Source organism: Nicotiana tabacum, chromosome 3, assembly GCF_000715075.1.
Source record: "Nicotiana tabacum cultivar K326 chromosome 3, ASM71507v2, whole genome shotgun sequence".
Classification (NCBI taxonomy): domain Eukaryota; kingdom Viridiplantae; phylum Streptophyta; class Magnoliopsida; order Solanales; family Solanaceae; genus Nicotiana; species Nicotiana tabacum.
The window spans coordinates 169029244-169317601 of record NC_134082.1 but is presented as its reverse complement, the minus strand read 5'-3'; the positions used below and the strand labels follow the sequence as shown (position 1 = coordinate 169317601).

Here is a 288358-nt window from a genome sequence, read left to right as displayed (position 1 = left end):
AATACAGGCAGTGTTTGGGCTGTTGTTAGAGATTAAGCAGCTAGTTTATGTCAGGAAACCTTGTATTGTTACAGCTTTCTGCTGGATAAATAGACTCATCGAGACTCTATCAGGTAATGCTGCATAGTCAAATCCTCAAAGTATAGTTTCCGTGCTTCAAATACTACTACTTTGAGGCATCAGGTCGATTAATGCAAACTTGAGTCTGAAATGGATTGAAAAAAAAAAACGTTTCACTTCTTATTTTACTTCGTGGCAGAAGAAAGCCCAACACTTTGACATCACTCTACTTATCGGAAGGGAAAAAACCCAATACTTTGACAAAGTCTATAACACTAACCAGTAACATAAAATAAGCCGAATTATTTTGCTGGTGTAGCATTTCTATGTGAAGGGTTCCATCAATCTTATCTTCTCTGAACGGCATTATCTTTTGCTTGCTTTTAATACTTACTTACATCTTAATCAAAAAGGTCACGTCGTTATACTGAAGGTCTGGTTCTTCCGTGTTTTTTCTTTGGTTTTAATCATATATGATTAGAAAATATATTGCTCTTGAACCGGGAAAATCTTTATCTTTCTTTATCTATTCTGCTTGAATTGCAAATCCTCTGAACCGGAAAAATCTTTTTCTTTATGTTTTCTACTGGAATTGCATATCCTCTGAATAGATTTCATGTGGTGTCATTTTCCCAAGAAAGCTTTCAATTCATTGATGGTATTTGTCCATTACTTTTTCTGAGAGTAGAAAACATTAATTATAGGTCTACAATCTGAGATTGATGGTCAGTTAAACATCATGGAATTGAGTCAATTGAAGTATCAACACTAAGTTTTCAGTTTAACTTTTGTTGCTTGAATACAACAGTGTTTAATGAAGTGGTTGATAATAAGAGGAAATGTTTTTGAAAAGGGATGGTTCCTATGGGAATATTTTTTACTCCTATAGGGTGCTTTTTCATTTTATATTTTTGTGGGGGTAAGTCAACTAAAGTTTATAGATATACCAAGATGGTGTTAGGTTACAGAAGCATTGATTAAATGTGATGTTATGGTCCCAAGAATCAAGCCAACTAGATATAAAACAAGGATCTTCCTCTTTACAGTAAAATAAACTGAATGGTGAATTTTTGAGTTTGAGAACGAGTTCATGATTCTGGTTGCTGGCATTTGGTATTTCTTATTCTCATTTCAGCTTTTTCTGCTACTTCTTCTCATCATTCCTCTTTGCTTTATGAGCGATTTCCATAACCTTGTGAAGATTCTAATGATATTCTCTCTATATTTACAGGACCGCTCTCTTGATTTTCATGCACTGTGCGCAATTTATGCTGTCACTGGTACTCATTCTTGTTATCTTCCTATAAATTATACTGGAAATAACTTTAACATGGTTAGAAGGTGGAAAACATAGTTGAATTCTTCTGATAGAGAGGGGCAGATATAGGGAAGGGGAAAAAGGAAAACAACAACACATTCCCAGGGGGTTGCCTGCTCAATATCTGAAGAAAAGAAAGCAAAACTTGCAGCCGTCTGTGCCATAGCTTTTATAAGATCGCAAATTACTTATCGGTCCTAGGATGATGTCCTGAACTGACATATGAATGTACTAATACTACTGTTTATTAGTTTTTAGATTTTTGGGTTTTGGCTACGTCCATGTATGATAGTATATGTTGAGGGCAAAAAAGAAACTAGATGGGTGACCAAGAAAACTTACTCTTTAGAAACTTGAAAGGACAAGTTGGTATCTTTCTTGTTTGCAGCACATAATAATTTATTTTTTAACATTTTATTTCTTTTTTAATTCATACCACCAATTTTATGATGGTTCTGATAACACTTGTTAGTTTCAAAGTGCCTAAAGTTTTCCTGAATACACTTTCTGCCCCTTTTGTCACTTGTTTTTCTGTTTCTTGCAATTTGTTTAGATGTTGCTCTAGTTACATCCCTAAGGGATGGAATGAATCTTGTCAGCTATGAGTTTGTGGCCTGCCAAGCATCCAAGAAAGGAGTCCTAATTCTAAGTGAGGTAGGCAGTTCTCTTTTTATCTATGGATATGATTTCACTAATAACATTTTTAGAATCCTTGATCGGTAAGCATATGACCTTTTCTCACCATTTGAGCTAGATTTTCGGGTTGATATAGGAGCTAGGTTATTTTCTCAACATGGCATCAGAACTAGGCTCATCCTCGATGTTGGGCTACCTAATGTTGGATCACACACGTTATGTTGCTCTACGCTCCAGACACCCAGCCTTGAGCATGGGGGGAAGGGGTGAGGGTTGTTAACATCCCATATAGGTTAAGTATGATTGTAGTCTCTCTGCATGATTGAGCTTGTTTTTGGGGTTGAGCTATTCACTATGTTCACCTTCTCAACAATGGTCTTAGTAGCAAAGAAGCTCCAGGAAATCTTAATGGTTTGCCTAAGAAGATAGAGAGATAGTGTTGCAAAGGCCTTGTCTGGCGTTGGTAATGAATACCTCAACATGCAAAAAGGGATATATGATAGTGTCTATTTTGTTGCTTTTATTTCTGCTTCAACTTCTTTATGCAAGTTTACATTAGCTTCTAGAATTCAGAAGGCTTTTGGAATTTGATTCAGGATGGAAAGTGGCATCATATCCTTAGATAAAATCTTCCTCCCTATAAATATTGTTTACTAATCATCAGATTGCTACTGCACATGTAGACGTGCTATACAAATGATATGAGTGGCATATTCTTGCATAACATTGGCATGAGATGACTTAAATGGAGTAACGTGGTCAGCGAGGATTCATATAGCTGACTCAACTTGTTTGGGACTGAGGCATATTGTTGTATTCTTGCCATAATATTTCCTCAATTACAGTTTGCAGGTGCAGCACAGTCTCTTGGTGCTGGGGCTATTTTGGTGAACCCGTGGAATGTTACAGAACTTGCGTCCTCTATTGTTTATGCTCTAACAATGTCCGCCCATGAAAGAGAAAAACGACATCACCATAACTTCATGCATGTCACTACTCACACTTCCCAGGAATGGGCTGAAACATTTGTAAGGTCTGTCATTAATGTGTCAGAGTAGCTCTTATGGTTTAAACTTGTCACATTTGTATTTTGATAATAAAGGATCTGCTTTTGTGCTCTACATTATGTACTTTTCACGTTAAATCTAAATCAATAACAATATCAAGAAGCGGTCACAAGACAAACAGTTTGCTCAGACACTCTTTTAATCGGTTTTGCCCAATGTCAATCCTAGTGCAATCTGATGCTACTACTTTTTTCTTCTTCTATGCAGCGAACTCAATGATACAGTTGTTGAAGCTCAACTGAGGACTAGACAAATTCCGCCTCAGCTACCTACCAAATTGGCTATCGAGCGCTACTTGCGATCAAATAATCGGTTGCTTATATTGGTAGTCCTTTTTCCTTTCACCAAAATGCAAAAATATTATATGTTTTTTTTTTTTGTAATACCCTAATTCCACCCTTTGATTATAATTTTTATGTATATTATTGTGGTCTTAGTACTTGGTGTCAACTCAAAAGGATCAAAATCCAGGAAGCCGGTGCAGTATGACACTGCTGGTGAATTCTACATTCTATTGAAAGATGAAGTTTGTACAGTTAGTTGTTCATAAAAGCAGAAAATGTTTTAAAAGCGTGCATTTAAACATATGTATTTCCAATTATTGGCAGCAGCTCAGGCCGAAGCAATTGTAGTAGCTCCTATACGGATTTCTACGGCTTGCTTTGCTCAGGATGTTATTTCATTTGCCTTCTCAAACCATTTATTTGACTTTTGGTTCATGAATTTGATAAAGGATATGGAAAGACTGAACTTATAGCTGTTTTGACCAGATACTGATGTCTCTATATCCTGTCATTTCTTCATTAGTGCTGCACATGTTTACTTAACCTCACCTTACTACTATAGGATCCCATTCAATACTGGGACTGGAGTCTGTTGTTGCTCATTACTGCCTGAGACATATTTGAACATAAAGGGCTGAACTGGCTTTTATCAAAATGTCTCATGATGAACTTATGCTGTTATTTGTCGAAAAAAATGTTTGTAATATCAAAGGGATGATGTCGTCTTAAGAAACTATCGTCGTAGGGTACATGTGATGCTGTTGCATAAGGTTATGCACATATAAAGAGTTTCTGCACTAGGATACTTATATTTTTTTCTCTGTTACGATGTCTCACCTACTTATATTATTAACCGAGGACAAGGTAGTTCTGATGTTGCCGTTTTCTCAAAGTCACATTTTTGCTTCCAAGAAAAGCTTCCTTGGCACTTGCCCAAATGAGGACAAAAAGTTCTATCTAGCTTTAGTCATGATATTTATTGGTAAAATAGTTATTTTTCCTTCACTGCTCCACTTATTCTCTACTATTCCATTTCCATTTTTTTTTCTTTTTTTTAAATCCCTCCCAAATTAGGAGGATCTATAGTTTTCCACGCTTCCCCGTGTGGAGCTGCTTTTACCAACTGCATTTATTAATTTATAGATAGTCTATTGGGCCTGTTGGAAGTGGAGTGGGACTGTATCGTAGAGAATTAGTCAAACTAAATGTCCAATTTACTGTGTATTTTTGCTTGCGCTAAGCTATTTGTCTCATTTACTATGTGTTTTGAATGCTCCTTCTCATTACAGTTCTAAAAATTTTGAACATATAAATGACGAAGACAGGGGATAAGCTACTTTCAATTCCCCAAATATGGAATACTTGGTTTTGATAGTCATTCTCTGTAATTCAGGGTTTCAATGCCACATTAACAGAGCCAGTGGACGCCCAGGGAAGAAGGATTGATCAACTAAAAGAAATGGAGCTTAAGTTGCATCCAGATTTAAAAGAACCTTTAAGAAAGCTCTGTAATGACCCAAAAACGACAGTAGTTGTCCTCAGTGGAAGTGACCGGAATGTTCTTGATGAGGTGTCCTACTTTCCTAAGTTAGCGTCTTTCTATCAGCATTTATATTTGTTGACTGACTTCTTCTACAGAATTTTGGAGAATATAGGATGTGGTTGGCTGCTGAACATGGAATGTTTTTGCGACAAACAGAGGGGAATTGGATGACTACGATGCCTGAAAATCTAAATATGGATTGGGTTGACAGCGTGAAGGTGAAACACTGTATTTTGAACTTGAATTGTCTCAAATTTGTGAAGTTTTTGAAATCATAGTCTATCTTCATTTGTTTCAGCATGTATTTGAGTATTTCACTGAGAGGACCCCTCGTTCTCATTTTGAGCTTCGTGAGACCTCACTTGTTTGGAACTATAAATATACAGGTCATTAATCTATGCCCAATTTAGGTCCATCTTTAATCAAATAAATACCCTTATGTTTATTTGTGGTTTTGGACTACTTATTCTGTTATTGGGTTCTGAGCATGCAGATATCGAGTTTGGAAGACTTCAATCAAAAGATCTCTTGCAACATTTGTGGACAGGCCCAATTTCAAATGCTTCTGTAGATGTAGTCCAGGGTAGTCGATCCGTTGAGGTTCGAGCAGTTGGTGTTACTAAGGTCTGTGCTGTCATTCCTAGAATGTTCATTTTGTGTTAAATTGATTATTTTCTTATGCAGCTTATTCTTGTACAGGGGGCAGCAATTGATCGTATTTTGGGAGAAATAGTGCATAACAATGATGTCAAGGCACCAATAGATTATGTTTTATGCATAGGGCACTTTCTGCCAAAGGTGTGCAATCTTTTTTATGTTATGGTTGACAAAATGCTGAATTAACTGTTAAATGCTCTATTTGGATGAAAGTTACGGCTAATAGCAGATATATTTGACCAGTCTGGACACTTAAGCTTTTAAATTGCAGTGTAGGAACTCCATTTTGACCTAAAAACTTTGCGCATCATATAACTTGGCATGGTTTTTGTGGTTGGATTTTGTGGCAGATTGCATCTTAAGAGGATGTTCTTACATAAATGTGCTTTCTTCCTGTGGTTTTGTCAATAGTTTGTCTTTTTGAGGGCACAAATAATTGAACATGCTTATTTGTTTTCTTTAGTTCTATACAGCTACCTGGACCTTGTGGTAGTTTTTGAATTTAATTATTACTTGATCTTATCTTGTTTTACTTGCTTTCTATTTTAGCTCATCGAACAAATATACCTTCTTAAATGGTGGTGTCCGCCGTCCACCACAGTAATGCTGTTTGCTGTTCTACCTTTTTTTGTAATTCTACTTCAGTCTTACTTTCTATTTGATGCAACATCTTGATACCTTCTCACATCATCCATTAAGTATTTGACATATATCTACTGAACTCCATTGTAGTAACTCATTTAAATATTTCTCTTAAATTCCTCAAAAGTCAGGACAGGTCGTACAAAATGGGATGCACTGAGTACTAGTTTGGTCTGCGTACAAACTACCCTCCCCAGACCCCACTAGTGGGATTTTACTGGGTCGTTGTTGTTGTTGTTATTGAGTACTAGTTTGGTTATTCAAGTTGTTTGGTAGAGGAAACCCACTCCTGCTTATCAAAGCCTGGTCAAAAGACTTACTTTTTCCCAAAAGTTTCATGAGGTCCCCCTGAGCTAGGGGTGGGTATAAAATCCGAAAAATCGAATTCTGAACCGAACCGAACCGAATTAACTTGGTATTTCGGTATCGATTTTTTCGGTATTCTTCAGTATAGATTTTTCGGTATTTCGGTACGGTACTCGGTACTGAATTTTTGATATTTCGGTATACCGAAATACCGAAATAATTAAGTCCAAGCCCACCTCTATTTCTATTTTCCAGCCCAATAAGCCTAAGCCCAATATCCCAAGCCCCCTTGCTTAGATTAAGTGTATTTCCTATGGTTTACTTCATATGTTATCATTATGGACAGAATTTTTTAAGTTGTGGATGATGAGAAAGGAACTTTATTTACATAAAAGAAAATGCAGCAGTCCCTTACAGTGGAGAAAGTGTGCTGACAATCCTGGGATTCACATTTTATTCTCTCTGATGCGTGCATTTCTCATCTGTGAAATGCTTGCGGAGATGCCGCTTAATATTCTTCTTCAATTTCTTGGTTCCACATATTTCACACACAATATGCTGGTGGCAACTCTCTATGTGTTCCTTGAGGCATTTCTCATCTGTGAAATGCTTCATACAGCCTGCTAGCTTAGCACAGCGTGTCCACTCTCCATTTATATCATCTATTCACGTTTGTAAACGAATTCCTTTTAAAAGACATGAATCCATAAATGTATCAAACCAAAACCGTACCGAACCAAAATAAGAAATACCGAACCGTACTGAACTACTTTGGTACGATATTTGGTATACACAATTGATAAACTGAATACCGAAATACCCAACTGAAGTACCGAATGCCCACCCCTACCTTGAGCATCCAAGTTTGCAGGAAATTCTGAAGCCACATCTCAAATACTTGTCCCAATAACTCGGAAATCTTTCCTTGCATATTTCACATTTTCAACTATCGCAGTTTCCGGATGTTTGTCAGTTTGTGGAAGTTTTAGATATGAAATCAGTCTTCTCTTAAGTAGTTGCCTTGATGGATTATCCAAAACAGTTAAGGATTAGAAATGAAGGTGTAGCTAAATCTTAAGCTTATAGCCAAAGCGGCGCTCCAAAATGGAAATACTGTTACTGATTGATGCAGCAGAAGAGGAAGAATCATGAGTTGTCAGGTTCAAATCCCAGCAGAGGAAAATGCACCTAGATAAGATTCATCTGCCTAAGCGTTGGTGGGCAGTATTACCCTGTACCCGTGCTAGTAGGAGGTAGCAGGTACCCGATGGAATAGTCGAGGTGTGTGCAAGCTGGCCAAGGCCAATATAGAATCCTCAAATCTGAGGTTTCAAAGATGGAGATCTCTCTAATAAAATCAGGCACAAAGTTCTTCCCTCTTCCCTTAGCTCCTCAATGACCTTCCCTAGCTCTGACTTTGTATTCATTAGCTCTCTCAAGGGAAATTCTGCATCAGGGCACCTGATACTTCCATTTGAAAAAACAATTTTCTTAATGTCAAGCATATGTGTTTTTAACTTTTAAGTCATCTATCTTCTCTATTTTCAGATTCCATAATCTCAATTGTGTCCACTCAATGGCCTAGTGTACTTTGACTTCGAAAAGGTCACTGAGAATCTTTATGACATCTGTCAACTTTCAGGATACTTTTCTTTCACTTTGTCACCTTGAGAGAAACAATAGATGGTGTAAAACTCCATACTAGGTATGAGTTGGATCCTAAGCACTTCTGCGTTGCGATCAACAGAACCACCCTGTAGAGCCTTCTAAAGTTTGTTGATCCCTACACAGCTTTTCCTGCAGCTTTCTCTAATACACTAATCAATTACCTATTATTCCACCTTCGAGCAAATTAACAAAGATTGTTGAGTCCTTGCTGATATTTAGTGCACACTATGCCTCTTTGACTTTCTCCATTGCCTTGCCTCAGGGTATATCTACTCAGTCTTCCATGAGAAGAAATGGTAGTTATATATATAGTTATGTAAAGTAAGAGAATGCTTTGCTATTACGCGAGATATCTTATGAATAAAAAATTAAGTGTTTATAAAGAATTGAATTTTATTAGTTTAGTTCAATAAGTTTAATTAATCGAGATATATACTTTATATTTTGTAAAATACATTTATTTGATGTATCCTAGCACCGTATTCGCACTTGGATCCATACCCTCGAATCCTAAATTTATGTGATGAAGAATCCGACCCATAGATCCTAACCTGTATCGAATACCCGCACCCGAGTCCGAGCAAGATAGTATATAGTACCCCACAGACTTCTCTCCGGACCCCTCTAATGTCTGCGGATTTTTTCCGAGCCTGTTGTGGCCTTTTGGGGGCCACGTTTGCCTTCAGTTACATTATCAGCCTGTTTGTCTGTAGCTGTAGTAGTTTGCTGTTTCTCAGTCCTTCAGAAGTGAAGTGCACAATTTATGACATTAAAATATACTAAACATATATTGATTAACGACTATAATTCAAATTGCAATTAATTCAATATCCAATGTGCAATAATGCCGATATGAGAGTTGCCTGGTATCAATGCTAGTGGGAGATAGCAGGCACCTGGTTCTGGTGGAATAGTCGAGGTGCGCTCAAGTTGGTGTCCTCACTACCGTGATAAAAGAAGTGCTGATATTAATCCAATTCCCTGCAATTGAGATTCAAACAACCGTCTGCTTTTCGTTGGAATCTATTTGTGCGTCATTGTTTGAAGCACAAACTTCTATGAAGCCTATGTCCTCACCCATGAAGCGATAACCTCTTGCTTCACATCGCTTCATCGATTTAAGAGACAATGAGATGGCTTTTAATAACATTGCTCTTATACTCCTGGATGTTCCTCTCCCAGGGACTCTAGGCGACTTTTGGTTTAAGTTTTTTCAACTGCTCATTGACGAGAAGCTTGAAAGACCCTCTATTCCCACCCGCTCTCCCCAGCAGCTTTGTCAAGAGCTTCACAGAACCTCACTGCTAGTAGCTTCATTTTGCATCCATCTTTGAATATTGCTCATGAAAAATTGTTATGTATCACTCATTCATTTAGGTACAACTCGTAATTCTTGTTTTCTTCCTTGTGTATTTCTTTTCAATGAACACTTAGTTTGCAGTAAACTGTTGTCTTTCAGGATGAAGATATTTATTCATTTTTTGAGCCAGAGCTTCCTCTTGGACAAGCAGCAACTACAAGAAACAAGATAGCTAACCATCTCAATAGAAATACTTCAAATCATTCAGCTGGTAAAAGCGGGCACCGGGCAGTTAGTTACAAAGTTTCCCAGCAAGCTTCAACCTTAGACAAGAAAGCTGGCAGTAATGAAAATGGAAATTGGTGGTCCATGATGCGTGATAGAATGACAGTTCATGAAGGGTCATCGGTTCTTGACCTCAAGGCTGATAACTACTTCTCTTGTGCAGTTGGTAGAAAGTGCTCTACTTCCAGATACCTTCTTGGTTCATCAGCTGATGTTGTGTCCCTATTGAAAGAGCTGGCCTACTGTTCATCTTACAGAGCTGCTTCTTCATACAAATAGAAGTCTATTATTTGAGGTACATTCATATTTTACTCATTTCAGGTAATGTGTACCTTGTGACTAAACATCTTGGGCTAATTTAGTATGTTGTTAAACTTATCCATTAGGAAAAGTTGCCAAGACTGCAGCCACTACAAGCCTTACCAAGTTGAGCTCGAGGGTTGGCCTTTCTTTCTCAGTTTTTATACTCCAGCAACAAATCTTATCTTCAAGAAATACAGTTTCTAACACAACCTTTGCATAAAGCTGGATAGGACAAATAATGAAACTGAAAACCATGCCCATTTTCTTTTTGGTTGTTATGTTACTTCACGTAACTGTGAGATTGTTGATCCTTCCATATTAGTTGACCTGCTTTTTTGTCTGTCATGATGTAGTTTATCACTTTCCCTAATTGGAGGACTTTTGGAGAACAATTTAATTTAACAATCTAAAGCTACTGATTATTATCTTGATGTAACATCCTTTTAGTAGCGGAATAGATATAGAGGATTCATATAGCCTCACCAAGCTAATTTGGGATTGAAGTACAGTCGATTGATTCATTCATATTTTGACATTTTTAAAAGTTTTAAACTATTTATTTATCGTATTGATATATGACAATACTGTCAAGATCTTATTCCAAACCTGCATCTAGCTACAGTAGGTTGACTAATTTGAGATAATGTTATCTGAATAAAGAAAATATTCTGTATCATGTAATAGGATACAGGTCAGTCATAAACTTGAGTATCGATCTTATTTCTTTTAGGTACAGACCACATCTGATCTTCTGATATGGCAAAATAATACTGCACCATAGTGTTTCTAGACCGTTCTTGCTGAGTTTAGCTTATGTTGTTAACATGTTAAAAGTAATGGAACATGATGGCACTATCTACTTATCCGCTCCTTTGATCTTAGCTTATTGGATATGCTAAAGCTCCTTTCAAGCTGTGGAAAGTGTGACTGCTGATGCTGCACTGTTTTTACATGCAGACAGACACGCGGGGAGGGATAGTACGATCGCCTTCATTCACAGCTGAGGAAACATGCTTGTACTTCCAAAGAGTTGAGCATATAAATAAAAGAAATTCCCCTGTAAGAAAATTTAGTAGAAATAATGTCCCCAGGACCCTTTGGATTGGCTTGTAAACGGTATCTTTTTGTTTGGATTTTATAGTACCATATCCCTTGCCTTTTCATTTCCTTTAGATAGTGTTTTCTTCATCCATAATTTTCATTGCCTTTTCAGTTCCTTTAGATAATATACACTTGTGTTTATATAACATATATACGTCGTAAATTTATATGCAGTAGTGTCAAATTAACATTTGGATATATACGACGAAGACTGGCTCCTTTGTTGTTTCGGGGTACGCCGTTGTCACGGAGCATAGAAAGGATGCGCGGCGATTACCCCGAAAACCTTTGCTTGCTTGGAGGCATTAAAAAGACAAGGGATGAAATTTGAGTATAAAAATTTAAACAAATACCTTATGATTAAGGCTATTAAATATTTCCTGAGAAGTGTACAAAATTTACAAATAAATGTTTTTTTTCCTTCAAATTGAGTTTCATTATTTGCCTTGGCATGGTTAACAAATTTGGAGAATGCACCCTTTTTTCTCTAGATTTAAATTTCTATTCCCTTCCACTTTTCAAGCTTCAAACTGAATCATCAAGATTTGTTAGAGCTTGGAGGCCACATTTTGTCCACAGCAGTATGTGATTCTTCATTTTGATTCCTTTCTGCCCTTCTTCCCATTTTCTCCCGAACATAAAATTTTATTCCAGCAAAATAAAATGTTTTATCTTATTTTCAAGAAAGCATACATAAACCATCGTTCTTGATTAGTTATTTACCTACGCAATGTATAGGAGTATACTCTGGATCAGAATCATGAAGAGTACTTCTTGATTATTTCTAGGGATATTATAACTTTTAGCCCACGCCTGAAACTATTTATATCTGGTAGTCAAAAGTGTATGAATTTTGTATATAATATACATAATGTATATATATACAAAAGATATATAAATTTTATACATTTTTTCGATTATTATTTTTACCGTGGCTTTACGGTGTTATTTTTCTATGTACGTAAAACCCCAATAATATCATCTTACTCTCAAGTACTAATCCTTTATGTATTTATATGTCTTCCTAACCATTCACTCATTTTTGCTTTCAAGCTCCCGTTCTGGAAATCCATTGCTTAGCTTTGAAACCAACATCGTGTAATGGTAATGAAGTACACATGTTTGAGGATAATAATTTAGTTGCACCACCTCAACCAACTTAGTAAAAAACATTAGAAAGAACAAATATAGTTCAAATTCTAACAAAGACAAAAATATACATGAATTTCTCCAACTACCTAAGAGTTGATGGGCAAAATTAGTTAGTACCTATACCGGGGAAAGTAACGGATGCTAGAGAATAACAGAACACAAATTGGCCTTGAGACTACCATTATAAAAAAATATTACTTGCACCACGTGCATGCATCAAATTAAATAAGATAAGATACAAAGCTTGAAATGCTAACACTTTTCTCTAATGGATCTGGTAAATATGGCATAATCTTTTTATAAATAAAAAAGATAATTGTTTCTACTTTTCCCACAAAGATATAAAACCAAAATTCACATTATATCAGACCTCTGACTTCTTTGAAATCGACATATCTATCCATGTAATGCAGACAGACACTCTATATCACTTTCAAAAAATCTTACCATCCTAGAAAATATTCTCTTTTAGGAGGGATAGATTTAGCTCTGAAGTCAAAGTCGCACAATTTGGCTCAATACAAAAAAGAAATGAAGAAGAAGTAAGAAAGGGGCCTTTCTGCTTTCTAAAAAATGCCAAAATAAAGAAGAGCAAAAGCAATGGATGTTATAGACATATTCTATAGAGCGTTGAAGTTGAATTGTCAAGAGGATGTATATGGGCAATTTGATCCAATTATGCAAGCTTTTGAAGCACAAGAAGACATAAAAGATGTGAGTTTGAAGTTCAGTTCTGCACGCCTTGGTTTAGTGGTCCTTTTTAAAGCTACTTCCACCTTGTAAATTACATATATGGAGTAGTGAAGAGTTGTGAGTTTCCATTCGAGTTTCTTCATATACCACTTACCCATGCCCAATTTCGTAGCTTTGCTAATTTTAGGGTGGGGAACCTACAAAAGTTTCCCTCTTCTTTCTCTTTTTTATTTTTTAAAACGACGCTCGTATCCGAGCAAAGTTGTGCGCATGCACCTATCAGATATCTACTACCATAAGGTGAAATTAATATTAAAAAAACTTCATCCACTCTTAGGTCACATTCTTGGAAAGGAATTACCTAACATTTCTTGGTTTCATTTTCTTAATTAGGTATTTTGAAAATTATCTTCGCCAAATTGGGCTTTGAACGTAACTTATCGGACACTGCGTATATAAATATTGCTTCTTTTTTTTTCACAAATAAATGAACGTGTGAAAGGAAATGTTACTCCAAGTTCATAAAGTACTCAGAAGAAACAAAACGAGTTAAGGTCAATGTTACAAGGGCAAGTTAGATGGGAAAGCATGCATATTGCTGGTGCAAACTGGTGTCAATGTGACCTCCCTAGCTAGCATGCCCAAGTTCAAGAATAGACTCCTCCTTTTGTTTCCTAGTTTTGTTAATGATGTATTTGCTAGTTGTCCAAGGGACCTTATTGTAATGCTACTTTTACGTAATTAGCAAATTATTAACCTACACCCCCTCCCCCCCCCCCTGCCCCCAACAAAAAAAAAGTTGAGATGCTAAGATCTTGAGCAGGAGAACCTAACCCTATAGTATTGTCTAACAAATGAGCAGGAGAACCTAACCCTATAGTATTGTCTAACAAATGAGGAATGATCTTGAGCAGGAGAACCCAACCCTATAGTATTGTCTAACAAATGAGGAATTTCCTTTTGAGTTTGATCCTATAGCTAGTGCCAAGGTTTAGAAAATGGATAAAATCTGGCCTCTATATTCAGTACAAGAAAAAAGGTGGACCAACAAAGATCTTTCAATCCGTAGTTTTTTTAATAATCATAACGTTCGGTCCAACTTACGCGCATCTCAATCTATAGTTAATCCACATAGCTTAATTAAAGCAAAAGTAATACTAGTATGTATTTGAAACTTACTGCCCTTCTTGAGTAGAGGATAAGACATAGCCTTTTCGCTCTTTCCCCTCTACGGTTCCATAGAAAAAAATTTGCACAAAGTACTTCTTAATCCATCGTCCTCCACCATTTTCCAGTTTAGCAAGACCTGATTAGCCTATGCTTTTGATAATTAAGCAAGTCCAAGGTCGTTTATTTCTTCATTTATGAAAGGGACTCTTAATCAAAAAGCTCATCAATCTTTTACTTATTAGCTATCACTCAATATAAGTTTATTGTCGTCCTTGTATAATATAAAGTTCTCTATATTTAATGCCATTTAAATATATTTTAACCTTTAATGACTTACTAAACACTATATAGAGACACGAAGTAAAGCTTTCTTCATTAATTGCTAAAACCATATACGTATATTGCCTAAAATATCTCTAACTTCTACTTTTTAATCATTAAAAAAAGTATTTTAATTTCTAAACTATCCCTTGATGGCATTATTCTAATACGAGTACAACAATTCTCGCATCACATTCACGATCTACATTCTCTCTCTAAAACAGAACATCAACGGCTATTTTCTAACCAACGTTCACTACACGCGCCCACCGATGGATCCGCCGGATTGCGTCTGGAAGGTCAATCGACTCCAAATTTAACGGTGAACCAACCTACTGATCTAATTGATACAAAACTATCCTATGCTACCAAGGTCATCTCCTCCTCAAACACTCTGACTCCTCCAAATCGCCATGGCAGGGACTCTGTCATTGCTACTCATACCATGCATAATGGAATGCCGACGGTTCTTTTCAAAGTAACAAACTATTATGGTGTTATGGCTGAAGAGTGAAAGCTCACAATTGTTGGGCGATTCCTTAAACCAAGGCCTCAAATTGACAAAATAAGGTCAAAATTCAAGGAGTTAATCTCGATTAAGGGCTCTGTTAAGATTGGGATTTAAGACAACTACAACGTTTTCCTTGATTTCACCAATGAAGAAGATTTTAATTCAGTTTGGTTTAGAAGGGTTATTGAAATCGAAGGGCAGCAGATATATGACTCCAAAAATGGTCCCCGAATTTCAAGCCTGAAGAAGACCTGCCTATTGCTCCGGTATGGGTTCTCCTTCCTGGTTTACCTTTTCATATGCACACATGGAACTATGTTAAATAAGTGGTGAGTGCAATTGGTACTCCCCTTGAAATGGATTTGGCTACTATAGGAAGAACAAGACCTAGTATGGCCAAAGTCAAAGTCGAAATTGTCCTGCTTAAAGACCAGCCTAATTCTGTTTATGTTGGACAAACATATGACAATGCTCCTCAAAAAGGTTTTGTGCAAAAAATTGAATTCGAAGGCGTCCCTAAATACTGCAAATTCTATCGTAAGCTGGGGCACAATATGATCAACTGTAGAGCACTAGAAAGGAAAAAAGCTGCTAAAAATAAGGAATTGGAAGCTCAAAAAACTGTTGCAGATCCGAATGATGAAAAAAAAAAAATGAAATGGATAACAAACATGAGGCTTCTGAGAATGGAAGTGCAATTAACAATAGGCAGGATAAAGACAACATGACACAGAACCAATTAAAACAAAAGAGTGGCAATGAACTCGAGAATCACCATCAAAAGCCTTCAAGCAACATCAAGGATAGATCCAGCAGAAAAGTTAAGAAGAGCAAACCGAGGAAATTGCCTAAGAAGAAAGCTAAAGTTATATTCAAACCTATGCTTAATTATCTGATGTCACCAACAGGAGAAATAAGCACAACAAAGAGATAACCTTGGCTATTCAAAATCTGAATCAGGAAAGTGATCATGAAGTGGCTGTGAATGATTAAAGGTAGTCGAATAATTGTGAAAAAGGGGATCAATTTAGGGCTGCCAATAATCAGGATACCTCTGTTACAAACCTAAATAGATAGGATCATAATGCATATGCCAATAACAGTGAAACCAAAGAGAATCATCAGGAGTCGATTCAAGAAAATGATGTTCAAAATGGAAATGAAGATCTTGAAAATAGACAAAAGGAAAAGAAAGCTCTTAACACAAGAGACTATGTCAATGAATCAACCAGTGTTCCTTCAGAAATTCGAAATCTTCCTGGGATTGATGTGGTAGTTGATCTCAACATGGAAATCAATCTAAAACAAGACAAATAAGTTGATTCCTGAATATCAACTCCAAACAGATTCGAAGGAGGGATCCTTTCAGATCATAGGTGGTAAAGAAAAGAGGAAGAAAAAAGGAAGAAAGAACAAAAGCAAAGATACTACACCTCCTAAAGGAGGACACTCATGCTGATTTGAATATTATTTCCATAATAAATGCAATATTTTGGAACATTAGGGGAGTAAATACACAAAAAGTCTTACCAAGTTTAAAAAAATTGATTACCATCTATAAGGTGAAACTTGTTGCTATTATAGAATCTTTTGCCAGTATCAATCAAATTGAAAGGTGCAGGAGATTCCTTGGCTATCAACACTGTGTCTTTAATACAAATGATCAGATTTGGATCATGTGATCAGGCAAAAACATGAATACTGTATTGAACAATCAAGAGCAACAACTTACTATCAAATTGCATTATAGGGCTACTAACAGTGATCTTTATATTAAACGTAGTGTATGCTAAATGCACTCCTGAAGAAAGGAGAGAGTTGTGGAGTAGTTTAGAGTTAACCAACCTTTAGGTGAATGGACCATGGTGCATCCAGGGTGATTTCAATGTCATTCTAGACCTAGATGAGAAAAAAGGTGGCAGACCTCATAGAATGAGTAAAAGTCTTGAATTCACTACTTACATAAATAACTGTGGAATGATGGACTTGGGTTTTGTTGGACGAAAATACACATGGTGTAACAATTGGGAACTAAGAAGAAGAATATGAAAGAGGTTGGATAGAGTGTTTATCAATGATGAATGGTCCCAAGTTTTTCAAAACGATACGGTCAACCACTTGGCAAGAATTGGTTCTGATCATAAACCTATTCTAATTCAATGCCATGATTCACGGGCCTAAATATTTCAAGTTTTTAAATTTCAAGACTAACCAACCAACTTTTTTGTAGGTAGTTTAAGACATTTGGATGAATCATATAAATTGAAATCCTTTGTGGAGACTTCAATAAAAACTTAAAATGCTTAGCAGAATGCTGACTCAATGGTCTAAAGAAGACATTGACAATGTTTTTGATCAAGTTCAGTATTGGGAAAACAAAATAAAAGACCTTGAGTAGAGTGATCTTATTGACAATAATGACATCACCAGGACTGAACTGAATAAAGTCCAAGCAGAATACATTAGATGGATGGGATGCAAGATGACATTCTCAGGCAAAAATCTAGGGTGAATTGGTTCGAAGAAGGTGATGCTAACACTAAATACTTTCATAGCACCATCAGAGAGGGAAGGAGAAGGCTTCAAATTCTCAAAATCAAAGACCACAGAGGCCACTGGATTGAGGGGGATTCTAATATTGGCAAGATAGCTGTCCACTACTTCCAACAGTTCTTTAACATCAATCACCACTTCAATGATCAAAATATCATTAATTGCATCCCTAAATGTGTAACTGATGGTGACAATATAAACCTCACTGCCATCCCTGATATTGAAGAGATTGGAGATGTTGTTTTCTACATAAGTCCTACTAGTGCAGTTGGGCCAGATGGATATAATGGGAAATTCTTCCAAACCTATTGGGATATCATTAAGGAGGTATTTTGTTCAAGATGTCTTCAATGGTAGGAGACTCACTAATTTTTTTTTTCTCATACTTGCCTAGTTCTTATTCCTAAAGTGGATTCTCCTAGTAGTTTCTCGGATTTGAGACCTATTAGTTTGAGTAACTTTACAGCCAAGATTATCTCCAAGATCCTTTCCAGAAGGCTGAATCCTATCCTAGGGAAGCTTATATCAGAGAATCAAAGTGGCTTTGTGAAAGGTAGATTGATCATTAAAAATATTCTGCTAGCCTAGGAGATTGCTCAAGGTGTGAACAAGAAGAACATATAAGGCAATGTTATTATAAAACTCAACATGGCAAAAGCTTATGACAGAATTTCTTGGACTTTTCTGATGGCAATTATGAGAAAATTTGGCTTCTCTGAAAATTAGATTGACATTGTCTGAGGCTTATACAAGATATCTGGTACTCTATCATTATCAATGAGGCTAGAACTGGGTTTTTCACATCTACTCAGGACCTCAAACAAGGAGATCCTTTATCCCCTTCATTATTTATTATCGGAGCTGAGGTTCTCTCTAGATCTCTCAATGAGCTGAGTGACTTTATTAGCTTCACTCCTTTTAGCATGGATCAAAGAGGTCCAATAATTAACCATTTAGCTTATGCCAATGATATTGTTATATTCTGTTGAGGAAACAACATGACTATCAAGATTATCAAAAAGTCTATTGACAGGTATGAAAAGGCTTCTGGGCAAAAAGTTAACAATGATAAGAGTTTTTTATTACAACTACTCATACCTGTGCTGCAAGAATCAATAGAATTAGAAATGCTACTGGTTATATGGATAAATCCTTCCCTTTCTCTTATCTGGGGTGCCCTATATACTATGGGAGGAAGACTAGCAATCTCTTTGATGGTATGCTCTCCAAAATTATCAAAAAACTCAATGGATGGCAAGCCAATATGATGTCTTCTGGGGGAGAATAATTTTGATCAATCATGTCCTGCAATCCCTTCCCACATACATTCTATCTTCTATGAATCCTCCTAAAGGAATTACCAAGCTCATGGAGAAATACTTTGCAAACTTCTTCTGGGGTACCAATGAAGGTAAGAATAAATATCATTGGTCTTCATGGAATAATCTTTGTCTCCCTAAAGATGAGGGAGGAGCTGGCATCAGAAAAATGGAGGGTATCATTGATACACTTAGCATTAAAAGGTGGCGGAGATTCTGAACTCAACCTTCCCTCTGGGCCAACTTTCTCGAGAGTAAATGTTGCAAAAGAGCTCATCCGATGAACAAAAGACTAAATCCAACTAACTCTCATATTTGGAGAAATATGCTCAAAATCAGGAATAAAGCGGAGAATAACATTAGATGGGAAGTTCCGAAAGGTAATTGTAGCTTTTGGTGGGACAACTGGACAGACAAAGGTTCTTTAGCCAATCTTTTACAAGGAGGTGGGAGATCTACTAAAGTACAAGTAAAACACTTCATGGATAATGGAGAATGAAGTATTGGCAAACTCAATGAATTTCTCCCTGCTCATATTACTAATAATATTGCTCACATGGAAATTGGGGATCCAAATGAAGTCGACCGTTTGGATTATTTCTAATGATGGAAACTTTTCTTCTAACTCAGCATGACACTCTATTAGATTTTAAAAGCAAAAGAATGAGTTTATAAAGAAAATTTGGTATAATTCTATCCCCTTCAAAATGTCTTTTAAAACTTGGAGAATTTTCAAAAATTGGTTACCATTTGATGATATTATTTGCAGATTTGGTACTAACATTATTTCCAGATGTTCTTGTTGTTCTTCTGCGCAGGTAGAAATAGTGCAACATGTCTTCAACAATAATGAAGCTGCCTACTTCATATGGAATACCATTGGGAATGCACTTGGAATCAAACACCAACACGAACATGTTATTACTACCTTCAAGAGATGGTGAGAGACAAGCGCCAACAATAAAGTGCACAATCAAATTCTTCAGATAGCTCCCAAGATTATATGTTAGGAACTATGGAAACAAAGGAATGCATGCAGTTATGGAAAACAGAAGAAGTTTCAGCTGAACACTATGAGACATCAAGTCATTTGGACTTTAAAAGCAGCTATCTCCAACACTATTCCTGGTGAAGACACTCAGATGGAATGACCCTTATTATGTGATACAATTAAGAGACTCATACCATCCCAGAAATGGATACAAGTTACATGGGAACTTCCTCTACCCAGCACTATCAAAGTTAATACGGATGGTAGTCTCTACAAGGAAAGTGGAAAAACAGGCATTGGAGGGGTGGTCAGGGACAATCAAGGGGATCTTATTATGGCATTTTCTATTCCTATCAGTTGTGATAGTAATACCATGGAAGAGGCTAAAGCAACATAGTTTGGAGGGAAATGGTGTAGCCAAAATGGATACACTAATTTTTCTCTCGAACTGGATGCAATGGTCGTAGTAGATATGCTTGCAGAAGGAGACACAAACAGCATGAAGATAAAGAGGGTGATTGATCCTACATAGTTAAACAAATTAGAGCTACTGTCAAACATTGCTTCAGAGAAGGTAATCAAGTAGCGAATTGTCTTGCTAAATTGGCTACCACCACAAATCGGAGAAGGTTGTTTCTTTCATTCCAACATTTGCCCAACAGTGCAAAAGGACCCTTTCTCCTAGATAAATGACAACTTCCTATTATAAGGATAAAGTATTTTTTTTTAACTGGGGAGAGTTGTGTTGGCCCAAGAACAGGTAAAGTTTTAAAAATAGACAAAAGAACTCAGACATGGACCAGGTCCACCTTATGAAAAACAGTCATGATCAACCTGTACATGTGAGAGGCACATGAAGGAGATAAATCTAACTGATCAAGAAGCAATATCTCCTGATCTGATCGAAAAGTTTGCATATTGGATAAGGAGAGAAAGACTCCTTACATGAAGAGAACACAATTTAGGATAAAGATAATGTTAGAGTTTGAGATCACCATGAACTCTTCTACGATAGAAGAGCAGCAATTGAATCCCAGTAAAACTCTGGTTACTAACCTATTAAATGTCAGTGTTGTTCTCTTTTACACGTAATGCATATAAGCAGAAGTTAAACTTAAATTGAGAGCAAAAGAGCAAGGCGATTTTGCAAGCAATTTATGTGTGATTTGAGTGTGCAATCCTGAAGCTACTTGAACGAGATAGAAGAACCAGTTCCATGTGTCTATTTTTATTCTAGTTCAATTGTAGTAGGTGATTTTACATTGTACCTTTCAGCTTTCATAGAAGCAATTGTATTAGGTACCTAGAGTGTTCAAGTTAGAGTTAACTTGAAGTTGTCTCAACAGTTGAGGCTATGTGCTACAACAGGATTAGAGTTAATCCTTAGGTTTGCAAAGAGTTTTGTAAATGCTTTTTTGGATCAGTTATTTTAGTAGAAGTTTGGGAAAATCCTACTGAGTAGTAGATCGTGGTTTTTTCACCTTTTGAGCCAGGTGTTTCCTACGTAAAAATCTCTGTGTTCTTTATTTTCTATATTTATTATTCTGCAAACAATAGTAGTTAGAACACCTAGAAGAACCAGGTTTTTCTATAGTTCAATTAAGCAAAAATTGGGTACCACACAAATCACTCCCCCTCTTGTGTGGTATTGATGCTTAAAACATCAATTGGTATCAGAGCAGGTTATCCTTGAAGAGGTTAACACCTTAGGAAAAGATCAAGATGAGTGCACCACTTGGAAATTGGGAAGGGCAATCCACTGCTAGGCCTCCACTCTTTACTGGTCAGTACTATTCTTGGTGGAAGAATAGGATGAGAGATCATATCATAGGATAAGACTATGAACTTTAGGACATAGTTACTGATGGTCCCCTGGCGACTACAAAGAAGAATGTTGAATGAGTGGACGTGCCAAAGACAAGAGCTAACTACACCGCTGAAAACCTGAAGAAATGGGAGAAGAATGCCAAGACCAAGAAATGGCTTATGTGTGGACTAGGTCCAGATGAGTACAACAGGATTCAAAGCTATAAAACTGCCAAGGAGATATGGGATACTTTAAAAGTGGCTCATGAAGGAACTCCTCAAGTAAAGAGATCAAGAGAAACACTACTATATTCTCAATATGAGAATTTCACTATGAAGGAAAGAGAAACTATCCAGGAGATGTACACAAGGTTCACAACACTAACAAATGAACTTAAATCTCTTGGGAGAGTTATCCTTGAAGAAGACAAGGGTCTTACCAGTGACTTGGGAAAGTAAAATCACTACTATTCAGGAATCAAAATACATTGCTACTCTCAAGCTAGATGAACTGATTGGAAACCTCACTGCCTATGAACTGAGAAGGCAAACCATGAAAATGGATGCACCTAGAAAGGAAAGAGTCTGGCTCTCAGAATAGCTGAAGGTGCAGATCTGGAGGATGATGAAATAGCCATGATCACAAGGGATTTCAAAAAGTACCTAATAAGAGGAAATAGTTCTTTAAGAGGTAAAACCAAGGGCTCCTGAGAAATAGACCAACGAGGGTTGCTACAAATGTGGTAAGACTGATCACATGATCAAGAATTGTCTTTAGTGGGAAATTGAATGGAAGAAGGAAATGGCTGAACGAAGGAACTGTCACACCTCCTTTTTCCGCGCCCGCGAGGGTGCGTGGGGTTTTTTTCCAATTAAAGGACAGTCGAAACGGGATTTATTTGTTTATTTCAGAGTCGCCACTTGGGAGATTTAGGGTGTCCCAAGTCACCTATTTTAATCCCGAATCGAGGAAAAGAATGACTCTGTATTACAGTCTGCGCACCAGAAATCCGGATAAGGAATTCTGTTAATCCGGGAGAAGGTGTTAGGCATTCCCGAGTTCCGTGGTTCTAGCACGGTCGCTCAACTGTTATATCTGGCTTGATTGTCTGATTTTATACAAATATGGACTCATGTGCAAGTTTTATCTTTTTACCGCTTACATTATTATATTTTTTAAAGAATGTGAACATCGTTTAAAAACATGTCTTTGGATTGGGTCACATAAAATGCATCCACGATCCGGAACGTATTTTTATTCAATGTTTTGGGATTTGGATTTGGGTCGCATAAATGCATACCCGTGTTTAAGAATGTATTATTATTATATCGCGCCTAAAGCAATTAGCGATTTATTACTTTGGGGTAGGGCCGTGAAATTTGCTAAAACGACTCCTCCTTAATTCTAAGCAATTAAATGTACATTTATTGAGGGCCCCGCAATCTATACATTTTATTAAGCGAGGCTCATCTCATTTACTTTCCTAAATGGATAAATCTTAAAGCGACTACATTTTGCTATTTAAAATTAGTCTCTAAAATGAATAAAGAAAATCCTAATTAATTACGTTTTTTTTATTATTATTTAAGAAAACATGACACGCTAATTGCTTGATTCATACAAATATTGATGAAAAAGGGATTTTATTCTTAATTTTGAAAATTATAAATTAAATAAAAATTCAACAACTAATATTCAAAATAAACAAATATAGCTAGATTAAAACTTAGCATTGTTATTTTTTTTAAAAAAAAAAAATATTATTGAGATTAATTGTTCACAATCATTTGAAACTAGATTTAACCATAATTACTAAAACTTATTAGAAAGTTTATTAGACTTAAACGTTCTTCTAATCTTGCTTAAGCTCAAGTCATGCCTTAATGCCTAATTTACGATGTTTAATTTAAATTCGTGTTTTAGCTAAATTTAGCTACTTGTTCATGATCAACCTATAATCTTGAAGCCTTCATAACTAGTGAATTAACCTGTTTTGCCGAACTGATTTATTACAGACTAACTTATGATATTATTTTCTTATTCCAGCTATTATTTAGTAATTCATGAAATAGCTTAAATACAATCAACAAAAGGAACAAAGAAAAAAAAACGAAATTAAAACTTCAAATTTTCATTCTTCATATGTATTCATGCTTCATATTTCGGATTACAATAACCAGCTTTTCAGTTGTGTACCTGATATTGGAAGCAAAAGAAAATGAATATGAGAATCAGCAGCAGCAGTAAAATCAGTACAACACAGCAACAATAGCCCAGCAACAGTAACAACCCAGTAATAGACCGGTGGAGTAGTAATCCCAAAAAAATACAAAAGCTTCCAGCTTTGATGAAACAACAATTAATTCTGATTTCAAACAACAAAAGAAAGCAAAATATTTTTTTAGTTTTTATTTTTATTTTGAAAGTTTAAATATTTTTCGAAATTTTCTCTCTCTTAAATGTTCAGCCCTTTTCTCTCTCTTATTTTTTCTTTCAGATTCGTTTCTCTTATCTGTGTATTTTTTCTCTGTTTCTGTGTGTGTTTTTCTGTCTATCTCTTTTTTTTTTCCTCAATCTGATTTCAAGACTTCATATATATAATCCCATTCCATAAATCTTTCAATTAATTAAAATTAATACTTTTTCTCTACCCAACCCATTATCTTCCCACTCATCCCCATTACATTAAATAAACATATCACACCACCCCATTTCATTTTGTCCCCCATGCCTAACATAAAATAATGCAAGATTTCCCCTTTAAATTAAATCTTGTCCCCTCTTTATATTAAATAACCATATCACAACCCACCCCATTTTATTTTGTCCTCCATGCTTCATATAAACAATTACAAAATGTACAATTCCTAAACTACCCCTCTGACCCTATTACAAATTACTATTTTACCCCCGAAAGTACTATAAATTACCAAACTACCCATCAGTTATAACACATCAATTAATCAAACTTAACCAAAATATAGACAATATGATCAATTTCTAACAATGTTCAAACAACAATATGAACACGGATGAACATCATAACAACAATATCACATGAACACGATTTTAACAACATTTCAACAACAAATCACATGAACACAAATTGAACAACAAAGAACAACTAAAATTTGATTGAACAATATTTTAGCAACAAACAATCCTATTTTCGGATTCAACAACTACAACAAACAAGTATATTTAGATTTCTAACTTCAATCATATTGAACTTAAAATCAATTCTAACAACATTACAACCAACAATTCCTATATTAAACTTTATGAGACAAATTCAAGAAATAATCACAAATGGTAAACAAGAAATCAAGCTATACAAATTTCGGATTCAAGAACAATCAAACAAAGTATGAACATGAATTAAATCTATTTTAAACAACAAACATGATGGATTTAAACGATTAAACCAACATATTTCTCTAACACAACTAAATTCTTTAAACAAATAACAAGATCGACGAAGAAACAATTATGAACTTAAACTTGAACTTAACAATATTAACAATTTCTAACAATGCATAAACACATGAAACAAATTGAAGAAATATTTAATTAAATTTCAATTTGTATCTAACAAACATCAAACTAACAAATATTCACTTAAACAATAATACAAACATGACATGAATATGAAAACAACTAATTAAACTTCTATTTTGAAATCTGAAAATTAATTTAACAAACAACATGAACACACTAGAAAATTATTTCAATGATGAACAACGAACAAAACAAGGATTAAATCATTTAACGATTTTGGATCCGGAAAATATCAAACAAAAATATGGACAAAAATAAAACTCAAAAACTACTAACCGGATCGAAACGACGAACAACGACCAAACAAACAACGAACTTGACGATGAATTCATGACGTACAGGATCTTGACTCGACGAAAAACCCTCGACCTTTGACAAACCGAAGAAGACGAAGGGAAGATGAAGCATTGTCCGGCAGCCCAATGGTGAAGAACAACGCAGCAGCTGTTTGGGATGACGAAGAAGAAAGAAGAAGTAGCTGAAACGCAGCGGGGAAGCAGCCATAGTCGAGCAAACTCGAGCTTCAATGGTGGATAAGGCTGGACGACGAAGGCAGCGACGAGGAGCTTGGTGTTGAAGATGATGAGCGTGATGCAGCAGCTCGGAGACAGAAATAGTCGCGGAAATCTCAACTGTGGGCTTTCATGGTGGAGCTCGACGGACTGGTTGTTGGTTGTCGAAGACGAAGCAACGACGGGGTTGGAGAAGGTAGTTGGTTCGGTCGCGTTCGGAGGTCGTTTGGTTGAGCCGGGGTCGTGAGGGTGACGTGAATGTGTGTGTGTGAGTGTGACGTTGGGAAGCCATGGTTGAGCTTTGAGGGGGAAGCCATGGATGACCTTGGAGAAACTTGAGGAAGAAGAAGAAGATAGGAGGGGGGCGGATGACTTCTTAGTCTTTTTAGGGTTTTTTCTTCTTTTTTTTTCTTTTGTTTTGTGTTGTAAAATGTAAGACAAAGGGGTTTGGGTCTTTTAGGTTATGGACTGGGTCGACCCAGTTCGAAATGGACTGGGTCGTAGGGAAGATTGGACCATTTTTTGGGCCTGTGGCTTGAAATTGAAGAAGAGGCCCAATTCCGACTTTCTTTATATTTTCGCTCTCTTTTCTTCTTTTATTTTTCTAAAACTAAATTATAAAAATACTTAAACTATTATTAAGAACTAAATTAAGTTATAAAAGCGCAAATTAACTCCCAATAACAATTAACGCACAATTAAGTATTAATTAAACATAAAATCGTATATTTGGACATTAAATGCTAGAAATGCAAACGATGCCTATTTTGTAATTTTTAATTTTTGTAAAACAAATTTAATTACTAACAATTGTAGAATTAAATCCTACATGCAAAATGCGACATTTTTTTGTATTTTTTATTAATTTAGCAAATAAACACGCACAGACAAATGCCAATAATTATTCAAAATATAACAAAATATCACAAAATTGCACACCAAAGAAAAATCATTTTATTTTTGAATTTTTTGGGAGTAATTATCATATAGGGCAAAAATCACGTGCTTACAGCTGCCCTCTTTGCCCGAAGACACGAAGGGTTTTCGTGCAAAGATAAAGCGATCGATTTTTGCCCATCCGAGTACTCCGTTGAAGCATTTTTTGAAAAAGATTTGACCGAACCTTTGCTTCAAAAGTTTCCTACATATCCTGGGCTAAACAGGAATCAGGTCAATGTAGTTCGGGAAATTTTGGTAGTTGGGACTACCGCGTGACTGCATTGTTACTGTTGTTGCATGCTATTACCACTGCTTACCGATCTCCTTGTTACACCATGCTTAAAAGAAAACAAGAAGCTAGGCTAGAGTACAATTTGTTTTTGTTGCCTTGCTTCCTTGTCTGCTTGCATTTCTTCCGGTGCTTTTCTTCCTTTGACACATGTACTTGAGTTTGTACTGTGACCTCTTGTTGCAACCTTCTGTTTCCCAGTGTGTCGGGGAATTTTATTGTCTCCTGCTGGGGATTCCTATTGTAACCCTCTGTTTTATTATCCTCTGACTTGATCTTGAAATGTATGCCTCTTGTTCTATGGGCGGGCTCCCAACTTCAATACTTGAAATTAAAGACTGAATGTATGCCTCTGTTATCTGGGCGGGCTCCCAACTTCAACTCTTGAAATGTAAAGACTGAAATGTATGCCTCTGTTCTATGGGCGGGCTCCCAACTTCAACACTTGAAATGAAAAGACTGAAATGTATGCCTTTGTTCTATGGGCGGGCTCCCAACTTCAACAACTGAAATGTAAAGACTAAAATATATGCCTCTGTTATCTGGGCGGGCTCCCAACTTAAACACTTGAAATGAAAAGACTGAAATGTATGCCTCTGTTCTATGGGCGGGCTCCCAACTTCAACAACTGAAATGTAAAGACTAAAATGTATGCCTCTGTTATTTGGGCGGGCTCCCAACTTCAATGCTTGAAATATAAAGACTGAAATGTATGCCTCTGTTATCTGGGCGGGCTCCCAACTTCAACGCTTGAAATATAAAGACTGAAATGTATGCCTCTGTTATTTGGACGGGCTCCCAACTTCAACGCTTGAAATATAAAGACTGAAATGTATGCCTCTGTTCTATGGGCGGGCTCCCAACTCCAACAACAACTTTAAAAATAAACGTCATTCCTCTCTTCAGGCGGGCTCCTGACTTCGACCAATAAATCGTCATTATGTTATTCAGGGGGGCTCCTAACTTCAACCAATACTTGAACTATGTGTCTCCATTCTTCAGGCGGACTCCTGATTTCTAAATTTAAAATTAAATATCTCTATTCTCCAGGCAGACTCCTGACTTTTGAAATTTAAACTGTATGTCTCTGTTCTTCAGGCGGACTCCTGACATCAAACTTGAAAAGTATGTCTCTGTTCTCCAGGCGGACTCCTGATTGCTAAATTTGAAATTGAATGTCTCTATTCTCCAGGCGGACTCCTGATTTTTGAAATTTAAACTGTATGTCTCCGTTCTTCAGGCGGACTCCTGACGTCAAACTTGAAAAGTATGTCTCTGTTCTCCAGGCGGACTCCTGATTGCTAAATTTGAAATGAATGTCTCTATTCTCCAGGCGGACTCTTGATAACTTGCATTTTATCCTGATTAGTGCTTGTTTTTCCCTCATGGAGAATTCCTCTTCAACAATTAACTTTTCTCCTCCTGCTCAATCAAAGAAAATTTTGTCAGTTTAAAACGGTGATTAGTTGATGGCATTCTTGCTGAAAAATCCTTCCACTGCCTTGCTTTGTGTTGACTAATTTCCACGCACTGACCCTGAACTGCTTGACTTTCTGACCAACTTTTAAATTTCCCAACCTCTGGCGACCTAAATGTTTTACACTCCTACTGTTATTTCACTTTCCTGACCTTTTTGTTTGAGCTTTCGCCTTTCCCACGACATTCCCCAATCATTTCACCGATGAAACTTCCGTTAATTCCCTGTGTTCCACTTGACATCAAGTTATTTTTTGACATGCTCTGACTACGTTGTGCTTTACAATTCTAGAAGCTGGTAGTTAACTTTGAAGTCCTTTCTGCTTGCATTGAACAAAACTGGCACTGAAACATCTCAGCTAGATAAAACCCTCAAAAGAAAATGAAATGCCATGATTCTTGAGTTAAGGATAAGAAGATCTGTTTGAAAGGAGAAGGAAAAGAAACTTATCTGAGCGAGACAAACTAGTACCAATGGTCATGACATGCATTTTGGATTAATCAGCCCAATCTGTCCAACCAAACAAACTCTCAATCGTCGTACCTCATTGCCCAGAACTTCCATCACTTGTTTGATTTATCCAGACCTTAACCTTGTTTCCCTGCGGTACCGCGAAATGGTTTCTATCAACAGACCTTTCTCAGTTTTCCATTTCTTATCTCACCTTCGCCTTGAGGTGCCCGTAAAGGTTTTCACCAACAAGACACTCTCATTTATTTTTCTCTCAGCTCCCGTCGCCTTACGGTGCCCGTGAGGGTTTTCACCCATAAGACTCTCTCATTTGTATCACTTTCCAGCTGGGGATTTGGAGTGTTGCCGGTATGACTCTCTCTGCCGGAGATTAGAGTCCTTTCTGCTGTGGGACAGAATGTTATGTTCGCCGGTAAGACTCTTATTTGTCTGACTTGGCATCTTTTGCAGACTGGTCAGAAGGTCTTTCTTTGGACCGTAATGTGGGTTTTTTGGATAGACTTAGAAAGAAAGGGTATTAAAGGCTCAAAAACAAATCAAATTTGGGGTTCAAAATTACAACCTTCGAAATCATATTTGTTTACAACAAGCGCAACCTTTGCCCCAGTTTCTTGCTTGGGGATTATTTATTATTATATATATTTTTTTAAATTTTTTGTTACACTATGCACACCATGCACACTATGCACCCTATGACCGAGCCGTGAGGCGCCTACGTATCCTCTTTGAGGAATCAGGTCAAACGTAGTTCCCAATTCCTCTTTTTTCATTTGACTTTCTTTTGTTTTTTTGTTATCATTTTTCTTTTCTTTTCCTTTTTTCGTTTTTTTTTTGATTTTTTTTCTTTACCTTCCAGGCTCGTATTTCCTAGTCGTTGTTATTGATTCCGAATGAGGGGTATGAAAGAAAAATAAATAAGGCTCAAAAGGGGTGACAAAGGATAAAGTGTTTAGGTAGCAGAACAAAATGCCTTCGTCATTCTAGTCCTCAAAACATGCCAAGTGCAAACAATACAATTGAACATAGATTTATAGTCTCTTCCGATGGTGCTGGACTTGACAATTATGTTAAACACTTGCTTTTTCATTTGTCATTTCTAAAGCACTGCTGGGCGTCACTCTCACTCTCATGAACGATCCTCATGCCAATTTGGCGAATCTTGCATTTAACGGTTTTCTTTATGTTTTACTTGCCCCAGTTCCACATGACTCGGGCTTCAAATAATCTCAAACCGTTCTTATTTCCTTTAAATGCTTTGATCACCTTCCCAGGGTTTTATGATTAACTTTTAAGGTTAAGCCCAAACTGTGTGCGCATGTCATGTCACTAGAATCGGCACTGAACAAAAATGATAAAAGGACCAAACAAAGAGATGACTGGAAATAAAGAAAGACCGGATTTTGTATTAGACTACCGGTGAAATGGTTTAAATAACAAAACAAACAAAACAATCCAGAACAAAATCCTAAAACAAACTGGACAAGACAATATCCGACTTATAACCCTAATAATCCAAACAACATAAATGTCAACAAAATAAGCCACCACAAGCTTCTCTCTTGTTAACCAAGGAACAGAGCGTCCTTCCACTTTATCAAGACTGGCATCTTAGCCACTGAGCTTTGCATCGATACTGTCAAGACCATTACCAGCTTCAATATCATCAACATCCGTTGGCAAGTTCTCGAGGGGGCTCGAGTGCACCATGTCACTGTTATTAATCACAACCCGCCCTTCTTGGATCATTTTCTCTACTTCCCTTCTCTAACTATGACAACTCTCAATGTTGTGCCCTATGACATTGGAGTGGTAGGCGCATCGCGCTGCCGGATCAAAGCTCCTTGCAAGTGGATTTGGAGTACATGCGGGGAGTGGCTCAATCGAGCCAGCATGCTTTAGCCTTTCAAACAGACTTGCATAAGATACTCCGATAGGGGTGAGAGCCTTTCCTCGTTTCAGCAACCTTTCGTTCCTAAATGCTTGATTGGGCCGGAAACCTGATCCAGGGGGCTTCCGGTAGGCTTGTGAGGGTGGATAGGCCTTCTGTGGAGCTGGGTATTTGGAAAGTGAAGCCCGTCTTTGGGAATCTCGTGGGGAGAAGTAGCATTGGGGAGGGGAGTAGCGTGGACGAGTGATGGAGCTACACGAGTAGCTAGGAAAGCTGTCATAAGTGGGTTGGGATGGAGAGTGTGGGGGATGGGTAATGCCAGAGTTTGAAAAGCTTGGCGGTGGTGGGGGTGGTGCTTTCCCAGTTATCCATGCCTGATACATGTCTGCCACATGTTGTCTCAGCATTTTCATTTCTTCTACCAACCCGTTGTTCTGTTCGACCAATTGTTGTCGGTCATCAGTACCGACCCACCCTGTTCTGAGGTTCTGTGTCATTTGCTTTGCAGGGAGGAGTTACCACAACCAACCACTTTTCTATATATGAACACAGCAAAGGGAAGCCATCACGTTAGTGTCAGGGCATTTGACAGATAATCATATATTAGAGATGCAATGCACCTAAGCAGTTAAACCGTTCTATCAGAGATGCGATGCACTTGCGCTTTCCTTTATTTTTCTTTCTTCCCTTTTTTTTCTTTTTCAGTGGTGGTCGAATCTTATGGAGATTGCCTACGTATCATGACCCCGCATGAATCAGACCTTGCGTAGTTCGGACCAAATGAAAGGTAACAACAATGAGACACATTTTTTTAATCAATTTTCATAATAAAATAAACTGGGTTTCAAAGGTTGAAAGATGACCAACAAACTCAAAAATCAAACAACCCATATATTCTAGCCATAAGATTTATAACCTCAAAACAAAAAGGCCAGCTTCCTTTCCCCGTTTGACAAATGCAACCAAACGGCTATTTTTGCAAATGTGCCCCCTTCCAAATCTCACATGAATTTTGAGGTCGGGGAGGATTATTTTGACACTTTACAAACTTGTCCGTTCTTTTACGAAAATAACCTTTTGACGATTGAAAGATACTCTAAGGCTATTTCGGCAAGAACGGTTTTAAGACGCGGCCGAAGCTGGCTCGGCTTTATTTTGACCAAAAATTCAAATGGTATTCACCTAACCGCTGACTCTTTGTTGTTTTTTTTCAAATTACAATAAAAACCGGGTGTTGTAAACACGGCCCTTCAGCACCTCGGGGACGAAGATTTTTAAGGCTGTGTGGGTCAACTAGACCAAAAATCCTAAACATGACCCAAAAGGTGGCTGTTTATGCAAAGTCAGCCTTCCGGCGTCCCTTTCGGGAACATTCGGCTATGTCTTGATAAAACAGCGTCACCCGACTTCTTTATGACAAAATTAAAATTTGACATGTTTTTATTTATTTATTTGTTTTTGGCTATTTTAGAAAAAAAAGGGGTTGAACCCGATGAGGGTTGCCTACGTATCTCACATCCGGTGAGAATCAAACCCGCGTAGTTCGGGTAAATTAACCGAACTATTTTAAAACATGACTCTTTTTCATTTTTATTTTTGGCATTTCATAAGCGAATAAAACTATTTTTAAAAACAAGACTCTTTTTTTTTCTTTTCAACAAATAGAATAGCCTATTTTTCCAAGCTAAAAATAATAGACTTTTTTTTTATTTTCACAGATAATAAAACAACCTATTTTCCAAACTAAAATAAAAGACTCATTTTTTTTCCTTTCCTTTTTCAACAAATAATGAAACAACTTATGTTTTTCAAACTAGAACAAAAACTTTTCTTATCCTTTTCTTTATCAACAACCAACTTTCCAAAAATAAAAGGCTCTTTTTCTATTTTCTTTGATTTTTTTTAGTAAAACAAAATAAAACATTTTCCTTTTTTTCAAAATTCCGGCAGAGTTTCGCTAGTAATTGGTCATAGATTTTTTTTTATTTCTAAGATAATCAATTAACTCCCTAACTGATATTTCTTTTTTTTTTTTCAATTTTTTAACATTCCCGAGATTCAAAAACCGGTCAACATGCAAGTTCGAAACAAATATATGTACAGAGGAAGTAGGATGCATCAGAATGGTCTTTTCATTTCAGGTTGCTAGTCCTAGACGGACCCAACCCATGTGTTGAGTCCCCTAAGTCAAATGCAACGTGATGCAAATAAGCGTTCCTACTAGGGATCCGGCATGAAGTCACGTTATTCTATATTCAAAACTTGGGTCAGTGTACTGGACTATGTACCCGAGCGGACAACTCGAGTCGAGGAGGGGGCAACTTACCGGGAACCAAAAGGCCATCCTGCTTCGTAACTTGTCCGACCTCTTTCTTATTTCAGGGTATGACACTAACAGAATAGGGAGTCTAAACCAGTAAGCACATCCCCGAAGGTGAAGAGAGAAGGGTGTCGACACAGTTTATATATACAGTCAAATAATATCAAAGCGGTAAAAGCAGCATTTAGCACATTAGGCTCAAACATGTAAAAATCAGATAAAGCCAAATATAACAATTTATCTAAGCTCGAATTTCTAACCCTGAACCAGTGGTTCTGGGTTTAACGAAATCTCTCCAGTGGAGTCGCCAGAACTGTCACACCTCCTTTTTCCGCGCCCGCGAGGGTGCATGAGGGTTTTTTCCAATTAAAGGACAGTCGAAACGAGATTTATTTCTTTATTTCAGAGTCGCCACTTGGGAGATTTAGGGTGTCCCAAGTCACCTATGTTAATCCCGAATCGAGGAAAAGAATGACTCTGTATTACAGTCTACGCACCAGAAATCCGGATAAGGAATTCTGTTAACCCGGGAGAAGGTGTTAGGCATTCCCGAGTTCCGTGGTTCTAGCACGGTCGCTCAACTGTTATATCTGGCTTGATTATCTGATTTTATACAAATATGGACTCATGTGCAAGTTTTATCTTTTTACCGCTTACATTATTATATTTTTTAAAGAATGTGAACATCGTTTAAAAACATGTCTTTGGATTGGGTCACATAAAATGCATCCACGATCCGGAACGTATTTTTATTCAATGTTTTGGGATTTGGATTTGGGTCGCATAAATGCATACCCGTGTTTAAGAATGTATTATTATTATATCGCGCCTAAAGCAATTAGCGATTTATTACTTTGGGGTAGGGCCGTGAAATTTGCTAAAACGACTCCTCCTTAATTCTAAGCAATTAAATGTACATTTATTGAGGGCCCCACAATCTATACATTTTATTAAGCGAGGCTCATCTCATTTATTTTCCTAAATGGATAAATCTTAAAGCGACTACATTTTGCTATTTAAAATTAGTCTCTAAAATGAATAAAGAAAATCCTAATTAATTACGTTTTTTTATTATTATTATTATTTAAGAAAACATGACACGCTAATTGCTTGGTTAATACAAATATTGATGAAAAAAAGAATTTTACTCTTAATTTCGAAATTATAAATAAAATAAAAATTCAACAACTAATATTCAAAATAAACAAATATAGCTAGATTAAAACTCAGCATTGTTATTTTTTTTTTTAAAAAAATATTATTGAGATTAATTATTCACAATCATTTGAAACTAGATTTAACCATAATTACTAAAACTTATTAGAAAGTTTATTAGACTTAAACGTTCTTCTAATCTTGCTTAAGCTCAAGTCATGCCTTAATGCCTAATTTATGATGTTTAATTTAAATTCGTGTTTTAGCTAAATTTAGCTACTTGTTCATGATCAACCTATAATCTTGAAGCCTTCATAACTAGTGAATTAACCTGTTTTGCCGAACTGATTTATTACAGACTAACTTATGATATTATTTTCTTATTCCAGCTATTATTTAGTAATTCATGAAATAGCTTAAATACAATCAACAAAAGGAACAAAGAAAAAAAACGAAATTAAAACTTCAAATTTTCATTCTTCATATGTATTCATGCTTCATATTTCGGATTACAATAACCAGCTTTTCAGTTGTGTACCTGATATTGGAAGCAAAAGAAAATGAATATGAGAATCAGCAGCAGCAGTAAAATCAGTACAACACAGCAACAATAGCCCAGCAACAGTAACAACCCAGTAATAGACCGGTGGAGTAGTAATCCCAAAAAAAAAAACAAAAGCTTCCAGCTTTGATGAAACAACAATTAATTCTGATTTCAAACAACAAAAGAAAGCAAAATATTTTTTTTAGTTTTTTTTTATTTTGAAAGTTTAAATATTTTTCGGAATTTTCTCTCTCTTAAATGTTCAGCCCTTTTCTCTCTCTTATTTTTTCTTTCACATTCGTTTCTCTTATCTGTGTATTTTTTCTCTGTTTCTGTGTGTGTTTTTCTATCTATCTCTTTTTTTTTTCCTCAATTTGATTTCAAGACTTCATATATATAATCCCATTCCATAAATCTTTCAATTAATTAAAATCAATACTTTTTCTCTACCCAACCCATTATCTTCCCACTCATCCCCATTACATTAAATAAACATATCACACCACCCCATTTCATTTTGTCCCCCATGCCTAACATAAAATAATGCAAGATTCCCCCTTTAAATTAAATCTTGTCCCCCCTTTATATTAAATAACCATATCACAACCCACCCCATTTATTTTGTCCTCCATGCTTCATATAAACAATTACAAAATGTACAATTCCTAAACTACCCCTCTGACCCTATTGCAAATTACTATTTTACCCCCGAAAGTACTATAAATTACCAAACTACCCATAAACTATAACACATCAATTAATCAAACTTAACCAAAATATAGACAATATGATCAATTTCTAACAATGTTCAAACAACAATATGAACACGGATGAACATCATAACAACAATATTACATGAACACGATTTTAACAACATTTCAACAACAAATCACATGAACACAAATTGAACAACAAAGAACAACTAAAATTTGATTGAACAATATTTTAGCAACAAACAATCCTATTTTCGGATTTAACAACTACAACAAACAAGTATATTTAGATTTCTAACTTCAATCATATTGAACTTAAAATCAATTCTAACAGCATTACAACCAACAATTCCTATATTAATCTTTATGAGACAAATTCAAGAAATAATCACAAATGGTAAACAAGAAATCAAGCTATACAAATTTCGGATTCAAGAACAATCAAACAAAGTATGAACATGAATTAAATCTATTTTAAACAACAAACATGATGGATTTAAACGATTAAACCAACATATTTCTCTAACACAACTAAATTCTTTAAACAAATAACAAGATCAACGAAGAAACAATTATGAACTTAAACTTGAACTTAACAATATTAACAATTTCTAACAATACATAAACACATGAAACAAATTGAAGAAATATTTAATTAAATTTCAATTTGTATCTAACAAACATCAAACTAACAAATATTCACTTAAACAATAATACAAACATGACATGAATATGAAAACAACTAATTAAACTTCTATTTTGAAATCTGAAAATTAATTTAACAAACAACATGAACACACTAGAAAATTATTTCAATGATGAACAACGAACAAAACAAGGATTAAATCATTTAACGATTTTGGATCCGGAAAATATCAAACAAAAATATGGACAAAAATAAAACTCAAAAACTACTAACCGGATCGAAACGACGAACAACGACCAAACAAACAACGAACTTGACGATGAACTCACGACGTATAGGATCTTGACTCGACGAAAAACCCTCGACCTTTGACAAACCGAAGAAGACGAAGGGAAGATGAAGCATTGTCCGGCAGCCTAATGGCGAAGAACAACGCATCAGCTGTTTGGGACGACGAAGAATAAAGCAGAAGCAGCTTAAACGCAGCGGGGAAGCAGCCATAGTCGAGGAAACTCGAGCTTCAATGGCGGATAGGGCTGGACGACGAAGGCAGCGACGGGGAGCTTGGTGTTGAAGATGATGAGCGTGATGCAGCAGCTCGGAGACAGAAATAGTCGCGGAAATCTCAACTGTGGGCTTTCATGGTGGAGCTCGACGGACTGGTTTTTGGTTGTCGAAGACGAAGCAACGATGGGGTTGGAGAAGGTAGTTGGTTCGGTCGCGTTCGGAGGTCGTTTGGTTGAGCCGGGGTCGTGAGGGTGACGTGCGTGTGTGTGTGTGAGTGTGACGTTGGGCAGCCATGGTTGAGCTTTGAGGGGGAAGCCATGGATGACCTTGGAGAAACTTGAGGAAGAAGAAGAAGATAGGAGGGGGGCGGATGACTTCTTAGTCTTTTTAGGGTTTTTTCTTCTTTTTTTTTCTTTTGTTTTGTGTTGTAAAATGTAAGACAAAGGGGTTTGGGTCTTTTGGGTTATGGACTGGGTCGACCCAGTTCGAAATGGACTGGGTCGTAGGGAAGATTGGACCATTTTTTGGGCCTGTGGCTTGAAATTAAAGAAGAGGCCCAATTCCGACTTTCTTTATATTTTCGCTCTCTTTTCTTCTTTTATTTTTCTAAAAATAAATTATAAAAATACTTAAACTATTATTAAGAACTAAATTAAGTTATAAAAGCGCAAATTAACTCCCAATAACAATTAACACACAATTAAGTATTAATTAAGCATAAAATCGTATATTTGGACATTAAATGCTAGAAATGCAAACGATGCCTATTTTGTAATTTTTTATTTTTGTAAAACAAATTTAATTACTAACAATTGTAGAATTAAATCCTACATGCAAAATGCGACATTTTTTTTTGTATTTTTTATTAATTTAGCAAATAAACACGCACAGACAAATGCCAATAATTAGTCAAAATATAACAAAATATCACAATATTGCACACCAAAGAAAAATCATTTTATTTTTGAATTTTTTGGGAGTAATTCTCATATAGGGCAAAAATCACGTGCTTACAGGAACAAGAAGAAGGAACATGTTCAACCCAAAAGAACAAAGGATCAATAAAGGCTATGGTTGCTGCTTGGGGAGAAACATCAGATGAGGATTCAGAAGATGAATCTGGAGATGAACAAGCACTTATGGCCATTGGAGAAACAAATGATGAACAATAGGTAAGTGTCATTCATCTCAAAGACAAGATAAAATTTCTGTCTAAAGAAAGGTTGTCTAAACTATTGCTGGACTTCATCGATGAGTCTGAGATAATTAACAATGAAAAGGAAGAACTGTCTAGGAAATGTGTGATCTTAAAATCCAAGTGCAAAAATCTAGAATCTAGGGCTAATGAGAGTGACAGTACAAATGCTGAGTTGAAGAACCAGGTTCTTGAACTTGACATAAGTGTCCTAGAACTTAGGTCTAAATATTTAAAACTAAAATTAGGAATAGGTAAAAAGAAAGCTAATCACACACATCTCACCTTAGAAGAAAACCTAGGAAAAATGAAGGATGAGTTGTACAGGAAAGATGAGCAGATAAGGGTCTTAAAAGAAGATCTAGGGAAGGTAAAACATGAACTTGACAAAACTTGCAAATGGAATAAGGCTTCTGATGCACTATCCTGGCTACAAGAACATCACAGTAGCAACAAGAGAGGACTTGACTATAAGGCACAAGCACCTAAGTGGGACCCCAAAAGCAAGTACCTCACTCTTCCTGAAAACAAAATCTGCACACACTGTGGTAAGACTGGTCATTACAAAAATGAATGTAATGCAAAAGAAAAGGCCAGTCAAAAGAACAAAGCCTTTGTTCAAGAGAAAATTAGGCTGCCTGGGTGGGCTAAAAGGAATTTGATTTACCCCTTTGCCTATAGAAAGGGACCCAAACTAGTTTGGGTTCCTAAGACTAACCCCTGATTTCTTTTTGTAGGTCCAAGTGAAGGGAAGTAGCCAAATATGGTATATGGATAGTGATTGCTCAAAACATATGGCTGGAAACAAGAATCAGTTCCTTTCTGAGGACTTAAAAGGAGGTAATGTCTCCTTTGGAAATGGGAAGAAAGGTGAGATTATTGGGGTTGGAAAGGTAGGTAAGACATACTTACACTCCATTGAGAATGTCTACTTGATTGATGGCTTAAAATATAGCCTAATCAGTGTATCACAATTGTGTGACAGAGGTAACCTTGTAGCATTTACCTCTACCAGATGCTTTGTGATTAACCTTACCACTGATAAGATTGTTTTGTAGGGAAAAAGAGTTAACAATATTTACATTGTAGATTTGTCTATTCTTTCAGAAAATGAACTCACTTGCTTGAGTGTGTTGGACAATGATCCCCTCCTGTGGCACAAATGGCTTGGTCATGCAAGTCTGAATCAAGGAGGAAGGTAAGATCATCCTTTAAAAGCAAGAAAACAGTTAGCACAACCAGGACGTTGAACTGGTTCATATGGATCTCTGTGGTCCAATGAGAATATTTAGCAGAGGTGGTAAGAAATATGTGATGGTACTTGTTGATGATTATTCTAGGTTTACCTGGGTACTATTCTTAATATCTAAAGATGAAGCATTTGACATGTTTACTGCCTTTGTTAGAAAGACTCAGAAACAACTAGGTAATCAACTTGCATTCATTAGGTCTGATCATGGAACTAAATTTGAAAATGCTAAGTTTGCTGAATTTTGTGATGAACATTGTATAGATCATAACTTCTCTGCCCCTAGGACTCCTCAACAAAATGGAGTAGTTGAAAGAAAGAACATGACTCTTGAATATATGGCTAGGACTATTCTTCTTTCTAGTAAACTGATCCACAACTTCTGGGCAGATGTTGTAAATACTGTATGTTATATTGTCAATAGATGCATGACTAGACCTCTTGTAGAGAAGACTCCCTATGAGTTACTTAAAGGGAGAAAACCAAATATATTCCATCTTAGGGCATTTGGATTCAAGTGGTTTGTGCACAATAATGGAAAAGACTCCCTAGGTAAGTTTGATCCTAGAAGTGATGAGGGAGTATTCTTGGGATATTCTTCACATAGCAAAGAATATAAAGTGTTCAATAAAAGAACTTTGTGTGTAGAAGAAAGTGTGCATGTAGTGTTTGATGAAACTAACATTCTTTCTGAGAGACAGGAAATTGAAGATGAAGCTATTGGGCTGGTAAAAGATTTGAGTGAAGTCTCAGCTCAAGCTAAAGTGGCACCAAAAGAAGGAATATGTGATGGAACAGGTTCTTCTATCCAGGGCAAACTGACAGGGGGAACTGATCAAAGAGGAGCTTTAACCAATCCTCTAAAGGAACTTGTTCATAACCCTGTTCCTCAGCAACAGAACATGGGAGAAACATCAAGAAGAAATCAATTGGTTGTGAAACCTCACAAGTATCAAAGTTCTCATCCTATTGAGAAGATAATTACTGATCTAACCTCTGGAGTCAAAACTAGATCACAATTAAAGAATCTGTGTGCTTTTGATGCTTTCCTATCTCTTATTAAACCTAAAAATGTTGTTGAGGCTTTGTAGGATGCAGATTGGGTAAATACAATGAAAGATGAACTCAATCAGTTCGAGAGAAGTCAAGTTTGACATCTAGTTCTAAGATCCAAGGACAGATAAGTAATTGGCACAAAATGGGTCTTCAGAAACAAATTTGATGAAGATGGAACAATTACAAGAAACAAGGCAAGACTGGTGGACCAAGGTTACAGCCAAGAGGATGTTATAGATTATGATGAGACTTTTGCTCCAATTGCAAGACTAGAGGCAATAAGACTCCTCATAGACTTTGTAGCACATATGGAATTCACTCTTTATCAGATAGATATCAAAAGTACCTTCCTGAATGGCTACCTAAAAGAAGAAGTATTTGTGAAATAACCTCCAGGGTTTGAGAGCAAAGAATGTCCTGAGCATGTGTACAAATTAGACAAGGCTCTCTATGGACTCAAGCAGGCTCCTAGAGCATGGTATGAACAACTATCGAAATTCCTGCTTGAACATGGCTATAAAACAGGTAAAATAGACAGTACTCTATTCTTGAGGGAAAAAGGTAAAGATCTTCTTGTGGTACAAATATATGTTGATGACATAATATTTGGGGCCACCACTGAAAAACTAAGTAAGGATTTTGCCAAATTAATGGGGAGTGAATTTGAAATGAATATGATGGGTGAGCTTAACTTTTTCTTAGGATTACAGATCAAACAAAGCCCAAATCAAAAGAAATATGCAAAGGAGCTAATCAAAAAGTTTAAAATGGATGAATCAAAGGAAATAGACACCCCCATTGCAATTGCCACTAAATTAGACAATAGATGATCAAAAGTTGTATAGGGGTATGATTGGTTCACTTTTGTATCTTACTGCCATCAGACCTGACATAGTTTTCAGTGTAGGGCTTTATGCTCACTTTTAGTCTAATCCAAAAGAATCTCACTTGACTGCTGTCAAGAGGATAGTGAGATATTTGAAAGCACTACTGATCTGTGTCTTTGGTGCCCTAAAGGTAGTAACTTCAATATAGTAGGGTATGTTGATGCTTATTATGCAGGTTTCCATATGGATAGGAAAAACACCTCAGGTATGGCTCATTTTCTTGGTTCATGTCTTGTATCATAGGCCACTAAAGAGCAAGATTCAGTGGCCTTATCCACTGCTGAGGCTGAATATGTTGCTGCTGCCTCTTGTTGTGCTCAATTGCTATGGATCAAATAGTAGCTGATAGATTTTGGCATTGAAGTTGGTTGCATTCCTATATTCTGTGATAACACTAGTGCTATAAGTATGACAAAGAAACATGTTCATCATAAGAGGACTAAACACATAGATGTTAGACACCACTTCTTAAGAGATAACTATAAGAAATGATTGATCTCTATAGAATTCTGTGCTATTGATAAACAAATTACTGACATCTTCACTAAAGCACTGAGTAAAAAAAACTTGTGAGAGAAACAAGTTGGAATTAGGAATGATTAAGATCACCTAATAGGTCCAACTCAGAATGCACAATGAAAAAAATTGAAAAGAAAAAAATTATTTTTTTGGCTAGAAAATCTAAACTTGTGTAAATATCTAGATTAATTTTTACTTAGCTTCATACTGTAATTAGTATACTTCTGTGACATGTGTTAATATGACTCACTGATCTCTTATAAAACTTTCTCTATTATGGTAAATTGAGGTATGTTCAAGAGAATTCTAAATGAAGAACCTGATTCATCAGTATGGGTTTATCTGAAAGCTAAGGTATGTTTTTTATACTCTGCACAATTAAAAATATCAATGTTTAAATCATGAGCAGAAGTCCTACAATTGTTCAATTCCTTAGAAAATTCTATCCGTTAGTTTTGAACTAGTTCCGTCAACCTAGAACTCTAAACCACAAAAATTGCCTAAAATCTAGGGAAGTTAAACTGATTATTCAAACCTGCAATTTCAGGTTGATTAGACCTATAATTGACTACTGCTAAAGCTGCCATTACACATTAAATGTGTATTTCTCTTTAAATACACATCATTCCTTCTACCATCTCCATAATTTCAAACCGTCAAAAATTCCTCTTCACTTTCACTTTCCCTCTTCTCCAAAATTCTAACTCACAAATTCTCTCAAGAAACCAACGATCATAACCAACCCACAAGACAATCCTGGAACTCCTCCACCACCCACTCCCTCTAATTCATCTACACCTCCTCCACCTAGTACATCTCCCAAAACCAGGCTGAGAAGGGTGAAAATGCTTGCTCAAAAAATAGTAGCGTCTGGGGCTCTCAGGAAGAAATTAAATGAGAAATTAAAGGCAAGCCAGGCCCAAGACTCTGACTCCAACTCTGATTCTGAGTCATACAAATCCGCTAGTGAAGGTGAAGGATCTGGGTCTTCTAACTCTGAAAAGACTCAATAATCCCCTTCTAAGGTAAGTTCTTTTGTGTCTGAAAATCTAGAAACTAGGTTTGTTCTGGCTGGGCCTGTTAAAGATGTAGAATTACCTGAGTTTCAAATGAGTGGAGGTAAAAAGAATTCTAAAAAATAAAAAGAGAGAGAGGGTACATGTGGTGAAGAGAGGGGAAAAGAGAAAAGGGTAGAAGAGAGTGGTAAGAAGTCAGGGGGAAGTGGTTTTGGTGAAGCTGCTGAGGGGCTGGTTAATTTAAGCATACAGGGAGATGAACCTGGTTCATCTACTGAAGAAACCCTAGAACACCTACTGAAAAAGGTTGGGGCAAGCTATGATCCAAAGAAACGAAGAACTCCCACACCAAAAGCCCCCAGTGTTCCTAAACCCTCCAAGAAAAGAAAGGCATCATCCTCAACAACTACTGAATTTTCATTGCCAAAGGGTAGGGCTATAAGAAGCAGGGTGAAACAGAGTGAGAGTGATCTCCAAAAAGCTCTAGCTGAGAGTAAGAAGAAAAAGCTGGCTAAAGGAAAAAGGGAAGGTCACAGAGTCCTCAGAGGCTATGGAGGTTGAGGAGATGGAATAGGTCCATTAGGAGGAAGTTCAACCAGTGGAGGTTCAGACCCCCAAGCCTAAAAAGCCCAAGACTTCTTCCAAGAAATCTTCCTCTCTGTCTGAGGCTGCTGAACCTTCACTAGCCAAGAGGACAAGGTCTGTAGTGAAAAGTAAACAAGTGAAAATTTCTGAAGAAGAGGAATGGAGTAGAGAAGAAGAAGATGATTCTGATGGTGAACAAGACAAGCTTGCCATGTTTGAAAAAATAAAGATTTTGAAGGGTAGACTGCTGAAAGACCTGGTGGAGCCAAGAATAATAAGACTGGTGGATGCCTTAGCTGCTCAAGGGTGGAAGGACATGGTCCTTCAGATGGATGGTAGGGCTATCCAAAAATGAGATAATTGAGTTTATGGAAAATGCAGACGTTAAGGATGGCAAGGTTAGCAGCATGGTGAAAGGAGTTCAAGTGTCCTTTGATGCAGAAAAACTGGGAGAGATCCTTGATATACCCTCTGAAGGGTTTGATGACTATACAAGGCAAATGTGGCCTTGTCTGGACTCCCTTCCTACTGCCCTTGAAATTACCAGGAGGTTTTGTGATGTTGAAGATGTGAATGAAGCCATGGCTGTTCATAAAAGTGAAATGAGGCCTCAACACAAGGTCTTGTTTAAATTTGTCAATAAGTGACTATTGCCCAAACATGAGAGAAGGCATATTGCCAATTATATGGACATAGTTTTTATGGAGTGCCTGGAAAGTGGGAGGTAGATTAATTGGCCTGCCTTCATCATCAAGCTACTAGACCGGGTCATAAATGGCTCCAAAGTTCATGCTACCCCCTATGGCTGACTACGATTCTGGATAGGTGCAGTGTGCCTCTAAAGAAATGGAAAATGGCCTATAGCAAGGATCATTTTGGCATTAACACTCTGATTTCTTGTGACTACTTAGTCAGTGCCATCCCAAATGAACCTGGTTCATCCAAGAAGACTTCTATCAATAGCAAAGTCAGGGCTCTAGTTCAGGAATGTGAAGCCAAGGATGCTGAGATAGCTAAGCTCAAGGCTCGTGTAGCAGAGGTGGAATCTGAGAGGGATGTTCTCAGAACTGAGCTTACCAAAGAAAAGGAGAAGAATGATGGAATTCTTCATAATATGCTGAATCTTCTCCAATCCTAAAACCAACCCTCTAGCTCCCCCAAGCCTTAGGAATCCTAGATTTTGTCTCCTAAACCTGTCTCGTACCTTCAGTGACCTAGATTAGGGATTTTTCTATCTTTTTGCTCATGTTTTAAATGTTTTTTGCTTTCTGGTTGTGGATTGTGGTAGCAACATATCTCTATCAATGATATCTACTGTTTCTGCTCTTATTCAATGTTAATCTTTCCTTGATACTTTCAATATGTTTGCTTGATTCCTGATGATTAAACCATGATTGCACTTGTAGTTGCCCCAGTATCCATGAGTAATTATTAAAATCTGGGACTCACACTTTGTATGCAACTTTTCGATGATGCCAAAAGGAAGAAGAGATATTGTGCTTTACACATTCTAAATAAGTGATATTTATAACCTAATTAACCTAGCCCTTGATGATAAGTGTAATTTCCAAACTTTATATTGATGGTTAAGCTGAGTTCTTACAGGAATTTGTTGGCCCAAGAACATGTGAAGTTTTAAAAATAGACAAAAGAACTCAGACATGGACCATGTCCATCTTGTGAAACACAGTCATGATCAACCTGTACATGTGAGAGGCACGTGAAGGAGATAAATCTAAATGATCAAGAAGTAATATCTCCTGATCTGATAGAAAAGGTTGCATATTGGATAAGGAGAGAAAGAATCCTTACATGAAGAGAACACAGTTTAGGATGAAGATAGTGTTAGAGTTTGAGATCACCATGAACTCTTCTACGATAGAAGAACATCAATTGAATCCCAGTAAAACTCTGATTACTAACCTATTAAACGTCAGTGTTGTTCTCTTTTACAGGTAATGCACATAAGTAGAAGTTAAACTTAAATTGAGAGCAAAAGAGCAAGGCGATTTTGCAAGCAGTTTATGTGTGATTTGAGTGTGCAATCTTGAAGCTACTTGAACGAGATAGAAGAACCAGTTCTATGTGTCTTGTCTTTTATTCTAGTTTAGTTGTAGTAGGTGATTTTACATTGTACCTTTCAGCTTTCATAGAAGCAATTGTATTATCTACCTAGAGTGTTCAAGTTAGAGTTAACTTGAAGTTGTCGCAACAGTTGAGACTGTGTGCTACAACGGGATTAGAGTTAATCCTTAGGTTTACAAAGAGTTTTGTAAATTCTGTTTTGGCTCAGTGATTTTAGTGGAAGTTTAGGAAAATCCTATTGAGTAGTAGGTCGTGGTTTTTTCACCTTTTGAGCCAGGTGTTTTCCACGTAAATATCTCTGCCTTCTTTATTTTCTGTATTTATTATTCCGCAAACAGCAGTAGTTGGAACATCTAGAAGAAACAGGTTCTTCTATAGTTCAGTTAAGCAAAAATTAGATACCACATATATCACCCCCCTCTTGTGTGGTATGAACGCTTAAAACATCAAGTTGCATTCATTTGAGAAGGAACAAGAGGGGGACTTGACCTTACCTTTTATGATACAACATATGGACAATGCCATAGTCCAGCAAAAGAAAGAGGATGGCCAAAAATTAAATTATTACAGCCTTCCTTACGCCCCTACAACATAAGTAGACTAGCTAACAAAAAAATTAGCCTTGTCGTATCTTAGCCTAATACTAGGCATCTAAAATTTGTCCAAAAGAAAAAGGCCCTTAGCTCCTCTGGGAAGGTCTTGGAATGAGTAGTAAAGTGATCCATGTTGACCATCATTGGCAAGTTTTGCGAGGTGATCCACCACATTGTTCGTTTCTCTAAGGTAGTGGTTAACACTAATATTACCTTGACTCAATATTTGAGATATCTCATGGATCAAATTAATCAGCTTGTAGCTGTTGGCTTGCTTATCATTAATCATCTGTATTATTGTCGTAGAGTCAAGCTCCAGACTGAAGTCTTTAAATCCATTTTGAATACACCATTGCACACAAAATTTTGTAGCTTGCGCCTCTGCTATTATATTACTGTTACATGTAGTTGGCTGGGAGAATGCCATGACAAGATTGCCCTTGTCATCTCTTAGGATCCCACCTAATCCTACTTTTCCAGAGTTAGCATTATAGCTTCCATCTGTATTGAGTTTGATAGTACCTAATTTAGGAGTTTCCTAACAAACAATAATACTTTTGGGAATAGACTGAAGCTTAACTAAGTTGTCGCAAAAGTTGATCCAAGGTAATGTCAGTCCATTATTAGGGAAAGCCTTATTGACAAAAACTTGAATCATCCAACTAATTTGATGTTTCAATCTGAACATATTGAACTTTTTCTGATCTCCATACTTGCATGCATACTATTATTTCCACAATTCCCAACACACTATGATCAGGTGTAACGACCCGATCGGTCATTTTGAGCTTTTGCATTTTTGCTCGCCAGTTCTCAGACACGACTATCACCATATGATGTATTATGACTTATGTAAACCGTCGGTTTTAGTGTTCACGGTAAGCAGAATGAATTTGGAAGAACAGTTTTTAGTTTGAAGCTTAAAATTTGAAAGGTTTGACCAAGTTTTGACTTGTTAGTATATGATATTAGATTGGAATTTTTATGATTTGGATAGTTCCGTTAGGTAATTTGGGACTTAGGAGCGTGATCGGAATGTATTTTGGAGGTCCGCGGAAGGTTTAGGCTTGAATTGGCGAAATTGAGATTTTGGCATTTTCCGGTTGATAGGTGAAATTTTGATATCAGGGTCGGAATAGAATTATAGAAGTTGGAGTAGGTCCATTGTATCATTTGTGGTGTGTGTTTAAAATTTCAGGTCATTCAGACGAGGTTTGATAGACCTTTTGATCGAATTCAGAATTTGGATGTTTTTGGGATTCTTACGCTTGAATCCGATGATGATTTGATGTTGTTTTGATCATTCCGAAGGTTGGAACAAGTTTCAATGACGATATAGGATATGTTGGCATATTTGGTTGAGGTACCAAGGGTCTTAGGTGAGTTTCGGGGGGTAAACGGATCAATTTTTGGACTTTGGACTTGGCAGTTTTGCTGGTTTTTGTTGCAGAGATTTTTGTTCATCGCGTTCGCGGTCAGGGATTCGCATTCGCGAAGAGTGTTCTCGAGGTGGTGAATTATGTTCTTCGCGTTCTCTCTTTGGGTGTCGCATTCACGATGTGTTGATGCTGTGTTCTTTGCGTTCGCGCCTTGGTGGTCGCGTTCGCGTAGTTATGTCTCCAGTAGGTATCGCGAGGCTTGTGTCGCGAACGCCTAGAGCATTTTGGGAGCCAATATTTTTTCTTCATCGCGGACACGATGGGCATCCCGCGTTCGCAAAAGAGGAAGCCTGGGCAGCCTTATAAAGTACTTTATTTCGAGGATTTCAGCCATTTTTGCATTTTTTGAGATGTGGAGCTCGGGAGAAGACGATTTTGGAGGGGATTTTGAGATGAGTGATTGGGGTAAGTGTTCTTCACTCAAATTTGGTTAAATACCATGATTTTGTCTTAATTTTTATCATTTAATTTGGAATGAAAATTGGAAGAAAAATTGGAGAGTTGAATTAGGGATTTGAGGGGCCATACGAGGTCCGATTTTGATGTTCTTGGTATGTATAAACTCGTGGGTGGATAAGTATTCTATTGATATGATTTTTATCACATTTTGAGATATGGGCCCGGGGGTCGGGTTTGGCCAATTTCAGGATCTTTGATGTAAATTGGTTATTTTCGAGTGGGATTTGTTCCCTTAGCATATTTTGATGGTATGAATCTGATTTTGGTTAGATTTGGAGCAATTGGAGGCCAATTCAAGGGTCAAAGGCATCACGGGCTATAGTTTGGACAGGATTGAAGTAAGTAATGATTGTAAATGCTGTCCTGAGGGTATGAAACCCCAGATTTCACATCGTTGTGCTACTTTGAGGTGACACACACGCTAGATGACGAGCATGGGGTCATGTACCATTGGGGATTGTGACTTGGTCCCTGTCGTACGACTGTTAAGTTGTATATTTGATTGAAAACTGTTTGGTATCATTATGTTTCAAAAAGTATTGCTATGTTTTGGGCCGATTGCCATATTTGGGCCTCGTACCAACTGTTTTGGACTCTTATGGGGCTTTTAACTACTGTTCCTCATTGTTTTGACTTAATAATTGTACTCAGTCATGCTGTGTTTTTATTGATTTCTTAACTCAACCTTATTTACTAATTTTTGATACTATAAATGATATTTTGAGCTGAACGCCCTGTTTTACTGATAGTCTGAGTGGCCTGTAAGGTTGATGGCTAAGAGAGGTCGAAGGCCTGATTGTGAGGTTTATGACTAAGATGGACTAAGGGTCTGATTGTAAGGTTCATGGCTGAGAGAGGCCACAGGCCTAGTTGTGAGGATTATATATTTATGGATCGGGCTGCATGCCGCAGAAATATATATATATATATATATATATATATATATATAGATCAGGCTGTACGCCGCAACGTATACGGATCGGACTGCACGCCGTAGTGATATAGCGCTTGGGCTGTAGGAGCCCCTCCGGAGTCTGCACACCCTCAGTGAGCGCAGTCGACTATATATATGGATTGGGCTGCACGCCGCAACGATATATAGACCGGGATGCACGCCACAACGGTTATGATAAGGTACCTATTAAGCATGAGTGCTGAGTGTGAGAGCTGATTGCTGAGAGTTGAGTCATGAGTGGCTGAGTGGCGTGCCCGAGGGGCTATATATATACACACACATACACATATACAAGTGATGTTTACCTGAGGGGCATGTTTATGAACTTACTGTTTTTCACTCCTCTTTAAAGTGAGTTTCTGTTGAATATGTTGATTTAATTACTGCTTTCACTCATCTTTAGACCAAGCCTCTATTGAAAATGTTGAACAAATGCTTTAAACAACTTTCATTTAAACTGAAGATTTTACGAGGTGTTCGGAATTTAGTCACTAATTTGGCTTTGCTACTTCCTCCGAGATTTTTAAGTTATGAAATGGTTATGAATTTCTATTTGCCGAGGGGCTGTATACGAACTATATTTTGTTTGAGGGGCCGATTAAGATTTTCATCACTTTTACTATATATATTTCATTAAACCTCTATTGAAAAGGTTAGAAAGATATTTTCTAATGGATTTTACTGAAGTTGGAAATTTAACGAAATGATTTGAATTGTATCCTGTTTTGGGAACATTTTGTAACCACTGTGGTGCTATGACGTGGGTTACGTGATTTCTTACTGCTCAGTCTTTATTTACTTTTATTACTTACAGAGTTGGCGTACTCACACTACTCCATGCACCTTGTGTGCAGATTCAGGTATTTCTGAGCTCGGTGGCAGGTTCATCGGAGTTAGCAATGTAGCTGCCTAGCGATCACAACCCTGCTTTTCTCCCTCTTTATTCTTCGTTAATGTATTCTTGTGATTCTCGGCCATGTTGGTTTTTATGTTGTAAGACAGTTTTAGTAGATGCTTATGACTAGTGACACCCTGATGTTAGACTTGTGTATTTATTCCGCACTATTCATTTAAACACACATCACGATATTATTGATTAATAAATGGTATAAAAATAACTTTTATTAAATAATGGTAGATTTGGGAGTTGTGTTGGCTGGCCTAGTTTTGCGATAGGTGCCATCACAATCGGGTTAGTTTTTTGGGTCGTGACAAGCTGGTATCAGAGCCTAGGTTATATAGGTCTCACGAGTCATGAGCAGGTTTAGTAGAGTCTCGCGGATCGGTACAGAGACATTTGTACTTATCCTCAGGAGGCTGTAGAACCTTTAGGAAAAACTTCACATTCTTGAATTCTTGTCGTGCTCCCTTGATTCAGCTTAAAATGTAACTCTTGAAATTCCTTCCACATGTTCGTATGCGCGCATGAGCGCTCAGTATCAGATTTGCATCAATGGCTTGTGATTCTCTGATCGAGGGGCGAGATGTGATCTCTGTGTGTTGATGCTGGGCCAGTCTAGAGGACTTGAGGCCGGGTTTTACCTATATCTTGAGCACTGAGGCATTGATTATGTGAGCACATGCTTTTAGATTTGTATGTCCGATAATGTCCCTATTAGTGAGAGTGATGGCTGGATAGCTATGTGATGAGTATGATGTAACTGCGAGATGTGTACATATGATTTGAATAAGACAAGAAGGGTCTGCTTGGGGGTAGTAAGAACTATCCGGTGCTTGATTTCCATCGTGATTTGATGTATAACCCGAGTTGTAGGCGGGTTGAAGGATCTTTTCATGTTGCCTAGTTGGGAAGTGAATTAAATTTTACGTTGTGATATGAGTTCAGACTCAGGAAGATTAAGTGACTACATAATGTTTATGCCGGTAAAAGGGTATAAAGAGATGTTAGTTTGAGGCGACGTAGGTGGGTTATCTCCTGCGGATTGTTCTGAAGTTTACGTGATCCTTATGCCGTTTATTGGAAGATCTCTATTACTAGTGAAAGATATGTGTTACAATTTGAATTTGGGTTGCTTAAGAGAGTGGGATTGTCTGTTACGAGGGTGAATGCGAGATTTACACAAGATTTAAATTACTAAATGGTCTGTGTTTTACGAGCTTATGAATGATTGAGTTTAATCTCACTATGGTATTATGGCAGTAAATGTATTATGAGTTATGGTGTGTTTTGATCTATGGCTTTGAGCCAAGTGGGGGAGTCTGCTATTGATCAGTTGGTTGCACGGTTATGTGCTATGATGGTTCCACTTTGGGACATACTGGTAAATCAGTGATGGCTTATAGAGGTTGAGACTGAGGATGGATCTAGTAAAGGAAATTTCAATAAATGTTATGCTATGCTTATGTGTGTATGAGAATCACAGAATAACTTAAGTTGTTATTGGTAAAGGATGTACGGTGCATGGGATAGGAAGTTGTTTGGTTGCTTTAAGGTGAGTTTACATTCTGCGATGTTGGAGTGTTATTGGAGCATAGGTCATCCGGTCTATTTGATAATTGCGGTTTGAGTGGTCTAATTACGGTTTGAGTAGAGTGGGTGACTCTTGAGAATGGTTCTAATGGGTTCAAGATGTTACATGTAATAATTGGAGATTTTCAAGTTGTATATTTAGCTAGATCTGAGGTTTGAATTGGAGTAGCTTGGATCGTCAAGGTAACAGATGTGATCGGTTCTTGGGTGCTTATGATGCACTGGGTTTCTACAGGTGTTTCGTGGCAATGCTCTTGGTTTTGATAGCCTACGTAGCTGGGTTGAGTTAGAGGAATTTAGTCCTGACGGTTTGGTCTTGTGCAAATGGAATTCAGAGAGTTCTTGATGGTTTCTACAACGGTTAGAGATGTATATTTTCTACTAGCATGATGAGCATGTGATGTATAATGATTTTCTCCTAGATGGGATCAAATGGAAAAGTTTTTGGCTGGTTGAGTATGTAGTTGCTTGTAGCTTGGTTGCGGCCTACTCCGCACTACTAATTATGTAGTGAGAGAGGGTCGGAGCAACTTATACCCGATTTTAGGTCGGGATCGATTTCCACAAAGAGCTAGAATTTGGAATCGAGTATCTATCTAATTTAGGATTGCGTATGTGTTCCAAATTACACTTCTAATCATTTTTGGGGTTTTATTTTTACTTATACTATTATCAAACTACAAATGGTAAATGCAACTAGATTAAGCTAAGAGTTAATGCTACGGGTTGTTCAAATGGTTTAAAAGGCACTAGGGTAGTGATTTTCGCCTAGGTGGTCAATTGACAGGTACTTGAATTTAAGGCACAATTGACATAGTTGGGGAGTATGATATAACCGTTGCATGATATTACCCACTCTACACCTCTCAGTGGTTCGAGTGATTTTGCCCGAATTGACCTTCTCAAGACCAATTGGGTATGCAAATGTGCACAAGCAACTAGGGTTCAAGTCGGATATTACTCTATCGAGGTTTAACCCTTTAAGTGGGGCTATCAATCTCTTGAGTACGCCCCAATTCCTTGTTGGACCAATTTCGGAGACTTAGGCTCTCTTTTTCAAGAAGAGCCCAAGTCAACTAAACACAAACTAGTGTTTGCAACCACTAATTCAACAATTAACCATGAAATTGGCACAAATATCAAATACCCATAGTCAATCTAGCTCTAAAATACAAGACCCATCAATTACCCACACTAGGGTTGAGCCATAACCCTAGCTTATGGGTCTAGCTACTCATAATTGAAGAACAAAAATAAGAAATAGATGAAGAACATCTCATATTAATTAATTGCTAAGCTAAATAACAAGATTCAATGATGAAAAGTAGATAAAATTGCCCAAAATAGCTAAGAATCGCAAACCCACGAGTGCAGCTGCTTAATTACAATATCTGATACCCTAAAAATAGGAAAAGAAGCTATTTATACTAAGCTGAAAATTATGGACAAAAATGCCACTGCGGGGTTAGTGCGGATCACACAAAATGGCGTGCGGCCGCACTAGGGCTCTGAATCTGAAGATCTGACTCTCTGAACTCAGGCACTATGGACCGCAGAGAATGGACTGTGGTCGCGGAGGCTTCTAGTGCGGTCTGCACAAAATGGAATGCGGATCGCATTGACTTGTATCCTTGAAACTAGCACTTCTCTGATCTTGGGTTCTGCGGACTGCACAAAATTGAGTGCAGCCGCATTGCCTTTAGTGCGGATCGCACAAATCCTAGTGCAGCCGCATTGCCTTTGTGCCTTGAAAGTCATGCTCTCTGAACCTCACAATGCGGACTGCACAGAATGTAGTGCGACCGCACTGGCCTTGCTTTGCATGAGCTTTGTCTTGTCTTGGTACTTGTGCAAGTTTCACTCCTTTTGAGCTGATCTTTGACACCTTGTCACTTTGTTGATTAAACCTACAACCAAGCACAACTTGTGAGCCTTTTGGGACTATTTTGTGTGAATTTCTAATCAAAGCATAATCAAGAAGGAGTATAAAATGCGTTAAAGTCCTTAGTTATCAACTCCCCCAAACTTAAGCTTTTGCTTGTCCTCAAGCAAACAAAATAAGACCCACCCCTTAAGGGAAAATCTAAAAGGTTTTCAGCTGACCTAAAGTAGCCCCATCCAGCATCAGTTGGGACTAACAATTGCCCTTAATACAAATGAATCATTAACAACTTTTACTCTTTGAAACACCATGGATTAAGTGAGACACAAGAGCATCAAGAGTTGGCTTAACACATCAAAGGACTCTTTCTATTACTTTGGTTATTGTGGAACCCAAACTCACACATCCTCAACTTTCCAAGCAAACCTCACCTTTAGAATAGTGGCACTCAAAATGAGGTTAATGGAAGTTCACTCATCTATCTCAAGAAAAAGCCACAAGTACGGCTCTAGGTACCATATGCTTGCCCCTTATGTGAGTATCCACTAATGTAAGCTTCATTCAACTCAAGATCATATAATGCTTTTGTGGAGACATTGTGAAGGCTTTTGGTTCAGGGTAGGAAATGTTTTGGTCTAAGTAAGTTCCATCTTCCCTTAAGCACTTCTTTTGATTCATTTGGCACACATTCACTTAACTCTTTGAGTCATTTCACTTCGTTCTAAGGGGTTAGAGAGACACACTGTCACTCTTTCTTATGCATTTCAAACCTTTTCTCCTTTTTCAACTTTCTACACCTTTCATTCTTTACTTTTCTTGAATTCTTTTTTATTCTTTTTCACATTGAACATTCTTTTTGTCTTTTTGCTTTTCTTTCTTTTTTCATTGCCTTTCCTTTTCTTCATTTTGTGCCTTTTTACCACTTTGTTGTAATCCTTGTCTCTCCCCCCAAATTTATACTTTTGCCAAGTACTAAAGGAAAGATCGGGTGCCTAGAGAGGGTATCTTTTAGAATGGGTATAGGCTTGTATCATGGTTCTTGAAGGAAGAAGGTCTAAGGCTCAAAAGGGTTGACTAGGAATCTTATCATTGGTAGGTTATGGAAGTGATCAAGCTATCATTTGGACCAAGGAGAGCCTATAATCATGTTTCAAGTCAAAATTCACTTAGGATTTTGCCTCAACAAACATTCAGGGCATGTTCTAGACCAATGGCTCGGGACATGGACTTGCAATACGATTATTCACCACACGAGCTATGAGGTTGCTAAAGACACAGAGCCGGAGGCCCACAACGACCTTAGATAAGATTTGAGCACACAATGGTCCTGAAAAACCACTTGATGATTATCGGTCAACACAAGAGTCTCAAGGTCACTATTTTCACTATCCTAAACACAACAATTTGTTTTGACCATAAGATCAAAGGGAAATGTGCTAGGCCCAAGTGAAGCTTTGCTTGAGGCACCCTTAACTACTAACTACTAAAAATGAAAAGAAAAACGGACTCAAACCCTTAAGAAGGTTGTCACGCCATCCATCATTGGGAAGAGCCACCCGGTTCACACAATACTCCACCTTTGGAAAGAACTGTGGCATTAAGAAAACCAAAGGCTTATTGCAAACTTGAGAAACAAGAAGCTACGAATCACAAATAAGAAGCTAAGAACGAAAAATTTGTGAAAAGTAAAATGAATATATACAAGAGGGGATTTGAATATACAATAGATGGGATGAATATGTACAATGTAACATAACTTTATATATAGTCCCAAAGTAAAATAAAAGTGCGATAAATGTACAAAATATTAAAATTAATACAACCCAAAGGTGAAAAATCAAGAAAGCATAAAAAAAGTATCATATATATATATCAAATATATATACAATCATCCGAATGAATAAAAAATAGGGCCTACCCTCTCAAATGAAAGCTGACATTGTCCCCAATGCCAACTAAACCAAATAATGCATCAAAAGAGAAAGGAAAAAGGATATAAGGACTCCCTATGTCCTGTCTGTCTGCATAGGCTCCTGAGTGGTCCCAGGGTCCTCACTGTGCTCGGGAACCTCAGGCTGGTTCCCGGTGGCCTGCTGCTCTGCTGCTGCTGGGACCTGGGCCTGGACCTAGACAGGCTACTGAAGTGCATCCTGAGGCTGACTAGAGAAAGCCTCTGGTGGGTCGGCCAACTGGATGACTGCATCATCTGCTCTAGGAATCATCCTTTTCCTCTTGGGAGGCCTCTATGACTGCTCTGGCTGAGAATGAGCTGCGGGACCTGGGTCCTGGAGCAGTAAGTCTAAAGGCAGCTGATCTGCCTTCAGTCTGTCAACATAAGCTCTCAACGCCTTCACGGACTCCTTGGATGCCCGTGTCTTTCTTAGCTTCTTGTACTCCGGAGCAAGCTCTTTAAGAACTTTGCTATGTGAATCAACTGCCTCAGTTAGTACCTTCTGAGTGTCGACGATTTTCTTCTAGTTGTCTAAAATCTCTTTCAAAGCATCCTCTATCGACTGGGAAACCTGTGGGGGCTGGAGGTGCCGACTGAGCCTGTACCGTGGTAGTCAGGATGGACAACTTGGATGAGGCAGTTTGTATCCAGTTGTTGATACTCAGAAGTGCCTGGCTCAGTCAGTGGGCACTAATAGGATGGGCCCAGGAAGATGGAATCTCCGGGTCCACTAAGGTGGATGGACCAGGAGGGGCAGTAGTGGAAGTAGAGGCAGGCTTAGCTGGAGTCACTACCACAACTAGCTCTTCAGACTGGCCAGTTGGAGCAGTAACTGTACTTTTGAAGTTCTTGCTCTTGGGATTGTCATCCCCCTGCATATTGTATTAGGAGAAAGGGGCCTTCGCCTTAACTTTGATGTCAAATGGGCCTCTTCTCCACTTTCATGTCCCGAAAGTACATAGTGAGGAAACTGGGGAATGGGTAGTTTCTATCATACTCGGCACCCACAATAGTAATAATCCACGACATCACATTCCCCACATTAATTGGGTACCCCGCTATGATCGAAGCCACTAACACAGCCCGATGGAGAGGGAGGGGTTGTCATGTGTCGTGGGGTCCAACCTGCTATATACAAAGGTCTCCCACCTCCGTGCCTCAAAGTTTGAACTCCGTCTCAAGATCTTGACTCCAGCAATCAACCATTTGGGGGTGGTACCTAGGATTTCCAGGTACCGTGCTAGCCAGGGACGAACCTCCTCGCCCATTTCCATCTTTACCATGTACAGTGTCTCATCTTCCTCATTAAACCCAAGATAGTCATTGATTGTCTTGTCGTCGAACAACACCTTCAGATTTGAACCTTGGTCACTTTGGAGCCCTTTTTGATGTGGGCTACGTTGATGTAAAATTCCTTGACCAAGTGTTCGTTGGCATCCACACACTCATCTAGAAAATGTTCCCAGCTCACTCTTGTCCTTAATTGCCTCCTCATGTTAGGGTTGTGAGGTAGCAAGTCTCTATCAATAAAACTATGCTCCAGGATTAACTTCCTCACCGGCCACCATTCCCGGAACTTGTGGCATGCTACCTCACTAACAAACTGGTCTTGCCACACCTCCGTCTTCCTAGTTCAGGCAATGCCCCCCCACTTGTGGTTTACCTCCTTCTCCTACTTTTTCATCTCCCCCTACTTGCTCCTCATCACCTACTGCACCCTCTCCAGATAATGAAGTTGTGGGAGGTGGAGTATTCCCCACTACCATCACTTGATCCCTCAGACGACCTAGAAGAGATGTTCACTGATACTTAGGCAGTGGGGGATGCTGGAGGTGTATCTATCAGTCTATGCCTCTCCGGCCAGTCAGGGATGTATTCTGGCACAGAGTTGGAAGAGATCTCCCGGGAAGGCTCGTACTCACTCCCCGACATGTCAATGGCTCTGTCAGCAGCTTTTATCGCTTTCCTCATGTTCTTGATGTTTTGCCTAGCTTGGGGAGTGAGTTTTATCATTTTCTGCTTCCCTCCCCTAGAATATTTACCTTTTCCAGGTTGTTTAGATTCTCTGCCTCATTGTTTTACCATTGTCTGCAACCACAATTCAAAAGAGAACCAAATCACCTACTTTGAACTCCTTTCCACGAGCATATTTATCATGAAGGTACTTCATCTTATCCTTATACAAGGACGAACTGGAGTAGGCATGGAATCTGAATTCATCAAGTTCATTGAGCTATTCCACATGAAGATTGGCTGCAACATCCCACTCAAGATTTAGCTTCCTCAAAGCCCATATGGCCTTGTGCTCTAACTCAACCGGTAGATGGCAAGCTTTCCCAAACACCAACCGATACATAGACATACCAATCAGAGTCTTATAAGCAGTCCTATAAGACCATAGAGCGTCATCCAATTTCTTTGACCAATCGGTCCTATTTGCATTGACCGTCTTTGACAATATGCTTTTAATGTCCCTGTTGGAGACTTCAACTTGACCACTTGCTTAAGGATGATAAGGAGTAGAAACTTTGTGATTAACACCATACTTTTGAAAGCAAAGTGTCAAAAGCTCTATTACAAAAATGAGACCCCCATCACTTATGATTGCATGAGGAGTACCAAACCTTGTAAAAATGCTCTTTTTGAGAAATGCAACAACACTCCGGGCCTCATTATTGGGCAAAGCCATGGCTTCAACCTACTTTGAAACATAGTCCACCGCTACAAGAATGTAAGTGTTCCCACAAGAGCTAACAAATAGGCTCATGAAATCAATGCCCCATACATCAAAAATATCAACCTCAAGGATGGTATTGAGAGACATCTCATCTTTCTTCGAAATTCCACCCGCTATTTGGCATTCGTCGCATATCTTCACCAAATCACCCACATCTTTGAACAAAGTTGGCCAATAAAACTCACAACTAAGAACTTTAGAAGCCGTCCTCGCCCCGCCATGATGGCCACCGACTTTGTTAGTATCAATAGCAGCAGGCAAGAAACAGAATTGCAGACAGAAGAAAATAGTTGCACACATGTTGCAGAAGGTACCCAGTGCGGGCCGCACTGGGGTCAATGCGGACCGCACAAAATGGTCATGCAGTACGCACAGGGGTGGGGTTCATATTACCCACCCTCTGTATCTAGGAAGTGCGGACCACACAAAAGGGTAGTGTGGCCGCATAGGGTCCAATATGGACAGCACAAAATGTAGTGCGGCCGCATTGCCCAAAGATCAGCTTCTGGGAATTTCATCAATGCGGTCCGCATAAAATGGTACTGCGGACCGTACCGGGGCACTACGGACCGCACAGAAATGACTGCGGTCCGCACTGAGTGTCCAGTTGTGGCACTAAGTTAGCGTTTAATAGATTTTTGATTTTAAGCATAATTAACACCTAAACAATGCCCCTAAGTGATTTCCCATTGTTTTTAACTATAGGAGCCTACTCTAATCAAGAAATTTACAACCCTAACCTAATCAATTGAAGAAAATCTAAGGGCAACATAGAGAGGGAAACAAGAAGAACTAAAATTAAAAGAAATTAACAAAATTGAGCAATTAAAAGGCAAGTAATGGCACTAGATGTGAGAGTTAATGAAGAGTAACAAGTCCAAGCAGTTAATTAAGAACAAAGACAGTGATGAACAATGTCTTAAAGCTTCTGAGATCCAAAGGTTTGGAAAGGGTAAAATGAGGGCCTCAGGCCCTATTTATAGAAAAGGACCTGGGGCCCAGTCTCACCAACCAGTGCGGACCGCACAAAATGGACCGCGGTCCGCACTACACAAATACTTTCAAGCTTGAGGAGGCAACACTCTGCGGTCCGCACAAAATGGACTGCGGCCGCAGTGGTCCAATGGGGACTGCACAAAATGTAGTGCGGCCGCAGTGGTAACATTCAGAGAGGTCATCATTTCACCTTTCACTAGTGCGGTCCGCACTAACAACTTCAGAGACCTGACACTTTTTTCCACTATGTCTTGCACTGCACTAACACAATCCTATAACATCTCACAACCAGTTAGCCCAAAAATAAATCCTACTCGACAATGAAAATCAAGAAAAACAAGAAGAAAAACACATGGGTTGCCTCCCAAGAAGCGCCTGATTTAACGTCGCGGCACGACGCAAGTTACCATCACATCATTTGAAAAGAAGAAGTGCCACCACGTCACTGTCATCAATTTTTCCAAGATAATGCTTGACCCGGTTCCCATTAACTCTGAAAAATTTTTTGTTCTTTAAATCAAGATCACCAAACGGGGTCACACATACCACTTTAAAAGGTCCACTCCATTTTTACTTGAGCTTTCCCGGAAACAGATGTAATCGAGAGTTGAACAATTAGGGAAAGGGATGACAAGCCTCCAAGATACTCAATTGCTCCTCCTTCGGGACACACCTTCGGATCACACTATCTGTGCAAATCCTGAACAAGTACGGCTCATCCCAATAGAAGTCCAAACTATCCCGTTTGAGCTTCTTTCTTTAGTTAGAAGAGAGCTCATACGGGATTATATTGGTCACAAAGAAATTAGCAATATCGGCAAAACCATGGCATATCATTCATCGACACCAAAAGGAGTTGTTCATCAGGAAATGAATCATTGATCTCTAAGCCATCACGAGGTCTCCCCTCCTCCTTCAAGAAGGACAAGTGGTTTGCCACTTGGTTCTCGTTACCCTTCCTGTCCACAATCTCCAAATCAAACTCTTGAAGTAACAAGACCCATCGCATCAGTCTAGTTTTGGAGTCCTTCTTCGTCATCAAGTACCGGAGTGCGGCATGGTTGGTATGAATAATAACCTTGGCACCCATAAGATACGGCCGAAATTTTTCCATAGCAAACACAATAGCCAAAAGTTCTTTCTCGATCACCGTGTAGTTCACTTGAGCATCATTCATTGTCTTGCTCGCATAGTACACCGGATGAAATATTTTGTTCACTCTTTGACCCAAAATTGCCCCAACCGCAACATCGCTCGCATCACACATGAGCTCAAAGGGCAAGTTCCAATTAGGCGCGGTAATGATAGGAGTGGTGGTCAACTTATGCTTGAGAAGTTCAAAGGCTTGCATACACTTTTCATCAAACATAAACTTAGCATCTTTTTCCAACAACTTGCACAAAGGATTCACTACCTTCGAAAAGTCTTTGATAAATCTCCGGTAGAACCCTGCATGCCCAAGAAAGCTTCGAACTCCCTTGACGGATGTAGGGGAGGGAGCCTTGAAATCACATCGACCTTTGCTTTATCTACCTCAATACCATGCTTCGAAATTTTATGCCCAAGAACTATTCCTTCTTCCACCATAAAGTGGCATTTCTCCCAATTGAGGACAAGATTGGTTTCTTTACAACGACCCAACACCCTATCAAGATTCTTCAGGCACTCATCAAATGAATCCCCCACAACACTAAAATCGTCCATGAACACCTCCAAAATGTCTTCCACCATATTGGTGAAAATGGCCATCATACACTGCTTAAATGTAGCCGATGCATTACATAACCCAAAAGGCATCCTAGATAAAGAAAATGTGTCATACGGACAAGTGAATGTGGTCTTCTCCTGATCTTCTGGAGCAATCAAGATTTGGTTGTACCCAGAATACCCATCCAAGAATAAATAGAAGGAATGCCTAGTAAGTCGATCTAACATCTGATCCAGAAATGGCAAAGGAAAGTGATCCTTGCGGGTCACTTTATTCAACTTGCGGTAGTCCATGCATACCCTCCAACCGGTAACTGTTCTTGTCGGAATCAACTCATTTTTAGAATTTTTCACCACGATCATGCCACCTTTCTTCGGTACACATTGCACCGGTGAAGTCCAAAAGCTATCAGAGATGGGGTACACAACCCCGACATCCAACCACTTGATCACCTCCTTTTTCACAACTTCTTGCATTGCCTTATTCAACCTCCTTTGATGCTCTAAGGAGGGTTTTGCATCATCTTCCAGAATAATCTTGTGCATACAGAATGCAGGGCTTAGTCCCCGAATATCAGCTAAAGTCCATCCAATTGCCTTTTTCCGCTTTTGAAGCATCGCCTATGTGGCATCAACCTGCATGTTAGTAAGGCAAGAAGAAAGAATAACTGGCAAAATAGAATTTGAGCCTAAGAACTCATACATAAGGTATGGAGGAAGTGGTTTCAAATTTAACACTGGAAGCTCCTCAATTGAAGGTTTAGTTGGTGGAGTCTTTCTATTCTCGAGATCCAAAGACAATTTCCTAGGTTCATAAGAATAAGAGCCCATTTCATGTAAAGCATTCACGCACTCCACTCGGCTTGCATCCTCATTGACATCAAGATTCAACAATACGGCCTCCAATGGGTCCTCCACATTGATCATTGTACTGGTGTCATCAATTATCACTGTTGTGACGAGGTTAACAAAAGAGCACACTTCGGTACTGTTGGGCTGCTTCATAGACTTGCACACATGAAAGACCACCTTATCATCACCCATCCGGAGGTAAGTTCCCCTACTTCCACATCGACCAATGCCTTCCCTGTAGCTAGGAAAGGTCTTCCTAATATGATAGGAACTTTGTAGTTCACCTCGCAGTCCAAAATCACAAAATTAGCTGGCAAGATAAATTTGTCCACACGGACAAACACATCATCAATAATACCCAAAGGTCTCTTCATCGATTTATCTGTCATTTGTAACCTCATGGAAGTCGGCCTAGGTTGCCCAATACCCAAAGTTTTGAAAACTGAGTAGGGCATCAAATTGATACTAGCTCTCAAATCACATAGAGCCTTGGCAAAATCTGCACTCCCAATGGTGCAAGGAATGGTGAAGGCACCGGTATCTTCAAGCTTCGGGACCATTGAATGCACTATAGAACTAACTTGGTGAGTTATCTTTATAGTTTCACAATTCATAAAACACTTCTTTGTGACCAAGTCTTTCATGAATTTTGCATATCCCGACATTTGTTCAAGAGCCTCCACCAAAGGGACGTTAATGGACAAGCTCTTTATCGTGTCAATGAATTTCTTAAACTGATTATCATTCTTTTGTTTCGCGAGCCTTTGAGGATAAGGTGTAGGTGTCCTTGGCAAAGGTGCATTGTCTTTAGGCAAAACCGGCTCCGGCATGTCTATTACGTGTTCCCTAGACGGGTGCACGTCATTTTTAGTTTCCACCTCGACATCTTGAATATCAATCCTCACTTTATTGTTCACATTTTCATCAACCACATCTTCAACTACCAAAGGGATTTCCTCTTCTTGCAACTCAACATCATCATTCAAAACTTGCTTTTGCTGAGAGGCATTCACATCACTGCCTCTCCCACTTCTTGTTGTAACTGCCATAACATGATTGTTCCCACCCTTTGGGTTCACCACCATATCACTTGGTAGAGCATCCTTTGGGCGTGTCTTTAAAGACTGAGAGATTTGGCCTAATTGCACCTCCAAATTTCTGATAGAGGTATTGTGGGAAGCCAATTGTGCATTAGAATCCACATTCTTCTTCATCATCTGTTCGAACATCATTTCAATTCTACCCAAATCATTACCAGAAGAATGAGGACCTTAAAAGGGAAAATGGGGTGGATTGTTCGGTTGTTGGTACATTGGGGGGCTTTGAAAGCCTTGCCCCTGGTTTCCTTGGTTTCCATTGTTCCATCCCCCTTGATTATTGTTGCCACCCCAATTATTGTTATTACCATTCCAATTTCCTTGGTTGCCTTGATTGTTGTTCTGATTGGCCCAGTTGTTATTTTGGTTGTTGTTCCCCCAATTACTATTGTTTTGTTGTTGATTGCCCCAATAGCTATTGCCTTGTTGTTGATTGCCCCAATTGCTTTGAGGTCTCCACTGTTGTTGGTTGGAAGAGCTGCCCCGTTGGCCTTGATAATTGTTTACATATTGAACCTCTTCACTTTGTTCATCATAACCATCATTTTGAAACCCATCACATTCATTATCAAATTGCTCAGAATTCCCTTGGTTTTGTTGCCTTCTTTTCCTTTTTTTGTTGACAAGCATATTAACACCCTCAATTGCATTCGCTTGGCGAGGATTTTGAACTTGTTGCAACTGTGACTTTGCCAATTGGTTCATAGTAGTTGCAAGCTCAGCTATAGCTTGCCCTTGATCATGTAGTTCCTTGTGCAAATGAATAACTATGGGGTCACCCTAAGGCACATTGGCTCTACTTTGCCATGTAGAAGAAGTGTCAGCTATCTCGTCAAGTACATCGCATGCCTCATCATATGACAGCTTCATAAAATTGCCCCCGGCAAGTTGGTTCACTATACATTGATTTGTTGTATTGAGACCCCGGTAGAAGGTTTGTTAGATCATAGCCTCGGTCATATCATTGTTGGGGAATTATTTCACCATTGTTCTATAACTCTCCCAAATCTCATGCAAAGGTTCCGTGAGATATTGCTTGAAAGCCAATATCTCATCACGCAATGCTGCCATATGCCCCAGCGAGAAAAATTTAGCAATGAATTTATTCACCAATTCATCCCAAGTTGGGATGGAATGGTTAGGAAGTCTCTCAAGCCAATCTAATGCCTTCCCCCGAAGTGAGAATGGGAAAAGTCTCAAGCAAAGAGCATCCTCGGACACATTCGTCTGCTTGCTCCCCCAACATGTATCCATGAACCTCTTGAGATATTTGTAGGCATTTTGATTTGCAGCGCCCGTAAAATACCCATGTTGCTCAAGTAAGGTCAACATCACATTGGTTATCTGAAAATTGCCAGCCCGGATTCTGGGTGGGACAATAGCACTCGCATAGCCCTGGTTTGGAAGTACTCTTGGAGCCACTATCGGAGGTGGAAGAGAATGGTCTGGAATATCACCATTTGGATTAACATTGGCATTGCGGCCTCTACATTGTCCTTGAGGTACAAGAGGCACCTCATCTTCCCTGACATCATCTACCTCCTCCTCCGTAATCACGTTTCCAAGAGGGCCATTAGCGTTGTTCGCTACTATTAGGTATTTGAGTTGTGACACAAACAAGTAAGTAACAAAGAAGGAAAGAAGAACAATACACAAAACTAACTAAATAGATAGCCAAAACCGTTAGCTCCCCGACAACGGTGCCAAAAAGGTGATCGTGGCCTACTCTGCACTACTAATTATGTAGCGAGAGAGGGTCGGAGCAGCTTTTACCCGATTTTGGGTCGGGATCAATTTCCACAGAGAGCTAGAATTTGGAATCGAGTATCTATCTAGTTTAGGATTGCGTATGTGTTCCAAATTGCACTTCTAATCATTTTTGGGGTTTTCTTTTTTACTTCTACTATTATCAAACTAAAAATGGTAAATGCAACTAGATTAAGCTAAAAGTTAATGCTATGGGTTGTTCAGATTGTTTAAAAGGCACTACGGTAGTGACTTTCGTCTAGGTGGTCAATTGACGGGTACTTGAATCTAAGGCACAATTGACATAGTTGGGGAGTATGATATAACCGTTGCACGATATTACCCACTCTACACCTCTCGGTGGTTCGAGTGATTTTGCCCGAATTGATTTTCTAAAGACCAATTAGGTATGCAAATGTGCACAAGCAACTAGGGTTCAAGTCGGGTATTACTCTCTCGAGGTTTAACCCTTTAATTGCGGCTATCAATCTCTTGAGTACGCCCCAATTCCTTGTTGGACCAATTTTGGAGACTTAGGCTCTCTTTCTCAAGAAGAGCCCAAGTCAACTAAACACAAACTAGTATTTGCAACCACTTGTAAGCACGTGATTTTTGCCCTATATGAGAATTACTCCCAAAAAATTCAAAAAAATAAAGTAATTTTTCTTGGTGTGCAATTTTGCAATTTTGTGATATTTTGAATAATTATTTGTATTTGTCTGTGCGTGTTTATTTGATAAATTAATAAAAAATACAAAAATATGTCGCATTTTGCATGTAGGATTTAATTCTACAGCTGTTAGTAATTAAATTTGTTTTACAAAAATTAAAAATTACAAAAATAGGCATCGTTTGCATTTTTAGCATTTAATGTCCAAATATACAATTTTATGCTTAATTAATACTTAATTGTGCATTAATTGTTATTGAGAGTTAATTTGCACTTTTATAACTTAATTTATTTCTTAATAATAGTTTAAGTATTTTTATAATTTAGTTTTAGAAAAAATAAAAGAAGAAAAGAGAGCGAAAATATAAAGAAAGTCGGAATTAGGCCTCTTCTTCAATTTCAAGCCACAGGCCCAAAAAATGGCCCAATCTTCCCTACGACCCAGTCCATTTCGAACTGGGTCGACCCAGTCCATAACTCAAAAGACCCAATACCCCTATCTTGCATTTCAAAGACACAAAACAAAACAAAACAAAAAAAAACCAAAAACCCTAAAAATGACCTAAGTCATCCGCCCCCCCCTATCATTCTTCTTCTTCTTTTCTTCTTTCTTCTCCAAACTCTAAAACACACATCTGCTCCCCCCCCCCCCCACACAGCCGGCCAAGCTTCCAAGTAAACCCCACTCCACGTTCGTCACCTCCGAACAACCCCTCACCGCCGGACATAACCCCAAACGACCACAGTCCTTTAACACCAAAGCTCAACCACGATTTGTAACGTCGTCCGCTGCTTCACCTTCTTCAGTCGCTGCCCAGCAGCTTTGCTACATCCAAACAGACCCCATGGCTACTGTCTCGTCTTCTCCGGCGTCGAGCTTGAAGCTCGACACCCATGATAGTTACTGCCTTAGCTTCGACCTCCATCGCACATGGCTGCTGCTGTCCGTTCCTTGGTGTTGCTTCAGTCCCTTCTCTGAAACCATAGCGTCTTCCTCCTGCTTCGCTACGTCCAAACCCGCCTTGTTTTGCTGCGTTGTTGCCACGACGAGCAGTTTATTTTGTTTCAGCTATGCTGCTGCCACCATATCGTTTGGTCGAGTTTCAGCCGAGGTCGTCAAGCTTCGTCTTGAGTTCGTCGTTGAGTTTGTCGTCGAATCCGGACAGATTCATTCCCATTCGAGGTTCGTCGAAACAATCCGTACATATTTCATTTCGATCCGGTTAGTAGTTTTTGAGTTTTATGTTGTCCGTATTTTGTTTTGATATTTTTAAATCTAAAATCAACAAATGTTTGTTTTGTTTATCGTTTGAATTAATTTTTAGTTCATGTTCATGTGTTGTTTGTTAAATTAATTTTCAGATTTTAAAATGGAAGTTTAGTTAGTTGTTTTCATGTTTATTTCATGTTTGTTTTATTGTTTAAGTAAGTATTTGTTAGTTTGATGTTTGTTAGATTCAAATTGAAATTTAATCAACTATTTCTTCAATTTGTTTCATGTGTTTATGTATTGTTAGAAATTGTTAATGTTGTTAAGTTCAAGTTTAAGTTCATAATTGTTTCTTCGTCGATCTTGTTATTTGTTTAAAGAATTTAGTTGTATTAAAGGAATATATTGTTTTAATCGTTTAATCCGTCATGTTTGTTGTCTTAAAATAGATTCATTCATGTTCATACTTTGTTTGGATGATCTTGAATCCGAATTTTGTTTAGTTTGATTTCTTGTTTACCATTTATGATTATTGCTTGAATTGTTCTCATAATCTTGTTTAAAGTTTAATATAAGAATTGTTTGTTGTAATGTTGTTAAAGTTGATTTTAAGTTCAATATGATTGAATTTAGAAATCTTCATACTTTGTTTGTTGTTGTTGTTGAATCCGAAAATAGGATTGTTTGTTGCTAAAATATTGTTCAATCAAATTTTAGTTGTTCTTTGTTGTTCAATTCGTGTTCATGTGATTTGTTGTTGAAATGTTGTTAAAATCATGTTCATGTGATATTGTTGTTATGATGTTCATCCATGTTCATATTGTTGTTTGAACATTATTAGAAATTGATCATATTGTCTATATTTTGGTTATGTTTGATTAAATGATGTGTTATAGCTGATGGGTAATTTGGTAAATTTGTAGTACGTTCAGGGGTAGTTTGGTAATTTCAGTAAGGTCGGAGGGGGTAGTTTAGGAATTGTACATTTTGTAATTGTTTATTTGAAGCATGTGGGACAAAATGAAATGGGGTGGGTTGTGATATGATTATTTAATATAAAGGGGGGACAAGATTTAATTTAAAGGAGAATCTTGCATTATTTTAAATGAAGCATGTGGGACAAAATATAATGGGGTGGTGTGATATGTTTATTTAATGTAATGGGGATGAGTGGAAAGATAATGGGTTGGGTAGAGAAAAAGTATTGATTTAATTGATTAAAAGATTTATGGGATTGGATTATATATATGTGAAGTCTTGAACACAATACAATACAGAGAGACAAAGAAGAGAGAACAAGAACAGAAATAGAAGAGATACGAGAGAAAAATACACAGATACAGATAGAGAGAAAAAAAAGGCTGAACATTTAAGAGAAAGAAAAATTCCGAAAAATATTTAAGCTTTCAAAATAAAAATAAAAAACTAAAAAATCTTCAGCTTTTTATTTTCTTTGTTTGAAATTAGTATCAATGGTTGTTGTTTCATTCAAAGCTTAAAGCTTTTGTTTTTGGGATTACTACTCCACCGGTCTGTTACTGGGTTGTTACTGTTGCTGGGCAGTTGTTGCTGTTACACTGTTATTACTGTTGCTGATTTTCATCTTCATTTTCTTTTGCTTCCAATATCAGGTACATATCTTTTAAACTCATGTTGTGAAGAGCTACAACATGGTAAGTAAATGAAGTTTGGAATTATAAGGATGTCTTCTACTCATTTAAATTTTATTAGTTTAAGTTTCAGTTTTGTTTTAGTTGGTTAATATAGTATTAAATCAATTGGTAGATTAGTTCTCTTTCTTAATAACAAATGGCTTAGTTATTTTAGGAACGCGATCAACTCATTTCTTTTAATATATGAAATAATGTCAATGATTTTTTACAAAATATAGAGTTAGTGTTTGCAAATATTCGCATAGGCAGAATATAAGAATTGGTTTATTTATCTCAAACCCAATCTTCGTAAGCAAAATTAAACAAACAATTATAACCTCGGACTAAAAACAAGTGGTGTAAAAGAAGGATGAGATTTATAGATTGTAACATTTTAAGTCAAAAAATGTGTAAATAGCGTTTGCTCCAAATATAACAATGAAAATTCTTCAAAAAATATTACTTCATTTATTAAATCAATTGTTTTCCTAAGTTTTATACGCAATTCGCTTTTTGGGTAGATAAATATTGTATTTACCATAAAAATGGTAGTATTAATCACACGTTGTTTATTTTTATTTTATTTTTATTTTACTCTTTAAACTCATGGTTTTTGAGGAATATAATTCACACGTAAAAATATAATTTGCGGTCAACACCTAATGAATTGTGAATTCTTTTCAAGGAATTTAGAGGCATCTCAAATAGTGATTTCTCATGACTCTTACATTTAAAAATAGATGGATGCAATAAACATTTGTAGAGAATTTATATTACTGTCAAGAATATTTGCATAATTAAGGATGCGTTTGCGTGACTTGATTATACTTCTAAAGGCGATTCGGATTATGCGTTCGCGCAACTTCGAGCAAATTTTTAATAAAAAGGGGTTCTTCGGAGATCATCAATATTAATTTCATATAACCCGAGATGTGCAGTTCACTATTTAATCATACAAGAGCGACAGACGTCCTTAATTTTATTTAAGCACAATTTCGAACTTAAGTCTATTTTTATAATAATAAAAAAAATTCGAAAATAATAATAATTATATTATCAATATCATTGTGTACACGTGCGCGTGACACAACTCCGCATGTTTTAAAAAATATAATTTATAACACGAATATACGTACGCGTGATTCGATTCAAAGAAGGGTCTTTAAATCTAAATAGAAGCGGTAACAATAAAATCATGCAATAAAAATGTATTTAACAAATCAAAATAATCAAGCCGAATATAACAGTTGAGCGACCGTGCTAGAACCACGGAACTCGGGAATGCCTAACACCTTCTCCCGGGTTAACAGAATTCCTTATCCGGATTTCTGGTGCGCAGAATAAGAAACAGAGTCATATTCTCCTCGATTCAGGGATTAAAATTGGTGACTTGGGACGCCTTAAAATTCCCAGGTGGCGACTCTGAAACAAACAAACAAATCCCGTTTCGACTGTCCTTTAATTGGAGAAAACTCCCTACGCCCCTCACGGGGGCGGAAAAAGGAGGTGCGACAGCTCTGGCGACTCTGCTGGGGAACGAACCCAGAATCTCTGGTTCAGGGTTCAAGAATTCGAGCTTAAAATAATTGTTATAGTTGGCTTTATTTATTATCTGATTTTTTTTACATGATATATGCCCAATGTGCTAAATGACACTTTTACCGCTTTAATATTATTTGAATTATGAATATATACAACTGCTACGAAACCCCCTTCTTTCTGAGTCTTCTAAATTTATGGTGCACACGTGCGCGTGGCCCACCTTTCTGTTAAAGTCATACCAAATAAGACGAAGTTGGGACAAGTAACTAGGCCGGGTAGACTTTCGTGCTCCCGGTACGTTGCCCCCGTTTCGGCTCAAACTGTCCGTTTGGGTAAGCCAGGGCTAGATCAATATGCCTCAGGTTTTTTCACTTAGAATAACTCAGCTTCATGCCGGATCCCTAGTAGGAGCGATTGTTTGCATCACGTGCATTTGACTTTGGAGACTCAACACAGGGGTTGGGTCTGTCTAGGACAGGTGTACCAAAAAAAATGACCATCCTGATGCATCTTACTTGCTGCTACTTGCGCATTTATTTGATCCGGATTTGTGTGTTGACTGACTTTTGAATATCATGAATAATATTTTAAAATTGAAAAAAAAAATAGCGGTTAGGGAATTGACTGTTTATTTTTGAAAAAAAAAACCAATGCCCAAATAACTGTCAAAACTCTGCCGAAATTTTGAGAAAATGAAAAAAAATGTTTTATTAGTTTGTTTTAATAAAAGCAAAGAAAAATAGAAAGAAAAAAAAATCGTTGTTCTGTCTTATTTTTCAAAAAAATAAAAAAAATATATAAAAATATATATATATATATATATATATAAAGGAAAATAGTTTGTCTTCCCCTGAAAATGACAATGAAAAAGAGTCTTACTTTTAAAATAGTTTTTTTTATTCGTTTCTGAAAAATTCAAAATAATAAAATAAAAAGAGTCGCGTTGAAAGTGGTTTTATTATTTGTTGCAAATATATATATATATATATATATATATATATATATATATATATATATATATATATATATATATATATATATAAATCCAAAAAGTTTTTCTTTATTTCCAAAAATGTATATATATCTTTATTTGTTGCAAAAATATTTGTCCTGCCAAAAAGTCTAGAAAAGTTTTTTTTAGACTCCCAATTTTCAAAACAAAAAATCCAAAAATATTTTCCATTATTGACTTCTTTAAGAAAGTCTTTTTAATTATTAAAATATATATATATATATATATAATAAAATATTTTACCTTTAATAAAATAAAACAAATTCGAAAATATTTTCCTTCTTCTTTAAAAATTGAAAAGAAAATTCAAAATTCAAGAAATATTTTTTAGAAAGCATTTCTTTTATTAAAGGTAAAATTCCAAAATATATATATATATATTTTCTTTCTTCTTTAGAATAAGAAAAAACAAATGAAAATTCAAAAAAAAAAAAATATCTTCATTTTACTTTTGAAATTCTCAAAGTTCAAATCAAAAGAAAAGGAATTCTTAGAAGTCTTTCTTTCAAAAAGAAAATCAATCAAAAATTCAAAAAAAATATATATACTTCATTTCTTCTTTCAAAGCAGTTCTTTTACAAATTCAAAATAATAATAATTTAAAATTAGTTTACTTACTTTATTCATGACCTGCCCGAACTACGCGGGTTTGATTCTCACCGGATGTGAGATACGTAGGCAACCCTCATCGGGTCCAACCCCCATTTTTGCTAAAATAGCCAAAAACCAATAAATAAATAAAAAACATGTCAAAATTTTAATTTTTTTTTTCATAAAAGTCGGGCAGTGTCCAGCCTCCACTTTTTACTAAAACAAAATAGCCAAAAAAAAAATATATGTCAAATTTTATTTTTGTCATAAAGAAGTCGGGTGACGCTGTTTTATCAAGACATAGCCGAATGTTCCCGAAAGGGACGCTGGAAGGCTGACTTTGCATAAACAACCACCTTTGGGTCATTTTTTAAAATTTGGTTCAGTTGACCCACACAGCCTTAAAAAAATCTTCGTCCCCAAGGCGCTGAAGGGCTGTGTTGCACCACCTGGTTTTTATTGTAATTTGAAAAAAAAACAAAGAGTCAACGATCAGGTGAATTTTGAGCTTTTGGTCAAAATAAGCCGAGCTAGCTTCGACAGTGTCTTAAACCGTTCTTGCCGAAATAGCCTTAGAGTATCTTTCAGTTGTCGAAAGGCTATTTTCGTAAAAGAATGGACAAGTTTGTAAAGTGTCATAAAATAATCCTCTCCGGCCTCAAAAATTTGGAAGGGGCCACATTTGCAAAAATAGCCGTTTGATTGCATTTGTCAAACGGGGAAAGGAAGCTGGCCGTTTGTTTTTGAGTTTGTAAATCTTTTGATTAAAATATGTGGGTTGTTTGACTTTCGAGTTTGTAGGTCATCTTCAAACCATTGAAACCCAGTTTATTTTAATATGAAAATTGAAAAAATGATTAGTATTGTTCATCTTTTATTGGTCCGAACTACGCAAGGTCTGATTCATGCGGGGTCATGATACGTAGGCAATCTCTATAAGATTCGACCACCACTGAAAAAGAAAAAAAAAAGGAAGAAAGAAAAATAAAAGAAAGCGCAAGTGCATCGCATTTCTGATAGAACAGTTTAACTGCTTAGATGCAATGCATCTCTAATATATGATTATCTGTCAAATGCCCTGACACTAACATCATGGCTTCCCTTTGCTGTGTTCATATATAGAAAAGTGGTTGGTTGTGGTAACTCCTCCCTGCAAAGCAAATGACACAGAACCTCAGAACAGGATGGGTCGGTACTGATGACCGACAACAATTGGTCGAACAGAACAACGGGTTGGTAGAAGAAGTGAAAATGCTGAGACAACATGTGGCAGACATGTATCAAGCATGGATAACTGGGAAAGCACCACCCCCACCACCGCCAAGCTTTTCAAACTCTGGCATTACCCATCCCCCATACTCTCCATCCCAACCCACTTATGACAGCTTTCCTAGCTACCCGAGTAGCTCCATCACTCGTCCACGCTACTCCCCTTCCCAATGCTACTTCTCTCCACGAGGTTCCCAAAGATGGGCTTCACTTTCCAAATACCCAGCTCCACAGAAGGCCTATCCACCCTCACAAGCCTACCGGAAGCCCCCTGGATCAGGTTTCCGGCCCAATCAAGCATTTAGGAACGAAAGGTTGCTCAAACGAGGAAAGGCTCTCACCCCTATCGGAGTATCTTATGCAAGTCTGTTTGAAAGGCTAAAGCATGCTGGCTTGATTGAGCCGCTCCCCGCATATACTCCAGATCCACATGCAAGAAACTTTAATCCGGCAGCGCAATGCGCGTACCACTCCGATGTCATAGGGCACAACATTGAGAGTTGTCGTAATTTGAAAAGGGAAGTAGAGAAAATGATTCAAGAAGGGCGGATTGTGATCGATGACAGTAACATGGAGCACTCAAACCCTATCGAGAACTTGTTGACGGAGGTTGATGATATGGAAGCTGATAATGGTCTTGACAATACTAATGCAAAGCTTAGTGGCTAAGATGCCAATTTTGATAAAATGGGAGGACGCTCCGTTCCTTGGTTAGCAAGAGAGAAGCTGTTGGTGGTTTATTTTGTTGTCATTTCTGTTATCCGGATTATTCTTAGGGTTGTAATCCGAATATTGTCTTGTGTCAAACCTTCTTATCTTTCCATTTTTTGTCGTATCAGTTTGTTTAAGTCTCGTTGATGTTGTGTTAAGATTTTATTCTGGTTGTTTTGTTTGTTTTTCTAACCATTTCGCCGGAAGTTTAATACAAAAGCCGTTTTTTTATTATTTCCAGTCATCTTTTTATTTAGTCCTTTTGTCATTTTCGTTCAATGCCGATTCTAGGGACATGACATGCGCACACAGTTTGGGCCTAGTCTATAAAGTTAATCATAAAACCCTGGGAAGGTGATCAAAACATTTAAAGGAAATAAGAACAGTTTGAGATTATTTGAATCCCGAGTCATGTGAAACCGGGGCAAGTAAAACATAAAGAAAATCGTTAAATGCAAGATTCGCCAAATTGGCATGAGGGTCATGCATGAGAGTGAGAGTGTCGCCCAGCAGTGCTTTAGAAATGACAAATGAAAAAGCAAGTGTTTAACATAATTGTCAAGTCCAGCACCATCGGAAGAGGCTATAAATCTATGTTCAATTGTTTTGTTTGCACTTGGCATGTTTTAAAGACTGGAATGACGAAGGCATTTTATTCTGCTACCTAAACACTTTATCCTTCGTTACCCCTTTTGAGCCTTATTTTATTTTCTTTCATACCCCTCGTTCGGAATCAATAGCAACGACTAGGAAATACGAGCCTAGAAGGTAAAAAAAAATCAAAAATAAAAAAAAACGAAAAAAAAATGATGATAACCATAAAAAAAAAGTCAAATGAAATGAAAGGAATTGGGAACTACGTTTGACCTGATTCCTCAAAGAGGATACGATACGTAGGCGCCTCACGGCTCGGTCATAGGGAGCACAGTGTGCATAGTGTGCATGGTGTGCATGGTGTAATAAAAAGAGAAAAAAAAATAATTAATTATAAATAAATAATCCCCAAGCAAGAAACTGGGGCAAGAGTTATGCTCGTTGTAAGCAAAATTGGTTCCGAAGGTTGTAATTTTGAACCCCAAATTGATTTGTTTTTGAGCCTTTAATACCCTTTCTTTCTAAGCCTATCCAAAAAACCCACATTACGGTCCAAAGAAAGACCTTCTGATCAGTCTGCAAAAGATGCCAAGTCAGACAAATGAGAATCTTACCAGCGAACATAACATTCTGTTCCACAGCAGAAAGGACTCTAATCTCCAGCAGAGAGAGTCATACCGGCAACACTCCAAATCCCCAGCTAGAAAGTGATATAAATGAGAGAGTCTTATCGGTGAAAATCTTCACGGACACCATAAGGCGATGAAAGCTGAGAGAAAAACCCAAAATGAGAGAGGCTTGATAGTGAAAACCCTTCGGGCACTACAAGTCGAATAAGATTGGGAATCAGATGGGGAATAGTCAAGGGAAGACCTTGAAAGACGATTGATGACGAAGGATAGGCCACATATGCATGTCATGACCATTAGAGTCAGTGTTTTCATTTGATAGGTTTTTATTTATAGTTTCTTTTGTTAAAGAGTCATTTTTTCCTTTGTCTTTTATTCTGTTCCCTTTTATCTTTTCCTTTCATAGCAATTTCCCCAGTAGAGTCTGTTTGGTCAAGACCAGTGGGAAATGACTTCAAAGTAGACCATCAGCTTTCCAAGATAAGATCTGACTAGTACATCCAAGTGATATAGTCAGGAAGGAACAAGCGCGAGGCCAGTGTCAAGAAAGATATCCCCAGCAAAAGGATTGACGAGTGTCAAGAGGGATATCCTTGCCGAAATCAAAGGTTACTAAACCTCAAGACCAGAGCCCGTGGACAAAACAAGAAAAACAATAAGCATGATTTGGGAAATTCATGCGAGACTAAAAGGTTGGGAAAATGCAAGTTTCCGAGCCATGCCACGAAAGAAGAGGGATATCCCCAGCAGAAAAGGATTATCCCCAGCAAAGAATATCATCCCCAACAAGTTGTGGAACGCAGAGCAAGAAAGGGAAAAGGGAAAACCATCCCAGTGGGAGTATCACAACCAACCACCGTGTTTTAAACTAACAAATTTTGTTTAAATTGAAACAGGTAAAGGAAGTGGCATTGATGACAGAAATGCAGGCCATAAGGGAGACTGTCAAACTGGGGCAGAAAATTTTCCTTTCATTTGGAAAATTTTCTGGAAGTCAGATACCCATTCAGGGTAAAATGAATATAGCACCAGTCTCAAGGGAAGTGGTCTTTGAACCAGTTTTACCCCCAGCATAACAAGTTTTAATAAAAGAGGTTGTTCCCCAGCAGACAGAACAAAGGGATGACATTTGTGCTCAGAAAAGCAAAAACGATTATCATCCTCAGCAGCTTCCAGAAGAAGGAAGCATCGATTTGAAGGGATAAAATTCCCCAGCAGCATTATCCTCAACAACGTTATCCCAAGAAGATAACACTTTTATCCCTAGCAGTGTTGAGCGAAAATAAATTCTGAAAAAAAAATTGAATTTGAAAGAGGGGAAGAAAGGAGACTCCCGCAGTGGTATTATCCCCAGCAAGCAAGAACAAAGCAGAGCGAAGGAAAAATTGAAGAAGAAGTCAGGCGTCCACCTGGAGAATGAGGATGAAGAATTTAAGAAGAAGTCAGGCGTCCACCTGGAGAATGAGGATGAAGAATTTAAGAATAGGTCAGGCGTCCACCTGGAGAACGAGGATAAAGAATTTAAGAAGAAGTCAGGAGCCCACCTAAAGAAAGGAATGGCGATGTATGGTTTGAAGTCCGGAGCCCGCCTGAAGAGAGGAATGGCGATTATTTTCAAAGTTGTTGTCAGGAGCCCGCCTGAAGAGAGGAAAGGCGTTTTTAAAAGTTGTTGAAATCTTGCCAACCTAAAGAAAGGAATGGCGATGTATGGTTTGAAGTTAGGAGCCCGCCTAAAGAGAGGAATGACGATTATTTTCAAAGTTGTTGTCAGGAGCCCGCCTGAAGAGAGGAAAGGCGTTTTTTTAAAAAAAGTTGTTGAAATCTTGCCAACCTAAAGAAAGGAATGGCGATGTATGGTTTGAAGTCAGGAGCCCGCCTGAAGAGAGGAATAGCGATTATTTTCAAAGTTGTTGTCAGGAGCCCGCCTGAAGAGAGGAAAGGCATTTTTTTTTAAAAAAAGGGTTGTTGAAATCTTGCCAACCTAAAGAAAGGAATGACGATGTATTGTTTGAAGTCAGGAGCCCGCCTGAAGAGAGGAATGGCGATTATTTTCAAAGTTGTTGTCAGGAGCCCGCCTGAAGAGAGGAAAGGCATTTTAAAAAAAAGTTGTTGAAATCTTGCCAACCTAAAGAAAGGAATGGCGATGTATGGTTTGAAGTCAGGAGCCCGCCTGAAGAGAGGAATGGCGATTATTTTCAAAGTTGTTGTCAGGAGCCCGCCTGAAGAGAGGAAAGGCATTTTAAAAAAAAAAGTTGTTGAAATCTTGCCAACCTAAAGAAAGGAATGGCGATGTATTGTTTGAAGTCAGGAGCCCGCCTGAAGAGAGGAATGACGATTATTTTCAAAGTTGTTGTCAGGAGCCCGCCTGAAGAGAGGAAAGGCATTTTTAAAAAAAAAAAGTTGTTGAAATCTTGCCAACCTAAAGAAAGGAATGGCGATGTATGGTTTGAAGTCAGGAGCCCGCCTGAAGAGAGGAATGGCGATTATTTTCAAAGTTGTTGTCAGGAGCCCGCCTGAAGAGAGGAAAGGCATTTTAAAAAAAAGTTGTTGAAATCTTGCCAACCTAAAGAAAGGAATGGCGATGTATTGGTGGAAGTCAGGAGCCCGCCTGAAGAGAGGAATGGCGAATTATTTTCAAAGTTGTTGTTGAAGTCAGGAGCCCGCCTGAAGAGAGGAATGGCATTCATTTTTGTTGTTAAAGTTGGGAGCCCGCCCATAGAACAGAGGCATACATTTCAGTCTTTAATTTTCAAGCATTGAACTTGGGAGCCCGCTCAGATAACAGAGGCATACATTTCAAGTCTTTAATTTTCAAGTATTGAAGTTGGGAGCCCGCCCAGATAACAGAGGCATACATTTCAAGATCAAGTCAGAGAACAATAAAACAGAGGGTTACAATGGAAATCCCCAGCAGGAAACAATAAAATTCCCCGGCACCGAGAAGCAGAAGGTTGCAACAAGAGGTCACAACACAAACTCAAGTGCATGTGTCAAAAGAAGAAAAGTACCGGAAGAAATGCAAGCAGACAAGGAAGCAAGGCAACAAAAACAAATTGTACTCTAGCCTAGCTTCTTGTTTTCTTTTAAGCACGTTGTAACAAGGAGAACGGTAAGCAGTAGTAATAGCATGCAACAATAGTAACAGTGCAGTCCAACGGTAGTCCCAGCTACCAAAGTTTCCCGAACTACATTGACCTGATTCCTGTTTAGCCCAGGATATGTAGGAAACCTTTGAAGCAAAGGTTCGATCAAATCTTTTTCACAAAAATGCTTCAACGGAGTACTCGAATGGGCAAAAATCGCTCGCTTTATCTTTGCACGAAAACCCTTCGTGTCTTCGGGCAAAGAGGGGCAGCTGTAAGCACGTGATTTTTGCCCTATATGAGAATTACTCCCAAAAAATTCAAAAAATAAAGTAATTTTTCTTGGTGTGCAATTTTGCAATTTTGTGATATTTTGAATAATTATTTGTATTTGTCTGTGCGTGTTTATTTGATAAATTAATAAAAAATACAAAAATATGTCGCATTTTGCATGTAGGATTTAATTCTACAGTTGTTAGTAATTAAATTTGTTTTACAAAAATTAAAAATTACAAAAATAGGCATCGTTTGCATTTTTAGCATTTAATGTCCAAATATACAATTTTATGCTTAATTAATACTTAATTGTGCATTAATTGTTATTGGGAGTTAATTTGCGCTTTTATAACTTAATTTATTTCTTAATAATAGTTTAAGTATTTTTATAATTTAGTTTTAGAAAAAATAAAAGAAGAAAAGAGAGCGAAAATATAAAGAAAGTCGGAATTAGGCCTCTTCTTCAATTTCAAGCCACAGGCCCAAAAAATGGCCCAATCTTCCCTACGACCCAGTCCATTTCGAACTGGGTCGACCCAGTCCATAACCCAAAAGACCCAATACCCCTATCTTGCATTTCAAAGACACAAAACAAAACAAAAAAAAAAAACCAAAAACCCTAAAAATGACCTAAGTCATCCGCCCCCTATCATTCTTCTCCTCCTATCTTCTTCTTCTTCCTCAAGCTCCAAAACACCCCATCCATGGCTACCCCCCCCCCCCCCACACAGCCGGCCAAGCTTCCAAGTAAACCCCACTCCACGTTCGTCACCTCCGAACAACCCCTCACTGCCGGACATAACCCCAAACGACCACAGTCCTTTAACACCAAAGCTCAACCACGATTTGTAACGTCGTCCGCTGCTTCACCTTCTTCAGTCGCTGCCCAGCAGCTTGCTACATCCAAACAGACCCCATGGCTACTGTCTCGTCTTCTCCGGCGTCGAGCTTGAAGCTCGACACCCATGATAGTTACTGCCTTAGCTTCGACCTCCATCGCACATGGCTGCTGCTGTCCGTTCCTTGGTGTTGCTTCAGTCCCTTCTCTGAAACCATAGCGTCTTCCTCCTGCTTCGCTACGTCCAAACCCGCCTTGTTTTGCTGCGTTGTTGCCACGACGAGCAGTTTATTTTGTTTCAGCTATGCTGCTGCCACCATATCGTTTGGTCGAGTTTCAGCCGAGGTCGTCAAGCTTCGTCTTGAGTTCGTCGTTGAGTTTGTCGTCGAATCCGGACAGATTCATTCCCATTCGAGGTTCGTCGAAACAATCCGTACATATTTCATTTCGATCCGGTTAGTAGTTTTTGAGTTTTATGTTGTCCGTATTTTGTTTTGATATTTTCGAATCTAAAATCAACAAATGTTTGTTTTGTTTATCGTTTGAATTAATTTTTAGTTCATGTTCATGTGTTGTTTGTTAAATTAATTTTCAGATTTTAAAATGGAAGTTTAGTTAGTTGTTTTCATGTTTATTTCATGTTTGTTTTATTGTTTAAGTAAGTATTTGTTAGTTTGATATTTGTTAGATTCAAATTGAAATTTAATCAACTATTTCTTCAATTTGTTTCATGTGTTTATGTATTGTTAGAAATTGTTAATGTTGTTAAGTTCAAGTTTAAGTTCATAATTGTTTCTTCGTCGATCTTGTTATTTGTTTAAAGAATTTAGTTGTATTAAAGGAATATATTGTTTTAATCGTTTAATCTGTCATGTTTGTTGTCTTAAAATAGATTCATTCATGTTCATACTTTGTTTGGATGATCTTGAATCCGAATTTTGTTTAGTTTGATTTCTTGTTTACCATTTATGATTATTGCTTGAATTGTTCTCATAATCTTGTTTAAAGTTTAATATAAGAATTGTTTGTTGTAATGTTGTTAGAGTTGATTTTAAGTTCAATATGATTGAATTTAGAAATCTTCATACTTTGTTTGTTGTTGTTGTTGAATCCGAAAATAGGATTGTTTGTTGCTAAAATATTGTTCAATCAATTTTAGTTGTTCTTTGTTGTTCAATTCGTGTTCATGTGATTTGTTGTTGAAATGTTGTTAAAATCGTGTTCATGTGATATTGTTGTTATGATGTTCATCCATGTTCATATTGTTGTTTGAACATTGTTAGAAATTGATCATATTGTCTATATTTTGGTTATGTTTGATTAAATGATGTGTTATAGCTGATGGGTAATTTGGTAAATTTGTAGTACGTTCAGGGGTAGTTTGGTAATTTCAGTAAGGTCGGAGGGGGTAGTTTAGGAATTGTACATTTTGTAATTGTTTATTTGAAGCATGGGGGACAAAATGAAATGGGGTGGGTTGTGATATGATTATTTAATATAAAGGGGGGACAAGATTTAATTTAAAGGAGAATCTTGCATTATTTTAAATGAAGCATGGAGGACAAAATATAATGGGGTGGTGTGATATGTTTATTTAATGTAATGGGGATGAGTGGAAAGATAATGGGTTGGGTAGAGAAAAAGTATTGATTTAATTGATTAAAAGATTTATGGGATGAGATTATATATATGTGAAGTCTTGAACACAATACAATACAGAGAGACAAAGTAGAGAGAACAAGAACAGAAATAGAAGAGATACGGGAGAAAAATACACAGATACAGATAGAGAGAAAAAAAAGGCTGAACATTTAAGAGAAAGAAAAATTCCGAAAAATATTTAAGCTTTCAAAATAAAAATAAAAAACTAAAAAATCTTCAGCTTTTTATTTTCTTTGTTTGAAATTAGTATCAATGGTTGTTGTTTCATTCAAAGCTTAAAGCTTTTGTTTTTGGGATTACTACTCCACCGGTCTGTTACTGGGTTGTTACTGTTGCTGGGCAGTTGTTGCTGTTACACTGTTATTACTGTTGCTGATTTTCATCTTCATTTTCTTTTGCTTCCAATATCAGGTACATATCTTTTAAACTCATGTTGTGAAGAGCTTCAACATGGCAAGTAAATGAAGTTTGGAATTATAAGGATGTCTTCTACTCATTTAAATTTTATTAGTTTAAGTTTAAGTTTTGTTTTAGTTGGTTAATATAGTATTAAATCAATTGGTAGATTAGTTCTCTTTCTTAATAACAAATGGCTTAGTTATTTTAGGAACGCGATCAACTCATTTCTTTTAATATATGAAATAATGTCAATGATTTTTTACAAAATATAGAGTTAGTGTTTGCAAATATTCGCGTAGGCAGAATATAAGAATTGGTTTATTTATCTCAAACCCAATCTTCGTAAGCAAAATTAAACAAACAATTATAACCTCGGACTAAAAACAAGTGGTGTAAAAGAAGGATGAGATTTATAGATTGTAACATTTTAAGTCAAAAAATGTGTAAATAGCGTTTGCTCCAAATATAACAATGAAAATTCTTCAAAAAATATTACTTCATTTATTAAATCAATTGTTTTCCTAAGTTTTATACGCAATTCGCTTTTTGGGTAGATAAATATTGTATTTACCATAAAATGGTAGTATTAATCACACGTTGTTTATTTTTATTTTATTTTTATTTTACTCTTTAAACTCATGGTTTTTGAGGAATATAATTCACACGTAAAAATATAATTTGCGGTCAACACCTAATGAATTGTGAATTCTTTTCAAGGAATTTAGAGGCATCTCAAATAGTGATTTCTCATGACTCTTACATTTAAAAATAGATGGATGCAATAAATATTTGTAGAGAATTTATATTACTGTCAAGAATATTTGCATAATTAAGGATGCGTTTGCGTGACTTGATTATACTTCTAAAGGCGATTCGGATTATGCGTTCGCGCAACTTCGAGCAAATTTTTAATAAAAAGGGGTTCTTCGGAGATCATCAATATTAATTTCATATAACCCGAGATGTGCAGTTCACTATTTAATCATACAAGAGCGACAGACGTCCTTAATTTTATTTAAGCACAATTTCGAACTTAAGTCTATTTTTATAATAATAATAAAAAAATTAAAAAAAATAATTATATTATCAATATCATTGTGTACATGTGCGCGTGACACAACTCCGCATATTTTAAAAATATAATTTATAACACGAATATACGTACGCGTGATTCGATTCAAAGAAGGGTCTTTAAATCTAAATAGAAGCGGTAACAATAAAATCATGCAATAAAAATGTATTTAACAAATCAAAATAATCAAGCCAAATATAACAAATGAGCGACCGTGCTAGAACCACGGAACTCGGGAATGCCTAACACCTTCTCCCGGGTTAACAGAATTCCTTATCCGGATTTCTGGTGCGCAGACTGTTAAATAGAGTCATTCTTTTCCTCGATTCGGGATTAAAATTGGTGACTTGGGACACCCTAAATCTCCTAAGTGGCGACTCTGAAATAAATAAACAAATCCCGTTTCGACTGTCCTTTAATTGGAGAAAACTCCCCACGCACCCTCGCGGGGGCGGAAAAAGGAGGTGCGACAGCTCTGGCGACTCTGCTGGGGACCAAATATCAAATACCCATAGTCAATCTAGCTCTAAAATACAAGACCCATCAGTTACCCACACTAGGGTTGAGCCACAACCCTAGCTTATGGGTTTAACTACTCATAATTGAAAAAGAAAAATAAGAAATAGATGAAGAACAACTCATATTAATTAATTGCTAAGCTAAATAACAAGATTCAATGATGAAAAGTAGATAAAATTGCCCAAAATAGCTAAAAATCTCGAACCTGCGAGTGTAGCTGCTTAATTACAATATTTGATACCCTAAAAATGGGAAAAGAAGCTATTTATACTAAGCTGAAAATTTTGGATAAAAATGCCCCTGCGGGGTTAGTGCGGACCACACAAAATGGTGTGCGCCGCACTAGGGCTCTGAATCTGAAGATCCGACTCTCTTAACTCAGGCACTACGGACCGCAGAGAATGGATTGCGATCGCGAAGGCTTCTAGTGCGGTCCGCACAAATGGAATGCGGACCGCATTAACTTGCATCCTTGAAACTAGCACTTCTCTGATCTTGGGTTCTGCGGACCACACAAAATTGAGTGTGATTGCATTTCCTTCAGTGCGGACCGCAGAAATCCTAGTGCGGCCGCATTGCCTTTGTGCCTTGAAACTCATGATCTCTGAACCTCGCAGCCTCTTCGGCTTAATTATTTATGATAGTATGACATGAAAAGATGCATTATGTTGGTACTCGGTTGAGTAAGGTACCGGGTGCTCGTTGTAGCCCATCAGTTTGGGTCATGACAAAAGTGGTATCAGAGCAGTTCTGTCATAGGGAGTCTACAAGCCGTGTTTAGTAGAGTTTTATTTATGGGTGTGTCGTGCACCACACTTATAAGCAAGAGGCTATAGGGTATTTAGGATTGTCACTCTTTCTTCTTACTCTAGATCGTGTGGTAGAGCACACTTATAAGAATTCAAATTCCAAAATTCCATTTTGTTCGTAATAAGACGATACCTACATCCGGAAAAAAGGCTGGAAAGAGAGATAGTTGTGGAAGAGCTGAGTCAGAGGAATTGGATTTTTGTATGATGCCTACGATAAGTAAATGTGAGGTCTTTGGTAGATCATGGGTGTACTGAAAGGTGTAAGCTTCCTGATAAGAAGCCTTAATGCAAGAATGCCTATCCATCTTTATGGTGAAAGACAATGAGAAATTAAGAAGATAAATACAAGTTTCAACAAGCAAAGGAAGCAAGATGAAGAAGGGTATGAGGCGCCCAGTTAATGAAGGTTAATAGTGTTTATAATTCAGACAGAGGAATATAAGCTTTTTGAGTTATATTTAACAACAACAGAGGTATGTATAATTGGTCACACCCATTTCAATTATGCCCTGTGGGGGCTAACATGTATAGTTAAGAGAAGGACGAGATATCAAGATCTGACTGGGGTTAGGGTAACCCAAATATTAAATGGATTGCTTGTGTTAGTTGACATTGCCGAAGGATATTGCAAATGTGTTAATAGATCTCATTATGAGACACCCAGATGGTGTACTCTAGAATATTACAATTAGATATAAATACTAGCATGACCAAAAAAATAATAATTTAGATAATAGGCACTGAAAGCCTGGAAGGGATAAATATTACCTTAGTGTGACTCTAGTCCCTAGTAGAGCGAGGACGTTGAGCAACCCGAAGAGCCAATGAATAAAGCAAGGAGAGCTGAAAGCGAAAGAATGTCGTGTTGAAGTTTTCACAAGAAAAAGGGATATGCAAAAATATTAGCAGAGTATTGAGAAGAGAAATAAGGAAGCATTATGAATAAGGTATGATACATGGATGACAATGGTCGAGTGTTATAGAACCTATAGTCAAATGAAGAAAGAGATGAAATGTGATGGGCCTTAAGACAACAAAAGAGTATAGGCCATATAGTCATATCCTCATTTCGAGAAATAAGTTCGCGACTGTAACGTGATTAACAGAAGGAAAAGTTATACCCTAGAGTAATAGAAATCAGTATGGACTGGTGTATAAGATAAACTAAACATGAATAAGGAACTGAGTGATTTGATAATAGCCAGCATCATGAGAATTTCAGATTGCATTAGAATGGATAACAGAAGAAGATCCATGATGAATTCAGAGAATGGTCATTCAGGGAGACGCTTCTCTAAAGCAAGAAAAGTGAGCAAAGGTAAGCTTAAGAGACTGTATGTGCCAGTTACACAAAGTGTCACCAACGCGAGCGAGGGATTTTGTTATCCTTGGTACAGAAGGATTACCGCAAGGTGAGTAAAGGGCATTGATAATGTGAAAGGACGCCAAAGATGAAGAGGAAAAACATCTATAGGCAGGTCGTGAGAGCACCAAGTCTTAGTACTCCCCTAAAGGAGGGAATATGGAATAGTAAAGGAATAATGCGATAAAAAATAAGAAAGGGATGAGGTTGCACTTATCCAAATATTACAGATATGTTATGATTCCAGAACGTTATGTAAGCACGAAGTCAAAAAAAGGGAAGTAAGGGTTCTTGCACGGGATGTTAATGATAGATAAAGAGCTAGTACGTAAGGTAAGTTTAGACAAGGAAATAACCCAAGGAAGATTACGCAGAATATGAATATGAGAGTGGGCCAACGAGTAATTAGTAGTTGATTAAGAAAGATCCTAGTCATGACTAGACAAGAAGTTACAGATAAATCAATAGATTATGCAAGATGAATGTAGTAAAACCCAACATGGATAATCAGTCTCACAGTAGTGTCATTATAATACTTGAGATATATTCAAGTAGGAGACTGGATAGTTAAAGGTACTGTATGAGTGTTACGGGGATAAAAGAAAGTGCCACTAGGAAGGCAATCAAAATACCAGTTCAGAAGCAACCCTGCAAGCACAAGGGCACAGAGGTAAGCAACTACAGATAATTATAGGCAAGGAAGGACATCAAAAGATCCGTAATAAGCCCACAGCTTTATGAGGATCAAGGGTTCTCCCTAAGTACTACAACGAAAGACTAGCTGAGGAAATAAGGAAAAAGGATTCAAGTTAAGCACAATGACCTAAAGAGGAAATGGCCGTGTAATAACAGTCTCAAAACAACATTATAAGCACTCCAAAGGAAAGTGGCACATACCATGACTAATGAATGGGAAGTAAAATTAAAAGTAATATTCGAGATCATATGAGTTGTACGAAAACTCTGGCATGTGTGGCACTAAGATAAGCTAAGTATGGACGCAACAAAGGGACAGAAAGATTAGGAAATGTAATAGCTTACGTTGAAAGAAAGCTAAAATGGAATGAAAAAAATTAGTCGATCAATGATCCAGAGTTGGTTACGTTATGAACTCACTTAAGGGTTCGGAGTTTTATACATGAAGCATATACAGCTTAGAAGATTCTGGTATACATTAAAAGAAAGAATTGAGCCCAGGTCATAAATGAAGGATTAAATTATTAAAGAGTTGTATCATGCATATTTCTCAAGCCCATGAAAGGCTAAACAGGATAACTAATACCATGACCACATAACAGAAGATAGCTTAAGCATACATAAAGGTTGATCAGAGGGAAGAGAAAACTAAAGAGTGACATCAACTAAGTAGTCAGAAGTCTGATTATTGGACCCAAAAAATTAGAAACATCGTGATCGAGAACATTGTAGGATCTCCTTTAAAAATCAGAGGTACGAAAGAGATAGTACAACAACCATAGTCTATAACAGCTCTACGATAAAACCAGTAATAAGAAGTCGTTATGAAGCTCCCACCGGATTATAGTATTATAATAGAGCTTCAAGTTGTGGTGTGAATCATACCTATGTGGAATGGAGGTTATGAAAGAGATAGAAGATATGATACGAGATTTTAAGTAAGTAAGGTAAATATGAACAACGTACGAGATACTCAAATGTAGAAAGTTATGAATAGTCCATACTTCGGATAGAAGGCTATAAGCATGGGGATCCAATAATCGGGGAATGATAGCGACATCATCAGTGGCATGTCTTCCAGCCTATGGTTTCTAAGTACTGAGAGATCTAGTTAAGAGAGTAGAGAAGAGTCAGAGACGATGTGATATCTCGCTTGACGTTCCAAAATAACATAAGGAAATCTATGGTGCAAGCAGGTTGAAGGAAAGTTGCGAGTAGTATAAATGAATATGTATAGGTCGCAAGCTAAAGTATGGTAGAGCGACAAAGTTTTAAGAAAACATGAGTAAGGATGAGGAAAGACAAGTGAAAAAGTGATGAGAATGGATAAGTCCTCGGGATTAAGTCCATGAAAATAAGAGAGATAATGGTTTCTCTAAGTTATTGAAAGTTTAGTATAGCTTGAATAAACTCAAAGGAATCTAAGATTAATAGCATTTAGAAAGATTGAAATGCTGATCTGGTAATAAAATTAGGGTATAATTGTGATAGATAAAGGATGACGTTTGGGCCTTCATCTGAATAATTATTTGAAAAAAAAAGAAGAGAAGGAGAAAAGATTTCGCTGGCGGCACGAAATTAGGATACCCCCATAAGGTGAATCACATTGAGACACTATGAAATATGATTATGCAAATCACTTCAAATATTCCTCAATGCAACGTAAGCCCTAGCGGCAATGTATTACATAAGAAGTTTCAAGTCTTCAAGTAGAGGATTGTAGATCAACACTGAGGTGAATCAACAATGGGAAGATACAAGTTACAAAGTATGACATGAGATTAGGCCATGATTCTTAAGACGAACGGTAATGAAGGAGCATTAAAGGACTGAAATTCATACCTAAAGGATAGGCAACAAAAATAACTGGGAGCTTGGTAAGCATACATCAGTAACAATAAATTGAAGTAAAAATTATGGTATAGTATAACCCATGTAAATGCAGTAAAGTCATACGAATGGATAACCAGATCTATGAAATAAGATATGGCCATATTTGCAAGTTCTACAAAGTATCGACCAAAGAACTTCAGTACACCTATAGATGCCTAGAGAGGCATCCTATTAAGCCTTGTACTCCCTCCATTTCAATTTATGTGAACCTATTTGACTGGGCATAGAGTTTAAGAAAAATTAAAGACTTTTGGAATTTGTGGTCCTAAACAAGTTAAAAGGGGGCCCAGAGTATTTGTGTGGTTATAAAAGCTTCTCATTAAAGGTAGAATTGTAAGTTTAAGCTAAATTATTTCCAAATTTAAAAAAGGGTCATTCTTTTTGGAACGGACCAAAAAGAAAATAGGTTCACATAAACTGGAACAGAGGGAGTATATGTTTACAAAGTAAGGCCTAGAGATTGACTAAAAGCTAAAAGGAAAAAGGAAAGATGAATCGCATAAGCACACTTACAAAGTCAGGGTCATACAGGCTGCATGACAGGAGGTAGCAGCAGCTGCGAGATTAGAAAGATTTCGATCACAAGTCATGATTATGGCTGTCCAACGGGACGGGACGTCCCGTCCCGCTTCAAGTTAAATGGGATGGTCCAATGTTAAATGGGACACGAGATTGGACGGTATGGCCATTTCATCCGGTTTGTCCCGTCCCATTTCGTCCCGTTTCGTCCCGTCCCGTCCCGCGTCCCGTCCTATACCGCCAATTTTTATTTTTAAAAAACTAGCCGTTGGGCAACGACTTAAATTGCAAAAATAGCAATTGCCAATGGTCCAAACAACCTCTACCCCCCCCCCCAAACTTTTAATATAACCCCTAAGTTTATTAAAGTATACTTTGGCCCTATTTTCTACTATAAATACCCCCCATTCTTCTTCATTTTTTTCCACAAAAAATCAATCTTCTCTCTCAAATCTCTTACGCTCTAATATTCTATCTATATTCTATATTGTTCTCTCAATTTTATTACTATCAAATATCAACTATCAACTATCAAGTATCAAGTGATAACTTTCAAGTATTTGGGCAAATTTTTTGGAGGAACTTTCAAGCTTCAAATTAATTCGTCAAGTATTTGGAGCAATATTTTGGGCAATTTCTTCAAGTTTCAATATTTAATCACGGTGCACTAGTTCCATCTCCTAATTTTAATATATAATTTTTGCGTATCATTTTAGTGCATAATTTTTGTGTTTACTTTACGTGTTATATTTTCGTATTTCATTTGTGTGTTTAATATTTGTATTAGCTTTTTTAATTTAATTTCGTATTTAAATTATGGCACCTAAAAATGTATTTGGTATTTTCCCAACCCCCCACATTTTATGATGTTCATGTCGGAGGACAATTAGATCATAAAACTTTACAAAGACAATTTGGCAATGATATTTTTTTTGAGGATGAAGAAAATGAGGAAGAAGAATTAGATGAAACACCCACTAGTCCCGCAACACAAGCTCCAACTCAGAGTCAATCTCAGTCTGGAGCTTTACCTCCTGTACCCCCTGTAAGGGGTAAGTCTAAGGCTGAACGTCCTAAAATATCACTTGTATGGAAATTTTTTAAACATGATAAAGTCAATCATCGTGTTATATGTGAAAAATATAAGCAAGTATTTGCACACACAACAAGTGGTGGGACGGGGGGTTTAAGTAGACACTTAATAATGGATCACAAATCTTTATGGATACAACCTAACATAGAAACTGGAAAAATTATAGATCCTACCATCAGTACTGACACTCCTAGTGGATCTGGTTCTAATCAAATTCAAAAACAACTTGACCCTTCTTCTGGTCATGTTTTACGCAAATATAAAAAAGATAGAGATCGTGAAAACTTAGCAAAAATGGTGGTTATCTGTGGCTTACCTTTTACTTTCCCTTCTCACCCTGCTTTTGTGCATTATATACAAGAAACTTATAACCCTGCTTTTCAAGGTTTTCCTAAGACCACGGTTAGAAATGATGTTTTTAAATTTCAAACCGAATATCTTCAGTATATTCGTTGTGTATTTTTTCACTTAGATTGTAAAGTGTCTATCACATCTGATATAGGTCGTAGTCCTAATGGTTGTGATTATTTAACTGTTACATGTCATTGGGTTGATCATCACTGGAACTTGCAAAAACGTATTATTGGTTATAAATTTGTTGATTCAAAACACACTGGAGCATATATTGCAACTACTGTTCTACAAATACTTGATTTTTATGGACTCATTAATAAAGTATTACTATCACCTTAGATAGTGCTTCTTCTAACACAACCGCAACAAATAGCTTAAAATCTAGACTTTGTCCAATTAATCCAACAATTTTTCATGTTATATGTGCATGCCATATTTTTAACTTGGTTGTAAAATATGGTCTTAATTTATTTTCTGATGCTTGTAGTAAAATACAACATGCTTGTGGCTATATTTTTCGTGCTCATAAACAAAGTAAAATTCGTGAATTTGCTCAGCAATGTGCTAGTGCTAACCTTCCATTTAGAAAAGTTCCAAAAGATGTTTGTACTAGGTGAAATTCCAAAAGATGTTTGTACTAGGTGAAATTCTACTAGGTGTATATTTGTGGAATTTCTGTTGTATTTGGTAAGTATAAAACAAATCCAACTTATGCACCGGCCATTAAAGAAATAATTTTAAAATTAAAAAAGTATTTTTTACCTATTCCCGAAGTTTATTTAATTTCTATTCTACTTAACCCATCTTTAAAACTAAGAGGTGCAAAGGGACTTGTTCATAAAATTTATGAGAATTTAGAAATTCAAGAAAATGAATAACCATCTCTCGAAAACTGCCAAGCTATCATATATTCTTATGCTAGATCATGTTTGATAAATATAAATCTATGGATACAACTGGTTGTGAAACTACTCCTTCTACTTCTAAGTCTAGAGCAGAAGTTTTATGGGAAGATATGGATGATATAACAGGTTTTGATTCCTCTATTGATGATGAACTTGATTCTTATCTTAATCAAGGATTGAAAAATATTAAAGATGAAGAAGGCAAAGAACAACTTTTGTCATGGTGGAGGGAGCGTGGCAAGACTTTTCCAACACTTTCAATTATGGCCCGAGATATCCTGGCTATTCAAGCATCATCAGTAGCATCGGAGAGTGCTTTTAGCGCGGCAAGATTTCAAATTGGAGATCATAGGCATTCATTAGCGGAGGACAGTCTAGAGATTTCCGTATTATTCAGAGATTGGATTAATGCAGAAAGAATAAATTTTGGTTTTGAAAAATTAACCACTAGGGAAGAAGAAGAATACAATGAGATACTAACCATTGGGAGCGATGATGGCATGGAGCTCATAGAACATCAATCAACATTGCCAATTCCAGCAGAATGTCCGAGAGATATTATTGATAAGTTACAAATAAGCTATATAGGAGCTTACAAATATTAGTATGATAATTTGTAATTGGCTACTAAGAGGCCTAGTTCAAACAGAACCCTTCCTAAAAGGTGGCTGCGTAGATTAGGTGCCCTTCAAAAGAATTATATTTGTATTTGAGATTTGAAAGTTCTATTAATAAAATAAAAGGCTCTAAGCGTTGAATTTTATTTATGAATTGTCTTAGTTACTTAATAGTTAATACTTTGAAATTATATTAAATATATTATAACTCTATTATAAATTTACAATTACTAGAATATTTAATTACAAGTCTTTTGTTTTAATATTTTATAATTCTTTACTTAGCTTTCTAATTTTTATTTTAACATAGTAACATTTAAGTTTATTAAATAAGTCAAAAATCTAGTCGTTGCAAACTTTAAAAACATAGTAATTTTTAAAAAAACCTAGACATTTTTTTATATAAAAAAAATACACTTAAGGCCGACGAACCCATCCCGTCTTTGTTAGCGAGACTGGATGGGACGAACATTTCGTCCCGTTTGTCCCGTCCTGTTTGTTAGCGGGACTGGATGGGACGAACGTTTCATCCCGTTTGTCCCGTCCCGTTTCGTCCTGTCCCGCCACTATCCCGCTTAAATGTCGTCCCGTCCCGTCCCATCTCGTTAATTTGGTCCCATACCATCCCGTCCTGTTGGACAGCCATAGTCATGATATGAGCAAAAAAGACTAAAGGAGGGAATACCCGACTTTGGATTTATTCATAGAACAACTGCTTAAATGACAAGGAGAGTATTAATGTATTCACAAGAGCTATAAGTTATGAAAATGATAAGAGCATCAGTCAACATTCGAGGACGAATATTCCAAAGGGGGAATGATATTACACCCTGCAATATTACGATGATGTTACGTCCTGCGGTATTATATTACGATGATGTTACGCTATGTAGTATTACATTACGATGATGTTACGCTTTGCAGTATTAAGTTACGACAATGTTGCACCCTACAATATTACATTATGGTGATGTTATTCTTCGCAGTATTAAGTTACGGCGATGTTGCACCCTGTAGTATTGTACGTTGAATTTGTCCTAAGGTAATTGACATCAGTCCAAGTAAAAGATTATTTGGAGATTATAAGGATTATGTTATTTAACAAGTGATGAGTAAATTCTAGAAGGTGAAAGGGGAAGCAAGTCAAGAAAATGAATTTTCGTCAAGTTTGGCATTTTGGGGTAAAATACAGCCCGAGCTAAAATACCCGGTATTTATGGACTAGTGTCATAAAAGGTACTACATGACCATGCTAGTAAGGTGTACAAGGTATGTTAAAAGAGAGTGGGATTTTAAATAAGTTGAGATAATTCTTAATTATGCGAGTAATTGATTAATTAACGGGTACCGGGACATTACCTAATTAATCCAAATATTTAAATAAGTATTAAATCAAAACGTGGCAGCAAAAGAATCATGTTTTTGTGACTCATAAGTCACTATGATTATGTGGCATGTCTTAAATAGCATGAGTCATACTCATGAAATAAGGAAAAGACACATATTTACTTTTAAAGAACATGATTCACATCCCTTTTAATAAAGAAAGTTACATATACTTTACTAAGAACGATAAATCCAAAACTCATTCCTACATGTATGTAATATTAATTCCAACGTCTGTTTGTGTGTTACAAACGTAAATCACATATTAAAGAAAAGATCTTCAATAATTCAAAGAAACGTGAGGTCTTGCAAATATAAGGGAGTACGGTGCAATTTTTCTCAAGAATATCATAAGGATTTTTTCCTACTTCGGTTCGCCGTTACGTGTTGTTGCAATCAACGTGTGTTAAAGGGATTGTCAAGAGAACTGGTTCAGGTATGTTAAGGCCATCCCTTCTTTCTTTTGGCATGATCCATACGATACAAATGAAACGAGCAAAATATGCAACTTTCATAAATGACTCTATTCATAAAAATACTATGGGTGTCTATATTCTTGATTCCCCATGTATCATATTATTCTATCATCTGTTCATGGGTCTCAGAAAAATACGAAAGTTGAAAAGAGTTTACTTTATGATACTACTCAAAGGCAAAATGGTCTTATGACATTCCAAGAGATTTTATTAACGTACTTTTCATGCATTGCATTCATGTACATTGACCCATGACCAGATGACATTATATACGCGTATATATGTATTATATATGTATGTATATGGGATATGGAAAAAGTTATGGCATTATATACGCACCACCACCTGATCAGTTGGTATATGTTGATGATTTTTGCCCACAGTGGCCAAGATGATATGATGGGATGCCCTCAAAGGTTGATGATATTATGAAACATGTACCTATGCACGACATGACATTCATACGTATATACATGATACTATAATTATTTCATGATTTACAAAGTTATTCAGACTTACAGGTGGAGTCATTTACTCTATATTTCCTCCATGTTTGTTATGTACTTATTTATGTGCCTTACATACTCAGTACATTATTCGTACTAACTTCCCTTTTGCCTAGGGACATTGCGTTTCATGCTCGCAGGTCCCAATAGACAGGTCGAGAGCCCTCCAAGTAGGTTATCAGCTCAGCGGAAGATGTTGGTACGCTCCATTTGCTTCGGAGTTGCTTGTTTGGTTAGTATGAGTTAGATGTGTATTGTTTGGTATGGCGCGACTCGGTCCCGACCTTTATGAAAATTATGTATTCTTAGAGGCTTGCAGACAGATGTCATGTACGTAAAAGATTTTATGGCCTCGTCGGCCTATGTTCAGTATTCAAGTGGTTATTTTGGTCTTAGATGCCCATATATCTTACGTATAAGTTGGCATTACTGTTCAGTGTTCAAGAGGTTATTTTGGTCTTAGAGCCCTATTTCACGGCAACCTCTTCGACTCGGTTATTTATGATAGTATGACATGAAAAGATACGTTATGTTAGTACTCGGTTAAGTAAGGTACCGGGTGTCCGTCGCGGCCCCTCGATTTGGATCGTGACATAATCACAAAAGATAAATCTAAACTCAATTTTTCGACATTTTAGACTAGCTATTCTTTGCAAAATTTTCCCACACAAAAGAAATTATGGTATTACGTACTTATTAAAATTATTTTTAGAATGTGGTTCATTTATAAGATATACACCACATAGTTCATCCTTTTCTTTAATCAATTTGCTTCATATGTATAATAAGCGCTTAAAAATGAAAAAAGAATAAACTCATGTCAATTTTTTTGTGAGATTAAATTAGCTAGCTAGAGAGGTGCTAAATACAATTGAAGCTAAAAATATAAAATGCTATATCTTTCTTTCATATTATATACATCTATCAATTTTTGGGAGATTAGTCTGCTTGATGTTAAGATAAAGATTAGATCAATTTACTAGAGTAATAATAAGCTTTCCCTTTTGGCTTTACGTTTCGCACTTTATGTTGGACGTTATAAGATTATTGCTTAAATGTTTAGGTTTGATTTTGTATAAGAGTTAAAGTATGATTTAGCAATGTGAATGCTCTGATTTATAAGCAAGGAAATTATCCAGAATTGATTTCATATATTTTTCTGTTCCTTTTTTAGAATAACGCACAAATAAAAATTCATTGTAGTGAAAAGGTGGGTCGTCTATGTAAACTTTATACATGTTAATTTTTGGTTGAAAAGGCATTAACTCGGAGGGAAAAGCATGGAGTATTATTAAATACTCAGTTGTAGACGGAGTGAGTAATAATATACGAACATTTCACAAGTTGTCAACACAGAAGTTATTAAATAATAGAAATTTCAACTATAGTGCAATATTGTCCCGAGTTCAAATGTGTTAACCTTAGTCGCGCTTTCCCCCATCACTTTTAACTTTGTCAAAAAGAAGAAATTCTATATACATGTATACATACAATACCATTTAATTATAGTTTTTACGAAAAAGGGCCAAAAATACCCCTATTGTATGTTAAATGGTTTATAAAAGCTCTCAGTCCATCTATCCGTCTGAAAATATATAGGACGCTATTTCTATTTTCAAATTTACCCCCACGACCATGTGTGCATCTCATTAACTGATGTGGCGTTATTTCATTTGTTCACGTGGATCAGTGGGGGCTAACATTATATTTGGGTATTTTTTTACCCATTAAACCGATCCGACCCATTCCTTTTACCTATGGGTCAATCTTTTAACCCTAAACCCACCGATAAAACATTCATTTTTACCAGTTCTCTCATTTCTTCTATCTAAACTATCAATAGCGATTTTAGAGCTTTTTTAGGGTTCATTGTTTGGTCCGATTTGGTGCGCTCAAAACAGGAAGACCTTTGACTTCCAGCGATATCTTGCATTATTATTCGATTAAAGTAAGTATTTATAGCTTAAAGTTATTAAATTATAGGGTTGGGGAATATTTGGGAACTGACAGGTTTATGTCTGCTGCATGTGATGTTTTATGTTACTTTTGTTTTTGGTGGTCCTTATCATATTGGTCCTACATATTAAAGCTAGGGTTTTTGTCGATTTGTATTTTTAATTGATGGTGGGGTTTCATATCTTTATATTTTTAATGTCGCTTTGTATTATACTGCTGATGTGGTCTTATTTTGCCCTTTTTTATTATTGTTGCATGTGATTTTATTCGAAGGATGTTGGATAAAGTGAACCTATATTTTAATTATGGGGGTGAGTGAGTATTGGAACCTACATTGTCTTATACTAAGAGAGATGTGCACGTGTTGAGTGTTTATGAAGTAGACCATCTCTCTTATATTGATTTGTGTAAAGAATACGCTAAAGTGATCGGATATATTGAGGTACAACAGTTGATGTTTCTTGACCCTTCTAGGAGGTATTTTTGTTAGATGGGGATGAAGGGATTAGGAAGATTCAAGCCCTAATTAATGATGGTTTCGCTGATGTACAATTATTTGGTGTTGACCTGTTGGATGATACTGTAAATATTCCTGTATTTACCTAGTTTACAATAGCAATAGATAGTGTACCTATTGCTGTAGCTTCTGACTGTGATAGTAGTGAAGATGATACAAATATTGGAAGTGTTGATAATGATTATGATAGTGATTCAAAATAATCCTAAGTTTAAGATTAAAGAGATGAACGTTGATTTAGTTTGAATTTGAGTGACTCAAAGTTAAAAGGGGTAAAGAGAATGGTTTTAGAGAAATTGGAGGGCAGTTATTTGGATGAATACAACAAATTGGAGGCATATGCTCAAGAGTTGAGAGAAACAAACCCTAGTACTGATGTGGTGATACAGATATCCAAGGATGCAATGGAGGAAGGTAAGAGAAGATTTTTGAGGACGTATGTCTGTTTCCAGGCCCTCAAGAGTGGATTCAAAGCAGGTTTGAGACCTTTTATAGGTCTAGATGGAACATTTTTAAAAGGCAAATGCAAAGGGATGTTGTTAGTTGTTGTTGCTCAAGATTCTTGAAAGCATGTGTATCCACTAGCTTGGGCTGTAGTGGATAAGGAAACAAAGAGAACCTGGCAATGGTTCATGGAGAACTTGAAGGCTTCTTTGGACTTGAAAGATGGTGAAGGGTACACATTCAAATCAGATATACGGAAGGTATGTTACCATATGCTCAAATTTTTTACATTCAGCAGATTTTTACATTTAGCATATTCTTTGTTAATGTAGTATTTTTTCATGTGTAGGGTCTATTAGATGCTGTGAGGAATGTATGTCCACAATCATATCACAGATATTGTGCAAGACATATTGAAGAAAATTGGAACAAAAAATAGAATATTGATGAGATGAAAAAGTTAATGTGGTGGTGTTCTTGGAGCACATATGAGGGGGAATTTAAGGACATGTTGAAACAGTTACGTGAAGTGTCTGAGGATGTTGTCAGGGACTTGCTGAATTATCCTCCAGTAACCTGGTGTAGAACTTACTTTGACACCCAATGTAAGAACCCAATGGTGGACAATAACTTTACAGAGTCCTTCAACTCTTGGATTCTGGAAGCTAGACATAAGCCAATTGTGAAGATGCTTGAGGATATAAGAGTGAAGGTGAAGTTAACTACTTTGACTAACTACTTGTTTACTGATTAACTACTGTTGATTAACTACTGATTTACTATGTTACTGATTAACTATTGAAGGTGATGAATCAACTAAAAGATAGAGCAGAAGAAGTTAACAGTTGGAGAGGTGAATATAGCCCATATGCAATGGATCTATACAATGATTATAGAGAGATGACTTCAAAGTGCAAGGAAAATTTTAATGGAGAAAGAGATTTTTAAATAAGTGAAGGTGAAGACAGGCACACAGTGATTTTGGAGCAAAAAAGGTGTACATACAGACTTTGGGACTTGTTTGGAATCCCTTATGCTCATGCTATCAGGGCATTCTTATATAAAAAATAAGACCCACCACTTGGAAATCACTGGTGGTATTCCAAACAAGCATGACAGTTGGTGTATCAGCACAAACTGCAGCCTGTTAAAGGTGAAAGATTCTGGAAAGTTGAGCCACACCAAGACATAGATCCACCACCATTAGCAAATATGGTTGGTATACCTAAAGTGAAAATGTCAAGAGAGAAGGATGAAGCTAGGAAAAGGCAAGGACAATGGTCAATATCTAGGAAGGGTCTTCATATGACTTGTAGTTTTTGTGGCAAGCCAAACCATAATAAAAGAAGTTGTCCATTAGCCAACAAGGTATACTTTCAATCTACTGTTTATACTTACAATCTATTTTTTTAATCACAAGATAACATGTATATTTGATTATAATTATAGTCAAAGAAAGTGCAAGACCACACTCAAACAAATGAAGACCAAGAAGCAGATTTTTTATGGTTCCTACTCCAAGTTTTAAAGCACAATACCAACAATCCAGTCAGAACACTCATATGCCAACTCAGCAATCCAATCATGACACTCAACAGCCAAGTCAGCAATCCAATCAGAATACTTAGCAGCTGTCGCGCCCCTTTTTTCTCGCGAAATCGGGTTTATGACATTTGGGAAGACAACTCGTTCCCTTTTGGGAATTGGGTTTGAATTGAAGAGTCTCCACCTAATGATTAAAGTGCATTAGAACACTAAGAAGGGTTTGATTTAGAAAACCAGAGATTTGGGTAAGGGCTTGAAATTATCCCGAGGGGAAGGTGTTAGACACCCCTCATGATCCACTAGTGTGGTTCCCGACCAAGCTATAGTTGTGACTTTAAGTACAAATAATATGTAGGCAAGTAAGGCTTTCAAATAAGAGGGAATTTTCACGTAATGGTTACAAATAAACAAAAGTAAGAAAAAGGAACTAAAAGAGTTGATTATCTTAAAAGAAAAAGTAAAAAAAAAAGATTTAAAAGAAACAAAGAAAACAAAGGGAAAGGGGGTCCTAGGTTTATTAATAATATGGATCACCCCACACAACATTCGGTAATCACTCCTTAGTGAGGGGATACACGTGATGTTATCGCATGGCCATCATATCCATATCTACCATTTCTACCCCGTTAAGGTATTAAAGCGCAGATCGGTCTCATTTACTTATTTCATGCTATTACCTGCCCCAATCCTATTAGCCCCGGAGGTACTTGGGACTACTATTCCTAAAAGGGAGGAGAAGTTGGGCTTATTTGTGGTTTCAAAGGTAAAAATACTAAGGCGACAAGCAAAAATATATATATATATATATATATATATATATATATATAGGAAGCACGTAAGCAAATAAGGCTCAAACAGACCTCCTTAAATCAAAGAAAAGCATATAGTTTAGCATGTCGTACACGTACTGATTAGAGTCTGATTAAACTTAAAAGTTGGGGCAGACTGATTTATTGCATATTTCATATAAGAAACCCAAATCAGGCCTGCCTGCTGGTTGTAGTTAATAAAATCTGATTCAATTTATAAACTGTCATATGGCTTGCCTAAGTGTTAGATGAAAACCTATAGGCATAATAATATATTAATTTTAGAAAAGATGAAGTATACTGATTTTAGAAAAAGTTGTCAGTTATTCAGGAAAGACGAGTTTTGACAAAAGATCATAAATTCTGCAGACATTAGACATTGTTGTTACTGGTTTTAGACTTATAAGCGAGTGAAACATTTCAGACTTGGTTGATAGTTCCTATATGCATGCTTTCTATGCGTTGCTGATTTTTTTAAAAAAAACCTTTTTGGACATAATAAGAATGCAGAAACCCTATAGGCATGACATCTAATTGTAGTTGATTTTCAGAACCTATAGACAAGTCTACAACATATCCAAAAGTCACGATATCTACATAAAAGTACAGGGTCCCTATAGTCATGGTATCTAAATGAGAATGATGAAGTTCCTATAGACGTGGTAACTAAATGAGAATGCATAAAATCTTATAAACATGGCGACTAAATGAGAATGCAGAAATCTTATAGGCATGGTAGCTATATGAAAAAATGCAGAAATCTTATAGGCATGGTAGCTCTATGAAAAATGTAGAAATCTTATTGGTATGGTAGCTATATGAAAAATGCAGGAATCTTATAGGCAAGTTATCTACCCTTTTTTACATGCATGGTTACCCTTCCCTTTTCACTAACCGTCCCCAAAAGTTATTACAAGTTATTACAGTACAAATAAAATAAAGAAAAATACATCAGAAATTGAAAATTACAACTAAGGAGAGCCTGATTCAGACTTCATGTCTGAAGTATGAAGTAAATCAACTCCAAAGATCATGTTTCAAAGCCTTTCTCCCACTTGGGTGTGTCAGAGTTCCCTAAGAGTTTTATAAGAACTCCGGGCTTTGCTTACACCCAAATGTATCACCATATTAAGCTAAAGTGTAGTGCAGAATGGCCAGCCCTCAGGTGTCCAAGTTCATAAGGAATTCAAGGTCCCAAGGCAAGGCTCACAAGAGGGACCAGAACTTAGGAACTAAGAGAGAGTGTAAATGCAGAATTCTGAAAGGGGGAAAGGGAAACAACACACATAGGGATATAGGGAATGGGGAGTTGCAAGAGGTAAAAAGCAGGCTAGTGGTCATAACCCAACAATGGGAGATGCTGGCACACCCATAAGCCTACTAGAACACATTGTTTAGAGGTCAAGTTCAATCCATAGACAATAACTTGTATATTGCCATATTTTAAACTGTAACTCAAAGCACATAACGGGAAATAGGGAATAGGGATTCATAGCAGGAACAAGCAAAAGGGAATCAACATGCTAGTTTAAGTATTTAACTCTGCAAAAGTAGTAAAGTAGACATAGATGCAGAAAGCTGTAAGTAAACACATTGTGGGGATGCTAAAATTTGAAATTAGGACATACCAGTTTCAAAGAAACAAGTAGAAAAAAATGCAGTAGTCTGGTAAAAACCTCAGTGAAGACAAGAAGAGAGAGTTCTATTATGTGAGTAAGAGTTCAGAAGAGATTGTGAATTGTGTCGTCTGAAGTGTAGAAAGGTCATGCCTTTTTATAGTGTAAAAACCAAGTAGAAATAAGGTAAGAAATAATTGAAGAGCTGATTGTCAATCAATTACACAAGACTCCCTTTAATTAAGGGGTTCAAATTCAAATGGGTATAAACCATTTAAGGAAAGAAATTAATCAAACACTTTGTGCAAAGTAGGCTATTAGGGATGAATACATAAAAGTTATTTAAGGATAAGGTTTTTGAAATAGACGGTTTGTATAAATAAGGTAAGGAAATCAATTGACAGCCAGTAAATCAACAGTGAGGGATTTTGTATGAATGAACCGAGTAAAAAATATAGGAAAGGTTTTTAACTTAAGGGAAATCAGCAAACAATGGAAAGGGAATCAATCAGACCATATTCAGAGGGAAGTATGAACTAGTCACAAATTTAAAAACCACTTTAAAGGGAAGTCTATCATATATAAAGAGCATACGAACATGTTAAGCATGAAAGAAAAGATTGCCATGTCACTGTAACATTAGTAGAAAAATCCAGAGTAGAAGGGTTTAGTAAAAAGGTCAGAATCATATGAAAACAAGGAATTGGTTTGAAAGAGTTGGGGTTTTTGACATAAGACCCCTAGTTCAGGCAAATCGTAAAATCAAACTTGGAGGAACCCCCAAATTCTAGGGTTTCCACCTTGAATCAAGTACAGAGATGAGAATGCAAGTAGTCGAAACAGGCTCAGAGGCTTCAGAACTGAAACCTCTTGCATGCTTATTTCATTAACAGAAACTCATGAGAAAACATGATAGCAAACTAACATGCAAACACAGTAGAAGGATTCAAAGAACATAATGGAAAATACTGATAAAAACAGTAGAAGAAGCATGCTTAAGAGGTTTTCTAGAAGAAGCTTAAACAGGGCTCAGTAGAAGAAAAAATAGTAAACACTCTTAAGAATACAGTAGAAAAATATAGTAGATAGAACATAATAGAATATGGTAGAAGAAAATACTAGAACATAGTAGAAGAGCATACGAGAACATAGTATCGAAAACACAGTAGAAAAACATACAAGAACGGGGTATAGAAAACATAGTAGAAGAACATACGTGGTAGAAGGAAAACATAACAACACAGTAGAGGCAAATACACACAAAAGAAAAAGGAGAGAAAGTCAGAGAAATATTTAAACATTTTTAGAAAACCCTAGATCGGAAACGAAGCGGTTTTGAAAGTAATTTTTGAAAGAAAAGTTAGGGAAATTGTTTGAAAACTCAAGCAAAACACAGAAACACAACGAATATAAATAAATCGGAGAAAACCTCGAAGGGTTAGGGTTTTAGAAGAACCCTAGAAGTAAGATAGGCTTTGAAAGGTCACCGATCTGAGTTGGAGAGGTCGGAATCAGGCTCAAACCACCATGGTAGGCCGAAGCAAGGCCAGAGATGACCGTGGAACCTCGAGTCGGCAGAGGTCTGGGTGCAAACCTTCGAGGTCAGGCCTCGAATATTCAGGTATCAGGTGCGTGGGAGCAAGATAAGGTGGGTATGAGACTCCCACAGCCTGAGAAGCCATGGGTTCCAGTAGGTTTCAAGGTAGAATTGGTGGTAAGAGGTGGCTAGGGTTTGGGAATGATCGAGAGAGTTTGAGAGTTCAGAAGGGTTAAGGGGTGTTGGTAGATTAAAAAAGGAAAGGAGGGTTTGTGGCCGTTGATCATTTTGATAAACGGCCTGGATTTAATGTGGGGTCGGATGAGTTAACTTAATTGGATCAGGGGCGGGTAGTTTAGGAATTAGACCGGTCCATTTGAAATTGAAATTGGGGTCAATTGGGGGGGGGGGGTTGATTTAGGCTAAAATCGAAATAGTTAGGGTTAGTATTTAAATAGCCACTTTTTCCCTTTTTATTTTATAAGAATAATAAAGTTATTTCTGAAAACAAATTAAAGGTACTAAATTAATTAGTAATACAAAAATATTAAATTAAAAATACTGGGATCAATTTTGTAATTATAAATGCAATTAAATCTTAAAATAGGCTAAAATTGCAATTATGTGCAATTTAATTTTAAAATTACTCAATAAATTTGTAAAAAATGTGCAAAAATTATCTTAGCTATATTTTGGTATAAATATGAGCATTAAATAAAGGAGTTACCAAAAATAATAATTTGGGAAATAATTATTGGTTTTTTTCTGATAAAATAAGGCGATAAATTGATTTAAAAATCTTTTCTAAAAATTGGAAAAATAATAAAATACTTGGGCATGCTTATATATGCACATGTATGATATTTTCAAAGTATTTTGCATATGAAAAATATATAGGGAAAAATTATATATCAACAGCTGCCCCTCTTTACCCGGAAAAGATGAAAGAGTTATCGGGTAAAGATATGATAGCCAATTTTGACCGAACGGAATGGTTTGAGGAATTTGACCGAACCCTTGCTCCTGAGCTACCTACATATCCCTGGTCTTATAGGAATTAGGCCATATGTAGTCCAGGATCCGTCGGAGGAATATGCCGATGGAGATTTTCCAAGAACAGAAGCAATATTTAGGTTGGGCTGGATGGTTAAGGCCTAATGGGGCTGCGGGAACTGGAGCGGGATCGCTCCTACTGAGACGGGCATTGCTCTCCTGTTTACCTGCAAATAAACAATGTATTGTGCGGAAATTTAAACATGATGCAAATTCCCATCAGACCATGAATGTTGTCTTTGGACGGTTAGGATGACGTCTTCTGACCATGATGTCCTGGTCCATGAAGCGTATAATAGGGATTCGCAGGCCATGAAATGTTGCTCTCGGGCTATAAGAATGATGCCTCCGAACTATGACGCCTTTGAATAATGATATGCAAAAGATAAAAGGGGTCCTCAGGCCATGACATGGCGTTCTCGGGCTATAAAAATGGTGCCTCGGAACAATGACGCCTTTGGATGATTTGGCGATCTTTCAGCCTATGAGATGCAGTAGGTGGCGATCTTTCAGCCAATGTAAAATGTAAATAAGGTGGCGATTTTTCAACCAATGCAAAATATAAATGAAGTGACGATCTTTCAGCCATGCAAGATGTAAATGAAGTGGCGATCTTTCAGCCAATGCAAAATGTAAATAAAGTGGCGATCTTTCAGACGATGCAAGATGTAAATGAAGTGGCGATCTTTCAGCCATGCAAGATGTAAATAAAGTGGCGATCTTTCAGCCAATGCAAAATGTAAATAAAGTGTCGATCTTTCAACCGATGCAAGATGTAAATGAAGTGGCGATCTTTCAGCCATGCAAGATGTAAATGAAGTGGCGATCTTTCAGTCATGCAAGATGGAGGTAGAGCTTAACCTCGGAAGGCAGAATGGTAGACTTATGCAATGCAGAAAATGCAGATAGAGGTAGAGCTTAACCTCGGAAGGTAGAATGGTAGCCTTATGCAATGTGGATAATGCAGATGGAGGTAGAGCTTAACCTCAGAAGGTAGAATGGTAGCCTTATGCAATACAGAGAATGCCGATGGAGACAAAGCTTAGTCTCGGAAGGCAGAATGGTAGCATTATGCAATGCGGAGAATGCAGATGGAGGTAGAGCTTAACCTCAGAAGGCAGAATGGTAGCCTTATGCAGGAAGTAAAAATGGCAAATGGCAATAGAGTTTTCTTAGCTGATAACGGATTGCGGTATCGTGATTGCTGGGGATATTGTGCCTGCTGGGGACACTGTTGTGCGTATAGTAGTTGTGAGCAAGTGCAACGGTTTGGAGAGTTGTGTTGCTAAACTTTGTGAGTGAGCGTATAGTATATTTGATGATTTTGCAACTCAAGTGCCTGCATCCAAAGAAAAATCGTGAGTTTGTAAAGGGGGAAAGGTTAGTTCGTATCCCTGCTGGCTTTGCTTGACCTGCTCGGTTTTGATCCGGCGATACCGTATATATCAATGGGGTAGCGTTGCTAAACAAAGCAATTTTAGTAATAAACGTGCATGATTTAGTAAAAGCATAACATAAGTACATAATTAAGAATAGCTCTCTTTAGATGAACCGACGACTGCGACGTGGTTCAAGACATTGCAACTTCTCTTGCTCCGGAATTTTGAGGGTCCTCCTCAAAATTCTGCCCCAGTTTACTAGGTTGTTGCTTCTGACGGCTGTTAATGATAAATGGCTAGAATCGACTTCAGAATTTTGAGGGTCCTCCTCAAAATTCTGCCCCAGTTTCCAATAGCGAGGGAAATGGAAATTTTATTGGATTGTGACTGAAGCCATAGGGCTGCCTACGTATCCCCTCTTAAAAGGGAATCAGGTCAGGCGTTGTTCAAATTACATCATAAAAGAAAGCATAAAGGTTACACATAGTATCGCTTGACAACATCTGAATTGATCGACTTTGGCCAGACTTCTCCATCCATTTCTACAAATATAAGGGCTCCTCCTGTTAGAACCCGGTGAACCATGTACGGACCCTGCCAGTTGGGAGAGAATTTTCCTTTGACTTCATCTTGATGTGGAAAGATTTTCTTTAACACCAGTTGCCCCAGTGTGAACTGTCTCGGCTTGACTCTTTTGTTGAAGGCTCTGGACATTCTGTTCTGATAAAGTTGACCATGACAAACTGCATTCATTCTTTTTCCATTTATAAGAGCCAGCTGCTCGTAAAAACTCTTCATCCACTCTGCATCGTCGAGTTCTGCTTTCTGTATGATCCTCAAGGAAGGGACTTCCACTTTAGTGAGAATGACCGCTTCTGTACCATATACTAGCATGTAGGGGGTTACCCATATTGATGTGCGAACTGTGGTGCGGTATCCTAATAAAGCAAATGATAGTTTCTCGTGCCACTGCTTATGCTTATCTATCATTTTTCTTAGTATCGATATTCTTGTTGGCGGCCTCTACGTCTCCGTTCATCTAAGGTCTGTCGGCTATAGAATTCTTGTGTTTGATCTTGAAGGTTTCACACATGGATTTCATCAAATCATTGTTGAGGTTGGAGCGATTATCAGTAATGATTGACTCTGGAATTCCGAACCGACACATGATACGGTCGCGGACGAAATCTGTCATGACTTTCTTAGTCACGACCCTGTAAGATGTTGCTTCAACCCATTTGGTGAAATAATCAATTGCTACTAGGATAAACCTGTGCTCGTTTGATGCGGAGGGTTTGATTGGTCCGATAACATCCATTCCCCAGGCAGCGAATGGCCACAACGAGCTTGTTGCATTAAGCTCATTTGGAGGCACCTTTATTATGTCTGCATGTATCTGGCAGTGGTGGCACTTTTAGACATACTGGATGCAGTCTGTTTCCATAGTCATCCAAAAGTAACCAGCTCAGAGTGTTTTCTTTGCTAAAACAAATCCGTTCATATGTGGACCGCAAGTCCCTGCATGAATTTCCTCTAATAGCCTGGATGCTTCCTTTGCGTCGACACACCTTAATAATCCCAAATCAGGAGTCCTCCTATACATGATTCCTCCTGTACAAGATTCCTCCCTGTGAAAGAAATTGTAGGATAACCTCCGAAGCGTGCGCTTCTGAATAGCGTTTGCGAGCTCTGGGTATTCTCCTTTTGCCAAGTATTCCTTGATATCATGAAACCAAGGCTTTCCATTTGCTTCTTCTTCGACATGAGCACAGTAAGCGGGCTGATCATAGATCTTTACCGGAATGGGATCAATGAAATTCTTGTATGGATGTTGTATCATGGATGATAGGGTAGCCAGTGCATCGACGAATTCATTCTGGACCCTGGGAACATGCTGGAATTCTGTCTTTGTGAACCTCTTTCTCAACTCCTGCACATGATGCAGATAAGGGAGTATCTTGGAGTTCTTGGTCTCCCATTCTTCTCAAACCTGATGTATAAACAAGTCTGAATCCCCAATTACTAGCAACTCTTGGATGTTCATGTCAATGGCCATCTTGAGCCCTAAGATGCATGCTTCATACTCGGCCATATTGTTGGTGCAGGGGAACCTGAGTTTGGCAGACACTGGATAATGCTGACTGGTTTCTGATACTAGGACCACTCCTACGCCAACTCCTTTGAAATTTGTTGCTCCATCGAAAAACATTCTCCAACTGTCATAGGATTTTGCAATGTCCTCTCCTATGAATGATACATCTTCATCAGGAAAATATGTTTTCAGGGGTTCGTATTCTCCGTCCACGGGATTTTCAGCAAGGTGATCTACTAGTGTCTCTTATTTGATTGCTTTCTGAGTCACGTAGACAATGTCAAATTCACTCAACAGGATTTCCCACTTGGCCAGCTTGCTAGTGGGCATGGGATTCTGAAAGATGTACTTCAAGGGATCCATTCTTGATATGAGATATGTAGTATAGGCACATAAGTAGTGCCTCAACTTCTGAGCTACCCAAGTCAAAGCACAACATGTGCACTCTAACAGAGAATACCGAGCCTCGTACGGGGTGAACTTCTTACTGAGGTAATAGATGGCCTGCTCATTCCTCCTTGTTTCATCATGCTTCCCCAGAACACAAATGAACGCTCCATCCAATACTGCAAGGTAGAGTAATAGTGGTCTACCCAGCTCAGGCGGAACTAAGACTGGTGGTGTTGATAGGTATTCCTCGATTCTGTCGAAATCTTTTTGGCAATCATCAGTCCATGTGGTAGCGGCGTCCTTCTTCAACATCTTAAAGATCGGCTCACAGATGACTATAGATTGTGCTATGAACTGGCTGATGTAGTTAAGTCTTCCCAAGAAGCTCATTACGTCCTTCTTGTTCTTTGGTAGTGACAGTTCTTGAATAGCTTTGACCTTAGATGGATCCAATTCTATCCCTCAGTGACTCACAATGAACCCAAGTAGATTTCCGGCAGGAACCCCAAATGCACATTTTGCGGGATTCAGTTTCAGGTTGTATCTTCTCAGTCTATTGAAGAGCTTCCTCAAATCTTCCATATGGTTAGTGGCTTTCTTGGACTTTATGATGACATCATCTACATACACCTCAATCTCCTTGTGTATCATATCATGGAAGATAGTAGTCATGACCCTCATGTAGGTGGCCCCTACATTCTTTAACTCGAATGGCATCATCTTGTAGCAGTACATCCCCCACGGTGTAATGAAAGCCGTTTTCTCAACATCTTCTTCATCCATCCAGATCTAATGATATCCAACGAAGCAATCTACAAGTGATTGCAACTCATGTTTGGCGTAATTGTCGATCAGGATGTGTATGTTTGGTAAGGGCAAGTCGTCTTTTGGACTGGTCTGATTGAGATCCCGGTAGTCGACATAGACTCTGACCTTCCTATCCTTCTTTAGCACTGGAACAATATTGGCTAACCATGTCGGATATTCTACGACCCTGAGAACCTTAGCTTTGACCTGCTTAGTGACTTCTTCCTTGATTTTCAGACTCATATCGGGTTTAAACTTTCTGAGCTTCTGTTTTACCGGTGGACATGTTGGATCAGTTGGTAGTTTGTGGGCCATAATAGATGTGCTCAAACCAGTCATGTCATCATATGACCAGGCGAATATGTCCTCATATTCCCTTAGAAATTTTGTGTACTCTTCCTTTTCAAACGGTGAAAAATGAACGCTGATCCGAGTTTCTTTGATATTTTCTGCATCTCCCAGATTAACAATCTTGGTCTCGACCAGGTTGGATTTAGGTCTGTTCTCAAAATTCTCGACTTCTTTAACAATATCTTTAGGTATATCCTCTTCCTCTAAATCTATGTACGTTTGTTGCGTTGTCTCGTTTCATGTCACAACCATTGGTTCATCAAGATAGGTAATAGTAATGATGTATAAGTAAGTAATGAGAGAAAATAATAAGAGTAAGATTTGTAAGGAAACCGAAATGCTTTGATAAATTTCATAACTGTTTTGAACATTGGAAGATCTTATTGCGAAAATTCAAAAATGCGAAAGGAAAATCAACTAGTAAAAATAAAAGATAGTGCATGATGCTTTGTTCAGCCTTTCTACCCTGAGGCTTTTTGGGCTCTGGTGGTTCTGATGGTCCAATTGTTGAGGCATGCTCCTCGGCTTATGGCCTGTATGGAAGGGCCTTCCTCCCCCTCCTCCTCGAAAATGACACAAACAATCCATGTCATTATCTTTTAAGAAAAAATTCATTACTACTGCCAGTGCTTCCTCTTCTTCCGACCCATAGATAACATCGGACGGCTGGAAAGGCTGCTCCAAATGTGGTATTGGCTGTTCTAGCGGGTAGTATAGACCGCACCATGGTGGCGACCAGTTGTTGAATTCCTCCCAAGTATACTCATATCCCAGACCAAAAGTGGTGTCATGTTTCTTCAGTTTGATAGGCTTGGCTATTCCTTGGAGGTTCTTGCCAAGTCCCTTGCCAGGTTCATATCCGCACCAATTTAGTATGCTTTCAATTTTGTTGCCCCACCACTTGTCTTTGTCGACGACATTGACTCGCTCGATGTGGTGATAGGTTTGCCCACCTATCCTTCTCTTTCCCCCAATCGCTGGGATGGTTTGGCGACTGTATATGGGATTGCTACCGTCGCCGTGAATGATCACCTCTTGGTGGTTCCACTCAAATTTCACCACTTGATGCAATGTCAATGCTATGGCCCCATCAGCATGAACCCATAGTCGTCCCAATAGCAAGTTGTAACTTGAAAATCAACGTCGAACCAAGTAGTCCCCATTTGCAAATACAGGCTGATTTCCCCAATGGTGGATCATTGGGAATCGTCGAAAGCTTTGACGTTAATGGCCCCGTCCTTGATATCATGTAGCACCTTCCCCAATGTTCAGAGTGTTACCAATAGATAAATATTGAGGTTGGACCCTCTATCAACCAGGACCCTAGAGATAAAATAATCTTCATACTGCACGGTGATGTGCAATGCTTTGTTGTGACTCAACCCTTCTGGTGGCAGCTCATCTTCATGAAAAGTGATCTTGTGACTTTCCAATACCTGCCCTACCATGTTTATCATTTCTCCTCTGGGATGTTGTTTGGTACATATGCCTCACTCAGCACCTTCAACAAGGCATTCTTATGTACGTCGAAACTTTGCAGCAAAGCTAAGATAGAAATCTGTGCCGGTGTTTTGTTCAGATGATTAATGACTAAGTATTCCTTGGCTTGTATCTTTCTCCAGAGATCATCGGGCCCAGTTTCAGTGATTGTCGGCCGACCAGAGGCCTGCTTACTCAACTCAGCTAAATGCTCCAGAGTATAAACCCTGTCGGTTCTTGTCATACCCTGTGCCGCAACTGTTTTCCCGAATTTAGCTTTCCCTTTACTTCTCACCTCGGCTGTGTAATCCAAGGTATGGAATTTGTATGGAATGCTGTACGACCGACATTGTTATTAGGATGGGCACCTTTACTCCAAACGGAGCATGTATTTTAGAGGGTAAAACTTCAACTTCAAACGGTGCGAGTGTGTTTGCTGGAGACCCAAATTCGACTTCAATTGGTGTTGGTATCTTTGTAGGGGGTGGTGCTTCAAATTCAAGTGGTACAAATATGTTTACCTTGGCATCCCCAGAAGGCTGGTCTGGACTACGATCGGATTGAGGGTGACTATCGGCTTCTTTGGTTTGTCACATTTTGTGATTAAACTGATCGATCCATTGGGATCCCAATCATCCTCTTTTTCAATCATATGAACACCTCTACCTTTATGGTCCGGCAGAGGGTTGTTGTGGACATTCGGAATAGGCTCCTTTGCTACAATGATCTTGTTATCGATCAGAGTCTGGATATTATCTTTCAGAGAGCGGCATTCATCAATGGTATGTCCCTTCATGCTGGAATGGTATGCACAGGATTTATTTGGATTGACCCACTGAGAAGGGTTTTTAGGGGTTATACCAGGGATAGGGGTGACATATCCAGCAGCTTTGAGCCTTTCGTACATCTGGTCAATCGGTTCAACAATGGCGGTATACTGTTTGGGGGGTCTGCGGTCAAAATTTGGTCGAGGTCTAGGAAAGTTTTGACGTGTGGGAGGTGATTGATAGTGGGATAGCTGAGCATTGTAGGTTAGGTAGACATGTGCAGGTTGGGAATATCTGGGTGAAGTAGGTTAATATATAGGAGGTGGGGGTGATTGGTAAGTAGGTGATGGAGTTTGGTAAGAGGGTGAGAGTGCTTGGTAATTCGGGGTAGGCTGATATATGAGTGTAGGTATCAGATAGGTTTGGTATTTGATAGGGGATTTGGCTCTTTGTACAACCATTACGGCACCTACGTCCCTTTTCTTGGACGCACCACCAGACTATAAAGACTTATTGGTAGCTTGGAAAGCTTCAAAGTTTGTAACCAAACCACTGTCGATGCCTTCCTCGATCCTTTCCCCTAGCTTGATGATGTCAGAAAATTTTTGGCTCTCAATTAACATCAGCCTTTCATAGTACTGCGGGTCTTGAGCCCGAACGAAAAACTTGTTCATTTGTTCTTCTTCTAAAATAGGTCTGACCTTAGCAGCTTCTGATCTACAGTGAGTGGCATACTCGCGGAATGTTTTCGTGGGCTTCTTCTTTAAGTTCTGGATGTAGAAAACATCCGGTGCATTTTTAGTGTTGAACCTGAACTTGTCCATAAAGTCGGACATCATACTCACCCAGTTCGACCATTTTTTTGGGTCTTGGATAATGTACCAATACAGAGCATCTCCCTTCAGACTCCTCATGAAAAGCTTCATGTGAATCTTTTCGTCTTTCCCTACTCCGATCAGCTTGTCGCAGTATGTTCTCAAGTGGACTCTCGGATCTCCTATACCATCAAACATCTAGAACTTAGGAGGTTTGTACCCCTCGGGCAGTTTGACATCCGGTTGTATGCAAAGATCTTCGTAGTTCAACCTTCAATCCTCTTACTTCCTTCGACACACTGAATTTGACTAGTCAATCTCTTGAGTTCCGCATCCAGTTTCCTGATGGGTGAGTCTTTATCATCAGACTTGTGTTTGAGATAGGTTATATGGAGGGTGGCATGGTTTCCATATAGATGGGGGTGTTATGGTGGAAATGATCATTTGTGGAATTCATAGGTTTTGGGATGAGTAGTGGAGTGTGGCAAGTATTGTAGCGGTGGTGAGGAGCGGGATGGTTTTGTGGTTTTGGGATGTTTTGTGGAGGTGTGGGGTTCTGAGCGTTTGGAAAATTGATATCTGGAGTGGTAATGGAAAATGACAAGTTTGCCAGATTCCGAACCTGATCAAGTTCCTCCTAAAATTTCACCAGTTTCTACTCGAGTTGGGACGCACTTTCTTTGGAGACCTGAGCACCATGAGTGACCTCTACCCGTTCAGTTGAGTTTTCCTTTCTGGTGTTGTTCAAATCTTCCATCTTTCCTTTGTTCCTGCTTCTGATAGGACTAGAAGGAGGAGTGGGTGGAGGGCCCTTTGATCTTGTGGAATATGATGACGATGCCAGAGTGCACGAACTAACCTTTGGGTAGGGGAGTAAATAAACAAAAAGGTAACAAGTCAGTGAGGATTATAAGAAAGTGTTGCGATATTTAAACACATAGTGCAAGAATGTAAATTGCGCCTTAATTTGGGAGCCTCGTTGTGCCCGAGGTAGGCCTAGAGACAAATTGATTTGGAGAACTTAGAATGCTAAATGCCTCATTTTATTGATAAAAGTAGACGAATCCCAAAACGATACTAAATAATAAAGAATAAAATGTCACTAGTGGTCGTTGGCCTTATTACATTTCATAAAGTAAAAGAAAACTCCTATCTATTTGTTCATAGGAGGACCTTCCCCAGACTCGGCTTCTTTGGTTCCATCGAACAGCTTCACCAGCTTACGAAGTCCCAGCAGTAGGTAGGCTTTGGCCAGGTGTCCACCCTCGTTTCCTTCAGCATTCTGGCAGTCCTCAATCCTCTTGAGAAACTTCCTTTCCAGCTCCACTAAACCTCGTTCCAGGTATCCTAGTCGCTTGTTGGCACTGACAACCATGTCTTTCCACTCTTCAATCAGTTTTTGGTGGGCTTCTTGAATCTCGTGGTGCTCGCTTTCACATTCCCGAATCCTCTTGCATAGTTAGTTGTATTTGACCTGTGCTTCAGCCATTTCATTGATGATTCTGTGACCTTGAACAAACCCGAATTGGCCCAAACCATTGTGATTATCCTCCAACCAGCCTGAATAGTATGGGGTGCAACCAGCATAGTATCTGTCTGGTTCGATAGTATCTATTCCCATGATGATCTTGCAATGCCACATATGCTGAGCTTGGCACTTATAAGGACTGTCATCAGCTTGGAAGTCATCCCGGAGGTGACTCATCTTGTCGACCCTTGGTATAACCTGCTTCCTACCAGCCTGTCTCATAACTCGGAGAGGGACATAAGGGTAGGTTCCTCTCAAACCGATCAGTATCAGAAATAGTGCGTCCCTGGATCGGGCGATGAAATCTTCAGTAGGGAACCACTCAAACATCCATTGTATTTGATCCTCAGTTAGATTTTCAAACAGCTCCACCCACCCCTTGGCATCTTCTGGCTGAGCAAACATGTTGGGCATGTAGTTCATTCGCCTTGGTTGATGGAAGGCTATATGATCGTCCCAATCTCTACGCTAAATCTCTTGCCGATATTCATTCCTTTGAAGATGCTCCATGAGCCAGAGCTGGAGTAGCAAGTTGCAGCCCTCGAAGTGTGGGGATCCTTGTTGACACTTTTCCAAGGCTTGGTATATCTCTGCGATGATCATGGGCACTATGCTAAATGGTTGTCCACCAATTCCCTCCATCAAAGTTTTGGTAATCATGGCTAGCCTGGTGTGGATCCTTGTTTTCTTCATTGGAAACACTATCATCCCCAAGAAGCAGAACATGAAGACAAAGACCCTTTGGTGAATATGCCCCAATGATGTAAGGGCGAACTCATCCGGATATGTACGGTAGGATTTGCTGTGATCGTACCTCTTGTACAAATATCAAAAGGAATGTAGGATTCCTTCAAACATGTCAAGTATGGATTCTTCTTTAGGCCCATCATTTTGATAAAACCTCTTCCCTTGCGATTTTCCGGCATTATCAAACCCGGGGTCTCTTATGGTATACCAGCCAATCCTCTTATTTCCTCTAGTATGGGGTGTCATCTCAATCTCTCCGAAGTGAAACATAGACCTATCACAATCCCAGAATAGTGTAGCAGTTTCTATGATTTTGTTGTTGGGTTGGACCTCCAGTAGAGAGGGTAGATTTCCTAGGTATTTCCGGACAAGAATCTAATCACTGGAATAAAGATCCTCCCACCAGCTTAGCAACCTAGGGTGGATGTTTATGACCATGCCAAATCTGAGTACTTCATGCCTCATGTTTCTGCAAGACAAAAAGGTTAGGCCCTTACCCCCACCAGACTCAACTATTAAAAACCAATAATTGGCATAAAAGCATTTAGTTCTCCAAATAAATTTACAAAACGTGATAGTGTCCGTTTGGGTTTTTGGGAAACCCAATGGACTTTGGATAAGGCTATCTTAAAGAGTCATTATGCGGACAACATAACTGACTCGGCTAGGTTTGACCATGATGCATGCACAATTAAATAGAGTAAGGTTTCTATGGAGGTTTTAGACTGGTACCCTTGAGCGGACAACTCAAGAGGGAAAGGCACGAAACTGTCGACTACACCGTTGATCGACTGGTTTTACCGCAAATATGTCTTTGCCGAGTTTAAAGGATGATAATATCGGAAGAGCGCAACCACTCATTATAAGTGTTGCTATGGTATTTTGTTTGGCACGAGTGGAATATGATGTTGAATATGCAGTTGCAATAATTAAACAAGTTGTCACGTATTTGCACGTTCATAAAGTAATAATTACAACAATTCCTCAGAATTTAAAACAGTAATAAAGAAAAGCAGTAAAGGAAGGCAGTAAAAGAAACAAAGGAAAGAAACAAAGAGCCATGTTAGTTTCATAGCTGAAGAGGGAAATAAATATTTAAAGGCATTAAATAAAGACAAGTAAAGAAGCGTAAAGTCACAAATAGCATGAAATGGTAAAAGCCTAAAATATATTCCCAGCAAAGTCGCCACGCTGTCGCGCCCCCTTTTTCTCGCAAAATTGGGTTTATGACATTTGGGAGGACAACTCGTTCCCTTTTGGGAATTGGGTTTGAATTGAAGAGTCGCCACCTAATGATTAAAGTACAATAGGACACTAAGAAGGGTTTGATTTAGAAAACTAGAAATTTGGGTAAGGGCTTGAAATTATCCCAAGGGGAAGGTGTTAGTCACCCCTCAGGATCCACTAGTCTAGTTCCCGGCCAGGCTATGGTTGTGACTTTAAGTACAAATAACATGTAGGCAAGTAAGGCTTTCAAATAAGAGGGGTTTTCATGAAATGGTTACAAATAAACAAAAGTAAGAAAAGGGAACTAAAAGAGTTGATTTTCTTAAAAGAAATGGTAAAAAAAAAAGATTTAAAAGAAACAAAGAAAACAAAGGGAAGGGGGTCCTAGGTTTATTAATAACATAGATCACCCCACACAACATCCGGTAATCACTCCTCAGTTAGGGGCTACACATGATGTTATCGCGTGGTCATCATATCCATATCTACCATTCCCACCCCGTTAGGGTATTAAAGCGCAGATCGGTCTCATTTACTTATTGCATGCTATTACCCGCCCCAATCCTATAAGCCTCGGAGGTGCTTAAGACAACTATTCCTAAAAGGGAGGAGAAGTTGGGCTTATTTGTGGTTTTAAAGGTAAAAATACTAAGGCGACAAGCAAAAATATATATATAGCAAGTATGGGAAGCACATAAGCAAATAAGGCTCAAACAGACCTCCTTAAATCAAAGAAAAACATATAGTTTAGCATGTCTTACACGTATTGATTAGGGTCTGATTAAACTTAAAAGTTGGGGCAGACTGATTTATTGCATATTTCAGATAAGAAGCCCGAATTAGGCCTGCCTGCTGGTTGTAGTTAATAAAATTTGATTCAGTTTATAAACTGTCCTATGACTTGCCTAAGTGTTAGATGAAAACCTATAGGCATGATATCTACTAATTTTAGAAAAGATGAAGTATACTGATTTTAGAAAAGGTTGTCAGTTATTCAGGAAAGACGAGTTTTGACAAAAGATCATAAATTCTGCAGACATTAGACATTGTTGTTACTGGTTTTAGACTTATAAGCGAGTGAAACATTTCAGACTTGGTTGATAATTCATATAGCCATGCTTTCTATGCGTTGTTGATTATAAACAAAACCTTTTGGACATAATAAGAATGCAGAAACCCTATAGGCATGACATCTAATTGTAGTTGATTTTCAGAACCTATAGACATGTTCTCTACATGCATATACAGAAGTCACGATATCTACATGAAAGTGTAGGGTCCTTATAGTCATGGTATCTAAATGAGAATGCTGAAGTTCATATAGACTTGGTAACTAAATGAGAATGCAGAAAATCTTATAGACATGGCGACTAAATGAGAATGCAGAAATCTTATAGGCATGGTAGCTATATGAAAAAAATGTAGAAATCTTATATGCATGGTATCTATATGAAAAATGCAGAAATCTTATAGGCATGGTAGCTATATGAAAAAATGTAGAAATCTTATAGGCATGGTAGCTATATAAAAATGCAGGAATCTTATAGGCAAGTTATCTACCCTTTTTTATATGCATGGTTACCCTTCCCTTTTCATTTACCATCCCCAAAAGTTATTACAAGTTATTACAGTCCAAATAAAATAAAGAAAAATACATCAGAAATTGAAAATTACAACCAAGGAGAGCCTGATTCAGACTTCCTGTCTGAAGTATAAAGTAAACCAACTCCAAAGATCATGTTTCAAAGCCTTTCTCCCACTTGGGTGCGTCGGAGTTCCCTAAGAGTTTCATAAGAACTCTGGGCAGTGCTTACACCCAAATATATCACCATATTAAGCCAAAGTGCAGTGTGGAAGGGCCAGCCCTCAAGTGTCCAAGTTCAGAGGGAACTCAAGGTCCCAAGGCAAGGCTCACAAGAGGGGGACAAAACTTAGGAACTAAGAGAGAGTGTAAGTGCAGAATTCTGAAAGGGGGAAAGGGAAAAGGAAACAACACGCATAGAGATATAGGGAATGGGGAGTTGCAAGAGGTAAAAAGCAGGCTAGTGGGCATAACCCAACAATGGGAGATGCTGGCACAACCATAAGCCTACTGGAACACATTGTTTAGAGGTCAAGTTCAATCCATAGACAATAACTTGTATATTACCATGTTTTAAACTGTAACTCAAAGCACATAAAGGGAAATAAGGAATAATGATTCATAGCAGAAACAAGCAAAAGGGAATCAACATGCTAGTTTAAGTATTTAACTCTGCAAAAGTAGTAAAGTAGACATAGATGCAGAAAGCTGTAAGTAAACACATTGTGGGGATGCTGAAATTTGAAATTAGGACATACCAGTTTCAAAGAAACAAGTAGAGAAAAATGCAGTAGTCTGGTAAAAACCTCAGTGCAGATAAGAAGAGAGAGTTCTATTATGTGAGTAAGAGTTCAGAAGAGATTGTGAATTGTGTCATCTGAAGTGTAGAAAGGTCGTGCCTTTTTATAGTGTAAAAACCAAGTAGAAATAAGGTAAGAAATAATTGAAGAGCTGATTGTCAATCAATTACACAACACTCCCTTTAGTTAAGGGATTCAGATTCAAACGGGTATAAACCAATTAAGGAAAGAAATTAATCAAACACAATGTGTAAATAGGCAATTAGGGGTGAATACATAAAAGTTATTTAAGGATAGGGTTTTTGAAATACACGATTTGTATAAATAAGGTAAGGAAATCAATTGGCATCCAGTAAATCAACAGTCAGGGATTTTGTATGAATGAACCGAGTCAAAAAGATAGGAAAGTTTTTAACTTAAGGGAAATCAGCAAACAATGGAAAGGGAATCAATCAGACCATATTCAGAGGGAAGTATGAACTAGTCACAAATTTAAAAACCACTTTAAAGGGAAGTCTATCATATATAAGGAGCATACATACATGTTAAGCATGAAAGAAAACATTGTCATGTCACTGTAACATTAGTAGAAAAATCCAGAGTAGAAGGGTTTAGTAAAAATGTCAGAATCATATGAAAAAAAGGAATTGGTCTAAAAGAGTTAGGGGTTTTGAAATAAGACCCCTAGTTCAGGCAAATCGTAAAATCAAACTTGGCGGAACCCCCAAATTCTAGGGTTTCCACCTTGAATCAAGTACAGAGATGAGAAGGCAAGTAGTCGAAATAGGCTCATAGGCTTCAGAACTGAAACCTCTTGCATGCTTCTTTCATCAACAGGAACTCATGAGAAAACATGATAGCAAAGTAACATGCAAACACAGTAGAAGGATTCAAAGAACATAATGGAAAATACTAATAAGAACAATAGAAGAAGCATGCTTAAGAGGTTTTCTAGAAGAAGCTTACATAGGGCTCAGTAGAAGAAAAAATAGTAAAAACACTTAAGAATACAGTAGCAAAATATAGTAGACAGAACATAATAGAACATGGTAGAAGAAAATACTAGAACATAGTAGAAGAGCATACGAGAACATAGTATAGAAAACACAGTAGAAGAACATACAAGAATGGGGTCTAGAAAACACGGTAGAAGAACATACGTGGTTGAAGAAAAACATAAGAACATAGTAGAGGCAAATACACACAAAAGAAAAAGGAGAGAAAGTGAGAGAAATACTTAAACATTTTCAGAAAACCTTAGATCGGAAACGAAGCGGTTTTGAAAGTAATTTTTGAAAAAAAAGTTAGGGAAATCATTTGATAACTCAAGGAGAGCACAGATACACAACGGATCTAAAGAAATCAGAGAAAACCTTGAAGGATTAGGGTTTCAAAAGAACCCTAGAAGTGAGATAGGCTTTGACACGTCACCGATCTGAGTTGGAGAGGTCAGAATCAGGTTCAAACCACCATGGTGGGCCGGAGCAAGGCCGGAGATGACTGTGGAACCTCGAGTCGGCAGAGGTCTGGGTGCAAACCTTCAAGATCAGGCCTCGAATCTTCAGGTATCAGGTGCGTGGGAGCAAGAGGAGGTCGGTATGAGACTCCCACAGCCTGAGAAGCCATGGATTCCGGTGGGTTTCAAGGTAAAAGTGGTGGTAAGAGGCGGTTAGGGTTTGGGAATGTTTGAGAGAGTTTGAGAGTTCAGAGGTGGTTGGTTAGGTGAACTGATTTAGGATTAAGGGGTGTTGGTAGATTAAAAGAGGAAAGGAGGGTTTGTGGTCGTTGATCATTTTGATCAACGGTCTGGATTTAATGGGAGGTCGGACGGGTTAACTTAATTGGATCAGGGGCGGGTAGTTTAGAAATTAGGCCGGTCCATTTGAAATTGAAATTGGGGTCAATGGGGGGGTTGATTTAGGCTAAAATCAAAATAGTTAGGGCTAGTATTTAAATAGCCACTTTTTCCCTTTTTATTTTATAAGAATAGTAAATGATTTCTGATAACAAATTAAAGGTACTAAATTAATTAATAATACACAAATATTAAATTAAAAATACTGGGATCAATTTTGTAATTATAAACGCAATTAATTCTTAAAATAAGCTAAAATTGCAATTATGTGCAATTTAATTTTAAAAATACTCAATAAATTTTTAAAAAATGTGCAAAAATTACATTAGCTATATTTTGGTATAAATATGAGAATTCAATAAAGGAGTTACCAAAAATAATAATTTGGAAAATAATTATTGGTTTTTTCTGATAAAATAAGGCGATAAAATGATTTAAAAATCTTTTTAAAAATTAAAAAAATAATAAAACACTTGGACATGCTTATATATGCATACGTATGCTATTTTGAAAGTATTTTGTATATGAAAAATATATAGGGAAAAATTGGATATCAACAGCAGCCAACTCAACCATCCAGTCATGACACTCAACAGCCAAGTCAGCAATCCAATCTCTACACTCAGATGCCAACTCAACACTCCAGTCATGACACTCAGTAGCCAAGCCAGCAATCCAATCTATACACTCAGATGCCAACTCAACACTCTAGTCTTGACACTCAGTGGCGAAGTCAGCAATCCTGTCATGACACCCAAGCAACTAAGATGCCAAGTCAAAATATTCAGACTAGAAGAAGGCTTATTCAAGCAGACTTTGGTGCAGAAGCTGACCCAATTTTGAGGCCTAAGGTTGTGTCTGATATTAAGACTAGACTTCAGCGTAGGAGTCAACAAAATTCTGGGACTAGGAAGATATCATTCACAGGTGATCACACTGGTAGCTCACAACCAACAAAACTGTCATACTCCCCAAAGAGAACTACCTAGAAGGGGAAGGAAGCAATGACAACAGCTCAACTGTTGGGTGTGAAAGAGAAAAAGATTGGCAAACTTAAAAGCTAGAAGAGGCAAGGGGAGGGGCAAGGGGGAGTAATGTAGCAAGAAATGATGAATGTAATATACATTAAAATCCTTTTTTTGCATGATTGTTAGAGTACATGATGTTTGTTTATGTTCTAGGTTTTTAGACAAGTAAATGTTGTGACAGTGGTACAGGTTTTTGGATTACACATTTACTTGTCTAATAGCAATGTTTTGTTGGGCTTAAATCTTGAAACAATATATATTTGCTACTCGATTAATGGCAATGTTCTTCTTGTCTATCTTGTCTATCCATAAGAGATATTTTTATTTGTTATTGTGATTGTCTGTGCATGTGTACCTTTACAAATGCAGAATTAAAATATTGCATGAGAGTGAAGAGAATGGTAACAAACTTCATTTTATACCAACAGAGAACCATTACAAATGCAGACTTACAAAATCAGAACCTAATACATAAACATCTGCAAACTTCATATTTCAATTTTGTAGTTTAACTTCAAACTTCATCAAAACCTAATACATAAACTTCAAACTTCTGCAATATAACATAACTACAACACAACATAACTACACTACATCCTCTTGAAAGCTAGTACTAACACAAAGACAATCTAAGAAAACACAATAAACAACTTCATATTTTGTAGTTGAGCCTCCATCCTATCAACCTTCTCTAATTTTGCTGAATTAATTCCCTCGACCTCTTCCATTATTTTCTCCATTTTCAGTCTTCAGCAGAAACAACATCTTCCAAGTTAGTCACCATCTTCTTCAGATAATTTCTTTCAACTTCCACTGACTTCAGTGAAGTATTCAAGTTATGGATTAGCATCATCACATATGGTGGCATCTCTGCATCCCACCATTCCCACAAACCACATGAAGAGGCCTCGTCAAAACGAGGGCATTTGTAGAATCGACGACCACCGTTCATTTGAGTCTTAGCCACAAAATGATTTACAGTTAAACCACAACCACAACGACGCGACGAACCAGGAGAGACAGAATTTTTAGACATTTGAATTTTTTCTTATTCAATAAAGGTGGAACTTTTACATCCAACCACAAGATTCGAAGAAAAAAGACAAGATTTAATTAGTTGCAAAAGAGAAATTTTGGAGAAGAAGAAAGGGGAATAGGGGAATCTGATGACCTAGGTTCTAAATTGGGGAAGAAGACGAGTAAAAAATGTGGGTTTAGGGTTAACAGACTGACCCATAGGTAAAAGGAATGGGTCGGATCGGTTGAATGGGTAAAAAAATAACCAAATATAATGTTAGCCTCACTGACCCACGTGGACAAATGAAATAACGCCACATCAGTTAATGAGATGCACACATGGAATTCCGTTAGTCGCGGGGGTAAATTTGAAAATAGAAATAACGTCATATATATTTTCAGACAGATAGATGGACGGGGACTTTTATAAACCATTTACCATACGATAGGGGTCCTTTAAGCCCTTTTCCGTAGTTTTTATTTTAATTAAAAAATATCAATGGTACTTAGAATTATAATTCAAATAGAACTCTCTTTAACTTGGAGTCTCTCTCTCTTCCGCTATACTATTATTTAGTAACTTATTCACTATAGAATTCGAGATTCTTTTTACTCAAGCCACAGAACTAAAAATAATGAGCCTTGATATGTATATCAATTATTATGTATCTTAACGTCACTGTAATGACCAGATTACCCTTTTAGTTAGAGATTCTCTAGGTCCACAATAGGTCTAAAAAAGACAATTTCTTTGGAAGTAAAGCCTCTTTCATAAAGCGGATAGAAATATTCATCCAATTCCAAACAAGATTCTGCAACCTTTTTGCTATAAATATCCATTTATTCTGTATATATATCACTTCACTATTCATACCATACACTATTATTATATTTTCGTTAAATATGAAGAATTTTTACATATTCTCTTTTCTTCTCCTTCTCCTTCTCCTTCCCATCTTGGCTTCATGTCATGAAAAACAGGTACAAGCATGTAGTACAATTCTCGTATCTCGTTGATTTTTTAGTCGCAATTCTACTTCTGTTTATTCTTTCTTTTAATTATGGGGTTTTGTTTTACAGGTTTATATAGTGTATTTTGGAGGACATAATGGGGAGAGAGCATTGCATGAGATTGAAGAAAACCATCACTCATATCTCATGTCAGTGAAGGAAAGTGAAGAAGAAGCCAGATCTTCCCTTATTTACAGTTACAAACATAGCATCAATGGCTTTGCTGCACTTCTCACCCCACATGAAGCCTCCAAGTTATCTGGTATAATATGCTTTAACCACGAAAAAATTCGTTCTTTTAAAGGAGCTTAAGTTATATAGTGAAATTTAATCGGTTATAGCAGGTTATCACTCTATTTTCTATGTCAGAATAACTTTTTGTTGTTAGTCTGATAGTGTAAAAATTCCGTAATTACCGTGTATAAGAAAAACAAGGGGCTTACCTTATGTTTTATTTGAACACAGAATTGGAAGAAGTGGTATCGGTATATAAAAGCGAGCCAAGGAAATACAGATTGCAAACAACAAGGTCATGGGAATTTTCTGGAGTGGAAGAGTCAGTGCAACCAAATTCCTTGAACAAGGATGACTTGCTATTGAAAGCCAGATATGGCAAAGATGTCATTATTGGCGTTCTTGACAGCGGTACATACATATATATTTGCTTACCATTATTTCCAATGTGGCATTATTTTCTGTATTTCCGCATAGGACAACATAACCTAGCATGTGATTATCGTTTCTCTAATTAGTGATACAGACAATCTTATTAGTAAGACTAGTGCCTTGTATAATAGTAGAAAGGGATAACACGTGAAGAGTCAACCTATTATATATAATATAACTATTGTATTCGAAAAATATTATAAGGAAAATTTGAGAAGTCTCGTACCAAAGGGCGTCAAAAGTTAAAATAAAAATTCTACATCTTTAAGGATTATGGTTATATAGGATGAACGTGTAACTGTTTCTATCCTCCGGCTTATCTGTTCAGGTTCCAAACTCAACGTTTAATTATGGGATTATCAACTGTAACTAGTGTTAATTGACTAGTTTGATACTAAAACAAATTTGTAATATGATAATATGTGATGAATGTTGTTGGATGATTTACCAGGGCTATGGCCAGAATCTAAGAGCTTTAGTGATGAAGGGTTGGGACCGATTCCAAAGTCATGGAAAGGAATCTGCCAATCTGGAGATGCTTTCAACTCTTCAAACTGTAATAAGTGAGTGTATTTCCTCTTCCATATGTTTTCTATCTTTCCTTTAACTTTTTCTTTCTTTCTTTCTTTCTTTCTTTTCCTTATCCCTTTTTATTATCTCGATGATGTGATGTCTACCTGTTTTACAATGATTTAATGTGGATTAATTTAGCCATTCTTGGGTTAGAAAATGTTCAGCTGCTCTACAGCCCTAGACCACATTCTTTTTGTTTTGGGAATTCCTGCTAAAATAAGCTGATTTACTACCTTAGACGTTTGGTTTAATCGAATATACCAACTTTTACGTATTTCTTTATTTTTCTTATTTTTAATAAACTTTATCAAATTTTATAAGGTTGAAATGACTTTGAACGAAAAATATGATCAGTGAAGATTCATTTAGTCGAAATCAAACTTATTTGGAACTTGCATAATAGTTGTTGTTGCTAAGTATTAAATTTCGTAAGTAGGCTTAATGAATATGTCATCAAGTTTTGTGTGCACTTATCATATGATGCCTTGATTATCCAATTATGGATTTCAGGATTTGCTTGGAAATGAAGTGTTTGGCACTTATCTCTTGTCTCTTATACATTGACCTAACTTCGTAAGATTAATTATATTGTATTTAAATGGCTTGTAATGGAAAAGGCCAAAGGTCAATTTCAAGGCCGATTTTTGGAAGTTTTCCTTTGTCTTCTATATCAGTTGACCCTAAACCATTCTCATAATTTAGCTTAAAATCAATTAAAAGGGATTAAAAGAAAGCAGATACATGTTTAGTTTGTTAATCGTGTACCTCTCTAAAGAGTGGAAGAGATAGTTTTGATGAGAGGACAGGACCCATTGGGCGTCCATGCCTGTCCTTTGGTGGCCTTAGGATATCAGTCTAATAATTTCAAAATTGTCCATTTCAATCAAACCAAGAGAGGTTATGCTGACAAGTTGCTAATTGTTTTTTGGATTCTTGCTTTGCCATCTTGTGAACTTTGTATCCTTCCAATGTCTTGTTTTGCAGTAATTTGTTTTTTTGTATGTGCTGTTGTCATTATAGTTATTGTGAAGTCTATAATGAAATTTTGTGAGGCACTTACTTCCAGTTTTGCACGTATATATTCTCAGTGGTAGCCAGTAATATTATTCATTTTGACTATCTGATGACTTCTATGCAGCAGCTTTTTGACCTTTAGAAAGTTGATGATGAAATTCTACTATTTTAGAATGATAGTATTTGTGAGGTTGGGAGGAGTGGGCCTGATTTCTTGTCCTAATGTATTATTACTAGTATCTTTTTTTCTTATTAACAAGAACAAAGCCTTTTCTTCCCTTCTTTTCAAAGGGTAGGGGATGGGAGGATTAGCCTAATCTGTCATATTTTATTTCTCGTATATAACCATGCTACCATATATGTGGTAAAAAAATGTAAGATTTTGTATACCTTTTACTCTATCTACTAGACACTGTAATCCCAGTCTACCTCCTTCAGCAATTGTGATCTGTCCCGTTCATCCTACCTATTTCAGGCCATTGTAACCTGTCTTTGCCTAGCAAAATAATTCTAGTTCTCTCTTGGTAGGAAATTGGCTTCAACTTGAATAAAAAAATTTAAAAATGTTTACATATAAAAAGAGTATTCGCATTCTGAACCCACGAACTCTAAATTCTGAAGTTGTGTCTCCTAATTATGTAATATCTGAACTATGAAAACTTTAATATTTATTCTCCTATGCTACTTTGGGACTTCTATTGCAGGAAAATAATTGGAGCTAGGTACTATATCAAAGGTTACGAGCAATATTATGGCCCTCTAAACCGAACTCTGGATTATCTATCTCCACGAGACAAGGATGGACATGGAACTCATACATCCTCAACAGCAGGAGGCAGAAAGGTTCCAAACGTCTCTGCCATTGGTGGCTTTGCATCTGGCACCGCCTCGGGTGGCGCACCACTCGCACGGCTAGCAATGTACAAAGTCTGCTGGGCTATTCCGAAGGAGGGGAAAGAAGATGGAAACACTTGCTTTGATGAAGACATGTTAGCAGCAATGGATGATGCTATTGCAGATGGTGTTGATGTTATTAGTATTTCTATTGGAACAAAAGAACCTCAGCCCTTTGATCAAGATAGCATTGCAATTGGAGCACTTCATGCGGTGAAGAAAAACATTGTTGTATCTTGTAGTGCTGGAAATTCAGGACCTGCACCTTCTACATTGTCTAATACAGCTCCCTGGATTATCACTGTTGGTGCTAGCAGTGTTGACAGAGCATTCTTGTCACCTGTTATCCTAGGAAATGGCAAGAAATTTACGGTAACACGATAATCTATTCATTTTCTGTACACTATTTCATCTAAAATGTTGTAACACTAGGATCATAACGTTTTCCTTTATCTATTTAATTACATTCTTATTGGAATGAAACTGAATCCGTTTTTCGTTTTGTATGTTTTGCTTAATATCAGGGACAAACAGTTACACCTTACAACCTCGAGAAGAAGATGTACCCTCTAGTTTATGCAGGACAAGTAATCAACTCTAACGTAACCAAAGATGTAGCAGGGTACTCTCCTTCCCTCGAAGTTTCAATATTTTTGATTAAAAATCATAATTTTCTTTTGGATGATTATGTTTAACACTATCTGAAACTTTTTCAAACAAAAAAATTCAGGCAATGTTTACCAGGTTCCCTTTTGCCGAAGAAGGCCAAGGGGAAGATAGTAATATGCTTGAGAGGGAACGGGACTAGAGTAGGAAAAGGCGGAGAGGTGAAAAGGGCAGGAGGAATTGGTTACATACTGGGAAATAATAAAGCAAATGGAGCTGAATTAGTAGCTGATCCTCACTTTCTTCCAGCCACTGCAGTGGATTATAAAAGTGCAGTTCAGATTCTCAATTACATCAATTCTACAAAGTCCCCAGTGGCATATATTGTCCCAGCTAAAACAGTATTGCATTCTAAACCAGCACCTTACATGGCCTCCTTCACTAGTAGAGGTCCAAGTGCAGTTGCGCCCCATATCCTCAAGGTCAGAATTTACATAACAAACTTAAGACATTTACCTGACTTATGATTTATGCTTCCTCATCTAAATTAAATTCTGATATTCGCTACTTCCACAGCCTGATATCACGGCACCAGGGCTAAATATATTGGCAGCATGGAGTGGCGGATCTTCCCCCACGAAGCTAGATATCGATGATCGTGTGGTTGAGTATAACATAATCTCAGGTACTTCCATGTCTTGCCCACATGTCGGTGGTGCCGCTGCACTTTTGAAGGCTATACATCCCACTTGGAGCAGTGCTGCAATAAGATCTGCTCTTATAACCTCAGGTACCTCTCAACTCCTTTTGAACTTAACTTATATATGCTAACAGTATTTTAACCTGTTATAACATATAACAGATATACTACTAGTTATTTTGCACGTGACCTGATAGTATAAACATTATTTACGTTGTCTCTATATAGAAGTTAAACTCTTTTTCGTCTATAATTTTGTAACCTACACTAATCAATCGAGTATATATTTCAGCTGGATTACGAAATAATGTTGGTGAGCAAATAACGGATGCATCAGGGAAGCCAGCAGATCCATTCCAATTCGGAGGAGGGCATTTCAGGCCATCAAAGGCAGCAGATCCTGGACTTGTATACGACGCTTCCTACCAAGACTATCTTCTCTTCCTTTGTGCTTCTGGTATTAAGGATCTTGACAAATCCTTCAAGTGTCCCAAGAAATCACATTTGCCTAACAGCCTAAATTACCCATCTCTAGCTATTCCTAATCTCAATGGTACTGTTACTGTTAGCAGAAGATTAACAAATGTTGGTGGGCCAAAGAGTGTGTACTTTGCCAGTGCTAAACCTCCACTGGGATTCTCTGTTGAGATTTCTCCTCCCGTCTTGTCTTTTAAGCGCGTTGGCTCGAAGAGGACGTTCACTATTACAGTGAAAGCTCGCAGTGATATGAGTGACAGTATTCCGAAAGATCAATATGTGTTTGGATGGTATTCCTGGAATGATGGAATCCATAATGTTAGGAGTCCAATTGCAGTAAAATTGGCATAAACCCTCAAACCCCAGAGCAGTATAGATATAGTGATCTGTTTTTTTTTTTTTTTTTCGGTTTTCCCTCGGTGCACATAACTTTTACTTTTGAAGCAAAGAATTCTCTATAACGCAATGCATTTCTCATTTTGAGGTTGTTGTACTCATCCCTCCAGTAGTATAATTTTTTTTTTTGTTGGTAATAACTGAATTATTACCCATTAAACAACCAAAATTTAAAACACCTAAAGGGCACCCAGTCCCAGGCTTACAACCACCTTCTAGGGAGGGTGCTGTAGTAGTCTAGGCCGCAGAAACAGAAACAATCTAATTACATAATCTGAAAATCAAATGCCGACATCTATTGCACTCTTCCTATAGCCTCTACTCTAATTCTAATTTCCTTCTGTATCTCTGCAATAACAGCTTTGATAGTATTTTAAGAATGTACATATTAGAGGAGTAGGTATCACAGGTAAAATTTTATTTTGTGTCTCATACAACTCACACTAGTTTTATTTTATTTTGTATCTCATACACTCATACAACTCACACTAGTTGTATGAATCAACTTTTTTGTTAACACAATTTGGGTGTTGTATGAATCAACTTTTTTGTTAACACAATTTTGTGGACCCAGAAGTGTAAGATTGGGGTCCACAAATTTGTGAGATAAAAAGGAGCCTCATACAAATAGTGTAAGTTATATGAGACACAAAATAAAACTTCTCGGTATCACACCTATCTCCTTTCGTTTTTCTCCGACGGATCAATCATCTCTGTTTACTCTTCTTCATGTTTTGGTATGTTCAAATGTTCATTATTGGCAAATCATCTTGTATTTGCCCTTATCCTTGATGATAATATAGATTAAAATGGGTGGACTTCTCCAAATTCTTCCCCAAAAATGAATGCCAATTCACCTATTAACTTTTGGACGTGGTTTAAAACTATTCTTAACTTTTAAAATTCAGTCTTCAAGGTGTGCGTAAATTGACCCAACACTATAATTCTAAAAAAAATGATCCTAGTTGAACACTAGAGTTATAAAAAAAAAGGTATCCTAGTTTGGAGCTAATCAGGTCAAGAGAAAATAAAAAAAAATCCCTGTTTGGAGCTAATCAGGGTCAAGAGCAAAAACGAAAGGGTAAAATTAATCGAAATGTAACGGTAGACAAAGTTGCTAAATTTTAAATGCTACATGGGCAAATTCGGCCCTTCTCCCAATATGATGCGAAAAAACTTAAAGAACTGTGTATATACAGACATAATAAATAGTTGAAAGGAAGGTCTATCTACATGAAAAGGATGACATAATACTTCAAACAATTAATAGTTGAAAGGAAGGTCTCTGTACATGAAATTTAGATACAACTATGTTAAAACATAGACGAAACAACACCTCCATAACCAAGCATCCTATCAAGAAACCCAAAACAATACAACGGCCCATCCACTATAAGGTGTAGTTTGCTAGCCTTGCTTTCGCAAAAGACACAATCTCACTAGGGATATATCAATACAAGTATGGCAAGGTCGATTTTCTCTGACATGAATATGTTCCAATATATGTACAATATCAACCAACTACATACCAGTCTTCCCCACCAATGCAAGGCATAGAAACAAAACAAACGCTGCAGAGAAAAGACTGCAGGCATCTGATCAAGACTTTAACCAATACCACTTGATAAGTGTTCTCTTAATAGCTTTATTCATTTCGTGTCTCTTCTCACTCTTGCTCTTTCACCGTTGAAATGGACATATTTCCATTTGCTTTGATACCTTTGGACAACCAATTTATGCTTATCTTCTTGGCCCAACATTTGGAAGGCTCTTGCAACTCTTCTGACTGTATCTTCATCGGGTTTTACCCCTAACTCCTCCATGTCTGCGAACACCTGAAATTTCAAGGAGCCTTCAAAAAACAGCATCAAACTTTCAAGAGTAGAGGAAATACTATGAAAAGAGAGAATAGTACATGGCATCAGGCTGCTCTGAAGGTAAGGAACTAAACAACCAGTTATACTTGCACTAATTAGGAAGCATGCAAACGAGTTTCATTTACCTCAACTATCTTCTCTGGCACATGATGATGATCATACAATGAAATCATCCTGGAAAAGAGCCGTTTTGAGACAGACCGTGTGCTTGTATGCAAAATCATATTCCATAATGTTTCTGCTTCATCTACCCTTTTGTCCATATCAAATGCCAGTAGAAGTGTATCATAGGTTGCCATTGTTGCTCCTTGACCTTTGCTCAACATCCACTTAGCAACCTACGCATAGAGTGATAGAGATCAAGCATTATTTGTTGAAAGATATGGCCATTCCGAAAGACTTGAGTACCCAGTCAAACTAGTCACCACGATATGTCTAACAATTAAGACTAGCATAAACTCAACCACAAGGACTTCTCATTTCTACCAAGCGGAGTTAGTATGTCCTGACAATCGAGAGGAGTTAAAGTAAATCTCGGCATCAAGTTCAATTCTACTTACATGAAGCTGGTAGTCAATACATTCGAGTAATACTTGTAGACTTGGTAATGTACCACAACTACATCAAGGTGGATCGCAAAAAGAGTTGATGCTGATTGTGTAGTGACAAGAGATAAATAACATTTCCACACAACTGAGAAAATTAAGAGTGCAACAGCATCAGAGTTCTTAGTCTTGAAACTTCAAGAGGAAATGGTAAAAGGAAAGAAACTGAAACAGAACCCTTTTGTTCTTAGTCAATTCAATAAGTGGTTGAATGTGATATAAGCAAAGGCTTCAAATGTCATAGCTTGTTGAAAAGTGATATTTATCACTGCAAAGCTTCATAATTTATCAAGACAAGATGCTATCCAACATAGGCCATTTCCCATGCTAAAAATAATAAATAAAGTTCTCATGCATCGTACTTGAATTACTCGTTTCCACATCCGCTGTTGCCTTAAGATTCTTAGAGCCTTAGCAGCTGCAATCAACGGAAACTCTGTCTCCCATGCAATCCATTTATCTAATGCACGATAAACAGACTCTTTCTCATTTGGAAGTCCAGAAATCTATCCATTTACAGATCAAAAAGAAAACAGAAGGCAACGTTAAAAATAGGCCTACTTCAGGTATAAGAGAAAATATACCTTTCAGCATGGTACTATAATTTGACAAAACTTACAAGCCGAACAAGATTGAGTGCTTTTTGCCCAGATCCAGCGGATTCCCTTTTCTTCCATAAGTGATGTTCTACTTTTCCAGCCTTCTGAACTTTCCTGCATCCACGCCCATAATAATTAAAGAAGAAAAAAATTAGAGAAGATTAAAAAAAACATTTAACATGAAATTCAGCTTGAGATAATACTCTATAGAATATACCCAACTACTTCAAGAAAAGAAGTAATCCACTATCAAATATAACTCATATGATTCAGTTTTCAAACAAATGTGTTAATGGGGTAGTGTTAAATTGTTACTTACTTCTGATCAGCAACATGAGAGATAGTGAGAGATAGCTCTTCCTGCTTCTGGGAGTGTTTAATGGCAGAGGTTATATTTAACTGCAATCATAGTAGAACCAAACCTTAGCCACTTAATAAAAATCTGCACCAAAAAGGCAAAGCGAAAAAAATAAAAAAAGTTTCTCATTCCAACCTTTTTCGATAAGCGGGTTGAGTTAATTCCCTTTAGCAAAAGGTTGCAGTTGACGAACTCAATTTGTAGAGAAGCTCCCATTCTAACACAGCAGTCCTAAAGATCAAATCTTGCCAAATATCTACAACAGCGACCCTAATAACTAAGAAGGGTTCTTAAGAGGCAAAGTAGAAAATTAGGAACAAAAAAAACAATAATTTTTTACCTGACTTATCTGTAGGACAAAAAAATAAAAATAAAATGTATTACCTGTTTCTGCAAGAGTGATGGATAATAACTGAGAACTGAAAAAACAATTAAGTTTCTTTCCAGCTTCCTTCAGTGATTAGTTTCATCGTAAAAGGGATTAGAGAAAAATGAGAAACATACACTTCTATTTCGTTGTAGAAACTGAAAGGAAGTGAGTTCGTCGGAGAAAGAAAAATGGGTGGAATTGGCGGGTCGGAATGAATTGGGTTTGAGATCCGAATTTGAAATGTTGGGAAGTGCACAGTTAGCCGGTAATAAGACATGTATTTACTTTTAAGCCACTGTTTAAAATGTCTTTAATCTTTAGCCACGGCTTTAATAAACTTTTACCCGTCCGGACGAAAATACCCTTTTGCTCATAAAGTTCAAGACCAAGTGTCCTTAACTTATGAGCTTGTTACTGTAAGTTCGGGACTAGTTGTCCTTAATTTATGAGCTTGTAAGTCTAAGTTTAGGACTACCTGTCCTTAACTTTTGAACTTGTAACTCTAAGTTCAGGACTACATGTTCTTAACTTTTGAACTTGGAACTCGAAGTTAAGGACTACATGTTCTTAATTTTTGTGCTTGTAACTCTAAGTTAAGGACCAAGTGTCCTTAATTTTTGAACTTTCAACTCTAAGTTCAGGACCAAGTGTCCTTAACTTATGAGCTTGTTACTGTAAGTTCAGGAGTAGTTGTCCTTACTTTATGAGCTTGTAAGTCTAAGTTAAGGACTACCTGCCCTTAGTTTTTGAGCTTGTAACTCTAAGTTTAGGACTACCTGTCCTTAACTTTTGAACTTGTAACTCTAAGTTCAGGACTACATGTCCTTAACTTTTGAACTTGGAACTCGAAGTTAAGGACTTTAAACTTGTCTTCATTAGAAATTCATCCTCCGCTTTCAAAGTTTGGGTTGACAATGTTTTGGACAAAGTAGTTGCCTTGGTTGCCTCTTTGAAGACGAGGTTCAATTGCGCCGGAGGGAAAGTTTGTAAATCTAGTCGAGAAGTTATTGGAACAAAAGAAAACTACATTTCACAGGGTTGATGAAACTGATCTTAGTTTGAACATCAGTTATATGGATTCTAACCAAACCTCTCCAAGGAATGGAAAGAAGTTCGCCTTTTGGTCACCTGAAATAGGTTTAGAGACGATACAAAAACCACTTGAACAGTTTGTTATGTGGGTTGTGGATAGCTATTTATCTTGCAAGGCAGTTGTTCGTCATCCATCATAGCGCGTTCTTCAGTGTATCTACTGTTAAATCTTACGATTTCAGGAGAAAAGAGATACGGAGAGACTGGCAAGGAAGAGAACATGGACAGAAAAGAGATAGAAGAAAGGGTAACATCGTCTTTTCATTAATATACTAGTGGCTACTTTTTAAAAATACTGGATAAAAAGTAAATACCACTTTAAAAAGTGGCTACCCCACGCAATTTTTACACTGTTGGAAGATATTTGGGCTGCCATTGCTCCAAGGAGTTGGGCTTATAAAACTGGAAATGCAGTAGCCGGTTGGATTTACTATTTATTTTTGAGAAATTTTCAGAAACCACTATTGTTTAGTGGTTATTAACTTGTTATTATAGCTACCATTTACTTAATTACTTCCTATAGTTATCTTTTCAGTTGTTATGGAATGTATTCAATATATTCAAGCTATTGTATTCATGAATACGGTGGCAAAACTCGGCGAAAAAACAGGGCATGCCACCTATCATCCGCTGTATTCATATGTATTCGTAAGATGTGCCACACCTCCTTTATCTACCCCGAAAGGGAGTATAAGGGTGTTTTACCAATTAAAGTGACAATAATCGAAACGGGATTATTTATATCAAATTCAGAGTCTCCACCTGAGATAATTTATGGTGTCCCAAGTCACCAGTTTAAAATCCTGAGTCGAGGAAGTTTGACTCTTATTTATGGTCCGCGAAACATAGAAATCCGAGTAAGGAATTTTATTAACCCGGGAGAAGGTGTTAGGCATTCCTGGGTTCCGTGATTTTAGCACGGTCGCTGAACTATTATTATTGGCCTAATTATCTGATTAATTACATATTTTAAACTTATTGTGCATTTTTTACCCTTTGACCGCTTTTAATTATTTATGGAATTATTCTGGAACAAATTACGATTGTCATACACTTGTTTGTTTGGTACACATTGCGAATCGTGTCACGGGAACCGTACCCACGATCTGCAACATGTTTAATTATTAACATTATTAGTTGTTATGGCTAGGTCACATAAATGTACCCTCGGATTTGGAAATTACGTATCACAACTACGTCACGGGAACCATACCCGTAGCTATGATAATTTTATTATAGTGCGCCTAAAGCAAACTACGAATGTTCATAAGTTGTGTAATCCCTAATTCGATGATCGTGTGTGAAAAGGTCTGTGATTATGGAGCACTTTCGCTAAAAGTGATTTCATGCTCGTGTCCTTTTAACTTCCTATTTCAGGCATTCGACCAAGCCCAATCCTAAAACATGTAAACCATTTAATTACTAATAGCTCGGCCTTCCACCATTACCCACGGCCCCAATATCCATAATTTAAACAATCTCACATCTAACAACACTAATTAGCAAAGGAAATCATCTGACAGAAGACATCAAGCATTCATAAAAGATAAGAACTAAAGGAAACTAGAATATTAATAAATACAATGTAAGGAAATGTGAATCAAAACCACTAGGAAGAGTCATTTAAAGATCACTACCCCACCCTGACTCTCACAACTCAACTCCCTATTCTAACATGTAATTGTGCACCAACCAAACCAATAATTATCAAACTATTCCAACGGAGATGATTTATGTATTCAAACACGATACAACAATCAAGTGAAACTAGTCACATAGGAGCATCAAGCAGAATAACAGAAAGCACGATGATTTCACGAAACTTCACCCATTTTTTACCCAAAGCTTGCCAAACTTGTCTGCTAAAAAAATCCATTACCCCACACGATTAAAGATTCCCTCATAAACTCAACTAAGATTAAGAATATTACCAGGGAACGTTAAGTGAGGATAATGATCTTTAGAATATAATACCATTTCAGCGCTAAAATCATGGGGTGACAATAACCAGCAGCCAAAAATCAGAAAGAGAAATCCATTAAACCCCAAACTACATCTGATTAGCCTATCTTAAAATGGCTCCCTTTATGGCTTTGATTCATAATACATATAAGAGTAGAAGGAAGAAGTGAACCTGCTCGCAATCAAATACAACTAAATCCGGCAGCGAAAATCCACGACAAACAGCAGCCAAGCAACAGGAATTATCAATCACGAACGGACCTCGATCGGCGACGAACTCAGAATGACAAACGACGACCCTAAAATCTTGTTTCGTTTTCTGATTTTATCAATGGACCGACCATCAGAGGCGAACTCGAGCTCAATCGGAATTTGTATGTTCAGGTGTTGTTTTGGACTGACTTTCGGAAGAAGGGGTGGAGAAGTTATGTTGTTCTGGGAGTCGCGGCTGTGTTCTGGTTGTTGTGGTGGTCGTGAGTGAGTTGAAGAAGCAGCAGCGGCTGCTTGTTGGTTGTCGCTGGTCGTTGCTTGGGAAGGAGAAGGGTGTTTTGGGTGTGTAGCGTTGGAAGTTCAGGGGGTTCGAGGGTTTTTTGTTGTCGTGGGGTGTGGGTGGTCGATTTTCCGGCGATTTTTGAGAAGTTCACAAGGTGGCCCGCCGCTGGGTGCATGGAGGAGATGAGATGTTGAAGATGAAGAGAGCCGACGGGGCCTTTCTTGTAAAATACCACGGTCTAGCCAGAACTAACATTCAAAAATAGTTGAGTCATTTCATTAATTTACTGCAGCAAAGACCGGTCCAGCATAATATACTGGAGTTTGGTGTATCTGTGTATGAACTTCCAGCATATTATGCTGGATCGGTATACTCTGCTGGCTCGAGTATAATATACTAGAGGCTGGAGCACCGGTGCTCCAAACGCTAGTATATTATACTAGAACTCCAGTATATTATACCGGAGTATTTTTCCGGATTTTAAACAGTGTTTCTTTCATATTTATCTTTACATAAAAAGTGGCTAAATTTCGATAACTTTTAGAATTGTGGCTATTTTTGAATGGCCACTTGTAAATCAAGCCATTTTTGAATTTCTCCCGATCTTTTTTAAGTTATCCTTCTAGCTTATTATGTGAGTTTAAGGGTATTGGGCTTAGGGAATGGGTTAGAAGTTTGGGCCTTTATGACTAGATTTGCTTGAAATTAACCTAATTAACTAAAAATCTATCCATCTAACATCAAATCTTACCTATTAAATAGAAAAAAACAAAGATATAAATATTACAAAAAATATTAATTAGCCCTACTTAAGTAAAAATAATTATTATAATAAAACTAACCGTTAAAACAAAATTATTTTGGTATTTTCAAATGTCATATTAAAATAAAAATAAGGTACTATTTTTGTATTTATTATTTATTTTTTAGTTTTACGAAAGGTATATAAACTAAAAGCAACTAAAAAGAAATTATTATTTTTTTGCAATTTTTATTTTTGTGATAAAATAAAGTAGAAGAGTCAAAACTAATTGAAATAGCGATATTAGGCCTAAACTAAATATTTAAGCTAACAATATGTAAAATCTTGGGGAGGGTCAAAAATTACATGTCTACAAGATGTATTCATGAATACAGCGTAAAAATAGACCTCTCTAGTTGTTTAAAAACGGAAAGTGAATTAATTAATGGGATAGACTCCTAATATAACTCAACAAACTCAATTATAATATGCAAAATTATTAATCCAGTTAAGGAAAAGATTTCCCAGACGAAAAATACCCAAAAAACAAAGCAATATTCAGAGATTTAGTTCATCCTTTTTTTCGTGGTATATACTTACAACCTCTTCACCAACTTGGTGTATCCAACTGTATGAATATGTATTCTGGCTAGTTATATAATGTATTCATGGTAGAATTTTAAAAAATACAGTATGTATAATGTTGTATTCATTATATATATTTTCCTTCATGCTATGTTTCTCTAACAAAATCTTAATACATCTAAAAGTCACTATCTACAATCTATATACATTTCATTAGTTGTATTCATTGATTTTCTATTTTTATTGAGAGTATTTTATTGTATTTTATTGTATTGTTATTTTAAATACAAATGGATACAGTTAGGTTGAAAATGCAGATGAATACAGTTAGAATTAATAATGTATTTAAAAATGTTGTTTTATGAACTCAAATACATATAAATGCATCCAAATACAACAGTAAAAAATGAATTGATTTTGGAACCCAGTACTTAGGCATTTTCGATCTACTAAAGTTCATAATATCTTCCGCCAACTGTTATTGGTCTGTTTTCTTCAAATCAGGCTTTACTGTCACGAATGCACATGGCGACTCGCCCTACTGCTCATCGGGCCTTGCCGCTACAGATACCTCTAGTATTGCTGGATGTAGATATAGGATATTCTCGACCTCGACACTACTTATGTTTTCACCACCAGAAATGATGATGTCCGTTGATATGTCTTTGATTTCTATATATCTGTCGGGATGCTTAACTACTAGATCACCAGAGTGACACCAGCCTCCAGCAAAAGCATCGTCATTAGCTTTAACAATCAAAAACATTATCTAAGGTTTAATAAGGAGGTAGTTTTATATAAAGAATGAGAGAAAAATATTAGAGAGAGTGATTAATGGCTTAATGGTAGGAAGTAACCATAAATATATATTTTGCTATAAAAATTAAAAGGTAGCTATAGAAAATAATATATTAAAAGGGCTTTTATTTATAATAGATAGGGTGTAAAGCTTTTCTATAGGAGGTAAAATTTCCTTTATTTTTCCTAGACGGTATATAATTGACACTGTATAACAATGTTTAAGTATAATTGGCATTTTATTGGCCTTAAATTTAGTTTGGCACTAGTAGCCCAAAAAAATTGGCATTAAATAACCTAATCCCAACAGACACGATTATATAACCCCTCAAATATAAGGGGGATTTTTAAGATTTTGTCCACCCTTCACGCTTGCACGATGCATCCCTTCAGACGCGTAACTACCCATTCGACCCAAATAAAAACAAATGTCGAAACTATATTTCCTTCAAAAATGTGCGAAGATTTTTCAACAATCATGACAGTTGAATGTCAATTTTCAGAATTCAAATTCAATAATTAGTGCTTTCTTCAAAAACAAATTTCTTTATTTTTGTAGTTCAAAGAAATCGGTTGAAGAAGGTTTTCAATCTCTATATAGAAGAACAGATTCAATGAATACTTTGCCAATTTTGATACAATACGGGGGACACTAGGATAGCAACAATTGATTTATGGATAATTCAATTGAAGGCGTGGTAACTGGTACAGATATTAAATTTGGTTATATTGTTTCTACGCTTTCAAAACAATTGATGGTTGACACCACAATTAATTTGCTTGAAATCAAGTACGAATGTGATGATGATTCACCACCAATGATGATACAGAATAATATGGGATTGCGTGTATATATCGAGTTGAAGAAGAAAAATTATGCGTTTAATGAATATCCACTGTGTTTAACAGTGAAAGAGATAGATATGCACGCTTTTAATTGAACGAGAAAAATTCATCCGTCTTCCTACAAATTGCTAGTACATATGATATACATAATAGTGATACACTGCAGTTGATTGGGTTTGATAACGTAGATGATTCTAAAGTTGTAGATTTTGATAAAACTCCAATAATAGATGATCCTCTAACTAGTACTGTTGTGGAAGGCCAACTTTACAAGGACAAGGAGACACTAATGATGGTGTTGAAAAACTATGTTATTCAAAAACGAAATTTAGTTTAAGGTTGATCGATCAAGTCCATCAAGGTATGATTGTATATCTAACTTTAATAATTGTATACAATCGTGAATTTTTTACATTAATGATGGTCGATAGTTTATTTAAATTTATTTACTATTGTGTAAATTTGGATGTTGTTAGATAGTGCCTGGTATGTGTCAATGACCGTTGTACGTGGTTTTTCAAGTCTTCATCTCTAAACAAGTCAAAAATATTTAGGATTAGAAAATTCAGTAAGGATCACACATGTTCAGCGAGGGATAGATTGTTTACACAATGTGTAACTACTGCTCCTGTTATTAGAAGAATTATTTGTGATAAATATGTTGATCCTAAGATAATATACACTACAAAGGACATAATGAAAGACATGAAAAAATATTATGGTATTAACTTAAGCTACTGGAAGGCAAATAGATCAAAGCAAAAGGCACTTTAGTTTTTGAGAGGAGACCCAAGTGAGTCGTATGCAAAGTTGCCGAGCTACTTATATATGTTGATGCATTCTAACCCCTGGTCAGTTGTGAGTTTGAGAAAATCAAATGAAGGACACTTCATGTATGCTTTTGCCCCATTATATGCATCAATTAAGGGATGAGAATTTTACAAATCTGTTGTTGTGGTTGATGGAAGATTCCTTAAAGCAACATATAGAGGAACGTTACTCACAGCTTGCTCGCAAAATGCTGGAGGTTTATTTTAGAAAAGCTCTATTATATTTCATTATCACATTCATGTATATCCATGTATCACTTTGTACATCAAAGTTTACTTGTATGTATAAATGTTCATATTATGTGTATATCCATTTATACTTATATTTAGTGTATATTTGTGCATATTGATTACACAACCCTAGGTATTTAATCTCTCCTCCCCCATCCAACGCATGTATGTTATTGTAAAATATTACATATTGATGTGCGTATACTGGACACTTAATAAATAGTATATATTTATAATAAACACTTTGTTGAATAAATATAATTAATATATTGTGAACATGCAAGATTTTACCTCTTGCATATATAATTGTTGATTCGGAGAACGATGCCTCATGGGGGTGATTTTTCGAAAGGTTCAAAGAAGCATTCAGTGACAGAGATGGCTTGTGCATTGTATCGGACAGGAATGAAAGCATAGCGAAGGCAGCTTCAATATTGTATCTACAAGTTTCTCATTGTGTTTGTATATGGCATCTATGGAATAACATAAAAGACAGATATAAGAGGAGCCAAGAAGAGCTAAGAGAGATATTTTTTGCTACGGCAAGAGCATATACCATTCAAGAGTTTAATCACCATATGACAGATATGGAACAAATAGATGAAAGAGTGAAGGATTACTTATTTGATATTGGGTATCACAGGTGTAGTGTAGAGCACATGCAAAAGTCAATAGAACAATGAAAATGACTTCCAACATTGTAGAGTCATTAAATTCAGCAACTAAGGAAGCGAGGGAACTTCCTGTACAACAATTACTAGAAGAAATTCGAATTTTGATCAAGAGGTGGAACTACACAAATAGAAATATTGCACAAGCGACATTTACAAAGCTTACCATAAAATACAATGTTATATTGGATGAAAATCTTGAGGCATCACATCATATGATGGTATGTTTATATTATATAACATGTTCTTTATTTCATATTCATGTTTGTTTACAGAAACACTCAATAGGGTTAATCTTTTGTATTAGTTACATAAAGTCTTGACTAATATTGCTTTTCTACAAAATATAGGTGAGACTATCAACTGAAAACTTACACTCAGTTATTGACAATTGGAGGTTGTTCATCGTTTGCCTTAGGAAAGTACATGTAGTTGTAGAAGGTTTCAGTTAGATCAAATCCCATGTCTGCATGCGTGGGCGGTTTTGAGGTCAAAAAACTTGGAGGGTGAAGATTACTGCTCTATGTACTACTACAATGAATACATGTTGAAAGCATACGACATTCCAATTTATCCTCTTCTAGATGAATGTACATAAACAATACCTGCAGAGGTATTAGAACAAGTTGTGTTGCCGCCAGTTGGGAATAATGTGTCTGGAAGACCTAAGAAGTGAGATACAAGAAGGTTTCAAAATCAAAGGCTAAGAGGCCAAAGAGTTCATGCGGACATGAAGGCCACAATAGGAGAACATGTAGAAATATACCTAATCACCACTGGGTGGTCTTGTTCCCAATAAATTATAAGAATTATTAGTTTAAATAAAAGGCAGACCTTAAGTATAAATGATTGATGTATATATTATCACACCTTCTTTTTACCACCCCGAAGGGGGTATAAAAGAGTTTTTTCAATTTAAGTGACAATCGAAATGAGATTATTTTATTTAGAAATCAGAGTCTCCATTTGGGATAATTTATGGTGTCCCAAGTCACCGGTTTAAAAACTCGAATCAAGGAAGTTTGACTCTGTTTTACAGTCCGCGAAACACAGAAATCTGGGTAAGGAATTCTGTTAACCCAGGAGAAGGTGTTAGGCATTTCCGGGTTCCGTGGTTTTAGCACGGTCGCTCAACTATTAATATTGGCCTATTTATTTGATTTTAAAATATCCTTGAAACCTATGGGCATTTTTATTCCCCTTTTTAAAACCGCTTTTAATAATTCAATTGCTATACAACTAATTATTTGATTACACGTTGTGAATTATGTCACGAAAATTGTACCCATGATCCACAACATATTTATTTTATTAACAAGATTAAATTGTGGCTGAGTCACATAAATGTACCTGTCACGACCCCAAATACCCGATCGTGATGACGCCTATCACATTACTAGGCAAGCCAACCCAAACCATTAATCACAGCAAATTTCTTTTATAAAACCATTTTCTAACACGACTTTAAATCTTAATTTTCATAAGAAATGTATAAAACAGCTTGCAGAAATCAACAAAAACATTAAACCAACACAGCCCAAACATCTGGTGTCACGAGTCTAGAGCCTCTAAATATACAAATCTGACTGTCTAATACATAACAAGTCTAAAATGCAAGAAAACAAAGATAAGAGGAAGAAAGCTGGGTTGCGGATGCCATGCAGCTACCTTGCAATCTCCGACAAACTCTGACAATGCTGAGGACCCTCACTGTAATGACCCGGATTTCCCACACTCGAGAGCCGTGATGGTGCCTACTGATGAAAGCTAGGCAAGCCAAATTATTCTAATTACTTAACCTTTTCCATTTTTAAACCATTATCAGTGATGGGTAGATATCATACAAATAGCGAATATAATTAAGCGGAAGACAAAATCTGACAATTTATCTTAATACAAAACTACGGAAGTCTAAATACAACTCTACCCAGAATTTGATGTCACAGCTTCACAGACGGTCTAAGAATATTACATACAAAGTCTGAAAGATAAAATATACATTGTTTCTGAAATGAGTAAAGGAAACAGGATAAAGGAAAAGATAGGAGGTGACGCCAAGGCCCGCGGACGTCTGCAGGACTACCTCATGTCGCCTGTGTGGACTGAAGACAGCACCCTCACTGCGATCCAAGCACTCCGGTATCAGCATCTGCATACAGTGCAGAGTGTAGTATCAGCACAACCGACCCCATATGCTGATAAGTGCCTAGCCTAACCTCGGCGAAGTAGTGACGAGGCTAGGACCAGACTACCAAATAAACATGTGCAATATATCGTACAAAAATAATAGGAAGCAGATAACAATGATGGCAACAATGATCAACCAGTGATATAAATAACAGGCAACAAGAACACCATAAATGTTTCTCAACAAATAATAGATATAAGTGCAATCAATTTATCAAGTCCTTCAAATATAAATCTTTCGCCTATAAATCCTTCAAGTAATAATCTCTAAGATAATATGTTTTTCAATGAATATATTTCGAATATATTTCCTTTAAATAAATATCTTTCAAATAAGCATCTTTCGAATATAATTCTTTCGAGTAAAGGTCACCTTGTGACGCCTCATTCACTTAACATAAAGTAGAGTACAACTTCCAACCCAATTAGGAAATCAACAAGAAAAGATGAAGTTATTTTTAGAAATCATTTGATAAAGAAGATACCCTTTTCAATTAAAGTACAATATCGAATGAATCCTTTACTTTTAATACGAGAAATCAATAAATCAAAACATAGTAGAAATTCCTTTTTAGGTAAAGTACAACCTCAAACAGTTTAAGGAAAATTTAGTTGAGAAATCAATTGAGTTAAAAAATGTAACAATTATTGAAATTTGGAGTATTGAACATATAAAAAAAGGGTAAAAACAGAATATCAAGAGAATTATAAAGGAATCAAAATCCAACCACTAACAAGAATAAGGAAAACAAAGGCAGATTTCACTTTCTTTTCACATCTTGTTGCAGGCGTGCAACCCGATCCCATTTCCTATATCTCGTGGCGGGTGTGCCACCCGCTCCCATTTCATGTATCTCGTGGTAGGCGTACCACCCGCTCCCATTTCATTATATCTTGTGGTAGGCGTACCACCCGCTCCCATTTCATTATATCTTGTGGTAGGCGTACCACCGCTCCCATTTTATTATATCTTGTGGTAGGCGTACCACTCGCTCCCATTTCATTATATTTTGTGGTAGGCGTATCACCCGCTCCCATTTCATTATATCTTGTGGTAGGCATACCACCCGCTCCCAGTTACAAGCAAACAATAATCACAAGGAATCCTGGTAAGGGAACAAGAGCAATATAACAACTTCCCGGCAAGGGAACAATGATATTTCAACAACATCCCAGCAAGGGAACAATACTATTAAAACAAACATCCCGGTAAGGGAACAATGGTGATAATAACATATGAAGCGCAATAAACCACAACGGAGTCATAACAATTATAATACAAGACTCACAGGCATGCTTGACACCAACGTATAGATACTCGTCACCATGCCTATACGTCGTACTCCACAATTAACATGTAGCAAATAAGACACAACTCCTAATCCATCAAGCTAAGGTTAGACCAAACACTTACCTCGCTTTGCAACCAATTCAAAATTTCAACAAGTCTTTGCCTCACGAATTCGTGCCCGAAATTCTCAAATCTAGTCATAAACAATTCGAGACAGTCAATAAAAATTATACGAATTAATTCCATATGAAATTCTACATTTTCCATTAAAAATCTGAAATTGCACTAAAAATTTGCCCGTGAGACCCACATCGCGGAACCTGACAAAAATCATGAAATATAAAACCTCATCCAACCACGAGTCTAACCATACCAATTTTACCAAAATCCAACATCAACTCGTCCCTCAAATCTTCAAATTAAACCAAGAGGGTTTCAAAAATTTTCCAACTAAAATCACCAATTAAATGCCAAAACTAGTAATAGATTCGGGTAATCTAACCAAAATTAAGTTAAGAACACTTACCCCGTTATTTTCTCTGAAAATCTCCCGAAAATCGCCTCTCCCCGAGCTCCAATTTGATAAAAATGGAAGTCCCATTTTCAGAAAACATTCTGTCCAGAAAATGTTGTCCAAAGAGAAAATTCAGCAGCCTTTTATATCCGTTAACCTTCCGAAATCCACCCGAGGCCCTCGGGACTTCAACAAAATACACCGACAAGTCCTAAAACGTGATACAGACTTAGTCAAAACCTCAAATCGCATCAAATAATGCTAAAACCGTGAATCACACCCCAATTCAAGCCTAATAAAACTAAGAACGTCCAACTTCTATATTCGATGCAAAAACCTATCAAATCAAGTCCGATTGACTTCAAATTTTGCACACCAATCATAAATGACATAACGAAGCTATGAAAATTTTCAGAACTGGATTCCGACCCCGATATCAAAAAGTCAACTCTCCGGTCAAACTTAAGAAATCTTTAACCTTAGATTTCTAGATTCCGTTAAATGGCGATAATTCGATCTAGGGACCTCCAAATTCGATTTTGGGCATATAACCAAGTCCCAAATCACGATACGGAACTACCGGAATGGTCAAAACTTTTATCCGGGTTCGTTTGTCCAAAATATTGACCGAAGTCAACTCAGTTGAGTTTTAAAGCTCTAGTTCACAATTTAATCTATTTTTCACATAAGAACCTTCCGGAAAATTATATGGACTGTGCACGCAAGTCGAGGATTTATTGATAGCACTTTTTAAGGTCTTAAAATACCGAAATAATTATTTAAATTAAAGATGACATTGTGGGTCATCGCACTTACTCTGCCGCTCGGGCACCTGGATCTGCACACAAGGTGCGGGGAGTAACGTGAGTACGCCAACTCAGTAAGTAACTAAAGTAAATAAGTTCTGAAAGTAGTGACGAGCAGTTTAAAAACATATAGAAGAGTGAACGACAGATTATCAAGTTAAACTTAACAGTTTTAAAACCAGTTTCTTCATAAAGCTTCAGTTTCATTTGAAATACCTTGAATTCATTTACTTAGCAGTTTTCAACAGAGGCTTATTTTAAAAGAAGAGTGAATTCAGCAAAAATATAGTAAATGGGCCCCTCGAGCAAGGTATCACTCATAAATATAGCCTCTCGGGCAAGCCTCTCAGTCACTCGTGAATCGGCTCTCGTCACTCCGTACTCACACTCAGCACTCAGGCTTAAATACACCTCATAATAGTAATAATCATAATAATCGATGCAGCGTGCAACCCGATCCATAGTTTATAGTCGACTACACTCACTGGGGGTATACAGACTCCGGAGGGGCTCCTACAGCACAAACGCCATATCGGTGCGGCGCGCAGCCTGATCCAATATATATATATCGTTGCGGCGTGCAACCCGATCCATCTAAGTATTACTGCGGCGTGCAGCCCGATCCATAATATTTACATATAATATTACTGCGCGCGTGCAACCCGATCCATAATATTTATGGTCCTCACCATTAGGTCCTCAACCTCTCTCAGTCATTAACCTCACAGTCACTCGGGTATAACGGTAGAAATTAGAGACCTTAGTCCGAACAGTTCTCATATTAAGAAGTAGAGTGATAAAACCAGTTTAAAACAATAAACAGGTAAAATATGTCTGAGGATATGCTTTTAATCAAATAGAATGAGGAAAAATAGTAAAAATGCCCCTAAGGGTCTCAATAGGTCGGCACAAGGCCTCAAACATGGCATACAACCCATAATACAGTATAAATATCTAAAACATGAGATATCATAAGGTTTCAAATCAAGTACGCAGCTTAATAGTCGCTATGAGATGGACCAAGTCACAATCCCTACCGGTGCACGCCCACACCCTCGTCACCTAGCTTGTGCGTCACCTCATTTATCAAAACAATTCGAAATACCGGGGTTTTATACCCTCGGTTCCAGATTTACAATGGTTACTTACCTCAAACCGGGTGAATTACTACTCTGCGATGCCTTTGCCTCTCGCCTTGGCCTCAACTCGTGCCAAATCTACCCAAAAATCAGAATCATAACATTAGAATATGCTAAAGGATCGAAGCCCAAGCGAAAATAATCAAATTATACCAAAAATCCCATAATGGCCAAACCCGACCCCCTGGCCCATGTCTCAAAACTCGATAAAAATCACATCAACGGAAATGCTTATCCTCCCATGAATTCATACATACCAAGAATACCAAAATCCGACCACAAATGGCTCCTCAAATCCCTAGATTAAAGTCTCAAGTTTCTAAGCCCTAACTCCCCAATTTAGGCTTCAAATTCCCCAAATTTCAAGTTTAATTAGGTATAAATTACAATAGGATCGAGTATTAAGTCCAAAATTCTTACCTACAACAAGTTCTCTTTGATTCCCTCTCAAAAAGCTCTAAACCCGAGTAAAAAATGGTGAGATTAGGCCAAAACTCGCGAAAATGGCTTTTTAAACATTCCGCCCAGCGATCAGAAGTCCTTCTTCGTGAACGCGGTCAAAACCTCTCGTTCGTAAAGAACAAAAATTCCATTGACCAAAATTCTCCTTCGCGAACGCGACCACATCATCGCGAACGCGATGCCTTAGCCTCACCAACCATCGCGAACGCGGTCAGGCATCTCGCGAACGTGATGCATCCCATTCCGACCCTTCGCGAACGTGGGACCCCCCACGCAAACGCGAAGGCCAAATCTCCATACTCCCTTCCTAACCCTTCGCGAATGCGAAGAACAAAATGTCTGCAACAACTGAAACCAAAATCTGCATCTTCCTATAACTTAAAATGGTCCGTTCAACCATCCGAAACTCACTCGAGGCCCTCGGGTCCTCAACCAAATATGCCAACATATCCCATAACCTCATTCAAACTTGTTCCAACCTTCAGAACGCCCAAAACAACATCAAAACACCAAAATCACATCGGATTCAAGCCTAAGAATTCCAAACACTTCTAAAATGCTTTCGATCAAAATGTCTATCAAACCACGTCCGAATAACCTAAAATTTTGCACACACATCCCAAATGACACAACAGACCTAATGAAACTCCCATATTCCATTCCGACCCCTATATCAAAATCTCACATACCAATCGGAAAATGCCAAAATTCCAATTTCGCCAATTCCAGCCTAAATCTACTCCGGACCTCCAAAACACATTTTGATCACGCTCTTAAGTCCCAAATCACCTATCGAAGCTATTCGAACCATCAGAACTCATATTCGAGCCCTTTAACACATAAGTCAACATCCGGTTGACTTTTCTAACTTAAGCTTACTCAAAAGAGACTAAGTATCTCAAACCTTACTAAAACCTCTCCGAACCCGAACCAATCAACCCGATAACATATAATACAGCTGAACAAGGCAATAAGAAGCAAAAATGGGGAAAATGGAGCGGTAATTCATGAAACGACCGGCCGGGTCATTACATCCCCTCCCCCTCTTAAACGAACATTCGTCCTTGAACGAGTCAAGAAACATACCTGAAGCCTCAAATAGGTGAGGATATCTACTGTGCATCCCGCGCTCGGTCTCCCAGGTAGCCATCTCCACGGGCCGACCTCTCCACTGCACTTTCACGGAAGCTATATCCTTTGACCTCAACTTTCGAACCTGATGCTCCAAAATTGCCACTGGCTCTACATCATAAGTCAAATCATCATCTAACTGAACCGATATGAAATCCAGAACATGAGACAGATCTCCAATATACTTCTAGAGCATAGAAACATAAAATACCGGATGCACACTTGACAAGCTGGGTGGCAAAGCAAGCTCATAAGCCACCTCCCCAATCCTGCGAAGCACCTCAAAGGGCCTAATGAACCGAGGACTCGATTTCCCTTTCTTCCCAAATCTCATAACATCCTTTATGGGTGAAACCTTCAACAAAACCTTCTCGCCAACCATGTAGGACACATCCCGAACCTTCCTGTCAGCATAACTCTTCTGCCTCGACTGCGCTGTATGAAGCCTCTCCTAAATCACCTTCACCTTGTCTAAAGCATCCTGCACCAAGTCTGTACCCAATAGCCTAGCCTCACCCGGCTCAAACTAACCAACTGGAGATCTACACCACCTCCCATACAAAGCCTCATACAGAGCCATCTGAATACTCGAATGGTAACTGTTGTTATAAGAAAACTCTGCGAGCGGTAGAAACTGATCCCATGACCCTCCAAAATTAATGGCACAAGCATGCAACATGTCCTCTAATATCTAAATAGTGCGCTCGGACTTCCCGTCCGTTTGAGGGTAAAAATCTGTGCTCAACTCCACCTGAGTACCCAACTTTCGCTGCACAGACCTCTAAAACTGTGAAGTAAACTGAGTGCCCCTATCTGAAATGATGGAAATTGGGATACCATGCAAACGAACAATTTCTTGGATATAGATCTCTGCCAACCATTCGGAAGAATAGGTAGTACACATAGAAATAAAGTGTGCGTACATGGTCAGTCGATCCACAATCATCCAAATAGCATTGAACTTCTTCAAAGTTCGTGGGAGCCCAACTACAAAGTCTATGGTGATCTGCTCCCACTTCCACTCTGGAATATCCATCCGCTGAAGCAAGCCATCCGGTTTCTAATGCTCATATTTCACCTGCTGACAATTGAGACACCGAGCCACAAATCCCACAATGTCTTTCTTCATTCTCCTCCACCAATAATGCTATCTCAGATCCTGATACATCTTCGCGGCACCTGGATGAATGGAATACCGCGAACTATGGCCTCCTCCAGAATCAACTCCTAAAGCCCATCCATATTGGGCACACATATCCGGCCCTGCATCCTCAATACCCCATCATCACCAATAGTCACATATATGGAATCATCATGCTGAACTCTGTCCTTGAGGACAAGCAAATGAGGATCATTATGTTGGCGCTCTCTGATGCGATCATATAAGGAAGACCGAGAAATCACACAAGCCAATACCCGACTGGACTTCAAAATATCTAACCTCATGGACCGATTGGCCAAGGCCTGAACATCCACTGTAAGAGGTCTCTCCCAGACTGGAATATATGCCAAACTCCCCATACTCACCGCCTTCTGGCTCAAAGCATCGGCTACCATATTGGTCTTTTCCGGATGGTACAAAATAGTAATATCATAATCCTTTAGCAACTCCAACCATCTACGCTACCTCAAATTGAGATCCTTCTGTTTGAATAAGTGCTGGAGGCTACGATGATCAGTAAACACCTCACAAGACACACCATACAAATAATGCCTCTAAATCATCAACGCGTGAACAATGGCAGCCAACTCCAAATCATGAACAGGGTAGTTCTTTTCATGGGGCTTTAATTGACGAGAAGCATAATCAATAACTCTACCCTCCTGCATCAACACACACCCAATACCAACTTTCGAAGCATCACAATACACGGTATATGAACCTGAAGCTGATGGTAACACTAACACTGGAGTTGTAGTCAAGGAGATCTTGAGCTTCTGAAAGCTCTCCTCACTCTCGTCCGACCACTTAAATAAAGCACCATTCTGAGTCAACTTGGTCAAGGACGATGCGATAGATGAAAATCCCAGAACAAACCGATAATAATAGCCTGCTAAACCAAGAAAGCTATGAATCTCTGTAGCTGAGGACGGCCTGGGCCAACTCTGGACCACCTCTATCTTCTTTGGATCAACCTGAATACCCTCGTTGGACACCACGTGCCCCAAGAATGCCACTGAACTAAGCCAGAACTCACACTTGGAGAGCTTTGCGTAAAGCTTCTCCTCCCTCAATCTCTACAACCCAACTCTCAAATGCTCCGCGTGCTTCTCCTGACTACGCGAATACACCAGAATATCATCAATGAAAACTATGATAAATGAGTCGAGATACGGCCGGAACACGCTGTTCATCAAGTGTATGAATGATGTTGGAGCATTGGTCATCCCAAAAGACATTACCAAGAACTCATAATGACCATATCGGGACCTGAAAGCCGTCTTAAGAATATCCAAATCCCTGATCTTTAGCTGGTGGTAACCTGAACGGAGATCAATCTTGGAGAATACTCTCGTTCCCTGAAGCTGGTCAAAAAAATCATCAATGCGAGGCAAAGGATACTTGTTCTTAATTGTAACTTTGTTCAACTGTCTATAATCAATGCACATCCTCATAGTGTCATCCTTCTTCTTCACAAATAGAACTGGCGCACCCCAAGGCGACACACTAGGCCGAATGAACCCCTTGTCAAGGAGTTCCTGAAGCTGCTCCTTTAACTCCTTCAACTCCTCTGGTGCCATGCCATACGATGGAATAGAGATGGGTTGAGTGCCCGGCACCAAATCTATACCAAAATCAATATCCCTGTCCGGTGGCATACCCATCAGGTCTTGAGGAAACACATCAGGAAAATCCCTCACAACTGGAACAAAATTAATACTGAGAGTCTTTGTACCAATATCCCTCACAAAGGCTAAATATGAGAGACAACCCTTCGCAACCATACGTTGGGCCTTCAGAAACGAAATAACCCTACTAGGGACGAAATTAGTAGAACCCTCGCCACTCAATTCGTGGCACTCCCGGCATAGCCAACATCACTGTCTTAGCATGACAGTCCAATATAGCATGACATGGAGATAGCCAATCCATGCCCAATATGATATCGAAACCACCATACATAATAACAAAAGATCCACTCGGGTCTCTAGACCCCCATCATACAGGACCGGTACACACGGTCTACAACAACAGTATTGCCTACCGGAGTAGATACACGAACAGGTGAAACAAGAGACTCACGGGGCGTATCCAAATAAATAGCAAAGTATGATGACACATAAGAAAAGATGGAACCATGATCAAATAACATAGAGGCATCTCTGCGGTAAACTGAGACAATACCTATAATCACAATATCTGAAGCAGCAACATCTGATCTACCTGAGAGGACATAGAAATGAGCCTGACCACCACCTGATCGACCTCACCCTCTAGGGTGACCCCTAGCTGACTGGCCCTAGCCCCTAGCTGCCTGAGCGGGTGGTGAAGTGACTGGAGCTGAAGTCGAGGGCTGACCCCTCTGCTGAGACTGACCCTCAAGAAGACGAGGACACTGCATCCTCATATGCCCAAACTCCCCACACTCATAACAACTCCCTAGTGCTGGAGATGGGTACTGAAGGGAACCCTTGGCACCGGAATGACCAGTAGAAGGATCTGGCATGGAAGAACCCTAAACTTATGGAGCACGGGATGAACCTGGGCTGGAAGCGCACTGAGTGATGAATGGCCCTGATGAGAACTGTGAGAACCATGACTCGATAATGCCCCATGATAACCTAGGCGAGCCGACTGAGCCTGCCTAAATGGACGGCCTCTGCTGTGCTGAAACTGACCCCTCAAAGGACCACTACCAAAGCTACCAGATCCCCGAGGCCTCTTGTCCTACCTCTCCTCTCGCTCTTGGCGACAAACCGACTCAATCTCACGGCGAACCTCCTCAAAAGTAGCACCTAACACTCGTTCCCTAGTCATGAGAATCCGAAGGTAATATGTGAGGCCATCAACGAACCTCCTGATCCTCTCACGATCTGTGGGAACCAGCCAGACCGCATGACGAGCTAACTCAAAGAACCGCATATCATACTGTGTTACAATCATCTCTCCCTGACGCAACTGCTCGAATTGCCTACGCAGCTCCTCTCGACGAGACTGTGGCACATACTTCTCCAAAAAGAGAACAAAGAACTGCTGCCAGGTAAGGGGCGTTGCACCAACATGCCTACGCCTCTCATAAGCCTCCCACCAAGTGAAGGCAGCTCCAGAAAACTGAAAGGTAGTGAAAGCGACCCTATTGGTCTCCAGAATACCCGTTGTACAAAGCATTCTCTGACACTTATCCAATAAACCCTGAGCATCCTCGCCCTCAGTACCGCTAAAAGTCGGAGGCTGAAGTCTACCAAATCTCTCTAATCGATGCTGCTCGTCGTCAGGCATAACTGGTACCACATACTCCTGAGTTGGTGCAACCGGCTGGGCTGGAGGTGCCCCCGGTGTCTGAAATCCCTGCACAACCTGCTTAGGTGTGCTAGCAATGAAAGTCTGGGTGCCTCCCCCGGCCTGAGAAGTAGCTGCAGCCGTAGTAACTGAGACCGCCTGAGCCAAACCAGTACACACTGATTAAATCTGAGCTAAAGCCTCCTGAAGGCCTGGAATCATAATAGGCACAACTAGTGCCTAAGCTGGTGCTGCTGGAGTGTCCGTAATTGGGACTTGATCCTGAACTGGGCCAGCTAGTAGATCTGCAAGTACTGCCCTAGCTGTTGTGCGGGCGACACCCCTGCCCTACCACGGCCTCAACCACATCCTCGGCCTCTAGTGGACCCAGCTGGTGGTACTGGTGGTCATCCATCCTGACCGGTAGCACGTGTCCTCACCATATGTTAGAGAATGAAATAACATAAGTTTAGTACTCGGATCAACAGATTCGCACGATAAGAATTTCAAGAATATAAAGTTTTTCCTAAAGGTTATGCAGCCTCTCGAGGATAAATACAGACGTCTCTGTACCGATCTGCGAGACTCTACTAAACCGGCTCATGACTCGTGAGACCTATGTAACCTAGGCTCTGATACCAACTTGTCACGACCCTAACCACCCGATCATGATGACGCCTATCACATTATTAGGCAATCCGACCCAAACCATTAATCACAACAAATTTCTTTTATAAAACCATTTTCTAACACTGGTTTAAATCTCAATTTTCATAAAAAAATGTATAAAACAGCTAAAAATATGCGGAAATCAATAAAAACATTAAACCAACACAGACCAAACATCCGGTGTCACGAGTCTAGAGCCTCTAAATATACAAATTTGACTGTCTAATATATAACAAGTCTAAAATGCGGGAAAACAAGGATAAGAGGAAGAAAGCAGGGTTGCGGACGCCATGCAGCTACCTTGTAATCTCCGACAAACTCTGACAATGCTGAGGACCCTCACTCTGCCGCTCGGGCACCTGGATCTGCACACAAGGTGCAGGGAGTAACGTGAGTACGCCAACTCAGTAAGTAACTAAAGTTAATAAGGTCTGAAAGCAGTGACGAGCAGTTTAAAAACATATAGAAGAATGAACGACAAATTATCAAGTTAAACTCAATAGTTTTAAAACTAGTTTCTTCATAAAACTTCAGTTTCATTTGAAATACCTTGAATTCATTTACTTAGCAGTTTTCAACAGAGGCTTATTTTAAAAGAAGAGTGAAATCAGCAAAAATATCATAAATGCCCTTGGGCATGGTATCACTCATAAATATAGCCTCTCAGGCAAGCCTCTCAGTCACTCGTGACTCAGCTCTCGTCACTCAGCACTCAGGCTCAAATACACCTCATAATAGTAATAATCATTGTAACCATTGCGGCGTGCAGCCCGATCTATAGTTTTTAGTCGACTACGCTCACTGGGGGGTACAGACTCCAAAGGGGCTCCTACAGCCCAAGCATCATATCGTTGTGGCGCGCAGCCCGATCCTATATATATATATCACTACGGCGTGCAACCCGATCCATATAAATATTACTGCGGCATGCAGCCCGATCCATAATATTTATAGTCCTCACCATTAGGTCATCAACCTCTCTCAGTCATTAACCTCACAGCCACTCAGGCGTAACCGTAGAAATTAGGGAACTCAGTCCTAACAGTTCTCACATTAAGAATTAGAGTGATAAAACCATTTTAAAACAATAAACAGGTAAAATATGACTGAGGATATGCTTTTAATCAAATGGAGTGAGAAAAAAATAGTAAAATGCCCCTAAGGGTCTCAACAGGTCGGTACAAGGCCCATAACATGGCATACAACTCATAATACAGTATAAATGTCTAAAATATGAGATATTATAAGGTTTCAAATAAAGTACGCAGCTTAATAGTCTCTACGGGATGGACCAAGTCACAATCCCTACCCATGCACACCTACACGCTCGTCACCTAGCATGTGCGTCACCTTATTTATTAAAACAATTCGAAATACGGGGGTTTTGTACCCTCAGTTCCAGATTTACAATGGCTACTTACCTTAAACGGGGTGACTTACTACTCCGCGATGCCTTTGCCTCTCACATTGGCCTAACTCGTGCCGAATCTACCCAAAAATCATAATCATAACATTAGAATATGCTAAAGTATCGAAGCCCAAGCAAAAATAATTAAATTATACCAAAAATCCCCGAATTGGCCAAACCCGACCCCCGGGCCCACTTCTCGAAACTCGATAAAAATCACATCAACGGAAATCTTTATCCTCCCACGAGTTATGGCTATCCAACGGGATGGGATGGGACGAGACCAAATTAACGGGACGACATTTAAGTGGGACTGTGGCGGGACGGGACGAAATGGGACGGGACAAACGGGGTGAAACATTGATCTCATCCCGTCCCGCTAACAAACGGGATGGGACGGGACAGGACGGGACGGGACAGGTTCGTGGGCCTTAAGTGTATTTTTTTTTAAAAACGTCTAGTTTTTTGAAAATTACTATGTTTTTAAAGTTTGCAACGGCTAGATTTTTGACTTATTTAATAAACTTAAATGTTACTATGTTAAAATGAAAATTAGAAAACTAAGTAAAGAATTATAAATTATTAAAACAAAAGACTTGTAATGAAATATTTTAGTAATTATAAATTTATAATAGAGTTATAATTTATTTACTATAATTTCAAAGTATTAACTATTAAGTAACTAAGACAATTCATAAATAAAATTCAACGCTTAGAGCCTTTTATTTTATTAATAGAACTTTCAAATCTCAAATACAAATATAATTCTTTTGAAGAGCACCTAATCGACGCAACCACTTTCTAGGAAGGGTTCTGTTTGAACTAGGCCTCTTAGTAGCCAATTACAAATTATCATACTAATATTTGTAAGCTCCTATATAGCTTCTTTGTAACTTATCAATAATATCTCTCGGACATTCTGTTGGAATTGGCAATGTTGATTGATGTTCCATGAGTTCCATGCCGTCATCGCTCCCAGTTAGTATCTCATTGTATTCTTCTTCTTCCCTAGTGGTTAATTTTTTAAAACCAAGATTTCTTCTTTCTGAATTAATCCAATCTCTGAATAATACGAAAATCTCTAGACTGTCCTCCGCTAATGAATGTCTATGATCTCCAATCTTAAATCTTGTTGCGCTAAAAGCACTCTCCGATGCTACTGATGATGCTTGAATAGCTAGGATATCTCGGGCCATAATTGAAAGTGTTAGAAAAGCCTTGCCACGCTCCCTCCACCATGACAAAAGTTGTTCATTGCCTTCTTCGTCTTTAATATTTTCCAATCTTTGATTAAGATAAGAATCAAATTCATCATCAATAGAGGAATCAAAACCTATTATATCATCCATATCTTCCCATAAAACTTTTGCTCTAGACATAGAAGCAGAAGGAGCAGTTTCACAACCAGTTGTATCCATAGATTTATATTTATCAAACATTGATCTAACATAAGAATATATGCTAGCTTGGAAGTTTTCGAGAGATGGTTGTTCATTTTCTTGAATTTCTCAATTCTCATAAATTTTACGAACAAGTCTCTTTGCACCTCTTAGTTTTAAAGATGGGTTAAGTAGAGTAGAAATTAAATAAACTTCGGGAATAGGGAAAAAATTTGCCCAAATACTTGAAAGTTATCACTTGATACTTGATAGTTGATACTTGATAGTAACAAAATATAGAGAATAATATAGAATATAGATAGAATATTAGAATGTAAGAGATTTGAGAGAGAAGATTGATTTTTTGTGGGAAAAATGAAGAAGAATGGGGGTATTTATAGTAGAAAATAGGGCCAAAGTGTAATTTAATAAACTTAGGAGTTATATTAAAAGTTTGGGAGGGGAGAGGGTAGGGGTGTTTCGGGGGGGGGGGCTGTTTGGACCACTGGCAACGACTATTTTTGCAATTTAAGCCGTTGCCCAACGGCTAGTTTTTTTTTAAAAAATCTGACGGGATGCGGGACGGGACAAACGGGACGAAATGGTCGTCCCGTCCCATCCCGTGTCTCGTTTAACATTTGCCCATTCCATTTAACTTGAAGCAGGACGGGATGCGGGACGAGACGGGATGGCCCGTCCCGTTCGACATCCATACCACGAGTTCATACATACCAAGAATACCAAAATCCGACCACAAATGGCCCCTCAAATCCCTAGATTAAAATCTCAAGTTTCCAAGCCCTAACCCCCCAATTTAGGCTTCAAATTCCCCAAATTTCATGTTTAATTAGGTAGAAATCACAATAGGATCGAGTATTAAGTCCAAAATTCTTACCTCTAACAAGTTCTCTTTGATTCCCTCTTCAATCTCTCTAAAAAAGCTCCAAAACCGAGTCAAAAATGGTGAACTTAGGCCAAAACTCGCGAAAATGGCCTTTTAAACATTCTATCAAGCGATTAGAAGTCCTTCTTTATGAACGTGGTCAAAGCCTCGCGTTCGCGAAGCACAAAAATTCCATTGACCAAAATTCTCCTACGCGAACACGACCACATCATCGCGAACGCGATGCCTCAGCCTCACCAACCATCGCGAACGCGGTCAGGCATCTCGCGAACATGACGCATCCTATTCTGACCCTTCGCGAACACGGGACCTCCCTCACGAACGCGAAGTACAAATCTCCAGCCTCCCTTCCTAACCCTTCATGAACGCGAGGGTCCACTCCCGAACGCGAAGAACAAATTGTCTGCAACAGCTGAAACCAAAATCTGCAAATTCTGTTAACTTAAAATGGTCTGTTCAACCATCTAAAACTCACCCGAGGCCCTCGGGTCCTCAACCAAACATGCCAACATATCCCATAACCTCATTAAAACTTTTTCCAACCTTCGGAACGCCCAAAACAACATCAAAACACCAAAAATCACATCAGATTCAAGCCTAAGAATTCCAAAAACTTCTAAATTCCGCTTTCGATCAAAAAGTCTATCAAACCACGTCCGAATGACCTGAAATTTTGCACACACATCCCAAATGACACAACGAACCTACTGCAACTCCCGAAATTCCATTCCGGCCCCAATATCAAAATCTCACCTACCAACCGAAAAACGTTAAAATTCTAATTTCGCCAATTCAAGCCTAAATCTACTCCGGACCTCCAAACCACATACCGATCACGCTTCTAAGTCCCAATTCACCTCCCAAAGCTATCCGAACCATCGAAACTCACATCCGAGCCTTTTAACATATAAGTCAACATCCGGTTGACTTTTTTAACTTAAGCTTACTCAAAAGAGACTAAGTATCTCAAACCTTACCAAAACCTCTCTAAACTAGAACCAATCAACCCGATAACATATAATACAATTGAACAAGGCAATAAGAAGAAGAAATGGGGAAAACAGAGTGGTAATTCATGAAATGACCGACCGGGTCGTTACAGTACCACCATTTTTTTTAAAATTAAGTATCACAACTACGTCATGGGAACCGTACCCGTAGCTATGCTAATTTATTAGTTAACGCACCTAAAGCGAACTACGAGAATTCAAGGCATTTTCTACACTAGTTAAGATATTACGGTGAGGTTCATAGACTATGTGATTGGATGACACGCCTCAGTTTTATTAAAGGAAAAGTATTCAACTAAAGCGAACTAAGGATGTTCATATTTAAAACTAATTTGAAATTAAGTATCACAACTATGTCACGGGAACCGTACCTGTAGTTGTGGTAATTTAATTACGTGCCTAAAGCAAACTACGAATGTTTATAAATTATTCAACTTTTAAACTCAAACCAACTAGTATCTTGTTCAAATCATTGGAGTCTCTGATTTTCAAATGATTACTAGAAAATGAACTTATACGGTATTATCCAATTATCTGCACCCATCAACCAACTTCATATTCAAACATAAGAATGAAACTAACATAATCTTCTAAAAAAATAACAAAAGCTTCATAAATGATCATATAAGCACAAAAGAAACAAACCATATCGGGATTTTCTCAATGAACCAGAGACAAAGAATGAAACATGGACAAAATGAGGGCATGCCAAGATACATATTAAACTTGATTATAAACAGAGGACACTCAAAAGTGAATGACTCAGTTAACATTATGCTAAAGAGGATTAATGCAGTAGTATTACCATTTCATATATTTACTTAAAGAAACTCCAAATCTTCCCCTTAAACCAAACAAAGGCAAAGAAGGAACATGCTTCAACTTGATGAATTTTAAAAGCAACCTAACATGTTAATACTACAATTTTCATATGATCACCTAATCCATTAAACTTTGTTGACAGAATCTCAAAGATTAGAGCCTTAACAGGTCATTAGCATTAAAATGACGAGGATAGCTTCAGACATCCAAATCACTTTAGGCTAGAATAGGGAGTTTGATTAAATAGGTTCCATATTTATATATAAAGATCCCAAGCAATCAGACGCATTTGTTTGAACTCAATTTAAGTAGACAAAGCCCAACTTTAAGAAACAGAAAACTCTAACCTACTGCCTCGAACCCCAAATTTAGGATCCATACATAGAACACCATTGTTCAAAATATTTTCACAAAATGAAGACCAAAACATATGACCAACAGAGATTCAAGCGCAATCATATGAAGTTGAAAGAAACTGCCTCCAAACACTCCCGAAAGATCACAAATAAAGGCATTGATAACTCAAAACTCTAATAATTCAACTGAGGTCCAACTTAAGATATACAGAAAATTCATCCAAAGGTCATACTAACAAGCCATTTAAATCCATTTGATATCACTATTTGAAAATAATAACACATTTGATTCAATGGCAACACAACCTAAAGGGATCAGATCTTAAACGGAAATAACAGTACGTAACTCCGGCATCTTAAACCTAACGAATGAGGCTGAGACCAAACAGAAAATATCACGAAAGAAATTTCCGAGATTCAACTCACTCTTAATCTCAACAGAGCAAGACGTACCCAAAGGACTTAAAATAGAGCACATTCATCATTTCAAAAACTGACAGATTCTAGGCATTTAGTTTGTTTTAATCCAGAAATTTCATCATCATTTTAATAATACATCAGACGAGAGGAAAAGATAAGATAGGAACCTGAAAGGTGCAAGGTCCTTCCTAATAACAAAGAATCGTCAACAATGCTTCGAATCCCAAACTCCGAACGAGAAAAACAGCTAGATCACATAGGAACCATGAGCTCGATTTCGAACGGCACCCAGAACTTCAAACGACCACTATTTTTGAAACCAAAAATCCCAAACTTGCTATCCGAAAAGACAGTAATCAAAGAAAGAGTTGAAACATTTTTTTTTCGAATGTGAAATCGGAAATCAAAACTAGAATAAACTTTATGTTTCTTTCTTCTATTAACCAACTGGAATCAAAGAAGGAAAGAAAATCGGAATCAAAATTCAAAACCCTAATTTCTTTTCCAAAAATCTCTCCCCCAAAATCTTCCTCCAAAAAAACCAAAATATTCCTCTTCAAAATTTGTTCTAAGATATTTTTTTACACGAATAAAATCCTCCCTGCTCCAAGAGATCCTTACCTTATATATAAACCTCTAATCTTCTTGAAGCTTCTGCCAAAAATCCCAAAATCTAATTCGTTTGTAAACGATTTTAGGGACAAAGGGAAGGCGTGGATTAATTTCTATCCATCCACATATCCCATTCATCCAACAAATAGTTTCAGAGTGCAAAAATAAAGTGCAAATTTGGAGGGAATATTCTCGTTTTGTCAGAAATCCGTTAGGATTAGAATGACGTGGAGAGATAGTGCTCGTGTGTGAGTGAACTCGCCTGAGCTTCAGGCAAGTTAGGGCTGGCTCAGATGAGAGAGAAAATGAACAGTAGTAGCGCCACTTTTTAGTCTTCTTAGGTTTAGGGTTTGTTTTGAGGGGAGATATTACAAGAAGTTTATATATTAAGGGGGAAACGGGCGGATCAAAGGCGGGTTTGGGCTGGGGCGAGGGCGAGGGCGGATCAGGTATCTTATTTGGGCTGGGGGAGGGGGAATTGGGTCAATTTAAGTTCCCAACCCAATTGAACTAACCCTTATAATTTCGTTTTTCTTTTTTTTTTCTTTTTCTTTTCTTTAATTAATGAAAATCCTAAAACTAAATTCCTAAATTATCTAAATTTTAAAATTATACTAATTATGTAATAAAAAAAAATTATAAATATTACTTGATCCTAAATAAAAAGAAAAATCACTAATTCTAAAAATTAAAAGGTAAAATGTAAACATGAGCCTTTTTTTTAAATAAAAAAATTAATTAACTAATTAATCCTAAAAATATAAAAACAAAGATATAAATGCAATGCATGGCATTTTTTTGTATTTTTCATGATTTTAATAAAAGTAAACATGCATAAAAAATGCAAACAATTAACACAAATTCCTACAAAATCCTATAAAAGTTGCAAACAATTGGGAGAAATTTATTTCTTTAATTTGTAGGAGTATTTCACATAGGGAAAAAATCACGTACTCACAGCTGCCCCTCTTTGCTCGGAAACACGAAGAGTTTTCGGTCAAAGATAAAGTGAGCAGATACGAGCGATTTTTGTCCGTTTGAATACTCCGTGGGAAGCATTTTTGAAAGATCTGACCGAACCTTGCTTCTGAGGTTGCCTACATATCTTTTGCATATTATTTCATAGACATGTATACATTTTTTTAGCACATGATTTTGAACTATTTAATCATTTTATATAAAGTTGCTTTACTATATTGTCATATTGAAGACTGAATTTTATTGACATGGAAAGATATAATATTACTCGAGGATATACAAGTTAGGATATCATGTATATCAAAATGTATCATATAATTTTGTTGGTCGAGATCAATATATTAAGTTGTGTAGGACATGTATATCATCATGTATATTATTTCATAGACATGTATACATTTTCTAGCACATGATTTTGAACTATTTAATCATACTATATGAGGTTTCTTTGTCATATTGAACATTGAATTTTATTGACACAGAAAGATATAACATTACTTAAGGATATACAAGTTAGGATATTCATCTATGTTCTTGTTATACATACAATTATACGATATAGACATATAATTAGTCGTATAGCTATTAGATATACATAAAAATATACATATCAAGATATACATATTAGTTCAATTAAATGTATATATATAGTTGTACAATTAAGTATTGATATACATGAGGATACGATTAAGTATTGATATACATGTAGCCTTACTTAATTTATTTAATATTTGTCTGTTGTCTTACTTAATTTATACACTATCGAGTGTTGACTAACATGTTAGAAAGACATGAGCATGGGCAACAAAATTTAGACATACACATCTAAATTTTAAAAAATAGAATAAACAGTAAACAAAATTAAAACAAATTGCATACATATCGAAATACCCATGCTATATGTCACACCTCCTTTTTCCGCACCCGAGGGGGGGCAGGGGAGTTTTTTCCAATTAAAGGACAATCGAGACGGGATTAGTTTAATTATTTCAGAGTCGCCACTTGGGAGATTTAGGGTGTCCCAAGTCACCAAATTTAATCCCGAATCGAGGAAAAGAATGACTCTATATTACAGTCTGCGTACCAGAAATCCGGATAAGGAATTCTGTTAACCCGGGAGAAGGTGTTAGGCATTCCCGAGTTCCGTGGTTCTAGCACGGTCGCTCAACTGTTATATTCGGCTTATTTATCTGATTTTAAATACAATTATGAACCATGTGCAAATTTTATCTTTTACCGCTTTATTATCATTATTTTTTTAGGAATGTGAACATCGCTTAAAACATATCTTTGGACTGTGTCACATGAAATGCACCCACAATCCGAAACATATTTTATTTGATGTTTTAGGATTTGGATTTGGGTCGCATGAAATGCACACCCGAGTTTAAGAAAGTAAATTATTAAACACGCGCCTAAAGAGACTATCACGTTATTATTTTGCGGAGGCCGTGAAATTCGCTAAACGACCCTCCTGAGTTCTAAGTAATTTTAAACAAGTATTTACTAAGGGCCCCGCAATTTGTGTTTTTATTCGGCGAAGCTCATCTCATTCTTATTTTTTAAAAGGAATTTGCAACGTCATGGACATGCATCTCGGGCCACGTCACAATCAATGTGCCCGTGACTAGAGTCATATTTCGACTTCGTTGAGATTTGGATTTGGGTCACATAAATGTGCACCCGAGTTCAGGGAGATAACATTATTAAAGGCGCGCCTAAAGCAACTAGCGCATTATTATTTTGGGTAGGGCCGTGAAATTTGCTAAACGGCCCGTCCCGGAATCTAAGTATTTAGTATATACATTCAGAGGGCCCCGCAGCTTGTGCATTTTTCGAGGCTCGTCTCATTTTTATTAAAGGCAAGCCTAAAAACAATTGTGATTTTCTACCCATGACGTCATCTGAGGTTAAATGAAAACAACGATTCTAATAAGTAATAATATCCATGGTAAAATGAAAAAAAAGCGATTCAACCAAGAAGACTCACAAACCGTTCATACGTTCTCACATTTACTTTAAGCATGCAATAACTATCCATAAAATAAACATTTTTTAACAAAACAACAAAAAATTGCATTCGACATTCATCAGTATCAAATACTCTCATTCGCATTGAATCATAACATGCGAAACGAACAAATGAAACAAAGGACGAAGAACACCAACCTTCGAACCTCTACAATTCTAGAACGGCAAACAGTGCCTCCTACGGAACTCGAACCGGACTTCACTCGACGAGGAACAATGATGAAACCTCGGACGAACACCTCGACGTACCGGACCTCGACGAACCAAAGTCGACCTCGATGGACTACACGACGATAGTAAACGAACAACGATAACTGGGCTGATTGGCCGTCGACTGGTGGTGTTTGACGACGGGCAGCGGGGTTAAGCTTGTTGCTATGGCTGGCTATGGTGTTCGCCGTTGTCCGGGGGTGAGTGATAATATGGGACGATGAGACTGGGGAACTGTTGGGTCGACAGGGAGGGATGACGAGCTGGGTAGCAGGTAGCGACAGTAGGGTCGAGGGCTATGGAGGTGCTATGGTGACGATGGTTATGGTGTTGGTTTTGGGCAGTCGGGAAGGTGACGCAACAACAGCAGCGACAGCTGCTGCTCGACGGGGCTGGTGGTTGACGATGAGGGGTCAGCTGTTGGTGGACTGCTTGGTCGACAAGGCTGGATGACGGGACTGGTGCGTGGTGGTTTCCGGCGTTGGTTTGGACAATGACGACGCAAGAGCTCGCTGGCCGGGGGATAGGGTGGTGCGACTGTGGTTTTGGGGTTGTTGGTTATGGCGTTTGGACGGTGGGGTTGCGGGCAGCAATGGTGGTGGTGTTCGGACAGTAGTCGATGGCCGGGGCTGGATGGGTCGTTTGGTGAGTTGAAGAAGAAGACGATGGTGTCTTCCTCTTCAGGTGGTTTGGCTTTTTGGCGACGGGGATGCGACGGGCCTGTTTGGTTACGACAGTGGGTCGACGGAGGGAAGGGATCGTTTGTGGTGGTGTTGAGGCGGAGAGGGAGCTGGGGGAAGGTGACGGGGTCTCTTTTTTTTCCGTAGGGTTTTTCTTCTTCTTCTTTTATAAAGAAGAAGATGATGAACAGTACTCATTTTTTCAAAATTCAAAAGTCCCCCCCCTTTTGGCCTTTTTTGTCCGTGTATTTGATACACAATGCCCATAAAATGAGCCCCACGCATGGTGGGGTTCAAGGTTTGTGTCCCCCACGCGTGGTGGGGTTCCCCATGTGTCATGGACACGGTTTATTATGGGCTAGGTCCGAAAATTAGGCCTAAAACCGGGTAGTTTGAACCTGAATATTATTCTTTTGCCCGGACCCGAGAAATAGGAACACGTTGCTTAACTAATCCTATGTAAGCAAAATAACTACCAAAAATAAGACTAGTATTTAAACAAAACTATATCTTTTTTTAAATATTTTTCAAGATTTAAAATAGCTACAAAATATTAATAAAACTATTTTTTTTGTAATTTTTGTTTTTAAATATTAAGATAAAATATGAGGTAATATTTTTGTATTTTTCAAAGTTAAAAATGACTATAAAACCTTAATAGAACTATATATTTTTGTAATTTTCGAAATTATATAAAGTACAAAAATAAAGTGCAATTTTTGTATTTTTCAAGTTTATGAGAGATACATAAACTAAAATTTATATATATTTTTTTTAGAAATTTTCTTTTTGCAACGAAAATAAAGTAAAAATAGTTAAAATGGCTATACTAGTCCTAAATTAGATATTTAAGCTTAAAAACGTAAAAATTCCCGGGGAGGGTCAAAAATCACGTGCTTACAGCTGCCCCTCTTTGACTGGAAACACGAAGAGTTTTCCGACAAAGAAAGACTAGCCGTGTTTTTTGACCCGACCATTACTTGGACGGACTACACTTAAGGAAAGGGAGGGAATGTGACCGAGCCCTGGTATCTGAGCTGCCTACATATCCTTGGTTTTACAGGAATCAGGCCACGTGTAGTTCGAATATGAGAGAGATAGTGAAGTGTACCGAGGTGAAGAGCCGATCGAGGTGCCATTCCGTTGAGGTTCCGGTCCGCGATCCTGTCATTACAACAAAAATGAAAACTGAAAAAGGCTAACTAAGCCTATCAGCTACTAGTTACAAGGATTCCTATCTCTTAAGTGTTCTGAAACTTGATCTTGAGTTTTGAATGGTGCTTCATACAGACTTTGGATTTGAACCTTGATACTTGATAGTTGTAGGCGCTAGTTCTTGAGCAGATCACATCTGTTGTCCACTTCCGTGCTTTGGATTCATTCATTTTTCTTCTTTTTTTTTGTTTTTTTGTTTTTGTGACTAGCTTTTGTTGACCCTCTCAGACTGTTGACTCGCATTCTTGGGGCAAGCTTCTTGTTGCTTCTATCTTGGATTGAGTGTTGGGGATTTTGTTGTAGCCTTCTGCCTTCCAATGGGTTACGGCTTGACTTTGAACGATCCCGCTGTTCTACAGGCGGATCCCTAACTTCTTCAATCTTTGACATATAACAATCTTCTGCTCTATAGGCAGGCTCCTGACAACCAAAACAAACAACACAAATGAAATTTCCTAACCCAGTTTGCACTAGGGAGGTTTGTGAGTCGTTAGCAAAATCGTAGCCCACTGATACTACTGATGCAGTGCCGAGAGTGAACTAAACACTAGATTAGGATGTATTCCCTTGTTATACAGGTGGGCGCCTAACTTCAATGCTTGAAATGTAAGGACTGAAATGTATTCCTCTGTTCTATGGGCGGGCTCCCAATTTCAACACTTGAAATGAAAAAGACTGAAATGTATTCCTCTCGTTATACAGGTGGGCGCCTGGCAAGAAATATAAAGACTGAATGTATTCCTCTGTTATTATGGGCGGGCTCCCAATTTCAACACCTGAAAAGTAAAGACTGAAATGTATGCCTCTGTTATTATGGGCGGGCTCCCAATTTCAACACTTGATAGTAAAAACTGAATGTATGCCTCTGTTATTATGGGCGGGCTCCCAATTTCGATACTTGAAAAAAACTGAATGTATGCCTCTGTTATTATGGGCGGGCTCCCAATTTCAACACCTGAAAGTAAAGACTGAAATGTATTCCTCTCGTTATACAGGTGGGCGCCTGGATTTAGGAAAATGACTCTTTTTCAAAATGTTTTTTTTAGCATCTTAGGAGAAAGATTCATCGGACTAAGATTTTGATCCTAGGAGAAGGTTCGTCAGACTAGGTCTTTTCTTTTTGGTATCTTAGGAGAAATATTCATCAGACTAAGATTTTGATCCTAGGAGAAGGTTCGTCAAACTAGGTCTCTATCTTAGGAGAAAAATTTATCGGACTAAGATTTTGATCCTAGGAGAAGGTTCATCAGACTAGGTCATTTTTTGTTTTTTGGTTATCTTAGGAGAAAGATTCATCAGACTAAGATTTTGATCCTAGGAGAAGGTTCGTCAGACTAGGTCTCTATCTTAGGAGAAAAATTCGTCAGACTAAGATTTTGATCCTAGGAGAAGGTTCATCAGACTAGGTCTCTATCTTAGGAGAAAAATTCGTCAGACTAAGATTTTGATCCTAGGAGAAGGTTCATCAGACTAGGTCATTTTTGTTTTTTGGTTATCTTAGGAGAAAGATTCATCAGACTAAGATTTTGATCCTAGGAGAAGGTTCGTCAGACTAGGTCTCTATCTTAGGAGAAAAATTCGTCAGACTAAGATTTTGATCCTAGGAGAAGGTTCATCAGACTAGGTCTCTATCTTAGGAGAAAAATTCGTCAGACTAAGATTTTGATCCTAGGAGAAGGTTCATCAGACTAGGTCATTTTTGTTTTTTGGTTATCTTAGGAGAAAGATTCATCAGACTAAGATTTTGATCCTAGGAGAAGGTTCGTCAGACTAGGTCTCTATCTTAGGAGAAAAATTCGTCAGACTAAGATTTTGATCCTAGGAGAAGGTTCATCAGACTAGGTCATTTTTGTTTTTTGGTATCTTAGGAGAAAGATTCATCAGACTAAGATTTTTTTTGTTTTTGTTTTTTTGTTTTTTTGTTTTTTTATCTTTAACAACCACTTAGGAGGAAATGCATCTCCTACGGGTGAAACTGAAACTAAAACTTAGGAGGAAATGCGTCTCCTAGGGGGTAAAACTTAAATTAGGAGGAAATGCGTCTCCTATGGGTAAAACATAAACTTAGGAGGAAATGCGTCTCCTATGGGTAAAACTAACTTAGGAGGAAATGCATCTCCTATGGGTAAGACTCAAACAAACTTAGGAGGAAATGCGTCTCCTATGGGTAAAAACTAAACTTAGGAGGAAATGCATCTCCTATGGGTAAAACTAAAACAACCTTAGGAGGAAATGCATCTCCTATGGGGTGAAACTAAAACAATCTTAGGAGGAAATGCATCTCCTATGGGTGAAACTAAATGAATCTTAGGAGGAAATGCATCTCCTATGGGTAAAACTAAAACTTAGGAGGAAATGCATCTCCTATTGGTGCAACTAAAACGAACTTAGGAGGAAATGCATCTCCTATGGGTAGAACTCTAATGATTTCAAACTAGGAAGTGCGTCTCCTATTAATGAAACCTTCGCTTTCTTTTTTTTTTGAATTATTTACTTACCTGCGTTGCCCTCCCTCGAAATTGTTGGGGATTATTTAGATGGGGATGGCTTTTTACCCTTTTTCTTTTTTTTTCATTATTATCTTTTTATTCTTCTTTTTTGATTTTATTCTTTTTTTCGCATAGCTTCTTCCTTCGAAGACTACCTCCCTTGAGAGTCGTTTTGCCTTTCCCTGAAAGGAACCGCTGAGGATACCGACTTTCCAACCTTGTGTTGGACCCCTCGCAACTGCTAGGGATAACACTTTTGAGGAATTATTTACTTACCTGCTAGGGATAACACTGTTAGGTAAAATGTTATCAGCTGGGGGTACCTGACTTCCAGAAAATTTTCTAAATAGAAGGAAAATTTTCTGCCCCAGTTTGATAATATCCCTTGTGGCATGCAGTTCTGGCATTAATGCCACTTCCTTTACCTGTTTCAAATCAAACAAAATTGTTAGTTTAAAACATGGTGGTTGGTTGTGATACTCCCAACGGGATGGCTTTTCCTTTTTTCCTTCCTTGCTTTGCGTTGCACAACTTGTTGGGGACGATTTTATTTGCTGGGTACAATCCCTTTCTGATGGGGATATCCCTCTTCTTTTGTGGCATAGCTCGGAAACTGGCATTTCCCCGACCTTTTAGTCTAGTATGGATTTCGCCAAATCATGCTCACTGCTTTCCTTGCTTTGTTCATGGGCCTTGGCCTTGAGGTTTATAACTTTTGATAAAGGCAACGGTATCCCTCTTGACGCTTGTCAATCCTTCTGTCAATTCCCTTTTGCTGGGGATATCTTTTTGACACTGGCCTCACGTTTGTTCCCTGCTGACTATACCACTTGGATGTACTAGTCAGATCTCATTTTGGAAAGCTGATGGCCTATTTGAAGTCATTTCATACTTGTTCTGACCAGACAGACTCTATTGGGGATTTTTCTATGAAAGGAAAAAGATAAAAGGGAACAGAATAAAAAGACAAAGGAAAAAAACATGACTCTTTAACAAAAGAAACTATAAATAAAAAACCCTATCAAATGCAGATACCGACTCTAATGGCCATGACATGCGTATGTGGCCTATCCTCTACCGTCAATCATCTTTCAAGATCTTCAATTGGCGATTCCCCATCTGATTCTCAATCTTATTCGACTTGTAGTGCCCGAAGGGTTTTTACTATCAAGTCTCTCTCATTTTTGGGTTTTCTCTCAACTTTCATTGCCTTATGGTGCCTGTGAAGGTTTTCACCAATAAGACTCTCTCGTTTTATATCTCTCTCCAGCTGGGGATTTGGAGTGTTGCTGGTATGACTCTTTCTGTTGGAGATTAGAGTCCTTTCTGCCGTGGAACAGAATGTTATGTTCGCCGGTAAGACTCTTCATTTGTCCGACTTGGCATTTTTTGAAAACTGATCAGAAGGTCTTTCTTTGGACTGTAACGTGGGTTTTGGATAAGGCTAGAAAAAAGGTATTAAAGGCTCAAAAATGCATTAATTTTGGGTTATTAATTACAACCTTCGGAATTAGATTTATTTACAACAAACGCAACTTTTGCCCCAGTTTCTTGCTTGGGGATATTTTAATTGATTATTTTTCATTTTTCAAAACTATGACCGAGCCGTGAAGCGCCTACGTATCCTCTTTGAGGAATCAGGTCAAACGTAGTTCCCAATTCCTCTTTTCATTCCGACTTTTTTTTTTTTTTTGTTATCACTTTTCTTTTCTTTCTTCTTTTCCTTTCTCATTGCTCCTTTCTTTTTGTCGTTTTTTTTTCTCTTTCTCTCTTTTTCTTTTATTCTTCTTTTTCCATTTTGTTGTTTTCTTTTCTTTCTTTTCTCTTACCTGCCATGCTTGCGTATTTTATTCGTTGCTACTAATTCCGAACGAGGGGTATGAAAGAAAATAAATAAGGCTCAAAGGGCTAACGAAGGATAAAGTGTTTGGGTTGCAGAACAAAATGCCTTCGTCATTCCAGTCTTCAACACATGCCAAGTTCAAACAACAGAATTAAACAATAGATTTATAGTCTCTTCCGATGGTGCCGGACTTGACAATTATATTCAACATCTGTTTGTTCATTTGTCACTTCTAAAACACCGTTGGGCGACACTCTTATTCTCATTATTATGAACGACCCTCATGCCAATTTAGGCGAATCTTTCTTTAACGGTTTTCTTTGTGTTTACCTTGCCCCAGTTCCACATGACTCGGGCTTCAAATAATCCCAAACCGTTTTTATTTCCTTTGAATGCTTTGATCACCTTCCCAGGGTTTTATGATTAACTTTTAAGATTAGGCCCAAACTGGGTGCATGTCATGTCCCTAGAATCGGCATTGAACGAAATGATAAAAGGACTAAACAAAAAGACGACTGGAAATAATAAAAGACCGGACTTTGTATTTAGACTACCGGTGAAATGGTTTAAATAACAAAACAAACAAAACAATCCCGAACAAAATCCTAAAAACAAACTGGATAAGACAACATCCGACTTATAACCCTAATAATCCGAACAACAGAAATGACAACAAAATAAGCCACCAACTGCTTCTTTCTTGTTAACCAAGGAATGGAGCTTCCTCCCATTTTATCAAACTTGGCACCGTAGCCACTGAGCTTTGCATTAGTATTGCAATGACCATTGCCAACTTCAATATCATTGCCCTTAGTCAACAAGTTCCCAATAGGACTCGAATGCTTCCGTCATCAGGCCTGATTCCCGCAGAGTGTGCATCAGGAGGTGCAAGTAAAGGATTATGGGTGTCATTGTCCGGCTTACCATAAACCAACCACCTTAACTTATTTGCAAAACAAACGGGTTAGAATGGACTCAGTCGATCCTCATTATTGACAACATCTTTTTTTTTCTTTCTTTTTTTCATTCTTTTTTTTTCCATTCTCTTTTTTTCATTCTTTTTTCTTTTCATTTTTTCATTTTTCATTTCGTTTTCATTCTCCCCTTTCTCTTTTTTTTCATTTCTTTTTTTCATTTTTTTTTCCTTTTTTTCATTTCTTTTTTTTTTTGCTGTGGTCGAATCTTATGGAGATTGCCTACGTATCATGACCCCGCATGAATCAGACCTTGCGTAGTTCGGACCAATAAAAATAAACAATAATGAACATTTTTTCTTTTCACTTTCATATTAAACAAACTGGGTTTCAAAGGTTTAAAGATGACCTACAAACTTGAAAATCAAACAAACCACCTATTTTAATCAAAAGGTTTACAAACTTCAAAACAAATGGCCAACTTCCTTCTTCCATTTGCTAATTTTAACCAAATGGTTGTTTTTTGCAAACGTGGCCCTTTCCAACTCTCACATGAATTTTGAGGCCGAGGAGGATTATTTCGACACTTTACAAACTTGTCCATTCTTTTACGAAAATAACCCTTCGACAACTGAAAGATTATTCTAAGGCTATTTCGGCAAGAACGGTTTAAGACGCGGCCGAAGCTGGCTCGGCTTATTATGACAAAAGACGGTATTCACCTGACCGTCGACTCTTTTTCAAATTATAATAAAATTTGGTGTTGCAAAACACGACCCTTCAGCGCCTCGGGGACGAAGATCTTCTAAGGCTGTGTGGGTCAATTGGACCAAATCTAAAACAATGACCCAAAGGTGGCTGTTTATGCAAAGTCAGCCTTCCGGCGTCCCTTTCGGGAACATTCGGCTATTTATGACAAAACAACATCTCCTGACTTAGTTATGACTCTTTTATTGTCTTTCAAAAATAGGAAACTCAATATTGCAAACACGGCCTGTCAACGTCTCGGGGACGAAGATTTTTAGGCTGTGGGGTCAAATGGACCAAGTCTTAAAATGACCCAAAAGTGGCTGTTTATGCAAAGTCAGCCTTCCGGCGTCCCTTTCGAGAACATTCGGCTATGTCTTGATAAAACAGCATCACCCTTTTCCATTTTCTATTTTTATTATTATTCTTTTTTTTTCACAACAATCAAATAGACTATTATTTTTCACTCATAACAAACAAACAAATTAACGAAAAACATAAAACATTCCTTCTTTTTTGAGAAGGTGGGGTTGGACCCGATGAGGGTTGCCTACGTATCTCACATCCGGTGAGAATCAAACCCGCGTAGTTCGGGCAAATAAACTGTTTTTGAGAGGACCCTTTTCCATTTTCTATATTTTTGTTATTATTATTTTCACAACAATCAAATAGACTATTATTCTATTATTTTCATTTATAACAAACAAACGAATTAACGAAAAACATAAAACATTCCTTCTTTTTTGAGAAGGTGGGGTTGGACCCGATGAGGGTTGCCTACGTATCTCACATCCGGTGAGAATCAAACCCGCGTAGTTCGGTCCAATAATGAATAAGAAAATTAACTAACACATTTTTTTTTAATTGAGATTTGTGAAAGAACTACTTCCAAATAAGAAAGGAAGTATTATTATTATTTTGATTGATTTCCTTTTTAAAACAAAGACTTCTAAGACATTTTTTGAATTTTCGTTTTTTTCTAAAGAAAAGAAGAAAATATTTTTCGGAATTTTACCTTTAATAAAAGAAATGCTTCTCAAAAATGTATTTTGAATTTTGAAATTTCTTTTCAATTTTGAACAAGAATCAAAATATTTTCGGATCTGTTTTTTTTTATATTATATTATTTTTGAAAACAATTAGAAAGACTTCCTAAAGAAGTCAATAATGGAGAAAATATTTTTGGATTATTTTAATTTTGTCATTTTCATAAACAAATAAATAACACTTATTAAAAACAAGACTTTTTTTTTTCGTTTTTATGGCAAGACAAACAATTTTCTTTTCTATTAATGCTTTTTTTTTTTTATAAAACAAACTAATAAGACATATATTTTTTATTTTATATTCTCAAAATTTCGGCAGAGTTTCGACACTACTTGGACATTTGTTTTTTTTTCTTCTAAAATAAGTAGTTATATCTCTACACTGCCATTTCCTCATCTTTTCACGATTTTCTAATTTGTGGAAAATGATGACAACATACAAAATCTTTTGAATTTTCATGCCTTGTTTTTATATGTATTTTCATTCATTTTTTTATATTTATTGTTATTTTCAAAATGTGGCATGGGAAACATAAGGATTTCCAAGACATCTGGGATTTCGCAAATGTTCCCCATGCGCTTTTTCTAACATATGAAGCGTGGGGGACATATGGGAATTCCAAGACTTCTTGGATTCCACAAATGTTCCCCATGTGCTTTCTCAAAAAGCAAGCGTGGGGGACATAGGGAATTCCAAGGCTTCTTGGACTCCACAAATGTTCCCCATGCTTTGATTAAAATAACATCATGTTGGAAATGACCAAATGACCCATTCGCCCTTGACTGAATATAACATGTAGCACATAGGATGCCATAAGATGGTCTATTATTTTCAGGTTGCTTGTCCTAGACGGACCCAACCCCTGTGTTGAGTCCCCTAAGTCAAATGCACATGATGCAAATAAACGTTCCTACTAGGGATCCGGCATGTGGCTTTGTTATACTAAGTTCATAACCTGGGTATTTGTTCTAGACCTGGCTTACCCAAACGGACAGTTTGAGCCGAAGCGGGGGCAACGTACCGGGAGCACGAAAGTCTGCCCGGCCTAGTTACTTGTCCCAACTCCGTCTTATTTGGTATGACTTTAACAGAAAGGTGGGTCACGCGCACGTGTACACCATAAATTCAGAAGACTCGGAAGGAAGGGGGTTTTGTAACAGTTGTATATATTCACAATTCAAATAATATTAAAGCGGTAAAAGCATCATTTAGCACATTAGGCTCAAAACATGCGATAATCAGATAATAAATAAAGCCAAATAATAACAATTACACTAAGCTCGAATTCTTAACCCTGAACCAGTGGTTCTGGGTTAAAATTCCCCAGCAGAGTCGCCAGAGCTGTCACACCTCCTTTTTCCGCACCCGAGAGGCGCAAGGGAGTTTTTTCCAATTAAAGGACAATCGAAACGGGATTGGTTTATTTATTTCAGAGTCGCCACTTGGGAGATTTAAGGTGTCCCAAGTCACCAATTTTAATCCCGAATCGAGGAAAAGAATGACTCTATATTACAGTCTGCGTACCAGAAATCCGGATAAGGAATTATGTTAACCCGGGAGAAGGTGTTAGGCATTCCCGAGTTCCGTGGTTCTAGCACGGTCGCTCAACTGTTATATTCGGCTTATTTATCTGATTTTAAATACAATTATGAACCATGTGCAAATTTTATCTTTTACCGCTTTATTATCATTATTTTTTTAGGAATGTGAACATCGCTTAAAACATATCTTTGGACTGTGTCACATGAAATGCACCCACAATCCGAAACATATTTTATTTGATGTTTTAGGATTTGGATTTGGGTCGCATGAAATGCACACCCGAGTTTAAGAAAGTAAATTATTAAACACGCGCCTAAAGAGACTATCGCGTTATTATTTTGCGGAGGCCGTGAAATTCGCTAAACGACCCTCCTGAGTTCTAAGTAATTTTAAACAAGTATTTACTGAGGGCCCCGCAATTTGTGTTTTTATTCGGCGAAGCTCATCTCATTCTTATTTTTTAAAAGGAATTTGCAACGTCATGGACATGCATCTCGGGCCACGTCACAATCAATGTGCCCGTGACTAGAGACATATTTCGACTTCGTTGAGATTTGGATTTGGGTCACATAAATGTGCACCCGAGTTCAGGGAGATAACATTATTAAAGGCGCGCCTAAAGCAACTAGCGCATTATTATTTTGGGTAGGGCCGTGAAATTTGCTAAACGGCCCGTCCCGGAATCTAAGTATTTAGTATATACATTCAGAGGGCCCCGCAGCTTGTGCATTTTTCGAGGCTCGTCTCATTTTTATTAAAGGCAAGCCTAAAAACAATTGTGATTTTCTACCCATGACGTCATCTGAGGTTAAATGAAAACAACGATTCTAATAAGTAATAATATCCATGGTAAAATGAAAAAAAAAACGATTCAACCAAGAAGACTCACAAACCGTTCATACGTTCTCACATTTACTTTAAGCATGCAATAACTATCCATAAAATAAACATTTTTTAACAAAACAACAAAAAATTGCATTCGACATTCATCAGTATCAAATACTCTCATTCGCATTGAATCATAACACGCGAAACGAACAAATGAAACAAAGGACGAAGAACACCAACCTTCGAACCTCTACAATTCTAGAACGGCAAACAGTGCCTCCTACGGAACTCGAACCGGACTTCACTCGACGAGGAACAATGATGAAACCTCGGACGAACACCTCGACGTACCGGACCTCGACGAACCAAAGTCGACCTCGATGGACTACACGACGATAGTGAACGAACAACGATAACTGGGCTGATTGGCCGTCGACTGGTGGTGTTTGACGACGGGCAGCGGGGTTAAGCTTGTTGCTATGGCTGGCTATGGTGTTCGCCGCTGTCCGGGGGTGAGTGATAATATGGGACGATGAGACTGGGGAACTGTTGGGTCGACAGGGAGGGATGACGAGCTGGGTAGCAGGTAGCGACAGTAGGGTCGAGGGCTGTGGAGGTGCTATGGTGACGATGGTTATGGTGTTGGTTTTGGGCAGTCGGGAAGGTGACGCAACAGCAGCAGCGACAGCTACTGCTCGACGGGGCTGGTGGTTGACGACGAGGGGTCAGCTGTTGGTGGACTGCTTGGTCGACAAGGCTGGATGATGGGACTGGTGTGTGGTGGTTTCCGGCGTTGGTTTGGACAATGACGACGCAAGAGCTCGCTGACCGGGGGATAGGGTGGTGCGACTGTGGTTTTGGGGTTGTTGGTTGTGGCGTTTGGACGGTGGGGTTGCGGGCAGCAATGGTGGTGGTGTTCGGACGGTAGTCGATGGCCGGGGCTGGATGGGTCGTTTGGTGAGTTGAAGAAGAAGACGATGGTGTCTTCCTCTTCAGGTGGTTTGGCTTTTTGGCGACGGGGATGCGACGGGCCTGTTTGGTTACGACAGTGGGTCGACGGAGGGAAGGGATCGTTTGTGGTGGTGTTGAGGCGGAGAGGGAGCTGGGGGAAGGTGACGGGGTCTCTTTTTTTTCCGTAGGGTTTTTCTTCTTCTTCTTTTATAAAGAAGAGGATGATGAACAGTACTCATTTTTTCAAAATTCAAAAGTCCCCCCCCCCCCCCTTTTGGCCTTTTTTGTCCGTGTATTTGATACACAATGCCCATAAAATGAGCCCCACGCGTGGTGGGGTTCAAGGTTTGTGTCCCCCACACGTGGTGGGGTTCCCCATGTGTCTTGGACACGGTTTATTATGGGCTAGGTTCGAAAATTAGGCCTAAAACCGGGTAGTTTGAACCCGAATATTATTCTTTTGCCCGGACCCGAGAAATAGGAACACGTTGCTTAACTAGTCCTATGTAAGCAAAATAACTACCAAAAATAAGACTAGTATTTAAACAAAACTATATCTTTTTTAAATATTTTTCAAGATTTAAAATAGCTACAAAATATTAATAAAACTATTTTTTTGTAATTTTCGTTTTTAAATATTAAGATAAAATATGAGGTAATATTTTTGTATTTTTCAAAGTTAAAAATGACTATAAAACCTTAATAGAACTATATTTTTTTGTAATTTTCGAAATTATATAAAGTACAAAAATAAAGTGCAATTTTTGTATTTTTCAAGTTTATGAGAGATACATAAACTAAAATTTATATATATATTTTTTTGAAATTTTCTTTTTGCAACGAAAATAAAGTAAAAATAGTTAAAATGGCTATACTAGTCCTAAATTAGATATTTAAGCTTAAAAACGTAAAAATTCCCGGGGAGGGTCAAAAATCACGTGCTTACACTATATATTAGTAATTTCTTAATTTGACAAAAAAAAGCAAAAGATACTTTTAACCTGCAAAAGATAAATAATATATTAAAAATATTGTACCACATTAAGCCACAAATAAAATACAAATATGTTTATAGATCCGAAAATAATAGATAACTAAACTAAAGAATAAGACTAATTGTTTTTCAATATTACAAGAGCATTTTTTTCTGAAACTTCTTTTAGAAAATTCTGGCTCACTTTCATCTTCATTCTCTTGTTTGGTTCTGTCATAAACCCATAACAATGTACCAAGTCGTTTGCAATGTTACTCTGCATCGAAGTCAACTGGAATTGGTCTTTGATGGATATGATACTCAGTAAAAGATGCCACATATATATCATAATCACTAAAAAAAGGTGAAGAGAAGTTAGAAGGATTCCACACCCTTTAATAATATATTATTATTTTATGAAATAAAATAAATTAAAACTTAACATATGCATGTTCTTGTTGTGGTAAATTATCAACCATGTGAATAGCTAACGGATCAATAAGTGGATTGTCTCTGTAATAATAATATATTTCAAAATATACATGTCAGCATATGATAAATACGTTATAATACAAGATATACATGTATTTAAAAAAAATTAGTATTTTTTAGACATGTAGATATACACAATATCCATACAGTTGAGTGTATGAATATTGGTTATACAATTAATTTCATGATGTATATGTGATTATAAATGACAATACTTGGTGACGACCGAACCAGTCGTCTCATGAGTTACCGCTCTGTTTTCTCCATTTCTGCTTCTTATTGCTTTGTGTATCAGTTCTATATGTGATCGGGTTGGTTAGCTCGGGTTCGGAAAGGATTTGGTAAGGTTTGAGACACTTAGTCTCTTTTGAGGAAGCTTAAGTTGGAAAAGTCAACCGGATGTTGACTTATGAGTTAGAGGGCTCGGATGCGAGTTCTGATGGTTCGGATAGCTTCGGGAGGTGATTTGGGACTAATAAGCGTGATCAGAATTTGTTTCGGAGGTCCGGAGTAGATTTAGGCTTGAATTGGCGAAATTGGATTTTTGGCGTTTTCCGGTTAGTAGGTGAGATTTTGATATATGGGTCGGAATGGAAGTCCAGGAGTTGCAGTAATTCCGTTGGGTTATTTGGGATGTGTATGCAAAATTTCAGGTCATTTGAATGTGGTTTGATATACTTTTTGATCAAAAGAGAAATTCGGAAGATTTTTGGAAACTTAAGCTTGAATCCGATGCGTTTTGGTTGATTCGATGTTGTTTGAGGTATTTTGAAGATTGGTATAAGTTTTAATAAGGTTATGGGATATGTTTGTATTTTTGGTTGAGGTCCCGGGGGCCTCGGGGTGATTTCAGATGGTTGACGGAAGGAATGGAAGTTTGAATGGCAGTTGAAGTTGGAATTCTACTGTCATAACCGCATCTGCAGTTGGGAGGCCGCAGGTGTGACCCCGCAGATGCGGAAAAGAAGTTGCAGAAGCGGAAAGGAGCTAGGAAGGTTGTGACCACAGAAGCAGTTGGTGAACCGCACCTGCGACGGCGCAGGTGCGGCTAGTGCATCGCAGATGCGGAATTTTGTGGCTTAAGTGAAAACTTCAGAGGCGGTTCAAGGACCACAAATGTGGTACCGCAAAAGCGTTAATTTGGCCCCAGATGCGAAATCCCTGGTCTAGAAGGTATAAATTATTTCCTTCGTGATTTTTGAGCTATTCCACCATTGCTAAGTCGGTTTTTGGAGTTTTTGGGCGATTTGAAGAAGGGTTTCAAGGGGACTTCATTGAGATAAAGATTTTGAACCTAAAACTCGTTCCTATGGTATTATTTCACGAATTAGAGATATAATTAATGAATTTTAAGGGTTAAAATTGGGGAAACTAGGGCTTGATATTGGAGACCTAGACTTGAGGATTTGAGGGGCCAATTGTGGTCGGGTTTTGGAAATTTCGGAATTGATGTTGTAAATTGATTATTTTCGCTTGGGCTTCATTACCTTAGCATATTTTGATGTCGTGATTCTGATTTTTGATAGATTCAACGCGAGTGGAGGCCGATTCGAGGGGCAAAGACATCGTGGGCTAGAGTTTGGACCGGATTGAGGTGAGTAATGATTGTAAATATTATCCTGAGGGTATGAAACCCTGGATTGCACATCATTGTGCTATATTGAGGTGATGCACACGCTAGATGGCGAGCGTGGGGTCGTGCACTGTTGGGGATTGTGACTTAGTCCATCCCGAATAATTGTTTTACCACGTATTTGACTAAAAACTATTTGCTATCATCATGTTTTGGGCTGAATGCTATATTTGGGCCTCGTGCCAACTATTTGAACCCTTAGGGGGATTTTTTTATTGATATTTCCTCACTATTTTGACTTTATACTTGAACTCAGTCATGCTATATTCTACTATTTTCATAACTCAGTCATGTTTACTCTGCTTTAACATTTTAAATGATATTTCAAATGTTATTTTGGGCTGAGCATCATGTTTTACTGTTGTCCGAGTGACTTTTGGGATTTTGACTGAGTAAGGTTGAGGGCCTATGTTGTGAGGAAACACTTGATTATGATTATGAGGCCGAGGGCCTGAGATTTGTACGCCATGAGGTGACTTGTTGATATGAGGCCGAGGGCCTAGTGATGAAGCCACGAGATGGCTAGATATTGCGCTTGGGCCGTAAGGAGCCCCTGCAGGAACGTGCATACCCCCAGTGAGCGCGGGTACCCATTGTAATGTGAGATATAGCCCGAGGGGCTGGTGTTGTTCTATGATATTGCCCGAGGGGCGAATTTTGTTGACATTGTGCCCGAGGGGCGATCCTTTATGTGTTTATCTTTCTTAGTTGCCTGTCAATTACCTGTTTAAATTGTCAAAAAGTCACTTCATGAAGTTTAAACTAAACTAAAATGACTTCACATATCTTCACTAATCCACTATTTTTACTGGCTTTTACTACTTCATTATAGCCTGTAATATGGCTTACGTGATTTCATATTTCTCAGTCTTTATTTATGATTATTACTCACTGAGTTGGAGTACTTACTTTACTCCCTGCACCCCGTGTGCAGATTCAGGCGCTGCTGATCCTACTTGCGAGGGTTGAGCGCTCCCGACAGATTTCGAAGTTCACGAGGTAGCTGCTCGACGTCCGCAGCCCAGTGCTTCTCCCCCTTTTATCTCATTTCCTTTCCCTTATTAGTGATTCTGTAGTAGCTTTGTAGACTCTTCAGAATTGTATTAAATTGATAGATGCTCATGACTAGTGACACCCCGATGTCGGGCTGTGTTGAGCTTATTTTCCGCAATTGTACTGTCTCACCTTATCTATTTGGGATATTTAGTATGTGTAAGACTTAATTGTATTATCTTAACTACTTAAAATGAATTGGGAATGTGTCAGCTGGCCTTGTCTTCACGAGAGGGGCCATCACGACCAGGTCCAGGTTTAGGATCGTGACAAGTTGGTATCAGAGCCTAGGTTACATAAGTCTCATGAGTCATGAGCAGGTTTAGTAGAGACTCGCGGATTGGTACAGAGACATCTGTATTTATCCTCGAGAGGCTACATAACCTTTAGGAAAACATCATATTCTTAAAATTCTTGTCGTGCGAATTTGTTGATCCGAGTACTAAACTTTTGTTATTCTATTCTCTTACTAGATGGTGAGGACGCGCTACCGGTCAGGATGGACGACCACCAGTACCACAAGCTATGGCCACTAGAGGTCGGGGACGCGGTCATGGTAGGGGCAGAGGTGTGGCCCGCACAACAGCTAGGGCAGCACCTACAGACCCACCAACCACCCCAGTTCAGGATCAGGTTCCAGTTGTGGATGCTCCAGCAGCACCAACTGTGCCCATTGTGATTTTGGGTCTTCAAGAGGCCTTGGCTCAGATTCTATCATTTTGCACTAGCCTAGCTTAGGCGGTCTCAGTTACTACAGCCGCAACTACTTCTCAGGTCGGGGAGGCACTCAGACTCCCTCCGCTCGTACACCTGAGCAGGTCATGTAGGAACTTCAGACACCGAGGGAGCATCTAGCCCAGTCGGTTGCAGCTGCTCAAGACTATGTAGTTCCTTTCATGCCGGAGGACAAGCAACGTAGGTTGGAGAGGTTTGGTAGACTTCAGTCTCCAACCTTGAATGGTGCAGAGGGCGAGGATACCCAAGGTTTCTTGGATAAGTGTTAGAGGATGCTTCGTACAACGGGTATTCTGGAGAGCAGCATGGTCGCTTTCACTACTCATAAGTTTTCTGGAGCTGCCTTCACTTGGCGGGAGGCTTTTGAGAGGCGTAGGCCTGTTGGTGCAGCACCCCTTACCTGGCAGCAGTTCTCCGTTCTCTTTCTAGAGAAGTATGTGCCGCAATCTCGCAGAGAGGAGCTGCACATGTAGTTTGAGTGGTTGTGTCAGGGAGAGATGACTGTGAAGCAGTATGAGATGAGGTTCTCTGAGTTAGCTCGCCATGCAATTTGTTTGGTTCCGACAGATAGATAGAGGATTAGGAGGTTTGTTGATGCATCTATTTCTACCGAGGCGATCGGCCCGATCCACAAATATCAATTAATATCAAGAAAACACATGAAGGCGCATTCATTTCCAAATAAATTCATACAAGTGTCCAACAAGTGTATACATTCGCTTATATTCCTTTCCAAGTCTCTAGCATACCCTAAGTGATCATATTAGCAAGAAAATATAGAGACATTCACAAGTATAGTATGGTACAAATCCTAGATTACCCGGACAATTAGTATAATAGTAGCTACGCATGGACTCTCGTCACCTAGTGCGTACGTAGCCCCCACATTTAGTAGCAATTATTCAATTATTACACCTATGGGAACAATTCCCTCTTACAAGGTTATAAAGGAGACTCACCTTACTCCAAAGTGCACTTTCAATACCAAGAACGAGCCCGAACTCTCAATTTGGAGCCGAACGATCCAAATTAGTTAAATGAGGTAGGAACTAGTCAATATAACCTCACAAGATCATATTCTAGCTATTTAAGCAATTTTCCAACCCTTGACACAAGTTTCCTAAAATCTCAAGGTGGAAGTCGTCTCCCAAAATCTCCCAAAATCGCCAAAATAAGTGCAGTAATTCCTTAAGTTAAAGTTAAAACTAGAAATAAATAGTAATGTGCCAAAAATAATCATACATCCCCAAAATAGAAGTCTAAGGTGTGTGCCAAGACCTGGTGCCACAAGTAGTGGGCAACTAGCAGAATGTACAAAAGAATAAAACTATCCTCTATCCCAAATAGAATAGACAGCAAAAGTAAAAAAAGAATCCATCAAGTTGCTAAACGACACAGGAAGAGGCAACTCACCGTGGAAGTCTCGGACTATGAATCAGGGGCACGCACCAGACTGGTAGCCAGATATACCTGCCTCAGATCCTGTACAATTAAGCACAAAAATGTAGTATGAGTACATAAACAATATGTACCCCGTAATTATTCCGTCTAATCTCGAAGAAGTAGAGACGAGAGGTCGACTTGATACTTACTAAGGTCAAATAATATAATAAAGTGTCACGCTAATCATGTGGGTCACAATTACTCAACAGTTTATGGCAAGAGGTAATAAGTCGTGATCTTAACCATTTTATAGTTAGCCATTTATATTTCAAATATTTATTTAGCAGAACAAGTCATGGATAAGATTTCACATAGATATCATATGCAAATTATGCCAAGGTCGACGGCCAGATCCAACAGAAAATAAATTGTGCACTGCCAGAGGTTCGAATGACGCGAATCATAGATGCATCTATTTCTACCGAGGTGATTGGCCCGATCCACAAATATCAATTAATATCAAGAAAACACATGAAGGCGCATTCATTTCCAAACAAATTCATACAAGTGTCCAACAAGTGTATACATTCGCTTATATTCCTTTCCAAGTCTCTAGCATATCCTAAGTGATCACATTAGCAAGAAAATATAGAGACATTCACAATATAGCATGGTATGGGTCCTAGACTACCCGGACAATTAGCATAATAGTAGCTACGCACGGACTCTCGTCACCTTGTGCGTACGTAGCCCCCACATTTAGTAGCAATTATTCAATCATTACACCTATGGTGATAATTCCCTCTTACAAGGTTATAAAGGAGACTCACCTTACTCCAAAGTGCACTTCCAATACCAAGAACGAGCCCGAACTCTCAATTTGGAGCCGAACGATCCAAACTAGTTAAATGAGGTAGGAACTAGTCAATATAAGTTCACAAGATCATATTCTAGCTATTTAAGCAATTTCCCAACCCTTGACACAAGTTTTCTAAAATATGACCCCGGGCCCACGTGCCTGGATTCCGAAATTTTTCAAAGGAAGTTGTTCTCTATAGCCTAATGATCAATAATATATGATTTCTAATTCGTTTCATAACAAATTTCGTGGTTAAATCTAACTTTTTGTTAAAACTCTAGATTTTGCTCTAACCCCTTGATTTTACCTAAATCCTAGTATTTAATCTACCTAAGACACAAGTATTAAACTAAGAATAGGTGGGTTAAACTTACCTCAAGATGCTAGGTGGAAGTCTTCTCTCAAAAGCTCCCAAAATCTCCAATGGAGGAGTGAAAAATGGCAAAAATGACTTAGAGCCCGTATTAATGAAGCTCACTACTTCAGCGATTTCCGCATCTGCGGTCAGGGGACCGCATCTGCGATCCCGCTTCTGCGAGAAATTGGGTGCATCTGCAGAACCGGTCAAACGGGCTGTTACCGCTTCTGCGGAGCTGCTTCTACGGCTTGGGAGCCGCTTCTGCGGTTCTGGGCTTGGCCGACCTTGGCCGCATCTGCGATAGGCGGACCGCTTCTGCGGTTTCGCACCTTTGGTCGACCAACCGCAGGTGTGGTTATGACAGAAGCAGATGCTTCAACACTTCTTAACATTTCCAACTTCACTCGAGCCTCGTCCGATTGACGCTCGGGGCTCCCGGGCGCCGCCCGAACATACCAACAAGTCTGAAATCATGAAACGAACCTACTCAAACCTTCAGAACGCCCGAAACAACGCTAAATCTAAGAATCACCCCCTAAAACCAATTGAATCAAACTTATGAACTTCAAGTTCTTAATTTTCCTCTAACAAGCCGAAATGCCCTTAAACTACTTGGATTGACACCAAATTTTGCGGGCAAGTCTCAAATGTTATATTGGACCTGTACCGGGCTCCGGAACCAACATACGAGCCCAATACCCATGTGATCAATCATTATTTAGTTTGTATAACAAAGGCACCCAAATACCCTCAAGTGTTGTATGTTAGCCTTATGCTTATGAATCATAGGGACGTTTATCATTCAGAACTATTGATAGCAGTCTGTTATTGGCCCCAATACCTCAAAGGATTTTCCCCTTGAAATCTCAAGGCTCTTGTTACCTCCAATATGTGTCTATTCTTCCCCTCAGCTATTCCATTCTGTTGAGGAGTATAGACACAAGTTCTTTAATGCATAATTCCATGACTCTGGAAAAGAGCACTGCACTCATTGTTCAAAAATTCTCTTCCATTGTCAGATCCGAATGCTTTGATTGTTCTATTAAACTGGTTCTATACCAGTTTGATGAAATTTTTCAGCACAACTATTACATCACTTTTTAGTTTCAACGAGTATAACCAAGTCAATCTAGAATGGTCATCCATTATAGTACCTCATACATCAATATATAATAAGTTGAAAACTTCATCAGTTCTGCTAGTACTGTGTGGAAAGGGCAGCTTGGTGTGTCCAGCTAAAGGAGATACAATACATTGTTCCACCTAACTTTTACAACTACTCTGAGAAAAATGATTTTTTTTTCAATTTTTCCATGTTTGGTTGGCTTAAATGTTTTGGAAAATATTTTCCTCATGGACTCATTTTTCTCCAATTGGAGGAAATATTTTCCCTATCAAGAGAAGGGAAATCTTTTTCCAGAACTCCTTCTCAATCTTTTCCACCCTATTCTCCATCCCCGCCAACCCCCACCAACCCAACCCACCCCAACCCCCACCCACCCCCGCCCCACCTCCACCCTAAATAAAAACATATTAATAGTACTTTCTTTTCATATTGGAGCTAGATAGATATTTTTTTTCATTTCAACGAATGAGTTTTTTTTCATGATAAAAAAAGTATTTTTTTTTCATTTTAACAAAAAAATACTTTCTTTTCATGATTTTTTTCATTTCAACCAAAAAGTATTTTCTTTTCATGATGTTAAAAAAGTATTTTTTTTTCATTTCAATAAAATATTTTCTTTTCATGATGTAGAAAAAATATTTTCTTTTGTTTCAATAAAATGAGTACTTTATTTTCATGTTATAGAAAAAATACTTTCTTTTTCAACCAAAAAAAAGTGTATTTTCTTTTTAGTTATGGAGCACAAATTACAACATTATTTTTGCGTAAAAAATAAAGCAGTACATTAGTTTCTTTGGGTTTGTGTGAATTTTTAGAGACTTGGGGGAAGGGGGGAGGGGTGAGGAGAGTAGCATAAAAAAATATTTTCCTAAAAAATATACTCTCTAGCCAAACACTAGAAAATATTTTCCGGAAAGAATTTTTCACTCACCAACCAAACAAGGAAAAATAAGTAATAAAACCACTCATTTTCCATAAAAATATTTTCTAGAAAAATATTTTTCATGAAAAACATTTTCCTTCGTACCAAATACACCCTTAGTGTCGTTACTGAAGCATGACCTAGCCTAGTATGCCAGAGTTTAATATCATGTTTCTCCTTGTTTGCAATCAAGCTAGTTATCTGAGTAGTACTGTATTTAGCATAGACTTGAGCAAGCAGATAGAGTCCCCCTCTCTCCTTACAAATCCCCCTCACCTTCCCACTGCAAAGATCTTGGAACACACAAAATTCAGAAAAGAACGGAGCTGAGAATCTCAGTTCCTTTGTGAGTTTTGATACTGATAGCAGATTATATTTAAAATCTGGGATGTATAGCACATTGCTCATTACTTCCTTATCTATCAATTTACAGGATCTTGTGTGAGTTACATGTGTAAATGAACCATTAGGCAGGCTAACTCTTTTATCTTTTGGATCATCTATTTTAATTGTGTTATCCAATAAGTTCAAATAAGTAGTCATGTGACATGTTGATCAAGTATCTATGATCCATTCCTTGTTGCTAGATTCTACCAAAAAAGCAGTGATAGCTTCATTACCTGAACTGTCAGTTATATTTTCCTTGCTAAGCAGTTTCAAAATCTGCTCGCATTGTTCTGGTGTGAAGTAAGGTCTTCTGATCCCTTCAGAGTTCATCAGTCCCTCTGTTGTATTGGCATAGCTTCTACCCTGTGTATCTTGTTTCTTGTTATCATTCACAACATTGTTAGCTGTATTTCCTCCATATTTCTTCTTAGTTTTGAAATCAGTGGGATATCCAATTGCCCCTGCGGAGAATTTAGTTACACCCTTTTCAACTCTCTTTATTCTTTTTTAAAGCCATTTTCATCCTTTTCTTCCGTGCTTTTGCAAATTTGTTCTACTGAAAGCGGAGAACTTGTGCTTTTTCTTTCTTTTGTTTCCTTTTAAGCATACAAGTTTTGATTGAGTTTTATTTTCCTTATTCGTGGTGTAAATTAAATGATTTTCATTCTTCAGCGTATTTTTGGGATTCTTAAGCATGCCAGTTGCAGTAGGCTTAAAGAGGTTTGAGGTGTGAAGTAGAAGGTATTTGGTCTTTTTGTAACAATTCCTTCACGAAAGGAGCTGCCTTGCTCAGTCTTTCTTTGGAAAATGAAATATTTTGAATAGTGGACAATATTACAACAACATTCAAAGCAATCCCTTCAATTCCTTTGGAAAATAGAGTATGCATGATGCTCATAAATGCAAAGCAATTCACACCTTTTTCTTGAAAATCCAAAGGAAGTTCCTGCAGCTTAATTAAACCAAACAATATTAATAAGTTCCCTGGAAAATAGAGCATGCCTCAACATAAAAAGAGAAGTTCTAGAACTTTATCCAAAATTTACAAAATAGTAATATAAACTTATTTGGAAATAAACAAACAATCAAGGAGGACAGAATGGAATTAAAAGCTACTGCATTTAGCAAAAGGTGTTTTCTTTTAAAAGAACTTGAAACTTGCAATATGTAAAATAGAATTTCTTAAAAATAAGCTTTATCTGCTTCTTCATCATTGTACGGACAGAAAAGGGAAATAAAATTAAAGAAACCCACATAAGCAACTAAGATTATCAGATAAAAAAGTGGTGGTACCAAAGGATCCCAGGGCTTGTGAAGCAGTGTCCAGCCTAGGCTTTCATGCATCTTGTTCAATCTAGCACATAGAACAGTACTAATCTTAAGCTGTTTTTGTTCAATTTATTGGATTTTTCATGTAATTATCTATTTTTAACCGCTAATGAAGAAAGCTTTAAGAGCTTTTCAGTTTTCTTTGAGAGTGGCTCTTGTTGATACATGCAATCAGTACCAATACACCCTTTTAAAGTTCACAAAAGAAGTTTCAATTTTATAAGAAAATAGATTAAAATAGCTTCAAATTCAGTCACTTCTATGTTCTTGAAACTATTCCTTATTGTAAACATGTATTTTTTTACCCTTCCCGAGACTTTACACATTTTAGCGTTTAAATAATTAGTTTAGTTCTAATATCGCTATTTTAATTAGTTTTGATTCTTTTACTTTATTTTATCATAAAAAAATGAAAATTACAAAAATATTTTTCTTTTATTTAGCTAATTAATATTTTATCTAGTTACTTTTAATTTATCTATCTTACATAAAATTTAAAAATACAAAAATAGTTCCACTATGTTTTTAGGAATATTATTTTAATTTTACAACAATTTTTCTATTTTTATCTTTTAGTATGATATTTGATAAATACCAAAAATAGACTTGTTTTAACGGTTAGTTTTATTTTAATAGTTATTTTACATTAGTAGGATTAATTAGTAAATGGGGTAGTATTTTTAGTCTTGTCAAGGAGAAAGAATAAAATTTGGCCTCAAACAACCCATTTTTTAGGCCTAATTTTCGGACCTTTAGCCCATAAATTCAAACCCAATATCCCTATGACCTAAGAAACCTAATTATTAAAGGCCTAATACATACGGAGACGCTTAAAGTTGGGACGATTTTTCATTTAGACACCTAAACTCAAAGATGTTCCTATTAAGCACTTATACTACCCGAAACTTATTCCAATTGAGCACTTCTTGCTGAGTTGGCACATAAAGTGAGTTTCACCCAATATAGGCGAGTGAATACTCAAAAAACAGATTTTTTTTTATTTCCTTCTTCTTCTCCCTCCCGTAACAAAGCTTATCCCCTTACAATGAGTCTCAACTTGCTTTCCAATAAATTTATTGTTCCAAATCAAACATCAAACTCCTTGAAGACAAGGAAATTGAAGAAAATAACGCTTGATTCGAAGCGGGTTGTGTTGATTTTTAAAACTTTATTGGGTCAATTAGCATCTTTTAGATCTGTTGCACTTAGTTTTGGACTTAATTAGAAATATTCTAGATTTTCGCTTTTGAGTTCTTGCCAAATGGAGAAGACATGGATAAAATTTTTGGTGATAGTGGAGTGAGGATGAAGAAAGGGTGGTTAGTGGTGGCGGGTAGTCCCCATCTCCTCACAGTCAGAATCCGGCGGCCTCATCCTCTCCAAAAAAACAACGACCCCCATCTTCTTCTTCAACCCTAAGAAACCAGCTGCACCCCATCTACTCATCTCCAGCCGCCACCGAAACAAACGAGGCACTACCACACTGCCGCTGGGCTTCTGCATTTTTTCAAAAGGAGGACCTAAATCACTCTAGTTTGGATTCGATTGTTATAGATTGAGTTATATTGTAAAGAAATTGTAGAATTCAAGTATAAAAAATACCATTGTCATACACCTTTCCTGCAATTTGTTTGTAATTTCTAGTTACCCAACTTTAAAAAGTAGAATTTCAGCCTTTGTCCTCCATTAAAAGGAAAACGAAGAAGCACTAATTTATCTCTTTGTTGATGGATTTGAGGATATGCTGTATTTTTGGTGATTCAAAAGATTGAAGGGTGAAGAACACACATGAACATATAGTGAAGCTGCTGAGTTAAGTAGTGTTTTTAGTTTTTTTCCTTTTTTATTACTCAAAATAATATATGTCTTTTTTTATTTGTCATTCGCCACGTTAGCAGCGAATGCATTGCACAAACTTTATAAGTGCTCAATAGGAACACCCTTAAGTTTAAGGGGTCGTTTAGTAGGAGATATTAGAAAAAATAATGCAAGCATTAGCTATATGCATTACTAATACCTTGTTTGGTACCTTTTTTCAACTTGTGTATAACTAATACTTGTATTATTAGTTATACATCATACTTGGCATTATCCTATGCATAAGTAATGCATAGAAAACCATGGCATTAGTACCAAGGCTTTAATGCATGCATTAGCATGATTAAAGATAATATTGTCCTTAAAATCCCTTAAAGTTAGAGAATATGGAGAGCATTTTTGTAAACAACTATTTTTTTTAAAAAATTATGCAATGCATTATAATTTTAATACACCACACCAAACAATAGATAAAAAATAATATTTGCATAACTAATGCTTGCATTACTAATACATGCATTATTAATACACATTATTCCGCACTATGCTTATACACCCTACCAAACGACCCCTTAAGTGTTTAAATGAGAAATCAACAACAACAACAACAACAACAACAACGACCCAGTATAATCCCACAAGTGGGGTCTGGGGAGGGTAATATGTACGCAGACCTTACCTCTACCCCGAAGGGTAGAGAGACTGTTTCCAGGAGACCCTCGGCTCAAAAAAGCAATAGGAGATGACATATTAGTACCATAAAAATGCGTAATAAAAATAACAACAATATATAAGAGATATGAAATATGAAATACAGAATACGAAATACGAAATATGAAATAGATGGCTGGTATAGTACAACTAGAAGGTAAAGCCCTGCTTCAATAGACGACCAATGACATTCCTAGTCAAACTCCTAACTGGATAGTCTCACTCTATTGTGCTGTAGAAATATTCACACTCTCCCCTAACCTACAACCTTAATGCTCGACCTCCATACTTCCCTATCAAGGGCCATGTCCTCAGCAATCCTAAGTCGCGCCATGTCCTGTCTGATAACCTCTCCCCAATACTTCTTAGGTCTTCCTCTACCTCTCCGCGTGCCCACTACATCCAGTCGCTCACACCTCCTCACCTGTGCATCAGTGCTCCTCCTCTGAATGTGCCCGAACCATCTGAGTCTTACTTCCCGCATCTTGTCCTCCATGGGGGCCACACCCACCTTCTCTCGAATATCTTCATTCCTAATCTTATCTATCCTCGTATGCCCGCACATCCACCTCAACATCCTCATCTCTGCTACTTTCATCTTCTGGATGTGTGAGTTCTTTACAGGCCAACATTCAGTCCCATACAACATGGCAGGCCTAACCACTGCTCTATAAAACTTACCTTTTAGTAACGGTGGCACTTTCTTGTCACACAAGACTCCCGACGCTAACCTCCACTTCATCCACCCCACCCCTATACGGTGTGTGACATCCTCGTCAATTTCCCCGATCCCCTGAATAACCGATCCAAGGTACTTGAAACTACCTCTCTTGGGAATGACTTGAGAGTCAAGCCTCACTTCAACTCCCGCTTCCATCGGCTCAACTCCAAATTTGCACTCGAGGTATTCCGTCTTCGTCCTACTCAACTTGAAACCTTTAGACTCAAGAGCATGTCTCCAAATCTCTAGCCTCTCGTTGACGCCGCCTCTTGTCTCGTCAATTAGAATAATGTCATCAGCAAATAGCATGCACCATGGAACCTCCCCTTGAATATGATGAGTCAGTGCATCCATCACCAGGGCAAATAGGAATGGGCTGAGCGCAGACCCTTGGTGCAACCCCGTAATAACTGGAAAGTGTTCAGAGTCGCCTCCTACTGTCCTAACCCGAGTCTTAGCTCCATCATACATGTCTTTAATCACCCTAATATAGTTACTCGGGACCCCTTTATCCTCTAAGCAGCTCCATAAGACCTTCCTAGGAACCTTATCGTACGCTTTCTCCAGATCAATAAACACCATGTGGAGATCCTTCTTCTTATCTCTGTACTGTTCCACCATCCTCCTAATAAGGTGGATAGCCTCTGTGGTAGATCGTCCCGGCATGAACCCGAACTGGTTGTCTGAAATAGACACCGTCCTTCGCACTCTCATTTCTACCACTCTCTCCCAAACTTTCATGGTATGACTTAGTAATTTGATGCCCCTATAGTTGTTACAGCTCTGGACATCACCTTTGTTCTTATACAACGGGACCATTGTACTCCACCTCCACTCTTCAGGCATTTTATTAGTCTTGAATATAACACTAAACAATGCAGTAAGTCATTCCAAGCCTGCTCTACCCACACACCTCCACAGTTCAACCGGAATTTCGTCTGGCCCGGTAGCTCTGCCCCTTCTCATCTTACGCATTGCCTCCATGACTTCATCGATCTCAATGTCCCTACAATTACTTAATTCATGGTGACTGTCGGCATTCCCCGATTCCCCAAGTATAATATCCTGATCCCCCTCTTCACTTAGAAGTTTATGAAAGTAGGTTTGCCACCTCCTCTTAATCTGGCTATCTCCCATCAAAACTTTGCCGTCATCATCTTTTATGCACCTCACTTGGTCCAGATCCCGAGTTGTCCTCTCTCTCGCCTTAGCGAGTCGGAATAACTTCTTCTCCCCACCTTTGTTCCTTAGTTCCTCATACAGACGAGCAAAAGTTGTCGTCTTAGCCTCCGTCACTGCCATCTTCGCCTCCTTCCTAGCTACCTTATACCTTTGACTGTTCTCTCTCTTCTCCTCTTCGTCAGTGCTCCCTACTAACCTTAGGTAAGCCGTCTTCTTTGCTTCCACTTTACCTTGGACAACCGCATTCCACCACCAATCTCCTTTGTGTCCACCATAGTGACCCGTAGATATCCCTAACACCTCTCTCGCCGCCTTTCTTATACAGTCCGCCGTCGTCGACCACATTGTGTTTGCGTCCCCACTACTTCTCCAAGCTCCCATTACCGATAACCTTCCTTCCAACTCTTTAGCTTTATCCTTAGTTAAGGTGCCCCACCTAATCCTGGGGCGTCCTTGTACTGACCTCTTCTTCCTCCTTATCCTAATACAAATGTCCATCACCAAAAGCCTATGTTGCGTAGAGAGGGTCTCACCTGGGATAACCTTGCAGTCCTCGCACAACCTTCTGTCGCATCTCCTGAGAAGGAGATAGTTAATCTGAGTCTTCGCCACCGAACTTTGGTAAGTAACCAAATGTTCATCCCGCTTCGTAAAACTTGAGTTTGCAATGACTAGATCGAAAGCCTTGGCAAAAGGGGACTTAGGACACAAGGGCAGCCAGCTTCCAAAAAATTGAAAAAGAAGATCTGACTCCGATAAAAAATAAACAGAGAAGAACAGTAGCGTTCTCCCCAAAAAAATGGCTGACTGACCATACCCACGAGATTCATTCTCTCGTTCACTTAGAGAGCAGCAGACCCGCCCCTCTCGTTTTGGTTGAATTTTGGAGAACAGAAAATTTCCAGGAACAAGCAGCTTTCTTCTTCAAAAAAGAGCAGCAAAACCAGCACCAAACTACACGAAAACAGTCCCAAAAATCAGATCCAAGACACTCCCAAAATCCACCCCAACACCCACGAACGCAGCTGCCGAGCTTCAGCAAAAAATGGGTTCCCTCAGCTGAAGCTAAAAGGGATTCGAGAGTCGAGTGCGAGGTTGCCGTCGGTGGATTCCGATCGTGGTAGCTAGTGTTGGGTCCGTTTGTTGAGTTGCAGAAACTTTAAGTTGGGGTTTAGTCAATAAAGGTCCAATTCTTTACTTGATACTCCTCTAAATTTCATGTTTGATTTTGGTGGTATGATTCTGACGATGCCTCCGATGAGTGATATTTAGTTTAATTGATAGTATTTGATTATTGTGACTCAATGTTTTGCCTTGTTGAATATTCTGGAATCTTGTTGTTTAATTTAATTTGAGTCGGATGCCACTAAGTTAAAGAGCTAATAGATTCAGGTTTCGGACGTTGCACTATTCTTTTTATAACACCTCCATCTCCAGTTAAATCTATTGCATCACCCATGTTATCTAACTTTTCAGTAACAGTTCAATTTCCCCGGAGAAATATAAGGAAATTTGACGGCAAGAGGACAGCTACTCCGGCATCATCTGAAATTGGAGAGCATAATCAATTCGAATTTAGATTGAATGTTATTGATTGATTTATATATCTTGCTCTGTTTAGCATAATTGATCCTTCACTTGTTGATTGTTGAAAGAAAAGGATGGAAAGTTTAGGTGAAAATATAGCAATTTCAAGCCTTTTGTTAATTTGTTTAAAGATTCATGCATTATTTTACTAATGAATTCGTAATTTTCCAAATTGTTGCTACTCACTTGTATGTGGAAAATCTTTATTAGCTAGTAGGAATACTTTAATTAAAACTACAAGTTTTAATATACGTGCGTATCACGTCAATCCATAAAGATTATGTAAATATTATTAAATATTATTAAATATTATTTTGAGATATAAAATAAATAAATATATAAATAAGGGTAAGTTTTTTACAATGTTGAAGTTAATCGATTTAGCAAGCTTAATAAAAGAATAATTTTCGGCCCACCTACCTCAGACGTCTTATTTACGTTTTACCTCCAATTCACCAAGTTAAGTGATTATCTTATGTCTTGTGTGATTAATTAGCGGAATTTATTATAAAGAAAGTAATAATAAGATTATAATAATAATTTATTCATCTTTTATATTTTGTTAGAATTAACGTTGAAAAAATCTTTATATTTTGTTAGAATTAAGAAGAATATTGAGAAAATTGTACATTATTTTAGTTATATAAATATAGATGACCAAATTAAGAATATCTTACCTTGTTTCCAGTGAGTTATATATTTATGTTTCTTATTTGTTCCATTACTTTTCTCTATTATTTTCACAAAACTAAACTTTTAGAATTATTCATAGTAGTATAAATTGTTATGGTCAGTTAAGAGTTATAGATAGTCAAACTATGGTCAGTTAAGAGTTATATGTTTACCGTCAGAAAATATTAAAGTTATGAGTTATATGTTTAATTCTTTAATGATAGACTGCAGTAGGTTGTATATATAGTTTTTCATTTTTTTTATCTTTTTCTCCCATATTGTTTAAAATATTATCTTTTACAATTATTCATAGCACGATATAATTTTTTACCGTCAGAAAATATTAAACTTATAGGTAATCAAAATATGGATTACACTTTAAATATTTAACGATAAAAGTATGTTTTTTTGAGAAAATAACTATATAATTTTACATATATACAATAATTTAAATATTTAAATATTAGAAAAGAAGTGTACATCCAATTGGAACTTTGAAATGGTTATCAAAGTCATATATGTATGTTCGTAATTTTTTTTTTTGTCAAATTAAAATTTATATTTAACCAATGGAAATATTTACATCCGCTAGCCCATGAGCCTCTAGAGCTAGATCCTTTACGGTCTTTCTATTCTCATAACTACAGTTATGTACTTTTCCTAATCTCTTCGTGATTTATACATTGTTTCCGCTAGGATATCTATTTAACTGTTCTAACATTGACTTCCATTTGCTCATGTTCTGGCCTTTGATATGCAGCTGCAAGGCTATTTCTCGAACCTTTTCTGCATATGTAATACACTGGTTCTGAAATCTTCTTTTGTTCCTCTCCATCCATGTGTAATAAACTGTTGCTGCAAATAGAAATGTGAGAACTTGAGCTCGTGGTCTGCTGTTGTTTGTCCTCTTGATCAACCATTTTAATTCTTGTTCCCAGCTTCCAACATTGTGCTTTTTCTTTCAACCAGCCTACTAATGCAGCCCATATTGATCTAGCATAAGCACATTCAAAGAAAAGGTGATCCAGCGTCTCTTCTTTCTGGCTAGTGCATAACACACATTCCTTCGGCACATCAATCTTCCATTTTGCCAGTCTATCCACTGTTGCTAACCTTTGGTTGAGAGCTAGCCACAGAATAAATAGATGCCTTGGTATAGTAACATCTCCCAGCACAAGATTCTTCCATGTAACTTTCTGAAATTGAGACCTTGCTGCTATATACATTGTCTTGATGCTAAACTTCCCTTGCTTGGTCTACATAAATAAAAGAATAAGTGAATATTTTAATTTATATAAGGTAAAGATTTAATTAATTTTAATATCCTACGTATTAGGATTTCTTATATAGCACTTCAAAGTTTTAGTTGATTTAAAACTCCTAAATATTAGAAGAAAATTTAAATGATGATTTTGTCGAGTGTAAACTCCATTTTAAAGGGTAAAAAAAAGCGGACAACATTTCGCTAAGGTTAGGGTACGAGCTTTTGATAAGTACATAAGTTTAAAAAATCACATAGATATTACTCCTGTTGGTCCACTTTAATTGATTTTTTTATCGTTTGATATTAAAAAATTCACCTTTGAACATTAATTAACAATAAATTGACCATATTAATCTTAAGACCATATTAATCTTAATTTGTTCAAATACAACAAATACTACAAAGGCAATTTTCAAAAAAAAATTAATTCCTTCTTGATACCTGAAAAAATTATATATTATAGACTACTAAAAAGGCCAAAAAATTAATTAAATTGGACCAGAGGGAGTATCAAATAATGTGTTTGAGTTATAAAAGTTAAAAAAAATTATAAGTTTCTAAAAATAATGAATGTTGACCCTATCCAGCTATAGCTCAATAAAGGAAGTAATCATATCCCATTAAATTCTGCAAATGCCTTATTGTGATTTTGAGGATTTTATGAGAATCTTTAAGAAAATTGTACTGAAAATAAATAATATAAATATATTTTTCAAACTATTATTTAATGATTTGATGAATAATATATATCAAGAAATTTAATCTTTAATCTTTAGAGTTTTGGAAATGAGAAGTTTAGCTTATAGCTCTTAAATATTAATTTGATACATGACAATACAAAATCTAAAATTGACTAACGTTTTGTTAACAATTTACAATAAATAATTAATATATAAAAAAATGGACCGGTCATTTGCTGGAATAAATGCAAACAAAGAAAAAGTTAATTTAATTATGACAACTCAAATAGAATACAACTTATCTTTTACTATTTCATATTTATTACTTCAAATTTGCATTTTATCAATCTGACCCTCATACTATATTATATTGATTTTTTTATTTCTTTCACTGTCAGTGCTCTTTCTATAAAAATAAATTTATGTACCCTAATAAAGAGTTTGTAAACTTGAAAATGTATTTTTATTTTATGATAAATTTGAAAAAGAATTTAATAGGATTCTTTAGCTAGTTAGTTATATAATTTAGATACTTAATTATTTATTCTCAATATAAATGAAAATAATTCATAGTATAAGTATATACTATGAATTCTATGTTCCAAAGGATTAAAAAACTAATATGATCATATTTTACTTTTGAACCTTTATATTGAAGAATAATTAGTGTTGTTGACTCTGGTCAACTACTTTTATGAACTCTCTTTTTCCTTACCTCTTTTATATCTTTTATATTTTTAAAGTTTGTTATTTATTTTAATTATTGAATTTTATATTTAAATACTATATAAAAATATTTTTTGGGTTAAAAAGTAGCAAAAATTTGATATGCAAGTGTATTATGGTCCATATATATATAGGCACACACATGCAAAGAATTACAGTAATGTTATATTATCCAAATAAATAAATAAGGTATATTAGATAATTAAAATATTAAATAATTTTAAAGTCCTATATTAAGACTTCTTACATAGTTAATTAATGAATGATTTGATAAATAATATTACAATGAATTTCAAAAAGGGATAACTCTCTAAAGTATTAACCATTATATTACGTCTAAAACTAATAGATTACAATTATGTTACATCTTCTCTAAATAAATAAATAATTTATATTAGATAATTAAAATACTAATTTATTTAAAATTTCTTACATGATTCAAAGGATAACAAATTTTTAGTTGATTTTGAAAATGGGATAAATTTTTAAAGTGTTAGTCACTGTTCTACGCATAAACTTTGTACCACTATCCATCATAATAGTGTGCTTGGTAATATATTTGTTGTTATACATACTTTTACAACTTCTACAAAATCTAAATATGGAAAAATAATATTATTCATTTAAAGTTCTAAATATTAGGATTTCTTACCTAGTTCAAAAAAGGAAAAATTTAATAACTAAAATTTTATTTGATTTAGAAGTCCTAAATATAGGAAAACAACTAAATTACAATTTTATCCAATATGAAATTAGTTTTTAAAGGGTAAAAAAAGCGAACAATATTTCGTTAAGGGGTTTCGTGCTTTTAATATAGTATATATATGAATAGATTGATCAAAATTCTTAATATTAGCCATCTTAAGTATGAAATATTTGACTGTAGCGTAGAAGGAATTACAATGGTGTTTGGATTTTTTTTTTTGTCAAACGGGAGAAATTCTCTTTTAAGTTTCAACCCAAAATCTCAAAAGGCATAATTTTTTATTACTAAACGAAAATTAAATTGGATGTAAAGAAGGTAGCCTCAAAATTTTTAGAATCTTCTGACTAAGAAAGAAAACCTGCAGATTAGTCACAGAAATCCATATTGAACTACATTAGGCTTTAAATGTGTAACATCTTTTAATCCAAAATTAGCATATTCTTTTACTCCTAAAAAAGTTGAATTGGATGGTCAATAAGAAAAGAAAAAGACATTAATGAAAAATAATTCTTCCAAAACCCATATAAAACATTTAAAACAAAAGCCAAAACAAACTAAAACAAGAAAAAACTTCAAAGATAACAACAATATTCTATAGAACGATCGGAAAAAGTATAAAGAACTCACCTACTAAGGAGCAATCACATATCGTTGGCAAATACTACAAATTAGCAAGTCTTTTTATACTATCAAGTCAAATAATATGGAAGGAATAAAAAATATATTACATAATTCAAATAAGAAAAGAATTTATGTAAAGAAAATCATAGTTGATTTTGAATTCCTAAAATATTTAGATTTTCTACATAGTTTAAATAAGGAAAGAATTAATAATTAATAATTTAATTGATTTTAAACTAATAATTAAATTACTAGTTTATCCATTGTGGAATCTATTTTTAATGGGTAAAAAAGGCGAACGACATTTCGCTAAAGGCCTTCGTACTTTTAATATAATATAGATAATTTATCAATCTGGCGAAGGTTAGTAATGACCAATCGGGTCAAATTTTGTAAATATAGTATAATAAGAACTTTGAGCTGTTAACATTTTCCCGTGATTAATTTTTTTTTCCTTTTTCACAATTTCACTTCCATAATTCTCATGCCTCACAATAATCTCAAAATTAGTTCAGAAAAACCAATCGTGAATATCGTAGCTTGCTTTAGGCGCGATTAATAATAAATTATCGAGACTATGAGTACAATTCTCGTGGCATGATCGTGATACGTAACCCCAAAATTCGAGTGCACGTTGGCGTGACTCGACCATCAGACATTTAAAATAAATAAATTATTGCGACTATGGGTACGGTTCCCGTGAAATAGTCATGAAACGTAAATCCCATTCAGATACCCGACCACAACTTTAAATTTTTAGTAATAAAATAAATATGTTGCAGATCGCGGGTACGATTCCCGTGACGCGGTTTGCAATGTGTACCAAAATGACAAGTGTACAACAATCGTGACTTGTTTCAGAAATAATTTCATAAATAATTAAAAACGGGTTAAAAAGTTAAAATGCACAATAGGTTCAAAACATGTAATAATTCAGATAATTAGGTCAATTATTAATAGTTGATCGACCGTGCTAAAACCACGGAATCTGGGAATGTCTAACACTTTCTTTCGGGTTAACAGAATTCCTTACCCGAATTTTTGTGTTTCGCAGACCGTAAAACAGAGTCAAAACTTCCTCGATTCGAGATTTTAAACCGGTGACTCGGGACACCATAAATTATCCCAAGTGACGACTCTGAATTTGAATAAATAATCCCGTTTCAATTTATGTCACTTTAATTGGAAAAACTCCCCTATATCCCTGCGGGTAGAAAAAGGAGGTGTGACACTTATTACACAAATACAAATTTTATACACTATCTTTTGTACATTTTGTATCTAATTTATACATAGTAAAAATAAATTTCATACAACTAATTATATATTATACAACTTATTTACAACTTTCATACATTATTTTTACCCAGTTATATACAACTACAATATTATACCACTTAAACACAATTTTTATACAAATTTTATACAATACATTTTTTGTATATTTTGTATCCGATTTATACATAGTAAAAATAATTTTCATACAACTAATTATATATTATACAACTTATCTACAATTTTCGTACATTATTTCTACTCAGTTATATACAACTACAATATCATACAACTTAAATATAATTTTTATACAATAATATTGTTCAACTTTTATACAATATTTAAATAATATATATATATATATATATATATATATATATATATATATATATATATATATATATATATATATATATTATTCCACAATTTTACTACAATCTCTGTAGTATAATGTATGTCATGTTTTTTTTTCTTCTTCTTTTTTTTCTTCTTCTTTTTCGAGTTTCAATCTGAAATTCAGCCAAAATCAAGTCTAATCTTCACTAAAACACCCTCAAAATTGAGATATAAACTCCAAACCATATTTTCAATTGTTTGCAACACCACCCAATCCAAATAAATAATGGTTTTTGAAAACCCAAATTCGAATTTAAAGCTTCAAAGCTTTTTAATGGCTGTCAATGGTGGAATTGTTGTTCTCTTTTCCTTTGCTTTACATTACTGGAACTAGGGATTGAGAGATAGAGAGAGACGTAGAGAGAATTCCTAATTGTTTGCAACAATACCCAATTCAAACAAATAATATTTTTTGAAAACCCAAATTCTAATTCAAAGCTTTAAAGCTTTTTAATGGATGTCAATGGTGGAATTGATGCTCCATTTTCCTTTGCTCTACATTACTGGAATTAGGGAGAGAGATAGGGAGAGGGAGAGAGGGAGAGGGAGAGAGGGAGAGAGAGGGAGGGAGAGAGAGGGAGAGAAATAATTGATTCATAATATAAAGGGATACTCATTTAATTTCTAAAGTGTATATAATTGGTAAATTTGTATATAGGAGGTAATTAAATTGAAACTTGAGTAGGGAAGGTAATAAGGTTTCCAATAGTGTATAGGTATGTAAAAATCCCCTGTAGTTTCCCTTGGTTCCCTATAGTTGTTTTCTTTGAAAAATATTTAAACGCGCTAAGGGATTTATGTACATCTAAAGAGTTGGTTGAATTAAATAAATTCAGATATTGATAGGACTTAATTAGAAAGGAAACTAGGTGGTTATTGCTCATGCCAGCACGGGCCCAATATTACTTGGTTTTGTGTGAAAGGGCTGATAATAAAAATTGATGCATGTAAGTTAGTATCTAATTAGATAAGCAACACTACAACACTACATACACACTAATTGCTGGATATTATTTATATACATTTTGAATCAAAATATACATTCTTTATCTCTATGGTAGCATCATATTAGCATATGCTTAAAGTTCAAAATGTATATTCTTTTTCAGATTCTTGCAGGCAGCAGAAAATACTTTTCGGCTGAAGCTCAATGCCTTCTTCTTAATTTTTTTTAACCAAAAATTACCTGAAATAAAGAAGCAAGACAATAGACATTCGTCAAAGTGAAGGTGTCAAGCGGTCAAGGTAGAAGAAAAGAGGACACGTTCAGATGGTAGCAGCCTTCATGAATCTCAACAGATTCAATTTGGAAAAAACAAAAAGACAAAGTAATTTAAGAGAGCAAAGCATTATGGAGCATGCAAAATATATTATCAGAATCTTTTCTGAGTATTTAACCCAATTAATTCTATAAGATCAATAATGTCACCAAATCTAACAATGTTTGGACAACGGAAGATATAGCTCATCTATGTGCAGGCAAATTCAAACAGACAAATTCAAATAGACACAAGTACCAGAGACGGGGTGAAAGGAACCTGCTATTTATATTTGTTCAGCCTTACCTATCTATCAAAATCATAATTCTGGCCTTTAGATACTGATTTTGTGAACCATTAATTGTTTTTATCAAGCCAAAAGCTCTCAATCTCAAAATGGCTTGAACAAGGTAAGAGTAAAAGAGCTTTCTTGAAGGAAATAACAAAGAGTAAAAAGCTTAAGCTTTTGCACTACTCTTACCTCCTTGTTAGAGCTAACAAATACTCACAATCTTGAAGCAGAAAGGATAAAATTTGACCAACAATCATATAGTAAAACATGATAGTACCTTTTACCAAGAGGAGAAGAGTAATAAATATTAACTATGTTGCTCTTAACCTTACAAGAGAAAAAATTATCATAAGAAAATACAAAAAGACACAGAGAAAAGGTGAATAGGGCTAATAATAAAGTGAAGGAGGTGGAGGAATAAAATGCTTTCAAATTTAAGTGTTTAGAGATCAATTGATATTTGTGCCTTTATTAGGTTAGTATTTTTCACTTTTCTAAATTGTTGCTTTAAGTTAGCATTTTTGTGGATGATAAAAAACTTTTTGTCAAGTACTCGCACTTCATGTAGCGAGAATACCTTGATGCTACTATAAAAACACAGTCAAGAAGAGCTTTTCAATGCAAATCCAATAGCTCTTTACAAGCTGATTGATTATGTTGTTATTGTACAGAGATTAGTGACGGGAAAATGGCAGACCCACAAAAGAGCTGCATAGCATACCCCTTTCAACCCCTAGTTGCGATAGTTGTTTTCAAGGGATATCATAGTTTAATTTTGATACTAAGTATCTTTAGTAAGACTGCTCGAAACTAAAGCCGGAGAATATAGAGCATATACAGAAGGAAACAAAAATGAATGGACCTGGATCTTAGAAGTTAAAAGTACTGAAGAGTTTGATGTGTAACCACATGGACTAACCTAATAGTACAACAACAAAAAAGGACTGCAACAACATCTAGAAAAAGAGCAACAAAAGTAGTTCCAATCGCATCCAGAGAAACTTTAAAGATATTTGTAGTAACATCCAAGAAGCAGCAGCATAAGTGGCTTCAACTGCATCCAGAAACATCAGCAGAAAGTGGATCCAGTGGCAACCCAAAATAGTAGCAAAAGACCTTTCACTGGCGAGTGGCGACCAAACCAATAAATAACATTCAATCGAAGTATCTTTTTTAGATTGACTTACCTTGTTGCAAGCTTGCTCTTTGATTATTCAAAAGTGGAAGACTGAACCTTGTTCGTTGTAAATCTTCTCAGATATATTATAGGCATGTGATCGTTGTAAGACTGTATATCAATGGTATATCCAAGGACAAACATTGTATATTCAGCACAAGGTGCGTGACACCTGCAATACCAGTTATGGTTTATCGTTGTGTAAGACTATACATTAAAAGGTGTATCCAGGCACAATAAATAAAAGTTGTTTCTCTTACTTCGAATTCTGATTCCCCATCTCTAAGAAAAGGAAAATATGCGGAGATACGGAAATACTTATATCCTAATAAACCTTATGACTTAGACTCAGAAAAACACTTATATCCTAATGAATCTTATGACTTCGACTCAGCATGAACTTTTTCAGATAATATTCCCAGACAAATTTTTTGATGGGAAAGTGCAGTGACTATTATTTTGACTCCAAAATTTGATGCGTTTAATGTGTGCAACACATTCATATGCCAGTCATTCCCATCAAAAGACAAAAATGCAGCAAAGTTTTGAGAATATTACACAAGAATATGGATCAAAAAATTCATTTTGTGCAATTATGTTGCTAATGTTCCTGGCATATAACAACTTAGGACAAAAATCCATGGTTACAAAAGTGAATATTCAGTAAGACTATTCTACTAATCCAGCTTATAGATAATTAAAATTTTCATAGATGTAACATTTTAAGTAAAGAAAGTCTATATCAATGCACATAAGTCTCCAACTTCTCTAGCAAAAATATATTCGTTATCGCTCCTAATAAAATGTTCTATACAAACTTTGCTTTGTGGTAATTACTCTCTTGTTGATCCTATCGGGTAAATGACATTATTCATAAGTATATTTTTAACACATTTACTTCATAATAGGGTAAACTAATTAGGTACTATATTTTAGGGATTTTTTCATAAAGCACCATCTTTTAAGTCTAATTAGCCATTTATAGATACCCTTTGCTATATTACGTATTATAGATACCTTTTATATTTTTATACAATGTATTTTATGTATTTAAGCTATTGTATTCATTAATACAATAAAAAAAATAGGCGTAAAAACTGGAATTCCAGCTAAGTTTGACATGTATTTAGTTGTATTCAAGCGACATTAACGTTAAATACAGAAGGTTAAACTGGTTAAAAACGGAAGGAAATCAAATCACATGATATTCTCCTAATTTAACTCCATGAATTAAGAAAATCAAATCACATGATATTCTCCTAATTTAACTCCACGAACTAAGGAAATCAAATCACATGATATTCTCCTAATTTAACTCAACGAACTAAAACGATCCCTCATTAATCTGTATTTGAAAGATACATAATAAATATTATAGCTGAATAAAGAGAAATACATATGAATAATATAGTTGAGTAGAACTGTATACAGTTGAATACAACAAAATACAACTTAATTCATCTGAATAAAACACTTGAATGCAACAAAATACAACTGAATACAGCTGAATAAAACTCTTGAATGCAACAAAATACAACTAACTTCTGCTGAATAAAATAGTTAAATACAACTGATTAAAACTGAATACAAGAGAATACGCATAACTTTTTAATACATCTAAAATATATAAATTAATGCTACTGAATACATGTGAATACAACTGAATACAAATAGGCGATTTGGGCGATCTAGAGAGAGAAGCAGCCTGATGGCTTCGCCGGCCGGCGGCCATCCATTAATTCCGGCTGGTCAGCCCCTTAACACATCTGCCCAACCTCCTACAACAACTACAAACAATCCCCAGCCCTCAAATCCCACAAACGAAGCCATGAATTACGCAAAAGCTGTGAACCCTACTTCAACGACCACTGCCAAGCAGAATCGAGCCGCTACAGTTGAACCAATTGCTCTTCAAATCAACGAATTAAACTTACCCTAGGCGATTGTAATGGAATGACAATGGAGGAGAGCTAGAGAATTTGGGTGGGAGGAGAGGTATGAATCGTGGGTTGAGGGAGAAAGAGTAAAGTGTATGCAAAAAGAGAGAGAATGTGGTTAGTCAATTTTACTGTGATTATGTGAGAGAAAAGACTAAAAAGGAGAGAGAAAAATATTATTTAGCATATATGGTTGTAAGCACGTGATTTTTGCTTCACGAACAATCACTCCAAAAGAAAAATATATGTGTGTGACAAATGACCGCGCTGTACAAATCTTCGACTTTACATAATACGTGCTGTTGGTCATTTGTGGTTCTGTCCATGTTTTTTTAATTTAATGTTATCGATCAAAATACAAAATATGTGTCATTAAAAGAAAATTCACAAAAAATATATATGCATTTCTAGGTTGTAATTTAACCATTTAAAAGTTTTTTTTATATGTGTGTGAATAATGGTGTTAAGTATTGATTAATGGGTATTTCAAATTCATTTTTTGTTTAGTTGTATTTTAAAATTAGAAAACAAAATAAAAGAGTGCAAATTATTTAAGAAATCGGATTGGGCCTATTTATTTCAAAATTTTTGAGGCCCAGAAGCAGCCCAAGTCAGCCAGCCCAAGACCCATCCGCAGGTCATCAAAACGACGTAGTTCAATACCAAGACTACGTCGTTTCAAGGACTGCTCATCTCAGCCGTTCCAACCAATCCAATCCAACGGCCCAGGATCCCCGTCATTAACTCGTTTTCAAACCCGACCCAAGAACCAGTTCGAACCGACCCCCCAACCAAGGCCAAACGGTGTCGTTCCGCATTAGGTGAATGATCCTGGCCATCAATTTCGATTCATCCAACGGCCAGGATCTAATTACCCGTTACATATATAAACCTAACCCTTTACCCAGCTCCCCTATACGAACACCCCCCTTCCGTCGTCCCCAAGCTCGAACCCAGACCTCCCATTAGGAACCCTAGCCGCCCCATCTCCCCTCGCCATTAAAGCCGGCGGCATGGACGTCGGTGACCACCTCCTGAACACCCTAGGACCACCTCACCACCCCAAACCCGAATCTGTTACCCCTAGCCTCGAATCACCTTCCTTCATCTCGAATCTTCATTTGAAGATTTGAGTCGAACTCTGACCTACACCAAACCTCACCATATTCGTACCAGACACTCCCCTGACCTCCCTCGTGACCAAACCGAGCTTGGTTTGGTCCGAATCTACCCACAACTCCTAGAATCTCAAATCTGAAGAGCCAAACCTTAGAACACCAGAACCTGGGGAATCTGACTTGTTTCATAGAGGGTTTGGGGTCTAATAGACTTCATTCAAGGTGTTTTCGGTTGAGAACACCCCGATTAAAGTCTGTTCGGCTTCAAAAGGCCAAATCTGATTCGGACCTGGGTCAACTTTTCTTAAAAAGTTTTCAGTAAGTTTTTCTTTTCTTTTTATGTTTCATTTGCATGCTGATTAAGTTTATTAGCATGTTTCTGTTGTGTTTATTTGGTTTTTCTGGTATTTTTCTTAAATTCCTTCCACCTCTGACAAAGACATTTTACTTGATTGTTTGTTCTTCTCTGTATGTGAATACATCTGGTGATATACATGCTCGTCAATTAGATTTGTTCGTCCAATAGTTAATTCATATAGGTTCCCAGTAATTGAACAAAAGTTGTCTGAAGCCATTCAGGACCCTGTACGTATTGTTTATATGAACGACTGATTATTACGTGTTACGATTAATATAGTCGAGTCGATGTATGTCGTCAATTAGTTTCAGCCATTAATGGTAACAACTTGATTCATGCTGTTTGTTTCTGCTGTGATCGTATTTGAATTCCATTAGGAACTGAATTGTGTTGCCTATTGATTTTGTTCAATTTGAATCAAAAACACATTTAGGGGGTAAGTTATAATGGCAGTTCAGACTTTGGTCTTAAATGGATGGCATGTTTGCTTGGTTTAGATTGTGGGTAGCATGTGTATGGTCAGCTGTTAAGGAATTAAAATAATTGGACAGCATGTGCTGTCAGATTATATTCCTGCTACCCATACTTTGGATAAATAAATAAGAGATTAGGACACTTTAACAACAAAATAGAGAGGGGCTGTCAGGGATCTCATGGGAGGTCTGGTTATTTAAAATAGCTGAGTGGAAAAACAGCAGGGAGGGGGGAATTCTGAGTTGTCAAACAGACTGTAAAGTGCTGAGTTTAGGCTATAAAAGAGGCAGACCTTCCATTAGAAGGGGAGATTTTTAGAGCCTGGAGAGAAGGTTTTCTTAAAAAAGCTTGAAAGAAAGAAACATAAATTCTCAGAATATTGTAACCAAACACTGTCTGAAACCTACATAAGAATTCAAGCTGGTAAAAGCTGTCTTGGCCAATTGTTGTTGTTTATTTGCCAAGTTATTTGTGATCATTGCATTGCTGTTGCTATTGTCGTGAATATTCTGGTTTTCTCGGTTGTTTTCTACTCTGTTTTCTGGGATTTTCTGCGTGGTGCTTTATCACTTGAAGGCTTCATAATTGAGGCTGGTTATTGTTGTTGGTTGTTGTTGTTGTTGTGTTTGCTGCTTGGTTGCCCGTTGCTGACATCTTTCTTCTTCTCCTGCTTTTGTTCCTCTATACCAGGTACACGACTAATACTGTCTATGTAACTTGAAAGTTTGAGCATGAATACAAAAGAGAAGATTTGAAGACGTTTAGGTCCACATGTAGTTGTTATATCGAGTGTCATGTAGAGTGTATTGGTTTACATTCTTATTAGGTACTGGAGTTGGTCATTTCATATAGTGAATGTAAATGTAGGATAATTTAATATCATATGGTGTGTAATTTGACAGATAAGAGGATTGGCAGTATAATAGGCTATAACCTGGAAGTGAGTTGTGTTTTTGTGATTGGCATGTCCTTAAATGTATGTCAAAACATAAAACTATCCATGTTAGTTAATTTCGTTTCCTTTTGATAAACTGTCTCATTATAATTGTCGAACCACACCCTTATAACAAATAGCACAAGTCTGCGTTCCTCAACCTCACGGGGGCGAGCCTAGGTCGAAATAGACCGGGCAGGCTCGCATCGGATAAACAGTAGCCCAGGTCTGGCCCATCCCGCATGAGCTGGATTTGGGCCCATAATGTTCGATTAGCTGTCCGTGCGCATAGCCACGTTTTTCTTGTTCTGAAAAAGCATTTTGAATCCTGCTATAAATAACCTGCAAGCATGTAATTAACTAGGGCTATCTCTGTTTTCAATTAGTAGAGACAAACGCGACAAGAAACGTAGTTGCTATAGGATATCCTTTTAAAATAAGGACGAGATGAGCCTCGACAAATAAAAACGCACAAGCTGCGGGGCCCTCATTAAATGTATATATCGAAGCATTCAGCTTCCAAGGCGGGTCGTTTAGCAAATCTCACGACCCCCCCGGAATAATAACGCGATAGTCTCTTTTAGGCGCGCCTTTAATAATCTATCCTCTTAAACTCGGGTGTGAATTTCATGCGACCCAAATCCAAATCCCAAAACATCAAATAAAATATGTTCCGGATTGTGGGTGCATTTCATGTGACGCAGTCCAAAGACATGTTTTAAGCGATGTTCACATTCTTTTAAAATAATAATAATAAAGTGGTAAAAAGTTAAAATTGGCACATCGGTTCATAATTGTATAAAAATCAGATAAATAAGCCGAATATGACAGTTGAGCGACCGTGCTAGAACCACGGAGCTCGGGAGTGCCTAACACCTTCTCCCGGGTTAACAGAATTCCTTATCCGGATTTCTGGTACGCAGACTGTAATATAGAGTCATTCTTTTCCTCGATTCGGGATTAAAATTGGTGACTTGGGACACCTAAATCTCCCAAGTGGCGACTCTGAAATAAATAAATAAATCCCGTTTCGATTGTCCTTTAATTGGAAAAAACTCCCTTGTACCCTCGCGGGAGAGAGAAAAATATTATTTAGCATATATGGTGCCTTAAATGTAGGATGTAACTATAATTAGATATTTGGCTATAAAGTATAAAAGGTATCTATAGGATGTAATATTTTAAAATGGTATTTATTTAAAATAAATAGGGTACTAAGGTTTTCTATAGGGTGTAAACATTCCTATATTTTTTCCTCTAGTAGCTGCTGTAAGTATGTTGGCTTTGCACCTAATCGTTCATACATTAAATATCAACAATTAATATACTATTCCGATGGTAATAAATACATATCTGTATTTATAATTGTATGCTATCAAGAATTATATATTGTCAAAGCATATAACTTACACTCATACAAATTATACTTTTGACAAAGAAGATAACGTATTTTTAACAGGCAATCCTTATTCTTTAGATTAATTTTTTACTTTTCATTACCGATTATCTGTAAATTGTCTTTTAATTGTGATTGGTAGAGTGACAGTCAATATAGAATTAGAAACTTTGACGAAGTACTTTTGGGTCTTACTTGTTATAGTAGACACACAAAATGCCAATTTGAATTATAGCCATTATATTAACCATATGCTAGCTTTTAATTAGTGTTTGCAGGGGAAGTGCGTGCATCTATCTGAGCGAATTGATTTTTTACCGCAAATTGAGTTCTCAAGTGACCTATCAAGGTCGCTATTTTTCGTCTCCATAGGCAGTAATGGCTACACCAACAACTACCTTAAGCCTTCATTTTATGACTCTAGCAAATGTTACTCTCCTAGATCTTTTGCTAAACTTCTCACTGATACACTTCTTCAACAGTTTCAGGCAAGCCCTTCTACATCTGGAAATTGCCACCAAATCTAAGTACAGAATCCATCCTCTATTCTCTGAAGATTATGGAACTACATCGAATTTTAAAATTAGAATTTGGATATTTAAACTATACTGACCTGTTGTTTTAGATGAAATTGGCTAACACAGTCAACCAAAAGATTCCAACCATAATCAATAGAGATACATGCATTCCACAATCAGAAACCCAAATAAGTCCGATGCATACTAAGTATAGAGGAAAACAAACATTTGAGACAGAAAGAAAGGAAAGAGAGAAAGTTTACCTTTGTTTCCGGTGAAGAGCTTTTAATAGTCTCTCCTTCCTGACTTGCACTCTTCTCCCTCATGCCTTACTATCTAACCCCAAGTTTCATATCAGATTTAAAGAGCATCAAGAACAAAATGGATTGGAGTATATTTTTGAGAAACTGAAGAGACGGGAAACAAACAAAGGAATAATATATGGCTGAGTAAGAAATGAAGATGTGTTGGCTGCAAAAATAAAAGCTGCCGCAGGGAACAATATCAACTAAGTAATTGAAATGACTAAATTACCCTCAGGTTTGAATTAAATTCCACGAAGCACACACGTCGAAACCTAGCTCTTTAACAGAGATACATGCATTCCACAATCAGAAACCCAAATAAGCCTACTACATAGTCCTGACTAAATATAGAGGAAAGCAAACACTCGAAACGGAAAGAAAGGAAAGAGAGAAAGTTTACCTTTGTTTCTGGTGAATAGCTTTAAATAGTCTCTCCTTCCTGACGTGCACTCTTCTCCCTTGTGCTTTACTATCTAACCCCAAGTTTCATATCAGATTTAAAGAGCATCAAGAACAAAATGAATTGGAGTATATCTTTGAAAAACTGAAGAGACGGGAAACAAACAAAGGAATAATATACGACTGAGTAAGAAATGAAGATGTTTTGGCTGCAAAAACAAAAGCCACCGCAGAAAACAATATCAACTAAGTAATTGAAATGACTAAATTACCCTCAAGTTTGAATTGAATTCCACGAAGCACACACGTCAAAACCTAGCTCTTCTAATCTATTTATATTGGACGATACTGTAAATTAAGTTAATTTCCTATTATTTAGAACTTCAAAATCAACTAAAATTTTGATTATTAAATTTTTCTTATTTTAACTTTGAATAAACTCCTAACATTTAGGTTACATAAATTTTTTTTCTTATTTTATTTGTGTAAATTAATATAGCTTCTTACTAACACGTACATTACATATTTACTAATGAAAATATATCTATTCTAAGCCTTTAAAGTAATTTACAAATGACATACCTATATTTGAAAATAATAATAGCTTATAGTAATAATAAATATTACTATAAGCTTATAGTAATTTACAAATCAAAGTAATTTACAAATGACATACCTATATTTGAAAATAATAATAGCTTATAGTAATAATAAATATGCTTTAAGTTTTTTACATGTTGTAATATATACTTATATCAAATCAAAGCTCAATTACAATATTGGATAAGTGAAACATATATATGATACTCTAATTTATAAATTGAAATTAATAGCAATAAATTATATTGTAATTTATAAGAAATTTAAGTTAGTTTTAAGTAAATTTTCCTACATATTTCCTTAAAATCTTTCCTTATTTAAACAATGTAGGAAGTGAAAAGGTCGATTTAAATATTGTGAATCTTTATTTTTAATGAAACTTCAATACGAAATGTTGATCTATTGTTTTATCCTTCAAACATATATTTTACCTTGGACAAGATTATCATTTAATTATTTTTTATCTATACAATATTAAAAGCACGAAGGCCCTTAGTGAAATGTTGTTCGCTTTTTTTACCCTTCAAGAATAGATTTATATTGGACGATACTGTATATTAAGTTAATTTCCTATTATTTAGCACTTCAAAATCAACTAAAATTTTGATTATTAAATTTTCCTTATTTGAAGTTTGAATAAACTCCTAACATTTAGGTTACATAATTTTTTTTTCTTATTTTATTTGTGTAAATTAACATAGCTTTTGACTAACACGTTACATCACATATTTACTAATCAAAATATATCTATTCTAAGTCTTTAAAGTAATTTACAAATGACATACCTATATTTGAAAATAATAATAGCTTATAGTAATAATAAATATGCTTTAAGTTTTTTACATGTTGTAATATATACTTATATCAAATCAAAGCTCAATTACAATATTGGATAAGTGAAACATATATATGATACTCTAATTTATAAATTGAAATTAATAGCAATAAATTATATTGTAATTTATAAGAAATTTAAGTTAGTTTTAAGTAAATTTTCCTACATATTTCCTTAAAATCTTTCCTTATTTAAACAATGTAGGAAGTAAAAAGGTCGATTTAAATTTTGTGAATCTTTATTTTTAATGAAACTTCAATACGAAATGTTGATCTATTGTTTTATCCTTCAAACATATATTTTACCTTGGACAAGATTATCATTTACTTATTTTTTTAATATCTTAGGACTTTGAAATTAACTAAAATTATTATTAAATCTTTCTTCATTTAAAATATGTAGGAAATACTAATAACTACTCTTTCTAACCAAATTTATTGGCATTGTTTATCGGGCGAAGTGCACCAATAGTCACTTTTAAGCCCGTTATTTAAATTATATCCACAATTTATAATGTATTAAAAGATTAGCCAATTCACCCAAACTTCACGACTAAGTGTCCTGAATTTTTGAGCTGCTAATTTGAAATTCAGGACTAAGTGTCCTGAATTTTTGAACTACTAATTCAAAATTCAGGACATAAGATTCGAATTTCTGGACACAATTTTTGAACTTTAGGACACGATGTCCTGAAGTTTGAACTTTGAGGTTTAAACTCTTGGATGATGTGTCCTGAAGTTTGAGCACAATTGATTAATATTTAAATACATTGTAAACCGTAAATATATTTTAAACATCATGCTTAAAAATGACTTCCTTGTATCATTTTTACTTGTTTAACTGAGCACGAAATTTAAGAAAAAAGATTTTTTTTAAAAATTTGTGGCCTAAACAAGCCACATATGTTTAAGCAACTATAAATCATCTTTTAAGAGTAAATTGAAAAAATTAACATTAAATTATATTTAAATAAAGAACTATGAATTCAATTTATGGGACAGATTAGAAAAGGAAGTAGTACACATAAGTTGAGACAGAATGAGTAGAAATTTAACATCTAATATTTTATCTTATATAAATCATTCATTAAATGAATTAGGTAATATAACTATAATTCTTTACGAAAATGTAGTAAGCCAAAAAAAAAAAAAAGTTCTTTTATAGAAGAATCATTAGAAATATATGGGTTCAACATTCTCTTAATTGCCTTCTGACACAACTAAAGAGTACAATATTTTTTAATAGCAATTAAGCAACTAAGATTAGTATAAATAAAAGGAAGAAAGAATAAAAAGGTGATGGTTCAACCAATGACTAACCCACATAGAAGTGGTGGCTTGGACTGGTAGCGTAACTGGTAAGCAAGGCACGACAACTGCTCTGTGAAGGGTAAGGGTCCAAATTTGTGGCACCCTTCACCGTCATAGGCTGTGAACCATGACTGTTCTCAGCACCTTATTGCCCCCGCTTGTATAACAAACTCGCGCTACTAAGCTCGGTGATCACGCCCAATTATGTCTTACAAAAAGGACCTTGCGGACGTTGCAAATATAACTTGAGTATTCTGCCTAGGGTCGAATCCACAGAGAGTTAACCTATCAATCACTATCTTTAGACCCACTAAACTCTTGAGAACCAATTCTCCAAACGTTGCTAAGGTTGTAAACAATAATGAGAAAACGCTAAGGTAATGACTTCCCCTATTGATGAAATCCCTTCTATTTATGCTTCATACAAATTGACCAACACCTCTCTATCAATCATGAACGCTCATCTTACCGTAAATCTCTCCCGAGTAATCACAGTAATATACTCAATGCACTCTCCCGAGATACACTGCTGGCTCTAATTAACACGGTTCACTTTAGATTGCACTCAAGGTTTCGTTATCCCTAATCCCGCCTTTAAACCCGCAGTTATAGATCCCTCTTATACTTTGGGAGTGGTGTTGTTCAACAATAACCTAAATATGCACTCTCTTCCGAGTTATACACACTAAATAGACACAACTAATTGAGGATCCTGTCAATTAACTACAACATGCACAAAGTTGAACAAATAAAGATTGAGACTAGCAATTTGTATTCACATAAACAAGAAGTTCATCCCCCAATAGGTTCCATCAAAACCTTAGACAAAGGATTTAGCTACTCATAACTATGGGTAAACAAACTAAAACAATATTCATCATAAAACTTGCAAGAAAAATCAAAGAAAAGAAGAAAGATGTTTTGGGTGATCCCTCCCAATTGTTTTTCCTTGCCAAAATACTCTCCAAATCAATACATGCCTCTCTTGGGAGAAGTCTAATGTTTAAAATAGGGTTTTGGGCTAAATATCCCGTGTTTTGCACTTTAGTCCCTGAAGTTCTCCGCCTCAGCCGCGGTTCTGCCGCGGTCGCGGTCAAACCGCGGCCAAACATGCTCTCTGATTCTCACTTTGTCTGCAACCATCTTCTACCGCGGTTCTGCCGCGGTCGCGGTGGAACCGCGATAGTCCTCTTTCAGTTCTGACTTGAGCTGTTTCGCGTGGTTTACTTGACGGAATTTTACGATCGGCCTCTTTGTCTCCATATTTGATCCCAAAAGTACTCCATAGCCTTCTCTGGTCATATATAACCTGCAAAGCATGAAAAACACTAATAAGAATTTTGTTATCACTTTTATCATACAAACTATACAAGAAGGTGGTTATTTAGGGCCTAATTATTGTTAAATTCACCTATTATCAACACCCCACACTTAAACCTTTGCTCGTCCTCGAGCAAGTTAAACCACACTTCTAGGCCTAATCGTTCAATGCATTACCCAATTTTTTTTATGCCACACCCGCCATTATGAAGGAACAACCTAAGCAGTGCAACAGTCACGCCTCAGATGAAGACTCTAACACCATGACACACTCATGCTCACTCTAGTTACTCTAACAGAGGTGAAAACTCACTTTTTCTTCCTGAGTCACATGCCCTCACATCATAATTCTGAGAGAAGTTCCACACACATAAAATTCAAGCAACAAGGAACCAAAGATAGGAAGAATTCACTCACTCTCAGCAAAGAACATTCACATGCCACACAGACACACCATAAGCTTGCCCCTAGTGTAGTACTCTACTAATCGAGCTATTCAGTCAAAGATCAAGAGGTCTTTATTTGGTTGTAATGTAGGCTAAGGGACGGGTAGGATATATTTGGATATAGTGACTAACCTCCCTAAGCACTTTTACTACACACTTCCTTTTATTTCAATTTTCATGCTCAGCCCACTCGTTCTTCCACATTTTAGTTCATAGGTGACCCCTACTTTTCTTTAGGTGCAACTGTTTTTTTTAGAATTTTACAAATCCATTGCACCATTCAAGTATTTCTTTCCTGATTCCCCTTTTTCCTACTTCCTTACCACCCCACACTTTGACTTTTGTATGTTATTTAGTAATTCAAGTGTTTCTAGGAGGTACAGGTTCAAATAGTCAAACTATTCAAACACAGGGATATAGGTCATTATAGGGTTATCAAAGAACAGGCTTCAGGCTCAAAGGGGTTAACTATGGCAATATATACAGGTGGATTCACAAATATACAGGCTACACAAAGAAATGCCTCAATCATCTCTAAAACCAAACAACTTCTATTTCGCTTTGCAAACACACATGGCAAGTTCTAGGTATCACATGCAAACACAAAATACATGTAATAGCTCACACACACTTGGCATGTAACTCATTACAAATCAGTTTATCAACACACTCATACGAGCGTTCAAGCAAGACAGGATGTGCAAAATTAAGGCATAGATTTACGAGTCTACAACCGAGCCTAGACGTCGCACCCTCATTTTTATTTTTGTTATTCTCAGGTGTGTACATCAATGGTTGCATTCTAGCCTTCACCCATTTTGGTCCTAAAACTACAAACGAAAAATCTACCTAACCCGGTTCAAGAAAAGCCCTTGGAAAAGAACCGTGGTCAAAAGAAAAACCAAGGGAAAATTACTACACTACCTAAAAAAGAAAAAAGAAAATAAAATAAAGAAACTACATGGACTACTTCCCTCAAGAGTATTGTCCAAGTGGTCCGTCCTCAGGAAGAGTCCTCTACATTTTTTTTAAATCCGACTTTGACCCTCAAGAGACCCGTCGACAAGTGTCCGTCATTGGGCCAAGTCAGTTACTTCTAATGTGAGTACAGTCAATTATACACAACAACACCAATCAAATACTACAACATACACCATGTCTATATACACTACAATACATTACCCGAACAAGTCTCCCACCCCACACTTAAAAATTATGGCATGTCCCCATGTCATATCAAAAATAACGAGCAGAAGGGTAATAGACTTCCCTGAGCCTCGATCAGAGTCGGAGACGGTGCTGGGGTCCACATGGCAAGCATTCAATTTAAGTCTTGTTAACTCTTATAAGAAAGGTCTATTTGTGTTTAGCCATCGGTGGGATAGGAAGGACTCCTCTTAGTTCACAATTAGTTTCATTCAAGATATGTATGTGTGTCGTTATAGTCATCTGTACCTTATTGACCACTATATAGAAAAGTCGATTGGTAGTTAGGACTTTGATTTGGTTAATTCGTGGATAGAGATTTTCTCTCTGATTTTTTGTCCTTAAGAGTACAGCAAGTTGATAAGTTATACATTGCCTTAATATATTTGACGACCTGGTGAATGTAGATTAAATATAATCAGCCGCCAATATTTTAGTTTATAAAGTTTTTATAATGCGTTAATTGTGTCCAAGCTTTGAAATTCGCACGCTTCTAAATTTTTTAAATAAATATTAATAAATTAAACTCTGACATAATATTGTACCTATCACTGTGTTAACATATATATTAGTTTTCCAATATTTTGGTAATCAACAATGGGTGATTTTTTCGACGAAAGCTTAACGTCGGCTGAAATCTTCCTTTACATGGAGGATTTTATATCTCGCCCAAGTTCTAATATTAAGTTTTCATGTTCCTTGCAAGTAAATTCTGAACTTGATTATAACAATAAAATTAGCGTTAAGCCATCGGAGCATACTATTAAACACTTCTTTATATATTGTTTGATTACTAAATTTTTGATAAAATACTTTTCAATAATTCCAAAAAAAATTCAAAACAAGCCTTAAATGTCTAGATCTCATGTCCAGTATGCAGGAAAAAAAACATTTGTAAAGAGGAAACTTTATAACCTACTATATATTTTAATTATACAGAAAATTACTTTATGTGACTTTATACGTTTACCTTGTTGTGAATTGACTAACAATCGTAGAAAAAACATAAAAAACTAAATTGACTAACAATCAATAATTGGAAGTTTTCTCGTAAGAATGTACAAGACGAAACAAAAAAGTTGACCTAGCTTTTCCTCGTTTCTTACTTGACACTGTTTGCCACCACATACTAAAATTGGACCAACAAATTACTCTATCCGTTTCAATTTAGATATTGTAGTTTGACTTGCCACAAAGTTTAAAAAACAAAAAGAAATTTTTTGAAACATTTGGTGCTAAAAGACTAAGGGGCATAAGCTTAGTGGGGTCATGATATTTGTGTGACTATAAAAACTCTCATTAAGGGTAATGTCACGACCCATTTTCTGAACAAGCGGGGACCGGCATTCGATCACTAAACATGACCGAGCGAACCATCTCTGCTTATCAAATCTATTATAACTCCAAACTTTATATGCAACAAGGCAATACTCTAACCAAATACTTTTAATTAGTTTAAATATTTAAATAAATTAACTCCAAAACTTTATTCATAGTAACTACTAAATTACTGCTAAGTTATTATCAAAAAAATCTAAATCTTAACCCAACGACTATGTTTATGAAGCCTCTACTGGTAAACTGACGCATTGCTCAGGACATGAGATTTCCTGGCCAGTTCTCTAAGTAAACAAAAAAATAACTAAATAAAGATAACTCTAAGAAATACTCCACGAACAAAATCGGAGCTCACCAATAGTACTGGAAGAGAAGGAAATCCTAACCCGTAGCCTGCTCGCCTGCAAAATCGGTTCCTGCGTTGTACCGCAGACCAACGTAGGTTCCCAAAAGAGAACGTCAGTACCATCCATTGTACTCAGTGAGTCTCAACAATAGGGGATGCAACTTTAATACAATACACATTACGAGCAAAGAATATAAATGCATAGAAAACATAAAGCTTCTAAGAACAATTCTAAAATAATTGCATAATAGCAGTTTATGAATATTCTAAAAGAAATTCTTTTCTTTTTCTAAAAAAAATTACTTCTCTTTATACTTTGGGAGTTCCAACTATCCTGACTTAATTCTGTCTTAGTCACAGTGTGATCGGCACAGGTTCAATCCCAACCTGATCGAATATGCCCAATCTACGAAGTGTCACTCGCTTTATGGTTCTCAACGCTCATGTATCATAGCTTATCATGGCTAAGTAAATTCTCAGCAATGAGACCCTCAGCTCGTGTGCCCCCTACTTTGGCACAAGTAGTTTCAGGAAGTCAACGCCTTGGTCAGGACCCTCGGCCTAGACGATGACCCCTTCTTAGAATAAAGGATACTCCCAAAAATCTTTTCTTTCTAAAACTTCTTCTTGTGATTTTTCAAGTCTAAATCTTTTACAAATAATCATAGCGGTATCCTTAAATGTAAGGCATGACATAAGAATGAAATAAATATTCAAAAGTATTTATAAAGATTCTTGCTCCTTCATGAGTTTTCAACATGAAACTGGCATATAAGAATAACACAAAAATCTGAGAATTTATGCACATATATCAAAATAATCATCTAAACTTTAGCTAGAAAATAATTCTAAGCTAATAGGTTCTTACTCACTCCAATTAAGTATATATCAACTCTTTTATGCAATTCATCAAACACTTTGTATGCGTGCTTTTGTGAGTTAAACCACTTTAGTAAAGCTTTATATCAAATCACCTCAAAAATTGTCGAGCCAATACGTAGGCCCCAGTCCAATTGACACCAGTCAAACAATGGATACTACAATAACCAGTGCATTTTAATTAATTTTAAAATTTCGCACCTAAACACGGAACTTTACTGTTGATATAGAGAAAGAAGGGAATAACTATTCAGTTCTCACCTATTACTACTATAGGGTAATTAACAATAAGGAATTTTATATACCTGAGCTCGAGAATTAGTGATTTGTAAAGAACCCTAGATTTTCCGTTGCCTGCATGATAAGAAGCCTCTGTTTCGTACTGTTCTGTTTTTCGTCTAAGGCAAAAGCCTTCGGCCCTTTTTGATGAATCAGAACGTGGGTTCTATTTCTCTTTAGGCTTGGAGCCTTTTGTTTTCCAATAACCCTTTTATGGGCTTTTAGGCCTCCCTTTTTTTAGCGTAACTAATAATTAATGATATCCACTTTTAATAATTAATAATATTAATATTAATATTTTCCTAATTGTATATCCAATATATATATATATATATATATATATAGTAATAATTTAGTTATATAGTTAGCGTGTCTCGAAACTTTTATAAATTTGAGGAGTGTTACAATCTTCCCTCCTTAAAAAATTCATACTCGAATGTTGCTAGGGCCTTATTCTTAAGCTAACAATCATCCCTTAGGTCCTTGAACCTCTTAAATTTTTCTTAGCACTACTCACTCTTCCAAGGGACTCAAAATTTTGGCTAACTCCCTAAATTTTCAAAAAATTCGGCAGAGTTTCCCTTGTAAATTGGACCATCCAAAAAAAATATCACTGTCACAAATACCACAACTACATCAACAACAACCAAATATACCATAACAACCCATTCATAGGCACCATACGCAACACATAAATTAATTACTCACACTCCGGCAAGGAGGTACAACGATAACTAACAAGAATCTAAAGCACAACAACTTTAGCACAAGTAAATCACTTTAATGAATTAAATATACTATGACATAAACTAAATTACTACATCAACTAAGTATAATCTAGGAAGGACAAAAATACTTGCTAACTTATATTTAATAAATGAAATATAAATGTCAAACCAAACTTAGGTTCACATACATTTTTCCTCAAATAAATGTGGATATTTCTTTCTCATATCTTCCTCGACCTCCCACGTAGCCTCTTTTGAATCATGATTACTCCACAAAACTTTTACCGATGCTAAATCTTTTGTTCTCAACTTTCTTACTTGCCTATCGAGAATTTCTATAGGTACCTCTTCATAAGTCAAGCCTTCTTTAATTTTTTATGGTATCAACAATTATTATATGCGACTCATCATGAATGTACTTTCTATGCACAGACACATGAAAGACAGGATGCACAGAGGATAACTCAACGGGTAGCGCTAACTTATAAGCCACGTTTCCTTTCTTTTCTAGAATTTCATAAGGTACGATAAATCTAGGGCTAAGTTTATCTTTCTTACCAAACCTCATAACTCCTTTCATATGTGAAACTTTCAAAAATACCTTATCACCAACCATGAACTCTAACTCACGATGCCTCTTGTCAAAATAAGACTTTTGACGACTCTGAGTTGCTTTAAGTCTTTCTCTAATTAGCTAAACTTTCTCCAAGGCCTCACACACAAACTTTGGACCAATCAACGACACTTCTACTGGTTCAAACCAACCCACTAGAGACCTATATCTCCGCCCATACAACGCTTCATAAGGAGCCATACCAATGCTGGCCTGATAGTTGTTATTGTAAGCATATTCTATAAGTGGCAAGTGATCATCCCAATTACCTCCAAAATCTATAACACACACACGCATCATATCTTCGAGAGTTTGAATGGTCCTTTCTGCTTGGCCATCGGTCTGTGGATGGAAAGCGTTGCTTAAATTGACCTTGGTACCTAATTTTTTCTGAAATGCTTGCCAAAAATGCGCCGTGAACTGGGGGCCTCTGTCAGATATGATTGAAACTGGAGTACCATGCAATCAGACTATTTCTTTGATGTACAACTGTGCATACTGCTCTGCGAAATCTTTCGTCTTTACTAGTAGGAAATGTGCGGACTTTGTCAGTCGGTCTACAATTACCCAAATTGAATCATGTTTACGGTACGTGCTAGGTAGACCTACTACGAAATCCATATTAATCATCTCCCACTTCCACTATGGTATCTCTATATCTTGAGCTAGGCCACCAAGCCTCTGATGCTCGGCTTTGATTTGCTGGCAATTTAAACATTTAGCCACATGATCTGCTACTTGTTTCTTCACGCCTTTCCACCAATACAACTCTTTCAAATCTAGATACATTTTGGTAGCACCTAGATGGATAGAGTACCTCGAACTGTGAGTTTCCTCCATTATGGCCTTCCTAAGACCATCTACATCAAGCACACATAACCGATCATTCAACTTCAAAACTCCGTCACTTCCTTGAGTGAAAGCAGTAATTTCTTTGTTTCTGACTCCTTCTTTTAATTTCACTAAGTACGAATCTTCATCCTGCTTAGCCTTAACATGCGCAACAAGGGATGATTGCACTAAGGCATAAGCAGTTATACCTCCTTCTTCGGTCTCATCCAATCTAATTCCATCATTTGCTAGTTTTTGAATTTCTCGACCCAAAGAATGCCTTTGTACTGCAAGATGGGCCAAGACACCCATTGACTTCCTACTAAGTGCATCTGCTACCATATTAGCTTTGCCCGGGTGATAAAGGATATTGATGTCATAATCTTTCAATAGCTCGAGCCACCTTCTCTGTCTCAAATTTGATTCTTTTTGCTTGAAAATGTACTGAAGGCTTTTGTGATCTGTACACACTTCAGAATGCTTGCCATAAAGGTAGTGTCGCCATATCTTTAATACAAATACCACTACTACAAGTTCCAAGTCATGTGTGGGATAGTTCTTTTCATGATTCTTTAACTACCTGGAAGCATAAGCAATAACTTTTCCATTTTGCATAAGAACACAACCGAGACCAACTTTGGAGGCACCATAATGCACTGTGAACCCACTCGAACCTGTCGGCAAGGTTAATACAGGTGCAATGGTCAACCTCTTCTTTAAATCTTGAAAACTCTGCTCACAAGCGTCTGACCATTGAAACTTAACTGCTTTCTGAGTCAACTTAGTTAATGGAGCTGCAAGTGAAGAAAACCCCTCTACAAATCTTCTGTAGTAGCCAGCTAACCCCAAGAAACTCCTGATTTCGATTGGCATTGTCGGCCTAGGCCAGTTCTTGACTGCTTTTGTCTTCTGAGGGTCTAATTTTATTCCTTCACTAGATACCACGTGGCCTAAGAATGCCACTGACTGCAACCAGAACTCACATTTTGAAAACTTGGCATAATGCTCATTCTTCTTCAAGGTCTACAAGGCTATTTTGAGGTGTTCTGCATGATCTTCCTTGCTCCTAGAGTATACCAAAATATCGTCTATAAACACAATAATAAAGGTATCTATGAATGGCTTGAAAACTCTGTTCATGAGGTCCATAAATGTAGTTGGAGCTTTTGTCAACCCGAAAGACATCACTAGAAATTCATAGTGCCCGTAGCGAGTTCTAAAGGCTGTTTTAAATATATACTCCTCTTTGATTCTCAACTGATGGTACCCCGACCTCAAGTCTATTTTTGAGAAGTACTTTGCACCTTGAAGTTGATCAAATAAATCATCAATTCTTGGCAGTGGATACTTGTTCTTAATGGTAACTTTATTCAACTACCGATAGTCGATTCACATTCTGAGAGACCCATCTTTCTTCTTGACAAACAGGATCGGGGCACCCCCACGGTGAAACACTCGGACTGATGAAGCCCTTGTTAAGGAGGTCTTTTAACTGTTCTCTCAACTCATTAAGTTCTGCTGGAGCCATTCTATAAGGAGGTATAGATATGGGCTGAGTGCCTGGCATGACATCAATGCCAAAGTCTATGATTCTTTCAGGAGGAAGCCCGGTAAGGTCATCTAGGAAAACTTCTAGAAATTCTCTAACAACTGGCGCAGACTGAAGAGCTGGTGGTTCTGATTCTGGATTAATGATGTGAGCCAAATAGGCGAGACACCCCTTGTAGGTAAGAAATAAACTTACCTACAAGCGATGCTGAGCTACCCTTCCACTCTAAGACTTCTTCATTTGGAAATTGGAACCCGACTATCTTGGCATGACAATCTAACATGGCATAGCAGGAAGATAACCAATCCATACCCATGATCACATCGAAATCCACCATTTCTAATTCTATGAGATTGGCTTTGGTGTTGCGACCTTGGGCTGAAACTATACAACCTCTATAGACTCTTGTGACTTTCATTGACTCGCTAACTAGAGTAGATACTAGGAATGACTCACTAAGTTGTTCAGGTTCTAGTCTGAGGTTAATTGCAAAGTATGGAGTCATATATGAAAACATTGAATCTGGATCCATTATGGCATAAGCATTATGTGAGCAGACTAAAAGTATACCTGTAATAACGTCTGCAGATGCCTCTGCACTCTAACGATCAAGCGTAGCAAACAAACGGGGTTGTCCCCCTCCCTGAGTAACTCGTTACTCAATCTGCACCTCTGCTTGTCCCATGCCTGGCCTGATTATGAGAACCACGAGCCTAGGATGGTGCAACTGGAGTAGCTGAGGAACTAGAAGACGAGTTGATCCACCACTGAAATTACGTCGCAACTTTGGGCAGTTGGCCTTTATATGACCAATGTCTCCACAATGATAGCAACCATGAAACCCGAGCTTGCACTGACCTAAATGTTGCCGCTTACATGTTCCACAAAGACCTTGTTGGTGTGAATGTTGCCCAGCCTGACTTTGGCTATGTGAGGATGATGTCTTACAATTCTGATTCTAGCGAGACTAATTTTCATAACTCTGAGTACGTTTGAAGGAAGACCCACCACCTGACTGATGGCTAGACTGAGCTGGTGCTAATGACTCCTTATTAGAGGAATCATTTCCACCTCCGCTGGATGTACCATTAAACCTGTCCGATGTCCGAGCTTTCTTGTTATGTTTTTTTTCTTCTCTCTTTTGATGTCTATCTTTTTCTAAGTTCTTGGCAAATCCCATATTAGAGGAGAAGTTTGTCATCTGTCGTGATCCGGATTTTCCACCCTCGGGGGTCGTGATGGTGCCTACTCATAGAAGCTAGGCAAGCCATTAAATGCGGAAAATTCAAACTCTTTCATTTTAGCCTTTTTAACCAATTAAATTAGCAGGTAATCATCATTTAAATAATGACGAAAGATGAAATTTAAGCGGAAGACTTAGATAAATATTATACCAAAACAGATACGAATAAAAATCCAACATGTATCTCTACCCAGAAACTGGTGTCACAACATTCACGGACTATCTAGGAATGCTACATACAAGTGTCTGAAAAAGGAAATATAGTCTATCTCGAATACAAAAGAAAACAGAACATCTAAATGGATGGAAGAGACGTCGGGCCTGCGGATGCTTGCAGGGCTACCTCGGTGTCTCGGTGGACTGAAGGTTGGCTCCCCTACCGCTACTGACCAAGCGCTTCTCCTGTATCTGCACATAAGTGCAGAGTGTAGCATCAGCACAACCGACCTCATGTGCTGGTAAGTGTCTGGCCTAACCCGGCGAGGTAGTGACGAGGCTAGGACCAGACTCCAAATAAACCTGTGCAATTATGTGTGTGTATATATATATATAGCGAAAAGATAAACGGAAACAAACGATTAAAATGGGGAGGGGAAACATGCTTCGGGGAATAACAGATAAGGCAGAATCTCAATGAAGTTATAAGGAAACCAAAATTTAACTTCTAACAAGGATAAGGAAAAATAAAGGCAAATTTCACTTTCAGTTTACATCTTGTTGCAGGCGTGCAACCCGATCTCATTTCTCATATCTTGTGTTAGGCGTACCACCCGCTCCCATTTCATTAAATCTCGTGGTAGGCGTACCACTCGCTCCCATTTCATCAAACCTCGTGGTAGGCATACCACCCACTCCCATTTCATCTTATCTTGTGGTAGGCGTACCACCCGCTACCATTTCATCATATCTTGTGCTAGGCGTACCACCCGCTCCTATTTCATCATATCTTGTGGTAGGCGTACCACCTTTTTCCCATTTCATCATATATTGTGGTAGGTGTACCACCCTCTCCCATGTACAAGCCAACGATAATCACAAGGAATCCCGGCAAGGGAACAATGATATCAACAAACAATATCCCGGCAAAGGAGAAACATCTATAACCAAACTCGTTACAACATCTACCTACCTCAACTATACTTAAGCTTGTTACAACACATAACACAAAGAATCATCAACCTAACCATCCTTAATATCAATTAAGAACACAATGCAAGAGAACCACAACTCAATAATAGCCCAGCAAGGGGCAACATAATGATCTCTTCTCTTTCTCACTTTTACTTCACAATTCACTTCACAACTCGAACCAATATTCTAGAGTTTCAATTATCACTTATACTTTCACAATTTATTATACAACTGGAGCCAACGCTCCTCAATGTTCACATGTCACAATTCTTTTCATAACTTTACACAACAAATAGAAATCTTCACCAAGGCATGAAAAATACAACGAAGTCATGAAAATAACAATATAAGACCCACGGTCATGCTTGACACCAACGTATAAATACTCGTCAGCATGTCTATACGTCGTACTCAACAAGAAGCAATTAGCAAATAGGACACAACTCCTAATCCCTCAAGCTAAGGTTAGACCAAACACTTACCTCGATGCCTCGAACAAAACTCAAGTTTCAATTATAGCTTTACCCCTTGATTCCTCCGCTAATTCGCTCGTATCTAGCCACAAGTTACTTAATTACATCAATAACACTAAATGAATCAATTTGAATGCATGAAAATGAGTTTTCCAAAGTTTTGCCCAAAAAGTCAAATCGCCCCCGGGCCCACGCAGTCAAAACCCGAGGTTCGAACCAAAACCAAATTACACATTCCCTCACGAGCTCAAATATGTAATTTGTTTTGAAATCGGACCTCAAATCGAGGTCCAAATCCCCAATTTTTGAAAAACCTAGGTTCTACCCAAAACACCTAATTTCCCCCATGAAAATCATTGATTTGAAGTTGAAATCAAGTTAAAAGATGTTAATGATTGAAGAAAACTAGTTAAAAATGACTTACAATTGATTTGGAGAAGAAAAGTTGTTTGAAAAATCGCCTCTTATGTTTATGGGGTTTTGAAAAATGAAAACAACTGAAAATCCCGTCTATTTATACCCCTCTCAGACCCTCTGTGCGGACCGCACAAAATGGACTGCGGCCGCACAGCCCTTCCTGAGGATACTACAGCCTAGTGCCCCTGTGCGGACCGCACAAAGTCGATTGAGGCCGCACAACTAGTGCCCCTGTGCTGACCTCACAAAGTCGACTGCGGCCGCACAGCGCTACACCGCGCACCACACAAGGCCGACCGCGGACCGCACTGGCGGGTTCAGAGGCCTGCAACTTCTGGTTTTAAGCCTAAAACATCCCGGAACCTACCCAAAACTCACCCGAGCCCTCGGAACTCCAAACCAAGTGCATACAAAACCTCAAAAATATCCTACGGACTTATTCGTGTAATCAAATCATCAAGATAACATCATGAACATCAAATTAAATCTCGAGATCAATGAAATTTTCTCAAAATTTCTTTAAACATAAATTTTGCGATTTAAGTCCGAATCACGTCATATGACATCCGTTTTTCACCAAATTTCACAAAAATGTCTTAAATCATATATAAGACTTGTACCGGGCGCCGGAACCAAAATACAGGCCCAATACCACCATGTTCTAAGCAAAATTCATTTCAAATTTCTTTAAACAATTTCAAAAATAATTTTCTTTAAAAAAATCCGTTTCTCGGGCTTAGGACCTCGGAATCCGATTCCCAAGTCCCATATTTTCCTACGGATCCTCTAGGACCGTCAAATCATGGGTCTAGGTCCGTTTACCCAAAACGTTGACCGAAGTCAAATTTATTCATTTACAGTCAAAACTTATCATTTTTCACAGATTTTCACATTTAAGCTTTCTGGCTACACGCCCGGACTGCACACGCAAATCGAGGTGGTACTAAGGGAGGTTTTTAAGGACTCCGAATGTAGAATTTCATTGCAACCTAAGTGATGACTTTTTGGGTCATCACATCATCCCTACTGTTGCATCTGATGTCGTATCCTTAATGTGGTAAGCTAAACCGCCAACAAACCTGCGAATCTTTTCTTTTTCTTTCTTAACCATGTGAGGAGCATGCTTAACCAACCTTATGAATTCCATGTAGCACTCATGTATACTTTTATTCCCTTGCTTGAGCTATTCGAACTCTGTAGGCTTAGCGTCCCTATCCTCTTCTGTGATAAAGTTAGCCATGAAGGCCTTTTCAAATTCTTCCCAAATAGGCAGACTATCATCTTCATCTCTTTTCTTTTCCCACATCTCAAACCAAGCGCCAACCACATCTCTAAGCTAGTAAGCAGCCAGCTCCACAGCTTCATCATCAAATGTTTTCATCACTCGAAGGGCTTTCTTGACACCCTCTTGCCACAACATCGGATCTTCATCAACTATAGAACCATGGAACATTGGAGGACTCAACTTAAAAAATGTATTCACTTTTGAGGACTCAAAATTGTTCTGTCTATTTGATTGAGGTGAAATCACATCTCTTCTCTCGTTCTGGTTGGCCATAAAGGCTTTAAACATCTCCATAGCACTGTTGACAGCATTAAACATTTGACCCACCTCGGGAGATATAGTTACCTGAGCCAGAGCTGCTGTTGGGGGCGGCACTGGATCTTGAGGTACTTGATCATCACGTTCCACCCCTTCTTCATGTTCAACCCGGGGTACTTGAACACCCTTTGTGGATTTACCTTTCCTTTTCTGAGTTGGAGACTTTTTAATTCTGCCTTGAGCCACAATGGTAGCAATAGTTTCTTGAGCAGCATTCTGAGTTTCGGTGTCAGAGTTGCGAGTACGATCCATTTCTGTGAGTTTTGGAGAAAAGAAAACATTAGATAATTTCTTAGAGGTAGACTCTACTGCACGATCTAAAGTATAAAAAAAAATAAGACTTTTCCTAAATGCTTGTAGCCTCTTATTTATAAGTATGGTGTACCTCATACACATAAACAAGACTCTACTAACACGGCTTCATAGACCCCTAGGACTCCATAAACCTGAGGCTCTGATACAAAGTTTGTCATGACCCATTTTTTGAACAAGCCGGGACCGGCACTCGATCATTAAACATGACCGAGCGAACCATCTCTGCTTATCAAATCTATTATAACTCCAAACTTTATATGCAATAAGGCAATACTCTAACCAAATACTATTAATTAATTTAAATATTTAAATAAATTAACTCCAAAACTTTATTCATAGTAACTACTAAATTACTGCTAAGTTATTATCAAAAAAATCTGAATCTTAACCCAACGACTATGTTTATGAAGCCTCTACTGGTAAACTGACGCATTGCTCAGGACATGAGATTTCCTGGCCAGTTCTCTAAGTAAACAAAAAAATAACTAAATAAAGATAACTCTAAGAAATACTCCACGAACAAAATCGGAGCTCACCAATAGTACTGGAAGAGAAGGAAATCCTAACCCGTAGCCTGCTCGCCTGCAAAATCGGTTCCTGCGTTGTACCGCAGACCAACGTAGGTTCCCAAAAGAGAACGTCAGTACCATCCATTGTACTCAGTGAGTCTCAACAATAGGGGATGCAACTTTAATACAATACACATTACGAGCAAAGAATATAAATGCATAGAAAACATAAAGCTTCTAAGAACAATTCTAAAATAATTGCATAATAGCAGTTTATGAATATTCTAAAAGAAATTCTTTTCTTTTTCTAAAAAAAATTACTTCTCTTTATACTTTGGGAGTTCCAACTATCCTGACTTAATTCTGTCTTAGTCACAGTGTGATCGGCACAGGTTCAATCCCAACCTGATCGAATATGCCCAATCTACGAAGTGTCACTCGCTTTATGGTTCTCAACGCTCATGTATCATAGCTTATCATGGCTAAGTAAATTCTCAGCAATGAGACCCTCAGCTCGTGTGCCCCCTACTTTGGCACAAGTAGTTTCAGGAAGTCAACGCCTTGGTCAGGACCCTCGGCCTAGACGATGACCCCTTCTTAGAATAAAGGATACTCCCAAAAATCTTTTCTTTCTAAAACTTCTTCTTGTGACTTTTCAAGTCTAAACCTTTTACACATAATCATATCGGTATCCTTAAAGGTAAGGCATGGCATAAGAATGAAATAAACATTCAAAAGTATTTATAAAGATTCTCTCTCCTTCATGAATTTTCAACATGAAACTGGCATATAAGAATAACACAAAATTCTGAGAATTTATGCACATATATCAAATTAATCATCTAAACTTTAGCTAGAAAATAATTCTAAGCAAATATGTTCTTACTCACTCCAATTAAGTATATATCAACTCTTTTATGCAATTCATCAAACACTTTGTATGCGTGCTTTTGTGAGTTAAACCACTTTAGTAAAGGGTTTTATCAACTCACCTCAAAACTTCTCGAGCCAATAGTAGGCCCCAGTCCAATTGACACCAGTCAAAAAATGGATTCTATAACAATCAGTGCATTTTAATTAATTTTAAACTTTCACACTTAAACACGGAACTTTACTGTTGATATAGAGAGAGAAGGGAATAACTATTCAGTTCTCACCTATTACTACTGTAGGGTAATTGACAATAGGGAATTTTATATACCTGAATTCGAGAATTAGTGATTTGTAAAGAACCCTAGATTTTCCGTTGCCTGCGTGATTAGAAGCCTCTATTTCGTACTGTTCTATTTTTCGTCTAAGGCAAAAGCCTTCCACCCTTTTTGATGAATCAGAACGTGGGTTCTGTTTCTCTTAAGGCTTGGAGCCTTTTGTTTTCCAATAGCCCTTTTATGGGCTTTTAGCCCCCCCCCCCCCCTCTTTTTTTAACTTAACTGATAATTAATGATACTCACTTTTAATAATTAATAATATTAAAATTATTAATATTTTTCTAATTGTATATTCAATTATATATATATATATATATATATTTCACTATAGGCAAGATAAAAATAATAAAAATAGTAATAATTTAGTTCTATAGTTCGAAACTTTTATAAATTTGAGAAGTGTTACAGGTAAAGTTGGTAGAATGAAAAGTTTAAAGTTAAATTGTTTCTAAATATAAAAATGTATCATTTTTTATTGGAACGGACTAATAAAGAAAGCGCGTCATCTAAATTAAAACGGATGGAGTATTACTATTTCATCGAAGGTTACTAGCTAGACGCGTATGAGATTAAAATTCCTTAACTAATTTAAAGCTAGCTTTGACAGGAAATGGTCATAATATTTGGCCATAGACTCTTTCCTATATATCTAGCGCCTATATATATATATATATATATATATATATATATATATATATATATATATATATATATATATATATATATATATATATATATATATATATATATATATATATATATATATATATATATATATATATATATATATATATATATATATATATATATATATATATAAAGCAAATCAAAACAAGCCATTTAAAATGAAGAATCATAACTTTGTAGTTTTCTTTTTGCTCTTCCTCATGATATTCCTTAATGGTTTTGTTTCATCTACTGAAGAAACCAAGGTTTATGTAGTGTACCTTGGCGAGCACAGTGGAGAGAAGACTTTGAAAGAAATAGAAGATCACCACTGCTCATTTCTTCATTCTGTCAAGGCTACTTCCAAAGAGGAAGCTAAAACATCGCTAGTTCACAGCTACAAGAACGTCATCAATGGCTTCTCTGCTTTGTTAACGCCACAAGAAGCCGATATGATATCAGGTTCGTAAATAAACGTATACATGAACTTATCGTGAGGGCCTGCTTCGTTTTCATGAGTCAAAGACATGAAACTAAATATTTTTTCTTTATGAGATTTGAACTCAGAACCTCTTGACGGCTCTGATACCACAATAGATTGTATGACCACCCCGCCCAAAAGTTTAAGAGCTGAACATACTTTTAGTCACTTAATTATATTAAGTCTCAACACTACCAGACTGCCCTAGAGTAGGTTACTCGCGTTGTTTTTGATCAATATAAGTTGTTGTTTTTTTTAACAGGGATGGAAGGGGTAATATCAGTATTTCACAGTGATCCTCATGAAATAAAGCCTCATACTACAAGATCTTGGGACTTTGTGAGCTTGATGGAAGGAACTTCACTCATAAATTCTGGACAAGATTTGTTGCAAAATGCTAGTTATGGGAAGGATATCATTGTTGGGGTTATGGGCAGTGGTAAGAGATTTTCTCTATTTTTTAAATTTTTTTTTTTCTAATTTGAATATTATAGTACTCATATTTTGACTTAGTACGTATATATGGTAGGAAGATTGGGTCAAGAATATCACTGTCGTCTTAACTTTTCTTCTTCTTCTTCTAGTGTGTGTGTTAATGTATCGATTTCAAATCAAGGCCCTTTTTTCTTTTCCCCTTATTTTCTTCTCTGGGTTGTTGAACTTAGGGGTGTGGCCAGAATCTCCAAGTTTCAATGATGAAGGAATGGAACCAGTTCCAAAGTCATGGAAAGGAATTTGCCAAGAAGGTGTTGCCTTCAACTCCTCCCATTGCAACAGGTTGACTAGTCTTCCCAATCAGTCAAAATATTACATCTTTAATTTAACTTATATATATTGACAGTGCAAACTTTTGTTATGTTTTTTCCAAAAGGAAATTAGTTGGAGCACGATATTATTTAAAAAGTTACGAGGCAAATTTTGGTCCTCTTAACGAGACGAGGGACTTTCGTTCACCAAGAGATGTAGATGGTCATGGTACTCACGCAGCAGCAACAGTAGGTGGTCGAAGAGTTGCCAATGCATCAGCAATTGGTGGATTTGCAAAAGGTACAGCAACAGGAGGTGCTCCAAATGTTCGCCTTGCCATTTATAAAGTATGTTGGCCAGTTCCAGATCAGAGCTTAGCTGAGGGAAATACATGCCTCACAGATGATATTATTGCTGCTTTTGATGATGCTATAGCTGATGGAGTTGATGTACTCAGTGTCTCCTTTGGGTCTCAACCTAGAACAACATATTATACACAAAATGGTATTGCAATTGGATCTTTGCATGCTCTGAAGAGGAATATTGTAGTAGCCTGTAGTGCTGGAAATGATGGTCCAACACCATCTACTGTTGGAAATGTGGCTCCATGGATTATCACAGTTGGTGCTAGTAGTATCGATCGTGTTTTTTCATCTCCAATTATGCTCGGAAATGGAATGATCGTCGAGGTATGGATCGACTCTGATTCATTTGTCAATTATCACGACAGTTTAAGCTCTATGCACTAATGGTATATAAAATGTTTAGCCAATTAGATATCTTATAAGATAATTACACTCTCTTATAATCATTAAATAGTATCTTTACGCTGCCAATGTATATGATATAACCCTTATCAAGATTAACTTCAAGTAGTTAAATCCAATTCTACAAGTAAAATTGCCTCCTTTTTTGGCTTTATAAGTTTATTAACTTTTTGGGGTTTTTTATTTATAAATTACAGGGGCAAACAGTAACTCCAATAAGGAGGAGTAGGTTGCATCCTTTGGTTTATGCAGGAGATGTAGAAATTAGAGGAACTACGGCAAGCAATACAACAGGGTAACTTTCATTTTACTTTTTAATTCTTTTATTTCTTAATCAGTAGCTAATGAAACTAATATCTCACTGCTCTTATGGAATATCCAGACTATGTTTTCCTGGTACACTTTCAAGAAATCTTGTAAGAGGAAAAGTTGTCGTCTGCAGGGGCAGTAGTATGCAGGCATCAATGGAGGTGAAAAGAGCTGGAGGTGTTGCAGCTATTTTAGGAACTCCATTTAATGAGATACAAGTCACCCCTTTTTTGGATTCCACAACAGTTGCTTTTTCATATGGCCTAAATACAATCCGAACATATATACAGACTGAAAAAAATCCAATGGCAACACTTCTCCCAGGGCAAACATTGATTGGTACCAAGTCAGCACCAGTCATGGCTCCTTTCACTTCCAAAGGACCAAATATAGTCGATCCTAACATTCTCAAGGTAATATATATCAGCACCAAAAAATGAGCATTTTAGCAAACAACCTGCCTTATTTTCCAGGCTACTAGTAATTTACTTTTTACGAACAATTTCCACTAAAACTTTTTTACACCGACAGTATATAGAAGGCAAGTAAACTCTTTCTGAAAAATACTTTTACATTAATTGCAGCCGGATATAACTGCTCCTGGATTAAACATACTAGCCGCATGGAGTGAAGCATCCTCTCCGTTGAACTTGCCAGAGGATCGTCGTGTCGTCAAGTATAATATGCAGTCTGGGACATCCATGTCTTGCCCACATGTTTCAGCTGTAATTGCACTCTTAAAATCCATTCATCCAGATTGGAGCAGTGCTGCAATCAGATCAGCTCTAATGACAACATGTAATGCTTTACTCTTCTCGTAAAGAATTGTCCTCGTTATTTTTTTCTAAAGAATTTCTCTCTGACATTTGTTTTCCTCATACTGCAGCAACAATCAATAATTTGGTTGGTAGACCAATAACAAATGCCACTGGTAATGATGCAAACCCCTTTGAGTACGGAGCAGGCCATTTCCGACCATCAAGAGCAGTAGATCCTGGACTCATTTATGATGCAACGTATGAGGATTATCTTCTCTATCTTTGTAGTCAAAACATAAGCCTAGATTCCTCGTTCAATTGTCCTGAGGAAGTACCAGAAGCAAGTAACCTTAACTATCCATCACTTGCAATAGCTAACATCAAAGGATCGAGGACCGTCAGAAGAGTTGTTACAAATGTTGGAAAAGACAATTCTACTTATGTTTTAGCTATGCGATCACCTCCTGGATATGATGTTGACATCATTCCGAAAACTTTACGCTTCAGCAAGTTGGGAGAGAAACTTAGCTTCAATATAACAATTAGAGCACAAAGTGTTGAAAGGAGAAATGAGTTTGCCTTTGGTCGGTACACATGGAGTGACGGAGTCCATGTGGTTCAAAGTCCCATTGCAGCATCATCCGCATAATTAAATCATCCGATTGTGAACAAGTGCCCAACATATTTGTGTTATTAAATAGAGATAATATTAAATGGAAAAAAAAAATTGTTTGGTTTTGTATTATAAATGTAATTGCATTTCATACTCATCCAAAAGATTTGTACCATGTGAAATAAAGAAGTAATTATATATCCTGTTGCTCCATACATCTTGGACTTGTAATTGGTTTAATTATTTAAACAATCCAGCCTTGTCTCCATAGTGTAGCGGAAGGGGGCACACTTAAAAAGTGGCTGCTACCCAAAAAGTTGGGATAATGATAACACAACAACTAAGCCTCAAACAAACACCCAAGTTCGATAATGATAATAAATAGCCCCCCCCCCCCCCCCACAAAAAAAAAAAAACTACAGCAACAACGCTGCAGGCAGAGGGGGCAATAACTAATGGCTGCTCCTAGCCCGCAGGCCCTGCACCAGATACATTCTTTTGAAACAAAAATGATGAACGTGAAGAAGTTGAGCTTCTACAGGAGAGGAGAGAGAACTTGAGTGAAGTGAACCTACTGTAATTCCACCAAAAATTGTTTAGTTCTAAAAAATTTCCCTTGGAAAAAGATATCCCTAACCTTGATGCTAATAATAAATCAGGATCACAGGTCCTTGATATTAATAGATTCTCCTCCCTCTTCTTCATGAATGAAATTGATCTAATCGTCATGTCAGCACTTTTTTTATAACAAAAAAGAAGCTTCTTAATTCTAAGCAGCTAACTGTTCACTCGTTTAAAAATGTTCTAGGTGTCATGTAGAGGGAGTTTAAGTCTCTAAATAACATTGATGACTAAATAGACAAGATGTTGAGTCATTAAAGTGAACATGATGGTTTAAGTGACTCTTATACATCTAATTACACCCTATATCTCCTTGTAGACGGAAAAAAATTGAAGCACAAGAGATCACAAACTTCTAATTTACTCTATCATGTGCTAAATAAATAGCCAATGAATCACTCATACAATACAAGAAAAGGGAAAAATTAATACCCGCTCACATGAGGACATGGCTAGAAATGTATCATTGACAACACTACAAAGGGAGGTATATGATTTTGTATCTACGTAGCGATTTATAACAATTTGACCCTGTAGATTATAAAAATATCATCAGAAACTTTCTTTAACAAAGTTCCTTTACAGTTGACAGTAACAGTTGACAACGTACCTTGGGTTGATGGTGAGGATATTTCCTTTAGATTATTCCAACGTTGACGTAGCTGATCTCATCTGTTTCTCTGTTACTAAAACCAGCATAGAAGGGATAGGATTCTTATCAGAAGAGCAGAATGCTGTTACATCCTGCACTTTGAAAGTTTTTTATTTTTATTTTTTTGAGAATAGTAACATACATCCTTTGGAAGGGGAGCCTTGGTGTTGAAGGGGAGCCTTGGCGTAACTGGTAAAATTGCTGTCATGTGACCAGTAGGTCATAGGTTCGAGCCGTGGAAATAGCCACTTGCAGAAATGCAAGGTAAGGCTGCGTACGATCCCTTGTGGTCCGGCCCTTCCCCGGACCTTGCACATAACAGGAGCTTAGTGCACCGGACTGCCCTTTTTTAACATACATCCTTCAATTTAAAAGTTAACAGGTTATTTTTCTACATTTGTTGTGATAGCTACATGCATAAGATAAATTGCTCAAAAATAGTAATTATATCTTCTGCCTGATCAATTAGATGCTCCTTGCTCTCAAGAATTTGCTACGTTGTTATTCGCAGAGAGTCCGTGAAAAACTAAAGAAAAACAAAACAAAATGCAAATATGAAAAAGAAAAAAGAAAGAATCATTGTTGCTCTTATGTTACGAGATGTTTCCAAAGATTTATGCTTTCCCTTATTAGCCATTATATCCATCTTCCAGTTTATCTACTTCATAGAACAAATCTTGATGTTTCTGCACAACCATATTTTAAGAGTGTTGAATTGTCCCACATCGCTATCCACCTTATTAGGAGGTTGGTGGAACATTACAGGGATAAGAAGTAAGTTCTACACATGGTGTTTATTGACCTGGAGAAAGCGTATGACAAGGTACTTAGGGAGGTTCTTTGGAGATGCATGGAGGCGAAAGGCGTGTCGGTTGCTTATATTAGGGCGATTAAAGACATATATGAGGGAGCTAAGATCCGGGTTAGGATGGTGGGAGGCGACTCAGAGCATTTTTCAGTTGTTATAGGGCTGCATCAAGGATCTGCGCTTAGCCCATTTTTATTTGCCCCGGTGATGGACGCACTGACGCACCATATTGATGAGACATGAGGCGGCATTAACGAGAGACTGGAGGTTTGGAGACAGACCCTTGAGTCTAAGGGTTTCAAGTTTAGCAGAACTAAGACAGAATACCTAGAGTGCAAGTTCAGCGCCAAGTCGAGGGAAGTGGGCGTGGACATGATGCTTGAATCACAGGTCATCCCCAAGAGAAGCAGTTTCAAGTACCTTTGGTCGGTTATTCAGGGGATGGTAAGATTGACGAAGATGTTGTGCACCGTATAGGGATGGGGTGGATGAAGCGGAGGTTAGCATCTGGAGTCCTGACAAGAAGGTGTCACTGAGGCTCAAAGGTAAGTTCTATAGAGCCGTGGTTAGACCGGCCATGTTGTATGGGGCAGAGTGTTGGTCGGTTAAGAACTCGCATATCCAGAGGATGAAAGTAGCAGAAATGAGGAGGTTGAGGTGGATGTGCGGGCACACTAGGATGAATAAGATTAGGAATTAAGATATTCGGGAGAAGGTGGGCGTGACCCTGATGGATGACAAGATGCAGGAAGCTAGGCACAGATGGTTCGGGCACGTGCGGAGTAGAAGTCCAAACGCTCCAGTAAGGAGATGTGAGCGGTTGGCTTTGACAAGTATAAGAAGAGGTAGAGGGCGGCCCAAGAAGTATTGGGGAGAGGTGATCAGGCAGGACATGGCGAGGCTTCAAATTTCCGAGGACATGGTCCTTGATAGGAAAGTGTGGGGGTCTAGCATTAGGGTTGTAGGACAGGGGGTAGCGGCGCTATTTGCTACTCCGCACCGGGTGAGAGGCTAGTCGGAGAGGGTTGTGTCCTAGAGTGCTAGTGGTTATTGTTGTGTCCACACTTCTCTTTCACTTTTCATAGTACCGAGCCTTTCTTATGTGCTACTGTTATTTTTTTTCATCTATTTTCTGGTACTTTTGATTCTGTTATTATTTTTATGCTTTCTACTGTTGGTACTGATATATTGTCTTTTTCGTCTGCTTGAGCCAAGGGTCTATCGGAAACAACCTCTCTACCCCTTGGGGTAGGGGTAAGGTCTGTGTACATTTTGCCCTCCTCAGACCCCAATTGTGGGATTTTACTGGGTTGTTGTTGCTGTTGAATTGTCCCACATCAGTGAGATTTGAAGTCTTTGGTTTCCTTATATGGTTTTGGGCAATACTCACCTTATAAGCTAGTTTTTGGGGTTGATTTAGGCCCAAGGTCCATTTATCATGTTATAAGATAAATTACTCAAAAATAATAATTATATCTTCTGCACAACTGATCAATTAAATGCTCCTTGCTCTCAAGAATTTGCTACGTTGTTATTCGCAGAGAGCCCGTGAAAAACTAAAGAAGAACAAAACAAAATGCAAATATGAAAAAGAAAAAAGAAGAATCATTGTTGCTCTTATATTACAAGATGTTTCCAAAGATTTATGTTTTCCCTTATTAGCCATTATATCCATCTTGCAGATTATCTATTTCATCGAACAAATCTTGATGTTTCTGCACAACCATATATTAAGGGTGTTGAATTGTCCCACATCAGTGGGATTTGAGGTCTTTGGTCTCCTTATATGATTTTGGGCAATCTTTACCTTATAAGCTAGTTTTTTGGGCTGAGTTAAGTCCAAGGTCCATTTATAATGGTATTGGAGCCAGGCCCATCCCAGTTATTGTTACCAATGTTCGACCCCCATTTATGTTGTCCACGCTCCAGTTTGCAGGTCTGGGCGTGAGAGGTGGTGTTGAATTGTCTCAAATCGGTGGGATTTGAGGTCTTTGGTCTCCTTATATGATCTTGGGCATCCTCACCTTATAAGCTAGCATTTGGGGTTGAGTTAGGCCCAAGGTCCATTTATCAAAGAGCAGCACACAAAACAACCTAACTTCTCATCCAGCTTAAAGAGCAGTAAGATCAGTTAAATGGCATCCAAATCTGAGTATATCAAGTAACCACTATGTACATTTGAGCATTTGGAAATCTGCCGTGTTAAACAGTGTGTTTTCGTGTATCAAAATTCAAACGCACTAAATACCCATCTATTCTCTCTTAGTTACATTGTATAATCATTATGAACAATAACTCCCTTAAGCTAGCAAAAAACCGAAGATAGAACTCAACATAGAAGTAAGTCCTCTTTATTTCAGTTAACAGAGAGAAGCACTCAATCTAATGTAAATCATCAATACAGTGAAGCAATAGTCTGAAAACCTCCCCAGTCTCATGGCTTTCGTAGACGTGCAAAACTTCTTTTGCATAAAATGCTAAAAAATCTATTAACAAAAAAAAAGAAGCAAATCTTAATCAAGAAACTGACCTATAAGCAAGCGATTTCAAATTCATGAGGAGCTCTTCTAACCACAGCAAAGGGATTAATATTCTACTACTCAACCAGATATGCTGCAAGCACAGAGGCTGGAATTACACTGCAGAAGACAAAAGCTTCCTTCACATGCTAAGTTCATGCGGTAACAAAAACATGAAACAGAAGCCAGTGAGATAATAATGCCTTTTGCATTCTAAATGCAAGCTACTACTAATAAGGTTTGAGGCCTGTCACCTGCAATACTAATGATCATTCCTTGGCTATTGCATAGCTGAATAGGTAATTGTATGCAGAAGGATAGATACAAATTGCTAAAACAACTCAAGAAATAAAAAAGGACATGAGAGCATGACAGTGCGAGAAACGCACCATGCATTGCAAACCATCCAAAACATGCCGCTTTAGGAGGAACGTTGGTCTTAGATTATTTTAGCTGGCCATTGTTCATCTACTATGTCTCCTTGAGCTTGCAACATTTTATAACAGGATATAACTGAGAACTTCTCATCGCTAGTGGCTGTGTATGTACTGAGTCCTCTCTTCTATTATCACCAGTGAACTCAACTTTTGAAGCAGAAGTTAACATCTTCAATCTCCCAATCATCAAAATGTCTTCTAAATTGCAAATTCCATCCATTTCCAGAATAACAATCAGAAATCCAGCATTCCAGTGATGGAGCTTGTGATCTGATAATCCAGATACTTATTACACATGGGTACGCTCAGAATGAAAAGAAATGTTTTTTTGGAAATACATAGATTGACTAGAATGAAAAAGCAAAAAGTAACCTCTGCAACAACACGGGGAGTGACAATGAGACATTGTCTAAAGCTTTCATGTACAGTTTGCAAAAGTGCAGATAAAAATGCTACAAAGTCTCAAATGGCCTTTGCAAGAAGGTCCAAATTCCCCTGTACTTCTTCAGAAAGAATATTGCTAAGTCCATCGTCCGAAGTTTTTAAGCACCTAGCTTTGGTCATTGAGATTTGCTCTTCTTGGTGTAAAGTGGGAATCTAGAGGTTCATAGAAGCTTCCAACTTACATTTCACTTGCTTTAATTCCTCCTGCATAGGATAATAACACAGAGTTGGTTGATAGTTCAAATACTTGCATTGGAATTTCAAAGTGCAACAGAAATTACAATAGCATTTAATATGCTAAAAGTATATAATTGATTGAATTATATCTTCCAAAGCAAACACTCTGAATAACAATAAAATAAACTACCACTACAAAGTTAAAAAAACATTTTTTTTATGAACTACAAAGTCAAAAAATCATTTTGAATTGTTTGTTAAAAATAGATATATAGATTTGCCAAGTTTATTACCTACCTAAGATAGCTCTTGTATGGTTCGTTGTTCCCAAACCATAGCCAAAGAAGCTAGCTAAATATTATTGAAAAGACAAACATGCACTACGTGAAACCAGTAATAACTTTAGCCACTTCATTAGCCTTATCATGCTCCCCTTTTGAACACAATAAAGCAATACGGGAATAGTAAGAATTGAAGTCGAGCAACTGGGTTATTTGAGTGTATTGGTCATGACGGTTGTTTGATGCCTTCTCAAGCATCCAACTCTCATGCAATCTTGAGTCTATATCCATCTCTCTCCCATTATAAGGCTCTTCGAGTTTCCCTAATAAATTCCCAGCACCACACCCCCTTCTAGCAGGGAAAAACATGGATACCACTGCATTCAGAATAGTAACTGCCTCTTGGATGCTTCCCCGCACACACAATAGAGAAAGAAAACTTCTAATAGACTCTGTTTCAATCTGGCTTTCAACTCTGCCAAGAAGATCACTGACAGATTTTGATTGAAGCATCTCCCTCAGAATGCATCGAGATTCTTCCATCCTTCCTTTATCACATAAGCCACTCACGAGGTACATGAAACCCAAGAAATCAGGTAGTGTGCCTTTCATTTTGAACTCGGAATAGAACCCAACAGCTTCCTCCATGCCACCATTCTGGCAATTGCAGTTAAGTACTGCACTCACAGTGAATTCATCTGGTCTGAGGCCTTTAGCTTGTAAATCATGGAGAAGTTTCAAAGTTTCCTCGATTTGACCTAACTTGCTGCATCCATTGATTAATGAATTATACATGCGAGTACTTGGTCTAAGATTCTTTAGGAACATTTCCTCAAACAAATTCCTAGCATCTGCTAAAAGAAATTCTTTTGACAAAGCGTCAATGAGTATACCATACGTGATTTCTGAAGGAACTATATCATTCCTTTCTAATGAATCAAATAGCCGAAAAGCTTCAACCACACACCCTTGACGACACAAGCCATTGATAACAGAGTTATAGGTTGCAATATTGAAAGAAATTCCTTTATTCTTGGCAAAATTACAGAGATCTAATGCCCTGTCAATATGTCCTCCTTTGCAAAGGCCGTCAATAACAATTGAGTAGTCAACCACATCCATGAGAGGTAGCTTATCTCTCACTCCCATAACAAGGTTATATGCATCCAGATATCGGCAACCTTTTGTCAGTGTCCGCAAAACTACAGCAGGAAAGGTCACCTCAAATGTGTCGCCTTTCACTGTAGCAAGAAACCGAAGTGCAGTTTCTACATTTTTAATGCAAAGGAAGTACACTTCGTTGCCCCGTGCTCAAACATCCCATACTTTTTTAGGAATGTTGTCAAAAGAAGTCCAGTCAAAAAGTTTTGGCCACCATAGAGAAGAGATTTCATTAAAAGATGGTAGGATTTCTTGCTTAGAACAAAACCATTACTTTGGGTCACAATTAGCAGATTGACTGCAACCTCTAATAATCCTTTGTTGCACAAGAAAGAAACAGCATCTCCACACATTGAACCAAATTTTTCATGCATAAGTCTTTCCAATCTCTGAAACAAATCTAAAACTCCCTGAGCACCCTTAACTTCAAAGATCTTTTTTATCAATGTCATATAGATCGTTGTACTTAAAGGCAAACCTCAATGAATTAGTTCAACGAATACTTCAATTGCTATGTCCGGCATGCCATTCCTACAGAGCCCTTGATGGTGCAATTGTAACATGCAGCTGAAGGTATAGATGTCTTCCGAAATTCATCAAATATTTCAAGTGCCTCATCTATCATTCCTACTTTCAAGCGACCGTCAATCATGGCACAGTAAGTAACAGAACTGGAAGTAATGCCCATATTTGATATTTCTTCTATATGGCAAGAGCCTCCTCAAACAACCCCATCATAAATAGGGCTTTTATAAGCAAGTTGCACATAGTAACATCCAGAAAAATATCAGCTGCTTCAACTCTCTTTTTTGTTTCTAACATTCCCATGACATTTTCTTCTTGAATATAACCATGTAACAATGTACTATACGTGATAACATCTCCGAGGATTCCCTTAGACACATCATTGGCCTCAATCATCCTCCCAGCTTTGCACAATCCATTGATAATGGTATTATATGTGACAACAATAGGTTTTATGCCCTTCTTCTCCATTTCACCAAGCAGTTCATATGCACGTCCAACGTCACCCTTCCTGCACACACCATCAATCAATACTGCATAGACAAATTAATCTGCTTCAATCTGCAAATTCTCAACCATCTTAAACACTGCAAACGCCTCAAGCACTTTCCTCTTCTTGCAGAATCCTAATACTAGTGCTGTTAGAGTAACCAAATTAGGTTGAAGACCATGTTTTTTCATCCTGTATAGGAACCCAACTGCTTTCTCCACATGTCCCTCCTTTGAGAACCCATTAATAAGTATTGTATAGCCTATTGTATCCAACTCAATTCTCCTAGTACACAACATCTCATTATATCTTTTTAGTGCCTCTTCAATTGCTCTTTCCCTAAAATACCCATATATCCAATTACTGTAAAACACAATATCCAATTCTAATCCATACATTCCCAAATTAGAAACGTCCTCAATTCTACCTAACCTACAATAAGCAGAGGCGGATGCAGTGTGAGAGTTACGGGTTCAATTGAACCCATAACTTTTGACGAGGAGTAGAAATTTATGTGTAAAAATTCATTAAAATTGCAAAAATAATAGATTTGAACCCATAACTTTAAATATATAATGGGTTCAATGTTAAAAATCTTAAAAATTGAACCCATAGAATTTAAATCCTGAATTCGCCTCTGACAATAAGCACTCACAAGTGTTGTGTAAGTAATAACATTGACTTTTAAACAACCTGAATTCACAGCATTGTTAAAGAACTCAACAGCAAGCTCGGGCATACCAACACTAAAGAACCCATGAATCTCAAAACTGCACACAAAAGTATCAAATGGGTATTTAATTTTCTCATGGGTCATTAACTCTAACACTTGAATTGCTTCATTGATCCTTCCCTGAGTGCAGGAAGAGTGAATCAATGAACAAAAAGTATAAGAAGAGAGCAAAATACCATCTTTCCCTACAGTAAAGAAAGCGCCTTTCCGGGGTTTGTTTGAGAGAGGCCCTGAATTAAAGAATCATATAGGCGTTTGTCTTTGTACACCTGGGTAGGACTATTCAATTTCAAGTGCTGAAGTGCCTCTTCGAATCTGTTCTCTTCGGCAAGTGCTTGTATGAAGATTCTAGGGGGCTTGGAGTCAGCGCTGAATTGATTTGATTCGAATAAGTGAATGATGAGTTTGAATTTTTTGGGGCGAGAAAGGAAGAGGAGGAAATGGTTCAAGTGTTGGGCGGTGGGAGTGAAACCACTCTTCACTACAGAAAGAACCGACAAGAGCTGCATCCTATGCTCCCTATACAGTTCAGCTGCGGTCGGCAGCTGAAGAACAGGGGATTTTGCTGGCTGCCGTTGGTGTTTAATACGCTCGGCCGTTTTAAAAGGGATCAAAAAATGCTCCATTTAAAAGCAACTGTTTAATAGTACTAATCTTTTTTTAAAATTTACAAATATTTTAATTTAATCTTTTCTATTTATTAAATAATAGATTTTTATAGTCAAACAATATTTCAAGATTTAAAAGTATTTATTTTTTCTTAAAATTGATTTGGTTAAACAATGTCACATAATCAAACAATTGTTGAAACAGAGCTAAATGGGCTGCTTAAACAATATGTAGCTAGTATTCTTTCTATTTTTGTGTGTTTCGAGATGATTTTCTCAATTGATCAACAAATTGTGACTTGTATATTTTTTCCTTTTTGGTTTCTCACCCAGCATTCACGAGAAGCCCAACTAAATTTAGATTCGTGCCACTCGTACTTCACTCGGACAATCTTGATACAAATTGGTAACAAAACATAATAAGCATTAGGGGTGGGCATATATCGGGTAAAACCGATAACCCGAATCGTTAATTATTTATTGGATTATCGGTATTTGGTTATTGGGTTAACGGTTCGGTAACGGGGTTAAAAAAAATTATTGGATTATCGGTTCGGGCTCGTTTTTGCAATTTTGTTATTGGGTAAAACCGATAACCCAATAAGGATTAACTAATTTACTAGTTTACCCTTAAGTATATACATACTAGGGTTTCATAATTCATAGTTCACTCTTTAATTTCCCTATTCTTTCTCAATTTCTCCGCCTCACGCCCTCATCAATCAGCCTGTCAAAACTCAGGCCGGCGTCAGTTGCATCACGCCCTCACCAGTCAGCCCGTCAAGACTCAGGCCGGCGTCAGTCGCTTTTCTCAGCTTCTTTCTTTCACTCTTCAGTCGCATCTTCACTTCATTTCTCAGATCCATAGATTCTTCAGTCGCATTTTCACTTCACTATTCAGTCGTATTTCTCAGCTGCATTCTTCAGCTTCATCTTGATTCTTCGTGTAAGTTTTTAGTTGTTTCATCTTCATCTTTTTCTTAGTTTGTTTGAAAGCATTCTGGCTCTGGATTTTTCTTAGTTTGTTTGAAAACTGAAGTGAGATTTGTCGTGTGCTTTAATTGTTGAGCTATTACGAAGTTATCTTGTGTCAGTTATTATAAAATTTGTATTTCATAACTAATAAACTTGTATTTGTTATTCATTTAAATCCCTTGTATTTGCAGAAAGTGTCGAAGTGAAAATATGACTGAGATTCTATTTTTTCATCACTGACTGATATTGGGATTTTTGTTTATATTTTTTGGGTTGAAGAATGAAGGATAGAAACTTTGGTTAATGTTTATTTTATTGGATGTTGCAGTAAATTTAAATTCTTGTAAAATAGAACAATTCTGAAAATAGTTTTAGCAAAACAGTTCTTAAAATCTTATAAAATTGGTTTAGCAAAAAAGTTTTATACCGAAATTGTTTTATACATTTTGAAGCTGTTTTAGTTGTTTTATTTTATCGGGTAAACCGATAACCGATAACCAATATCTTATCGGTTTGGTTATCGGGTTATGATATTTGTAAACCGATAACCGATAATATTCATAACTGAACCGACCGATGCCCACCCCTAATAAGCATATCCCCGTAATTTGAATGCAACAACTTATTGTCATACTACTATTAAAATTATTCATTGCCAGATCTTCATTTTTCTCAAACTAATTAAAACAAGAACATGATTCACTTTCTAGATGAAATATGAGTTAATTTCCATGAGGCAGAAGGCGAACAGGAAGGCCATGCTTTGGCACAGGAGAAGCATCGAACACAATCTTCTCATCTGGAATAACCTTTTCAAGTTTAAACCTTTTGACCACATTGTGCATCAACACTAGTACTTCCGTTCGAGCATACTCTTTTCCAGGGCACATTCGAGGTCCTCCCCCGAAGGGTATAAACGTGTAGGGAGCTGGACCACTTCCCTCGAACCTCATTGGATCAAACTTTTCAGGATCAGTGAAGTATTTCGGATTCTTATGTGTTGAGTGCACTGACCAAAATGTCTGTAAAAAAACATGTCATTTTCACAAACACCGTGTATAGATAGAAATGAAGGTAGCTCGTAAGTAACAAAATGAAAATATTTAATTTTGTACCTTCCACCCTTTTGGAATGGTAAAACCTGCATATGTACAATCAGTGATTGTTTCTCTAAAAGCTCCTTGAGCGGGTGGAGTTAGCCTTAGTGATTCACGAACTACATTCCAAGAATATTTCATCTTCTCAATGTCCTCCCATGTTAGCAACTCATCTTCTCCTTTCAACTTTGCAATTGCCATTTGTTCTGTCATCAAACAACCATTTGCCATGTGAATATATATTAGATTCAAATTTAAATTTACCTATTTACGACTCTATATGTTTTATTTTATATAACACTATTTCCTTTTTAATATGCGGCAAAAGTTCTCATTCTTTCTTAGATGTCCATAGTCAAACAGAACCATATAAAATAAAACGGAGAGAGTGTTTTTATTTCACAAAGCATGTCTAGTTTACCTTTGTAAACTTGATCATAGACGTGCGGAAGTTCAGCCAGATATTTCAAGACACTAGTGACTGCACTACTAGTAGTCTCAAAGCTTGCCACTAGCATTCCTATTATATTGTTGGAGATCTCCATTTCACTCATAAACCTTCCATTTTCATCAGTAACAAGCAATATTTTTGACAGCAAGTCTCTGCCTCCTGCTATTGTCTCTTTATTCTCCATTTGTAATTCCTTTCTCCTCTGTGAAATGATCCTCATAAGTTCATCCCTCACCATTTTCCCGCCTTTGATAGCGCGATTATAAGCTGTTCCGGGCAAATCAATAGGCATAGAAAACATTCCATTTGTAACAAGAGTGAAAGGATCAGCCAACCTCTTTATTTCCTCAGGATTTACCAAACTCATGAACAATCGACACGCCAAATCAAATGTGTACTTCTTTGACAATGGGAAAACCTTTACTACTCCATTAGGAATCCAATTTTCATCTAAATGTTCTCGAGCCATTGCATCCATAATTGGAATGTATTGTTTTAGAGCCTCAGGCTTGAGAATATCTTGTAGAAAACCGCGTTGTAAAGTCAATACATCTTTCAGTGAACTCTCAGCAAATTCAGGGAAAAGCAATGCCTTTTTCATGGATTTTGGCCACCAGGATGTGAGAAGCTTGTTCTCATTTGAGAATAAGAACTTATTCCCTTGCGCACCACAAAACACAGCCAATTTTTCTCCCATGATTAATGTTTGGAACACATGAGGTGAGTACTTTTCCGTTCTATTTTTGAGGAATTTCTCAGGACCTAATAAGGCTAACTCGATGTTTTCTCCTAACAATGGCCATCCAGATGTTCCTGGTGGAAGTTTTTTGCTATTCGAATCGCGGTTACGAAGGAAGAAAATGAAAGTGAGAGATAGAGGAAGTAATAGTAGAGCTAATAGGTAAGAAATCATGGCTTTCTTTTCTTCTTCTAAAAAGAAAAAGAAGCGAGTTTTTTGCTATGTATTGGAGAAGTGAGTGGAGAAGTGCAGATATATGTGAAGGGCTTAAGCTAATTGGAGTATTGGACTACACCGAAGACAAATAAGACAACTTGAAGCATCTAGGATTACTTGAATAAAGATTCTCTACTTTGTCTTCTTCTGCCTTAGAAATATATGATATCAATATTTATTTTTTAAAATCATAATGCTGTCCACTTTACTGTTCATTACACCCTCTGGCCCTACAATTTTAGGTAGGGTAGTTAAACAAGAATGGGGATATTTTTAGTTTATAGTTAATACGGGCTGCTAGTCTAGTTAATTATTGGGGAAAAACAGAAATAGCGCTGTTCATTACACCCTCTGGCCCTACAATTTTTTGCAGGTCGTTTTCTTTTATATGTACGTTAAGTGCCTATTTTAATTAGGAGTATTAGCCTAATGTGTATATGTGTGTATTTCATTTTTTTCTTTTCCTTTGGGCGTGAGGAATGGTGTGGGCACAGCTCGTAGCCTAGTAGATACTTGGTGCCCAGTCTAACACCTGTCTCGTATTATATTGGTTTGTCGTGTTTGGGTTATTTTAACTGTATGGCCATACATTTATTCCATTTAAGTATCAAATATTATCTTAATATTACAAATACTGAACTCTAATATTTCAAATAGTCATGAATAATAAATGTGCTAAGACGAAATGGAGGATAGATTTGTCCCTGTATCGACTAATTCAGGGACAAAATTTACTTTTTTGTTTTTGTTTTAATTGAATATATTCGAACGAGAGCGATCGTTAATTAGGAATCATTTTTGAACAACTCGACTAAGACATGGACACTTTTGAACCAAAAAAGAAACGAACAATAAAATCGTCCCATTTCAAATCATTTAATAAAGGGAAAAATTAGCGGTTTTCCCTACTTTAAATACTTTTCTTTGGACGTCAAGCAAATTAAGATTGTCCAAATGCCTACTTAACAGCTTGTTTGAATGGGCGTCACATATTGTTTCATTTCATAATGTATTATATTGCATTATTGTACACGGTTAAAATCGGGGCTAATGAGTATCCCGATTTCCCGGTGGGTCAAACAAATCAAGGACATAACTACATGGAATCTGAATCAAAGTTGGGAAGGCCCGAACGGGATGCTCGCCACCGGACCCAACAAGACAACACCCCCGAATTCGGTACGAGCTCCAAGACCTCGGAAAGCACTACGAACGATGGCACACGACTAATAGAGGGCAGTGATATCCGATTGGATATCACGGCGCGAATCCTGCCCTATGTCGGTAGCGCATCAACAATTGATGTACAAGGAGGATTTTTACCTTTTTTTAGAATTGTAGCAGGGGTAAAACTCCCCTACTATATAAAGGGTAGGTTTATTATTCAATAAAATAAACACATCGTGACACGCATATTAAGGCAATACAAACTTGTTTCTTTGCTTCTTATTTATTGAAAAGTTTTTATTTTGATCATAATTCTTCATATACATTTGACTTCGAATCGAGGGTCTAGTCGAAGGCAGAACTATTTTTAAGCTTAAATCCGAGCCCGGACTGAGCATTTGGAAATCTGCCGTGATAAACAGTGTGTTTTCGTACATCAAAATTCAAAAGCCTAAATACCCATCTATTCACTCTTACTTAGATTGTATAATTATTACGAACAAAGCTAGCAAAAAAACGAAAGATAGAACTCAGCATAGAAGCCAGTCGTCTTTATTTCAGTTAACAGAGAAAAGCACTCAGTCTAATGCTGTGAAGCAATAGTCTGAAAGCCTCCCCAGCCTCCTCATGGCTTTCACAGACGTGCAAAACTTCTTTTGCTTAAAATGCTAAAATTATCTATTAAGAAAAAAAGAAGCAAATCTGAATCAAGAAACTGACCTATAAGCAAGCGATTTCGAATTCAGGAGGAGCTCTTCTAACCACAGCAAAGTGATTAATATTCTACTACTCAACCAGATATGTTGCAAGCACAGAGGTTGGAATTACACTGCAGAAGACAAAGAAAGAATTACAAAAAAATACACATGACTTCACACCATAACAAAAAATTACCCATGTTTTTAAGTTTTACCCCACCTATCCCACATTGTACATATTTTGAAAGCACTAGCAAATTCAAAATCTGTGTTTTTACAACCATTGCTTCTAGAAGCTATGGAGTTAATTCTTTGTTCTCACAACCATTGCTTTCACTCTCTCTTCTTCTCACATCTTCTACATATGCTTCAAAGAACCGTGTATTTTCTACTTTTCCTCGTGTCACCTACTTGCAATGTAAGAAAATTGAAGAGTAGAAGTCCACCATTGAAGACCATTCAAAGCTTTGCTTTTGAAAATGAATTTTTTTGAATTTGTTAGTTGTTTGGATTGGGTATTGTTCCAATTGATTGAAAATATTGAAAGGAGTTCAAAATTTAAATTTGAAGTGATTTGGAGTAGATTTGAGCAAGATTTGAGTTAAATTTCAAAAAAGACACAAGGAAGAAGACGAAGTCAGTTTTTTTTGTATAATTATGTATAATCTTGTATAATAGTATATATGAGTGTAGAAACACACCTTATACACTATTATACACCTTTATACAAACGTCTGTAGACGAACATCTTCCACGATTTTCAGTTGCAATTCTTGTTCAAAACCAGTCCAAATCTCCATTAAATGACTTCAAATTTTATATACAACCTCCTTATACTATTTCTAACAAGTCTAAATAACACCCACTCCAAATTTCTCACAAAATCAAATTCGGAATTTAAACTCACATATTTAAGCTTGTTAAAAATCTAATTTTTACCACCCAAATGAAGTTAGTTTGTTGAATTAATATTTGAGTCACAGTTACTGATTCGAAAATTAATTTAAAAGCTTGAGGAATCTTTTTTAAAAATTAAATAGTAATTTTGAGAACCTATTGGAGTTGGATGTTGAATCTTAGCCTATTATTTATGGGCTAGTTGGTTGTAAATTGAAATATAGGTTATAAAATTGAAAAGTATGGAGCCCAGTTGTTCTAATGTGAAATTTTCCCGAAGACAAAAGCATCTTTCACATGCTAAGTTCATGCGGTAACAAAAACATGAAACAGAAGCCAGTGAAATAATAATGCCTTTTGCATTCTAAATGCAAGCTACTACTAATAAGGTTTGAGGCCTGTCACCTGCAATACTAATGATCATTCCATGGCTATTGCATAGCTGAATAGGTAATTGTATGCAGCAGGATATTTACAAATTGCTAAAACAACTCAAGAAATAAAAAAGGATATGAGAACATGACAGTGTGAGAAACGCACCATGCGTTGCAAACAATCCAAAACATGCCGTTTTAGGAGGAACGTTGGTTTTCCAGATTATTTTAGCTGGCCATTTCATCTACTATGTCTCCTTGAGCTTGAGAGTTGCAACATTTTATAGCAGGATATAACAGAGAACTTCTCATCTCTACTGGCTGTCCATGTACTGAGTCCTCTCTTTCTTCTAATATCACCACTGAACTCAAATTTTGAAGCAGAAGGTTAACATCTTCAATCTCCCAATCATCAAAATGTCTTCTAAATTGCAAATTCCATCCACCTCCAGAATAACAATCAGAAATCCAGCATTCCTTGTTACAGCATTCCAGTGATGGAGCTTGCGAACTGATAATCCAGATACTTATTAGTACACATGGGTACACTCAGAATGAAAAGAAATGTTTTCTGGAAATACATAGATTGACTAGAATGAAGAATCAAAAAGTAACCTCTGCAACAACACGAGGAGTGACAATGAGACATTGCCTAAAGCTTTCATGTATAGTCATGCCACAAAGTCTCAAATGGCCTTGCAAGAAGGTCCAAATTCCCTGTACTTCTTCTTCAGAAAGAATACTGCTAAGTCCATCGTCTGAAGTTTTTAAGGACCTGGCTTTAGTCACTGAGATTTGCTCTTCTTGGTGTAAAGAGGGAATCCAGAGGTTCATAGAAGCTTCCAAGTTACATTTCACTTCCTTTAATTCCTCCTGCATAGGAGATTAACTCAAAGGTAGTTCATCATTCAAATACTTGCATTAGAATTTCAAAATGCAACTTAGGGAAGAACTTATGTAAATAGAGGTAATAGAAATTACAATAGCATTTAATATGCTAAACATATATAATTGATTGAATTATCTCGTCTAAAGCAAACACTCTGAATAACAATAAAATAAACTACCACTACAAACTTAAAAATCACTTTTTATGACCTACAAAGTCAAAAAATTCATTTTGAAATGTTTGTTAGAAATAGATATATGGATTTGCCAAGTTGATTACCTAGAGTCACATAAATTATGCACTTAGAAATCTCGACAAGAGTAAAACATACCTAAGATAGCTCTTGTACGGTTCTTTGTTCGCAAACCATAGCCAAAGAAGCTAGCTAAATATTGTTGAAAAGACAAACAAGCTCTATGAGAAACCAGTAATAACTTTAGCCACTTCATTAGCCTTATCACGCTCCCCTTTTGAACACAATAAAGCAATACAGGAATAGTAAGAATTGAAGTCGAGCAACTGGGTTATTTGAGTGTCTTGGTCATGACGGTTGTTTGATGCCTTCTCATGCATCCATCTCTCGTGTGATCTTGAGTCTATATCCATCTTTCTCCCATCATAAGACTCTTCAAGTTTCCCTAATAAATTCCAAGCACCACACCCCCTTCTAGCAGGGAAAAACATGGATACCACTTCATTCAGAATAGTAACTGCCTCTTGTATGCTTCCTCGCTCACACAATAGAGAAAGAAAACTTCTAATAGACTCTGTCTCGATTTGGATTTCAACTCTGCCAAGAAGATCAATGACAGATTTTGATTGAAGCATCTCTCTCAAAATGCATCGAGATTCTTCCATCCTTCCTTTATCGCATAAGCCCCTCACCAGGTACATGAAACCCAAGAAATCAGGTAGTATGCCTTTCATTTTGAAATCGGAATAGAACCCAAGAGCTTCCTCCATGTCACCCTTCTGACAATAGCAGTTAAGTACTGCACTCACAGTGAATTCATCTGGTCTGAGGCCTTTAGCTTGTAAATCATGGAGAAGCTTCAAAGTTTCCTGGATTTGACCTAACTTGCTGCATTCATTGATTAATGAATTATATATGCGAGTACCCGCTCTAAGATTCTTTAGGAACATTTCTTCAAACAAACTTCTGGCATCTGCTAAAAGACCTTCTTTTGACAAAGCGTCAATGAGTATACCATACGTGATTTCTGAAGGAACTATATCATTCCTTTCTAATGAATCAAATAACCGAAAAGCTTCAAGCACACACCCTTGACGACACAACCCACTGATTACTGAGTTATAGGTTACAATATTGAAAGAAATTCCTATATTGCTGGCAAAATTACAGAGATCTAAGGCCCTGTCAATATGTCCTCCTTTGCAAAGGCCGTCAATAACAATTGAGTAGTCAACCACATCCATGAGAGGTAGCTTATCACTCGCTCCCATAACAAGGTTATACGCATCCAGATATCGGCCGCCTTTTGTCAGTGTCCGCAAAACTACAGCAGGAAAGGTCAACTCAGATGTGTCGCCTTCCACTGTAACAAGAAACCGAAGTGCAGTTTCTACATTTTTAATGCAAAGGAAGTAAACAAGCATCTTCTTTGCCCCGTGCTCAAACATCCCATATGTTTTTAGGAATGTTGTCAAAAGAAGTCCAGTCAAAAAGGTTTGGCCACCATAGAGAAGAGATTTCATTAAAAGATGGTAGGATTTCTTGCTTAGAACAAAACCATTACTTTGGATCACAATTAGCAGATTGACTGCAGCCTCTAGTAATCCTTTGTTGCACAGGAAAGAAACAGCATCTTCACACATTGAACCAAATTTTTCATGCTTAACTCTTTCCAATCTCTGAAACAAATCTAAAACTCCCTGAGCACCCTTAACTTCAAAGATCTTTTTTATCAATGTCATATAGATCCTTGTACTTAAAGGCAAACCTCGATCAATTAGTTCAACGAATACTTCAATTGCTATGTCCGGCATGCCATTCCTACAGAGCCCTTGAATGGTGCAATTGTAACATGCAGCTGAAGGTATAGATGTCTTACGAAATTCATCAAATATTTCAAGTGCTTCCTCTATCATTCCTACTTTCAAGTAACCGTCAATCATGGCACAGTAAGTAACAGAATTGGAAGTAATGCTCATATCTGATATTTTCTTATATATGGCAAGAGCCTCCTCAAACAACCCCATCATAAATAGGGCTTTTATAAGCAAGTTGCACATAGTAACATCCAGAAAAACATCAGCTGCTTCAACTCTCTTTTTTGTTTCTAACATTCCCATGACATTTTCTTCTTGAATATAACCATGTAACAATGTACTATACGTGATAACATCTCCGAGGATTCCCTTAGACACATCATCGGCCTCATTCATCCTCCCAGCTTTGCACAATCCATTGATAATGGTATTATATGTGACAACACTAGGTTTTATGCCTTTCTTCTCCATTTCACCGAGCAGTTCAAATGCACGTCCAACGTCACCCTTCCTGCACATACCATCAATCAATACTGCATATACAAATTCATCTGCTTCAATCTGCAAATCCTCAACCATCTTAAACACTGCAAACGCCTCAAGCACTTTCCCCTTCTTGCAGAATCCTAATACTAGTGCTGTAAGAGTAACCAAATTAGGTTGAAGACCATGTTTTTTCATCCTGTATAGGAACCCAACTGCTTTCTCCACATGTCCCTCCTTTGAGAATCCATCAATAAGTATTGTATAGCCTATTGTATCCAACTCAATTCTCCTAGTACACACCATCTCATTATATCTTTTTAGTGCCTCTTCAATTGCTCCTTCCCTAAAATACCCATATATCCAATTACTGTAAAACACAACATCTAATTCTAATCCATTTATCCCCAAATTAGAAACCTCCTCAATTCTACCTAACCTATAATAAGCACTCACAAGTGTTGTGTAAGTAACAACATTGGGCTTTAAACAACCTGAATTCACAGCATTTTCAAAGAACTCAACAGCAAGCTCGGGCTTTCCAACACACAAGAACCCATGAATCACAAAACTGCACACAAAATTATCAAATGGGTATTTAATTTTCTCATGGGTCATTAACTCTAACACTTGAATTGCTTCATTGATCCTTTCCTGACTGCAGAAAGAGTGAATCGACGAACAAAAAGTGTAAGAAGAGAGCAAAATAATATCTTTCCCCGAGCCATCCTGCAGTAAAGAAAGCGCCTTTTCGGGATTTGTTTTAGAGAGGCCTTGAATTAAAGAATCAATTAGGCGTTTGTCGAGCTGGTTAGTAGTATTCAATTTCAAGTGCTGAAGTGCCTCTTCGAATCTATTCTCTTTGGCAAGTGCTCGTATGAAGATTTTTTGTGTGTTGGAGTCTGTGTTGAATTTGTTTGATTGGACTAAGTGGATGATGAGTTTGAATTTTTTGGATCGAGAAAGGAAGAGGAGGAAGTGGTTCCAGTGTTGGGAGGTGGGAGTGAAACCACTCTTCACTACAGAAACAAGCGACGAGAGCTTCATCGTATGCCGTTAGTTTTTACATATTTTCGTCCATTTGCTGTAAGATCTTAGAGGTGGGTCAAAATATGCTCCTTTAAAAGACACCGTTTAATAGAGTAGTAATAATAATCTTTATTTAAAAAAATTTATAAATATTTTAATTTTATTTTTTCTTTTAATTTAATAATAAATTTTTATACTCAAACATGCTATTTTAAATTCATAATCGTACATTCACACAAATATGACGCACTTTTCAATATTCAAAAGTATTTATTTCTTTTTAAAACTTTGATTTTAGCTAAAAAAAAATGTCACATAAAATGAAGGAGAAGAAGGGGAGACTAAATGGGCGTTTGAACATAAGGATTGTAAAATTCTAAAATAGTGGGAAAAAAATTTTCAAGTGAAAATTGTATTTGAAATTTATTATTATGTTTGGACAAATAGTTTAGAGTTGTGTTTGAATATAAATATAATTTTGGGGTGTTTTTGAAGTTTTGTGAATGATTTGAGTGAAAATTTTGAAAAATAATTTTATGGAGTTTTTCAAATTTTCGAAAAATTACAAAATGCATCTTCAAATAAAAATTAAAATTTTTATGAACAAATGCTGATTTCGAAAAAAAAAGTAATTTTTTTAAAAGGAAAAATTTTTCTTATGTCCAAACGGGCTCTAATATCAATCAATAATTGAAAGAGAGCTAAATGGGCTGCTTAAACAATATGGTAAAAATTGCATGGGGCGTCCTATTTGGTCGCCCCTTTTCAACCTGTAGCCGCTTTTTTTGTTTGTTTGTACCCGTAGCCATTTTTTGTTAAAAACCTTTTAAAAAGACTATTTTGCCCTTCTTTATTAAAAAACTATTTTCTCTCCAAGTATATGATAGTCCTCTACTGTCTCTGTCTCTCTCTCTCCCGTTATTTGCGTTTTTTGATTTGTTCTTATTTGAAATCAAACGGTTTTCGCCGTTCTTTTCGATTTTTCAACTGTTTGTTCCCCAATAACATTACGTATAATCACAGGTACATTGCATTAACTTTCTGGGTTTTATTTTTAGTATTAATTTTTACGATTTAATTTCTAGTTTTAGTTTTGATAGTCATGTATTTATGATAAAATAGTTTCCTAGGGTTTAGTTTGATAAGTGCATTAGTTTTACTTTTACGATTATGTTTTTAGGTTTTTTGAACGTGTGTTTGTGTTTTTGATGAAAATTCTATAAATTCTTTAGTGATTTTTGGAGACGTCGAAATTTTTAAAAATTTTGAGAGTTAAATAGATGATACTATTAAAGTGTGAAATTTATAATACTTCAATGATACCTTAGTTTTAAGAGATGAAGTTTTGTTTCGTGTTTTGTATTTTTTGTTATATTTTTTTTATGAACTTCAACATTATTTTAGAGTTGAATTTGTGTTTTGTTTTTTATAAAAACTACAACATATTTTTGTTGAATGTTGTTTTGTGACTGGTGAACTTCAGCCTTCTCAGAGCTGAAGTTTTAATTGATTTTTTTGATAATGTTCTGATGTTATTTTTTGTATCTTCTACTTTTTTTGAACAGGTGGCACCTAAAGATCTTAAAGCAGCTAAAGCACGTAAAGCAACTAATGCACCTAATCAACGTATAATACCCACATGTCCTTACTCCCTACTGCTCCACCTACAAAACCAGGGGATAAATATTATGAGTTTCGAGATTGGTTTAACTATCATGGTTACTGGAAGGGGAACCACGATTTGAAGAGTTTAATTGCAAGTTTCTTGACTCTTGCACAACGGGAAAGCTTAATAATGGTATATTTAGATATATTATGGCTATGGAGAATTTCAAATGCAGCATGAAGTTGGTTCATTGTTTGTGTCTTTCTCGAATATTCACCAATGATCAAGACTCCATTAGTTTCAAGATTTTTGGCCATGATGTTTCCTTCACCCTTGAAGACTTTCACATTATGTGCGGTTTGTGGATCACTGCACATAATGTTGAAGAACCAATTAATCGAGAGAGCGATATTCTGAAGCGTTATTTTAGGAAGTATAAGGGTATGACCTTGAAGGATATTCGAGATTTTATGACCCGAAATGCAATTACAAAGAATGTTGTGAATTTCAGACAGGTATGCGAGAGTGATAAAGATGTTGTGAAGCTTATAGAAATTCTTGTTGTGGAGTCTATTTTGTTTGGAAAAAAGACTAAATCATCTATGATGGAGGAGTATGCAACTATTGTTGAAGATGATAAGGCTTGTGCTAAATATCCTTGGGCTAATGTGTGTTATGAGAATGTCACGACCCGGATTTTCCACCCTCGTGAGTCGTGATGGTGCCTACTCGTGAAAGCTAGGCAAGCCGAATGTTACAGATTTTATTACCATTTTCCCTTAACTTTTAACATTTACACGTTAACATATGATCAATAATGGAATAATAATAATAATCATAATAATAATAATAATAATAAAGAGAAATGCGGAAGACGAAATCTAATAGTTCAACTTAATACAAATACAATTCCATAACAATAATCCATCCAGAACTGGTGTCACAATCTCACGGGCTATCTAAGATTACTATAAATAAGGTCCGAGTCAAAGAAAATATATGTCTGTCTCTAAAATAAGTAGGAACAGAAAGAAAGTAGGATAGAAGGGAATTCCAAGGCCTGAGACCTCGGAATTCGATTCCGGACCTAAGCCCAAGTCCCATATTTTACTACGGACCCTACAGGACCATCCGATCACAGGTCCAGGTCCGTTTACCAAAAATGTTGACCAAAGTCAACTTTAATAAATTTTAAAGGCCAATTTCATTATTTTTCTTAAATTTCAGATAAAAGCTTTCCGGAAACGCGCCCGGACTGTGTACGGAAATCGAGGTGAGACAAAAAGAGGTTTTTTAAGGCCTCGAAACACAGAATTTACTTTCAAAACGAGGTCATCACATTCTCCACCTCTAAAACAATTGTTCGTCCTCGAACGGACATAAGAAAAGTACCTGATTCGGTGAAAAGATGAGGATAACGGCTCCGCATATTGGACTCGAACTCCCAGGTTGTTGCCTCAACAGGCTGGCCTCTCCACTACACACGAACTGAAGGGAAATTCTTCGATCTCAACTGGCGAACCTGCCGGTCTAGAATAGCTACCGGCTTCTCCTCATAGGACAAGTTCTTGTCCCACTGGACAGTACTGAAGTCTAACACGTGGGATGGATCGTCGTGATACTTCTGAAGCATGGACACATGAAACACTGGGTGCACAACTGATAAACTTGGTGGCAACGCAAGTTTGTAAGCCACCTCTCCCACTCGATCAAGAACCTCAAAAGGACCAATGAACCTAGGGCTTAGCTTGCACTTCTTCCCAAATCTCATCACGCCCTTCATGGGCGACACCCGAAGCAACACCCGCTCTCCGACCATGAATGCCACATTACAAACCTTGCGGTCGACGTAACTCTTATGCCTGGACTGAGCTGTACGAAGCTTATCCTGAATGATCTTAACCTTGTCCAAGGCATCCTGTACTAGATCTGTACTTAACAATCGAGTCTCTCCCGGCTCAAACCATCCAACCAGCGACCGACACCGCCCACCATATAAAGCCTCATAGGGAGCTATCTGGATGCTCGACTAGTAACTGTTGTTGTAGGCAAACTCTGCTAATGGAAAGAACTGATCCCACAAACCTCCAAAGTCAATAACACATGCTCGGAGCATATCCTCCAAAATTTGAATAGTACGCTCGGACTGTTCATCCGTTTAAGGATGAAATGTTATGCTCAATTCGACCCGCGTACCTAAATCATGTTGTATTGCCCTCCAAAAATGCGAGGTAAACTGCGTACCCCGGTCAGAAATGATAGACACGGGCGCACCATGAAGACGAACAATCTCCCGAATATAAATCTTTGACAACCGCTCAGAAGAATAGAAAACTGCCACAGGGATGAAATGCGCAGACTTAGTGAACCTATCAACAATAACCCACACTGCATCGAACTTCCTCTGAGTCCGTGGGAGCCCAACAACGAAGTCCATCGTGATACGCTCCCACTTCCACTCAGGAATCTCAATCCTCTAAAACAAATCACCGGGTCTCTGATGCTCGTACTTTACCTGCTGACAATTCAAACACCGAGCCACATACGCAACAATATCCTTCTTTATCCTCCTCCACCAATAATGCTACCGTAAGTCCTGATACATTTTAGCGGTGCCCGGATGAATAGATACCGGGAACTATGGGCCTCCTCTAGAATCAACTCACGAAGTCCATCCACATTAGGCACACAAACTCGACCTTACATCCTCAAAACTCCATCATCTCCGACTGTGGCCTGCTTGGCACTTCCATGCCGCACTGTGTCCCTAAGGACAAGAAAATGAGGATCATCATACTGTTGATCTCGGATACGCTCAAATAATGAAGAACGAGCGATGGTGCAAGCTAGCACACGGTTGGGCTCAAAAACATCCAACCTAACGAACTGATTGGCCAAAGTCTGAACATCCAGAGCAAGCAGTCTCTCACTGACCGGAATATACGCAAGACTGCCAATGCTGACTAACTTTCTACTCAAAGCATCGGCCACTACATTGGCCTTCCCCAGATGATATAAGATGGTGATATCATAGTCCTTCAATAGCTCCGACCACCTCAGCTGCCTCAAATTTAGCTCCTTCTGCTTAAACAAGTATTGCAAACTTTTGTGATCCGTGAACACCTCACAAGACACGCCATATAAATAATGCCTCCAAATCTTCAGCGCATGAACAATGGCTGCTAATTCCAAATCATGAACTGGATAATTCTTCTCATGGATCTTCAACTATCGTGAAACATAAGGAATGACCTTGCCATCCTGCATCAACACCGCACCAAGTCCAATACGAGATGCATCACAATATACTGTATATGGCCCTGAACCTGTGGGCAAAACCAACACTAGTGCCCTAGTCAAAACTGTCTTGAGCTTCTGAAAGCTCGCCTCACACTCGTCCGACCACCTGAACTGGGCACCCTTTTGGGTCAACCTGGTCATCGGGGCTGCAATAGATGAAAACCATTCCACAAACCATCAGTAATAGCCCGCCAAACCCAAGAAACTCCGGATCTCTATAGCTGATGCGGGTCTAGGCTAGTCCTTGACTGCCTCTATTTTTTTTGGATCTACCTCAATACCCTTTGATGATACAACGTGACCTAAGAATGCAACTGAACTCAACCAGAACTCACATTTCGAGAACTTAGCATATAACTGACTGTCCCTCAAAGTCTGGAGAACGGCGCGAAGATGTTGCTCATGCTCCTCTCGGCTGCGGGAATAGATCAAAATATCATCAATGAAGACTATCACGAAGGAATCCAAGTAAGGCTTGAACACTCAATTCATCAAATCCATGAAAGCTGCTGGGGCATTTGTTAACCCAAATGATATCACTAAGAACTCATAATGCCCGTACCGATTGCGAAAAGCTGTCTTAGGGACATCAGATGCCCTAATCCTCAACTGATGGTAGTCAGATCTCAAATGGATCTTAGAAAACACTTGGGCACCCTGAAGCTGGTCGAACAAATCATCAATCCTCGGCAATGGATACTTATTCTTAATTGTGACCTTGTTGAACTGCTGATAATCTATACACATCTTCATCGATCCGTCCTTCTTCTTAACAAACAATACTAGCACACCCCAAGGCGAGACACTAGGTCTAATGAAGCCTATATCAAGCAGGTCTTGCAATTGTACTTTCAATTCTTTCAACTCTGGAGGGGCTATACGATATGGAGGGATAGAAATGGGCTGAGTGCCCGGAGCCAAATCAATGCAAAAGTCAATATCCCTGTCAGGTGGCATCCCTAGCAGGTCTGAAGGAAATACCTCCGGAAACTCAAAAACAATAGGCACAGAATCCATAGAAGGAACCTCGGCACTAGAATCACGAATATACGCCAAATAGGCCAAACATCCCTTCTGAACCATACGCCGAGCCTTCATATATGAGATAACCCTATGGGTGGAATGACTAGGAGTCCCTCTACACTCCAAACGAGGTAAACCCGGAAAGGCTAAGGTCACAGTCTTGGCATGACAATATAAGATAGCGTGGTAAGGTGATAATCAGTCCATCCTCAATATGACATCAAAATCAGCCATATCCAAAAGTAACAATCTATTGGGGTCTCAAGAACCCCAATCATAAATATACATGAATGATGGACACGATCCACCACAATAGAATCACCCACCGGTGTAGACACATATACAGGAGCACCCAAAGAATCACTACGCATGTCCAAATACGGGGCAAAATAAGATGACACATAGGAGTATGTAGACCCTGGATCAAATAGAACTGAAGCATCTCTTTACAAACTAGAACAATAGCTATGATAACTACATCAGAGGCCTTAGCCTCAGGCCTAGCTGGAAGAGGATAACATCGGGGTTGGGCCCTACCACTCTGAACTACGTCCCTGGGACGGCCTCCATCTTTAGCGGCTTGACCTCCACCTCTAATAACTCTACCTCCACCTCTAGCACCTCTACCCCCACCTCTAGCTGGCTGAGCGGGCGGTGGAATACCCGGTGCCTGAACCATGGCACGGGAATCTTGATGCTGCGACTGAACACCCACTAATCTTGGACAAGCCCTCTGGATATGACCATACTCACCGCACTCAAAGCATCTACCTGAGTGTTGTGGCTGAGGAAACTGAAACTGACCCTGGCGGGCCGGCTAACCATGAGAATAGCTCTGAAGAGGAGGTGCTATAATAGGATCTGGCTTTCTTGAATGAGGTACATAAGAACCATGCCCACCTGGAGCACCGTGAGATGCCTGTAGTGCTGAATGAAACGGCCTGGAAGGATGGCCCCTACCAAAAGAATCCATGCCTCCCGACGAGGCACCACTGAACCTGCCCGAATGATGGGGCCTCTTGTCAGACCCCTGACCACTACCATGTGATAAAACCATCTCGACTCTTCTAGCCACATTGGCCGCATCCTGAAAAGAAATCTCGCTCCCCGTCTCCTTAGCCATTTGCAATCGAATAGGCTGAACGAGTCCCTCAATAAACCTCCCCACACTCTCTCTCTCTCTCTGTGGTAAGTATAAGAATAGCATGACGGGCCAAGTCAATAAATTTGGTCTCGTACTGAGTGACAGTCATAGAACCCTGTTGGAGACGCTTAAACTGCCTCTGATAGTTCTCCCTTTGAGTGACAGGGAGAAACTTCTCCAGAAATAGTTGAGAAAACTGATCCCAAGTTAAATCAGGTGACCCAGCTGGTCTAGCCAAACAATAATCCCTCCACCAAGTCTTGACGGATCCTGACAGACGAAAAGCAGCAAAGTTGACCCCATTGGTCTCCATTATCCCTATGTTCCATAGAACCTCATGATAGCTGTCCAAATAATCCCGGGGATCCTCATAAGATGTACCGCCAAAAGTTGTAGTAAAAAGTTTGGTGAACCTGTCCAACCTCCACAAGGCATCAACAGATATAGCTGACCCCTCACCGGTCTGTGCCACAACACCTGGCCGAACTACTCTGACTGGCTAAGCTGCTAGAGTCTGATACTAGGGAGCCATCTGCTCTGGAGTGCGAGTAGCAGGAGTCTAGGCTCCTCCTCCAGCATGAGAGACAACTAGTGCTATAGGAAATATGCCTGCTTGAGTGACGCTCTCCATAAGGCCCATTAGACAGACCAGAACATCCTGAAGTACCGGGGTGGTTATGAACCCCTCTAGAACTTGCGCTGGCCCTATTGGAACGGTCTGGGCTGGAGCCTCCTCCTCAAACTCTACCTGAGGCTCCGCTGCTGGTGCTGCTGCTCTGGGCTGAGCCCTGCCCCTACCTCGGCCTCTAGCACGGGCTCAGCCTTGTCCTTTTCCCCTCGTAGGAGCTACCACTGGGGGCTCGAGCTGCTGATCAGCGGATGAAGAATCACGTGTTCTCGCCATCTGCGAAAAAACAAAGTAGAAGTTCAATTAGCATTGAGAAATAAAGTCGCACAACAGAGAAGAATAGATGTGAAGTTTTCCTAAACTCTGTAGCCTCTGGGGATAAATACTGACGTCCCCGTACCAATCCCTCAGACTCTACTAAGATTGTCCGTGAATTGTGAGACCTAAGCAACCTAGAGCTCTAATACCAACTTGTCACAACCCGTATTTTCCACTCTCGGGAGTCGTGATGGCGCCTAATCGGGAAAGCTAGGCAAGCCGAGTGTTACAGATTTTATTACCCTTTTCCATTAACTTTTAACATTTACACGTTAACATATGATCAACAGCGGAATAATAATAATAAAGAGAAGTGCGGAAGATGAAATCTAATAGTTTAACTTAATACAAATATGATTCCATAACAATAATCCACCAAGAACTGGTGTTACAATCTCACAAACTATCTAAGATTACTAAAAATAAGGTCTGAATCAAAGAAAATACATGTCTGTCTCTAAAATAAGTAGGAATAGAAAGAAAGTAGGATAGAAGGGGACGCCAAGGCCTTCAGATGTCTACAGGACTACCTCGGGTCTCCGCTAGACTGAAGGCATGTCACGACCCTAAACTGACCCCGTCGTGATGGTGCCTATCGTGAAACTAGGCCTGCCGACACAACTCCCGAATTAACCATTAATCAATATAAATCATTTTAAAGCTTTTTATTAATCCAAATATCTCAAAATGCAAGTCTAAATGAACAGTGCAGAAGAAATACACAAGCCCGACATTGGGGTGTCACAAGTCACGAGCATCTACTAAGGTCTGAATACAACGAAGAGTCTAAAAATATACTAAATACAATCTAAGGAAGGCAAGAGGGAGAAGATCAGGGTTGCGAACGTCGACAACTACTTTGCTAACTCCGATGACTCTGACACTAGGCATTCAACACCCGCTACTGGGTTCAGATAAGCCTAAATCTGCACACAAGGTGCAGGGAGTAATGTGAGTACGCCAACTCAGTAAGTAATAAAAGTAAATGAAAGCTGAGCAGTAAGAAAACACGTAAACCACATCATAATGCTACAACAAATGCAGTATATATCCAAAACAGTACAGAAATCATTTTCTTCATAAATCAAGCTCGGTTTCAGTAAAACCTTTTAAAACAACTTTCAATAGTTTCAAACGAGTGATAAAAAAGTGAGTAAAAATGATAGAAAAAGTAAACAGCCCCTCGGGCAAAACATGTACCATAAACCATCCCTCGGACATAATATCAACAGAACCAACCCCTCGGGCTACCTCACAAACACTCGTAATTAGCCCTTCGGGCATAACATGAATCAAGAACAGCCCCTCGGGCAAAACATGGACCAAGAACAGCCTATCGGCCAATAATATGAAACAACAATAGCCCTTTGGGCTACATCATATCACTCACACTGGGTACCCGCGCTCAATGGGGGTGTACATACTCCTAGAGGGCTAATACAGCCCCAGCGCAATAACAAGCCATCTCGTGGCATAATCAAACAGGCCCTCGCCCTCATAACAAGCCATCTCGTGGCTTAACTAATCAGACCCTCGGCCTCATAATCATGAATCAGTACCACACTACTGCGGCGTGCAGTCCGATCCCATAATATCCTCACAACACAGGCCCTCGGCCTCACTCAGTCAGAAATCTCTCAAGCCACTTGGGCAACAGTAAAACATGATGCTCATCCCAAAATATCATTTAAAATGTCAAAACAGAGTAAATATTGCTGAGTTATGAAAACAATAGAATACAACATAACTGATTACAAATATGAAATCAAAATAGTGAGGAATAATAATAAAAATCCCCTAAGGGTCCAAAACAGTTGGCACGAGGCCCAAATATGGCATTCAACCCAAAACAAGATAATACATTCCAAAACAGAGTGATAGCAAGCAGTTTTCAATCAAATACACGGTTTAACAGTCATACGGGACGGACTAAGTCACAATCCCCAACAGTGCATGACCTCACGCTCGTCATCTAGCATATGCGTCACCTCAAAGTAGCATAACGATGTGAAATCCTGGGTTTCATACCCTCATGACAAACATTTACAATCATTACTTACCTTTATCCGGTCCAAACTCTAGCCCACGATGCCTTTGCCCCTCGAATCGGCCTCCAAATGCCCCGAATCTAACCAAAATCAGTTCCACATCATTAATACACACTAAAGGAACAAAACACAAGCGAAAATAATCGAATTAACTAAAAAATTCCGAAATTGGCCAAACTCGGCCCCCGGGTCCACATCTCGGAATCCGATAAAAATCACATCAATAGCATCCATATCCTCCCACGAGTCTACCCATAATAAATTCATCAAAATGCAACCTCAATTGCCCATTCAAATCCCCAAAAGAATTCTCAAAATGTTCTTCCATTTTCCCCCAATTTCCACTCTAATTCCTCATATTAAATGATGAAATTCAAGGCTAAATCACGAAATTAAACCAAATATGAGTGAAGAATACTTACCTCAGTTGCACCACTAAAAATCTCCTCAAATTTCACCTTCTCCCGAGTTTTCCAGTGGAATTTTGAAATTATGGACCAAACCCTCGTTTTAGAACTTAATATTCTGCCCAGATACTTTCTTCATCGCAAACGCGGCAGCACCCTCGCGTTCGCGAAACACCAAGCTTCACTGACCAAGAATCCTTCTTCGTGAACGTGAGGACCCTCTCGCGAACGTGATGTATAACTGACTCACCTCTTCGCGAATGCGACGCCTACTACGCGAATGCATAGAACAAATGCCTTGGGGTCCTAGCTACCCCACTTCCTCAATGTCAACATGATACCGCTCACGCGTTCGGGATGCACCGCTGCACAGACCTTCATGATCGTGGCTCCCACTTCGCGAACGCAAAGCACAAATCCTCTCTTGCCTTCAATTACCCTTTGCGAACGCAAAACTCCCCTCACGAACGCGAAGAAGTAAACCAGCCTGAATACCAGATTTTTCTGCAATTCTAACAAGTCCAAACTAGTCCGTTAGCCATCCGAAACTCTCCCGAGACCCTCGGGACCTCAACCAAACATGCCAACATATCCCATAACATCATTGAAACTTGTTCCAACCTTCGGAACACTCAAAACAACATCAAATCATCATCAGATTCAAGCCTATGAATTCAAAAAACTTCCAAATTCCGAATTCGATCAAAAAGTCTATCAAACCCCGCCCGAATGACCTGAAATTTTGGACACACATCACAAATGATACAACTAACCTATTATAACTTCCGGAATTCCATTCCGACCCCTATATCAAAATCTCACCTATCAACCGAAAAACGCCAAAATTCTAATTTCGCCAATTCAAGCCTAAATCTACTCTGGACCTGTAAAACACATTTCGATCACGCTTCTAAGTCCCAAATCACCTAACGGAGCTAACCAAATCATAAAAATTCCAATACGAGATCATATACCAACAAGTTAAAACTTGGTCAACCTTTTAAATTTTAAACTTCAAACTGAGAACTGTTCTTCCAAATTCATTCTGATTACCCTAAAAAACAAAACCGATGATTTACATAAGTCATAATACATCACACGGGGCTAGTCATGCCCAAAAACTAGCGAGAAAAGTGCAAAAGCTCAAAAAGACCAGTCAGGTCGTTACAAGGCAGCAACCTCACTGTGGTCCAAATGCTCCAGCACTAGGATCTGCACATAGTGCAGAGTGTAGTATCAGCACAACCGACCCCATGTGCTGGTAAGCATCGAGCATAACCTTGGCGAAGAAGTGACGAGGCTAGGACGAGACTACCAAATAAACATTTGCAGTTAAATCATACGGCAAATAATGATAACAGAAACTAGCAGTTAAAGATGGGAAGGGGGAACATGTTGCAGGGAATATCAAGTACTATCAGAATTTCACTAGAGAAGCATAAATAATACCATAATTTCATATCAGCAAGAATAAGGGAAACAGTAACAAGGGCACGACATCACCCTTCGTGCTTTTACTCTCGTTCTCACCATAAGAATCAATATTCACTTTTATTCTTTCTTGTTGCGGCGTGCAACCCGATCCCAATCATATAATACTATTGCAGCGTACAACCTGATCCCAATCATATAATGATGTTGCGGTGTGCAACCCGACCCCACCTGTCTACCCTTATTACTCCTTGTTGCGGCATGCAATCCGATCCCAATCATATAATGATGTTGCAACATGCAACCCAACCCCACCTGTCCACCATAGGGGTGGGCATTCAGTATTTCGGTTCGGTATTTAAGAATTTTGGTTCGGAATTTTGATATTCGGTTTATCAATTGTGTATACCAAATACCGTACCAAAATATTTCGGTACGGTTCGGTATTTTTTATTTTGGTTCGGTACGGTTTCGGTACGATTTCGGTTTGATACATATTCATGTGTCACTTACTGCTAAGTGCTAAGAGCTTAAGCATTAAGCAAGCAAAAACAAGCCAGATGCACACCTAATTATCACAGCAAGTACTTGAAAGGGAAAAGAAGTAAATAAATTATCACATCAAGCTAAGATAGTAAGATGAAGTTGGATGGAAAGGTGATGAGATATGTCAAACTATAATGAGAAAGAACTAAGACTCAGAGACACGAGTCAACGAGCTAAGTTTAGTAGTTTACAGTGTCCCAACTGGATCATACAATATAACCAGTTAGCAATAGCACAAACTACTCGCCTACGGACTAAGGATGCTCACAAAGACCCTTTTGTTGAGAAACATTAACACGACAAAGTTCAGAAGGCAAGTGGCGATTCCAAATTTCCAATGAGTAGTTAATCTGTTCACTAGAAAAGTGTAGTAATCTAAGAAAAGAGAGAAAATAATTTGTTGCTATTAAACTATATCAATAATATAAGTTTTCAAAGAAAAGTGCAGTAATCAATATCTAAAATTTTGCAGTGACCAAGTAGATCCACAAACAATGGAAAAAGGAAAAACTTAGATCCACAAACAGATTTTCTTATTCCAATTTACAAGAACTACCAATTAATCTACCATAAATTATTATAAAAAAGCTGAAGATTGAAGAATGAAGAAGTTATGAACATGTTGAAGAGTTGAAGATTGAAGAATGAAGGTCAAAAATAAGGAAACTAGCCATCACACATAAGAGTCATCGGCGCCGAGGTCGTGAAGTCGCCGTGACGCTGTCTCTATCGCACTCCCAGACCACAGTCGTAGACGCAGTAACAGGCTCATAGCCGATCTGTTTCCTTCTTGACACTTGCGAGTGGAGAAAAACCTAATTCTAATTTCTATATTGAAACTAGGGAAAGAGAGTAAGGAAGTTGGGCCTAGTCTTATTGGGCTAGTAGAGATACAAATATAAAATTTTGGGTTGGGCTAGGCAGTGTAGGACTAGGATAGGAATTAGGCAATTCTTTAAAAATTCGGTAATTTCGGTATACCGAAATTACAAGATCTTAATACCGAGGACCGTACCGATATACTGAAATACCAAAAATTTAATACCGAATTATACCGAAATACCGAAAAAACCGAAACCGAAATACCGAATTAATTCGGTCCGGTTCGGAATTCGGTTTTTCGGATTTTATGCCCACCCCTAGTCCACCCTTATTACTCCTTGTTGTGGTGTGCAACCCGATCCCATATAATATTATTACGGCGTGCAACCCGATTCCAATATACAAATCAACACTAATCACAAAGAATCTTGGCAAGAGAACAATAGTATAATAACAATTATCCCTGCAAGGGAAACAATATCATAAGAAATAACATCCCGGCAAGTGAAACAATATCATAAGCAATAACATCCTGGCAAGTGAAACAATATCATAAACAATAACATCCCAGCAAGGGAAACAACAATATACCTCATCTCGTTTCCACCATCACTTCACATCATAGGTCTCAATTTGAGCCAATACATAATGGAGTCACGACAATCATAGTATAGGACTCACGGACATGCTTGACACCAACGTATAGATACTCGTCAGCATATCTATACGTTGTACTCAATACTTAACACATAGAAAATAAGACCACAACTCCTATTCCCTCAAGCTAAGGTTAGACCAAACACTTACCTCAATTCCACGAACACAATCAAGCCTCAACAATCATTTCACCTCTTGATTCCACTTCCAATTCGCTTGTATGTAGTCACAATTTACTTAACGATATCAACAAATGCTAAATAAACCAATTCTAATGCATGAAAATAGGTTTTCTAATGATTTTCCCAAAAAGTCAAAAATGACCCCGGGTTCGCTTGGTCAAAACCTGAGGTTCGAACCAAAACTCGATCACGCATTCAGCCACAGACTAAAATATAACTTGCGTTGAAATCGGACCTCAAATCGAGGTTTAAATCCCCAAAATTTGAAAATTCTAAGTTCTACCCAAAATCTCCCAATTTCCCATGAAAACCCCTTGATTTTGAAATGAAATCATGTAAAAAGAATGGATTAGATTGAAAGAAATGAGTTAGAAATGACTTTCTAATGATTGGGAAGAGTTTGTGCCCTTGAAAAATCACCCAAAAATGTTTTAGGGTTTGAAAAGTTGTAAAAATGAAGAAGAATCTCGTCTGAAATCCCACTTATCAGGTGCAGATGTTGCAATTGCGACCAGGGGTTCGCAATTGCAAACCCTTCAAAAGTCTGCTACCTTCGCATTTGCGACTCCTGAGGATTCCTGCCATCTTCACAATTGCGAAGGGAATGTCACATTTGCGACTACTGGGATTTTCTGAGGGTTTCACATTTGCGAAAAAATGCTCGCAAATGTAGAAATGCTGGACAATTTTCCTAAGTCCAAGTACACTCCGCGGCCTATCCAAAACTCACCCGAGCCCTCGGGGCTCCAAATAAAATATGCACGCAAGTCCAAAAACATCATACAGACTTGCTCGTGCAATCAAATCATCAAAATAACATCAACAACTATAAATTAAACCTCAAATTCATGAAATCACTCAAGAATATTGAAATTCCTATTTTCTCAACTATAGGTCCGTTTTATACCAAATAAACTCCGATTCTTACCAAATTCCACAGATTCAACCAAATTATTATTTTAAACTTATACCGAGCTTCGGAACCAAGATACGGTCTCGATACCATCAAGAAATCGCATCAATTCACTTCTAAAAGCCTTTATATTTTCGAGCAAATAATTTCTTTAAAAATTCTTTTCTCGGGCTTGGGACCTCGGAATTTGATTCCGGGCATATGCCCAAGTCCCATATTTTACTATGGACCTTACGGGACCGTCCGATCAGGGGTGCAGGTCCGTTTACCAAAAATGTTGACCAAAGTCAACTTTAATCAATTTTAAAAGCCAATTTCATTATTTTTCTTAAATTTCACATAAACGCTTTCCGGAAACGCGCTCGGATTTCACACCCAAATGGAGGTGAGACAAAAAGAGGGTTTTTTAAGGCTTCGAAACACAAAATTTACTTTCAAAACGAGTGATGACCCTTTTGGGTCATCATAGAGAAACTCATTTACTCACTGAAACATGCATTGGACAAGCAGAACAAATTTCATTCAACTAAGTGTAAAGTTGGTGGATTTCCATTTTTGATATGTGCTTGGTTCTATTAGTGCTTCCCAGATATTCGTAAGAAGTATAAGAGAGGATGAGTACTTTGATACCCCTCAGGTTCCCAGGATGTTACATTATGTATGTGTGGGAGAGCCTAAATATAACGAACTTTTTAAGGATTACTTCCGTAATCATGTTGTAAGTTAATTTTTTTTATCTTTGTCTTTGTGTTAATATGCTGACGTATTATTTTTTTCTCATAATATACTTTTTGTATTAAACAGAGATATCACACGTCTAGGGTATTGGATATAATTCCTATAGAAGAGGAATCAAATTCAATGCCTTTAATTGGACAATTACCATACAGGCGAATTTGTTTAAAGGTACTTAATGTGGTTCCTTCAACTGGTGAATCACCACGTAGTCCGAGTCGATCAAAAGAAGCGAATCGAACTCCTGTTATTGGCGAATCACCACGTAGTCAGAGTCGATCAAAAGAAGCGAATCAAACTCCGATTACTGGCGAATCATCTCGTACCCAGAGTCGTTCTATCCATTCTACAATGACGTTTGACAATGAATTAGTCAACACAATATGTTCTGTAAGTTTTAAGCTGAAGTTTTCTGGTTGTGTTTTTTGAAAAACTACATCATGTTTTTGAGCTGAAGTTTTGTTCTGTTTGTAATGAACTTCAGCATTATAATAGCTGAAGTTATGTTCTGTATTTGCTGAACTTTAGCATTCTTTTATATCTGAATTTTTATTCTGTGTCTCTATACTAGAGGGTAACGATGGAGGTTTAAAGGCATATATAAAAAGAAAGAAGTACGATCGCAAAAGAAGTTGTCGATCAGTTTAAAGGGGATGAGTGATCTGCTATTGTGGATGCGGTTTTTAAAATAGTAAAGGTAAGCTAATTTATAGAGAAGTCTTTTTTTTTTCTGCTAATGTTATTCAGATTAATCATTGTTAGTAATTGTTTTTCTAGGAATATTTCAATGAGAAGTTTGAAAAGTTGTTTAAGATTGTCGACAAATCAAATGGAATGGACGATGGCAATTTTGATTTGATGAACTATCGACAATATGATAGGATGAATGACTCTTTCGAACATCTATTGGATATTAATGCTGCTCATGATGCATCGCATAAAGTCGTATATTAAAATGATACACATGAGGAAGCGGCTTTTGAAGGTGATCAACACGTTCAAGAATAAGTTGAAGAGGAACGTTCCAGTGTTGATAGACTGAGCAGAGATGGAAATGATGAACAACTATCAACTGAGAATGTTGGAAGCAAGCAAGGTGCAGATGATCAAGCTGTTGATACTGAAGAACATGCTGCTCATGATGCATCGCATAAAGTCGCAGATGAAAATGCTACACGTGAGGAAGCGGCTCTTGAATGCGATCAACATGTTCAACAACAAGTTGGAGAGGAACATTCTAGTGTTGATAGACTGAGTAAAGATAGAAATGATGAAGAGTTATCAACTGAGAAAGGTGCAGATGATCAAGTTCTTGATACTGAAAAACATGTACTGAGTTGTGCTTTGGGCAGTGATATTGCAAAAGGCAATTTGTTTGGTGATGGAGATCATACACATGTTGGTACTTTAGAACTGGCATCGAGTGATGTGTGTATCACTATTGGGAAAGGGAATCGGTTTGCAGATGCACTAGCTATTTGTAAGGAACTTGAAGGTCTAGATACATAGTGAAATTTTCACTACAGGTATAAATTTTTTCTATGTTATATATATATATATATATATATATATATATAGAGAGAGAGAGAGAGAGAGATAGAGAGAGAGATAGAGAGGTCATTGATCCATCCCCCCTCTTTATGAATATGCAGTGGAAGTTGAAAATAGTTGTGCTTCAATTGATACAACTCAAAACTCTCTGATGATGCTGAATTGAATGAAGATAGAGTTGAGAAAAACTGTCCAGAGAATAATCCAATGCTCCTCAACGTTGGTGCACAATTGAATGAAGCTAGAACTACTGATATCGAAAAGGCATCCAGCCTGGAGAAACCAAAGCGGAAGACAAACGTCAAGGTATTCTATAGATCATGAATTTATTACATTTGATCCAAGTATATTTTTTATAGTTTGAAATTTTACATACTTTATTTTCTTTTTTATGTTTTTGAATGATTATTCAGAAAGACTCAATGCAACTCAAAAAGAATTTGGTGAGCTTATTCGGCTATATGAAAAAGGAGAAATACATCTATTCGCACCTATTGGCTCACAGACAGGTGTGAAGTGTGTTTGTATTATTTTATAAAATTTAGTCGGTATTATTTAAGTTTTTTTTTTGCATAAAGATATAGGCATATCTGAAGGTAAAAGAAGTGGATCTATTGGAATGCAAACACCATATGTGTCTCAACACTTAAACCAGTTAGTTATTTTTTGTAATTCGATTACAATGTGTTTTTTGCCGAATGTGTTTTTGTATCAGTTGTATTTATGTTTATATTTACCTTGCTTTTGCAGATCTCATCTAATGCATCACAACTTCTTCCAAATCCTAAGAGAAGGAAGATGTTCAGTTCTCCTAATATTTTGTGTAACACCAGTGATATCCCAAAATTCAATTTACGTTCATTTTCGCTGGGTAGTACATAAGGGACTGGTTCAGAAGGTAATTCTGCTAATGTTGTTGTTGGTGAAGAGAGACAATGTGATGACCCAAAAAGGTCATAACTTGTTTTAGAAATAAATTATGTGTTCCGAGGCCTTAAAAATCTCTTTATGTCTCACCTCAATTTGCTTGCACAATCCGGGCACGTAGCTGGAAATCCATTATGTGAAAATCTGCAAAAAAATGATGAATTTTCCTTTAAAATGAATTTAAGTTGACTTCGGTCAATATTTTGGGTAAACGAACTCGGACCCGTGATTTGACGGTACCGAAGGGTCCGTAAGAAAACATGGGACTTAGGCGTATTCCCGAAATCAAATTCCGAGATCCCAAGCCCGAGAAATGAATTTTTAAAGAAAATTATTTTCTGGAATATTTATAAGTTTTTGGAAATGAAATGTGTTTGAAATTTGATGGTATCAGGCCCGTATTCTGGTTTTGGAGCACGGTACAGGTCTTATATGTGATTTAAGTTGAGTCTGTGAAATTTGGTAAGAAATGGACTTTAAATGACGTGAATCGGACCTTATTTGAGAAAATTAGAAAAACTTGATATTCTTAAGTAATTTCATGATTTTGATGCTAAATTCATAGTTGTTATGTTATTTTGGTGATTTGAATGTACGAGCAAGTCCATATGATGTTTTTAGATTGGTGTGCATGTTTGGTTTGGAGCCCCGAGGGCTCGGGTGAGTTTTGGATAGGACACACAGTGAAATTTGCACTTAGGAATTTGCTGGTATGTTGCAGGCCTGCAGGTTTCGCATTTGCGAGCAATGTGTCGCAAATGCAAGAAATGGCCTGGGCTGCCTTGGGTCGAAAATGCGACGACTTTATCGCAAAAGCGATTCCGTAAATGCGAAAGTCCCTTCGCAAATGCGAAGATGCCCCGAACTCCCGAATCGTCGCAAATGCGACAAATTTATCGCAAATGCGAAAGTCCCTTTGCAAATGCGAGAGTAACAAACTTCTGGGTTCGCAATTGCGAACCCTGGTCGCAATTGCGATACCTGCAACCTACAAATTCATAACTTATTCGTATTTAAACCATTTTTCACACTCTTTCAAAACCAAAACACTCTTGGGCGATTTTTCAAAGACAACTTCTCTTCCAAATCGATTATAAGTCATTTCTAACTTGTTTTCTTTAATCTTTAACATCTTTTCACATGATTTTAACTCAAAATCAATGATTTTCATGGGAGAAATTGAGTGTTTTGAGTAGAACCTAGGTTTTTCAATTTTTGGGGATTTGGACCTCGATTTGAGGTCTGATTTCAAAATAAATTATATATTTGGGTTCGTGGGGGAATGGGTAATCGGGTTTTTGTTCAAACCTCGGGGTTTGACCGTGTGAGCCTTGGGGTGATTTTTGACTTTTTGGAAAAATATTTAGAAAACCTATTTTCATGCATTGGAATTGATTCATTTAGCATTTATTGATATAGTTAAGTAACTTGTGGCTAGATACGAACGAATTTGTGGTAGAATCAAGAGGTAAAGCCATAGTTGAGACTTGAATTATGTTCGTGGCATCGAGGTAAGTGTTTAGTCTAACCTTAGCTTGAGGAATTAGGAGTTGTGTCCTATTTGCTATGTGTTATTTGTTTATTACGACGTATAGACATGGTGACGAGTATCTATACATTGGTGTCAAGCATGCCAGTGAGTCTTAAATTGAAATCATTGTGTTTTTAATAAGTACTACGAATGCCTAAGTTGTTGATTTTCTGTGTTGGGCAAGAATTATGATTATTCTCGTGGAAGTTGCTTATGGTTGAGTATTGGTGCTAGATGAGGTTTCTCTTGTGAAGTTAAATGTTGGAAAAAGTTTGGTTATAGCTGAATTCCTTGCTGGGACGTGTTTACTTATATTATCGATTCCCTTGCCGGGATAGTGTTGTTTCCTTATTGTTCCCTTGCCGGGACTCTTTTCTTGTGATTGGTGTTGAATTGTATATTGGGATCGAGTTGCACGCCGCAACAATATTATATTTGGATCGGGTTGCATGCCGCAACAATATTATATTTGGATCGGATTGCATGCCGCAACAACATTATAATTGGATCGGGTTGCACACCGCAACAATGATAATGATATGGATCGGGTTGCACGCCACAACAATATTTTTATGATTTGGATCGGGTTGCACGCCACAACAATAAATGATAAAAGTGGTTATTGATTGGTTACAATTTCCTTATTCTTTCTGCCGCAAAAATTTTAAATTATTCTTTCTGCTTTTCTCCTGAGTTATTGGTAAATGATATTCCCCCGCAGCATGTCCCCCTCCCATCCTTAGTTGGATATTTCTACTTTATTTTCCACTGTATAAGATATAACTGCACACGTTTATTTGGTAGTTTGGTCCTAGCCTCATCACTACTTCGTCGGGGTTAGGCTAGGCACTTACCAGCACATGGGGTCGGTTGTGCTGATACTACACTCTACATTGTGAGCAGATCCCGGAGCAGCAACATTCGGACCTTAGCTTGGGTGGCTGCCTTCAGTCCAGTCGGAGATTCCGAGGTAGTCCTGCAGGCGTCCGCATGCCCTGGCGTCTCCCTCTATCCCTTTATCCTGTTTCATTTACATATTTCAAAAACAGTATATTATTTATCTTTCAGACCTTGTTTGTAGTAATTTTAGACTATCTGTGGAGCGTGACACCAGTTTTGGGTAGGTTTTGTTTAAGAAATCATGTTGGAATTATTTAAATGGTTTTATTATATCTTCCGCTTGTTTAAATTCCGCTATTTATAAGCTATTCTTTCAAAATTGTTAAAGGGTTATAATGGGAAAAGGGTAAATTGCTCAAATAGTTGGCTTGCCTAGCTTTCATTAGCAGGACAATCACGACTCCCGAGGGTGGAAAATCCGGGTCATGACAGAAAAAACATCGTGAACAATAGGGGGTTGGTCAAGTATCTACCACCATGGCTGTGGATTTTTCCCCTGCTGCTGAACAACAGCAGTTAGTTGTGACGGAATAGCAGGAAGAGCAAGCAAAAAGAAAATCAGATAAAAAAGGGAAAAGGATTCGTGTGGAGAGTATTTTGTTGAGATCTCCTTACGTCATTCCTACACAAAAATGAAGGGGGCAAGATTGGAAAGTAGGAAAGACTACACGAAGGTGTCCCTTCCATTATGTTAATCAAGATAGTGAATTGATGCAAAGATTTACAGAGTGGTTGGAGATAGATGTCAATGAATATAATTCCAATCCATTCAGATTAGCTGGAATTGATATTCCAAAATCATTCTTTACCGAGCTTGTGGATCCTACCTCTGATCTTTCGGATGAAGTAAGTTATTAAGTTTATATTTTGAATTGGTTTTCAACTGTATTTCCCAAAACTTCAGCTTATTTTTATAGTAAAGTTTTTGTACTGTAATTTGGAAAACTTCAGCTTTATTCATAGTAAAACTGCTGAAGTTTTTTAGCTTATTTGCTAAAACTTCAGCATAACCTTGCTGAAGTTTTTGACATGCATTCTAGTTTTTTACTAAACTTTTAAATCAAACATGCTAAAGTTTTTTAGATTATTTCCTAACACTTCAAACTGAATATGCTTAAGTTTTTGTCATGTTGTTTGTAGTTTTGTAATGCGTTTTTTCTAAACTTCATACTGATGCATGCTGAAGTTTTTATTTCACATATTTTCATTTGTTGTTGTTCATTTGCAGCATATGGAAGTGGGCATATATTTCTTGTGCAAAAAATATTGCTATCACCTTCCAAGTTATCCAAAATAAAGATGTGCAGTAACATATTTAGTTTTTGATCAGTATATGACTAAGTTGGCTAGTGTTCATCCTTCAGATGAACAGAAGGAGAAAATTAGAAGAAGGAAGGAAAAGAGAATGGAGGACAAAAAAAGAGCAAATCAAAGAGAATGAGGACGTACAAAAAAACAGGAATGTGAGGATTATGAAGAAGAAGTGGTTATTGAGGAACTTACCGAGTTCAGTTGGTTTATTGAAGAATCAACGAATGAAAAGGTGGCCAACTACATAAAAGGCCTCGACCTTTCTTGTGGTATCACATGAGCATCTGCCGAAAAAGTATTCTTTCCATTTCGACTTAAGCCAAGGTCGGGCCAGAGATTTACGCACTACTTTTTTGGAATTATGCACTTTAAAGATAAAACTATATATGTGTATGATTCCATGGGCAATATAACATATGAGCGTGCACTTGAACATGTCCAAAATTATGCCCGGTTGATCCCACACTATCTCCGATGCTTGGACTTTGGCACACACAATAAAAGTTACGGGGAAAATCTTGTGGAAAAATTGAAAATTAAGTGGATGAACACATCGCTACAGGATAACAAGTACGTGTTTCGCATATGTTTTACCATGCATCTTATGTTTATTATTTTTTGTCCTTGTGTTAACTATTCTTCAATTTCTTTTTCATGTTCTTTTTGTAGTGTTAATTATGGTGTATTTTCTCTTAAGTTCATTGATATGCGGTTGAAGAAAGAAAATGTCTACAATTTCGCTCAAGTCAGGCATTGACATTCAGGAGAGAATTGGTTGCAAATCTTTGGGCTCATGGAAAGTGGAAACAAGATAGCGGTTATGAAACTCCAGAAGAGCAACTAGGACATGATTATGGAGATTATGAAGAGACTCCGTGTGAATTTTTTGAATAGAGAATTGGCTGCACAAAATTTGGATTTTGTGAATATACATTAATTTGTGTGAATTATGTGATGTCTGTCTTTTAAATTTTTGTTCTATTCACATTAATTAGGTTTTTAGTTGACTTGGGTTGAATCAAATATGTTGTGTCTTTTGTCATGAATTTTAAGTGCATTTTTGTTGAAATTCAGCATGTTAAACTTCAGTATGAAGTAAATAACTTCTGCCTTTTAGGCTAAATTTTTGGTTAAAACATATAACAAAAGTGTCGACTGTAGCACAAAAACTTCAGCTTATTAAGTGCTGAAGTTTTTAGAAATGCACTAAATAACTTCAGCAGTTTCTGCTAAAGTTTTTGAAAATGCTTTACGACAAAACTATTGAATCCAAGACAAAAACTTTAGCTTATCAAGTGCTGAAGTTTTTAGAAATGAACTAAATAACTTCAGCATCTTTTGTTGAAGTTTTTTGAAAAAGCTTTACGACAAAACTATTGAATCCAGGACAAAAACTTCAGCTTATTAAGTGCTATTTTAAAAATGAACTAAATAACTTCAGCACCTTCTACTGAAGTTTTTGAAAAAGCTTTACGACAAAACTATTGAATCCAGGACAAAAACTTCAGCTTATTAAGTGCTGAAGTTTTTAGAAATGAACTAAATAACTTCAGCACCTTCTGCTAAAGTTTTTGAAAAAGCTACAAAAACTTCAGCATGTTTTGGTATTTTTTTTAACTTGATACTTATCTTTTTTATATTTACTAGCTACTTTTTGTCTTTTATCACCTACTTCATCTTTTATTTAAGTTTTTCTGACCATATAGTAAATGATCCAAAAAGTTACTTTTGCATTTACATTGACTATGTGTAATCTTTTGAGGCTGAAGTTATTTTTTTACTGTAGAAAAACTGTGGCCTTATTTTTTACTATTTTTTTGCATTTACCACCTGCTTATCTTGTTACATTCAATTTCTCTGAACGTAAAATAGTTAACAGGCCTGAAAAGTTACTTTACATTTATAGATATTAAATTGATTATGTGCACTCTTTGGCTATATTAACAATCTCTTCACTTGAAAATTCCATAGTCATCCATAGACTTCTATCATATTTCTTTAAATTTATATTCAAAGAAAAACAAGAAAATGCTGGCAAAGACATGCTTATTGTGTGTAGCAGGGAGTTGATGGGAAGCAAATATAATGAAAAAAAGTCCAAATACTTCATATTTGAAAGAGAGTGGTCACAGTTTGTGGTGCATCACAAAGTCGAGCTTTGGGACATTTTGCACTTGGTGTAGGACACGACATAAAAAAGTTAGATTTATCAACTAGTAAAAAGAGCAAAATGTCCCGAAGCTCGAGTTTTTGATGCACCACAAAATGTGGCCACTCTCCATCACATATGAAGTATTTTGGACTTCTTCTTCATTATCTTTACTTCCCACGAATTCCCAGCTACACACCAATAAGCATGTCTTTGCCAACATTTTTTTTGTTTTTTCTTATGAAAGAAGACGGCAGTTCCTAAAAAAATCATAGTAGTAAAGTTCAGTTGGAAGCGAATTTCAGAGTTCTATAACCAAAGACATGCATTGATATTCAACAGAGAATTGGCTGCAAATCTTTGGACTCATGGAAAGTGGTAACAAGATAGCGGTTATGAAACTCCAGAAGAGCAACTAGGACATGACTATCGAGAATATGAAGACACTATGTGAATTTTTTGAATAGAGAATAACTTATAAACAAAAAATAATTTTTTTAAGGATGTAAGTGAAAACAAATTTGGATTTTGTGAATATACATTATTTTTTGTGAATTATGTGATGTTTGTCTTCTAAATTTTTGTTCTATTCGCATTAATTAGTTTTTTAGTTTACTTGGGTTGAATCAAATATATTTGTCTCTTTTTTCATTAATTTTAAGTATATTTTTGTTGAAATTCAACATGCTAAACTTCAGCATGAAGTAAATAACTTCTGCTTTTTAGGCTGAAGGTTTTGTAATGATCCGACCGGTCGTTTCATGTGTTACTGCACTGTTTCCCCCATTTATGCTTCTTTATGCTTTGTTTATCCATGTTATGTGGTATCGGGTTAGTCAGTTCGAATCCAAAATGGTTTTGGTAAGGTTTGAGACACTTAGACTCTTTTGAGTAAGCTTAAGTTGGAAAAGTCAACCGAATGTTGACTTATGTGAAAAAGGGCTTAGATGTGAATTCCGATGGTTTGGATAGCTTCGGGAGATGATTTGGGGCTTAGGAGTGTGATCAGAACGTGTTTTGGAGGTCCGTAGAAGATTTAGGCTTGAATTGGCGAAAATGGAATTTTGGTGTCTTCCAATTGATAGCTGAGATTTTGATATAGGGGTCGGAATGGAATTCCGGGAGTCGCAACAGGTCCTTTGTGTCATTTGGGATGTATGTGCAAAATTTCAGATCATTCAGACGTAGTTTGTTAGACTTTTTGATTAAAAGCGTAATTCGGAAAATTTTGGAACCTTAGGCTTGAATCCGATGTGATTTGGTTGATTCAATATTGTTTGAGGTGTTTTGAAGATTTGTATAAGTTTGGATATTGGTATATGACTAGTTCATGCTCTTGGTTGAGGTCCCAAGGGCCTCAGGGTGATTTCGGATGGTTGACGGAAGGTTTTGGAGTTGAGTTTGGCAGCTGAAGTTTTATGGTTGCTGTCATAACCACATCTGCGGTTGGGAGGCCGCAGGTGTGACTCCCGCAGATGCGGAAGTAAGCCGCAGAAGCGGCCAAGAGGTGAGTCAGGCGGAGCCGTAGAAGCGGGCATCTGGACGCATTTGTGTGACCGCAGATGTGGAAGAAAGGTCGCAAATGCGGTTCCAGGGATTTAAGTAAAAACTACAGAAGCGGTAGTGTAATGTCTCGACTGGTTATTTTGAGCTTTTCCATTTTGCCAGATAGTTTTTGGGCATGACTAGCCCCGTTTGATGTATTATGACTTATGTAAATCGTTGGTTTTGGTTATAGGGTAATCAAAATGAATTTGGAAGAACAGTTCTCAGTTTGAAGCTTAAAATTTGAAAGGTTTGACCGAGTTTTGACTTGTTAGTATATGATCTCGGATTGGAATTCTTATGATTTGGTTAGCTCTATGAGGTGATTTGGGACTTAGGAGCGTGATTGGAATGTATTTTGGAGGTCCGTGGAAGGTTTAGGCTCGAATTGCCGAAATTGGGATTTTGGCATTTTCCGGTTGATAGGTGAGATTTTGATATTGTGGTCGGAATGGAATTCCGGAAGTTGCAGTAGGTATGTAGTGTTATTTCGTATGTTTGTGCAAAATTTTAGGTCATTCGGATGTGGTTTGATAGAATTTTTGATCGAAAGCGAAATTCGGAAGATTTTGGAACCTTAGGCTTGAATTCGATGCGATTTGGCTGATTCAATGTTGTTTGAGGGGTTTCAAAGATTGGTATAAGTTTGGATAGTGGTATATGACTTGTTTGTCCTTTTGACTGAGGTCTCGGGGGCTTCAGGGTAATTTCGGATGATTGGTGGAAAGTTTGAAGTTGAGTTGGGACAGCTGAAGCATTTTTGTTGCTGCATAACCGCACCTGCGGTTGGGAGGCCGCAGGTGCGATGCCCGCAGAAGCAGAAGGTAAGAAGAAGAAACGGCCAAGAGAAACATCAGCTGGAACTGTAGAAGTGGATAAGGAAGCGCACCTGTGATAGCGCAGGTGAGGGCTTTGCATCGTAGATGTGGAAAATGAGGGCATAAGTGAAAACCGCAGATGCGGTGTCTTAGGCCGTAGAAGCGGTACCGAAGAAGCGGTAATAGGACCGCAGGTGCGAAAAGCCTGGGTCAGAAAGTATAAAAGATTTCCTTAGCAATATTTGGTCATTTTTCTCAATATTTCATTCGGGATAAAGCTTTTGGGAGCAACTTCAAAGGTGATTTTCAGAGGGGTTCATTGAGGTAAGGTCCTTGGTTCCTATGCTCGTTAATATGGTGATTTTTATCGTTGTTAGCATGAAATTTAAGGGAAAATAAGTGGTAAATTTCGGGATTAGGGCTTGGTTAATTGGAGAGTTTTGAGGGTTATTTGAGAGACCATTTGAGGTCCGATTTTGGTACTTTTGATATGTATGAACTTGTGAGAGGATAAGGATTTTATTGATGTAATTTTTATCGGATTCCGAGGCATGGGCCCGTGGGTCGGGTTTGACCAATTTCGGGATTTTTGATACAAATTGGTTATTTTCGAGTGAGCTTTGGTCCCTTAACATATTTTGATGGTATGAATCTGCTTTTGGCTAGATTTGGAGCATTCAGAGGTTGATTCGAGAGGCAAAGGCATCGCGGGCTTGAGTTGGACCGGATCAAGGTAAGTAATGATTGTAAATGTCTGTCTTGAGGGTATGAAACCCCGGACGTCACATCGTTGTGCTATTATGAGGTGATGCACACGCTAGATAACGAGCGTGGGGTTGTGCACCGTTGGGGACTGTGACTTAGTCTATCCCAAATGACTGTTTTACCACGTATTTGACTGAAAACTGTTTGGTATCATCATGTTTTAAGCTGAATGCCATATTTGGGCCTCATGCCAACTGTTTTGGAACCTTAGGGGATTTTTACTGCTATTTCCTCACTGTTTTGATTTTTTTAGTTGTACTCAGTCATGCTATATTCTACTGTTTTCATAACTCAACCATGTTTACTCTGTTTCAACACTTTAAATGATATTTTGGGCTTAGCATCATATTTTACTGTGCCCGAGTGGCTTTTAGAGATTCTGACTGAGTAGGGCCGAGGGCCTGTGTTGTGAGGTTAGTGAGCTGATTCATGATTATGACCTGAGTTGTACGCCACGAGGTCGCTTGATATGAGGCCAAGAGCCTGTTTGATTATGCCACGAGATGACCTGATATTGTGCTTGGACCGTAAGGGGCCCCTTCCAGAGTCTGTACACCCTCAGTGAGTGCAGGTACCCTGAGTGAGTGATATATTAATTATGCCATGAGATGGCTTGTTATTGCGCTTGGGCCGTAAAGGGCCCTTCCCGGAGTCTGTACACCCCCAGTGAGCGCGGGTACCTAGTGTGATATGTGATATAGACCGAGGGGTTGATATTGTTCCATGTTATTTCCCGAGGGGAGATTCTTGATTTATGTTATGCCCGAGGGGCTGATTACGAGTGATTTTGAGGTGGCCCGAGAGGCTGATTCTGTTGATATTATGCCCGATTGAGTGGTTTATGATACATGTTTTGCCCGAGGGTCTACTTACGTTTTTCATCTTTTTTACTCACTGTTTTATCACTCATTTGATACTATTGGAAGTTATTTTAAAAAGGTTTTAATGAAATTGAGCTTGATTTACGAAATAAATGATTTTTGTACTGTTTTGGAAAGATAATGCATTTGCTGTAGTGTTACGCTGTATTTTATGTGTTTTCTTACTGCTCAGCTTTCATTTACCTTTATTACTTACTGAGTTGGAGTATTCACATTACTCTCTGCACCTTGTGTGCAGATTCAGGTATTTTTGAATCCGGTAGCGAATGTTGATTGCTCAGAGGCAGAGTCATCGGAGTTTAGTAAGGTAGGTGCCCGGTGTTCGCAGCACAACTTTTCTCCCTCTTGTTTTCATTAGATTGTATTTAGTACACTTTTAGACCTTTCCTTGTATTTAGACCTTAGTAGATGCTCGTGACTTGTGACACCCCGATGTCGGACTTGTATATTATTTCCACACTGTTCATTTAGGCTTATAATATGAAACATTTATTTAATTAAGGCTTAAAAATGATTCTTATTGATTATAATGGTTAATTTGGAAGTTGTGTCTGTTGGCCTAGTTTCACGATAGGCGCCATCACGATCGGGTCGATTTTTGGGTCGTGACAGGTAGATTGACCGCAAAAGCAGTAGCCTAGAAGCAGAAAAAGGGACCGCAAGTGTGAAACACCTGGGTCAGAAAGTATATAAGGTTTCCTTCGCGAAATTTTGTTAAGTTCTCCATTTTTGAAGAAGGGAAGTGAGTTAGGGCAGTGAATTTCAAGGGGATATCGAAGGTCATCAATTAGGTAAGTTACCTAAGTTTCATTACTTGAGTTTATGACCATTTTTCCATTATTTAATCATGGTATTAGTGGAAATTAAGGAAGAAAATTGAGGGATTAGGGTTTGATATTGGAGGCTTTGAGTGGGGATTTGAGGGGCCATTTGAGGTCCGATTTTGATGCTTTTGATATGAATAGACTCGTGGGAGGATAAGGATTATATTGATGTGATTTCTATGGAATTTCGATACGTGGGCCCAGGGGGTCGGGTTTGGATAAATTTTGGGATTTTGGTATAATTTAATTATTTTCGCATAGGCTTCGTTCCCTTAGCATATTCTAATATTATGATTCTGATTTTGGGTAAATTCGGCGCTAGTTGAGACCGAGGCAAGAGGCAAAGGCATCGCGGAAAAGTAATTCATCCAGTTTGAGGTAAGTAACCATTGTAAATCTGGATTTGAGGGTATAAAACCCCGGTATTTCGTATTGTTTTGATAAATGAGGTGATGCACATGCTAGGTGACGAGCGTGTGGGCGTGCACCAGTAGGGATTGTGACTTGGTCCGTCCTATAGCGACTATTAAGCCGCGTATTTGATTTGGAATCTTATGATATCCCGTATTTTAGAGATTGATACTATATTATGGGTTGTATGCCATGTTTGGGGCCTTGTGCCGACCTGTTGAGACCCTTAGGGGCATTACTGTTTCCTCACTCTAGTAGTTTGAAAGCATATCCTCAGTCCTATTTTACCTGTTATTGTTTAAACCTGGTTTTTATCACTCTACTTTTTTAAATGTGAAAACTGTTTGGGCTGAGTTTCCCTGATTTCCGCTGTTATGCCCGAGTGGCTGTGAGGTTAATGACAGAGAGAGGTTGAGGACCTAATGGTGAGGGTTATATATATATATATATATATATATATATATATATATATATATATATATATATATATATATATATATATATATATATTACGGATCGGGATGCATGCCGCAACAATATTATATGTATATATTATGGATCGGGTTGCACGCCGTATCGATACTTATCTGGATCGGCCTGCACGCCCCAGTGATATATATATGGGATCGGGCTGCACGCCACAACAATATATTTATTGGATCGGGCTGTGCTCCGCAACGATATGACACTTGGACTGTAGGAGCCTCTACCTCTGGAGTCTATACACCCCCAGTGAGCGTCGTCGACTATAAACTATGGGTTGTGCTGCACGCCGCATCGGTTATTATGATTATTACTATTATGAGATATTATTGAGCCTGAGTGCTGAGTGTGAGTACTGTGTGGCGGGAGTTGAGTCACGAGTGATCGAGAGGCTTGCCCGAGAGGCTATATTTATGAGTGATACCTTGCCCGAGGGGCCCATTTATGATATTTTTGCAGATTTCACTCTTTTTTTATAATGATCCTCTATTGAAAACTGCTAAGTAAATGATTTCAAAGTATTTCAATTGAAACTGAAGTTTTTACGAAGTAATTGACTTTTAAACTGTTGAGTTTGATTTGATACTCTATTGCATACTTTTATATATGATTTTTAACTGCTCGTCACTGCACTCAGACCTTATTTACTTTAGTTACTTACTGAGTTGGTGTACTCACGTTACTCCCTGCACCTTATGTGCAGATTCAGGTGCGGCAAAGTGAGGGTCCCCAGCATTATCAGAGCTTACCGAGACTGCAAGGTAGATGCACGGCGTCCGCAGCCCTGCTTTCCTCCTTCCTATCTTTGTTTTCTACGTTTTAGGGCTTATTATGAATTAGTCAATCAGACTGGTTGTATTTAGAGGCTCTAGACTTGTGACACCAAATTTGCTGGGCTGTGTTGGTATATTTTGTATTGTTTTTCCACACATTTCAGTCTTTTATATATTTCTTATGAAGGTTCGAGACTTAATCAGTTTTAGAAAATGGTTTTATAAATGAATTTACTGTGGTTACTTCTTGGGTTGGCTTGCCTAGTATTGTGATAGGTGTCATCACGACCGGGTTATTTGGGGGTGGTGACAAGTTAGTTTCAAAGCCTAGGTTACATAGGTCTCGCGAGTCATGAGCCGGTTTAGTAGTGTCTCGCTGATCAGTATGGAGTCATCTGTATTTATCCTCGAAAGGGTGCAAAACCTTTAGGAAAAACTTCATATTCTTGAAATTCTTGTCGTGTGAATCTGTTGATCTGAGTACTAAACTTCTGTTATTCTATTCTCTCACAGATGGTGATGACATGTGCTACCAGTCAGGATGGACGACCACCAGTGCCACCAGTTAGGGCCACTAGAGGTCGAGGACGCGGTCGAGGCCGTGGTAGAGGCAGGGGTGTAGCCCGTACAACAGTAGGACAACACCTGTAGATCCACCAGCCGCCCCAGTTCAGGATCAGGTCCCAGTTGCGGACGCTCCAACAACACCAGCTTAGGCACCGGCGGTGCCTATTGTGATTCCAGGCCTTCAGGAGGCTTTAGCTCAAATTCTATTAGTATGCACTAGCCTGGTTCAGGTGGTCTCAGTTACTACGGTCGCAGCTACTTCTCAGGCCGGGGGAGGTACACAGACCCCTATTGCTCACACACCTGAGCAACCTGTGCAGGGACTTCAGACACCGGGGGCACCTCCAACCGTCCGGTTGCACTAGCTCAGGAGTATGTGGTACCAGTTATGCCTGATGACGAGCATCGTCGATTGGAGAGGTTTGGTAAACTTCAGCCTTTGACTTTAAGTGGTACCGAGGGCGAGGATGCCTAGGGTTTCTTGGACAAGTGTTAGAGGATTCTTCGTACAACGGGTATTCTGGAGACCAGTGGTGTAGCATTTACTACTTTTTAGTTTTTTGGAGTTGCCTTTACTTGGTGGGAGGCTTATGAGAGGCGTAGGCCTGTTGGTGCAGCGCCCCTTACCTGTAAGCTATTCTCCGTTCTCTTTCTGGAGAAGTATATGCCATAGTCTTGTAGAGAGAAGCTACGCAGGCAGTTCGAGCAATTACATCAGGGATATTTGACTGTGACACAGTATGAGATGCGGTTCTCTGAGTTAGTTCGTCATGTGGTCTGGTTGGTTCCCACAGATCGAGAGAGGATCAGGGGTTTTTTTGATGGCCTCACAAATCAGCTTCGGATTCTCATAACTAGGGAGAGGGTGTCAGGTTCTACCTTTGAGGAGGTTGTTGACATCACCCGCGAGATTGAGTCAGTTTATTGCCAGGAGCGAGAGGAGAGGGAGGCCAAAAGGCCTTAGGGATCTGGTAGCTTTGGTAGTGCTCCTTCGAGGGGTCAGTTTCAACACAACAAAGGCCGTCCATTCCGGCAGGCTCAGTCAGCTCGCCCAGGTTATTGTAGGGCATCATCGGGTCATGATTCTCACAGTTCTCATTAGGGACATTCATCAGTCAATGCCCTTCCAACCTAGAGTTCATCCCGTGCTCCATTAGTTCAGGGTTCTTCCATGTTAAGTCCTTCTACTGGTCATTTTGGTGCTAGGGGTTCCCTTCAGTCCCCATCTCCAACACTAGGGAGTTGTTACGAGTGTGGAGAGTTTAGGTATATGAGGAGGTAGTGTCCTCGTCTTATTGAGGGTCTATCTCAACAGAGGAGTCAGCCCTTGATTTCAGCTACAGTTACTTCACCACCCGCTCAAGAAGCTAGGGGTGGAGGTCAGTCAGCTAGGGGTCGCCCTAGAGTAGGAGGTTGATCAGGTGGTGGTCAGTCTCGTTTCTATGTACTCCCATTTAGACCAGATGCTATTGCTTCAGATGCTGTGATTACAGGTATTGTCTTAGTCTGCCGCAGAGATGCCTCTGTGTTATTTGATCCTGGTTCCACTTTTTCATATGTGTCAACATATTTTGCTCGTTATTTGGATACGCCCCGTGAGTCTCTTATTTCATCTGTTCATGTATCTACTCTGGTGGGCGATACTATTATTGTGGACCGTATGTACCGGTCGTGTGTGGTGACTATTGGGGTTTTGGAAACCCGAGTGGATCTATTATTTCTCTGTATGGTGGACTTTGATGTGATATTGGGCATGGATTGGCTATCTTCGTGTCATGCAATATTAGACTATCACGCTAAGACAGTGACATTGGCTATGCCGGGTGTGCCACGAATCGAGTGGCAAGGTTCTACTGATTTTGTCTCTAGTAGGGTGATTTTATTTCTGAAGGCCCAACGGATGTTTGGGAAGGGTTATCTTTCATACTTAGCCTTTGTGAGGGATGTCGATGTAAAGACTCTCAGTATTGATTCTGTTCCTATTGTGAGAGTTTTTCCCCATGTTTTTCCTGTAGACCTGCTGGGTATGCCATCAGACAGGGATATTGATTTTGGTATTGATCTGGTGTCGAGCACTCAGCCTATTTCTATTCCACTGTATCGTATGGCACCAGCGAAGTTGAAGGAGTTGAAGGAGAAGCTTCAGGAACTCCTTGATAAGGGGTTTATTCGGCCTAGTATGTCGCCTTGGGGTGCGCTTGTTCTATTTGTGAAGAAGAAGGATGGCATGATGAGGATATGCATTGATTACAGGAAGTTGAATAAAGTAACAATCAAGAACAAGTATCCTTTGCCTCGTATCAATGATTTGTTTGACCAGCTTCAGGGAGCGAGAGTGTTCTCCAAGATTGATCTCCGTTCAAGTTATCACCAGTTAAAGATCAGGGACTCGGATATTCTTAAGACCGCTTTCAGGACCCGATATGGTCATTATGAGTTTCAGGTAATGTCTTTTGGGATGACCAATGCCCTAGTAGCGTTCATGCATTTGATGAACAACGTGTTTCGGCCTTATCTTGACTCGTTTGTCATAGTTTTCATTGATGATATTCTCGTGTATTCGCATAGTCAGGAGGAGCACACGGAGCATTTGAAAGTTGTGTTACAGAGATTGAGGGAGGAGAAGCTGTATGCAAAGTTCTCCCAGTGCGAGTTTGGCTTAGTTTAGTGGCTTTCTTGGGGCACGTGGTGTACAATGAGGGTAATCAGGTTGATCTGAAGAAGATAGTGGCAGTTCAGAGTTGGCCTAAACTATCCTCAGCCATAGAGATTCACAGCTTTCTTGGCCTAACGGGTTATTACCACCGGTTTGTTCAGGGATTTTCATCTATCGCATCGCTCTTGACCAAGTTGACTCAGAAGGGTACTTTATTCAGTTGGTCGGATGAGTGTGAGGAGAGCTTTCAGAAGCTCAAGACTGCCTTGACCACAACTCCAGTGTTAGTTTTGCCATCGGCTTCAAGTTTATATACCATGTATTATGATGCTTCGAGATTTGGTATTGGGTATGTGTTGATGCAGGAGGGTAGAGTTATTACTTATGCTTCTCTTCAGTTGAAGCCCCATGTGAAGAACTACCCTGTTCATGATTTAGAATTGGCTGCCATTGTTCAAGCATTGAAGATTTGGCGGCATTATTTGTATGGTGTGTCTTGTGAGGTGTTTACTGATCATCATAGCCTCCAGCACTTGTTCAAACAGAAGGATCTCAATTTGAGGCAACGGAGATGGTTGGAGTTGTTAAAGGACTATGATATCACTATTTTGTACCATCCGGGGAAAGACAATGTGGTGGCCGATGCCTTGAGTAGGAAAGTGGCGCGTATGGGGATTTTGTCATAAATTCTAGTTGGGGAGAGACCTCTTGCAGTTGATTTTCAAACCTTGGCCAATCGGTTCGTGAGGTTTGATATTTCGGAGCCCAGTCGGGTATTGGCTTGTGTGATTTCTTGGTCTTCCTTATTTGATCGCATTAGAGAGCGCTAGTATGATGATCCTCATTTGCTTGTCCTAAAGGACAGAGTTCAACACGATGATGCCAGAGATGTGACTATTGGTGATGATGGAGTATTGAGGATGCAGGGTCGGATATGTGTGTCCAATATGGATGGGCTTCGGGAGTTGATTCTAAAGGAGGCCCATAGCTCACGATATTCCATTCATCCGGGTTCCGTGAAGATGTATCAGAATCTGAAATAGCATTATTGGTGAAAGAGAACGAAGAAGGATATTGTGGGATTTGTAGCTCGATGTCTCAATTGTCAGCAGGTGAAATATGAGCATCAAAGACCGGGTAGTTTGCTTCAGCATTTGTTCAAGCAAAAGGATCTTAATTTGAGGCAGCGGAGATAGTTGGAGTTGCTTAAAAATTATGATATCACTATATTGTATCATTCGGGAAGAGCCAACGTGGTGGCCGATGCTTTTAGCCGAAAGGCAATGAGTATGGGGAGTTTGGCATATATCCCAGTTGGGGAGAGACCTCTTGCAGTTGATGTTCAGGCCTTGGCCAATCGGTTCGTGAGGTTAGATATTTCGGAGCCTAGTCAGGTATTGGCTTGTGTGGTATCTCGGTCTTCCTTATATGATCGCATCAGAGAGCACCAGTGTGATGATCCGCACTTGCTTGTCCTTAAGGATAAAGTTCAGCATGATGATGCGAGAGATGTGACCATTGGTGATGATGAGATATTGAGGATGCAGGGCCGGATTTGTGTGCCCAATGTGGATGGGCTTCGGGAGTTGATTCTGGAGGAGGCCCATAGCTCGCAGTATTCCATTCATCCGGGTGCCGCAAAGATGTATCAGGATTTGAGGCAACACTATTGGTAGAGAAGAATGAAGAAAGATATTGTGGGATTTGTAGCTCGGTGTCTCAATTGTCAGCAGGTGAAATATGAGCATCAGAGATCGGGTGGTTTGCTTAAGCAGATGGATATTCCCGAGTGAAAGTGGGAGAGGATCACTATGGACTTTGTAGTTGGGCTCCCACAGACTTTGAAGAAGTTCGGTGCTATTTGGGTGATTGTGGATTGGCTGACCAAGTCCGCGCACTTCATTCCTGTGTGTACTACCTATTCTTCAGAGCGGTTGGCAGAGATCTATATCCAAGAGATTGTTCATTTGCATGGTGTTCCAGTTTCCATCATTTCAAATAGGGGCAGTCAGTTTACTTCATAGTTCTGGAGGTCGGTGCAGCGAGAGTTGGGTACTCGGGTTGAGTTGAGCACAACTTTTCACCCTCAGACGGACGGGCAGTTCGAGTGCACTATTCAGATATTGGAGGACATGTTGCACACTTGAGTCATTGATTTTGGAGGGCCATGGGATCAGTTTCTACCACTCGTAGAGTTTGCTTACAACAACTATCAGTCGAGTATTCAGATGATTCCATATGAAGCTTTGTATAGGAGATGATGTAGATCTCTGGTCGGTTGATTTGAGCCCGGTAAGGCTAGGCTATTGGGTACAGATTTGGTGCAGGATGCTTTAGACAAGGTGAAGGTGATTCAGGAGAGGCTTCATATAGCACAGTCGAGACAAAAGAGTTATGCTGACAAGAAGGTTCGGGATGTGTCCTACATGGTTAATGAGAAGGTTCTAGTGAAGGTTTCACCTATGAAAGGTGTTATGAGATTTTGGAAGAAAGGTAAATTGAGTCCTCGGTTCATTGGGCCTTTTAAGGTGCTTCAGAGGTTTGGGGAGGTGGCTTATGAGCTTGCTTTGCCACCCAGCTTGTCGAATGTGCATCCAATATTTCACGTTTCTATGCTCTGGAACTATATTGGCAATCCGTCTCATGTTTTGGATTTCAGAACGGTTCAGTTAGATGATGATTTGACTTATGATGTGGAGCCAGTGGCTATTTTGGAGCATCAGGTTTGAAAGTTGAGATCAAATGATATAGCTTCAGTGAAAGTGCAGTGGAGAGGTCGGCCCGTAGAGGAGGCTACCTAGGAGACCGAGCGGGAGATGCGGAGCAGATATCCTCACCTATTTGAGGCTTCAGGTATGTTTCTTGACTCGTTCGAGGACGAACGTTTGTTTAAGAGTGAGAGGATGTAATGACCCGGCCGGTCGTTTCATGTGTTACCGCTTTGTTTCCCCTATTTCTGCTTCTTTATGCTTTGTTTATCCGTGTTATGTGGTATTAGGTTAGTTTGTTCGAATCCGGAATGGTTTTGGTAAGGTTTGAGACACTTAGTCTCTTTTGAGTAAGCTTAAGTTGGAAAGGTCAACCGGATGTTGACTTATGTGAAAAAGGCTCGGATGCGAATTTCGATGGTTTGGATAGCTTCGGGAGATGATTTGGGGCTTAGGAGTGTGATCAGAACGTGTTTTGGAGGTCTGTAGTAGATTTAGACTTGAATTGGCGAAAATGGAATTTTGGCATCTTCCGGTTGATAGGTGAGATTTTGATATAGGGGTTAGAATGGAATTCCGGGAGTCGCAGCAGGTCCAATGTGTCATTTGGGATGTGTGTGCAAAATTTCAGGTCATTCAGACGTGGTTTGTTAGACTTTTTGATCAAAAGCGTAATTCGGAAGATTTTGGAACCTTAAGCTTGAAT

General features: G+C 37.7%; 6 protein-coding genes, 3 long non-coding RNA genes and 1 pseudogene across 29 annotated transcripts in view; 3 read left to right on the top strand and 7 right to left on the bottom strand.

The window, feature by feature from the left end:
- The window catches only part of LOC107793944 (alpha,alpha-trehalose-phosphate synthase [UDP-forming] 1), a 19632-nt gene extending 8371 nt beyond the window's left edge, over positions 1-11261 (top strand). For 6 of the 14 annotated variants that reach the window (XM_075250182.1, XM_016616397.2, XM_075250183.1 and 3 more), the window contains 11 exons: positions 1292-1340; positions 1932-2032; positions 2860-3047; positions 3289-3406; positions 4759-4935; positions 5004-5126; positions 5207-5294; positions 5402-5532; positions 5608-5706; positions 9641-10061; positions 10153-10471. In XM_075250182.1, coding sequence (XP_075106283.1) covers positions 1292-1340; positions 1932-2032; positions 2860-3047; positions 3289-3406; positions 4759-4935; positions 5004-5126; positions 5207-5294; positions 5402-5532; positions 5608-5706; positions 9641-10045 — 1479 coding nt within the window. In that variant the 3' untranslated portion in view covers positions 10046-10061; positions 10153-10471. Of the gene's footprint in view, positions 1-1291; positions 1341-1931; positions 2033-2859; positions 3048-3288; positions 3407-4758; positions 4936-5003; positions 5127-5206; positions 5295-5401; positions 5533-5607; positions 5707-9640; positions 10088-10152; positions 10472-11026 lie in introns of those variants that run through there. The other 8 variants (XR_001649837.2, XR_012708017.1, XR_012708018.1 and 5 more) reach the window with 3 other exon arrangements.
- Positions 11262-60459: 49198 nt separating this feature from the next.
- Positions 60460-243638, bottom strand: LOC142177967 (beta-amyrin 6-beta-monooxygenase-like). Its single transcript, XM_075247132.1, has 3 exons — positions 242561-243638; positions 242158-242345; positions 60460-60522 (listed from the first exon to the last, which is right to left on the bottom strand). Exons 1-3 carry the CDS (start codon positions 243501-243503, stop codon positions 60460-60462), a joined length of 1194 nt encoding a protein of 397 aa, XP_075103233.1. The 5' UTR covers positions 243504-243638.
- LOC107781737 (subtilisin-like protease SBT5.6) lies at positions 120729-126327 on the top strand. The gene is made up of 9 exons (XM_016602478.2): positions 120729-120874; positions 120974-121166; positions 121370-121549; positions 122022-122133; positions 123862-124423; positions 124576-124673; positions 124782-125139; positions 125234-125447; positions 125650-126327. The coding sequence occupies exons 1-9, from the start codon at positions 120797-120799 to the stop codon at positions 126183-126185; spliced, it is 2331 nt and encodes a 776-aa protein (XP_016457964.2). The 5' UTR covers positions 120729-120796; the 3' UTR covers positions 126186-126327.
- LOC107781738 (pentatricopeptide repeat-containing protein At4g18975, chloroplastic) lies at positions 127474-133835 on the bottom strand. 4 transcript variants are annotated; one of them, XM_016602481.2, is made up of 7 exons: positions 133266-133835; positions 129805-129958; positions 129631-129710; positions 129332-129425; positions 129075-129218; positions 128233-128445; positions 127474-128065 (listed from the first exon to the last, which is right to left on the bottom strand). In XM_016602481.2, exons 2-7 carry the CDS (start codon positions 129883-129885, stop codon positions 127880-127882), a joined length of 798 nt encoding a protein of 265 aa, XP_016457967.1. In that variant the 5' UTR covers positions 129886-129958; positions 133266-133835; the 3' UTR covers positions 127474-127879. The 4 variants fall into 4 exon arrangements, with proteins under 4 accessions (XP_016457967.1, XP_016457968.1, XP_016457966.1 ...); XM_016602482.2 differs by having other exon boundaries at positions 129805-129939; XM_016602480.2 differs by having other exon boundaries at positions 129805-129925.
- Positions 140152-158189, bottom strand: LOC107814118 (uncharacterized). Its single transcript, XR_012708016.1, has 3 exons — positions 157396-158189; positions 149166-151294; positions 140152-140438 (listed from the first exon to the last, which is right to left on the bottom strand). It is a non-coding gene; the product is annotated as an uncharacterized LOC107814118 (long non-coding RNA).
- LOC107803107 (uncharacterized) lies at positions 197868-207290 on the bottom strand. Of its 4 annotated transcripts, XR_001651949.2 has the most exons (5): positions 207093-207290; positions 206651-206970; positions 206483-206504; positions 199663-199824; positions 197868-198110 (listed from the first exon to the last, which is right to left on the bottom strand). It is a non-coding gene; the product is annotated as an uncharacterized LOC107803107 (long non-coding RNA). The 4 variants fall into 4 exon arrangements; XR_001651947.2 differs by lacking the exon at positions 197868-198110 and having other exon boundaries at positions 199319-199824; XR_001651948.2 differs by lacking the exon at positions 197868-198110 and having other exon boundaries at positions 199319-199824; positions 206651-206723.
- LOC107785336 (subtilisin-like protease SBT5.6) lies at positions 227095-230811 on the top strand. 2 transcript variants are annotated; one of them, XM_075250180.1, is made up of 8 exons: positions 227095-227398; positions 227680-227856; positions 228083-228194; positions 228289-228853; positions 229129-229226; positions 229374-229653; positions 229825-230038; positions 230127-230811. In XM_075250180.1, exons 1-8 carry the CDS (start codon positions 227116-227118, stop codon positions 230645-230647), a joined length of 2250 nt encoding a protein of 749 aa, XP_075106281.1. In that variant the 5' UTR covers positions 227095-227115; the 3' UTR covers positions 230648-230811. The 2 variants fall into 2 exon arrangements, with proteins under 2 accessions (XP_075106281.1, XP_016462099.2); XM_016606613.2 differs by having other exon boundaries at positions 229314-229653.
- Positions 232107-235737, bottom strand: LOC142179542 (uncharacterized). The gene is made up of 3 exons (XR_012708014.1): positions 235601-235737; positions 235223-235305; positions 232107-232245 (listed from the first exon to the last, which is right to left on the bottom strand). It is a non-coding gene; the product is annotated as an uncharacterized LOC142179542 (long non-coding RNA).
- LOC107785339 (pentatricopeptide repeat-containing protein At5g57250, mitochondrial-like) lies at positions 236158-241995 on the bottom strand (annotated as a pseudogene).
- A 1794-nt stretch (positions 243639-245432) lies between the features above and the next one.
- LOC107785341 (pentatricopeptide repeat-containing protein At5g57250, mitochondrial-like) lies at positions 245433-251162 on the bottom strand. Its single transcript, XM_016606623.2, has 4 exons — positions 247902-251162; positions 247297-247554; positions 246848-247192; positions 245433-245541 (listed from the first exon to the last, which is right to left on the bottom strand). The coding sequence occupies exon 1, from the start codon at positions 251108-251110 to the stop codon at positions 247985-247987; it is 3126 nt and encodes a 1041-aa protein (XP_016462109.1). The 5' UTR covers positions 251111-251162; the 3' UTR covers positions 245433-245541; positions 246848-247192; positions 247297-247554; positions 247902-247984.
- Between the last annotated feature and the right edge of the window lie 37196 nt (positions 251163-288358).

Excerpts from the sequence above, each read along its gene's own strand:
- LOC107781738 (XM_016602479.2), bottom strand. The coding sequence starts at position 129,885 with ATGGGAGCTTCTCTACAAATTGAGTTCGTCAACTGCAACCTTTTGCTA. Across the intron at positions 129,219-129,331 it reads CACTCAATCTTGTTCGGCTT|ATTTCTGGACTTCCAAATGA; the intron begins GTAAGTTTTGTC and ends GTAAATGGATAG. Across the intron at positions 128,446-129,074 it reads TGTGGAAACGAGTAATTCAA|GTTGCTAAGTGGATGTTGAG; the intron begins GTACGATGCATG and ends CTCTATGCGTAG.
- LOC107785341 (XM_016606623.2), bottom strand. The coding sequence starts at position 251,110 with ATGAAGCTCTCGTCGCTTGTTTCTGTAGTGAAGAGTGGTTTCACTCCC.
- LOC142177967 (XM_075247132.1), bottom strand. The coding sequence starts at position 243,503 with ATGATTTCTTACCTATTAGCTCTACTATTACTTCCTCTATCTCTCACT. Across the intron at positions 242,346-242,560 it reads CTATGATCAAGTTTACAAAG|AACAAATGGCAATTGCAAAG; the intron begins GTAAACTAGACA and ends GTTTGATGACAG. Across the intron at positions 60,523-242,157 it reads CCATTCCAAAAGGGTGGAAG|ACATTTTGGAGGTGTTCATG; the intron begins GTACAAAATTAA and ends ATATGGTGGAAG.
- LOC107781737 (XM_016602478.2), top strand. The coding sequence starts at position 120,797 with ATGAAGAATTTTTACATATTCTCTTTTCTTCTCCTTCTCCTTCTCCTT. Across the intron at positions 121,167-121,369 it reads TGAAGCCTCCAAGTTATCTG|AATTGGAAGAAGTGGTATCG; the intron begins GTATAATATGCT and ends ATTTGAACACAG. Across the intron at positions 125,448-125,649 it reads ATCTGCTCTTATAACCTCAG|CTGGATTACGAAATAATGTT; the intron begins GTACCTCTCAAC and ends TATATATTTCAG.
- LOC107785336 (XM_016606613.2), top strand. The coding sequence starts at position 227,116 with ATGAAGAATCATAACTTTGTAGTTTTCTTTTTGCTCTTCCTCATGATA. Across the intron at positions 227,399-227,679 it reads AGAAGCCGATATGATATCAG|GGATGGAAGGGGTAATATCA; the intron begins GTTCGTAAATAA and ends TTTTTTTAACAG. Across the intron at positions 228,195-228,288 it reads AACTCCTCCCATTGCAACAG|GAAATTAGTTGGAGCACGAT; the intron begins GTTGACTAGTCT and ends TTTTTCCAAAAG.